Source organism: Strix uralensis, chromosome 1, assembly GCF_047716275.1.
Source record: "Strix uralensis isolate ZFMK-TIS-50842 chromosome 1, bStrUra1, whole genome shotgun sequence".
Classification (NCBI taxonomy): Eukaryota; Metazoa; Chordata; class Aves; order Strigiformes; family Strigidae; genus Strix; species Strix uralensis.
The window spans coordinates 164,713,910-165,002,267 of NC_133972.1; the positions used below are offsets into that span (position 1 = coordinate 164,713,910).

The 288,358-nt window shown below is 40.4% G+C and overlaps 1 protein-coding gene and 1 long non-coding RNA gene across 5 annotated transcripts; one reads left to right on the plus strand and one right to left on the minus strand.

Moving 5' to 3' along the window:
* The first annotated feature begins 23,021 nt into the window (after positions 1 to 23,021).
* Positions 23,022 to 25,689, plus strand: LOC141951557 (uncharacterized). Its single transcript, XR_012631381.1, has 3 exons — positions 23,022 to 23,196; positions 25,359 to 25,482; positions 25,600 to 25,689. It is a non-coding gene; the product is annotated as an uncharacterized LOC141951557 (long non-coding RNA).
* A 222-nt stretch (positions 25,690 to 25,911) lies between these two features.
* Positions 25,912 to 183,447, minus strand: ASAP1 (ArfGAP with SH3 domain, ankyrin repeat and PH domain 1). 4 transcript variants are annotated; one of them, XM_074887925.1, is made up of 31 exons: positions 183,093 to 183,447; positions 164,690 to 164,776; positions 154,552 to 154,681; positions 103,549 to 103,621; positions 94,103 to 94,248; positions 88,259 to 88,333; positions 87,849 to 87,898; positions 85,463 to 85,592; positions 84,625 to 84,710; positions 83,829 to 83,904; positions 82,908 to 82,994; positions 76,322 to 76,422; positions 75,833 to 75,902; positions 74,664 to 74,751; positions 73,509 to 73,557; positions 67,240 to 67,403; positions 65,538 to 65,671; positions 64,610 to 64,701; positions 63,626 to 63,812; positions 61,051 to 61,136; positions 58,595 to 58,710; positions 55,411 to 55,478; positions 52,872 to 52,979; positions 51,328 to 51,556; positions 46,020 to 46,073; positions 42,261 to 42,422; positions 39,341 to 39,407; positions 37,088 to 37,146; positions 34,388 to 34,890; positions 30,533 to 30,655; positions 25,912 to 28,588 (listed from the first exon to the last, which is right to left on the minus strand). In XM_074887925.1, exons 2-31 carry the CDS (start codon positions 164,746 to 164,748, stop codon positions 28,514 to 28,516), a joined length of 3,447 nt encoding a protein of 1,148 aa, XP_074744026.1. In that variant the 5' UTR covers positions 164,749 to 164,776; positions 183,093 to 183,447; the 3' UTR covers positions 25,912 to 28,513. The 4 variants fall into 4 exon arrangements, with proteins under 4 accessions (XP_074744026.1, XP_074744035.1, XP_074744045.1 ...); XM_074887934.1 differs by lacking the exon at positions 46,020 to 46,073 and having other exon boundaries at positions 183,093 to 183,445; XM_074887944.1 differs by lacking the exons at positions 164,690 to 164,776; positions 183,093 to 183,447 and adding an exon at positions 155,197 to 155,296.
* Between the last annotated feature and the right edge of the window lie 104,911 nt (positions 183,448 to 288,358).

The following is a 288,358-nucleotide window of genomic DNA, read 5'->3' on the forward strand; positions in this document are numbered from 1 at the left end:
CTAAAATGTAAAAGAAATGCAAAATGTGTTAAGAAACACACAAAATATATTTTAAGGGAATTTCATGGACTTAATTATGTACTTTCCTCTTCGTGTACACATCCCATTGATGAAGGTTTCACCTTTTCCTAGCCTGTATCACAACTCGGATTTTGGCGTCGTTACTCTGGGACATCACACACCCTGAACTGCTACTTCTGGTGTGGGTAAATTTGCCAAAGCAGAGGGACAGCACAAATGCCCTGTTCTGATGCTTGATTCTTTAGTAGAATTACACAGAAAAAGAAAAATAAAAAGTTCTGCTTGATTTTTTCATAAAGTAACCTGGAACCTAGGTGACGGTTTTCAGATTTTGCCATAAAGTCTCATCTGGCTTTCATGTTGAAGGCATGACACCAAGGGACACCAAGGGACAGCTCACACTGTGTTTGGTGAGGTTCAGAGGCTGAGTGGGACAGCCGGGCAGTAGCATACAGATACAGCCAAGACAAAACTCCTCGCAGCCTCAAACAGTAGAGCATTATCATTGGCAAAGGGGATTATTCAATCTGAAAGAGCCAAATCAACCACCTGAGAGTCTAACCACTTCTGCAACTTTCTCTTCAGAAGCCTAATACCAGTTTGATAACTGCCAAATATTAGTGAATACCGAGTTTCCCCAAACCCACTGAGAAAGAGCGAAAATAGAAAGGACTTCAGAGTTTTATTTATGTCAACATATTTCTCTTTATTTTCATACCTGTATATATGTTGACTTAAACTGATAAACTTACTTCCTCTTGTAACATGTATTATAATAATCAAGATACATGGATTCACTCCACTAACAACTTCAAAGTATCCTAGATAAGAGAGTATCCTGAGATATAAAGGAAGACCTTCATGAATATAGTTCAGGTGCAAAACCTGCTTGATGCATGCAAAGGACATCACTGCACTTTAGTTTTGGTCCTTGGGTAACATTCAGACAAGACCAGGGCCGGTACACCACATACCTGTCCGCTGCCTTCACCTAAGGAGGGAAAGGGGAGTGCTCAGGAAAGTCTTGGAGGCTCTTGGAGGTTTGTGTAGACTGGAGCAAACAGGAGATGTCCAAGAAGATATGAAAGAAGATTTTCACAGAAGCAGCTTGGGTAGAATGACAGAAGGAGTCCCAGTTCTGCTTATGCTTGATTTGTGTAAGTGGGTAGGCTAAACTAAGTGCTTGACATGACTTTTCACTTCCGCTACAGGAAGGATTTTTTGCAACTAGCGGATAGAAATTTTGAGGTGTGGATCGATGCACGCTCCTTCCTGAGATGATGGCAGGTCACTACCACATCTCCTCCTCCTCTGAAGTTCACACACCTCTGAAAGTCTGTGCCCCAAGCAGGAAGCATCCAGGTCCCACTGAACTGAATTAAAGGGAAGTGGAATCATGCTGACTTTACGCTGGGCTCATTACTGCATCCAAGGGCTTAATAGAAACCTGGGGGCTCTCACCTCTCATGCTACAGAACTTTGTCCTGTTACACAGAGCTAAGGAAACCATACAACCAGCCTCAGGGATGAACGATTTTGACTCTCGTAACATTATAAACTGCTTGGGGCTTGGCAGGGTGGGGTGAGACAAAGAAAATTTCCTACTAAAACTATAAAGAGGCTTATAATATTTACTCTTTAGGGCTCTCCAAAATTGTAAGGTACCCTTGATTTGGATCTCTCTTCTTTCAGAAGTACAAGTAAGAATACCCAGACCCTGAGCATCGCTGATGCTTTAACAGCAGCTGTGTACTAAGACATCCACATCCCACATAATATGGAAGCGTAAAAAAATTATTTAACACTCTGGAAAATGTTGCATGACTAAAAAATCCACCAATTTTCTATTAGTTCTGCCTTCACTTCTAATTTCTTAATTGCTTCTTCTGAACAGAAAATTATTTTACCAGGTTATTACTGTGATAAATATAAAAAACAAAATTAGGTATTATATTTGCTAGCTATTATCATAAAATAAAGGAGTGGAAACAGAACATAACTGCTCTTATGCTGCTAAGTGCCTGTGGATTGTTTTGTTAGTAGGAGTATTGCTGCCAGGTAGGTATAGCTGACACTTAGGAAAGAGAACAGGTCAGAGCATTTTCACAGAGCAAAGATTATTAAGCTCCAAATGTACTATTGGAGGTATATGCACTGTATGCATGTGCATATATACCAGTGACAAAAGATGACTTTATATATAGACAGCTAGACAGGTAGATAAAACCAAAGAAGCAAACCCGCCCTTAGGTGCCATGCACAGTTAGAATACTTCGGCTACTTTTAAGCTTAATGGTAGCCTAGGGGAGAAAGTCAAAAGGAGAAAAGGAAGTCATCCTCATCCTCTCCCATTTGTACTCAGCAGGGACCACAGGGCGCACTGTCCACTGACAACAGCCTTGTTTGTCTTGGGGGGGGAGAACACCACTAACTTTTCCATTACATGGATGAAAACAGAAAGTAAGCATCCTATGCCCAAAGATTTATTTTTTTTAATTTTTAAAGAGCGGAGACTTCTTACAGCAAAATTTCAAGAATGGAAAAGAGAGGCAGCTTTGCAGAGATCCCTTGTTACACTGTTGTGGCTCACAGCACCTTTCAGTTCGGATAAAGCTAACATCAGGTTTTGCCCTCTGCCTTCCAGATTTCTCCACCTTCTCAAGTGCACAGCTAGTAGATGAGGGATTGCAGAGGCAGACACATTCACACTACAGTGTCCTTTAGGGCTTTCATTTTGGATAGTACAAATCCTCTGATATAAATGTAGCTCTTCAGAAATATAAACAGTTGCAACAAAATATGAATGATCTACATAAATTCTGAAAAGCGCAGACAAAACAAAAAGCCAAGGTCAAATCATTGGAGGCTTACAAGGATGTATGAAGTGCTTCCAGATACTGTAATGCCAAACAATTACAATGTTTTACACTCGCATGGAGACAAGCACTCACAACTTCAGAATGCATCCCCCCTCCCCGTAGAGGGTCATTTTTATATTTAGGTGGCAAGTGGGGAAACCAAGGCACTTGGGAAGTTCATTCTTTTTACTCTGACAGACCTGGTGAAAGTCTGTCATCTCCTTGTGCCGTGCCCCAGTCACTTCAGATGACTAATTACATTAGTCATCTCCTCTTCTGCCATTACAAAGTCTGAGATTATTTTTGAGTTCACTCATCTGTTGATGCAATTGCTCCCTGCAAACAATCAGCATGGCCTCTTCGTATGGGGAGCCTCAGCTAATATATGCAGCATGCTCTTGATTATTGAACACTTCTTTAAGTCAAATGACATGGGAGGGTTCAGTGTTGGACCGTGATCAAAGATGATGGTGATTTTTACAATACAAAGCTCTTTTGTTTTCACATTTTGCTGCCTTTCCTCAAGAATACAGCTCATCTGTATGAGACAGGGAAGCAAAAAGAGGAATAAAGAGAAAATGGCAGGTGCTAAGCCTGTAGAAAGAAGACTGTAGACCAGTAAGCATAAGGGAAGGTGGAAAGAGGAACTACAGCTATTTTAATCATATCTTATCTCTACTGGAAAACAGAAAGATAAATTAGAGTAGTAGACCTGTTACAGAATAGAGCAGAACACAGTATTAGACACTGAGATCTTTAAGCTGCTTATTAACGTTTGTGAAATACAGAATTTCTTCAGCAACCACTGCATGGACACCATTGCACTGAGAAGTACTTTGCACAATTGCAGTGGTAAAGCCTATGCTGCTAGCAAACAGGTAAGATGGCCAGCGAGAGAAGAGGCCTGCTAAGCAATCGAGATAATCCAGCATTCCCAAATTCAGGAGGTCACGGCCACAGATGGCGCTTCCGAATTTATGTCACTCAGGTGAGGAAAAACCCAAGATGCACCCATTCTTCAGCAGAGTTTTACTCAGTGTACTGGAAAAGCTATGATCACTTCAGCAGGTGCTGGGTCATCACCTTTGTTCCTATGAAAGGCACCTTTCTCCAGCAAAGCTCCTAAATGTCACTGAATTTATTGACTCTGAGTAGCAGTTAGCGAAGCTCTTTCTTAAAGGCACTAAGACAGAGGAGGCTGGAAATCGGGCGGCCATGTAGAGTGGCAGGTATTTCATTTGACCTCCTATTAGCCCTCAGTCAAGCCAGTTTATTAAACAAAGTAAACCACCAGGACCACAGCAGGAAATAAACCATATATCTGAACTGAAACTTTCTCACAAGCCTCTTTTCCCCTCTCCCTGCCCCCCCAAAGTGTTTGAGATCAATCAACAGCATAATAGTATTCCAGTTAATGGACAGAATCAATGTTTCAGAGAACAGGGAAGGCAATATTTTAAGAGGGCTAGACTGTTTCATTACTCTCTGGAAGGGAACCCAATTTTTTTCTGGTTTTTGTTTGGTTTTTTTTTTTTGAGCAAATGCAATTGTGCTGCCCTGATGGAAACAAATATTCATCGATTTCATTGAGAATTCTGCCTACCTCAGAAGCATGAGATTTTACTTTGATCACAACCTTTGTAGTGATGTAATCACTGGAGGTTTTTTTGTTTATTGCTTTTTTTTTTTTTTCCCCAAAGTGCTTAATTCATTTGTTATTAGAAATCCTCAGAATAGCATTTGGCTCATAAGTGATTTTTGGGCTGTGTCTAGGTGTTGCCAAGGGACATTGTTAAGAGACCATTTCACTTGGTCTCAGGTGTTTCCTTTGCTACAGTGGTACTTAGTTTCCTCTTCAGATCACAGGGGATGTTGCGTTTTTTTGGTGGAAATAGGTAAGTTAATTAAAGCACCTCAGGGAAGGGCTCTGAAGAGCGTCAGTCTCAGGGGCCAATTTCAAAATTCAGTGAACAAACATGGACTTCACAAAACAGCAGTGTTAAACATCGCTGGGCGAGACATGAGCAGGGACAAGCATCTCAGGCTGCATCCCATAGGATGTGTTCCTCAGTCTCCGGTGGCACAACCACAAGCTGAGGGTGCTCAGCACCCCACAGGGCTGCAGTGTCATAGTTGCCACTGTTCTGTCCTTGCACCACTACTTTGGTTTGAAAGGACCTGGCTGTTTATTCTCATCTGAAAAGTAGAATTCAATTTAGCTGATCAAAACCTGGACTGGTTTTGCAACATTCACTGGAGCTACTATAAGCCAAATTCATCTTCGTTTGTGATCTAAGTGATGTTGAGTATGAGACTACTGAATAATGAGAGAAAAAAACCTACAATTTAGTTATTGGCACACCAACTATATCCACCTCTTTAAAATAACACTGTTACGATGCAGTCATCTCCTGTATCCCATTACACTGTTACCTTCATGCAATTCCATCAATATGCTCCATAGAGCAGCAGACATTAAAATAATTTTAGTGCACCAAATTGCTGAATGTAAAGAATTTCAAAGAAACCCTTTCCCCACCAGTACACATATTTTCTTGCAGATCATCCAGTGACCTCATGAAGTGGGTGGGTAGCACTCTTTCTATGGAGTAAGAAATTCGCAGTCACCCATCACCTGCATGGTAGGTATATTTGGTTTGCAAAGTAAAGTCTTTGAGAATGATCATTTTAAGAAGTGGGTAGCTAGAAGGACAGGAACAGAGTCCTTACTGCTCACATAAGCAAAAGCCTTTCTAACTGCAAAAAAGAGTTTGCTAGCAGAGGAAATGGAAAGCCAGGACTTTTCCCCGTACTGTAATCTGTGAGGGACAGACTGGGTGCAGATGAAGGCTGCCATAAAACAAAGCAGTTAGGCATGCACTTAAACACTTCCTTTGCTGAGCAACTGGAACACTGCACACCAGACGTCCTTCTCTTCCTTTTTCCTGAGCATGAGTACAGCATCTAGGACTAAATCTAGCACCAGATGCAGCTGTTTAATATTCAGTTAGCAAGAAAAGGGAGTAAAGCTGACATTGCACATTGCAATTATTTAAACTTATTCTGAGCTTACCCAATTGATGAAAAGATAATATTTTTTCACGTCCAGCTGATAAACCCTGTGCGTGACCTAGGAAACATTCTGTGCCTGTTTATACCAACCTGGACACAGTCCCATTTGAGAGATCTGGATTCCTCAAGCCAGAGCTTAGGTGCGTATTATCTTAATGATTGGAGTAGAACAAGCAGCTTCCCACTGTGACCACGCTGCCTCTGCAGGAATCCATCACAAAACAGTGGGGTTTTTAAATACATGGTCATGTACTCCTTATTCTAAATGATTCCTGTCTCAGGCAGTGAACAAACTAAAAATTGGAAAGAATCAAAATAGCCTTCTCTTGTGAGGTACTAGGCTGTAACTTAGAGAAGCTTAAATCATGTTTCTGGCCTTGGACTTCTTGTATGATGGTAAGAGAGAAGACTAGGTAGCCTGTCAGTGGTACCTCCTGTTCTGTTAATTTCTAAGTGCCTAAAGTGATACCGTTAATCTTCAATAACTTCTATGTAAAAAACTAAGTTGGAAAGATTTGTAGAGTGCTTTTCAGAAACACTGGTGCAATTCCTGCTCCAAGCAGCTCGCAGTCTAAGTCACAGGTGAGAGGAAAACACAAATACTGAGATCAGCTGTGGACATTTGTTTTCTACCACTGTAGCGAGGTGTCTCCACATGGCAAAATATGATGTCCTACAGCAGTCACCACGCTAGTCCTAAGCCAACTAACCTGAGTACAATTGAGGGAGCAACTCTCCCTGTCCCAGGACATATCACCTGCTTTCCCCTGGAAATCTGGTTTATGATGCTGGACACTAAGCAGCATATGTACTGCCCAGTCAATCTGCACGTGTCATCTCTTGCCCAGCTGGCAAGATGTAAAAGAGAGACTGGGAGGAACTGCAGTGGAGGCACCGGGAACAGGGCAGGGAAGAGGAGACCTGGGAACAGGGAAGGGCCTAGAGGTTTTGCAGTGAGAAAGCTCCAGTGGAAAATGCAGGGCGCACAGAATCCAAATCACGAGAAAATTAGGATTCATTAGTTCCACTGTTCACAGGACTCTTTATTTTCCAATTATATCTTATTGTCTTCCAAGAAAAGGCAAATGGTACTGGCTTCTTCATGTTCCCATTATGTTTCCATTATTATTTTAATCCTAATTATTTATCTGTTGAATTTTACTTTAAAAGAATGGTCAGGGCAGATGTAGAGAATACAACACTTCTGTGGTTCGCTCAAAGGTGACCAGCTTAAGCAGGCGTGTGAAAGGGCCTGGGGAACCACGTGGGAGCAGAGAGAAACATAAGGGCAGCGAGACAGTCCTAAGTATGCATGCTTCTAAATGTTTTTAACGGGGTCACTTCTGTCCTAAGGCATAACACTACTGTTCAGATGACAGACTTTGGCTCTGAGTTGTGAAAGGTTTTGCAGATGAGTGTGACAAGCTTGGGTTTAGTGCAGAGGGGACTGCACTCAGAGGACTTGAATGTGGCCAGATGGCAAAGAAGGGACATGTGTCCCTGCTGGAAGAATGAATGGCTACCATGAGATAAGGCAGAGAGTAGGAGAATGCAGTGCAGGAAAAGACCTTGTGTCAGACTGAGGCTTGGACAAAGGTTTCAGAAGAAATGGATGGTTTTGGAAAGGCTGCAAAGGGATGAAATTACAATATAATGACTGTCAGTGAGAAGGAATGGCTGCAGGTTTATTCTGCAATAAACCTTTAATTTGTTCGATGCAGAACATTTTAAAACCTTCTTCATCCTCCAGAAGTATAGCTATTCCACCCAAAGATTCTGTTTTTTCTTTTCAATGCTATGTTCTTCTGCTATTGCAGAGAAATAGATAATATACTTTTAAATTAGGAAACTGTAATTGGGTTGATAATAAACCCCATGGGTCAGTCCAAACACGTAGCAGTTTGGAACTCTACTCATTTAGAGCCTTTCTTACCAAGGCATCTGTCAAAGCCTGTTCTCTCTGCACTACTGTCCTCCCTGCCACAAGAAATTGCAGGCAGCCCTGAAAGAGTTTTGCTAGAATTAATCACTGATCAACTTCATGTAAAGGCTTTATTTAATGCTAAAAGGTGCTAAGGGAAAAGCATACACATACATACATGCACACAGAGCTTTAGGATAAATGATTTAAAAATATGGTCCTATGAGTTTCCCAGGAAAAAATAATATAGGCATTTATGAGTCAATAAGGGGTTTTGCATTGGGGTTTTTTGTCTCTTCGCTTTTGGTAATCTTTAAAAATGCTTAATATATTGCTTGAGAGCTGCATGTTTCACTTTAATGCAGAGTTAACCATTGCAATTCATTAATTGACTTTTATGTTGCCATTAAATGTTGCAATCAATTCAGTCTCAATATTCTACACTTTTATCTCTGCTATAAAAAAGCTCTGTTAGCTTTACTTGGCTCAAAAACAATACAGTGAACTACCCTTAATTATTAATAATGTGTTTCCCCTTCACTAAAGCTTTTTGGGCCTTTACTACAGTCCAATGATATATTTATTTGGTGTGTAGCGTTCAGAGCAATACAGTGCACTCTCTCTGGGAAAGAACCCAAAAATAACTATCTACTTGATATCAGCCCAAGGGATTTCCTAAGGGAATGAGAGTATCATTTCAGGGCAGGTCATCAGTGGTTTAGGGAAATTAGACAAATTTGTGTCAGGGGAACAGATGCTTCAGGGTTTGTAAACGTGTGAGAGAACCTTTCCCCTCTCGGTCACCAGTTCAGGTCCATCCAGCACAGCAGTGACTGGAAGCTATTAAACATCTAATGAACTTCTGGGGCCTTCTGAAACAGGGAGTGGGATTCCTAACAGACATTTACTTACATCTTGGAGCCGCTCCTGCTCAAACTGCACTCTCAACAGTAATACATAGCCACAGAAACTGGGAAGAAGCATGGTAGAGTGAAGAACATTTCATCTACTAAGGGCAGTTAAGTAGGCTGCTTCTGGGCTGGCAATCCAGCCTTACATTTACTATTGGCACTTTCTTGTTCTTTAAAAGAAACAAAATAATGTATTACGAAGTACTTTGTTATAACCTTTCCTCACAAACTCCATCAGAAGGGCCCAGAAGGCTTACGAACCCACACTTGTGGTGTCTCAGACCTTGGGGAAGATAAAGGAGTAAAGAAGGATTGGATTTCATGCTTGGAGGCCAGTTCTGGGAGTCCTGGGACTCCCAAACTGCTACATGCTGCACATCTAGCTTTGATGCAGGTCTGCTAGGAGAAAGAGGAGACAAATGCTGAGCATTACAACCACAAACCACAGCTGTTGATGGGAATTGGCAGGAGACCAGGGAATGCCGGGAAGCATAGATGGCCTGCAGCAGAAGGTAGGGCTGAGCAGGGCTTTCTGACACTTGAAGCTTTTTTACTCAGCTCCTAGTGCTTTTCCATCCTGGCATCTGGTTTCCGTGATAGAGCAAGGGAGGGACAGCATGGTGCAATATTATGGTATGTTCTCCTAGGTTATGTTGGCACTTCCTCGGGTAAACATGCCTTAGTGCAGGCTCACGTTCACCATGCCCCTGAGTTCAAATTATTTGAAGCTATACTGTCTGCTTTAGCTTGCTGAAAGCTCATTCCAGTTGCCCCCACATTTCATCCGAGGAGGAGAGGGTTGAGGCTTGCCAACTGTCCTCCTCCTTTCTTCTAACTCAGGACAGAGCCACTCTGAGGAGTGGAGACAAGCTGTGGCAAAGCCCTGTCAGTCGGCATAGCTGCAACCAGAAGAGCATGTGATGGGGCTCGTAGCTCTGTGGTCCAGCACAGGAACCGGTGAAGCTGGAGCCAGGCTTTGCGGCTGCTGCTCAGCTATGAGACCTTGGATGTACCCTGGTGCTCCCATTTCTTCACGCCCTTTTGAGTGGAAGCTCTTCAAGGCTCTCTTTATCCACTCATGTGGTACATGATTATACTGTGCCCAAATTCAGACACAGGCTTCTGAATAGTGCAATAATATAAACTGCATAGAGGATGCAAGTTTTGATGGCTGAAAAAGGAGGAGAGAAAATAAAAAAGAGGAAAGGTTTTCCATAGTGGGATCTGCTGCTCACCCTCTTTTGTTACCAATATGTGCAAATCTAGCTATTCCAGTCCATTATATTCAACAATCTTACACTCAGTGGCAGGTGAAATGTCATACCTTGGGGTAAATTTTCACTGCAGTAGGCAGAGAATTTGTCCTTTAAATACCCTTAGTATTAATGGGAAATTGATCCAGCAATTTAAACTCCAAGAGATACAAACATCTCATGTGGGACCATTTTCAAATGTGTTGACATTTTGATTCACAAAATGAGACACTTTTAGAAACAAATGCAAATTCATTTCATTCAGGATTTGAGGTCAGCTGGATACTGGAAGAGAAATGTGCAATGAATGCTTAGCATGTTCATCAAATATATTTTAATTTCTGTACACTCAAGGGTTTGAAGTGACATCAGAGAAAGGAAGGGCAATTTCTAAAGTTCTCTGTATTAACTGGTACATTCTCTTATGGGGCTGGAACCTAAATTCACCTACTGTACTTGCAATAATAATGTCTACGGCAAAAGGAGGCTTTGGGATAAGGGACTGAGTTTCAGTGACCTCTGAAAATATGTCTTTTCGCACCATCAGATATGCTTTCATCTCCAAAGAGCTCTGATCCTGCTGAGCTCCACCTGGGGGAGTTGTCAGTGTTTTACTGATGTCAGTGAAATTCACAGTAGGACTGGAGCCCAACAAAACAGGGCAGGAAACAAAACAAAACAAAACGCACCAAGAGGGGGTAGCTTGCCTGGTTCCCAGGCAGAGGCTCTGGCCACTCTTCCAGCTCAGAAATTATTCAGCACACTGTGAGAAAGACACTAAATAAATGTTTAGGACACATCCACAACTGCCTTACAGAAAATGAGTTCCCGGTACATCAAACCTTAATGAAACCCAACAAAGCCTGAGTGTCAGTTTGGGCTCCATCCTGCAGAAGAGGGTAGGGCAGGCCTGGAGCAGCTTCGGAGAAGGACCAACTTGGCAAGGTAGTGGGTCTCAGCTGCGTGTTAACTACCACCACCTGCGCTTGGACCAAGGCTGGGATGCACTGGCACAGCTGCAGGCAGGCAGGGCACTGGGGGCAGAAAAAAAGGCTCAAATTCCTCCTCGCCCCCAGTACTTCAGCAGGCAGTACAGGTCCCAACAGAGGGGAGTGAAAGGGGCATCAGCTTCCCATGCTGCCCCCCCAGGCAGGCAGTGCCCGTGGGCGCTGGCTCTGGTTTCCCCCAGCAGCAAGGACACCTTCTGGCTGCCCCCCAAAGTCTCCGCAGCGGCAGGGCTGACGAGAGGCTGGGGCATGCCGGACACGTGGGTAGTAATTTGGATGGGGTGTGTGTTATTATTTCACAGGGGGATTTCACAGGAAGCCCATGGCTCCTCTCAAGTGGACATGAGCATCCCCTGTTGCAGCAACCCCATCTGGTGAGCATCCCATGACAGGGGGAACGTGAGGACTCAGATTGTCTCATGCACGAGGAACCAGGGGATGAGAACAAACGCAAGTGAAGTCCCTTGCCGAGGTCCCCCCTGCAGAGCAGCCTCTGCCCTTCCCCTTCCCCAGCAGGGCTGGTGGAGAAGGGGTTGCATTTCTGGAGCCACTGCCCAGGGGAAGTTACACCAGTCTGGGCGCTGACCGAGAACATGACTTCCCTCGCAGACACACGTACAACAGTGCCCAACAGAGTTAAGAGGAAGAGGAAATGCTCAAACGCGATGCAATATGCAAATGACCGTACTCAGCTCTATGAAAACTGCCCAGGAACAGCTCCAAACCCAGGCAATGTGCTGATAAGCCACGATCTTTTTTGTGGCCTTGTATCGAATGGTCCTCTCCAAGGGCTCTGGATAAGCGTTCCAACCTGCCACTGAGATCAGCAGGCACACAAGGTTATCAGGATCAGTCCTTTTCTACATGCTCACTCAAGCATAGTATTTTCCTTCTGGGCCCCCACTCCCCTCTCTTGCTTCCTCAAACTGACTGACGTGCTGCAGGAGTCTGGAGGGGGAAAAATTTACTGGTCCTGAACCAGCTACATGATCTCTTGGGAGCCCCGTGCAAAAGCATGCAGGGGTTCACAATCTCCACCCAGCTGGCATTCCCCTGCAGAACAAGAGTTCTGAGTACATCCACCAACTGCTTCTCACATCAAGTAGTTTCTTTTTAAGAAAAAGATGACAGACCAACAGAAGCTCAGCAAGTTTAAAAGACTATTTTTTTGTATGAACAGCAGCTACAAGACCTAGGTGTAAGTAATCATATCCTGAATGCATAAATGGATTTTAGAGGTGTTGTGTGATTTATGTTATGTGCAGGCATACAACTGGGTAGCAGCAGATCTAGATCAGGTGCAGGTGGACCCAAAGCGATTTTTGCTTATAAATGCAACAATAGTAATGCCAATGACCAGGATGTCTGATCAGCTGTGGATTCTGGGCACAAGAAGTTCTTGTACAAGTTCTGCAACTCAGAGCCATTCCTGAAACAATCAATCTCCTTTCAAAACAGTAATCCTGGGAAAGAAACTTGTTCTCAACCCTTAAATAGAGAGATGCGAGTGGCTTCTTCATTCACAGGGAATCCTACCAAAGTTCTCATTTGACAGATTGCTGTACGCCATTGCCAGTGGATATCTACGATACCCAGAGTGCACTAAAACCAGAACACGGCCGCATACACTACATATTTCTTAACGCCTCAATGTAAGCAGGATGCCAGACAGACCTACTAATGCACAGAAGATCATATTTGGTCATACGGCTAGTCCTTCAGAGGGAGTTAGGATTCACAGGCAGGAGCATCTGCCCTCATCAGTTCTGGGACTGGCAGAACAGTCTTGAGAACAGGGCTCCTATTTTTTCCCTTTAAGTTTTTTTGACTAGTCCAGACTCACCACCACAAAAACCCGAATCATCCCTGGAGTTTGCAGACTGCTGAGATACTCCCCATCACGCTACTCACTGTCCCTGTGTCTCTGGCAAGACACTGAGTTGGCGGGAACATAAATTGTCCTTCACGTAACTCTACCCCGATGGCAGCAGCTGTCCACTGCCAGGAGCATGCCGCTGGATGATGCCTACAGAGACAGGCTCCAGTTGTCCCTCCACGGGGCAGCTCAAAGGAGGGGTGGCCCAGGGAAACAAGCCAACTCCAGGTCCTCTGCAGGCTGCTGCGGTCCTCCAGAGAACAACCACATGGCTGTTCCCATTTTGGGGTGGTCCCTCAGCGCTGCCCCTTGCTTGCAGCAGCCTGGGCACTTCACTCCAGCATGATCCCCACCAGAGGCTGCTGGGCAGCAACGTGCCTGACACAGTGCAGCCCTCCCTGCCTTTGTTGCGACGGGAGCAAGGTGAGCGGGGTGGGAATCCAGCTCTGCCACCTAAGACGAAGCTCTGCAGTCACCACGGGCTGCTGACAGCCCAACCAGAGCCCTCTCTCTTGCACCGGTACGGGAGGGAGGTCATCAGTTTAACCGCACTGGAGTAATGCCAGCCCTCTGAGTAAACTTTTCAAAGCTGCACTAAGGCATTGTTTAATTTTGATTTCCAAGTGACCTCCAATTCCTCTGGATATGCTAGGGGTGGAAGAACATCCACTCCCAGGAGTTTATCTCTGGTGGTGGGCACAGGGCCTAGCACAGCGGTTCCTGGGCGGGGGGTAGAGAGGAGGGGAAGATTCTTGCTCTTGTCCCCTCCCTCAGACACATCACCTCCCCACAAAGATCATCAGCCCTGTGTCACCTTCACCAGCACGGACAAACAACTCAACTACCCCTCCCACAACTCCCTTCCCAGCCACTCAAGACGTTTTTTTATATCATTTTCCCTTCCACCAGTGTTTCCACCCTTTCCCACTAGTCTATTGCCCTGCCCACTTTAACTTGCACAAATATACCTGTTTGCATGGGTCATGTTGCAAATGAAAACAATGCCAGGATGTAAAATGAAAAACGGACCTGCAAAGAACCAAGCCAACCTAGAGTTATTCTTGTGATGTGAATTATTTCAGCGACTGGTTTATACTGCAGCCCCATTAACAGCAACACAATTACAGCAGAGGAAAGTAAACCACAGCTGGGGAAAGGAAACAAGAAAAAGTGTCTTGGGGGCACCTTTCTCACCAAGGAAACAGTGGGTGGACCTGGGCCCCAGCATGGGACTCTGGCCACATCCAGGGCTCTGACAAGTGACCTTAGCACCATCCATCCAAAGCTGCATCCATAGCAGCCGAGCAAAGAAATTAAAGGACTGTGATAAAAACACTCTGGCTATTGCTAACATTTCGCAGTGCTGAATGTCGCACTGGTATTGGCACAAGGTTAGCAGCGTCTGTACAGCTCTCTGCTGACTAGCGACTGAGCCCTACAGGGAAGAGAAGCTGCAAGGACAGCAGTGGGACAAGGCGAAGGATGTGCAAGCTGCAAACCTTTCTTGCCTTGCTCAGCATCAGATGAATGTTAACTCTCCGCTGGTTTGCACAGCCACAGATAGGCCTGTTCTTACTAATTTTAGCCCTTGCCTTATTTAAAACTACAGACATGCTATTTTCATGGTGGGTTTTTTTTCCCTCTTTTTAACAGGTTGTAAGCTGCCAGATGCACCCTGTGTGGTTGAGAAATCGGTGTTGTCCAAGGGGAGGTGGGAAACCTTTGTTAGAAATGAGAAGCAGATAGAAAAATCCTGCACATTAAAACATGCTATCAAGCTCCAAGAACGAGTCTTGGAGGCAGACCAGCCTGCCTGTGCTGGGCTGAAGAAGGGAGCAGGGCCTCGGGCCTGGATGCGTTCTGGTCTGGAGCGTGCTCCTTCCTCAAACCCTGCACATGTGCCAGCACAACGTGCCCTGCCATCTCCCAGCAGTGCACATGCAGACATCTTGCTGCACCCCAACTCTGAACACACAGAGAACCATCCACCTTCTTCTACCTTCACTCCCTCCACCCATACATCCACCCTGCTGACAAGCCTTTGTTCCTCTTGCCCCAAAATACACCTGCATCCAGATCCCCGCTCCCTGCCACTGCACCTTGCCCCCCACATGTGCAAGCACCTTCTCCCTGCCCCTGCTCCTCCTCTCGCACACCGATCTGTTGCCCATCTTCCGCAGTGGTGAACGGCAGACGAAGTGCTGACCCTGCCCACAACGAGTGGCAACCCTGCATGTGAAACGTGTGAAAAAGTGGTGAAGTGAGGAAAAATTTGTGAGAGGAAGTGAGTGGGTGGAGGGAAAAGCTTGGAGTGCACAAAAATCAACAAATAACACATTGAAACTTGAGCACTGAGTGCCCAGGGTGGATAAAAGGACACCGAGTTTACAAAATACTACTCGAATGGGTGTATTCTATGGTAACATATACCTAATGTATGTGAGGGAACAAGACCTGTACGAGTACTGAAAACAAAGAGGAGGCTCAAATAAAGTGTAAGAGATAATGCCTTAACAGCAGCACAGGTAGCTCCTGTGAGGGTGAGCAGGGAAGGCATCAGGCTATAGATTATGGCCTCATTTTGGACACGGATCTTACTGGATTCCAAAAACCCAGCTAGTCAAAGTCTGAACGGACTGATGGTGTCTCACTAAGCACAGACACAGAGCTTAGCAGTTATTAATAGACTGCATGCATGCCCCTGCATATTTTAATTTAGTACTTTCAAGTAAAGCACTTTAAAGGTAATATTTAAAAAAAAAAAAAAAGGAACTGTTATTTCTAGAACAATCAAACCGGAAGCCCAGCTCTGCTGTCTGATAGAGCAGTAGTTCCTCAGTTGAGATTTCTCCCTGTCAGATGTAGCAGTGCAGGGACCTAGGAATATGATTCCCAGTTTTTCAGCCTATTATTTATTTATTCCCAACCTGTAAAACCTTCCTTTCTTCTCTAGCCTTGCCAAACAAGATTGGCAGTGCTATGGTTTCAGTAACACACCACAGAAGATCTTGGTTTTTTTCCTTAAAGAACAAACTTGACTCAAAGGGGCTGTACCAGAAGCCAGCCAGTTTTGCCCTCTGAGAATTAGCCCATGAAACCTCAGCTCACACTGGTGCCAAGTTTTTTTAGACAAGTCACTCCTCTAACCACTCACCCTGGGAGCTGGGTGCGTCCAAGTCGCTGCCACAAACAAGGTGAATGAGCAATTAACAGGTAAACAGCTATTACAAACACGCACAGAAAATTGTCCAGTTTTGGTGGCATCTCATTTTCCTTCCCACAGATTTCAATCCAGCCTGTTCGGCAGGGTTCGCCTCCAGAAGAGGTTCACTTCCACACATAGGAAGACTGCCCATGCCACTTGTATTTTAAAAGAATAACAACAGTGATCTGAGAGTTGTCTGTATGTTATTCCCCAAATTTGGCAGTGGAGGAGCCCAAATGTACACACTTGGCGTGACACCACTCCCTCTGAGGCCACGACAAACAAGCGCTCTTGGAAAGCAGGCAGAGCATCCGTGCCACGGGTTACAGTGATTGCTGCTGACAGGTTCTTCATGGTATCACAACAAATTAGGTCACAGATTAGATTTTCATAGCACAGATTACAACTAGCGTCTATATTTTTTTCTTAAATAGAGAGGGTTGTGGCCACGAGGTTTGACCTCAAGACTGAGAACAAGGCAGATGCGGGGGGGTTTTCCTAATTCTGGCAGAGACAAAGACTGTCTTAGCAAGACTCAGATGAAATTCCTAGTCTTCTGCTGTAGTCAGAAGATTTGGTATTCTTCCCTTTCTATCCAGCAAGCCTTTGAGAAATAAAGAGTTTGTTCACTAGATACCCTGCAGCGGATCTTACAGCATTTCTGCAAAGCAGATACCAAACCCAGCATGTTATAAAAACTAAATTTTTAATGACAGAAAAGCAGCTTACACCATGTTAAAAACCTCTGGGAATGCAAACCAAAACTATCTATTAGACTTATGCCCCTAATACCACAAGGTCACACATACACTCAGTTTAAGCATCTCTGGCGTAGAAATAAGGGAATAAATTCATGTGTGCAGTATTCAAAAACAAAAAACAAAAAAAACCACCGGGGGGAAGAGTTTTAAAATATACACAGCAAGGACAGTAATAGAACTCGGGCACCAAAAGAAAATCCAAGCTATATCAAGCTCCACACAGAGCAGCACAGAACAAAGGTTTCCAACAGCTGAGTAACTGCACACACCGTGCAAAGTGCTTTCTACCCACTGCGAGATACAGGCTGACTGCAGATTTAAAATCCCTGCTCCAGCAGTTGTATTCCAGCAGCCTGTCAGCGCTGCGCTCTGCTCCGGCCGCCTCCTCCCCCAGAGCTGTGGTGCTGCAGGGGAGAGACAGCGCTGGGAGCCAGCCAGCCCAGCTCAGCTCCTGCTGGAACCGTGCAGGTCTGCAGGAGGGCTGCGATTCAGCAGATAAGCAAGCTCCCAGACACGGTAAGCACTAAAGGAAAACCTAAACCAGATGATTAGGAAGATAGGTCTTGGACTGAGCTAACCTCAGAGACAAGCCCTTCTAAGTCAGGGTTGAGAGAGCACTGTAGGAATGACCTTCAGCTTACAGAAACAGTCCTGATACCCACGATGGGATCACACTCCTGCATGTACTTTGCTTGGGTGGCCAAGAGACCTGCGCTGGCTCTCAGCTGAGCCGCTGGAGCATGTATTTAGTCAACCAGAGCAGGCCAGTTTATACCTGCAGATGAACCAACCTGTAGTCTCTAATCAAGTTCTTGAGGCTGTTTGCAGACAGAGGACACAGCCTCTCTTCCTGTTCCCAGTGAGGCAAGAGGAGCACATGATGCTGTGCCTGTTCCCCATTTGCAGGTTTAGACAGGCCAGCGCTTGGTGCCCTCCACTCCGCCTCAGACCAACCCGGCCAGCCCCATCCAGGTGCCAGCGTGGCCGGCCTGAATCACCACAGCTGTGACTCCAGCCCTACAGCCACCTCACCCTTCGCTTCAGCAAAAGTTTTTCACAGGAAATATGCTTTTACTTTCAAAACACTCTTGGCCTTGTTCTTCTCCAACAAGCACAGGAAGTATCTCAAACACTGGTCTTTATTCTTGTGAACCACTGTTTATCCTCCGATACCTTTGAGTAAAAAGAAATAGCAGTTAAGAGTGGCCGTGCGCTCCCACACTCTAGAGGTGCATTAAGCTTTTAACTACCCTCAGTGCATCAGCTTCTTCCACTGCTCTTACTGGGCACGCTCACATTTAGAGGTACAGAATGAGGCCTAATTATTTTTTCTTCAAGCCCGACCTATGCCGTGAAGATTATTGAAAAATCCATCGCAAATGCTCCCCGCTGAGCAGTCTGAACTATCGATCTCAGTTAGAGAAATGGATGCTCTAGACTTTATTGGAAACGTTTTTAAAAGTCCTGTTGGTATGACCGTTCCTGCTGGATGCTGAGCGCTTCCCAGTCTCCATGCAGAGCACTGCCTCAGACTTGCTCAGAAACTCCATCATGCCAGGGGTGCTTCTCCTGCCGAGCCACGGAGGAAACCACACCACCGACCTCTGGTGCGCCCTGGGAAAGCACGTGGTGACAACCAGTCGAAAACGCACTAACGAGGCCTCTCGGTCTGAGCAGTGCTCGAAGCGAGCAAGAGCAAGCAGCAGGTAGGAACTGCTTGCTGCCTGCAACAGCAGCTTGAGAGTGTTCTGCTGCCCGGACAGGCACAGGCTCCCAGTCCTTGCTGAGCGGGGAAGGCAGCAGGAGCTGTGCAGCAAACGCTACCTCTCACGAAGACCCCAAGCAGCTCTTCGTGCAGGGTGGAGCACCAAAATGACCCAGGAGGGTCCCTCAGAGCTAATGTGGGCACCCTGAACACTTCCCCCCTCCCCAGAGCAGCAGTACTGGCATCCCTGACATTAAACAGGCGTCAGCCTGCTGTCAGGCTTGGTTTCAGTCAAGCACTAAAACAAAGACAACGTTGCACTTCCAGCGAAATCCCACCTCTAATCAAAACACTCGTCGGTTCAGGGTGCAGATGTGGGGTTTGCTTTGTTTGAATGAAAAGATGGACCTCTCTACTGTTTTAATCACACACTTAACAAAACGCTGTATAAACAGTGTAGCCCTCGTGGCTTTCTAGGTCATGTATATTTAAAAATGACCATTACAGATAAGAGTTCATTTTTAAATAGCAAAAGGGTAATGCCACTCTAAACCATACAGCCAGTTAATCTTCATGGTTTGGGGGTTGCTCTGTGCTATTTCCTCTCTATTTCACCACTAACCCTTTTGAAACCCTACAACTTGCTTAAGAGAGGGGTAGTTTTCACACACAGTCACGATCACAACCCCACCACCGTCCCTGCCCAGACAAGGAAGTACCGGATCCCCCAAAGCAGAAGTGCTCGCCTCCTCGCCGGCCAGCCCAGTGCATTTCTGGCTGCTGGGCTGAACTTTGAGATGTTTAGTCAGTAGCAGGTGCAAGATTTGCATGAATGATGGTGACTGAGAAGTCTCCGACCTGGCACCGGTCTGAGCATCAGGGGACAGTCAAATGCAACGCAGCCGGCTCAGTGCAAGCCGCAGGCAGCTACCACCGGCCCCGCTGGCCGTGAGGGCGGCCCCGAGCAGCACCCACCGAGCCCGGGACGCAGCACCAAACCGGGGCTTCCTCCCGAAGCCACCAGCCCCCGCTGACTGCTGCTCGGTTTCAACCCGGCGGTTGCCAGAGATCGCGCTGGTTGCCGTGAGGACTGTTACACCGCTCGCTGGCTCTGTCACCCCCGTGCCCCTCGCAGACACCTCGGCACCTCCCGCCTCGGGCGGCCGCGCAGACCCCGAGCACTGAGGGAAACTGAGGCGGCGGCTCCGGCCTCCAGGCCCAAAGAGGGCTCGACGCGGGGCTCCCCCCGGCCGCCCTGCCCGCGGCCTGACGGACGGCGCGGCGGGCAGGGGCCGGGCAGGGGCCGGGCAGGGGCCGGGCAGGGGCCGGGCAGGGGCCGGGCACCCTCCGCGGGGCTGCGCCTGCCCGCGCTGGAGGAGCACGGGGCGGGAGCGAGCCCCACCTCGTCCCCGCACGCCACCGGCTGCCCCCCGGGTCCTCCCGGCTGCCCTCCGCCCCGGCTGCCTTCAGGCGAGGTCCTGCCGCCCACAGGTGCCCGCCCCCGCTCCCCCCAGCCGCCGGGGCAGGGGGGCGCCCGCCCGCCCGCCGCCGCCGCCGCCCCGCTCCCGCCGAGCCGCGCCCCTCCCCTCCCCGCTCCGCCCGCGGCGGGGGCGCGGGCAGCCTACCTGTGCGGCGGGGCGGCGGGGCAGCCCGCGGGGCGCAGCTCTGGCCTTCCGGGTTGCCGGGCGGCGGCGTCACGGCCACAGGTTGGCTGCCGGCGGCGGGCGCGGTGCCGCATCGCTATAAAAGGAAGCGGCGCGGCGAGGGGGGGTGGGAAGAGAGGCGGCCCCGGCACCTTCGCCGCGCCCGGCCCCTCTCCCCGGTTCCCCCCGCGGGGAGCAGCGGCTGCGGCGTCACCCCGGGCAGCCCCCGCGGGGCAGGTGGCACTCGGGCGGGGTGTCGCTGCCCTCGCTCCGCGTGTTCCCCGCAGCCGCGGGGGGGCAGGTGGGGAGCGGGACAGAGGCCCCGGGGGGGCGCGGGGACCCTTCCTTCGATGCCCCCGTCCTTGCGCGGCTCGGCAGCCTCGGGCTGCAGGGAGGTGCCACGGAGCGGAGCAGGAGCCCGGCTTTGCAGAGAGGGGAAGGTACCAGCGAGGCGCTGGGAGACCTTGAGAACGTGAAAGGGGCACACCCCAACCCCCGCCATCCCCCCCGGCCTTCCGGCCTCAGGCCCTGGTGGAGCCCGGCCCTGGGCCGCGGGCTGACACGCGGGGACGGGCACCACAGGCCTGGAGAGGGGCTGGGGCAGCTCCAAACGTAGGTGTCGGGCTCTGCCGCAGTCAGGCTGGTTACCCGGCCCGGCAGCTGAACCACGTCAGTGAGACATTGCCTTTAAGACTGATCCTCACAAACCAAAGAAAAAAAAAAAAACTCATCAAAGCTGAATTTTTCCTTCAAACCTCAACAGCTCCTTCAGTGGCTGGAGCTGTGCTTGGATACGGGAGCAGTTGTGACATCCCTGAGGTACTTTGCTCAGTTTCTCCTCCATCTCACGTTGATGATTGATGACATCTTGGTGGCAGGAGAAGCCAGGGTCCTCCCAGGACACAGCTCCCCCTCCCTGTCTGCCCAGCAGGAAGCTCTCCCTCCAGCAACTGATGCTGTTTGTTCTCCTGCACCATCAATCCCTTTCAGGAAGGGACATCTTAAGGTAATTTCTCTAAATGGCATTTGGCTGCCTGGCTTTAGTGTCAGTGACTGATGGGGGGCTGTGATGCTTTAGCTCGCTCCGCAGCCCCAGAGGCCCCACGCCATGGCACGGTTCTCGCTGCAACAGCCACGATGGCTACGAGTCCCATCTTTGGCAAAAAGCAGATGGTGATGTGGCCAGCAGTGAGGCTGGGGCACTGAGAATTCACATAGGTAACGGGACCCCTATGCAGAGGTGCTACACTCAGCGCCGCCTTTTATATTCCACCAGACAAGCGGCTAAAGCTATGGATCACGGGTAGACCAGGCGTCTGCTATACAGGAGAGAGGCGATGACCCCAGTCTAAATAAACACTACCAGGGGCCTCATTTTGCATGAAAAACATTTAGGCAGAACACTGCTGTGGGCAAGTGAGAGGAACAAAATCCTGCTCTCAAGGGTTTCGAAGTAGAGAGAGTTTTTCCACCCCCAAATTTAGTATTTTCTTTTTCATCTCAGCTTTCTCTGCATCCTGGCAGGGAAGGGGGAACTGCAGGAGCTTTTCTGCTGCACCCAGCAGCATCTCACTCCAACAGACCTGGCAGGAACACGGGTGCCATGTTAAAGATGATCCTGAGCAAAATCCACCCCTAAGCAAGGCACCCGTTCCAGACTGGGGGTGCCAGAACCACGTCTAAGGTGGACCTGGGCCCGGTGTGGGGCTGCTGCCAGGGACTGCTCTGGCAGGCCAGCAGCACCTCCTTGCTTACAGCCAAATGCTCCTGCTCACTGGATCTTGGGTGCAGGCCCTGCCTGCACTTCTGGTGCATCAGCCCCTTCAGAGGGCCCAGCTACCACGGCAGCTACTTGTGTGGTGCTGACCAGATGTTCTGACTGCCCCACTGCCCCTCCCTTCCCCATTATCATTTGCTAAGATCTTGATGCTTCTCCTGGACTAGGGACCTTCACTTCTTCACATCACCTGAATCTCTGCATCACCCTGAGCTCTGAGGTGAGTATATGGCCCACCTACAGGCAGTGCTCACAGGAGAGCTGCTGACTCCTTATGATTGATCTTCACATCAATGATGGACTCATTCATACTTTCAAACATGTCCAAGTTGTGGTTTGTGTTCCCCCCTGCTCTTCTCACAGCTCTGCCTTGTAGCAGATGCAGAGTTCAGATTTGTTTCTGTAATTGCAGAAGACTTGGAAGTCCCCATCTTCCAGCATCACTCAGTGTAAGTTCCCTTCACATGAAGCTCAGTGCTCCTTGCTCTCCAGATGTCCAAGCTGCTAAATTTCCCTTGTAAGCAGGCCAGCAGCTCTGTGCACCCCACTGAGGCAGGTTTAGCATTTGTTCTGGCCCAGTTCCTGCAGGGAGGATAGAGGCTGAGGAAGATCCTGGATCACAAATCTGCCCTTCATCCCCACGCTTCTATCCATAGAGGTCAGAACTACTGCAGTGGTCCTGAAGCTGCTCCACAAGGCTTTTTTCCAGCTCCTGGATGGGTTTTCATACAATAAAAAGATCTCATCTGAAATGAGAGCATGTGGCTGGCTGCAGCTCACTTACTGCCCAGCTACCTGGGGCTCTTCCTTTCCTGCCTAGTTACTAAAGTAGAGCTACTGAATCCAAAATCTACAACAAATAAAGGGAAGGTTAGGACACATGGATATGTAGGTCTAGAGCCATGGATGGGATGACTTACAGTATGGACAGATGATTACAGGCAGTATAATCTTCACTAATTGAAAAAATACCTGCTTTCGTCTTTGAGGTATCTTTGAAGCAGTGTGTGGCTACTGGTGTCAGCAGGTCACTAAGGAAGTCTGCAGGCTCCAACAGAAAACCCCTGCAAAATCCCTGCGTAACCCACAAACAGCTGCTGGCCTCTTCTATGCACGTTCAGCTCAAGGGGTGGCTCGTCTTTCTTCAGGCTGAAGTTCAGGAGCACGTTTCAATCCTTCCCGATAAGTAAGTTTTTGATTTTTATTTAACACTAAGAACTCCAGCTCAGAGGCATGTTGACACTTACTACCATAGCAGGGGTGTGGGAGCAGGGAGAGATGAAAAATATTACTAAACTAGGCTTGGGAGTAGCTTCAGAGTTAAGCTATTGCATGCTACTCCTTACTCTTTTAAGTTTACAAGTAGCTGTAGTAAGTTCTACCTGTGGTATTCCCTGGGGAAGAGACTGGGGAAATTAAGTTACCAAAAAACCCAAGCCTAATGCTATTGCTTTGAACCGAACAAAGGTAAATACAATGAAACCACCTCTAACACAGCCATTCTGGAGCAGTCTAGTTTGAGTTTTCAAGGGTGATTCATCTACACAAGGAACTGTGAGAGAAAAATCAGATTTCTAAATTTCTGGTGGTAACTGAAGTACAAGAAACATTTTCAAGCCTTAGGGAAAAAATCCCATGGGGGAATGGACCCAGTCCCATACTACCTTTCAGCCAAAAGCAAGAAGCACAAGGGGAGGGGATGTTTCTGATCAGATACTACAGGAACCAAGACCAAACTGGTAGGAACAGCAGAGTAGCATTAACAGTGGATTTAAAGTTCCATGTAAGCTTAAAGCTCGTTCAAAACGTTCTTCAGGTGGTACAGCAAACCACTGATCAGCTTCTCCTCTGCTCTGACATGGTTAGCAGATGTGACAGCTGTCACAAATTGCTTGTCCCCCACCCCCACTATTATAAAAAGAGACTAGAGGTGACACCAGCCTCACTGCAGCCAGGAGGATCTGTTCTGTAATTTACAGAGGAACAAAGCAGAGCCTGTACCGTGACACACTATCGTTTTTAGTGTACTCGAACAGCAGCTGATGAAAACTAGTCAAGACTTGCAGGTTTTGTGCATGCCGCAGCACGGGGGGGTGGGGGGGGGGTGTAAGCTTAAGTACAAGTTGACAAACAGCACTTAGCTTATCTCAAGAAGAAACCTGAGCACTCCCTCAGCAGATGACTGAGCTGTAAATCATGTTATGTACAGCCCTAAAAGTATCATTAAGACAACTTGAAATAGTTAGTTTTTATGAGATAAGAAAATTTTTGGCTTGAAGCTATAGAGATGAAAACATCTTACAGTCATGTGTGCATTCTGTTTCCATCTGAAAAGCCTCCAGCTGTGTTTTAGAAGAGCTAAAGTGTCTCATAAAAGCACCCCCAACAGCCTTAAACTCAAGACTAAGTTGGTAAGTTGTAAGAATTTAAGGCCTGAAGCTGAACTTTATTTACTTGGGGACGTTTACTCCTTTGTCATATTCTGGTTTCTTGCCACAGGAGGGTTACTGGTCTAGGGTGTGAATGGCATGAAACTACGTAAGAGGGTAGAGCGTGGGGAAAGTAAAGTTGTTGTTTGCTGATGCTCAGGTGAACTGTCACACAGAACTACAGTCTGGGGAGGGGGGAAACATCTGAAAACAAATCATATTTATAGGGTTGGAATGTTTAGGTTTTTGTTGGGCAGCGGGGAGAGATTTCTGAGTTTCCCCTCATTGGTATTTAAGATTTGCACCACTTTCACTGGTTTTGATTACCAGTCTTCTGTTCAACCGCCAGCTTTAAGTTTGCCAGGAAAAGGGTAAGCAGACAAACTCTGACCAAGGGAGTTCTCTGGGCATGCGTTTGTCTTGGTCTCTTCTGCTCTCAACAGTGTATGAGATATCCATCTCAATTTTGACTTGCAAAAGGAAATCAATACATGTCGCTGAAGAACAAGTAGTACAGGTAAGACAGAGAACTGAGGATACTGGAATCAATGGATGTCTGAATGCTGTTACCTGAAATACTGTGACAAGCTAGAAACTGAGCAAGAGCAGAATATTTAACCAGACCTCTTCCCCTGCCCCACATCCATATTTCACACACCCCTCGCCCCATATGTTTCGTCTATGTAAATTTAAAAGCCCAAAACTAACCGAGCAGAATATTCTATGATGAGCCCAGACACTACAATTCAGCATTCAAGAAGCTGTCTTATCACAATGGTCTCCTGAGCCCTGTGCTGTTGCAGTTACTATTTTTGATACAAACCAGATCTGATAACTCCACACACGAACTTTTCCTCTGGCTAAAGGATGTTCTCATTGCTCTCTAGCAATTTCAAGTGACTTGTTCTTTTTGGATCAGTTTGGACAGGAACGGGACTTAAATGAGAAACTTCTAAGAACCGAGTCAAGGAAGGGAAAAATAACCTCTGCAATCCATGTCGGAACTGAAATTCTGAGCAATAAAGTCATTCCATCCAGAAAAGGTTAGTACTGCTCGCGTCGCTTTGCGAGCTGCTGTCGGGTTTGGTAATCCTGCCCACGGAGAGGAAGGCCGTACACGGGACAGAGGGCCATGCTGAGCTGTTCTTTCCAACCTGAAGGGCCGGCTGCAGAAAACAAGACGCACAGAGCTGCCTTTCTGTAGAGCCTACTGAAGCCAGAGAAAAAGCAAATCGAAACTCATGGACAAAGTAAGTGTTTTGATACTAACTTTAGTAAGTAAAGTTTTCCAGATAAAGGCAATTTCATCCATATTTAACAGCTGTTCGAGAGAGACACATTTAATTGTATTATATAAGGGGTGCTTTGTATTAAAGAGAAAACATTTCAGGTGTTTTAGTTCTACCTGTTTGAAATCCAGACCTTCTCCCTAGAAGATATTCCAGTTGACAAAAGGGCCTTGTTCAGATATCTGGGATCAACTGAATACATTTATTTAAAAGCAATTTTAAATATTAAAAAAGTAGAAATTAACACATACAGTACTCAAAAACTGTCACATTAAATACATGTGAATAGACATGTGTACTGATGTTTTACCTTAACATTCAATGAGAAGTCAAGATTTTAACTAGTGGCATGACCAGATCTGGTTTCTGTACACGTTGATGTACTATGTAATAAAAAAATAAATAGCAACTGTTGTTCAACAGTAAATAAGACATCATCTGCAGAGCATACTTCCCCCTCTGGGGGCACCTTCCCCTGCCCCTCCCCCCAACCCCTTATCAGCTAACTTTCCATAAAGATTTAGACTTTCCAAATACTATGTCATATACAAAATTGCAGACAGTGGCTCATTGAGTTCAAATATAATACTGTACTTAAACTCAATCAATATCATACATTTTCAGATTTCTCATGACCCACAATAAGCCAGAATAAACAGAACTATTGTTCCCGATGGAACTAATTTAATTTTATAAAATGCATATGTATACTATTTTAAAGAGCATAGAAAAGAATAGACATTTGACTCTACATAATTTTACATGCCTAGGTTTTCTTTATATGATTTGCTTTTATCAGTTTATTTCAAGATCACTTAAAAATACAATTGACCACAAAAGTGAATAGGTTTTGTTCTTTAATGCAACTTAAAACACTGTAGTAATGGATAAAATGGAATGCTAAATAAATGCTAAACCTGACTTCCCTTCCATAAAAAACAGAATAAAGTCTGAAATACTGGAGCTGGTAATACTGAAGATTAGACGCCAGCAGGCTCGCTCACTCATTGCGTAATTTTTTTTTTTTTTAATAAACTTTTGTTATAAATGATAAAACCATGAACAGGTGATAAATGTTTTGCATTTTTTCCATGTGGGATTTAGACTGATACTTGTTTCTATATTAACCACAAACAGAATTAAATATTCACTGACTACAGTCTTGTAAAACTGAATTAAAAATGAAAGCCCTCAGAAAGTCTGAGATGTGCTTTTATGAAATGAAAATCTTTCCATGCAGCCAAGACAATCTGCTTTGAAATAGCAGTACTAGGTACTGAAGCCAAAATAACATTTAAAGCAAGTAATACAAAACTACATATGAAAGTCATGGAACCTGCTACAGACAAACTATGGGAAAAACAGAACTGCATTATGTTTCAAAAGTTAAAAAATGATGTTGAAGGTGACACAGGAAATGAAAGTTTCCAGTAATACATTTAAGTGTTTTCTGGCAATGCAACTTTATACCAACTTTCAAGAAACCTCAGGTCAAATACAGCCTTCCGAAGATTTTCTTAGAAATTAGCATTATAAAGGTATGTCTGTTACTTGGTGCTTTGAATTAAGACTATTACAGTTGCAGTTTAGTGAGCTCTACTAAAACCAGCCTGATACTTGTGATCCAAGTTCTATCATTAACAGCCTGATCAAATGCATGAGAGGTCATCTTAACTTCCACTTTTTAGAGCAACTAAAAATAATTTAAATTTATCCTTATATCACCACTTAAGAAATTTTATTTTAGGTAACTAACTTTTAGCAAGGTTGAAGACAGAGGAAAAAAAACCCCACAAAATCATTTTTCAAAAAGCCAATTTAGCTATAAACAAATACTGTTGCAAGCTCACATTAATCTGAATAGCAATTAAGTTAAAATGTTCTTTTCCTCAAATGTAGCTATATGACTACAGTACTACTTTTGTACAAAGGCAGGTTTCAAGTAAGCGTCTAAATGCATGCATAATGTCAACAGTTAACATTTTCTAGAAGTCCTTGGTTACTAAGAATTCAGTGAAAGAAACCAGCAAATTTCACATATATCTACTAAAGAACAATATGACTAATTGTCATTAAAATAAGTTTTCGAATGAAATAAATTTGTAACTTTTTATAGTGAGGTAATATCACAGGGGAACTGCAATCACAGTTTGGCATAGGTCCACATAATATAAACATGAAATGCTGTATGCACACCATAAAACATTACTGTTATCTGTAAAGTCAGTGAATATTTGTCTTCATAGTTACACTTAACTGAGCACTATATTAAATAAATACCGAAGTGGGTTTCATAGCTGTAAACTGCATACACTTATAAACTGCAGACTGATTTTTAAATTGTCCAAAACCATTCACTCATTCTAACTTTCTGCTAATTGTATATTGAGAATACCGAGTTATTAGGAACAGTCATTTCTGTACAGTTACATGGTTGACAGAGACCACCTATGTTTGGAAAGCTGGCAGTTCATACGTATTTTTAACAGCATAGATAGAGATGTAAGTGCTAGATGCCAAGGATGGCTTCAACAAACCCAATAAGGCGTGCCAGGTTCCAAGGCTACCATAATACTGGCAAAGGCAGAATAACACAGTATATTTACAATACATATAATTCAACCTCATGAGGTGAAACTTAAATGAATTCTTAATTTGTAACAGCAGCTATATATACAGTTGTGCACAGGATTACAGGGAGGCAGCAGCGTTCGCTTTTGCTAAAAAGCCCGTCTTGCATGAAGAATGTGCAATGCTCAAGTTTAGGATTTTTTGTTTGTTTTTACTAGTCTGACAGAATGTGCACAAAGGACACTGGAAAGACCCCTTTCCTCTCTGGCTGTCCTTCGATGTGGCCAATCTGCAACACAGGAGAAAAACGTACATATATAGGTGCGTGTACACATGGGAGTTTGTAGATGGCATTTACTTCAATCAGAAGGGGAAGAACTGCATGGATCCTACAGAACCCTTGCAACTTCTTGGATAGTTTAAAGCAGAACTTAGTTAACGTTTGAATTTGCATAATGGAACTAAATAAAACCCTACAAGCATATTATAAATAAGACAAGCCAACTAAATCTAAAGAGAACAAAACCACAATTTTATTTGGAAACCTACATATGCCACTGAATTTCAAGAATCTCACCAAAACAGAAGCCTCATTTTCTTTTGTTTGATAGACTAACTCTCTGTAACAAGCTATATATCTCTGAAAAACATTCATCTTAGTTAACTGAATAAATCCTAAACATCTCACTTAAGGGAAATGTCTGCTACAGTTGTGAAGTTACTTATGATGATCTATCTGCATGCTTCACTTGAAGTGATAAAAGCCCACCTATTTTCTCATTGAACTAGCATGATTCCTAATGATTTATGTGCATACTTGTGTTTGTAACAAATCACAGTATTGTCTGATTAAGTATCCTTCATGTACAACTTCTTACATATTTTGCATAATAATTTATAAAGAAATAGCCAAGCAACTTCTAAATAAAAAAAATGGTGCCTTCTATATGAACTTTAAATATTTAAAATGCATAATTATAAACAACTGTCAAACTGACAGCACTGGAGTAGTAGTCTTGACTGACCACATAACGCTCTTCTCATCCTGCTAGAGTGCTGCTCACTACTTTCAGAATAATAGTGTACCTCCTTCCTCTTCCAGCAGCTAACAAAATGGGAAGGGGAAACATGCAGGGCTGGCCATTTCCTCTTGTGGAGCCAAATTTTTGAAGCATATGAGTCAACAGCCCTCGTTTCCCTTCTCAGAAACACTCAGAATGGAGCACTTCATGGAACTTGTTGGGCACGTACCCAGGGATCTTAAAAAGCCACTTCACAAAGGAGATTCAGCAACTAAGGCAATTGTAATCAGGGACTGGATGATATGGTTAACACAGCAGCTTTTCATTGGGCATTGCTCTTTTGATACCATCTTTTCAGTGTGGAATATCTTCCACACTTAAATGTTGAGAGGAAACCATGTAGCTAGAACCAAAACAGCAAAAGTTGTGCTGCACTTAGATTAGGAAATCATAGGCAGCATTGTGATAAGAATTTGTTTTAATCAAAATGAAATCTGTCTCATTTTCCCCAATAATAATTCTTAGGTAAGGAAGTATGATGTAGTATGGCTTTGGAGGCAAGAAGTAGTGTCAAGGGAGGGTTGGAGCCTTTAAGTGGGATTGAGAAAAACCTGGTGTTAGCACCCAAGAACCAAAGAACAACACGCAGTCCAGAGTAGGGGGGAGTATGATACAAACCAATGGCATGGGAGGGAAGAAGGGAAAGAAAATGTTAACTACTTTTCATTTAAGGAGGAAAATCATCAGCTTACAGCACTAATTACAGTTTTTCAGACTTCCAGCAACCCCTGTGGGTATAACTTAACATTTCTGGTGAACTGAAGATAATTACGTATCTCATTTTTCTGAAGACTCTAAGCATGCTAAATGAAGTAAAAATCACCACCTCTTCATTTAATGAAAGACAAGCATGCATTACAAAGAGTGACACATGTAAATACACGTTGCTATGAGCCAGCAATAAAGCCAAACCTAGTCAGGATGTTTCTAGCAGACTCCCAGGAAGAAACAAACCCTACCAGAGAAAGGGGGTCTTCTCTAATACCAGTTTAATGGCTGGATATTAGCTCATGCAAAAAACTCCCCCAAAACCAACAAAATAAAAACACCAAAATAACGAACACCACCCCCCCCCCAACTTCGGAAAAAGAGGCTTTCCTTTGGAAATCATAAAGAAGTTATGTGGAACTATAAAAGGAAAAGATACATACCCACCACTCTTGGTCCTCTTCACCAGTTACAATAATTACTTCTCCTTCAACAAATGTGAGCTCATCATCATTATCTGCCTGACAGTCGTAAATAGTCTTCACTCGCCTAACTTTGTTTTTCCCCTAAAAATAGAATGAAGTTTTAGATGAAGGACATGAACAGTGAAAACATATATATGACATCAATTTTGCCTTTCAGCTTTGTTTTATTTAACAAGAAGGTGAAGACTGCAGGGAAAGCAATTTGGTAATCGGGGACATAAAAATCAAAAAACGCTGCTTCAACAAGGATATTAAAAAAATGACCTACACAGGTGTAGGTTTTCTTTTTCTTAAGATTTAGAACTCCCAAGAGGTTTTTAACGTGTAGGGCACAGCTTAAGTAACCTACGCTTCCTCCAGTAAAGAAAGTTTAAATAACATCTTTACATTGTTCCAGTCCACAAACACCCTCTTTCTCCTTTAATAACATACTTCATTAAAAAAACCCACGAGGAACAGAAAATGAAACCCAATCTCCTCTGAATGTTGCAAGAGTGGTAAGGGCTGAGGAAAATGCTGCACTGAAATCCCAGTATTTATTACAGTTTTAGTTTTGGATCTACTGCAAAAATACAGTAGCCTATGTTTTCAGATCTGCTTATAGGACTGGAAATCATTTTTTGAGTGATTTTTCATCCAGAATATTAGAAATTTCTTACTAAAAGAATCTTAATTTCAGATGGCAGTACTATTTTGTGATGATAATTCACAATAGGTATTCTCACAGCTCTACCATTCTGAGTCCAAGTATTTTCTAGGTCATACTTTGCTGCATACTGCTAATTCACATGAAAAAGCCTGAGCCATGGACTCCTCCCCGAACATATGTTCTCATGGCAGGGAAAATGCTTTAAATTATTCCCAAATAGAGTAAGGAAGCAATATTCATACCAAAACACTCCTGCTACTTTATATTCCGGTATTTTCATACCCACACTTCTTCAAAATCTACAGTTCCTTCTTTGAACAGAAGTAGTCAGATAACAAGAATGCAAAAAAACAAAGAAAAGCACAAGGAGATGAGAAGCAGAAGGGCTACAAAGGAAAAAAAGTCAGCAGGTTTAGAGGAATTTGAGCCAAAAGTAACTTTACAGAGGAAATTTCCTAGGGAGCTTTCTCTTTGCTATTACCTACCCACTTGAAATACCTCCACGTTTTGGCAAAAAAAATACCCTTGCAGATCAACAGCAGAACAGACACACAGCAAAGAGCATTCATACTAAACTGAAGGTACAGAAAAATAACAATTATAGAGGGATCTAAGGGACAAAGCAGTTAACAACACTAAAAAACCCCCCATATTTGAGACAAATGAACAGGAATATCTGAAGTGAAGTTCATATGAGATCAGAAGTTTTTTTACAGCAAGGGTTTGCTGCAGCAAGAAGTTACTTCAAAGAACGCTTTCTCTCTTTTTTTTAAACAAATTCATATAATTTGAACAAAAATCTCAATTATCACTAGGGACTGGAATTCAGTATGAATGGGTATTTGGGGCCAGTCCCAGCTTTCAACTCCAGAGAACCTTTACAAACTGAGAGTGCTTCCAATCAATCAATCCTCCAGTGAGGAAGGGAAGCAGCTACTTCTACCAGATAAAAACTGTCTCATTCAGTAAGAGACTAAAGAAAGTTAAATTCCTCTAAATGTAACTCAGCTTGTAATAACACATGAAAAATGATGACAATTGCTCCTGGTTCCTTCAGATTAGTAACACAGATGACGCTTTAATATTCTATCCCTTTCACTTTGGAAAGCTGTAAAAAGAAGAATTTAAACCTGAGATATATTTAATCTGGGGAAGGTTTAAAAAAGGATGGATCTGAAGAGTATATATCTTCCAGAACACAGTTGGTGGAACTGGTGTGTAAAGAAATAAAAGCAATTCCAGGACATGTAATTTCCTACTATAAAACAAACACCCCCCACCCCCAACTCCTTGTATCCAAAGTTAATACGTATTAAGAAGAGACTTTTATGCTTAAAACTGAATAATAATCAGCTGCTGTGGTCATTAATAATCCCTCCATGCTCTTACATTCAACACATTTTTGTTTAAAAAGAAGTATTTTGTCTCCATCATGTAAAAAAACCACACACAAAAAGAACACTCAAGTGCTCAGTGTAATTTTAGAAGCACTCAGAGCAAGTTTCATTTCTCTAAAAATATCCTTGCAAGTCCTTATACGTTAACAGCATTGGTATTTTTTACCTAACAATTCTGAACAATTGATTTTCTAGAACTTTCAATAAAAACGTGTGCTCATCTATTTAGTGGCTAAATAGTCAAACCCAAGAGTGAAGTACCCACACGTACTAGTGGCTGCTCTCATGGGCCTTACTGTTGCACTGTGATGTAGCATTTCACCAGCTTATGCAGAGAGAATACAGCCAGAGGATGAAAATGGAGGCAAGATACCTTAAGAGGGATTCTTGCACTTTATTATCTGAGCAAGGAAGACTGCAGTGAACAAGAAGAGATACACGTGTGCACATAATGATGTGTACAAAAGTGGGAAGTAATTATCACAGACACATCATAATTTTGATCACTGCAAAACAGTGGAACTATTTAATTTACTGCATATGTGAAAATGGCTGACTTGTGAGAACACTGCATTTTTCCTCAGAATTTTTCTGTAGAAAGGCGAGAGTTTAACAAAAACCAAAACAAACAACTAATCTGCTATTTGATTTCTTTCCTTCTTTAATAAAGTGACAAATAGATGAGAATGTCCAACGTTATTTGCCTGCTTACATTTAAAAGTATGTAAGTAAACAAATCGTAGTTGCAGATACCTTTTGATTAGATCCCTATACTATTTTATTTAATACCCAGAACACTCGGGAAGCCCAAGCAACAACCCCATCGCTCTCAGTCTAGACAGGAGCTTACAGATAAGTCCATGACAGAAGCCAAGCAGAGAGATGGCTTCACAGAGTGTTCTTCCTCAATCACAAGAAGGGAGAAACTCACCCTCTGCTTTCACTACAAGAATGGAAGTCTTATTTCCTTTTACATAAGTGCTTTGCATAGCCAATTTGACAAGCAAAACCATCTCCTTTTTGATGTATTCTTAATGATGAAAATCTTAAAGAGAGCTCTGGAGTTTCATACAATTTCAATATACATATGCATGAAGAATCCTCTGTTGGATGGAAATTGCACTGGTTAGCAAGATGAACAGCAAGATGAATTGGAGGTTGAACAAGGAGACTTGGAATCGAGTTACACTTCCAGCTCTGCCACTACACACCATCCAGCAATGTCAATTTTGCCACTTGAGCAATATATCTGAACCTTTGTTAACCACTTAAGTGCACTGACATTAAATACTCACGATAGGAACATTTACTGGTTTGTCACAGTTGACTTTAATCCACTGACAATAGGCACTAACATCCCTTCTTAAAGCTTAAAAAAAATCAAATAAATAAATAATCTAGTAATCTAAGGCATACAAAGCAGTGAGCAAAGACAGCAGAGAAAACCACCAATTAATTCAGAATTATGATTGGCACAGATAAAAATGCCCAAGTTTCCTAATAAATGTAAATACACTGTCATGCTCCCAAGGCTATCATTTGATGTTATTAGTATCTGTTTCAGCATGCAAGAGGCCTTGTAAACCCCTGGCATTTGCTGAAGCTGCTTGGGAGTGAAAAAAAAGCACCTCATTCCCCATCCCATCCCGTAACATTGTGTTGCTTTGTGTGCATAGCTCAAGGGTGGTGGCTTTTTTTTCACAGATAGTCCTACAGTAACTTCAAAACCTTCCATGGATACTCTCAACTGGCTGGAATAATACCTACCATATTTATTTTCCTGGGAAGTGGCACAGGGGTTTCTGGCAGGGTATGTGTTAAGTCATTAGACTCTTCAGATGCTTGCCTTTGGACGGTGTCTCTAGATTGTACGTTTGGAGAAAGATCTAAGGAGTGAGATTTTTGATTTGCCTCTGAGGGCTGAGGCTTTGGAGATGCTTCTCCACCTTGAGTTTTAGCCAACAGCTCTCCTAGGTGAGGTTTTGGAGGAAGGTCCTTCATTTGCGGCTTTGGAGGCAAGTCTCCAAGTTGTGGTTTTGGTGGCAAATCTCCTAGCTGAGGCTTTGGGGGTAGTTCTCCAGGCTTTGGAGGTACATCTCCCACTTGAGGTTTCTGAGTTAATTCCAGAGGCAGAGGCTTTGGGGGCAAGTCTCCAGGTTGTGGTTTCTGTGGTATATCGATGGATAGTGAGGGCTTCTGAAAGATATCCGTGTGCTGATGGGATTTATCTATTGAAAGATGATGACTGGTTTCTATTTTTCTTAGTGCCACTAAAACAAAAAAGCATAACAATGTTTTTTCACAATCTCACCTTAATATTAAAGAACTTAGGCACATATCAGAACTGTAATTGTGTAATGACCACATGTTCACTGAGCCCTAATAACTGTCCATATGTCCTCCTAGTCTATGACAAATGCAAAATACATTACTTAACCCTCTTTCACTGAGGTTTCATTTAATTGCTCCTACTGGAGGGCAGGAGTGCTTAATCCAACAGCTAGTAGGTGTCAATTTATAGATTAAGTACTTAAGGTGAAATAAAATTATTGCCTTTTGGACCTAAACCAAGAAATATTAAAGATAAGAAAAGATGTATTTTGCAAAACAACTGATGTGACTGCAATGAAAATTCTCTTTAATGCCAATTATTCATATATAGAGTTGAACTCCATACAAAAAAAAAAATGCTGAGTCTCAGGATTAGTACCTGTAAAATCTTAAAGAGAGTGAGCGAGCAAGTATATCTATACAGTGTATAGACTAAACGGTAATATAGACATTCAAAATAAAACTAATAAAAGATAAATTATTGTAAATATTTACAATTTAGTAAAGATGAGAAAATTTAAATCAGTGTATTTTGCAGTTTTTATGGAAGGAAAGTGAAAACAGCTGATAGTTTTTCTCGGTGTCATGCATTGATTCTACTGCTAAGTTCCCTAAGAAAACTTGACTGAAATCTACCTTAAAAATAAAACCAAATCACCACAACGGAAAAACCCAAACCCCTAAACTAAACAACTCTATATTAAAGCAGATGAAGGGGGACAGGAGAGAAAAAAGTTATGATCCATGATGAAAGCAACACATTTTGACTAGAAGGAATAATTTTGTATTGTATTCAGCATTGCTTTAGTATTATATAATACAGCCAAAAAGGTGGCTTGACATTTTATTATGGAAGCAACAACACTCACTTTGGCTATCATCTACTGCAAAAACACTTCCATGCTACATTTATGGTTATTTATACCAACAAAGGAAAACTTAGCATAATTTCCATGAAAGAAATTGTACAGCTACTATCAGATGCCTCATTTAAAAAAAGTCTATGTTGATACTTATACATGGCTTTATCTCCCAGACTTATCCAGTAGCAAATGTACATGCACTGATCATCCACATTGGTTTGAGGCTTAAGTAAATGATATGAAAAAACTGATAGTAGCCCTTATCAAAGTGCTTTGATAATGATATAGGTATAAATTTAAATCAAGGAAGTGTTAACTTCCTTTGCAGTGGTACCCTATTGCATCACTGGTGTCTCTTTCAAAAGATGATATCATGTCATAATAATTGCAATTTAATGAAGCTGAAATTTCACATTTGCATTTTCTGTTAAAATGATTTGCACTCTCAATTTCAGTCATCTAGCTTCAGAAGTTTGGACAGGCTCTATAGTGATCACCCACTCATACAGATATAACATGTTTTTGATGGATTCTGTATCAGAGTGAGCTACAAGGTAGGTCCACTTTCAGCTTCATAGTCAACTGATGCAAGAACTCAAAACACTATATAAAACCTGCCATATAAGTTTAAAGAGAGACTAGAAAAAAAAAAATTTCTAAAAAGAAAGGGCCATAAGGTGTTTTACTGTGATGATGGTCTCAGCAAGTTCATCATCGATATATAAGCGAGCATGTAATAGTATCTGATTCTTTTCAAAGTATTTATAAGGACAACCACCCTGATCTTGAAAACATGGCAATGGACACAACTTACTTCAAGGGTATCAAGAAATTAGACTTATGGGTATTAGGAAGAAAAGAGAGTTTAGCAACGACAGTGGTCAAAGAAACAGAAGCCCAGAGAGGTTATCCATGGAGGTACTCAAAATGTGACTGGACATAGCCTTGAGCAACTTGCTCTCATGTGAAAAAGTTAGTCCTGCTCTGAGTAGTGGATTGGACCAGCTGACCTCCTGAGGTCTCTTCCAGCTTCAATTAGTTTATAATTTTTTTTTCTTTCCTCCTTATGTTCCATAGGTCTAACTATTTTTTTAGTTTAATACAAACCTTCCCGATCTTCCAAAATCCCTTCAGTTTTGCAGAAGTTTCATGGTTTGTAGAATTTTAGAAATAAAACTTTTGCTGAGAAGATCTATATATTTAAAACAAGTTTTTTATTTCACACAAATTTAAAAGATATCATTATGAGAATACCCACAAAGAGAACTCTTACCTTTTTGAGGTAGTTTGGGAAGAACTCTAGGGCCAAGTGCAGTTTTTGCAGTCCCAGTGCTAAATCAACAGATGTGAATTATTAGTGCTTATAACTGTTATAAAAGATACTTTTTATTTCCCATTTTTCCCCTCTACACATCCATAATTAAAAAAAAAAATCACATTTATTTTGCTTCATTTTGTATAACCGTATTGTCTGTGGATTAATCCTGAAATTTAAAGCACTGTTAGGAATGAACTCCTTTTTTCAGAGAAAAAGACATACAAACCCCACACAGCTTAAATGCTACAGGGTAGATTTATTCCATGAACTATGGTATGTGCCAAAATGTACTCTGAATATAGGTGAAGCTGAAAGGCCAGCTCAGTGGGCAGATCCTGAACTTTTAAGGAAAATTTAGTCTTTAAAATAATTGTATTGAAGCATTCAAAACATTATCTTTCTTTTATGTCAGTGGTTTGAAGTTTTCCAGGACTGAGCCTATGCCTTGTAGCCTACTCCATGGGTATGATACTGTATTACACAAACTGCAGCTGCATTAGGAGACAAAGTCTCTGCTACTCCATGAAAATAGTGATGATTGTGGGAAAGCAACATGCTTTACTCTGTCAACCTGTGTTACAGCTGTGTTAGCTACTTGTAGTGGTAAGCAACCATACAAGCAGGACAGTTGCGAGTAATTTCATTACAGCATAAAAATCCAAGATAGTTGCATATTGCCAAAATTTTCCATCTATGCTTTCCGTTGTAGGCATTTTTGTTCAAAAATAACACCAGGCTGGCTCAAATTTGCAAACATGGCACGTAACGGCTAAAGATATTACAAGTTTCAACAAAAACCCACAAAATTTCTTCCACCAAAACCACGCCTGAGTCACTTTTATAGAAAAGGACAGTGGAATAAAAGAAGAAAGCCAACTGATGTAAGGCATAAAAATCAAACAATAAGTAATCAAATAAAAATCAGTAACACCTCAAAATAATTACTCAAAAAAGAAGGAAAAAAGAAAAACAAGTGAGGCAGTTGCCAGAATACGTCAACAGAGCATAGTCTTATGCATCAACAGCCTTGAATTTGGTAGGTTTCTCTGAAGCTAACGTTTCAAAAGTAGTATGATGAAACACTTTTATCTTAATTTCCTAGCTTTTTTTAAATAGTCAAAATATATCATGACACAAAACTGAAAAAACAGCCAAGCTCAATCTTGATTCAATAAATAATTACCTCAGCCTTTATCTAATGTCATCCAGCACGAGTACCACGCTTTTACCCTTGTCTTACAAGTACCAAGTACAGCACCAGCTCTTTGTTCTGTAGAACATCACTACTTTTTCCCTGAATACCCAGTGCCACCTGGATGGATTCTGCAAACGTGGCAAGTCAGCTGTGCTACCAACAAAAGGCCCACTGCCTATCCTGAGAAGGCAGATCACAGACTGCAGAGTGTCCAGACACTCTACCTACACGTCTTCTACTGTGATTTGTTTGACGCTCCACATCCGTCTCCAGTCATGGCCTGATCACGCACACTCGTGGTCTATGTTGTGTTGCCTGAGGCACATGTTTATCAGAATTACCATGCTTTGAACCTCATGACCTTGGAATCACAACACAGATAAGGGGGTAACAAACACTAAGTGACAGGAATGTATGGCTATCCTTACTACTTCAGCTATTGAAAAAGACACATGTAATGTACTGACCTGATGAACTATGAGCTAAAAGCAGTTTGTGTTATTACAGACTGTGTGTCAGCACATAAGCTCAACAGACTGGAAAACAGTTAAGATGAAAGACTGAGATGAATTCTCTCTTATAGAGCTTTCTTCGATGCCAGCCTGTACCCAGAGTGACACTTAAGCTATGCAGCTACAGGCATGAGACCTCACACTGAAGCAGATAAAATGAAATGCCAGGAGACATGAAAATAAAACTTTTGTCCTGCTGGTCTGCAGTCTGAGGCAACATTCCCCAGCTCAGAGAGCACTTCTGTAGGAGCAGTAGATAGATTCTGGTACAAGTCGTTCTGTCCATCCCGCTCAAAGGATGAATTGTGTATGGACAGCTACAAACAAAGCGTAGGAGGCTCAATGAAGCCAAAGTATTTGTATGGTAGTAAGGCATGCAGAAAACTAATGAAGAAACATAGCTAGGATTTTACTTCATATGAAAGGCAATTTTTTTCTAATTTACAAATTAGTTATATTTAGACAAATTTTCATCTTTGCCTTCATACACACAGATTTTACCTTGACTGCTGAGACATCCCCTCAAACTTGTTTGCAGCCTTAGTTGAAGGTGGACCCAAATCATTACCTGAGGTGAAAAAAAGCACAATTTAAAAAAAACCATGATCATTAGGATAACTGAAATATAATCAGTAGAGGGTGCACTTAAAGCGAAGTACACATTCTTCCAAGTATCTTCTATGCAACATGTCTAAAGATTTCAAAGATCATTCTTCATTAATAATTTTGTAACTGAAAAAGCGGCAGGGACCATAATAATCCAACTTGACCTTTCATATAACACATTTTAAAGCAACTCACATCTGCTGTCAAGGAAAGATTGAATGACATTGCTGAGTTACTGCTGTAAGGCATTTATTTTGAATACAGTGTTTGAATTTTCTCTGAATAGAAGGAGATAATGCAGGCCAGCATCAAATAAATTTATTGTGGATGTTTACATTTTGAACTATGAGGCACATCTTCTTAAAACCACCGTGAATTTTATTTTATTCATAAAACATCAGATTTCTAAGGATTGGTATTTTATCCTACATAAAGAATAGCCCTTGCTGATTTAATGACCAAGTCAGTATGTTACCATAACCTGAACATTAACTGTTGCTAAAGAACCTGGGTATAGTCAATTCTGTCAAGAGACAGCAAAATCCAAACCCAAGTGCTTCTGAACTCCTTCAGCAGAAGGCTTCTCTCTCATTAACCATCACCATTCCCAAGGTACAATTATACTAACTACTTGTTTTAGTGCCTTTATCATTCCTCCTTCACTCCTCTATTACAGCACGTCTAAACAATCTTAGAACCAACTTCAACAACCATTAATAATTTGCCACTAAAATAGATGTAAAGTGACATTTAATGATGCAAGAACAAAAAATACTTCTCATGCAAAAGAATGACATATCTGCCTAGATACCATTCTTAGTGTGTTGAAGTCTAAATGAAACAGCAGAAAAGCCTCATGCTGATCCTTGCTAAAAATATGTTTATACTTAAAAGAAAAAAAACAAGAACAAAACAAAAAACCAGCAAACCCTTCACATGTAGATCCTATGGATAAAGCAAGGAAAAATGTGTCATGGTTACCATGGAAATCCAAAATAACCTAAATTACATTTTTAGAACATCTTTGAATAGTCACTTAATTTGCTTAGACATAAGCTAAGGATTGCTCTGCTTAAAACTTCAATTAATGCACAGATTAAAAAACAAATGGTGAAATTCAACATAACAAGAAATATAACAACACAGAAAAAAGCTTCTGAAAGGGAAAGCAGTGAACATCTGACAATTTTCTTAAACCAAAACCACAAAAGCAGATCCAAGAAACTCCCTCTTTTATAAACACAAAACTTAATACTTGCTTAAAATCCAAATGGACTTTGAAACAAGTTTTTGTACAGATCTCAGCTAAGAAAAAAACTTTTCCATCCACTGAAGTTTAGTCTGCACTGCAGAGCAGCAAAGAGAATAAGCAATGTTCTTCTTCAGCTCTGATTTGAAAAGGTACTCTATTGCTACAAGGTTCTTCATCTTCAAACTCCACACCTGCACCTTTCCCATATTTTTATGTTCCTTTATCTGTGGTCTAGTACTTTTAAAGAAAAGTCGGCACTGGCATAGCATCTGTTCCTCCCATACTTTTCGTTCTAATAGTGTTACATTATATAGCATTGTAGTAGATGGTATTCTAGGTGCTGTTTTGGACTTAAATATTCGGGTTTTTTTAAATTTTTAAAGTCCAAGCTCTTCAAAATGTCTTTACTACCTCTGAAATTGAACAAAGCTGTTAGACTCCAGAAGACAGGAAACATTTTTTCCATATCCCAGACATCTGAAAAGTACAGAACTGAAAAGACTGCCATTATTTGTATTCCCTGAGAAAAAGATTCTGCTTTTCACTGGACTCTGTAATTCTCTTCATATTATACCCTAGATTAAATCACATGTTCTACACATGAGTACTCCATGATTTACCACATTTGCCTCAATTTGCTGAAAAAAAAGGTGCTCTTGGGCTTCCCATTTTTTTTAGGCTAGTGATTTTGTGTTTGTATTAGAACAGAGAGACGATACTAGTAAGATATAAGTAGCGTATGGATGACCCCCCCCCATGTAAACATTGGATTCCAGCTCAAAAGTTTACAGATTTATGGAAATTATGTCACCAAGACTAGAATTATAGAAAATTACATGGGCCTGAGATTTATAGCTACTGGGAGAAGTTGACTGCGTAGAGCAATGTTTATTGAAGAGAGGAAGAATTTCAGTAGTCTGGAGAAATAGTTTCTAAAAAACAGAAAGGTATCCTGTTAAAAAAAGGTGCTGTTTCTGTGTAACTTCTGCAGGTAGAAGTATGCAAACCTATCAGTCTTTGTGTATGTACAGACAACATCACAAAACCTGAAAACATATTAAGACAACACATCCCCACCAGCTAGGTGCAAACACTTGACAGGAAAGATTTGGCATAGAGCCCAAGGAAACAAGCTCTTCTGGCAATCAGGAGAACCACACATATTCATCGAGGTCTATCTGCCCCAAATCAAGATCCATCTAGATCAACGAGCCGGTCAGAACAGGAGCAGGGGTGAGGAAGTAGATGCAGAGTAGATGCAGCAGATGAGGGGGCCGGGGTGGGGGCAACCTGGGCAGCTAGGGTAGAGACAGGGAGGCAGCAGAGGAGATGGAATTGGGCCCCAGGGGAGCATGGAATATTTTCAATTTTCTCAAGTGAGACTCAGATACAGAAGCCTGGAAGCTAGAGTGACAGAAGATAGAACTGCTGATTTATCTGAGCTGATGTGACATGAAGCTGCAATCATTGGAAAGCAAGCACCAGGTAAAAGAAACCAAAGATCATATATCATCCATTATAAAGGTTTTCCCCTGCCCTTTTGTTTTGCATTTCAAAACTCACCCCAAGGAATTGGGCCCTTATTCTGGGGTCCATGAGGTAGTGGGCTTGGTGGGTCAGAGAGGGTTCTTTTGTGTCCGGGGGGTGGGGGAGGTGGTCTCTTCTTGGAAAGAGTGGAGCTGCCACTAGAGGTTTGAGTGCTTAGAGGGAGGGTTGAAGGTGGGCCTGCAAAATAACAAACAACCTTCTTACAAATACATGTGCATAAACATCAAAGCAGCACTGAAAAATTCACAGTCAGACCCACAGCAAACTGCAGCAAAAGACTAAAATAAAAAAGACAAGCCATGCCAAAACACTGTTTAGATTAAACGACACATTCACCACATTTTTATCCATCTTAGCTGTGGGAATATAAGCAACTTGACAATAGAATGACACACGTACTTATGTTTAAAAAAATAAAGGATTAATCACTCCAGAATTCTAATTTTAGGCATTGGGTTTTTTTTTTAAAAAAGCATGAAATCTTAAAATTAAGTAATATTTAGCATGTGGGATTAAAATTACTATTAATTTATACAGAATGAAATAGCTTTCTAGATGTTCTATTACGTGGGGATTTTTTTTCCCCTCCAGAGCATCCCATACAAATTCTGTTAATAAATTTGGGGGAGGAGGGGAATGAAATCAATCTACCTACAAATTTTCCTTGCATTTTGAAAATAGGACTGTAAGCTTAATAAGTTTTTCTGTACTTATCTCCCCTTTTTTTCTGGGGCTTAAATACATCAGAATATGCATTTTTTTGAGCAATGCAAATTGTTGTGTGCAGTGTCTATTAAATAGACATCAGAAAAGCCCTTTCTGAGGCTGAGATTAGATATTGAATGGTTGCATTGCTTGTAAGAGTTTAAGCCGTCACCCCTACCCTTAAAACCCTTTACTTCCACCTGCATCAGTGTTGCCACAGGTATTATTCACTACAATGCATGTTTTACAGGATATGGGAACAGATACAGATTAAAAGACAAAATAACCCAGAGGGAAGACAAGAGTTTTCCCTAATCAACTTCACCATTCACCTTCAAAAATGTCTTTGATAAGAGGCTCAAGGAAGCAGGCAGTGCAGGGCACAAACATGCAGTGAGGGGACAACTGTTCAACTCAGCTGCCATTACCACCAGAAGAAATTACTTGTAACACTTATCTAAATTAGTTCTACATTAGGTTAGAACAGCTCTAAGGGTTTTGTTGTTGGAGTTTGGGTTTGTTTTTTGTTTTTCTGGGGTTTTGTTGTTGTTTTGTTTTTAATCTAACCAACAAATAACACTTCACTGCAATGATGATCTTGCAGTATGATTTGCATGCAAGAGAGCCTTACCATTATAGGCTCTGGATAAATGCCAAGAAATCAACATCAAGTTTTAAAGTTTATTTATAACAAGTTTTAAGTTTATCATCACATATTTTTTGTAACACTATAGAATCAACTTGCCTATTTTCGAAAACCTAACTTAATTGGAACAGTATGAGACAAAAATATTCATTTTGTTAAACAGTATGTACCCTAACCTGCACACAGAACTACAGCTGCCTCTCTAAAAATATTTATTACCAGTCTCTATAGGTAGACTGAAAATCACCAAAGTCTGCATTCTTTCCCAAATTACTATACATCATAAAAGTATTAAAATCAGTAAATAATAATATGCTGAAATTCCTTAGGTGAAATAGTAAACATTGAAAAAAGTAACTTCAACTGTCCGATAAGCTTGTATACATTTGCCAGGTATTTTCTGAAGGTGACCTCCTTCTTCCTTCTTTAACCCAAAGAAAAGATTAATAAAACTGCCCATAATGAGTAAATGATTCAATCTATTTTCTTCCAGATTCAAGCCTGGACGGCCTTTTGCTGCTCAGGAGAATCTCTCAACCACAACCCCAGGAGGTATTTTGGGCCTGGCTTTCCATTAATTGCTTACTCTTGTAAATCAAATTATTTATTTTGCGATTGTTCCTCTCAATTTACTTCCAAGTTCACAAAACCATTAAATGACAAGCAGTTTAGTGCAAATTAATGACTGTTCCCCAACTTGTATCCTTTCTCATTTTAATTTCTTCCATGAGCTTAAAAAAGCAAGCCAATTTGAACCATGCATTGAAATGTTTCTGCCAGCAAAAGTAAAAAACTTCTCATGCTAAGTTCTGACTGACAATCCCCTAGACTTCTGCAAGTTACAAATTCTTTAGGTCGCTTAAATAAATATGAATCAAAGGTTGTTCTATAAATTGTAAATCACAGTATATCTAGGAGTGGTAAGGGGGAAAGGAAAATTCAATATCCTGTGTTAACAGAAACATTATTTTTAAAGCACGTAGAAAACATACACAGAATGTCAGTACAGTATTTTTCTCTTGTCCTGACATCTCGAAAAGAAGTTACACACTTCCAAAATGTCTGCAAGAGCGAAAGGCCAACGCTGCAGAGGTTCTGTCCTACCACCACCTAGTGTCCTGCTCTTTGTATTGCACTACAGCCTTCCTACTCAACGCTACACGGTCTCCAGCCCTGCCACAAGTGACAAATAGTTCAAACTTGTCTTAAAGGAAAAAAAAGTGGAGGAAATGCATTGAAATAGTATTATGTGCTTATCGGAAAAATAAAACTTCAGACATGAAATAAAATTTGTACTTTTTATTGTCAATAAAATGAAGAATCCTTCTCTATAAAAATAAGATTTAGTAGGATTAAAAACTCTTGAAATGTAGTTATATGGAAATATTTTTTATATTTCACACTAGTAGTATATCTCCAGCCATCACAGAATAATTGAACAACATTATCAGTTAATAGCTGTCAAAAGTTCACATGGCATACAACAGCTCCAGGGAAAAGGTGTTAAGGTATTAAAAACAGTCCATCTTTTTGAACCCTGAACATTTCTTCCTATATTAATTTTGTGGAAGGAATAAATATGAATTTAGAAGTCACATACTAATGATTAGATGGCTGAAATACAAAATAACCTACTTTGAAATAAACAGAAAATAAAGGAAAACTTAAAAACATCTTTTCAGAAAGAGGTATAAAGTTACATCATGCTTTGAATAAAGCAAATGTGGGAAGAACTGTGGAATCTAAATCAATTTATGGAAACAATTGGTGGAATACTACAAAGATCTGATGATGTATGAAGTGTTGGTAAAATTATTATAAAATACTTTGTATTACATATATATACACGCAAAATCTCAAAAAAATTCTTACATGTTATTTTTAATTATGCAGGACTAGCCAGATATTTCTAAGTAATAATCAGAGCAGTAATTTTTCTCGATCAAAGATATTTTCTAATTCTAACCAGGCAGCAAGCTAATCATTTTTACTCCATAGTCATCTTAATGATGATTTTTCACATTTCATGTAAAGCATTTGCCTCACAAAAAAAAAAACCCAAAACCACACACAAAAATCTTGACCTAGATTTTTTAAAATTTTGCTTCCATGGGGCTCTCTTTTCTTCAGTTAGCTGGGAGCAGTTGCTTTCAGTAAAGCTGCTGTCATCTTTTATTACTACTTCTTATTACAAGGATCACACTTTCATGTATAAATAGACCAAATCTCAAATTTATTGTACTAAGGTAAGTAACTGGAAAAGGTCTACAATTAACTACAATTAATTGCCCTTCAGCTTTTGTGCAGTTAGTAGAGTTATCTATTAATTTGTGTACTTGTGGAACCATGCAAAGCTGTTAACATCCACTCAACAAATAGTGGGTTTAGAGTGTAAAAACCTCACATTTGTATTTATTTTTTACCACTTAATGAGAGATATGGAAGAACCAGTATTCCAGTTAATGGTAGAATGGGTACTGCAAAGGAAGGTGTTTATATTAAAAACAGTATTTTCATTAACAAGTGTTGTTGTATTTATTTTCAACATTCTTATGAGTAACAATTCTGCAGTTATCACTAAAAGCCTTCTTCAGTTTGTTTTTCTTCAGATCATCTATCTTCAGTACTGAAAATAAGACCATTAATTAAAGAAAAAATTATCACGAACAATCTGAACAAGAAATCTAAGAATATACGTTGATTCTACATTACCATCTGAAGTATATTTTATAATTAATGCTAAAAAAAAGTCCTGTTTAAAAAGAGAGCCAAGATTTATATTAAAGAATGTTGTATTTTGGGTCGATGCACAAATATAAAAAGACACATGAAATCAACAGTTGTCAGCCTTCCTTTCCTATTATGGTACTAAAAAAAAAACCACAGAGTTTGAGTGGGGTAACTACCTATTATTTAACCAAAATCTACAACACATTTATAAGAAAATTTAAAAAATAAGTCTTTAAGCATATGCAATAGAGCCATACAATCCTGAAAGCATTCAAATCAACAGAAGAAATAGGATAACCTCAAAGGCTGAAGAGGAGAAACGAGATTAAATACCACAGTATATACAATGTTAGAATTCTAGACTAAGAAAACATTTGTAGTTTAAATTAGGGACTCTGGTTAAAAATGGCAGTAGAGACTATCTGTCTAATGCCTGATATGCCATAGTATGATGCAACCATGAAAAAATAAATAGCAGGAAAGAATGTTTTGGTAGAGTACTTCCAGCAGAAACAGCAAAGTTTTGATGCTGTTCCTATATTTCCAGTCAGCTTTATTTAAGAAAGCTGACAGCAAAAGTACAGAGAAGGGACATGCTAACAACTTGGATGATAGGAGAATGACAATACTCTTCTGTCAGAAAAGGTGAAATATGCTTAGGTTGTTTGTAACAAAACAGAAATGGAGTCCTGTATGATTACTCTCCAGATAGTGCCCTGATGCAGATGCTAATGACAGAAAAATCACCAAAGCTATATGATAATGCTGGTACATGAACAAAGTAGTTTAGTGGACTTGAGAAGATTTCCAATTCTGTGAGCAATGCAGTCAGACAACTTCTAGAAGTTACTAGTACATGCAAATAAGCTAATTTGTTTAGAAATTGAGTCTGATCAAGTGAAGAAGGCAGATTTTATGACAATGGTATCTGCAGTATCAGTGGACTGGAACCACAGAGGAAATGCCTTTGGGTTTATGTACCTAACGTTAGAGCTGTGAAAGAGACTGTAAAATGTGCAAGCTTGTATTGAAGATCCAAACTTAATTTCATTGCATAAAATTGATCCCTAACCTCTGTGTTCATCCCATATGAGAGAAATAGGCAGAACTATTAAAAATCAATTAGCTTTCAGCTAAAATCAAGGAAACCTGGCTTAGATTGCCTAACAGTTCTACAAAACTAGTTAGCAACATTGCCCTCGCACTGGATTTGCAATTAAGGTTGTGCAAAAGTTTATTTAGCTACTGTGCTGAGTCATGCAACTACTTAAATGTTGATTTTTTTTTTTTTTTTTAAAGCTTTTTGTAAAAAAACTGGCAGAAGACCTGCTAGATGTCTGGAGCCATAATGCAGGTGTAAGCTGAAAAGACTAATGGAAAAGATTTTCAGAATATTACAGACTAAAGACTTGAGTGACAACACAAGTTGAACCTGAATAACCTTACATAAACTACTGGAAAAGGCATACAGTGGTTGGCTTATGCAGCTATTGTACTTACTCTGTACTTTTTCTTTACATTCTATTAGGATTAACTAAATCTGTAGCTGAGATAGCAGAAAGTAAGATGTATCCACAAATGAGCTGGTTTAGAGTAGAATACACTAACGTTCCAGCATTTTTAAGAATATTTTGTGAAGTCAAACTGAAAAATCTGGACTTCCATTGTAATGATGTATGGAGAAACTTAAAAAAATCCCCATATACATGTCCTCCAACAATTGTACCTATATGATTTTAATGATGAAACAAACTAATTTTTAGACACCATATCCACTAAAAACATGGGCAAGAGTGGTGTGCATTATGTAAATTGCTCTAAACTTACCTTCTCTCCCCAACACAAAGTTCAGACTTGATGGCTTCAAGTCCACTGTAGCATCTCAGCAAACACCATGGAAACTTGCTACCAAGGAACTTCACTGGCAAATGAAATCAGTTCACACAGGACTACAGGGAGGTGTTTTTGTTAAAATATACAACATGTTTTGGAAAAGAGTTTTATCTGTATTCACCAAAGGATAAAAGACACGGAATTTTAAAATCCTCTGCCTCCTTCTAAAATATGGATCCCACCATCTATCCACTCCCTACAGACTGTCTCCATGCTCTAGCAGGGTCCCATGGTATCTGCTGGGGCCTCACAGCAGAGCAGGGACAAAGATCAGATTACATTTAGGGGCAGAAGGTAAGCTTAATTACAGATTCAATGCTGCTCTTACTCTTGCTATTTAGGAAACTCAGCACAAAATATAATACTATGCTTTCATACAATCTTAAATAGGTAGAAAGCTTTTCTAACAAAAAAGGATTTGATAAGTAAGCTTGTATGTTAAACTTTGATGTAAAGGATATACTCTATTACTACTAATCTCAAAAGAGCGGATAAATTCTAAAGGATTTCTTTTTTTTCCCCTACAGAAACAAAATTATCTCAGACTGTTTCAGAATTAAGATGTGTCACCAGTGTCTTACTGAAGTGGAGAGTCTCTACTAGTTCTTCTTTTAAACAATGTGTTTGAGAGCTGGAAGGGGGGAGGAAATAACAAGGTGCAGCACAGTTTATAATGAAGCATAAGTGCATCTGCCATGATGTTTCCAGAGTGACTTTTCCACACTGATGAATGTTCTATGCATTTGTCATTTTGTTCCCTTGTCCTTTTGAGTCTGTTAAATTATTCCTGTAACACAGACATGTATTTAATGGAAACTTCTAATACTGATTAAATACTTTACAATATTATTGAATGGAAATCAACCAAAAACCAGCATCACTCACAGACTGTAAAATTCTGGCATGTTTGAAGCAGAGAAGCCTAGTGACTTTAACATAACAGTAGTTCCATTCAACTTCTCTCTCAGACATACACTGTGAATCTGGCATTTTCCACTCTGATGAAGCAGTTAATGTTACATTAGAAGGTAATAACTCTCTGTATGTTGTGATAATATATTATTTTGTTGTAATATAAATATGGATTTCTTTTGCATAATCCTTGACATGAAAACACACAAGAACTCAACGCTTCATTTCTTTCCAAGTAGCTTTGGTGTAGCGTTGATTTACTCGTCTAGGAGTTTGCAGGAACACCTAAGAAAATGCCTGATATTTCTGAAACTTGAATACATACTTAGAAGGAAATAGGCACATAAATATTCCCCTTCCTGCAGAAAAAGACAATTTTTCTGAGTAAGTATATGAGAGCTACACTATATAATGACAAAGAAATAACGTTCATTATAATCCACTGAAAGCTGACAACATACTAAGCAGTGTACAGACAGATACAAGATACAAGCTCCTTAAGCTTCTTAAGGAAATTGAATTCACGATTAGTTTCCAAGTCTTGCAACTTTATGACAAAAAAAAGTTTCCTAGGCCAGGCTGAAGGAACATCTAAGCCAGTATAGTGTGTCTGACAATGGACCATCAGTAGCAGACTGTTAGACAGAGCATGTAAAGAAGATGGGGGAAAGGAAGGAAAAAGTTAGAATTTTGTAATGCCAACAGGAAGGTCAACAAAGTAAAGTTACAAGGAATACAAATGAGTCCCCAATGAAACTGATATAAAGAAACATGGATTATGATATCTCATGTGAAAAATGCATACCCTGGCAAAATCGCATTGCCTCCTAATGGAAAACAAACCTGTTTAAACAAGAGAGCCAAGGGATTCATCTGAAAGTTGCCAGTACATGACAAAGACTGATGGTGGAACAGTAGTTCTTAAGCACAGCATCTGAACCATGTAAAAACAGACAGCTGATGCCACTCTGTTCTGCCCCTTTTACTGAGAGTATGTCTTCATTATTTTTTGAAAACAAAGTTAACTACCAGTTGAGGAAATAAAATATGAAGTTATAGCAGTGATAACAAAATGGAACATCCTTCAGCATAACTGCTGAAGTCTTAAACTATACTGCAGCCCTCATCACAACTAAAGTTTTTTCTAACAGAAAAAACACAATTTGGCTATTTCTATATTAAGTAAAAAAAGGGAAACAATTAAGTGTTTTGGGTTTTTTTCCTGAAAAGTGCATTTGCACAAATTATAGTAAAGTAACAGGTTTTGTTCCATAAATACGTCCTCTAAACTTGAAGTTTATAGCTATCTAGGTGAAAGAACTGCCATCCACTACAGCTGCAAGAGTAAGTTCATATGGAAATAAGCTCTCCTCCCTTTCAAGCACTACCAAGAGTGTCACCACTAATACTAAGAAGAAAAAGCATCTTGTCCATTTCAACTAAATGTAGATCGCAAAACTGATTGAACTGTAGCACAAACCTTCCTTATGGATAATTTTACAAGAGCAAAATGGTTGTTTCACTCAGGGAAGAATGGGTGATGTTTAGTTTAGATCTTCACAGTGTAACTGACTTGTAAACTATCTGGCGATAAGCTTGGTATTTCCTCTGCCTTTACACACCTCTGGCACTCACCAAAATGGAAGAGGAGAGCCTTGATGCACTGAAAGGGAAGGAACTTTAATACCAACCTGCTTAGCATTTCACAGATCATTCCGGTATTTTTCTTTTTGCACACTGACTGCAAGGAGAGGGAGTCTTCTTGCAGCTCCTCTCCTCCAAAGCTTTGTTTCTTCACCCTCTCTGCCAGACACTACACAGCACATCACTGTATAGCACTACATGCCTTCAGACTTTTTCTAAAACACTTGTATTTTTGTGACTGTAAATGCTTAAAAATGCTTCTCCAAAATATGACGAGAATTTCTACATAAAATGAACCAACTCTTATTGAGCAGAGTATTATTTTATTTTTTCACCCATTCATGTACACTGTTATGAGTCCATTACGAAGTGTTGTGTCTCCACCTGAATTTTTTTTTTTTTTTAAGTTTTGAACATGTAGTGTACCATATTACCGTATCAAGGCAGTAAGAAAAACATGCTACATCTTGAAACTTTGTAATGCACCTGGTTAAAGGAAGGACAACTGTGGAAAAATTACTGCTTGCAAGCATAGCTTGAAGACAGACTTACCTTTGCCAGCATTTCTCGGAGGAAGAGGAGGAGCGTCTGCAGTTGGAGAAGTGGGTGAATCTGTGCTTGTAGAAGCAAAAATTTGATTGGTAAAAGCTCCATAGGAGAGTCTTTGCTTGTCTCTAGGAGTGCTAAATGCAGGATGAGTCATTTTGTCTTGGGGAGAAATGCTTGAAGAGTGACAAAAACTTTGGGGTCTTGGAGATCTTTCTTTTTTTATAGGACTAGGCTGTGAATAGAAAAACAAATATATTATATAGCTGTCTAAATACTAATATGTTTGGGAAGAATATGACAGAACCTATTCTAGTCAACATGAGCATAATTTCTTTCTTTATTGGACAAATAAGCCCGCATTCCTCCCTTTCTCAGAGATACAACCTGAAAGATCCTCTCCTCTGTAACCGAAAAATAAAGACTGTAGCATCAACAAATCATGTACACAAAGTCTGATTTATTCTTAAAGCAGTAGAGACACAATAATAATATACTAAATAATATATTAATAAAAGCCTAGTAAAATTTTTAGACTGCAAGAGTAATTTTCAGTTCAAATAGCTCTTTACTCAGATCAGTTATCCACAAAGATCAAGTATATTACCCTATTAATGCATATTAAAAATAACGACTTTGACACTTCAGATTTATTTGGTGACTGAACTAGCAATGTATTCAGTAGTATGCCTCTTCTTTTAAACATATATATAATTTCTCTTTGAAGAAACTTTCCACAGCAATTTTTGACTGCTGCATACAGAGCACGATCCATTTCACCGCAGCTCTGGTTCAAGCAGGCTATTGCAATACAGCATTAGTCATCCTCCTGAGGCTCCTTGCACAGATAATCATTTTGTTCTCTACTGTCCTTGAGGATATGTAAATTATTTGGGTTTCTGAATTTTTCAGTCCCAAGTGTCACAGAAAATGAAAAATTGACCACATTTCTTTCTACAGCACCCATATAAAGTACTAGCGGTGTATTCCCATTTATTACAGAAACAGAGCACAGAGTAATTAACTGACTTGCTAAAGTAGGTCACGGAAGCTAAGTTTTCACATGTTTTAGGATGGCAATTATCCTCTGCCCTCAAGTTTTCTCTTCCCATTACTTCTTTTTTTAATCAGGAATAAAGTGCAAAGCACAGTTTTTGAAAAGTAGAGTTAATTGATTCAACAACTAGGTTTTTAATTAATTTATGGAAAAAATAAGAATGTAAGCTTCGGATTTCTTCCGGCTAAAAATGAACAGCCTAGAATTCAGAAGGGAATAAAATGACAAAGTAATCTACATTTACTGATTTACAGTATATTGTATATCTTCTAAAACTTCTGAAACTCAAGGCCATAATAAATAGGTTGACAAAGCGTATTCAAAAAGAACTTGGGCTGTCTTTAATACAGGCCTCAAAACTAGATTTTCCCCACCCCAAAAAAATCCGTAAGAAAAAAACTAGGTTAAAGTGAGTCTCTAATTTCCATTCATTTCCACAGAACAGAAATGTTGACAGTTTTTGTGCAAAGCCATATCAGAAATATACGCTTACTTTATCATCTAAGTCATCATCACTTTCATCGATTTCTTCCTGCCGAAGATTCCATTCGTACTCTACATGGACGTGTGGGTTTAGCTTTCCTGACTTAGCCTGAGAAAGCTGAAAGAAATGACAACTCTTGTTAAAATATTTGCTGTTCCTTTGGTGTCGATGAAGTTAGTTTTATAACAGCAAGCAATAAACTGAAATATTTAGATGTTTCCAGACATTAAAAAGAAACAATTTCAGGGCAATTGCACAAACATCCTTTATTTATTTGAGGTATAGAAAAACAGCTAAAAGGCAAAAAGGGAAGTTGCCATGTTTGACAAGCACTTGTAAAGATGACATGAAGCACAAAAGCAGAATGCATCTGGAGACCTCCTTTCCAAAACGGAAAGGCAAAACCTATTTAAAAAATCTGGTACATACAACTAAATACCCCTCCAAAATCATGATCCTTGTGCTGGAATAAAAATAAAAGGTATTTATCCTTTATTTAAATATTTCCTACCCTCTCACTGGATAAGGCTAACGTGTCTTACGCACAAAATTCTTTTACTTTGCCAGCCCAAATAACATATTACCGTTCCTTAAAAATCTACTACTTCAATGATCAGCAAAAAAGAAAACTGCAGTTCATGGTTATTCTGAGGAGATAAATTCTCCTTCTCAATGCTTAGATTTCCCATCATTTTTTATTCCTTCATAACCTTTGAAATGTAGTCTACTTAGTACAAGTTCATGCAGGGGAGCCTTTAACCATCTTCCCAAAGTAAAATTTGGAAGGAAGAAAGTATTTTCAATCTGTTACATAAGTATTTATGAACCCACTTGAGTTGAAATTGAATTCAACTAGACAGTTAAGACTCCAGCTATGCAACAGAAATTTGCTTAGTACATCTACCATATTGCAAACATCTAGATATTTATTTTGTACTTTTTTGTTGCCCAAGGTGAACAATATGCTCATTCATATCTCCTTTTTACTCTTAACCTTATCACATTGCCACTTCTGAGAAAAATGCAGAAATGATTTTCCTCTTCAAAAATGAAAAAAAAAAAGTGTAAATGCTCTATTACAGTTAACTGAAATAATCAGTAATGTATTAGTGGAATTTCGACTACAATAACTAAAGCTATTAACTGCTAGATAAGTTCAGTGATAACATCCCCTTGTTTTTGTTTGTTCTACAACACAGTCAGTTGGTCCACATTAATGGCAGATGTTACTTTATTAAATATATACTGCAAAGAAAAAAGCAATCCATACCAATTGTGTGTTGCACAGCTGATCTGTTTTTCAGCTGACAGAATACTGAATACACTGGAAACGGTACTTACACAGCAGACATGGGAGTAACACAGAAGTCAGTGAGAGTACCACCTTATCAACTATAGCAAAATGTTGACTTGCATTCCCAGAAATATGGAGAATTATTCTGGTTTGTGAAGGACAAGCTCTCCTGATTATGCAATAATTAATACATAACAAGACCTTTCAAATGTCAAAGGAAACGTATTAAGATTACCAGCTGCAGAGAAAATGTAGATATCCTCCTTGGATCATCAAAATGAGGCCAGAAAGTTCTGAGAAATAGACTTAAGCAGCAAGTGACAACTGTTTTGTAAATTCTTCTGGTTTTTGTCTTGAATGTGCATCTGCCACATTACTTAGACTTTTTAATCCCTTTATAGTACTTGAATTCACTTGCCTACTAAATGCATGCTAGTGAGAGGTTAAGAACAAGCTTGTTGGTCTGATTCAGAATCTTTACTTCTGGCTAACTGCTTCAGAAGAGTACCTGGGAAAAATCCTTCAACTCTAACACCTTTATTTCTTGAACGCCAATAATTTTCTAGAGTGGCATTGTTGACATCCCTCCTACGTTCTCAAAATTCCAGAAAGTTTTTGCTCTGATCACATTCAGAAGAGGGAAAAAGTCCCACCGTAGCTGGTGTTCTACATTTTTTGATACCCTGACTACCAGACATTACACTTTTGCTTCTTTCTCCTTTGAGGAGGTTTAATTTCAAGTTGTTTCAAATCTCCCCATAGACTTTCACCATCTCTGAACTATCTGTCCTGTTAAATAATCTGGAAAAAGCCAAAGCAGGAAAAATCAAATGAAGATACAGACCTAAAAGGTCTTGGACAGATTTAATATTTCAGGGGGTGTTTTGTACTCCTGATAGAAATATCTCTATGAAGAACTGAGGTGATGAAGCCCAAACTTCTTCAAATGATGCATTAATTCATATTCAAATACGTGACCCTTCAGTATTTAAGGTCTTCAAATATGCTAGTCAAAATAACTAAGTACTTCCAATAGAAGTAAGATCTTTTACTTAAACTGTTACAAAGAAAATGACCGTTGTGTTTTCAAGCTAGAAAATATTCATCTATGGTAGGACCTTCAGATCAGCATACAGCCAGCTGGCAGCAATGCCAAGTTTGAGATGGTAATGATATCTTACATAGATCACATCTTTAAAGAAGTAAACATCACCCCCCTGCCTTCCTTCCCCTTCCCCCTCCCCTGGTTCTTACCAGTTCCTCACACTGGACAGCTTTCACTCGTTTTGCTGTGTCCAGAGCCGTCTCTCCAGCTTGATTTACTACAAAATTAAGAATTAAAAAAAGAGTGATTATTTGAGATGTCTAAAGAATCAATTCATTAAGTTTCACTATTTTTCGCAGAGTAACTTCTAAAAGTGATCAAAAACGTCTATTTACTCTATAGCAGCTGCAGCTCTTTAAGATTCCACTCTAAGTGCTCATGCATTTCATGTATCATCAGGTTCTTTCTGAACAGCAGCATCTGCTGGGACAGTTCCCAAATCCCTCCTAACCATCCTAGCAGAGAATATAAAGAAATGTAGTCATTTCAATCTCCACTCAACTCCTTTGTATTCATGTAAAACTCTTACATGAACAAGCAGCAAAAAGCAGACAGGATAACATAGCTTAAAAAAAAGAAAACTATTCTGAGATTGAAAAACAAACAAACAAAAAAGGGAAACATTGATCCAAGCATGTTTTACTTTGGTTAATACGTAGCGGTTTGAAGCCTGAATTTGAAGACAGAAGCCCTATTCTAAGATGACATTTGAACAAGAATAATTTTAAAACTTTCTAGCTATTTCGTCTTTATACAGGCTATAAAATGTGCTACGTTTTAAAATAATGCCTGATCAGAAAGAAGATGATATCTGAGCACTCTGGAAGGTCCTCTGGCATAACATCTAATGGGATCCTTCCTAGATGCTCAATAGCGAGTCTCAAGAATCAGAAACATCCTCCACACCCCAACCTTATGTGGACAAACCTTAGGCAAAATTTATTGTTACAGTATAGCAGTAAATGCCATCAAGCTGGAACAGAGTATGCTCCACATCATATCCAGATTGTAAAGCATTTCCGTGATTAGAAACTGAAAACAATCAAACTGAAGTGTCATAAGCAAATATTTCTATGTATAGTATTACATATAGAATGCCAGTCATGAATTCTAGAAAATACAAAGCAGTCATCTAGAAAAGCCTATGAATTTGAAAGAATTAGGATCCCTAGAAGGAGGGCTCCTTATGGAAATACCTGATATGGCTCATGAATTTTAATACGAAAAGGAATGAAAATACAATATTTCTTAACTGAAGTTAACACACAGATAGCTTAAGAGACTACCTAACTTCCAAACTTTCAACCTTTAAGTATAAACCTGATGTTTCAAGGCCTAAAGAAGATATGCAATTCCTATTAAAAAAAAAAAAAAAGACCCAAAAATGTAAGAACACCCTTCTGGCATCTACCTAGGAGTGAGTTCAAAAGAAAGACCAATAAACACACTTAAGCTTGTTCAGATAGCTTCCCATTTTCTTAATTAGGGACATATCTGCTAAAAAAGGTCACATCACATTCTTTGACTTATTAGAATGTATTCTAAGGATGTATGAAAAGGCTAAGAAAACCATTGACTTCTGCCACTGAGCTATGAACTTAAAATTTATGCAACAGTTTTTTACTGAGCAGCGGAGGAAAATGATGGTGCTGAGGAAAAAGTGAGAAATAAAAGTTTGTACTCTTCAGTTTGCACCAACTGTTCAGAAAGCTTCCCTCCTATAGCAAGAACTGACAGAATGCAAATGTTTTACAGACGTGCTGATGACACTTAGCTCCTGAGCCTGACAAGCTGGATTCATGAAATACCTTCCTAACTCTCAAAATATGGCAGGCAAAAGAGACCATCTAGTAAACAAGAGATTATCCTAAGTGTGAGCAAACAGTTCACAGATATTCTATTTTTAATTAAAGTTTTGCTAAGCCATGATGAAAAATGGGCTGATTTAGGTATAAAACTTGCTGTACCTATCTCACACATGTAGATGGTAAACAGAAGAAGAAAGGCAGCTGAGAAAGCTAGTCCCTTCCCTAATCAGCTACAGTGGTGGCAAGGGCATGCTGGGTGAAACCGCAGTGCCAACTGACATTAATATTAAAAGAAGAATTAACTGTTGTGTACACAAAGCCCACACACATCTAGAGTGGAATTAATGGGCTAAGGCCAACTGTAGGAGCTTCAATAAGGCCAAATGCCGGGTGCTGCACTTGGGCCACAACAACCCCCAGCAGCGCTACAGGCTTGGGGAGGAGTGGCTGGAGAGCTGCCAGTCAGAGAGGGACCTGGGGGTGTTGATTGACAGCCAGCTGAACATGAGCCAGCAGTGTGCCCAGGTGGCCAAGAAGGCCAATGGCATCCTGGCTTGTATCAGAAATAGCATGGCCAGCAGGGACAAGGAAGTGATCTTACCCCTGTACTCGGCACTGGTGAGGCTGCACCTTGATTACTGTGTTCAGATTTGGGCCCCTCACTACAAAAAGCACATTGAATTACTCGAGTGTGTCCAGAGAAGGGCAACAAAGCTGGTGCAGGGTCTGGAGCACATGTCGTACGAGGAGCGGCTGAGGGAACTGGGGTTGTTTAGTCTGGAGAAGAGGAGGCTGAGGGGAGACCTCATCGCCCTCTACAGCTACCTGAAAGGAGGGTGCAGAGAGCTGGGGATGAGCCTCTTCAACCAAGTAATAAGCAATAGGACAAGAGGGAATGGCCTCAAGTTGCGCCAGGGAAGGTTTAGACTAAATATTAGGAAGTATTTCTTTACAGAACGGGTTATTAGGCAGTGGAATGGATTGCCCAGGGAGGTGGTAGAGTCCCGATCCCTGGAGGTGTTTAAGGGTAGGGTTGACATAGCACTTAGGGATATGGTGTAGTTGGGAACTGGCAGTGTTAGGTTAATGGTTGGACTGGATGATCTTCAAGGTCTTTTCCAACCTAGACAATTCTGTGATTCTGTGACTCTCTAATGCGAGCAGCCATTTGAAGTATTTTAACATAAAAGTACTACATGAATTTTACAATATAAACAACAAACCTAAATTCCAGGACACTTACAATGCATCAGAAATACAACTCTGTAGAAAAACTAGGGTTTACCATTAGTGTTTCATATTAGAAAATTTTTGTCACTATTATCTTCTAAGAATTTAAGTTCCATTTCTTAACCGAATGTTTCCTTTAGGCTTGTTGGTGGTAAAGTCTTCATCTTTCTAACACAGTTTCATTCTTCCTTTTAAAAGTTTACTTAACACAGCGAAACATAAATAAAAATTGGTTAAAATAATGGAAAGAAGTTTTAGTAAATCTTTATTTCCTATTTTTAAATAATGAACTTACCTACATCAATAGTTGGCTTCCCCCTCAAAAGCAATTTCAAACACTCAGGCTTATTATACATACTGCAGTAGTGTAGAACCGTATTACCCAATGCTGTTTGCTTATCCAGGTTTCCACTAAACACAAAAGAAAAAACAATCAAGAAAAGTATACTATGCTGTTCTATTCATTTCAGATCTAGCATTCCTATAAATAATAAATGTGTAACTACATTACTGGACAAATATGAAGGAGAAAAATATTCTTATATTAATCATTCCTTTCAAAGAGTTATTTGAGAGCATACTGGAAATTCCTGAGCTCTGGTTGAAAAGGACTGAACATCTATAGATCTACATCTACAGAAACTCAAAGATCTGAACCTAATCCTTTGTAAGCTCACACCAGTTATTTTCCACCTGCCACTTTACTGAAATTTTTTTAACATGCTAAATTAGCCCAATAATAACATTATTTGAAAAATCATTTTGATACAGTTAGAATATGTTAGTAAGTCCCACGCATTCAAGGAACTATGAAGACGGTGGCTGTGAGGATGCACAAAAGTCATAAGAAGGAATATACGGATACACACTGAGTTAGGGAAGGGTAAGCTGTGCAAAGGGGTTCACAGGGTTTTTTAAAACTGTGCTTCCTTCAGTTTTCAATTTCTAAAACAGTTTCTCAGAAGAAGTTACTCACATATTGGGATCAATATAGTACATTTATAAAAATGAAAACTCTGAAGATGACAGCTTTTCTTCCACTCAGTACTACCCATACTGAACATTAAGTGCAGAGCCCATATGGTTGTAAAGATGCCCTTAAATTTGAGACTGAGACAAAAATACAGACAGCTGACAGAAACACGTAAAAGATGATAGTTGTCTGAAGCAACTATGAAGCTTCATAAGTAAATATCATTTTAAATAATAATCCAAAATAACAAATCCTTTAATAATGCTCAAAATAATAATAAAACATTTTTCAAATAATGATCTCAAACAGCTTGCAAATATTAGTAGCTTATTTTTTACTTTAATAACACTTCTACAATAGCCAGCACTCAATTTAACATGAGGGAGTAGTGGTAGGATAAAGTAGTCCACATAGCCCAAGAGATGGTGTCAGGAACATGGATTCCAAGTCTGTGTGTTACCAGAAGACCAAACTTTCTCTCTAACATTCCCTATATACAACACTACATAAACCATCAGAGAGGGGAAGGAAAAGAAATAAGTATTTACTGACTGCATTCCAATAGCAGGAGGGAAAAACAAAAAATAAAAAAATCCTCAAGCCTTCCCCCCACCAGCTCAAACAAGTTGTGATGAGTCTTTTGTGTTTCCCCAACTCTCCTCTCATCATCCTGCAAAACCCACCATCTGACACAGCAAGCAACTGTTGCTTCTTTCACTTAATAGCATACTATAGAAGTGGACTGGAACTGATCTCATTTAATCATTACCTATATTGTGAAACACATAAAAAATAATATTGTACCACTACACCATTTGCGGTTTTTAATGTTTTCATTAACATTTTTCACTTCTATGAACACATCTCTTGACAAGAAAGACTAGCTCAGCCAATAAACTAGGTGTTGAAAATTACTAGTTAAGAAGATTATATTATCAATAACTTTAACAGTTTATTAACTATTAGAACACCATTTTCCAAGCCAATCTAGCTTCTCTTCATAATCTTCTGAGAAAGATCCTTGTTTTCTACTCTTACAATTTCTTTGCATGTATCCTGTATTTGGAACGTTTACTTGTCATCCCCCCCTTTACCTGAACTATTCATTTGCATTGTTTCATATTGTCATGTGTTCTAAATCAATGCTCATTTGTTCTATATTATTTAGTCTGGAGAAAAAGAGGCTCGGAGGAGACCTTACCACTTTCTACAACTACCTGAAAGGAGGTTGTAGCAAGGTGGGTGTCTTGTCTCTTCTCCCAAGTAACAAGAGATAGGTCAAGAGGAAACGGCCTCAAGTTGTGCCAGAGGAGGTTTAGATTGGATATTAGGAAAAATTTCTTCACTGAAAGGGTTGTCAGGCATTGGAGCACGCTGTCCAGGGAAGTGGTAGAGTCACCATCCCTGGAGTTATTTAAAAGACATGTAGATGTGGTGCTTAGGGACCTGGTTTAGCAGTGGGCTTGGCAGTGTTAGGTTCACGGTTGGACTCGATGATCTTAAAGGTCTTTTCCAACCTAAATGATTCTATGATTCTATGACTGGACATCCTTTCATCCTATTTTTATATAACTGCTTTCCATGTTTTTAATCCACACTCCTCTCTACTCATTAGGAGCACAAAGGTCACTTCAAAAGTATTAAATTATGCTCTTTTGAAACATATTTAAGAAGAACAATTTTAAGTGATGAGCAAACACTGTTTAAAGCACTGCAAGGAAAGTTCTGAACATCTACATTTTTCATGCACAATTAAATGAAAAATGAGCAATCCATACCAGTTTTGTACAAGGAAGTCAACCAGATGGAGAGAGGTTTGGTCAGCAGTCCGGACTGCTAAATGAAGTGCTGTTTCACCTGGCTCCTAAACACACGTAAACAGAAGTTAGATTTTTGTGTCTTATTTCTGCAAAGCTTACACTATCAGACCTACCGTGATATATATCACTCTCTTACAACAAGTCTTTCAACAGAAAAATATTATTAGAAAATTATGATGAAAGCATTCTGATCTCTAAAAGACACCATGTGCTTCAAAGAAAATGGCATCACACTTTCTGAGAGTTTTCTCAAAACCAGAACCCCCTTTTTTCCAGATGGATAGAACAATCCTCAGGAACCTTTAACCATTTTAGCTACTAGTAACTAAAAGTGACCCTGTCAAGGAATACCGAGGGAGTTTACAGTACTCATTGCATTATGACACCTTGGCACAGCCACAACACTATTTCCTACAGATTCAGGGAGAAACCCCACAAAAATCATTGTCCTACATACATTAAATCTCTTACAGAATCAGAGAATGGTTGAAGTTGGAAGGGACCTGTGAAGGTCACCTGGTCCAACCTCCCTGCCCAAGCAAGGCCACCTAGAGCCAGTCGCCCAGAACCACGTCCAAATGGCTTTTTGAATATCTCTAAGAACAGAGACTCCACAACCTCCCTGGGCAACCTGTGCCAGTGGTCGGTCACTCTCATAATAAAAAAAAGTGTTTCCTGATGTTCAGAGGGAACCTCCTGTGTTTCAGTCTGTGCCCACTGCTTCTGCTCCTGTCACTGGGCACCACTGAAAAGACCCTGGCTCTGTCTTCTTTGCATCCTCCCTTCAAGTATTTATACATATTGATGAGATTCCCATGAGCTTTCTCTCCCCCAGGCTGAACAGTCCCAGATCTCTCAGCATTTCCTCACATGTCAGGTGCTCCAGACTCATTAACATCTTTGTGGCCCTTTGTTGCACTCTCTCCAGTATGTCCAAGTCTCTCTTGTACTGGGGAGCCCAGAACCGGACACAATACTGCAGCTGTGGCCTCACCAGTGCTGAGGGGAAGGATTGCTTCCCTCAACCTGCTGACAATACTTTGTCTAGTGCAGCCTGGGATACCATTGTCAGTCCTTGCCACAAGGGCACAGTGCTGACTCATGTTCAAGTTGGTGTCCACCAGGACCCCCAGCTCTTTTTTCTGCCAAGCTGCTTTCCAGCTGGGGGGTTCCCAGCATATATTGGTGCATGGGGTTGTTCCTCTCCAGATACAGGGCTTCTCCTTGTTGAACTTAAACGGAATCATACTTTATTTTCTATACATATAACATATACATTAATGCATTGAAATGAAAATACAAATGCTGTTTAATTCAGTTTGTAAGTTGCATGAGAAATTAATTTAAAAGCAAATTTCATTAACTCCTAATTGATCATAAAGGGCATGTTTAAAAAAGTGTATTACAGTACATAGATTTAGAATTAAAGTCACAACTTTAAAAAAAAAAAAAAAGACTTTATTAAACATCAGAGTTTACAGTGGACAATGCTGCTATAAATGTCTTAACTGGAGACTACATTTCAATTGGTGTCCGTACCTTTCTAGGCATCACTGACTGTAATAGTTGAGAAACGCTAAGGAGCTAATTCTGTGGTAACTGTTATGGATGACAAATACAGGGAGCTTAGCTTGTAGTTAGGGAATTTGTAATGTGTTTTCATGACAAGCACTCCATGATATCTCAAGTGCTGAGACTATATTGAATTTATTCCCTCCACTCGATACACATAGGCACTCTGTCCTTTGCCAAGTTAACTATTTTCACAGAACTTGTTGAAAACATTCTCTGAGATCTCTCCACATTGGGTTCAAAACTAATAGGAGAAAACATGGCGACCAAGTGGTTACGCAGCATCAATTATCTATAAAAACATGTTACGTTCTCTTGAGCAACATTTCTACATGGATACTTGAGGTCAATCTGGACTCATTTAAAAAAAACCAAACAACCACCTGTTATTGACTTCAGAAGGAAGATCAAGTATTCAGAACTTTAATTAAAAAAAAAAATCTCTCTCCCTAGTTGAAAGAAATTGTACTTCTGTAAATGTTTTATCAGAAGCTGGGAAGGCATCAGATTTACTATTTCCTCATACAGAGACACGTATACAGTGAGTCATGTGTTCCTTCAGCAACTACTTTAAAAGCAGGTATGATACTGTCTGTGGTATCAGGTGCCCCTGGGTTACCATGTCAAACCCTCTCTTTTTGGGCCTTTTCCCAAAAGAAGCATACTGCAGAGCAGGTGCTTTTCAACATACTGTAGTTGCACCTAGAACTATGATATTACTGTTGCACTGTGATATTACTATTGCATTTCACACTCCCTTAGACCAACTGATGACAATAGATACAGTCGTCTTTATGCTCCCCACAAGGATGCCACATTCAGGAAAGGAAGAAAAAAAACTCCACCATTTTCATCTGTTATTTCTCTTGTTTTAGCATCTAAGGTAGCAGCCTCAGGTTCTGGACATTTTACAAATACACATTATTTAAAATACTCTGCTTTGTTTACCTGATAAGCTTACCTGTCCAGGCTCTAACAGTGGCTCCATTAGCTCTACCCCCTCTGCATAGACTTGAATTAGTGCAAGTAAATCCCTGGATTTGACAGCCTCAAGTAATTCACTCAGTTTAGCTGCTGCAGACGTACAAGTCTTCCTAGAGAACTTATGATCTACATATTTAGCGGTGATAAATTCTTTACGTGCAGTCCTGTGGGATGTGAAAATAGAGCTTAGTTTAGAAACTTTTAAAAAATGGGTCAATGATTTAAATTTAAAATCACCTTGCCTAACTCAGAAGCTGAGAAGGGAAGAAGAAAACTATCAGATAAAGATTGTTATTTATTATTATAATGCATGTCTTTCTTGCATACAAGCCCCAAATAAGGTAGATTCAATTTTATCCTGCCTTCTTCTTACATACAAAAGTGAGCCTGACTCTGGGAACTAAGACCAAAGAAAAAACAAAGCCTTAAGTGTGATTTCTCATGGAAACAGTCTACATGCAAAAAACAGGATAAGCATGAAAAATATGCTAAACCCACGATAAAATTAAAAATACTAAGTCAGCTAGAAAACAGCATAATAGGTTAAAAGGTCTTCTGTGGCAAAACCACATCTATTATGTTCTCTGTGCAACTCCTAAACCAGGGAAAGGACGAAAAAGCTTGTCACCACCTCAGGACAGTCAGTACCTGAAGCTAGTGTCAGTTAGTCCAACTGTGTGTTTATCACTTGAGGGTATATCACAAAACTCAACAACATTCAAGATTCAAAATAATGAATCTTGAAACCCAAACTTGGAAGTTTTCTCCACTGAGAAGCTGAGGTAGCTAAAATGTGACTACATGACAAGAGACTGAACTTCTAAGAAACTCCACAGTTGGAGTAAAAAACCCGAATCTTCTGCCATCCTAGCCCTCCTCTGGCTTGGTTACTGTTTAAGACATTTTACATCACATATATATTCCACAGTAAACTTAAAGAATTTAAAGATTCAAAACTTACATATCACTTGATGGACTGGGTTTAGGTGAAGGACTAGGTAAATTCCCTTCCATAATATCATTAAAACTAGTATTTCCTACATTCTTGGCCAGCTGCAATAAGGGAAAAAATGGACATATGAGGGTGGGGTATTTTGGGTCTAACAGCAAGCTAAAAACTGGAGCATTAATGCACATTTTCCATACTATTAATATAAGATGGAACACACAGCATTGCAAAATCCTCAGTAAAATTTGATATAAATTAATAGTAACTTTTCAAACAACTCAAGATTTCTGAGAGAGTACTAGTGCTAATGTTAAAACTACACAAAACTCCAGAATTCCCTTCTACCTTCTCTCAATTTTCCCATTCAAAACTTCTGTAACAAGTGTCTTCTCACAGGCCGAGCACAGTTGATGAGATAAGCCTGCTGTAACTGGGGCGCTTTTTTTTTTGGTATTCTTTTCTTCCCCTTTTTAGTAGTCTCACATCAAACTCATTTCATAACTTTAATGTTACAGGGTTTCTTCCATCAAATCAAAAGATTCATCCAACATTTTTCAGTCAAAATTAGTAATGGTCATTCTCACTTGTCAAGTTAAATTAACTTTCATTTTTTTCAATCACACGAGATTTCAGACTGTCCTGATTTAGGGTCAAGATCAGCTAATAACAGGCAATATTCTGATGGCACTAATCACAACGGATGACAATATTCATTCTACAAAACATCAGGAAATGAACATGAGAAGTGACAAATGGTCAAATTATAATACATAATAGTAAAAACCCTCCCATAAGATACATACAAAAATATCAATAAGACATTCTGCAAAACCCATAACTTAAAAAAATTAACTGTAAATTATACACCTGAATGTTTCCCATATACAGGTCAATATTTGACTCAAAAAAAAAAAAAATAATCTAAATTAAAGAGATTTACCAAGAGTTCAGACGTTCCTAATTTGTCTAATTCCAAAGACTGGATTCGAGAAATATGGACACCCATTTCTCTGTGTATTCCAGAACACTCAATGCAGGTTAAAATGCCCAAATTAGTTGATAGCCATGTTGGATCTGTAAAATTGAAAAACAAAATATTTAATCAAAGTCCAAGAAAAGGTTTTCAATGGTGGTAAGAAATCCCAATGTATTCTGAAATCATTCCTCATTTAATGTTTTAACAAATGGAAATAAACTAAGAATATTCCATACTTTTCTCCAAATTGCAGTGCAAATTTAACCACAGATTTCTACCAATAGAATTAAGTTTTTCAGATTTAAGGACAGTCCCAAAGGCACTGAATTTAGACTTATAAATCCATACTGAATGACTGTATTTGAATACATTTAGGATTTTGTTTCTCATAGAAAGAAAGTAAGGCTTCTGTTTCCTGTTTTTAAAAGGAACAGAACTCCTAAATTCCACTGCTGGCAACCTCTGAAGTTTTAATCTTTGCTTCTGAAACTTTAAATCATCTTTCTTCATAAAAGATTAACCATAGCATTTTCCAGTATGTAAAACAGTAATATGTTGTAGAAAATTTAAGGAACACTGACTAGTCCAGCAAAAAAAAGAATAATTCTTGTCATGGAGGAGATCTGCATGTAATATTCAAATAGATCTTATACTATGAATGCTACAAAAGAAGCAAGACCAGTTTTTAAGGAAAAGAAAAAGCTCCAGACATTATTTTGTATACATACATGTCTTCAAATTAGACTCTTCCTTGATCTTAAATAGTAACTGATAAAGCATTAAGTCAAGAGTTCTAAAGCAGCAAGCTGGGGTGCAGAAGTGAAGCTTAAAACTTCACTAAAAATTAAATTATGAATGAGAACTGTAATCCAAAGTTTCTGTAGAGTTATATGAAATAATTGAATGAACCAATTCCAGGATTTGACATAATTGTATTCACTTTTTATTTTTATCTAGGTATTTCTTATTTGGATCAGTTCTGCATCAGCAAGCATTTTCAAGACACATACTATCTACTCAGTTCCAAATGATTATCACCTTCTTGAAGTGTCTCTTTAGATGTGAAAGCTGTAACAGCTGCCAACTACCACATTGATTCAGTAGTTCTATGACAAGTTGACTCTTTTCAAGCTCTAAGCGACATACAACTGACCTGTAACTGTACTTCTGAAGATATTATCTGATAGGATTCCAACTCTGGGTCCCATTCTTTGCATAAGACTACTTATTCCACCTCTGAATATTTTTGATACTGCAATTCCAGTAGTCTCATGCCAAGATAAAACCACAGAGGAAGATCCTGGCCAGGTCAATTTTTCCACAATCATTGTCTAAGCATTACTCACTTCTACTTAGTAGCATGCACAGGATCAGTGATGCCAAGCAACTTCCATTCAAGTGCAACAAGCATCTAGAGACAGTGCAACAAGAACAGTTCAAACTCCAGAGGGGCTTGAACTGCTGGAAGTAAGCACAGACAACACACAAAAATATTTTAGTGAATTCAACGGAACTAACGTATGAAAGTTATATTTGTTCTTTTAAAAACAGGTTGAAGACTGATCAACACATCACTTAGAAAATTACTTTGCACTCTACAAACACATCTTTAAAGAAATTACTTTGCTCCCAACAAGAAGTTGATGACATTAACAAATTGAGATACCTGGTGAGCCACAATCACAACAGACTTCATTTCCGGGTAATCTCTGTATGTCATCAATAATGGCTTTTGTCAGATCCTCTAAACTGTTTTCCCCTGTGCTCTGCTCTCCACGGAATGCCATATTTAATGCTTCTTCTTTGCTGTTAGTCAATACTGATATCCATCTAGCACAAGATAAAGACCTTAATGAAGATCTGCATTTGCAAATACAAGTTAATCTATAAACTGTAGAAAGCTTGCCAGGAACAAAATATTAGTGGGAATATGGTGAAGTATTGTGGGAGAGACTGAGTGTGGAAAAATGTGAGACACAGGAAGCAAAGACTTGAGAAAAGGTAAGTAAGAATGAGAAAAGAAAAAAGATAAAAAGTCTTAATTCTAAATTCCCTTCGGTGAACATTTTTAAAGCCAAAGCAGTACAGTTCTCAGGTTCCTCAATAAGCAGAAGCTGTGGAAGAGAAAGGGTTCAATTAAGCTCCTGTAAACGTAACTGCTTTAAAAGTAGATGCCCAAGATCTTCCTGAAGTCTATCCCATTATTAAAGGAGAAAATTATAACCACTGCTTTCTCCAGTGTGCATCTCTCTTCACAGAGGAGACAGAAGGCACATTTTTGAATGTGTTGATGTCTAGTTGCCTTTCAAAATGCAGGTCTCAGTGCACTAATCAGAGCCAGACCATAATGTCCAAAGTAATGAAAATTGCCATGGCAACAAATGGGGTAAGGAAGAGAAGATGACAGCAGAGTAATGATATTGATAGCCAACATAAAATTTGAAGAGCAACTGTTGACTGCAACAAATCAAGACTCTTCAATATTTCAGGCACTAGTTTCCAACCCCCCAACCACTCTGCAAGTTTTTGTTTACACAATAATGTTTTAAGTAAAAACAAATAAACCCCTCAGTGGCTGCTGCCCTACATGTGGAAGTAAAGAGGGGAAAGCAGTTACACTAAGGACAAGCACATTGCAGCAACAAGCACGTTGCCTGATTTAGAAAAAGAGCAAGTTAAAAAAAATCATCCCGGGTAGTGATTTCAGATGTTTTAGATCTACTGCAAATACCCTTTTTTTTTTTTTTTACACACAAATATTTTAAACTGGCAGCACCCTCAATCCATTTCCTGTTTACAATTTCCCAATGTGCTAAAATGGCTACGGTCATCTAAAGCAGAGATAATTTCAGACTGAAATTCATAATTTCTCACTGAAATAATAATGCAAAGATAAACTTTAAAGAATTTCAGAGGGAAATTTATGTACATAATCTTGCAATACAGATTCAGAGCCTGAACTGCTATATAAGCACTGTATATTATGTGCTTCATACACAGAAGTTTTTTAAATTTTTATGGGCAGAGAATAATCTGGGAACTTGTACTTAAAAAAATACTTTAAAAATTATTGAAAAAAAATCTTAAAAATAAAAGAGAAATTGAAAGATCTGAAAACAAATTTGTTCCGTAGTTTACATGCCGAAAACAATATATTAACATGAAATCTCTCTCTCTAGTTATATGATAAAGTATAAGAACCCACACTAGATGGCATTCCTCTGCAATTTTTCTGATGGAATCCAATGTTATTAAAAAAATAAGAGGCACCAGTGTTTTGCTTCTAATATTATAGTAATGTTTGGTTAAACACATGGAGTAAAATAATCATTAAACTCAGACAGACAACATCTATTCTGACATTTGTTGACAATTTCTTTCAGGGTTACAATTTGATTAGTTTGTTAAAAAGGCAGAATTTGAATAAAATTCAATTATGCAGTAACAATTAAAAAATTATTAGATGCAATTAAAATAAACACAACATGACTGAGCCAGCTGTTAGCGTGACACAGATTTCCATATTATGAGTTCCTAAACTGTAAGAGCAGTAACTTCTTTTGGTTGCGTTTCCTCAGCTAGAAGGAACCCACTGTCCAAAGCTGCATGTCACTGGTGTCCTCTGTGAGACAGCCAGAGCAAGAGGCACCACAGTAGCAGCTCTTCCCAGGCAGCAGCAGCAAGGCCCATTTAACACAAGCACAATAACAGACACATTCTTAATGACTGGTGCTATCTATGCAGGAAGCTCCCAGTTAGCCACCCGGCCTCCCTGGAAGGCTGTACACTCAAAAATAAACAATTCAAATCACTAAATAGAGTATATTAATTCAATGCCAATAGTTTTTAAAAACTGCCTTATGACTGCTGTTCTTCCTCTTTTTCTTATCTGTACTAGTTTTGGGGGGTTTTGTCCTTCCTTTTTAAAAAAAATGTATTTGCTTTATTTCACAATACCACCAGTGTCAAGCTAACAGTCAAAAAGCTTCTGGTAATACTTTGTAGTGTTCTTTCAAATAATTTAAAAATTACTCAGTCTCACAGAATTGCTTTGTCTTCTATCTAATACAATGAGACAGGTTGTTCAATCTTCTGCTACACTTTTTCTGGATCTCAGTAGTTTCTTAAGATCCTTTAAAGCATTTTTGTTTGCTGGAGAGTCCTAGTTTTGAAAAAACTCATGAGGCTAAACAAAAATCTGGCATCATGGGTGACTTCTGAATCCAATGAAGGAAACAGATGTATTCATTAATCTCAAGTGGACCAGACACTCACTCAGATTCCTCTTAATTTTTCTTCAGTATTTCTAAGCTAATAAAAGCTCCCCTCCCCGCCCCCCCCCCCCCCCCAACGAGTCTAATAGTTTTTCTTGGTTTGTAATAAAAAATTATCTCTGTCTCTTCTAACAATCGCTATCACAACACTGTTTACAGGTAAATTCATAAACAAGAATAGTATAATATTTTTCAAATATTCAGAAACAACTTTTTTTGTATGGAAGAAGCAATAGATCTTCCAGTTCAGTCTTCTCAAAGTAAAAAATGCCTGAAGACTGTTGCTAAACACTAGACTGAAGTTAGATGTGTGTTTCTTCATGGCAAAATTTCTGAATCTAGCTTTGTTTATAATCCAGGCATTTCTTACAGAAATGGATATAATCTTGATTTTCAGAAAGAGGGTAGAAAAAAACTAAAAGGTTATGTCTAGAGTGTGTTTGGCCCTATCCACAATTATCAAAATGCATAAAGTATCTATTATATATGTTAAAAAAATAAATCTGGTTATATTTTAGAGATCTGAGGTTACTTTTCTCATACACATAAATATATACACACACATACATAGACACACTTCAACCCCTCTGCATACATTGTACTTTATGTACTAGAGAAATTAATAATCTGCTGAGAATTTCGAAGGACAGTCAAGCAGTAAAGGTCATCAGACAGCTGGCTGGATAAAAATCAAGAAATGCTCTGGACTAAAGGAAATGTTTGAAGGGAAGCAGCAATAAACCTATAACAGAATGTAGACTTCCATAATTTTTATGTTAAACCATCTGCTTTTTAAAATTATTATTATTTTTAAGTAGTTTGAGGAGCTATTTATGGAAGCAGTTTAAAATGATCATTAGGAAAATTATGCAAGGTCAGTTAAACTAGAGTATAAAGACATGCATCTTGCTTTTTTCTCTAGATATGAGTCTGGAAGGAAAGCGATTTGAAAAATCTATTTATGCATTTATTTTTCAATTGATGCACAAAGGAAAAAAGACAGAGCAGAGGCAGCACCAAAACTGAGTGGACAAAACACAAGATGGAGAAGAAAGGGTCAAGAGAGAGGCACAAATATACAAGTCAAGTGGAAACTGGAACAAGAGTATGATAACTCTAACCAAGGAGCTACATCACATAGTTCTTCCAGAATGCTCTTAAATCAGTAAGGTTGGAAGTCAAAGGGTGCTGTTTGCATAACACCTTAAGATATTAAAGCTATTTAAAACCTGCTCAGTGGCTGCACAAGAAAAACAGAACATTTGGTTTTATTGTAGTTTTTCATCAACACATTAACAGTAATTCTGGTTCATGAACTTCAATTAACTACAGATATTGCAAAAATTTTCCTAAAGAAAAAAGAACATAAGTTTCTGTGTGCATCTCAAAGTACATACCATTACTTGGGTCACTTAAGTGATTTCTGAAACAGAACACCTGTCTGAGTAGCATTACAATACCTTTTTGCTGGTGGATTACAGTGCCAATACAGGCAAAATACAGGCAAGATAGCATCTATCAGTTTGTCTGCATGCATTCCAACACTTGGATGCAATTAATGTCTCTTAGCTAAATGAAGCTTTTTAAACTTGCAGCAATATGAAAATATTCCAGTACAAGTCATTTTCTCAGCCACTGGACTTTAAAGTATGTCCTGGTTTCAGCTGGGACAGAGTTAATTTTCTTCCTAGTAGCTGGTACAGCGCTGTGGTTTGGATTTAGTATGAGAATAATGTTGATAACACAGGGATGTTTCAGTTGTTGCTGAGCAGTGCTTATCCTAAGTTAAGGATTTTTCAGTTTCCCACGCTCTGCCAGCGAGCAGGTGCACAAGAAGCTGGAAGGGAGCACGGCCAGGAGAGCTGACCTGAACTAGCCAAAGGGCTATTCCATACCATAGGACGTCATGCTCAGTGTATAAACTGGGGGGAGTTGGCTGCGAGGGGCCAATCGCTGCTCGGGGACTGGCTGGGCACTGGTCAGGGAGTGGTGAGCAATTGCATCACTTGTCTTTCTTGGGTTTTACTTCTCTCTCTTTTTGCTATTTTCCTTTTCATTACTATTATTACTGTTACATTTTTATTATTGTTATATTTTACTTTATTTCAATTATTAAAGTGTTCTTATTTCAATCCATGAGTTTTACTTTTTTTTCCCTGAGTCTCCTCCACATCCCACGGGCGCAGCGGGAGAAGTGAGCGAGCGGCTGCATGGTGCTTAGTTGCCAGCTGGGGTTAAACTCCAACAAAGTAATAAATCAGACTTTAGTGGTAAACAAATGGGAACTATAGTTCTAATGGGAAACAAAATCAGCTGGGAATTCCAAAACATTCCAACAGGCAGCCAGCTAAACTAAATTTACCGACCTGCCAATCAGAAGAATTAACTTACTAATGTATTCTCCCCCTACCTTGCTCATGTGTTAAGACAAAAAAAAAAAAATAAACCTCATCTTTCAAACCAACAAATACAGTAAAAACTAATTTATGGCAGAGGCACAAAAACTTCTGACTCATCAAGTGCTTAGAATTAAGGGTATTTTCTCCTTCACCAGGAAACTTACTGGAATAATTAAGTCCAGAATGAATGCAGTAAGCATGACTAGCAAGTCAGCTTTGCCCTTTAAGAGCCAAGATAAAGCTGGGGAAGACTGTTGAAGGAAATAGCTGCATGACAAAGAACTCTCCAGCCTTCCCACTTCATTCACAGTTTCCAACATTGAACTGTCAATGGCATTGCCTCCCAACACTATGAACAACTGAAATACCCTACAAACATTCCCTGCACCTTTAAAATACACATGGAACAAGAGAGTCTTCCATTACAATACAGACATGTAACAAAAGAGCACAATGGTCCTGAGGAATGAGGCAGCCTGGAAGGTTCAGGCTTGCTGCCCTCTTCACTAGTAACTTTATTCCTTGAATTGTCAGGTGATGAGCATTAGATTGTAACGTTCTGCACAACACATGTTTGATGACACTGAGAGCAATATTCAGGAGGGACAAGAAGTGGTACATGGTTCTCAGGAAAGTAAGTTGTTCTGATGTAGCAGGAAGAAAGATTGTTTTAAAGCAAATAAGCTAGTTGGAAACATGCATTAATGAAGCAAATTACTGGATTCTGATGTACACAAATCTCGAAGAGAACAGCTTTGCTGTTTATTTCTAGGCCTACAGTTGGAGAGATTTATTACCTGTAAATATTTTCCATGTGTTACACGGCAATCTTTTATCTATTTATTATTTTTAATTTAAAGGAAAAGGTAGGATCAGGAAGAAAAGAAGTAACTGCAAAAGAGGGTTGACACAGAAGATTTAAGAAGAATTTTAAAATATTTCATTTGAACCCTAACAACCTGATCGATTATATTATGCCAAGCGATTGCACGCAAAGCGTGTGCTGGCAGGGTACAAAATCTAAATAGGTTTTTGGCTGGTTGGGTTGTTTTTTTGTTTTGATTTGTTTTTCATGTTACAAGCTTTTCAAAGAGCCCTGTAGCATGACACAAAATAGTTTACAATTATAGATTCACAAAAGCAGAAAAAACAGACAGTAGGCACTACTTCTGCATTAACTGAGAAAACAATTTCTAGTGTTACATGTGATTTTATACACCTCTATTGGCAAAATAAACTTGAAAAAATGCAAATATTCTTACGCTACGTATTCCTGTTCATCTTCTGCTTGAAAGTGGTATGTTCTGTTATCTGAAATAAATAAATACATCTTTTTATTTGGCACATGATAAATTTTAAAATATCTACATATTTGTTACTAAAACCTATTTGGCAACTAAAGCCTTTAAAAGCAATTGCTCTTAACCAGCAGCAAGAATATTTTATTCACAGCTTTGGAAAGCAATTTTAAAAAAAATGAGAAAGATGCAATTGTGAATTTTGATTTACACCAAGTGTATGTATTTCAAATGTCTTATGGTTAGAAATATGAAAGAAAAACAAGAATATGAATCAAGTTTTGCCCTTCTGAAGTGAAATCTGAAACATAAGTAGCAGAGAAGCACAAAATTAATTTGTTCCTATTATCTACTTTTCCCTCCGTTTGGCTTAAGAAACTTCTTTTTACTAACAAAAGGATGCAATATGAACTGGGTATTATCCCACACATTCAAAGGTTTCATAGACCAACCTGCAAATATAGAATGTTGGAACTGTTTTTTGTTTGATACTGTATATGTAAAGACTGAAAACAGTAAGTTGACTCACAAACTTCAAAAGTGTTTTTAAAATTTGACTGAATATAAATACCTGCTATACAAGGCCAAAATAGGAAGAAGGGAAGTCACAGGAACTTTAATGCTGAGAATACAAGTCACTACCAATTTTAGACAAACAAAAGCATATTTTAAAAGAAGGATAACAGAGCAAGAGAAATTGGGTGCTCCTTGCCTTCCTCAACCCCCCAAATAGTACTCAAAAAGCAGAACAGACAATGAAGGAAAATCAAGATGAGGCCGATGTTTTTTTCCATTTCCTGGTGGATACAGCTTATGAATGTTCCACTAAGCTGTTAAACGTCTCTCTGAACTCAGGAGAGCAGCATATATTCTCCATTTCATGGCTTTTCACAAATGAACAGTATTTGTGTCACACAAACACAAAAAAGGTTCTTTATTCATTTGTCCATTCAATCCATCTTTAAAATGAGAGGGATCTGAACACTCATAAGGCAATGCAGGTATCTGGATACAGACCTAAATTTTGAACTGTAGCCTTATTTCTACCCAAAGTATCTTATGATGACGTTTTTATAGAAATCCCACATAATGCAACATGGTACTAAAGTTGCTACATACGTGATATTAGATCAAAAGACTTCTTATCTTCAGCATTTGGCTTCACCTGGCAGGTCAATAAATTCAGTTTAGCTGGTTGCCTGTTGGACTAAAAAGAAAATTTATTTTACTTTAAAAATGTCTTGATTTAGGATTGTTTTTCCCTTCTGGGGAGTGGGCATGTATGATATTAATTTAAAGCATGGGCATGCACACATGTACAGCCTCAAAATGCTTGAGACCAGCATGACTTTGTCTGACTTGGTCTGTCAGAATGGACAGATTGCTAAACCTAAACAAAGTTAAAATCTTCATGGCAACTCTTCCTGAATATTTAAAAATTATGTGCTTCGCAGATATACCATGACAATCCTTATGAGAAAAACTAGTTGAAGCATTCATTGAAAAGTCTGTTCAATATATTTGCCATTTTCTTATCAAACAGTTGATAAATACATTTAAGTATTAAATCAACTGTCATAAGCTATATCAGGTGGGAAACAAAAACTGAAGAAAAATTTTAGAAGGCTAAAGAAGAGTTCACTCACTTCATACAGTCCACAGGAAGTTTTGAAACTAATTTCAAGCCAACCTTTATTCTCATTATCCCACTCTGATTAGCTGAACAATTTAAATTTTTTACAAAATGAATGTGTAGGCATTAAAATGTTTTAAATAGTTAACAGCCTATGTAGGAATAAAACATCTGTAATACAGACATGTATGAGGTAGTCTTTGGTCTTCCAGTACAGTCAACAGCCAGAAGTGAGTTTCTAACAAGCCATCTGACCAAATCTACCCAGACTCCTTCGACTACACTGACCAGTTCTGCAGTGGCTAAGAGAGGAGTCTACAGGGTCTTGCTCTGATGCACTTCAGTTACACTTCATTTTATTCAGATGAATCACATCCCATATCTGAAAGGTATAGTAAGAACAGGTGTACTGCTCTGTTTAACCTGAAGCACTGTTCCCATTAGTGGTCAGCAGCAGACAACTAGGAAAAATTTTAACAGAGCAAGTATAACAATACTTCCATAAATCAGTCTCCCAACTTCTGATAATCCACAGAACTTCAACGGTTGGAAGCAGAAGTGGCTTGTTGTAGTAGCAGATTAACACCAACAGATTCACCAGGAAAGGATTATGTTAATTTATTATTTTACTAAAAAGGTATTAAAAAACACTTACCGTTGCATGTGATATGGTAAGAATTCCATTTTTAACAGTGCACTTTCTTCTTTGCCATACTTTCCTTAACCTACATGAGAACATCAATAACAACAAATTCAGTAACTAGACACCACTTCAGAACACGTTAATCTCATTAACATTGTGAGAAGATTAGCCTTGAAAAACAGATGCAGTCAAAATTTTGCTAAATGCCTCACCAAAAGTAACTTGGAGATTTATGACAGGTCTTAATCACCTTTTAGAGACTTATAAAGACAATAGCTTTCTTTTTAATATGACTTTTTCTTTATGATTGCTTGCCATACTTTTTATATTTAATATATTAAATTCAGATCTGTGTTCAGATTTGAACTGTGTAATTCTTGAGTACTTGTGGTACATGCATTAGGAAAATGTGCCTTAAGCACCCACAGTAGAAAACAATAAAAATCAGTGCATGAACACACTAACAGTTCTCCCTACATATTATGCGCTCCAAGAACATACCCATCACTCTTCTTTAAAAGATAACCTTTCTTCTCACTGCCATATTCCTTATTCCCTTGAAGCTGATGCATACTATATCCTCCTTGCCTGCTCTGTGAATCCTAAGAAAAGGAAAAATACCATTAACACTTCCTGACGTACCCAGTAAGTTCTCCTAATCTTTAAGTCTATTTTACTTTATTTCTCTTCTCTATCACAACTTCACAAATTAATAAAGGTTAAAAAAAGAGAGAGAATTCCTAATGCATGCTTTACATCTATAGGACAGGTTGCTTTTACATCATGTGATCTTGAACTAACTGCATGTTCAAGATTCAATTACTTCATTAGGCATTTGAAGTATAGTATGGATGCAAATATGCATCTCAAAAGAATGACTTTTTTAAATACAGAAATTTAATATTGCACAATCTTATAATCAAAGAATAAAAGGCTAAGATAAAATTTCAAAAAAGCAACAGACTATAGCATGCATATAGATACAGAAACACACATATATAAACAAACAAAACCAAATGCTAATAATCACTTTTTTTATCCAATTAAAAATATGTATATAATTCATGAGTTTTAGTGAAAGAAGTCAACTGAAATAACTTTTGGCCTGATCTAGTGAAACAATTAAGTGAAATGGATTAACTTGTCATAAGCACATCAGGAAAAAAAAAAAATCCCCAAAAGTTCATTAAAACATTGACTTACTCTCCTAGACTTCGATCACGAAAGGCAAAAGCAATAGAGGAAAGAGAAAGCAAATAATTTAAAACAAGAATTATTATTTTATTTAAAAAACATGTTCCTCGAACATAAATTTTATAGCCCCCATATCTAACAAAACTATTTTTCCCCTTTCCAACAACACTACTAAAAAGAAGGCAAGAATTACTTCAGGCACACTGGTGCTTTTTCTCATCAAGTAACGAAGCATCATAACAAAATTCTGTGCAGTCTTGCATATATGATATTGGCTTCAAAAAGCAACTAAGATGACTACAGGATCAAATTTTACTACATCTTCCAGTCTTTATTACACTTAAATTGTCTAAAATGATAGCTATATTGTATCCTCCACCAAAATGGAGATAATTCTGAATTTCCATGAAAAAGATCAGGCCCAAAGTTAACTTTTAATTTTTGCAAATCTATATAAAAAAGGTATAATTAAGGACAAGTTGATACAGTTTTAAATGTAGCTGTGAAACAACTGCCTACAAAACATCTAACAAAATCCCACAAAAAAAATCAGAAGAATGAGCAGTTCAATTACTCCCTTAGCAACAACCTTTTGTCTTTCAACACACAGCTTCTTACAATTACCACAACCTATATATATCGAAGATTTCTCCCTCCTATCTTATTCATGATCCTTACAACTGCTTTTTATTTTGTAACAAATTTGTCAGAGGAGTTTAAAGAGAAGTGCTTTGCTAAAACTGGCAGTTGTGGTGAGAAGCGGTATGAAGGCTGCTATGTGCAATGTGCTGTCGGCAGCGTTACGCCATCACAGTAAGCAGCTAAGCTGTTATAAGTAAATTTCAAACCCCTGTTGGGATTAGGGTCCTACTGGTGTTAGCATAGGAAAGAATGTAACGAGATATAATTCCTGTTCTAAAAAGCATATCAGATGGAGGTTTGGTGAAATGAATGAAAAAAGTGAAGAAATAGTTAACAAAACAGACACAAAACCTGATTCTAAAGACTATATTCAACTTAAAGCTGTTAAAGTTACATTTGTAACAAAAATTAATATATAAAAATAGGGAGTTGAAGCCTGTATTAAAGGCCTGGTTTCCTTTAAAATTAAGCTTCTTCACATACAAGCATTTTTCAACACACAAAATAAATACTTTACTAATAAAATTACAATAGTATCCCTTAAAATATTCTTCCTGAAAGCTTTAAGCCATAGTAACTTTACAAAATCAGGTAATCCTTGCACAAAGTAACAGAAACTGCTGTAACTCAATAGCAAGACCGTATAGTGGCAACAAGAGACATTGCCTGGAACAGAGCCACAGTAAATGGTGCTTCCCGTAGCAAAGCTACAGCACTTTGGCACAACCCAGGATTCAAAGATGGTCAGGACTTCCAAGAATCAGTTAATTGCAAAGATTACAGTAATAGTCATTTCACCGATGAAAGGACAGGTATGCCAACAAAATGTGTAAGAGCATTACAGATGTCCATAATGCTACACAAACACCTTGAATACATGCAACAGTGGAACAAGGGCTGCATTATGAGACCTTCAAGGTGCAGGGAACGAGGTTAGCTCACTTTGTACATTAATGTTTTTTCCCAAATGAAAGTATGGGTGCCGAAGAGTAATTTTGCCATACGTATTATTTTAAATTCAAAAAGATCCTAAATGTTTTAATAGATTTAACAGCCATGAAGGAATCTCTTTTATCATCTGTGACAGCAAGTCAGTCTGAGGTGGGTAGAAAGTCTCATTTATCTAATGACAACTCCAAGGAAGTTAAAGGTGGCAGAATTTACAATTTGGACAGGAATCGCTAGTTTCAACTTCCTTTTCTTGCACTGAAGGTCAACGAAACTTAGAACTATATAGAACCAGGGCCTCAATTTTATCGTTTCAAACTGCCAAATTTTTGGTAAGAGTACTTCTGAACCTTTATAAATCCACCAGAGAAAATCCCATTCATTTCACGTTCTTCGATATTTCCATTAATCCATGAATTTTCCAATGGTGAGATTATAATGCACTAATATAAGGGGGAAAATGTATCCTTAACACAACCAACCAGGCCATCTGTCACAGTAATAAAGCCCAGCTTTATGTACTTGAAGATCTGGATATACAAGATGGAAAGCTGACTGCTGAAACTCAGGCCATGTGCCTTCAAGCTTCACTGTCACTTAATTAAGGAGTAATGAATGCTGGCATGCTATTTCAGGATCAAAACACTGAATACCTAAATAACAGAGATGCTGTTTTATCAAGCTCCTCAATATCTGCCAGCATCATTACACTCTGACTCATGTAATGTAGCAGAATCACATGAGTGAAAGTACTCACGTTGATTTTTGTAAGACAGTTTAACCTCAATGTGATCAAACAGTTGTTTTATTCAAAATAGAGGATTCTTTCATTACAGCAGATCTCTCTCTCTCATGATTTGCCTGAATCACAATATTGCTCCTTTTCCTTCTAAGACACAATTTCAATTCTCAAGCCAAACACTTTATTTTTATATTTATAACTTTTTATATAGATGTCATACATATATACAACACATAGTTTTTCAAGAGTCCTAGGATTTGTCAATACTGTAATTAAAGTCAGAAAAGTTGCGTAGTTTATTTGGTGATGCCTGTGAAGCTATTATTACAACATGTATCTAAGTTTCAGAATTTGACTTGCTTAATTTTTATATTTCAAATGAGGTTACTTTCCACTGAAACAGAGTAATTTTACTACAGGTAACCAAAAAACCAAGCACTGTATTTCATTTAGTTATTCTACCTCATAATACTCTGTAAGCAACTTTTGAAACTTGACTTGTACTGTATACAGCCCAATACATGGCACTGAAGAACAACCACCCATTTGTCCTACTTTATTTCTGAAAACTGGCTGTTTACCAAGTATCTTGAACTTCACAACATATGCAGCAGCCAGGAGAGAAGGAGGTATTTTTCTTTGCTTCCCAGATAATCAGCTTGTGGAAGAAAAAGGAATATGAGAAGGGAGCAGATCTTGTTCCTCTGTGTTGGGAATCGGTTCACAAAAACACTTTAGAATTTACAGTTATTCCAAATACCTCTTGAAATCTAATGCTCTTTGTTCAACTTTTGGGGGTGAGGATGGAGAATGAGCATGAGTTACATCCAGAGTGACTTAAATACTAGGGTGATTATAAATGTAACATATATGGGAAGCTCTAAGTATTGTGGAAGAGATCCAGTAGGTCCACATGCACATTGGAGATGGAAGGAAAAAAAAAATACCAAACAGAGCACTGGGAAAGACTGTAGAGTACGAGATAAGGGAAAACTGAATACTAGAAAGAGCTGGCAAGTCTTGCAATAAATTGGGATCTATTCAAAGGTGCTCTGTAGTGCTCCTATTCTCATTTCTGACATCAAAGAAATTCTAAAAACCATGTACAGTGTGATGTAAGGTTGTCTCATCCTTCAGAACGATGGGATTAAAGATGCAGGAAGAGGAACAGCCTTCTGGCTAAGGTTTATCTGCTATATAATGTACATCTACATTATGAAAGCACACGTAGGCAAGTATTTAAAAGAAAAAAAAAACACCGCCACACTGTAAGGAATGACTCATCAATCATTCCTTAATTGTCATTCCACCTGAAATAATTTACTAACTTCAAGCCATTTATCTACACACAGTAGCCATAATCACAATGTACTACCTACAAAATTACATGAAAGCCCAGAAAAATACTTACTTGCCCCAGTTACTAAAGTCCTATTTATGAAGAAGTTCCAGAACAATTCCAGGAAAGTAAAGATTAGTAAGCTTCACATCACATAAGAAAGATTAATGAAAAGTACTTTCAAGACTACATTTACTATTATATATACACCGGAGAAATCAGTGCAGCTTTTGTACAAAAAGGTTATGTCTCAAAAGTCTCCTGGAGTTCTCTGACGGAATCAGCAGATACACATGAGAAATCAGACTGACACAGCATACCTGGACTTTCAATGGGCACTTAAGTGTTCCTCATGAAAGGACAAGAATTACACTGCTACAGGACAAGAGGAAAAGTCCTCAGATGAGCTAACAAGTTAAAAGCAGGAAACAAACAAATGAGTTTCACAGAAAGCTGTGCCAGCACATATGGTGTCTAACATTAAAACAATCTGGAAAAGGGTGAACAGTAAACTGTCAACGTTTGCTAGATGTATTAAATTATTCAGGATACCCAAGAAAGGCTGACTGAAGAATTTCTCAAGGATCTCATGATAGTGAGTAACTTGACAATAAATGACAGGTGAAGATCAGCATAAACAAATGCAAAGTGATGCAGAGGAGAAAAATAAGATACTGTGAGTTGACTATTAAGATTCAGAGAGGATGATACGGTTATATAGCTTTACAGCTGATGAAATGTTACACACCTTCTCTGCACTAAGAACCGGTCAAAAAGCAAATCAATGTTAAGGTTTATATGGCAAAAGAAAAAAATCAGAAATGATCTAGTGATGCTATCATGAATTCACAAGCACTTCCATCTTCAGTAGGGTATGCAGATCTAAAAGTTCAAAACAAATAAAAGGAAAAAGATCTTCCCACACAACATGTAGCGATGGTGGGAAAGACATAGCTGTAGCAGAAGCTGACAGTTTACACTGCTTCAAAAAGCAACTGCACAAATTCAAAGAGAGGAAATCCACAGGGTGGTGGAGAGACTGCAAAGACAGTCAAACTACTTAATGGGAGGGTATTCTAGAGAAGTATCAGTGTTTATTGCCCTGCATTTTACTCTGACCATCCATGACTGCTGTTGGAAACCTGGCTGACTCAGTATATGTGGTTGCAAATGATATTCTTAGGTATATCATATTCTTATATTAGCAACACTGTCCAATCATATGCAGCAGAATGGCATCTGCCTAACATTTAATTATAACAACAACTCACATTTAATAATAAATATTTAATAAGCTGAGCAGACACCTGGCAAATACTAATGGTTTATCTACCTAAGAGAAAACTGAACAGAAGGTAAGTGATCTTTTACTAAAGGAAAGACACCTCTTTCCCTCCACCCCATCCCAACACTCAGCTTCACCACAGGATTTTCAGTATTTCTGACTAGGGCACTATGATATGAAAAAAGACACAATAGTATCTCAGGTAAAAGCTGTGATATATATTATATCCTATCTCCTAGTTCACACAATATTCCAGAACATCTGCAATAGACATTGCTTCTTACCCCTTCACTTCTGATACCAGTGATGATGTATTTTTCTTTTTAACTGCCCTGTCTCAGCCACTGCTATCTGGTTAACATACAAATATTCTTCCTTACAATATAGCATTAGTAAAAGGGGCTTGGGAAGGAGAACAACATCACAAAATACACGTGAGTTAGCAGATGAATAGTAATACAGAAAACCATACGTAAAGGCAAGCCTCCAGTTCTTGTTACTCAGGATGACCTAGGCCAGGAAAATCCCGAACATAATCTGGCTGGAGGATAGCAGGACATAAGAAAGAAGTGTGCATCCCATCCCTTTATATTTTTTCCTCAACACTCATTATCATTGTCAAGGACACAATACTGGGCTAGATGAAGCATTTATCTGATCCATTACAACTGTTCTTATAGTACATTTAAAAAATACAAAATTACACCAAAAAAAGGAATATATTTTCATATATAAAATTTATACAGAAAATTAATCTAAACTATTGTTTGTTGATATATGTAGATGAACATTCTAAATATTAGTCTTGTCATAATGTTCAAAGTCCAACTCTTCTGAACTAGTAACTACACAAATTGAACATTAAACAAACTAACTTCTGAATACAGAATTCATAAATTCACATTATCTCCAAGAACAACATGTTTAAATTATTTACCTCTTTCTGATCAAGCTGCAGAGAAGATTTTATCAAATCACGAAGAGCAGTAAGCTGTTTCTTTTCTTCATCTTGTGTCTGCTTTATCTATGGAAAGAGGTTGTGATTATATGCTCTCTGGATGCAACTTTAACTTATTTTTTTATGCATTTCAATATACCATTTTACGTGTCCTGAAAAACCAGCTCAACTATTCTGTGTTTCTGTAATATTTGAGTTTATTTTCTTGGACTAGTCCATTCTTATGTATTCACCTTCTATGCATATATTACTTGACAAGCTAAAATGAATGTACAACTCCACATGCTCTGTTCTGTTACGCTTTAATGGTTCACTATATCTAATGCAACTAAATTGGTCTCTGAAATATTAATTAAATAGCTCAAATAAGCTTCACAGATGACTTAAGGAATGAAAACACAGTTTAATTTAGCCACTAACTACAATAGCAAACGGGATTATTATAATTCTGATTATAGAATACAAAGGCACTTGGGTGACAAGTGGGCTTTGATTCCACATTATTACTTACTTGCCTTCAATGAACATCACAATTTAATTCATTTAAAAACCATGGTGCTATCATCAAGCAGTTGGGTTTCGAAAAATGAAAGTGGTAGCTAAAATTTTTGCTAATAATGTAATCTGATTCAAAGATGCCCACTTTAAATGAGTTTTATTTTAATGCAACACTAAATCAGTAGTAGAACGAACGCTACTTTTCCTAATAACTGTAAAACAGAATACAAAGTTTAAGATAGACAGGATGTTTTTTCCTCAGTCTAGCTATACTCAAAGTTTCAAAGAAGAGAGTTTTCATTCGTAGGATACAAATGAAATATACATCCTTGTGGTCATATCTAAAATGTATTCATATAAGCAAAATGTTTTCATTTTTAAACTACTTATAAGTAAACTTACATTATATAAGTCAGCAGCCAACTTTTCGATATATTGTTTAAGTTTATCAGCTGTTTTCAAGCCATCTTGGAAGAAACTATAATGAAAAATACCTGTCATTTATCAGGAATACATATAACTCATAACACAAAGTAGACGGTCTTGTAGAAAAACAGCAAAACCAAAAAAAACTCAAAACCACCCCAAGAAAGCCCCCTTCCTAGTAGTTTTAAAGTACGGTTGTCTTTCAGCAGTGGAGGTATACCATTGTAACTTTAACAAATATCAAATTAGAGAGAATACAGTTTAGCTTATTTTTATCACTGTTAGTCAATGTGTTTCCCCTTAGTAATTTCTAAAAATCTTTTTCCTGTATTTAACTCAAGTAAAAGTTCCTGTATGTTTGCCTCTGTAGTTCTACTGATGACAAGGTCATATCTTACCAGTTTCACCTCAAGGCATTTCAAAGAAAATGATGGCTTTCACAATGGTTTTAAAATTTACATCAAAAACTAAAAAAATATTACATAGAATAAAAAAGAGATTTCTAAAATTACGTTCTAGACTTATGCCTCTGGAACTAAAATTAATTTTGTATGCAACATGCAAGGTTTTCCCTTAGCCTCCTTCTCCATCACTCCCCTGCCCCGCTCACTTTCATACTCTCTGCTGAAAGACTACAGCCTAATAAGATGAAGTCAAAGACATCTGACAGATTATGATTATGATAAAAATTCCTGATGTAGCCAAAACAAAGGAAACAAAGACTTGTTTAAAAAAGAAAATTGTAGCTAAAGCTTAAAAGCATTGCACTTACTTGCATTGTGCATGATAATACTTAATCAGGTTCTGCAGAAGGTCCACACCTTTTTTTGTCTTGATTTCATTAACCTTAATAAGATACTGTATAGACAGTGAAAAACATTTTGATAATCATGCCTCACAACCTTCAGCAGTTTACAATCAATAAAACATCATTTGCTCAATTAATTATCTCTGTGTTTAACCTGGGTGCTGACTACAGTCCACCACAATTAAGCAAAATATAAAAAAAAGTTTATTTGGCCATTCCTAAAAAAAATTCAAACACTCCAAAACATAAAACAAATTCAGAAAAAAGTTTAATCTTTTACAGTTGTCTGAAGAGGTCCCTTTTTTAATGCTACTGCAGTAATTACTGACATATCTAAAAATATAAATACTATGCAACTTAAAGTAATTGCCTCTAAAATGTAGTAAAGACAACTATTAATGTAAAAAGCAGTTTTATGGAGCTAACATTTCACTATCATTTATCTCTTTATTAGAAATTTTAGAAGGCTTCAGAAAGCATGCTGGAAGAAAGTTATCAACAAAACTTCCTGAACTTCTCAACCAGAAACCTGAAAAAATAAGAAATATTTCCATAGTATATTTTCAGCCCAAAAACCTTAGCATAATAATCTAAAAGAAAAGGAATAAAACAAAAGGAAGCCTAGTTTTGTACAGAATTGCTGAAATAATAATCTTTATATTGCTGTACTATGTGACATTGAAATAATTTCCTCCCTCCACCCCCATTAAACGACAAAGTAGATTTCACCACCTTTAAGTAAGGCCCACAGGATACTTTTAAGTTACGGTGTCATAATTAAAACCTGAAAGTTGTTTCTTACCTCACACATCTGTAGCTGAAATAGCCGCCTTTCTTTCTCCATCTCCTCTGCTATCTCAGCTCCTGTTATTTCAGTTCTTATCATCCCATGCTGTTTTGCATGTTCTCTTTTCTCCTTTTCAATTTTTGTACTGAAATTTTAATTAGAAAACATTTTAGATAATTTATTCTACTATGATGTGATCTAGTATTATTTAGGGAAAAAAAAAATAACCAAGAAATATTAAAGAAGCCATTCTGAAGATGAGTTCATCTATGATACCAAATCCTGTATTTTTTTTTTTAAGTGTCCAGAAGTAATGGAGTCATGAAGCTGTCCTTCCTTCCTTCCTTTCATCATTTAAATCTTTTCTCTAGCCTGTGTGCTACTTGGGGAGGGAAATCTCACCCTTTCTATGTGATGTGCTCCATAGCCTTCATCTCTATACACTGCAGTGTAAAGCATACATATAAGAAACTACAGATTTGGCAGGAAAATGGCAGAATAACTTAATCAAATATGTTTCATGCTCATAAGGCAGGAATTAAGAAAAACAATAAGGCAGCATATAAAGTTCACCATCTACGCTAAACAACATGACTTCCAGTCATTACATTTTCAGAGAAAGCCAACACTGAAATTTTGAAATAGTGAAATGCAAATATGGAACTAAGAGGCCATCCTGAGACATTAATTAGAGCTTTACAGTGTGACTGTCCTTCCATATCTATTCTGCAGACTAACTGGATACTCTATTTGTAAGCAAACTTAGATTTCCAATAGAGTAAAAAAAATTAAACAGTTTTCTGATTTCTTTTTTAAAAACATAATCTTTCTTTTCTAGAAGCCTTTTTGAGAAAAATAAACACTGAAGCTGTACTTCTGAAAAACAGGTGATAAAGCACTGTGTGCTTATTAGACTGGTACTCATTGCCAGGAAAAAAAAAAAGCAAAAATTATTATTTAGTTTTGAACTCTGCTTTTCTTCAATTATAGAAAGGCATAATGCTTGCATGTAGAGAAAAAAAAGCACTTTTCAGCACCACATCTGTAAAACTGACCTGAAATAATTCTGGGAAACGGGGTTCTCTGAAAAATTTAAGGGACATCTCCCTCTTGGTCTTAATAAGCCTCAGTGAAATTTGCTCACAAGAAAAAAAAACAGTAACAAGACACCAGGCATCCTTCAGTAAACTTTCCAAATTCATATCAGAATCCCACAGATTATTCCATATATTGCGTCTGTATGAGAGCACTTTGTCTCCTAAATTCTGTTTAATGGCATTTGGGTTAAACAGGCTGGCAAAGATATCCTTGATTTTACATGTAACAATTTGAGAGGCAGAAATAATTTTTTTAAAGGAAAACAGTATGCTGTCTATAAAAAACTATTCAATATTTTTGAAAAATATGCAATATCTGTAAGTACTAAATAACTAAAAAAGAACAAAAAACTAATTCTGCATGTAAATCTGAATGCTCACCTGAGTACGATGATGAAATTTTGGGACAAGAATCCCCTTTTTGCCTTAGATTAATAATAACCTCATTTATAAATGAGTAATAACTTCATTTCCAGTTCAGTTGTTCACAAGGATTTAACATTGTAATGAATTTTGAAGGCAAAATTTACTGTATGTAGGGAAGAAAATTATGCCAATAATAAATGTTTCAGCAGTTCTTAGTGGCCTGACTTTCTTCTTCATTGCTTTTTTCCCCTCCTGGCTAGATATAAATGAATCAAAGCTAATAATAGGATTAAAAAGTGGAATAAATGGACACAAAATATGAATTAGCTCCTGAGAGCTCTTCAATTCTGACAAAGCAACTGCCCAACACTTCCTTGAGAGCATTTTCAAGCATTCCACTCACAGTTCTGCATCTATGATACTACTTGTTTCCAACCTTCTATTTTTATAAATCATTCTTACCCATGGAAGACAGGTCTTATAGAAAGAAAATATTTTTTAAACCACAAATATTTTAGAATTCACATCAACTGCACTAAAATTCTTGCATCTCAAAAACATACAGTTCTGCCATACAACATATAAATCTTGTCATTTTTACTATCTATAGATTTTATAAATATGGTTATAAGAATGTGTAAATGCCATCTGAAATCTCCACAATTTACTTTACAACATTCGTTTTCTAACATTATCATCTTTGCACTAGAAGGAGCATTGGGCAGTCATTTAACTACTCCACAGAGCACTAATTTTCTATTAGTTCAGAAGAAAGATACACAGAAGAGATGCCTTGCTCATATTTACATTTACATCCACAGATATAGTACATAGTTTGGGACCAGGAGGGGAAAGAAAAAAAAAAAAATTAAAAAGTGGGCAGGGGGGGGGAACGACAGACAGGGATGGATGACAGGGACAGGAAGAAAAATACTTACAATTTGGTTTCATAATCCTTCCAGGCTTTGTCAAAAGGTTTTTTGAGGTCCTTAGGAAACAAAAAATTTGTATGGAACATTTTTAAAATTTTGTCTTTATAGTTATCAAATTATAAATAGCAACAAAAATACTGTTTTCTTTTAAAAATGTTCAGACAGCAGTTGGAAAAAATACTATTTTTGAATCTTGTAAAGTATTGCTTTCCTGCGCGTGTTAAGACAGGCATTTACAATGCAATTCTAAAGAAGCATCACAGTCACGCCAATTTTGAACTTTTTCTTTGGACTACATACAAAATATTAATGGCTGCCAACATAAGAAATAATCTCATGGGTGAATGGAAAACAGTCACAAGACAGGTGAACCTGAAAACATTTCCCTAAATAAAAAGTGAGTTTTCAACACTTACCCCTTTAACACCTTTCAAGTCTCCTTTTAAGAGAGAATCCAAAGTGAAAATAACATTGTGGCTTAAACCTTGGAGCTAAAAAGAAAAATGTTATACTGTTATAATTCAAAAATATTTACTACGACTTTATAAAACTACTGCTAACAAGTCTTTGAACTTCACTAATGAAGTTGCAATCACCTCAAAATTTCTAAATTAATGGTAAATTCAAGTCTGGGAAGAATTAATAAACATTCACTTGCATCAGATATAGAAGCATTATAATTAATCTTTACTTATATAGGGTGATATAAAACCAGAATTTTGAAAACAGCATATAAGCAAAGTTCTGAAAGCACCTCAAGGTGCTAACCTTCTGTTAGGTCCCTTAGAAATCACTGCCAAACCTGGCCGCAAGAACTTGAGCACAGTTCAGATGCCCATTGTTCTAACGAAGACGCAAAGCAGTGCTACAAAGCATGGTTCTCAAACTTGATGTGCACTATCCTCCGGAAAGCAGGGGGTTTCAGCATGGCAGAGGGGAAGGTGGACCTTTTGAACACAGGTTATTACACAGCTCCTTATCACCTGATAGCTTATCAGCCACCCCTCAAGTTTTGTTCTTTTTAGGCAGTTTGAAGATATGGTAACTGATGGGGCTGGAACACCTCTCCTAAAGTCCAAGAGAGTTGGGGCTGTTCAGCCTGGAGAAGAGAAGGCTCTGGAGAGACATTGTGACCCTTCAACACTTAAAGGGGAAATAAGAAAGAAGGGGACAAACTTTTTAGCATGGCCTGTTGAGATAGAACACGGGGTAAAGATCTTAAACTAAAAGAGGGTGGATTCAGACTAGATATAAGGATGAAAGTTTTAGCAATAAGGGTGGTGAGACACTGAAACAGGTTGCCCAGAGAGGTGGTAGCTGCCCCATCCCTGGGAACATTCAAGGTCAGGTTGGACAGGGCTCTGAGCAACCTGATCTAGTGGAAGGTGTCCCTGCTCACTGTAGAGGGCTTGGACTAGATGACCTTTAAAGGTCCCTTTCAACCCAAACTATTCTGTGATTATTCTTAGTATGAGATGGATTCAAATTCAGAAAACATATGACACACTTGTATCTCCACATTCAAGGTATCTCGACAATTGCTTCATGCGTCAATATTTTATATTCTTCTGAATTCACAAAATCTTATATTCAGAACGTATTCAAAGCAAGATGATGGACAGACAGTAGAACACCTTGAGCTGCAGCTTCTATCAGTAACATGAACACAGAGCAAAGGTTCTTCACAGCTTAAAAGATCAAGACCTGAAAACGGATTTTCTCCTTAATTGCAAAAACATAATTAATGCTCAAATATTGATTCTATATATGAAGCAATAAATCAACGTGATCACTTCTGGTGATTAAAACCCCGAAAGATTTTTTTCTTTACCTGGCTTCACTAAAGGATTTTATAGAGGATAGTCTAATCTTTGATTCTATTTAGAGAGCTAGGTTCTCTTTTACTTTCCACTTAGCTTAAACATTTGCACATGACCCCCACACAATATTATTTCATAACAGAAATAAAAGGAGCCAGGGAATTTGTAGAGGATTATGATTTTTTGCAATTTGTCCTCTGTTGGCTTTTAATCTCAATACATCACAACTAACAACTCCTTAAGCAATGTCAATTTTGTTGGAGAAGGAAAAGAATTACGAATATTAAGCCAACAAGTGATTAAGGTAATACCTACTTTATCAATACACAGATTAAAGAAAAGCTATTATTGTTTTCATTCTCAACCAATTTAATCAGTTTCCACTTAACAACCTAAACTGAAGTTCATATCTCAAATATGAATTTTAAGAAATAATATTTAAAAGATTTTAATTTCAGCCTAGTACATAAACACAGAACACAAATTTCTGCAATATGGGTGGATATGTCAGGTAGTTATCAGGGCAGGCATAAACAACAATACATTACTGTAGCTTTTTTCATTTTTCCAAGTATATCCGTTAAGGATAACCAATTCAAGCCATTAATACTTGGCTTGAAATTACTGAACAGTAGCCGGTAACTATGTCAGCTAGAAAAAAACCTCAAACTTAAATAGCAGTGTATTACTCCAATACAGTAAGAATTTGGAATCACTTATTACATTGTTGAAGACTTGATAAAACAGTAGCCCAAATGAACTGGAAACACATCTGATAAAGAAAAACTATCTCATATCTAGAGTAAAATGAAGGAAAAAAACCTTAACAGATGGAAACACACACAATAATTTGGGGAGAATGGATGTGAATAGAACATAATTTTCCCAGAAAGATTAGCTGAGTACGTTTACAGGAAAGGGAGGTGGGAGAAAAAACAGGCTTTAAACATTTGGAAGAAGCCAAGCACCATGCAAAGTTTAAAACAAAAAAATTTAAAAAAATCAAGTAATTTACAAGTGCTCCAAATGTTCTTCCAAAACGTCATCTAGATCAATTTACAGATATTGACACACTCAGTTTCACATATGCAGGTCTTCATACAGCTTTTTAATGCATTGTTATAATGAATTACTGCATAAAGAATGAAACCTGGAACAGAAAAGGATGGGGAAGTAGTGAAAATCAGAGAAACTGATTCTGGAGGGACACCACGAGATTGCTGAAAACATAGACCAGTGTTGACAATAGGCAATCGCAATGTAATTACCTTTACAAAACGTTACAGAAGTGGTCACTGTGTGTCATTCTTATAAGATAATCTTAACAACAACAACAAAAAAAAACTCACTCAGAAATATAAATTCATACTTACAGGTTTTAAGTTTCAGATGTTAGTGATGACATCAACAGTTTATAGTAAAATTTGGATAGCAACTTATTTGCTTTTGTTAAAATGATTAATGGATATGCTTTTATTCTTGACCTTGCGTGCAGAGCAATCATTTCAAAATGATGGTTTCTGAAAGTTGTATATGTAATACAAGTTGCTGGCTTTATTTCATATTAAGTGATCATAGTAAGTCAAGATCACTTTATAATTCCTTCGTACAGAAAAAAATAGATTATTCTGTACGCTCCTTCTCATGAAATATGCATAATATCACAATTCATAAGAAAATATTTAATGACTCATAATTCACATTAAAACATTTATTAAAAACATATCTAAATTTTTGAAGTATTTTTTTGTTGCCTACTGTGTAGCCCTATTCTTTATTCATCTTCCTGTCTTTAAAGACCATTCATTATTTTGTTGTACTTTTATTAAATAAAGCAGCAACAATCTGCTTTATGGGAAAAAAAAAGCCTACTAGCTTTCCATTCATCCTAATACCTACTGCCATTTTTTTCAATTAATTTTATTAACATAAGCCTCAGCACTGGGGCTTTATCAGTGACATTACATAGTTCTTCTCTCAACTGCTTTTTCAATGGACCTCCACTTCTATTGTGAGATTATAAAAATGTTTTTCTTTCATTGTAATTGTACTAATCAGAACGATGCTTAAGAACAACAGTGGGTCAACAAAGCAGAATTATCTATCTTGGAGAGAAGAAAGGTGAAAAGTAAGTGTTTTTAAAATGCTGAGACATTTGTAGAATAAGGTCATGTCTATTTGAGACTGGTGAATGAAGTAAATTAGAGAATAGCCTATTTTAAACCCTGTCAACAAGAATTCAGATAACTAATGCTTCATAGTCCAGCTGAAATAGTATAAAGTTGTTTTGATTGAGTGTGGCTTCTTAAGTTAAAAGAGCTTTTACCTCTCAATCAGCACTACTTTAAATAAATAAATAGACAGTTCCCCATCTCCTGTTTATGGTTTGAGTTGAAAGAAGATAAAAATTTCTGTGGAAGCCTGCAAGGAATTATGAGGTCCACAGAGCTTGAGTTCTAATCCCAAATTGTCCTCAAACTGCACTTTAGCACACATTTAAAGATACTTATTTTTAATTGTGTGCTAAATTAAGATTTAAGAAGGCCAAAATAACCCAGAATGACAGAAGTCTTCACAGAGGAAAGCAGGTCCCTCACATATCTACTGGTCTTTAAAACTGCCAACACTGAAACAAAGGATGATCCAGGTAATAGGCCGGAACAAAGCTCTTGAAGAAAGCAAGCTTCATTAGGGTAAGTGTGATCATCCTTAAATCAGTAGGTGATGAAGAAGAGGCAAGTCTCAGAAGGCAGAAATAAGCATAAGCATGAGAGGTCAGAAGTGACACCCCATTTTGAGTGTTGTTTGGGCCTGTGCAGTCCGAGATGTTTATAAATCAACCTCAGGAGTGCGGGTGAGAATGTCTACTGATACTATGCTACTCTGAGTAGTAAAGCAAAAGCCGGTTGCATAATAACCTTGTAACACCACTGAGAAAGATAAAAGTCTATGCTGAAAAATGTGAAGTGGTGTGTAAGGAGAAACAAATGCATACAGAATCATGCATATGAAATAAAAATCATCAAGAAAAATGTCTCAAGGAAAAAATATCTTCAAGTTGCAACATAGAATCCCCTTGAAAACATCAAGCTCAATGTTCAGTAATCATAAAGCAATCAGCCTTCAGAAAAGGGAGTAAGAAATGTAACCACCTTCATGTTTGTACCCTCTCATTTCAGAAAAGTGTACAATAGTAGTTAGAGAAGATATAGAAAGAATCAAGTTATGGAATAACTAAGACTCAGCTAAAGTAACCGAGAAAGGGAAAGGAAAAATTATAGCTATCTAAATGCCTGGGAAAAATAGTGAAATTCTTATATTTCTTGTATGATATGAGAAACAGGGAACAATAAAAGAAAGGCTCAGGTTTCAAGGAAATAGAATTGACATTTCAGAGAGCCGTTCATTTTAGCACTCCGGAGAAATCCACCATACTCTGTGTCAAGCACAGCATACATTCAAGAACTCCTTAGACAAATTCATGGAGGTTATACTGACAAGAACTACAAAGCAAAAGATACCGCCTCCAGTTCCAACATCTCTGAGCTGAAGACTGTTTTCATGGCCACAGTACAGAAGTTATCCCCGTATGTTTGCTCTCTTCCTACACTCTTCCCTGAAGATTCACTCTTGGGCAACTGTCAAAACTGGGGTACTGGCTACATAGACCTTTGATGTGACCCAAAGCAGCTGTGCTCGTGCTAGGGACTCTAGGAAAGGAAGTAAAACTGCTAATACTTTACACACCAAAAAAACTTGGAGGTAAGCCCAACTATAAGAAAAACATAAAATTGAAGCTACCACTTTCTGAATACAACAGTGGTCAAACCCATGAAACATGATTTCACAAATGTGGCTTCATTACTTTCAGTGTTGGGAGCTATTTGCTACAACTACACTTTTATTATCCAGCTTTCAGAAGTAAAAGGCCTAAGACAAACTTCAGATCAGACAGACCTTTAAACCACCTTCATAAGCCTAATATTTAAACAATGGATGCTTTGTATACCACAGGGAAAATGGACTATTAACACCATTTAAAGATGCTGCCCAGTTATTTTTCATCCAAAAAGTGAATTCTCTTTTTGAGGTAGGACAAAACAGCCATAAATAATGGAATTGGATTTTTAACTGGAAAGACTTCAAGTCAGGAAATTATTTAAAATTACATTCCAAAAGAAGAGATATATATAACACCATCAATCACTTGAGAATGATGCCCAAGTGATGTCTCGCATTTGTATTTTTCTTCTTAACTTCCAATTAACAATCAAACACAGCGAGTGTGTAATAACACCCTTTAGAGATAACCTCTGCAAAATTATTCTGTTTTTTTGAAAAAAACTGAAAGCATCTCTAAAATTATCAGGATCATGCAGTTGTTGTATTGTGCTTTATTTTGGGAAAACTAAAAAATTAAGAAAGTTTGGAACTCCTCACCAGGTTCTTCAGCAGCGTTGATAATTCTTTAGTAAGCGTGGAAAATTTTACAAAAGCTGTGCCAAGATCTGGATTATCCCGACTTAAAAAATTACTTCCAAATTTATCTAGCACTTGTGCATAGTTTTCTTCATTTTGAACATGATCTGCAAAGAGAAATTAAAAGTCAGAAAGTTTTTCTTGTGGGCTATTTTAAGCTTATGTATTGCAATATAGTGACAAACCAACCAGCAAACAGTACTTTCAAGAAAGCCACCAGTTAATGCATTTACACTGAAAATTACAATAAATTTAGAATTAAAAGAACTATTTAGCAATAGACATATATATGCTTCTTTTAAATCAGCAACCTGAATTTGTAACATCAATGAAAAAAGCTCTGTAGTTATTAATAAAGTAATAAGATCAATAAAAGGTCAAACAACCTTTTTAAACAACTTTTTTAAAATTGTAATGTAGAACACTTTTAAAGAACAAAAAAAAGTCAACAGTATCAGATATAAAACTAAAGGAGACCAAGTCTGAATCTGACTGCAAGTTTAAAATAAGAAACATGTCTTACTGTTAAAGATTCCCTTTTCACCTGCTTTGTAAAACTGAGCTACCCCACTGAATGGAATGTATATTGATACGTAGCCAAAGACTTTTTTCAATATATTTAATAGTAAACTGGACATATAGAGAGATCCAGAACCAAGAAGATGAAATTGAAGACAGTGAAAGTGAGCAAAACCCTTAACTCAAGGATGAAGCAAATTCTGAATTACAGACCACTATGCCTGAAATGTGTTTCCTGCTTCTATTACTTTCCTTTCTGGCATCTACTTGCACATTTTTTTGTTAGTTCTATTTTAGCATCTTCAAATAGAACATTTGCTACTACAGCCCTTTGGGACACACTTTATCACCTCCATCTCTCTTAGAGGAATATTGTTGGTATTAATCAAATCAACATTTCACTTTAATGAGTTTCCTGGTCTTACTGTGTTTCTTTCTGTAAGCCACAAACACAAAACCACAGAGCTATTCCAAGTAGAACAAGTCCTGTGCAATGAAAGGAGGGAAAAGAGAGAACAGTTGCCAATAGGTACCATGTTTTTCCCCAGAAGACCTACAAGTTTTATATTCTTCAAGTTTTCATATTGACTGGGAGCATTTGAATTACAAGGGGGAGGGGGGGGGAACTGAAAAGAAGAAGAAAAAAAAAATATTTTAAAAACCAAGGTAAGTTTCAAACAAGGCTGGTGGATAATGTCCCACAATGCATGAGTTCATTTTGACACCAAGAACTGATGAAGAGTTAAACAATAACGCTTCTTAGGCATTACAAGTACTCAAACCAACAGTGCACTAAAGCTCCAACAAAAAGCAATAAAGACAACAAAAAAACCCCCACAACTCCTATTTACCAAAAACAAACCCCACACATCAGACAAGTTACATTCTAAAAATCAGACATTAACACTGAGGTTTTCAAAACGCCAGATATTTAATCATATGTTAATATGGAGTTGTAATTCAAACAGTATGTTTTTAATAAAACTGTTCCAAAAGCATGCGGTTTTAATCAAATAGCTTAGCATTAAAACCAAGGAAACCACTATATAATAATAAAATATGAGTTTTGTTTTGAAGTAAAAGCCGTCGCATAAATATACACAGAAGACTTTATCTAAGGAGGAGTTTTGGCTTATGCTAAAGAAGCTGAAACGTACCCAACTGTGCTGAGGGAAAAGGAAGGATAATGGAACAAGGTTGGAAAGAAGTCTGTTAGATCACAGAACCCCTGTCCTTGCCTGTGTGGCACTTCTAATCCCACGGTATTTCCTAGCATTTTGATTTTAAGCACTGTGTGTTTTAATAAGGCATTTTCAAAAATAGTTTTGTAAAGAGACTGAAAAAGAGCTGAAGACGACCATTTCCTTTATCTATGGAAAGGCAAAAGAAATCACTGGTCAGAAAGAGGAAGCAGGAAGCAGATCATTGTCCTAGAACAATATATAGGAAATTCTCAAGAATCCCAGATCACAGATCCCCTAAATCTAGAAATGAGGCTTTGAATAGGAATACTTCTGTAACTACTACACATAATTCAAGTACTGTGCAAGAATAATAGATTTTCAATTTTTACCTAAGTATCAATGTAAATCTTGTAAAAGAAATATTTTCTTTTGAAGAGGTAAGGTAGTTCCCTATTTCACATTAAAGGCACGCAGATGAAAAATTAAATCTGCAACATAGCCTGTGCTAAAATGCAACACATGAAAACCAACACGCTCAGAGCAAAGAACATGCTTTAATCTCCCTGTAAATGCCTCATGCAAACACAGAAATTACTTCCTAGTGTCCTAACAGAATCTCCTTTGCATGAAAAAACCTATAATGTGCAAGACGTTGTTTACTTCCTTAGATACAAGTACTGCAGGAAGGACTTAAATAACCCCAGAGAGTGAGACACGAACACTGACAGCAATACATACAAAGGGTAACGTTTGCCTTCTAGAACTGTCTCATGTCCTCTCAACATCATAAACAAAGCTCAGTACTGTGATGAAAATAGAACAGCTTCCCCAGACAGACATCCTCCTCCTTCAGCAGCTCCCTGAGAGGTGCCAGAATGACGGATGATTGAGGGTGGGCTCTGTACCCACTGACAAAGGCAGCTCTCTTTGACGGGGGCTATGGGCAGGGAAAGGGGCCTCAGAAATCATCCCCTCCCCGATGGGATCTGGCAAGGCAGCCAGTACCTGAGCCCATGTTGAGGACCTCACTACAGAATGGCAGATGTAGTATAAAGCAATATACTGGACCAGATTACAGCAGTGAGATTTTCTGATCTGAAAAGCTATTTAGTCTACAGAAGAGGAAGCTGAGGGGAGACCTCATCGCCCTCTACAACTACCTGAAAGGAGGGTGCAGAGAGCTGGGGATGAGTCTCTTTAACCAAGTAATAAGCGACAGGACAAGAGGTAATGGCCTCAAGTTGTGCCAGGGAAGGTTTAGACTGGATATTAGGAAGCATTTCTTTACAGAACGGGTTGTTAGGTGTTGGAATGGGCTGCCCAGGGAGGTGGGGAGTCCCCATCCCTGGAGGTGTTTAAGAGTCGGTTGACATAGTGCTTAGGGATATGGTGAGTTGCGAACTGTCAGTGTTAGGTTAAGGGTTGGACTGGATGTTCTTCAAGGTCTTTTCCAACCTAGACGATTCTATGATTCTATAGGCATATACTCTTCTCCATAATCCACCCCTTCAACTCCAAGAAACACTCAGCACAGAATTTACCTTTGTTTTGAGAAAACCCTGGTAGGGCACAGTGCACAGCAGTGTTGTGGCATACCTTACTTCCACGCTATAATGTGTATATTGAGGATTATGTGCTAAGAGGAAATAATACAAACACATCTGGAGATGCAGATCCAAACAAGTGAGGAAGGAATGACAGCCACAGAGGCTTACAGCAGCCTTTTGCCACACAGTACTCACCAGAAGCAGAGCATAACGCTTGCTCAGCACCTAGCACTGCGGAGGCTCAGGCTTAAGGACTCCCGGGGCTGAATCCCACCTTGTTCTGCTGCCCCAGGCAGTCACCTGAAGTTGTCTATGACTAAAGTCGCCTTGTGATAAACTTTTCCCAGGACGAAGAAAATTTAAATCAGATTTCCAAGGCATACAAAGAATTTGTACTCTTTCATTGAAACCTACAACATTAAGTACTATGTTTACTTCCCATTCAAAAGTTACCAGAATTACTGCTTCTGAACCCAGTGAAAATCATGTCGACTTGTGTATATTAAGGAAACTAAAGAACAAATACTGTGAAGAGAGGTTAAAGAACCACCTTTATAGACTGGAGCTAGAAAACACATCACTAAAATTAAAGTCTTACATTTCCTTTGTCTAAACCCATTTTGTTCAGATATATTACCCTGCAAACACTGAAGAACAACAACAACAAAGTTAAATAATTTACAGAAGAAAAATGCACAAACACAACTCCTTCCTATCACTGATTATACTTAAATTACACCCAAAGAAACATAAAGGATGTTTAAATTTCTGATAATTACTTCTGCATATCTGGTTAAGTCCAAAAAAAAGAATCATAATTCAGAACCCTGATCAACTTGAAACTATTTTTATGTTGCACTTATAAAACAGCTTTGTTCCACGGGTAGCCAGAGGAAAAATAACCAAGGTCAGAGCCAAGTTGCATGTATGAATGGAAAAACATACACATGAAAAAAGATTCAGAAAGATTTTAGAAAAAGCAAGAAAGCAGGCAAGGTTAAAAAGGATGGCAAAAAAGTTATTTGAAATAAGAAAGCATCCTTTCTCATTTCATCCTTCACACACCTGAAATCTAATGAAAAAATAATAGGAAAGAAAAAAATATTTGACCACCATATTCCTATCTGGACTTGATAACAATAATGCCTTCTGGACTGAGATTGCTGAAGGGAAAAGTAATAAAAGCCTCTTTCAAAGACTTCCAGAGCAAGGAACATCTCAGTGAGTCAGCAGGGTTCTCTAGATCATCACAGTATAAGAGCACTGAGAGATAAGACAGCCCAGAAAGGCAGATGACTTCTTTTTACATCTGTGTTCATTGCTGATGTGCTTGAAGAAGTTCTCATGCAGAATTTTCTTTCAACTCTGCTTCAGAGGGTTTATACCTAATCTAAGTGCTAAGAGTAGAATTCGTAACAGCTCACAAAATGAGCAACGTCAAGTCGCTTAGACCCATGTACAGAAAAATAATAGGCAAACTATATAGCTGTAAAGTAAAGCCTCTTATTTATAACAGCCTCAATACCACAGGAAGAATGAGAAGGAAATATAATAGCTATTTTTAATAAGAACTCCAGAGAGAACTGAGAATTCACACATGCACCAGCAGAGCAGTAACGCTGATATATTTCTCATACAATCTGTAGAAACTACAGTGAAGAACAGAATAGGTGGACATGTGGATAAATACAAAATGCTGAACACTGTTTTTATAAAAAGAAATTTTGACTTACCAAAACTCCCCCCTCCAGGGGGTCAACAAGCATATAGGGAGTGGAAATCCACATTAATTGATCTGTTTGGATTTCTGAGAAGGTCTGTCCCTCACCAAAACACTAAAAGGAACTAATCAAACTAAGAGGGATGAGCCTCACACAGAGGAAAGGCAGGTCAAAAAGGATATGTAGGGGAAAGGAAAGAATAAAGAGTTAATTTTCTCAGCAGGAGGTCACCAGTGAAGTCCTGTATGAAACAGCGATAAGGCCCAGATCATTTAACAACATACGAGTTAGGAAATAAGATTCATAGTGATAAACTCTGTTTTTTTCCCCATACAATACTATAAATTACTCTGGGAAACAGAAACAAAAACTGCCTCCAAAGGTGAGATAAATCTATCCTAACACAGATTTTTACAATGATACCATATTAGAGCTTGGGGTCTACCCTTCCCCTTACATTCAGCATAGAAAAAGTTACAGCTCAGCTCATCCTAATGTAAATGAAGGAGGAAGTCATACGTATCTCACCCTACAAATCTCTACATAAACCCATTAAATGTGCACAGCATCTATGGCAACAGGCTCACATCTGGGTAGCTCCCAAGTTACATGTGGAATTCCATATTGAATGGCCTGTGCATGAAAGTGTGCATTAGGCAGCGTAACACACACGGGAAAACACTCCTAACTTTGAGAAACAATTGCGTAACTAGACATTACAAAGAAAGGTTCTTCAGTTCTATCACCTCGATGTTTAGTGCCAAGCAAAACAAAGCTGGCCATTAGAAATTATTAAGAAACACAGCATGCAATAAAACAGCATAAAAACATTGTCATAGCATGCTTAAACCCAATAATACTGTGTGCAGTTCCTGTTGTCCAAAATTCACTTGCTTTAAAAAGCAAGTTCTCAGCTTTAAAAAATTAAGTCTAAGCTGCCATTTTGGAGAAGGAGTGTAAGAATGATTAAATGTGACGGTTTCTGTAAAAAAAATAAACAAAAAAACCCACCCTCAAAAACCCCTAGGGCTGCTGAGTTCGGAAGAGAGATATTGTGGGTGACTGTGGAAACAACTCAATACAGAAAACTATTTCAAGAGATAGAATTGGAAAACACTGTGTCAAGTTTGAATTCATCCACCAAAAAGTCCTCTGGCACTACTTTAGCAAGGTTTGACACTTGAAAGCCCCCAACAAACTCTCATGCTCCAGAACATGCAAAAGTCCCTCAATTTCACCTCAAATGAATCCTTCTGGCAGGCTGGAGGCCACTGTTTTGAGACATGGACAGGGCCAGTCTCCTCCTCAGGTGTTTAAGGCCTGAAGAGCATGCATGGGACAGCTTTGCAAGGGAGCGTTTAACTAGATTGACGCAAGACTATGAATGATAAAGGTTCACATGAATTTAAATTCCTTAGATAAAATTAATTGTAAAACTCTGTTAAGAAGTATCAAGCATCACGGTGTCAGCCCTGATTCAAGCAATTCCTGGCCTTCATATCATTGTGTGCTGAGAAAGTGTTAAAAAGAAAACCTTAAAAAAAAAAATCACTCCATCTTTGCACTGTTTTTCTACTTCCTCAAGCATCTGCTGTTGATCATTGTGGGAGACCATGTGCACTGCTGGTCCAACTCAGTACCTTTGGTCTTGTGTGGATTTTAAGTTTTTATTTCTCCATTGTGCAAATTCTTTTGACTGTATTTGGGAATTATACCAAGGAACTAATGAAAAAGAGCTATTGAAAAATCTACAAGAAAACTAATTGTGCAATCTACTGCTGTTACAATTCAATCCAAATGTTATGGGAAAGCTAGTCAGAACAGATTCTCCATCAAGTTCAAGCACCATTCATGTAAGATGGGCTCCTAGTTCCAGATGCAATCTATCATGCCAGAAATAAACAGCAAGCTAGATAAGAAGGAAGTGGTGAGAAAGAGCTATCAATTTGTATGTCTCACTGGATTTCATAAACAGGACTTTCCCAAACAGTACTTTCAGATAGGGAAAAAGGGATGGGATCTTTCTAAGGGACTTCCACATTTATGTGCTAGTATGTTTTCATTTCCACAGCAGTAGATCTAAACCTAAATAAAACAAATGGGTGAGGGATGTGCACAAAAAGAAAAAAAGTATTTGGATGACATTTCAGCTGTCCTCCCAAGAGAAGAGAGTCCCTTGCGGTTCATAATTCAGCAACGAAGAGGAACAAACCAGCACACCAGAGGACTAGGGCTTTCTGAAGAATTCTGTATGAGGCATTGAATTGTGTGAATGTCACTGTTCAAATGTTACTTCAGGCAAGAAACAGAACCAAAAAAACCCCACCACAGTACAACCCAAAAAATCCTAGCTATGACTTTTGGTAGAGTATGAATTGGATTACTGAACTAAAGAGAGAAGAATTTCTATTGCCCCTGAATAATCATTTTTCACCAGTCCAGCTAGAGTTCTCAAAGGAGATTCTGAAGCAGGGGAGTCTTACAAAAACATTTCCTACTTTAGCAGCTTAAATATGTTCTCACCTTCTAGCAAACAAATCTGTAAAACAAAATTCCAATTTTGAGTCCTCATTAGAGGCTTTCTTTTGAAATACAAAAATAGTTACCTAATTCTTGCTTGAACTGATAATCAACAATGCGTTTTACAGCTGTTTTTAGTGTTTTACATGAAGTTAAACAGCAACGAAATCCACTTTCGTCACTGAAGCATAAGAAAATAGCTGGCTTACCAATCCTCTTTGTACAAGCAGGTAAAATGAGTTTTAATTCAGTCACTTTATATTTATTTTTACAAGGTTTCACATGTATAGCACATGCTTTTAGTCTTGCTCTTACTAACCCTAGTTTATCAATTACAGCATGAATTGCCCCTTGTGCACACCTTTTCGCATTATAACGTAGCCTATCACAACAGCATTCTGAAGAGGGAGCTAGAGTATTTTGGATAGTACTTTCTTTATCCAAAAGAATTCATACAAACTTGTACATTTGATACCAGATTTACTCAAAAAAGAAAAACACAGGGAAGAAAAAAATAAAAACAGCGACCTAATAATCTCTGGTCCTTTTAAAGTGCAGAGGCAGCCAATTAAAACCATTAACCAACCTTCTACTGCTTTTACTCAATGCGACTAGTTCATGATATAGTGTGGCCTACCTACAGGCATTGAAAACAGTATCACTTTTATTACAAGTCTCAAATCAAATGATAGCTAAAATCTCTAGTATCATTTATATATTTCAAAACAGGCAGAACACTTTTCATGTGTTCTGTTTTCATCAGTTTTGAAATTCAGGAAGTAGGTACTTTCAAATGGAAAAGCTGCTTGGAGCATCTGAATACTTTTAAAAGCATAAAACTAAATACACATGTACCAAATACTATTCTCACTTTGTATCAGGCTTCACAGTCTATTGAGAAAACATTAATCATCAGCTGAAGTTATAGAAAAGCTAATTAAAACATGGTGCTAGTAGAGCAATAATATTAGGGATTGGCAGAAAAGAATCTACAATACATTAAAAAACCCACACACTTCCATAAACATGAGTTAATGGGACAGCATACACAAAACACCACAAACTAAGACAACTTAGAAGCGGCTCTGCATAAGGAAAGTATTTGCTAAACTGATTATTATTGCTAGGAAATAGGAATGGGGATTTTCTAAAATCCAGTACTTATATCCACATGGTTATTGGAAGCTCCTCTAACTTACCTGCCTTTGGTACAGTTTTTAGACCTTAAGAGAAACAGAGGTAGAAGCCAGGTATACTTTATAATCTTTTTAAAACCTGATTTGTATATTGATCTGTGTTTGATCATCATTTGTTACTAAACTCAAACTGATTATCAATTCATACTCCAGACACATACCCTCTCAAAGTTATTACTGTAGCTCCAATAAAACATCAACAGTATCTCCAAACAAGAAAAATAATGATAAATCTCCACTATTTTAGGTAAGAAGGGATATACCTAATTTTTGTTGTGCATGTTATGAGGACAGAGCACGTGTTGAAGAAACAAACACATCTACCTGTAGATATTTCTTTTTATTTATTTATTTATTTATTAAACTTTTTAACAAGTTCTCATTCTTATCTCACTTAGAACTGCAATCCATAAATTCAATGTAGGACACCATCTTGTCACTGTTCTAATTGAACTGCATGAAATATTATGACAGAAGGAAAATTTACCCATGGGAATTCTCCTAGAGGCCTTTAAGAAGGTGTATGAGGGTAAAAGAATTAAGAGCACGTTAATCTGATGTATAATCAGATGCAAAGAAAGAAAACTTTTAAGTGTCAACAATCCTAAACAGATGAGCATTTCTTATGCTATACACTTCAACAAGATAAATTGCAAGACACTTCTCAAACTTGAAATCAAATGCTTAGGTTCTTTTGTAAAATTGGAAACAACGTCTTACCTTGCCCCGAATTATATATTGCTTTCACAGACTTTTTCACCTTCTGTAATGCAGTTCTGTCTTGATCCAATGCCTACAATAACAAGAAATAGGCAAACTTTACATATTTATTTAATTGATCAATAGAATACACTATAACATTTAAAAAGAAATTCACAAAATAAGTAGTTTCACAGGCTAGAAAAAACTGCAGATACAACATATTCAGCCTGCAGGAAGGTCTGAGGTCATTCAACCCCTTCAAGATGAATTAAAGAACTGAACTGAAAAATGCTCTGAAGACAGTAGAGCAGTAGTGACAGTGCTAAAAGAACACTATTTTAGTTTTGCAAAGGACAAAGCATTTATTCAAATTGTAATATATTTTGGGAAAAAAAATAGTTAGTAGATGCTTCTACTATAGCCCTATAGTTTCTACTACAACTAAGTTGCTTGTTAACTTCTATGATTTTCCCACAGTAACAGTCTTCCAGCCGTACAGATTATCATACTAACCTCTGGCACCAAACCCAACAACAGAATTTTACAAATACAGAAGATGAAAAGTAGCAAGTGAAAAGGATTAAGATCTAATTTTGTGCAACATAATGTTAAAGGAAATATTTATAATAATACTTAAATGTACATTTTCAGGATCCCATCATTCTGAATTTCAAATTTTCTGCAATAATTTCAAAATCCAGAAGAAAATGTTATTAAATAATGATGAATTTAGGACTAGATTTTTAGCTTTCTTTTTTAAGCAACAAAATCTTCTCCCTATCCACTCTCAATCTGCTGTAAGAAATCTAATTAACATGAGAAAGAACTTTATGATAAAGCAAAAAATAAAATCAAAGTGAACATTAGTCTAGATCTGTGGAATTAAGAAATGTAAAAGCTACATACAGGTACTGTGCACAGTGATCCAGTTAATTTCACTTAAGTAGGAGTTTTGGATATTCTGCATACTTAACATATTGTACATGGTACCCTGCTACCCATGCGGAACATACATAGAAATATTTAAATCATTTCCTGTATTTTTTTCCCCATTTAGATTGTAGGCAATTTCCCATGACATAAGTCATGTCAGATCAATAATCTCAAGTTTTAACGAAGCTGGTAGCGTTTGCCGTATTATATTCACATTCAAATCACTGAAGATTGGAGAACTTGTACTCAGAATTACTGGCAGGATAGCAGCCCCACTGAGCCTGTTAGCTGGTGTAGACCACGAAGTTAATGTTGCAGAGACCATGCAGTAGCATTATTATCCAAACAGCTTAGAACTTGGAGCTCCTGTGGGTCTGATATCTGAAGACTGGCAGACCAAGGCAGAATGACAGCAACTCCTACAGCAGGGTGTACCTCATCAGAGAGGGTCATCACCAGCAACACTATGAGTGAAAACTTAACCAATAAGCAGAGTTTTCAGTGTCAAAGCTGAGATGATTGAAGTATAGTGCACTGGGCATTAAGAAGCTCCAAAAAAAACCACAGCAGGAGCTCCAGGTCGACTTGAGTGTTAAGCACTGGAGATGGTCATATAGGAGGGTACTGCTCCCAGGTAAGTTCAAAATGCTGAGTGTTTCGGCATTTTATTATTATTTTTGGCATTAACATTATAGTTAAACAATACAAGAAAGTCTGTAACAGAAGAAAATGTAGTGTTTCTGTTCTTGAACTGAAAACTATTGTATTTTCAAATCACACAACCTGGTAGCTAAAGCTAGAAAGTTTGGAAACACAGAATTTATGTAAGTGCTTTCTAATACTATTTATCTCTAGTTTTCATTCGCAGCAGAATAATCGATTCAGATATTCAGAACTGCAAATATTATTATTTATTTTGCTCCCCAGTAAAATAGTAAGTTTGGCTTGACTTTCTTATTGACAGTTAAAATTTTTAAATTTAATAAAATATAAACAACTTTGTGTTCCCTTTCAAGACACTGTACAGCAGGTGATACTCTCTAAGATTACTTTGCAAATGCTGTCAAAAGTTTTTGCTTCCACCTGCATGCTATGCCAGACAATAGTTATCATACATTTCTACAGAAGTTCTCTCCATCTTCAATGACCAGAAAAAAATAATGATTCACTTGTCTATTGAGAGTTTGAACACAGGATAGAATAAGAATTTGAAACTAATATTTTGGAAAAAAAACCAAACACCAACAGTTGACATTGATGAGATTCAGAGATAAACTTTGTAGTAAATTCTAATATTGAAGCAAACTGAACACTCAGGAGGAGAAAATAAATACAACTCCAAGAAAGATAGTACTTGTTCCTTAAGATATCAAACTAGAAGACTAAGACAAACAGACTAGAAAAATGTTCCAAATTGGATTTGATATAGAATTAAATTTAATCACTAATATGGGAGCAGGAGGGAAGGAAACATTCATTATTTTAAGAGAGCAATCACTGAGCAGAACAACATACAGAGATGACATCCACCGCCTGAAGGAGCCAGTGATCTAAGTCAGAATGACATCACAGTCCAATTTTGTATTTTTATATTCACAAATACGATCTTTACATGAACTAGTTCTTCTCAGTCCAAAACTGTAAATAAAACAACTCCACACACACTTACAACCATATACCAGAGCAGACTGAGAGATGAATACCACAGCAGGAACCCAATCCTATGTAGGATTCTAGGTACACAAAAACTGATATCTAGAGGGTTTTGGGTGGTTTGGGATGGGTTTTGGTTTGTTTGTTTATATAACTGCAGGTAATTTATTTCCAAATATATTACATTCCTCTTGAATGTCTTTGGCTAGTAATTTTTAGCTGCACTCTGCTGCAAAGGAAGCTGCACTCAGTGCTCAATTCAATTATTATTCCAGAGTAATGTTACTTTTTAAGTATGTTAAAATAGACAGGAACAGCCTTGCCTTCCCCAGTTAGGTGAAAGCATGCTTTTGCAGTATCAATTAATTTTATTTTCCAGCATTTAGAATACTAAATATTTTTACACTCCATCTTGGAAAACACAAAATCTGACCTTCCAGTAAAAGTGACATACATTTATATTACTGAAAACTACAATGCCTTAGAGAACCATGGAGTCTCAGTGACAACCTCTAGGTATTCAGATGTGCTCCTTCCTACCTTCCTACATACTAAACTGTTCTTCATCATCACCCATTCCTGGAAAATGCTTCTTTCTTCATTTCTGTGATACCATCTCCCAGGGGGCCTTTTTAACTTCCCTGGGAGAATGTTTTCTTACCCTCTTATGCATTCTGAAAAGACAGATAATTTACTAAAGGTACATGCAATACAGATTTGCAACGTCCTTGGCTGAACAAAGCTTTATTCTTGAAAACGGCCATCTTGGAGACAAGCTCTATCTTTATTCAAAATAATGCAAAATCAGTGTTTACAAAAACCCCCGAGACATAGTAGTGAAGAAATGAAGAGACAAACCCCCCACCATATTTAATTTGCTTATATAAAATTAAACAATGAAAGCTCCTCGCTCCTCATACTCAGGAAATTTACTATGCATGACCTCAGACACACTCCCAGCCAAGGTTTTATATTCCAGCAGTCCCTTTTATTGAAGCTTACGCTCAAGAAGAAAACCTCCTGATCATGCAAGATCAGCTCTTCTAGCTAACCAGTTTGGAATCCCCCAGATTTAATTTCTCCCTTCTGCTAAAATTCAGCTACTTTGAACCCACCCTGCAATGTCAATCTAAATGTGAATTTGGCAGATTTTAGTACATCAAAGATAGATAGCAATCCAGAATCTAGCACTTTACACACTGTACAGTAGTATAATTTCTGGTTTAAAATTTAGTAGCTATTAAAGCAGAGCACGACCCAAAAATAGAAATACCCTTTACTGAGAAGAGATCAGGTTCTAGATGGTTGAAGAGAGGCAAAAGCAGTGTCTATCTGTGCGAACAGCAGTGCATGGCTCTGCCTCATCTCGCAGAGACACTGCCGTGTGGGTTATGGGATGTCAACATACACCTTTTCTGCGCCAGTACTGATTTGTGTGTGTGTCATGCTGGTAAAAGTGTACATGCAGCTACCCAGTGATCTACATCAGTGAAATAATCTACTAGGAGGACTCACCTTCCCTCCACCCCAAAATTAATTTGGTTTTGTTTCCTCAGGTGGACAAGTTTTCCAATTTTTATATTAGTACAAATAGCTGCCAGTAAATGTACACCTTAAGAGGGAGGGTGCTGCGAGAAGTCTTGCCTCTGCATGTGAAATGGTAGCTCTAAGTACAAATTCCTATCAGTGTGCAATGGACTGATGGAAGGTGTTGGAAGCGTGGGAAAAGCAAAACAGCAAAAAAACTGCAAAACCCACATTTCCTTAACACATGGTGCCCAGAACAAACACAGGACGGGATGGAGATCCAGTAATTTGTTTTGCCATGGCACCAAGGAGGAATGTGAAGCGAGGTGGAGGCTGCGTGGTCCCATTCTTCCGCTTTTCTCAAGAAACATTTGACATGACTATGCAGATTTATCTCCTGCTCTTCCTCTTCTCTCAAGGACTGTTTTGCAGTACTCTGCGGACCTTATCTCTCATTCTTCCTCTTTTCCCACAAAACCAGCGCACACCTTGCACCAAGGAATGTGCTGTGTGGTTACTCAAGAAACAATGGCTTGACCACAGTCCCACCCACTCACACATACACACTTATATAAATACTACCCCGAGTTTGTATCTAACTTGGAAGGACGATAATCCCATACCGAATCAGAGGGACAGATCGATGGGTTTGTGCTCCTCGCCCCCTCCCCCCAGAAGGGATGCCTTTTGGTAAGATTTGGGCCCTCAGCTACACCAAGTGATCACCCAGGAATTAAATGTATGTGATTGCAATCGGTTTTTGTGTGTAGTGCTATACAGCCAACCTGCAGTTTGTGCATTTGTCATAGGCACTCTCAAAGAATCTGCAGATGTTGCATAAGAATAAACTGTACTATTTGTGAACCTGACTGCTTCTCCTGAATGCAACCAGACCTACAGCATACGGGCTGTTCTTGCATCTGGTGTCAAGCCTATAGTTATGGCCATAATTGGCCTACCTATATAAAAGAAGTCCAGCCGTCCCTAGCCCCTCTAATCTCTAAGGACTGGCTAGAATGCAAGGGGGTTCATCTCTTACCAAATTAATTCATTAATTCATTAATTAATTCTGCAACAGAAGGTGAGCTAAATCCACAGTGCTCAAAAGGAGCCCCTGGTTTTCACGGAGCCAAGGTCACCACAGCAGCTCCTGAGCTGGATCACAGCGCAGCCAACATGAGTGCTCTGGTATGAGGAAGGAGAGACACTCCTTTCTTCAGTAGCACAGAACTGAACTAGTTTGGTGGCTTGAAATTGCGAGCTAGATTCAAAGTAGCTAACTTTTAGCAGAAAGGAAAAATTAAATCTGGGGTGACTGGGGGATTCCAAACTGAAGCATCAGAATTAGTCTGTTCAAGTCCCAGTTACAATATCCACATAACAAAGTAGAGCAATGGCACCTTACAAAGTTACAGCTGTTCAGCACCACTATCAGTTTTCTTCACAATAAAATCCAGACTTGATCAGATGGATAATAAACACAGACTAGACAGGTTAATAACTTATTACATGCCACTGAAATTGCAACAAGACAAAACGCCATAATTTACCCAGTGAAATATAACCAAAAGAGAAGACGAGACTCAAAATGTTGGTCTCCTGTAGCTTATCCACTCGGAAATGAGCAGGCTATCAAACTCAATTCTGTACATGTTCATACCACCCTTCCCATCCTTCCCTCCCCGCTCAGTCTGTACAGGCCCTACCAGTCACCAGTGTGAAGTCTGTTTCCAATGTCATGTCTACAGGACAAAAATAGGGGAGTGATTAAGAATTTTCTAGAGACACTTAATCACTTTGAGTAAAAGACAGACAGAGACAGGCATACTTTGAACTTGTCCCGAATTACTTCAAAATCCAAAGGGTCCAAATGAGAGAAAGTAAACCAAAAGACACACATCAACAAGCACTTATCATTGTAATAACTGTTGCTAAGATCATGTACTACACCATCATCTACCACCTACTCCCCAAAATGAGACCAATTAAAATATAATATTATTTTTAAAAAAACATGATTTCCCTGAAAATTGGAAACTTCAAGTGTTTAACCATAAACTAATGAAGAGAGCATCAGTAATCAAATTCAGGAAATACATTTTTCCAGAAAATAACTTTTTTCAGGTAACGCCAAAGCTTAAAAGAGGTCCCATCAGCTGAACTTCCTCACATCTCCTGCTGCCTGTTACATGGCCTGATGCAATGCAACAGCCTCTCTCCAAACCTGCATATGTGAGAAGAATCATCAGCCCTTCAGTGCTGTGTCACATTAAATGAGCAAGTTCATTTTGTAGTCTCTAAAAAGTCTTTGAAAAATAACAGTCACTAAATTATTCTTCAAGTATTACTCAAATGGCAGCACAGTAGATATTGCTTGTAAAATCTCTCTAAAAAGTCCAGTATTACTACATTTTGTTTTGACAATTGATCACTGGATCCCTCTTTGCAACCACACTCCTACCCAGAAACCTTTTTTGCAAAAGCATGAATGCAGATATTAATTGCTACCTACGTGTGATTAATTCTAGATAAAATCAAGTTAGCATCACGTTTTTCCTAATGAACATGGAATGGATATTTGATCTTGTGCATGCTCTGACACATTTGGGAATATTTAACAATATTTTGGGCAGTTCCTCCCTTTAAGTTCTCAGTTGAGTTACAGTAATATTTCTGAGTTTAGCTCATTTTGTGCACAAGGTACATTTAGAGATAACTGAAAAATAAAACTATGAGATTTGTTTCCAGATATGATGACAAAGATCAGATTCATTTTTTAACTTCTGTTGTGTAACAGATGCTGAAGAACCCACAAATAGTGACAACACTTGAAAACATCCAGTGACAGATACAAAATTTTCCCCACAGGCACAGCCTCTAAACCAACTTCCACTGGAGAGAAACTAATCTTGGTGATAAGTATCACAGAATCACAGAATGGGTTGAGTTGGAAGGGGCCTTAAAGATCATCTAGTCCAACCCCCCCTGCCATGGTCAGGTACACCTTCCACTAGACCAGGTTGTTCAAAGCCCCGTCCAACCTGGCCTTGAACACTGCCAGGGAGGGGGCAGCCACAACTTCTCCAGGCACAGTGAGGCATCCTCAACTTCTTTGCGCAAATATTCTTACCTTTACAGTGGCAACAGCATACCTTGAACTAGCGATGACTAGTTGAACAGCTATCATTCCCCATATCCAAACTCACTTCGTTATATTAGTCAGCTTTACCACTACTAATTAGAAACCAGACAGCAAAACCAGTGACTAGTTTTCATGTCACTGCAGCACAATTTTACCTATTTCTTACTCCAGCAGCAAACACTAGCATGATTACTGGGATAAAATGTGGTTAAAGCTCAGAAACCAGCAAACCTGTTGCCAGCCCCACAGCTCCTGAAGATACCACTGTACAAGATTCCCAGGTTACACACACAACTTTTGCTAGCATTAAAATAGCACTAGCAAGTGGTTGCACAGAACACACATAGAAGAGTCTTCCTATATTACAAATGCTTCAGTGCTTAAAAATAAGTACTGTTGCGCTCTACTTTTTAGCAAGTCATGGCACATTCTCAATCTCCCCCCCCCCCCCCCCAGCTGATCCTTCTTGTCTACATTAGCAATCTGATAAGTACTACTTTAAAAGCACAAAGGGAATGATCTTAATCTAAGAAATAGAAACTTGTTCTGTACCTGTGCTGTCACAAACCCCTCCTTACACTTTTGCAAAGTCCAGTGGAAATACATTACTTTGAGTGCAAGTACTGGCTACCAAATACAACCATACAAAATCTTTTTTCCAGCATACAAATACACAGTTCCATAGAAATATTATATAAACAAAATTTTAGTAAATTTATTGGAGATACTTGTTATTTGAAAAACCCAATATTCTATAAAGTGCCATTTTCATTTAACAAAATGTAACCTAGAAAACTTATATGGAAAAGACATAACTAAATACAACTCAAACCAGCCCGAAACAGAACAAGATTATTTATTTTCTAGAACAATCAAAGAATAAATACATCTGAAGACAGCAAATAGTTGAGGTAAAGTCTTCCAAAAGGAGACAAACTGACAAGAAGATGGCATGCAAACAACATAACACAAATGCACTAAATAAACATGCTAGCAGACATAAATTTATTAGAAAGAAATGTGATTCTTAGCAACTTGAATTGGAAAAAAAAGCACTAAAGTCTCTGGAGAATTGCTCCCTCCCTCAATTTGACTGTAAATTTCACTAACAGGAGAGTCCTTCAGTTGCCCAACCACAGTTAAATACCACAAAATATTTTCCTTCCGTGTTAACTCTTCTCTTTCTTTTTCTTTTGAAACCACAAAATATTCTGCAGCATGCTCTGTATTTAGGTTGTTATCCCAGTAAGTCACAGGTATTACCTAGTCAGGGAGGGAAGAAGCACTAGATCAGGACTCATGAGTTATGATTATTACCACCTTCTCAGGCAGCAGAAGTCTTCAAATATTGTACAGAAATTCTGTGAATGTTACAGAAGCTCTAAAGTGACACTCAAGGATAGATAAAGCACACCCTCCCTGAGCCACTGTCAGCCTCACAGTGGTGGTGCAATTACACAGCACATTTATACCTCCTAGCTCAATAAATTCCAATCGGTATTGTTATTTGTTGATCTCTGGTATCAGCTAGCAGCAGAAATATGGAGGACATCAGAAACATATTCACGGTAGACCAAGCCATTTCAAAACATTGCTACTACTATTACAATCCCTTTTTTCTTTAAAAAATTGCATCATCGGGGGGTGGGGGCGGAGACATGGTCCCTTACTTAACAACAGAAACAACCCATGCTCCTTCTCCTCCTAACCCCTAAAGAAATACTTGGATTCATACATTGATGCATGACCACAGTATTTCATTTCCAAATTATTCCATTCAGAGAGAAAAAGCAGATATATTAATGCATTACAATTGTTTTGTGTAAAAAAAAAGAAGTAATGAAATGGTGTCTATTTGTTCCAAGCTGCAGATTTCGAGACTTTCATCAGGATAAATAAACAAATAAAAGGGATTTCCATTACATAGACCTTGAAGACTACTACAGCATTCTATGGCACTGCTTACAGCTCAGTTGCATTTTGCCACTGGAGAGTGGTATGATGACAGACTCAATAAGACTTCATCTTCTATCATGTTAAACCTGTAACCACCACCACTTACTCGAAATTCAGAGCTACATTCGAATGACCAGCTAGGAGAATCTACCATCTCATCCTTCTTACACTGTATCATGTAGACTGACACTACAGGATAATAACATGAGGGACAATAACAACAAATCTAGAAACAGTCTAGAAAGTAAACACATGTTCAATTTTTGTTGGTTTGTTTTAACCGTTTGTTTTGTGTGTTTTCTCTCTGGCAGTGTTCAAGGCCAGGTTGGATGAGGCTTTGAGCAACCTGGTCTAGTGGAAGGTGTCCTTGCCCATGGCAGGGGGGTTAGAAATAACTGATCTTTAAGATCCCTCCCAACCCAAACCATTCTGTGATTCTAAAAGTCAAAAATGGAAATTACAAGTTTTACAATATACAACAGGAGTTGTGTTTCTAATCATTATGATTACTTTGGCTAGAGATGATTTACAAAATGCACAAGAGAAGTTTTGAGTCTCCCCTTACAAAATGGAAAAAAAAAAAAAAAATCACAGGAGCGTGATTTAGATGAGTAGCATTAGAGTTAATTTTAAATTTCAATTTCATGTTCTTTAATACAAACATATTCTCTGAACATATTTAATTTAGTGGGGGAGATTACAGAAAAGGAAACACAGTAATGGGAATAGTCAACTCTAATATTTTAATAAAAGCCTCATTTAAAAACCTCTACTTTCTCCTACACTGTCTTTCACTTCTTTTGATCAACATGCAAAAAATAGCACAGATGTACACTAAACAACTAAGATGCACATCCCATCTTCACTGCGGTACAGAAAACCAAGAGACCTCTAAAAGCAATACAGGCTGAAAAAACTCAACCCATAAATGTGTATAACATATTATGTAATGATACATATGCTTTAATTAACAGAATAATTCTACATACAGCTTAAGACCAGAGTGAGATCTGCTTTCTCAATATACAAGTAAAATACAGTGAAATGAGAAGGGATTCTAACCTAAAAAGCAAAGACCTATAATCTAAATAGATTCTCTAGGGTTTATTTTGAAGATGCTGGTGCACATTATGACCATTGGCAAACCCGTTAAGTCTAGAAGGGAATTTCTGACTTATGTACTAATGCATAAGCTATAGCAATCAAGGGTGGAAGAAAAGGATATACTAACACCACTGAAATCCTGAAGTGTAAAGGTAAAATTAAATTTGCCCAAACTGTGTATATGACCTGACAAAGTCACTGAGACAACAGAGAACCTACCACTTTTTCCTTCCATAGGAAGGCCACTTTAAATACAGAGCTGATTTTAAAGGTATTGTTTTAAAACCACAAAGAACTGTGAAAGAATTTGGCAGTAATTTCCAGTATGTTAGGAAACAGTACGAGCGCTTTGCAAGCAAACTGCTACTTACTTCAAAGCATTTTTTAACCTAGTATTGTGTTTGGTAAAAATAGTCCTATACTATTTCTCTTTTAAGACTGGATTAGAGAATACACACCCTTAAAGAATATTCTATAAATTTTCTTAACAATATTAAGCTTCAGACATAATTTACAGCCAAGATCCTAAACACAACTAAATTACACTAGCAACAACTTTCTTTAAAATACTGTCAGATATAAAAATAGCTACACTGCATTCCACTTAGAAAACGCAACTGATTTGTTTGATCACAGATTTAACTGAATATTGTTATAATAAGTAATGCCACATTTATAACACAAGTATACAGTTATACTACTAACTGAACAAATAAATACTCCCTAACAAAAGAGTTAACTGCCAAAAAAACAACCACCCCAATTTTATGACACTGTTCAGTTATATTGTCTAATCATTTTGGGAGGCACTGTGAAGCAGTTCCTGCAAATCAGCAAAAAATAGAAGAGTTTTCAGGAAAGGAAAAGTCTTGGGAACAAACCAAGAGAGAGGTGACTGAGGACCTGGGGCTCCTAAAGTATTCAAATTCCACTGAATCAAAAGCAAAAATTAGACAAAGATAACAACTTCACCATATATGCAGCACCTAAGTAGAAGGCTCAGGTTCAGTGGAGGTAGAGAAAACCATGCAGTCATCCTTCTCTTCCTCAAGCTAGGGCTTAAAACACTTTGGCTAACCCTTGTGCTAGACTCCCAGGCATACTCACACTGAATATCAAATAATTGTGCAACAAACTGTGCCCTATAAAACATTATTTCAGTGCATTTTTGTCAGATAAAACATAGGCTTTGTACATAACTCACAGTGAATCACAGACATAAGAGACCTTAAACACAGCAGTAAGTATTAGCTTCTTGGAAATCAATATTCTTGTTCTACTAATGAAAACAGCAGTTTACTCAATAACAGCCAAATTCTAGCAGCAGCTATAGTTTATTTTGCTTGGAGTCAAAAAAAAAAAAAAAAACCCAATCAAACCAACCAACAAACCTTCAGAATGCTCACAGTTTATCACTTCCTTGTGATATTAGATATTGTATGGAAAGTAGGTTTTCAGTCTGTTTACTCTCGTCTCCCCCTTTGGAAGAGGCATTCCTATGTCCGTTCTTCAGATAATGACTACTTATTTAAGGAGATTTAAAACACATGGGTCCCTGGACCTTGTCTTCTGCAAGAAGCAGCTAGGAATTTGAAAGTAGAATCAGCTTCAGTAAATCATCAAATGGCATTTCCCACAGGATTAGCTAGAATATAAATTAAAGCACTTGGGGCAAAGTACAGTTTGCGTACACTTCTGCGTACAGTAAGAATCGGAAAACACCAGTGAGAAGGAAAATATTGTTGGGTTTTAGTGAGTTTTTTTATTTTGTTTTGTGGGGTTTTTGTTTGGGGTTTTTTGTTTGGTTTTTTTTTTAAAACAGCAGTCTTGTAGCTGAAGAGGATATATATATCACTTCAAAAGAGTACAGGTTGACAATAGTTTTCTCTAAAATAAGGAATATAATTTATGATTCAGGATCGAGAAAGGAATTTGGGAAAGCTAATGAAAACCAAGACTGCTACCACAGGGTAAGAAGAGTGCATGAACAAAGCTGATCATTATCACGTAGCTTCTCATTCCTGCATAATTCATAACTAGAAAATATAGGTTACACTTAAACATAGGATAAAGCAATGGCATAGTTTAAAACTCACCCAAAAGAGCAGCGATTACATAATAAAGCATATTTAATCGGAAACCAAGTTACTCATATTTTAGTCCAATGATTTTTTAACTACACAATCCCCCCCGGCACAAAATTAAGACTAATACTAAAATCATTGGTTTACGGCATTTATCTTAGTTACCTTGGTTCTCAAAAACAATTTATTCATTCCAGCTCACTCTAAAAATTATATTAGCTAATCCTAATGGATGCAGTTAGTGCTTAAATAAAATTAACATATCAACATCAGTCTTAAAGATACTCAAGAAGCTCACACAATTGATGAAGGATTTTACATAAAAACTAGACAGACTGAGATGCTAGAACGATAGCAGATTAATAGGCTGCAGTATTTTAAAATTAAATAAGAGCACAGTAGCTCTCACAAAGCTGCAAAGAAGCAGCTATGAACAGAACATAAATTTCTAAATTTATGCAACATCATACTCTCTTGACAACACTTACTTAGCATGAAAGATACTTTCTTCGTTTTTACATTTCTGCAGCTTCTTCACTGTATTTTTTAATAAAAATTTAAAACCTCTAATTTAATTCAGCACAGACATATGAATGAAGATGGATTTTTCTCCTTAGGAAATAACAAACGTTTCACTGTTTCAGGTGTCTACAAGATACAGTAGATGTCTTGTAACATACACTACATGTATGCATATAGTTAAAAGACTCTTTGGAATGCAGAACAAATGTATAGAAAAAATGGTGAGTAATATCATGCAAATTTGGACAGGAAAGATGAAATGGTTACGCAACTGAAGGTTAAAATAGCATCCCACATTCCAGCTGGTATATTATGACCAAACAGGTCAACAGGCATCCCTGCAGGCTTCTGTGGAAAGCCAGAGTTCAGTTGCTCCACAGGACCCGAAAAACGATGGTTTTCCCGTCTCCCTCTGCCAACCACTCATTCCCACTACTTACTTTGTACCAGCACACTCATGTTTAGAAAACCACAAAGTCAAGGAATTGGATCGGATGAAAATTGACTTTTTTGTTCCATTATGGCCAGCACAAACGAGGACAACTATACACATGGTGGTTCCACCCCTGTCAATGGATGCACAAATTTATAACAGATTAAAATTGCCACCTGAGAAGACAGATGATATTTAATATTTCAACTACATTAAGATCTGTTCCATCCCAGCTGCATCACTTGTATTCCACCTACTTTTGATCCATGAAGATACACTTTGAGACAGTAAAACCTGAATCCTTAGAAACCAACCCTGTGAAAAAGCAGCAATATTTATGCGTGTAGGAGTTAAGATTAAATTTTCTCCTTCGCCAGCAGGGGTGACTCAGGCTACAGATTTCCTTTTTTAATCTCACAGTCTTTCTCTTGATTTTAAAATAGCTATAACCTTCAGAAACTCAGTCAACTATTTAAACTACAGTAACTAACTGGAGTTCCTTATGCCTTTTCTCATGATCTTCACAAGTGTGTAAACCATTGCTGAAGGACAGACTGAAGTTTTAGCTTTGCAGCTATAGATAATTATTGCACTTGACAATACTAATCAAGCAAAATCTGAAAAGCACTTTATGCAATTTTCCGTGTGCTATATTATTAACTCTCTAATAACTTGGCTTAAATACCGCCTGAGACTTTTACAGGAGTGTTTATCCCCCACACCTCACATTACTCCAAGCAAGCAGCACTTCCTCTCAGTATGCTTCTCACTCAGAGAAAGAGGACATTATTTAGTAAAGGTGAATTTATTCTAAAGGCCAGAAGCTGGCCTTGATTGAGAACTAAGCAGAAAGAAAACACAGAGGTACAACAGAAGTTGTGGGAAACTGACAGTAGCTTTTCCAGAAATACTTTACTTTGAATATCATTTCAGAGAGCAGCCCCTTTCAAAAGTCCCACCTACTCCTCCTTATTACCTGACACAGTAAGTGCAACCCTTCAGATCTCTGCAGATGAGCACATGGCAAGACAGAGGCCAAGCACCCTGCCTGACCTCACAGGCCTATAAAAATCCTAAATAGCAGAGAGCAGTGGATATCCGACAGCTGAACAGTCTATTCTGACACAAAGGGCAGAGGACTTTAAACAAACCAGCAGGTAGCAAATTGAGACTAAAAAACAAAAAATAGAAGAGCATTGTGCTTTGCACCACATATGGTAAGCTGTGGAACTCTTTGTGGATCCTAAAACTTTATACACTTTAAAAGAAAAAAAAAAAAAAAGGGAAGGTACAAAGTCATGGAAGAGAAATTCAGCATGTCCATTAAATATTTAGCACCTTTGTTCTGCCATACCCTGAGCTGCAAGTTACTGGAGACTGGGAGATCATACTAAAGAAGGTATCCCTACATCTCTGCCCATTTCCTACACTCTTCTCTTGTCATCTGCTATTGGCGACATCAGAAAAGATCCTAGGCTTTTATCAACTTCTGGACTATCCCAGCACAGCTGTTCTTCCACTTGCTAATGGTATTTCTGTTATGTAAGCTGCAACAAGAAGGAATTCACCAGTAGATAACCATATATGCACAGTACGAAGCAACAGACAAACCTCAGTAAAAAAATGGGGAAAAAACCCAAAAAGCCCTGTAGCAAACTAGGACAATTTTTCCTCTTCCTTAATATAGCTTTGGTTTTCTTCAGATCTGAATATCAGCTATCATTGCAAAACCCTAAGCAGCTATTTACATATAGAAGGGGGAAAATTTCCTGAGAAGTTTAGAAATAATTAAGTAGGAAGGTATAAACTGGACAATTATGTTCACCAGAACAATGAAACATTTCATACGTTTTGTTTTTTAAATGTACATAGCCATTAGACATCAGTTGACATTTCACAAGTTATATTGATATGCTCTAGGAAAATCAAATTATTAAACTTAAAACAAAATAAACAATTTGTTCAAATGTCAGTTGTGTATTCTATAGCATGTCTTAAAAGAGAATGAAAACCGATTGTTTCCTGTACAGACTGGAGAATGTTTTTACAGTCAAAGAAAAAGAAAATCTGTGATTTATTGCCAGTTTTAACAAGGACAGCTGTTTGATACTGTATCTTTTGCCCTAAACCCACCAAGAGTGAAACTCAATTAACTTCTTTATATTATTCCAGAACATCCAGTCTTTATGCAGTGAATGGAAACTTACTGAACTAATGCATCTAATTGAAACAGTGAAACTATAGAAAGTCTTTTCAGAAAGCCATTTTGTTTTGATAAAATCCATAATCCTTTACAGAAAAATGACCTGACTGTTATTAAGCTAGCTCCTAGCCTTTTAAGAGTAACATTTTTAATATAGATTTTCTTTATACATATACTGTTTTGGAAAGAATCTTGGAGCATCAGACACTGAAAAAAGCCACCATGCTGAGTTCAGACCTTCAGCGATCTCCTTACCAACAAGGATAACAAGGTATGATGCATTTGAGAGGTATCTACCTTGACACAAACTATTCTGAAAAAAAAATAAAATTAGAATTTATTGGTGAAGATCTACCATGCAAACCACAACAAAACTCCGGTTCACATCATCACAGGTTTGGATTAAATTGTGGGTAGGGAAAACAGAAATGGTAAAAGGCATGATGCTGCTTTTAAGTGAGAAACTCTTGGTTCAATGCACAACAGCTTTTATGGAACTCAAAACTGTCCCTGTTCATAAACCGGTGGAAAAGCATACCAAGACAAATATCACTGCATACTGTTTCTATGCTCTTTCCATAAGCATCCATTTCTCACCTTGCTTAGAGACAGCTGTGGACAGAGCAAGCAAAGGTACTTACATTCCCATGACCATAAATCTTTCCTTGTGAATTCACAAGAGAATATTGTAGGATTCTATTTTTGTCTGGGCTTATTACAAGTTACCAGTAGGCAGCAAAACCAGAGCAAATACTACACCTGGCAACTGCAGCCTTTCAAAGCTTTCATGAACGTTGCATTGTTTGGCTCTCTGGAAGCCAGTACTGCACAGAATGCTAAGGGCTGTATTTGAGCAGGGCTGAAGGAGGACACAAATAGAACGGAGCAGTAGAAAAGGAAGCTGTGTGCAATGATGCAAAAAAATCCTATTGCTGATTTGTATTCTGCCTGAATACGAGGAAGAAAGTAAGAAAACCTCCAGCTCATTCACATGAGGAATATAAATAGAAGATTCAGTAAAGAACTGTTTTTCTAAGCGTTCCCATTTGGAACATATACAAACTCTAGTTATATACTGCATAATCATAAAAGGCAACACTTGTTAATCACAAAATTGGCGAGTTACAAAATTTGGAAATAGACTGATTTAATGTCAATGTTACATACAGTTTGTATAACGTACAGTTAAAGACACATAATACAGTATGTGATGGCAACTGTAGATAACTATCTCCCATGGTGGATGTGATTGTATGGTACATTTCACAATAGTTATAAAAAGATGAAAGACAGAGCTTGAGGACCATAAACAAGGGATTATTTTACAGGCATTCAACTAACAAAGTCATAGGCACTGAGGAAAAAAAACGGTGTTAAGGAAATAATACAAACAGTGAAGGAAAATAAGCAGCACAGTGGAAAAGCATTCAAATATGCATTACAATAAAGGAAAAGATAAAGCAGATTTGCAATCCAGAATCTTTTCAAGGGGTATATATCTTCCACCTCCCTCGTCAGGATGGTGCACAAAAAACAAAGCCTCCTTAGAGAGTGTGGGAAGGGAACTCCTGCTAGGTGAAGCTTTGCTGTTGTTTAAAGGAGGAATAGTAAACAACCAACCCACACCAGACTTATTTGTATCACTCCATAAAATAAAGACCATATCTACAGCCACAAGTAGAGCACGTATTAGGATAGGATCTGTAAAACAAAATATACTTTATCCATATAAGATGCATTTCAGACAGGTTTTCTCCAGACCAGCTCTAAACTGCTCTGTGCACTGAATGCTCAATAGCAGTTGGGAGTGCATATTTCAGTTTCTTTTCATCCAAAACTAAGACAGTTTTGTCTACTATAAAACTGCTTCGTGACAGAAGACATGGCATAATAAGAGGGATAATTAGGAAATTCACTTCAAAACAACACTCACGTTCCAAACTAGAACACAGCAAACAGTGCTGAAAATTGAGACTACTATCAAAGACTTCTTGTTGTCAGATGAGTCTGATTTTCAGAAGGCAATAAAGTTAGACTATCATATGCTTACCCTCCAGTTCTTTAAATTTTGTGCTCATTTCTATGCAAATTTGTATCCATTCTTTGTTCCTTTAAAGTGGGAGCTGTGGGTTATAGGTTGTGCAGAAAAGGGCAGCTATCCCTAGGCTACTATAGGAAGAGGCAAGAGGCCCTCTTGATATTAGGTATGATCTTCAAAGGGCTCCACCAAAAAATAATAATCTAAAGCCAAAAGGGATACTTGTTACACCTCAATAAAGACTTGCTATCTTTAGACATATAATTTAGTAAATAAATCTCTTTTGAACCAAAATTTATAAAAAGCCTGATTGCCCTGTTGGATATATCCCAAGAGTCTACCCTGTACTATTTTTAGCCACATCCAAAAGAAAGCAGAGGAAAAAACCATACATACAAACTCCATCCAGATGGGTTACAGGTTGCTGATTCCCATAGCTCGATAACGGTGAGGTTCCACACTCTTAGTTCCAGCCAGTACCAAGGTTCAACAAGTATTTCCAGCAGACACACACAGAGCACAAAGGTTTCCTCATTCTGGTCTCCACTGTGGCTGACCAGGACAAAAGTACATTACTGCAGTGCAACGTGCCTTGTGCACAGATACACATGCAAATGGGTCTCTCAACCAGCCCCGAGACCTTACGATGTCTCTGGTAGTTGGCTTGGACCTGCTGGAGCCTCTGGCAGCCAACTGGCAGACGTTCTGTTCTCTCGGTCTCTCCCAGATTTACAGCTGCTTCAATACCTGGCTCCCAAGCATCTTACCTACTCACCAGCCTAATAATAGTCCTCCTTTGTGTTGCACACTGACATACATATCCACGCAATATGCATGCACTCCGGTTGCTGGCACCCCAAGGCACACGGGCCCCTATGACGCAGTGGTCTGAATCCAGCCCGGACTGTGGTCTGTACTGGCACGTAGCGCTCCATATATCCTTTATCTCCATATATACTTTATTTCCCTATCCTGTTTTCCTAAGCTTGTTCCTCCCCAAACCACCTCAAATCCTCCTTTACACTGCCTTTGGATCTTCCCCTAAACATCTCATAATAAGGCCTGAACAATTCCATGATGTTCTTCCCCTCCAGCCCGCAATGAGTCTCATGATGCTGATCACTCTCCTGTGGCAGACTCCGGAAGAGCCAGGTCAGGATGCTCCATCTCTGAGATTATTGGAATTTCCCCCAGCTGTCACCATTCCACTGGGTCCCTTTGTGTTTGTGGAGATAAGCCTTTTATCACACAACCTCACTTCTTCCCCCCCTTAAAAGTAAAGACAGAGAGGATCGAACCACTGTACACTTTGTACTTCAAATACTCAGGAGTTAAGGTGCTGTGATATGAAAAAAAAATTTTTTATAAAGGTTTATTTTAAAGCCTCCAAATCAAATCAGAAACTTACTAGGATGCACACGCCATTCCCTATTCCCTTAAAAAAATGAAGTGAAGAAATTAATTTGTCATGGCGATAAGGACTTGTCTTGACCAATTGATGACAGCCTCCTCACAGATGGTATAGTCTAACAATCAAAAAAAAAAAAAAAAAGTCAAATCCCCAGCTTCACAGAATCAAAGAATCGTCTAGGTTGGAAAAGACCTTGAAGAACATCCAGTCCAACCCTTAACCTAACATTTGACAGTTCCCAACTACACCATATCCCTCAGCGCTATGTCGACTCTACTCTTAAACACCTCCAGGGATGGGGACTCCACCACCTCCCTGGGCAGCCCATTCCAACACCTAACAACCCGTTCTGTAAAGAAATGCTTCCTAATATCTAGTCTAAACCTTCCCTGGCACAACTTGAGGCCATTACCTCTTGTCTTATCACTTATTACTTGGTTGAAGAGGCTCACCCCCAGCTCTCTGCACCCTCCTTTCAGGTAGTTGTAGAGGGTGATGAGGTCTCCCCTCAGCCTCCTCTTCTCCAGACTAAACAACCCCAGTTCCCTCAGCCCCTCCTCGTACGACATGTGCTCCAGACCCTTCACCAGCTTCGTTGCCCTTCTCTGGACACACTTGAGTAATTCAATGTCCTTTTTGTAGTGAGGGGCCCAAAACTGAACACAGGAATCGAGGTGTGGCCTCACCAGTGCCGAGTACAGGGGTAAGATCCCTTCCCTGTCCCTGCTGGCCACGCTATTTCTGATGCGAGCCAGGATGCCGTTGGCCTTCTTGGCCACCTGGGCACACTGCTGGCTCATGTTCAGCCAGCTGTCAGTCAATACCCCCAGGTCCCTCTCTGACTGGCAGCTCTCCAGCCACTCCTCCCCAAGCCTGTAGCGCTGCTGGGGGTTGTTGTGGCCCAAGTGCAGCACCTGGCATTTGGCCTTATTGAAGCTCATACAGTTGGTCTTAGCCCATCGCTCCAGCCTGTCCAGGTCTCTCTGCAGAGCCTCCCTACCCTCGAGCAGATCAACACTCCCACCCAGCTTGGTGTCATCTGCAAACTTACTGAGGGTGCACTCGATCCCCTTGTCTAGATCATCAATAAAGATGTTAAACAGGAGTGGCCCCAAAACTGAGCCCTGGGGGACACCACTTGTGACCAGCCACCAACTGGATTTAACTCTGTTCACCACAACTCTTTGGGTCCAGCCATCCAGCCAGTTTTTCACCCAGCAAAGCATGTGCCCATCCAAGCCACGAGCAGCCAGTTTTGCCAGGAGAATGCTGGGGGAAACGGTGTCAAAGGCCTTACTAAAGTCAAGGTAGACAACATCCACAGCCTTTCCCTCATCCAATAAGCGGGTCGCCCTGTCGTAGAAGGAGATCAGGTTTGTCAGGCAGGACCTGCCTTTCATAAACCCATGCTGACTAGGCCTGATCCCCTGGTTGTCCATTATATGACTTCTAATGGCACTCGAGATGACCTGCTCCATGACATTCCCTGGCACCGAGGTCAGACTGACAGGTCTATAGTTTCCTGGATCCTCCTTTCTGCCTTTCTTGTAGATGGGTGTCACATTTGCCACCCTCCAGTCCAATGGGACCTCCCCAGTTAGCCATGAGTTCAGGTAAATCATGGAAGCAGCTTGGCGAGCACATCTGCCAACTCTTTCAGCACCCTTGGGTGTAATCCACCTGGTCCCACAGACTTGTGTGCATCCAAGTGGTGTAACAGGTCTCTGACCACCTCCTCTTCAACTGTGCTGAGCTCAGTCTGCTTCCCCTCCCCATCTCCCAGCTCATGAGGCTGGGTGTCCAGGGAACAGCCAGTTCCACTGCTAAAGACTGAGGCAAAGTAGGCGTTGAGCACCTCAGCCTTTCCCTCATCCTTAGTTACCATGTTTCCCTCTGCATCCAATAAAGGAGGGAGATTTTCCCTAATCCTCCTTTTGCTGTTAACGAATTTATAGAAACGTTTTTTATTCTCCTTAACAGCTGCAGCCAAGTTGAGCTCTAGCTGCGCTTTGGCTCTCCTAATGTTCTCCCTGCATAACTTCACTACGTCTTTGTAGCCTTCATGAGAGACCTGGCCCCTCTTCCAAAGGCGGTGGATTCTCCTTTCGTTCTTGAGACCCAGCCAAAGGTCCCTGTTTAGCCAGGCCGGTCTCCTTCCCCGCCTGCTTGTTTTTCGGCACGTGGGAACAGCCTGCTCCTGTGCCTTTAAGACTTCTCTCTTGAAGTATGTCCAGCCTTCCTGGACTCCCATATCCTTCAAGGCAGCCTCCCAAGGGATGTTGTTAATCATTCTTTTGAAGAGGTCAAAGTTAGCCCTCTGGAAGTCTAAGGTGGCAGTTTTACTAACCCCTCTCTTTGTTTCTCCAAGGATCAAAAACTCAATCATCTCATGATCACTGCACCCTAGACAGCCTCCAACCTTTACCTCCCCCACAAGCTCTTCCCTGTTCACAAGAAGCAGCTTCAGAAAGGCTGAAGTATTCTCACTTATACTACCAAAGTGCCCAAGCATAAGTCAAACTCCTCTGGGGTGAGAACTCCGTAAGTGCCAAACAAAGCCTCTGATCTGACAGAGGCAACACATGAAAGAAAATGAATATGCTTTCCTACACAAAAGAGGAGTACAACAAGACAGCCCTTGATAGCATGACAGACAGCGCTCTTTTCAAGTTTCTACTGACATCATGAAAGAGAAATATGTAACATTTGAGCACACTCATAGGGAGTCCCTGGCAAACATAAGAGGTATCACAAAAGTCAAAGAAGCTCCCTTTAAGTTTACAAGTAAATGAGCACAGAAGGCCAGAGTCAAGGATGGATGCAAGTAGAAGACAGCAACAAAGAGCCAATATGTTCAGAAAAAGTGGAAAGCTGCTAGGTTACTCCTCCTCCCAAAGAAAAACCAAACAGCTGAAAGTATATATACAAGCCACCACAGCTATTTTAGAGGAATCACAAGACACCCATTTCCCATGAGAACAATCTTCAAGATAACACATGTTCTTCATCTGTATCCCAGAGATCAGTGAATTTGTCAAGGATTGGATTAAAAGAAAAAATCTACATAAAAATCTCTGCAAAACCAGAGAATCTCACTCTCACCAAGTTCAGACCTTGGCAAGACCCACAAGCTCCAAGATGCTGTATTCCATGCACCTCTGAAAGTGCCATGGTTTCCTGTTGCCTGCCTTGCTGCATGTCATTAAAAACCTACCACCTTTGGTAATACTTATTTTAACTTACTGATCTATAGCCCACTCATGTAACACTTTGTGTCCTTACCTCTGCCTGCTGTCAAGGTTCTCTAGGTTCCTCTCTTTTCTGAATCCTTATTGTGTTTGTCTAAGCTCACCCAGAGTGCCTTCTTTCTTTCATCTAGTCTCTTCCTCCTCCCACTTTCACTTTGAGAATTTCATGGATTTTCTCCTCAAGTCTCTATTATTCCCATTCTCTCCTTCTGTTTATCAGTTGATCAGTTTCTTGCAGATAGCTTACAAAATGCATTTAGCTACAACACTTCTGGCTGAGAGCTCAGTAAAAGTTCACATCCTTCCAAAAAAAAATTACCTACCCAAACAGCTAACAAACAAGTAACACATTTTAACACACTTTCAAGATAACTGCAAAACAGCCAAAGAACACATCACATACTCACAGACTAACCAAACCGGTGAGTGAATTCACAAATTACCAACCACAAATTTAGAACAAATTAATGTAAGACACAAACCTAAAAACCACACAGTTAGAAAAAGTCACTGTTCCCAAGGTGCTATTACAGACACTACTAACTAAATAAAAAGGAAAAATGCAGAACTTCTTCAATTTTTCAAATTTTATCCACAAAATGGTTTCCCAGGTAGACAACCCAAATCCATACTGCTGCAGTGCCTTCCACGTGCATGCCTGCATGTGGCACAAGAGAATTTGCAGCCCAGGGCTAGAAGACAAGGCAGGACTGCACCACTCAGTCCACAGGCAGCTCAGGCTCATGAAGATAGAGCGCACCTTCAGCTGGTCACGGTGCCTGACCCTGCAAGAACAGATGCTACAGAAACTCTGTCTGTGAAACTCTGGAAAGTGATGATTTAGGCTTTGGCCTGTAATTATGCATTTAACAAATAATTAGTTCACACTTATATGTTTCACTCTACTAATATTTACAGTAAGACTTTTTAATTAAGAAATTTAAATTCCAAGGGATTCTTTCAGGTTGTTTATTACATTAAACTCCCTCGAATTACTTTCACATGACAACAGGGTAAGACTACATGGTCACCTGGGTAACAACACATGCTGCAACTACTGTGTGCATGCTCTTACATACAGGAAATATAAAATCTAAAAAGACCTTCACTGCAACATCACTATTTCACAGCAATTAGTAGCAGCTTTGCTCCTCTTCTCAATTGTTCTGTGAGGTTAATAACTAAAACTTCCCAGGCAATTTGTGGTAGCATGTAACTTCATATATTAAGTATGCTAGCCAAAATAAAGTGTTATTCCTATAGCGAAGCGTCACCAACTTCAACTGAGCTCAAGTAATTCAGAGAATCCTCGGTCTTACAAGAAAGCAAGCCCTTCTATGATACAGCAGTATCTTCCGATCCCTACACGTGTCATTTAAAGTGAACTAAGGTATCACAGACTCCTGAAGTTAGGTTAAGTATGGGATTATAAAGTGGGTATTGGATGTCTTGGGAATCTCGGGGAAAAAAAAAAATCCCAAACTCCTCAGTTACATTCTAAGCTTTGTGAAACTGAAAGTCTACCAAAGTAAGCTGGAGGCAATGTTCTACTATAAAAAGGATATTCCAAAGATGCACTTATGAAGTGACCATAACATACTCTTCCAGTATACATTTCTGAAACTCATAGCTAAAAAACAAGTATGTTGTGCGCCTCTTAGTTTCACAGTTGAATGGTACAACAGCTAATCTAAAACCCCAAAAGTAAAGAGTTCTCACAAGGCAAAACTCAGTTCTGGTTCTATCATTGCAATGAATCCAGAGTACCTTCCTGCTTGGTAAGAGAACAGCTGATACAAAATCAACACTCCAAATTAAAAAAACAGACTCTTATTAAAACACTTTGCATTTTAGCAAGATTGCAGAGAAGGGACAGTCACTTGGTATCTTGCCTTTTTGATTATGGAAACTTGTACAGACCCCTTATTCAAAAGCAAGGCTGTCAAAAACATACCACTATTTGAATACTTCTCCCCTTCATGTCTTATAGAACACACATGTCTTGGCAAGGTTGGCACTAAAAAAAAACCCAAGCTATTCAACCAGCTGCTTTGATTTTGTTATGCCTGAACAGTCACATGCTCACTTGAGACCTCTATTCTGTTTATGCCTTGAGTCAGTATAAAGCTTTTTGCTGTTTATTAGCATGAGCTGCAGTTTTTAAATTATTTCTTGTGATACAAAGAAACAAAACAACTCATGTAGAAATAATTCACCCAAATTAATAAAAATAAAAGCAAGTCTTGAAAATCAGTAAATTATTAACAATGTATAAATGTCCATAGACCACATCATATAAATCGGGTTCCTTTTTCCCAAATGTTAGAGATATAACCAACACACAGCATCTTAACAAGTAAAATGAAACTGAACCATTAGTAACTACTCCTGTGCATGCTCCTAGCCTGGAGCGAACACAAAGTAGTTTAGACCACATTTTTACTGGTTACCTTCCATTAACAGCACTGTACAATCATTGAATCTACCTAACTTACAGGCCTTAACTGCATCTGCACCATAGATTACAAAGGAGTACTGTGACCAGAAAGTATACTTTCCAAATCGCCCAGCAGTTTCCAAGCAGCTCACTTGATAGGAGAAGCATTATCTTCAAAAAGCACCAAGAGAGACACTAAAACATACGAACCTTAACGGTATCTTTTAGGCTCTCCAAAGATGAAACATAATTGTCAGCTTGGAACCCAATTGATCCAAACTGCTGGTAGAAGGGGATGAAAAACTAGCTGTCCACTATTTTGCTTTGCCTGTAAATACTATCGTCTGAGTCATCTTAAGTGTTCTCAAGAACAACCAGGTTGAGTCACCGCTGGTGCAGTTACTGTACTACTGAACTAAAAGCAGAAATTTTTCACTTAACATTGGCATCAGTAAACATAAAGGAGTAATTTTTTAACAGGTTGTGCTACAATTCATTCATCGTAAATCACATCAAATAGGGAATATTTGAAACAAAATGTTTATTATTATACAATATAAATATTTCTTCTGAATTGTATATCTTATTATACACTAAAAATACCCTTAAAGTATATGAGAGAATTCTTGAATGAGATATGCTTTTCCAAGATTATGCTTTTATTACAGTTGCATTAGAAACAATTGAATATACCTGATCCTGAGAGAAGAAAAGCAATTATGGATGAAAGCAATGGGTTCTTTTTGTTTCGTTCTGCTTAAATATTAATTCCACAGCCCCCTTCATACTTGATAAGCAGGTATGTGTTACTGCCTACTGTTATCATAAGCTTAGGAAAAAAGTTGGAGGTCAGTTACTCCAAAAACTGTAGACCCTGTTGTGGCCAGACTCAATTCAATGTTTGCAGGAATACATATTTATCCTGTTCAGTACCCTGTGTAAAATATGATTGTTGGTGTACAGAGAGACAGAGTGTATACCATCAAAAAAAAAAAGTTAAACCACAAAGACTTTGCAGTGTAACATACTTAGCAAGTCAGAAAAAGGAACAGGAAAATTCTACCACACTCTAAGGCAAACATCAGCCTGTCAAATACAACAGACTAGTTTACAAGATACCTTGATCCATATTTGTATCTCCAAGAAGGAAAGAAAAAAAAGAGAAAGATTAAAAGTCTAGACCCCCTCCCTCTTTTCCACCCACTACTTCAAAGATAAGATTAGTCATACACACAAACACTCTGCATGTAGACTGGTTGTGATTTCTACCAGGTACAGCAGGAGGTATGATAAAAAAAAAAAAGAGTCCAGGACAGGCAGTTCTCCAGCTGACTCGGTGTGCTAACTTCAGAGAGACAGAGGAAAAGCTCTAAGTGAAGTCAGGTGCAACTCAAGTATCATTCTCCCATTTTTTTCCTACACCATTTAGAAATATTTGCAATTGTATTGTCCATTCTCAAAGTCGTGATGTTTTAAATTTGCACTCTATTTTACCCTGGTTTGAGTTGAGTGTGATTTTAAGGTAAAGAAATAGTAATGAATTTTTCATTCCACCATGTAGCAAATTACCGAAGAGGGGTACATTACCAAACACCCCAGCTGGCTATTCAATACTTTAGATTATTCAAGGGGTTATCAGAAGCACAAGTTCCTATTTCAACTGGAGGGTCGAAGCAGTGAAGCAATATGACAGGCTCAGAAACTCTGAAACTGTGCCCACACAAATTGAGGATTTTCTGCAGCTGTCTGGATTTCCAGAGGTTTTATGACCCAACACAGGTACCGGCTCACACGTACAGCAGAAACTCCTACTGGGCCTGTATATACTCAGGAATCTAGACATCTGCACCCAGTCATCATATCCAGTCTGCAAAATCTACAAGGCATGCACGGTAACTCCTAAAAGCACTGCATTTGTTACGCACTTCCAGACCAACTGTACTAAAAGCCTAGTTCTCCCAAAATTGTCAAACTTGCTACACATGCAATAATTGTGGAGAATGGATTTAAATGTCCTTTAAGTACACTTATCAGTTAAACTAGTTCCTGGCAAATACTTCTAGGCAATTTCATGTTAGAGAGTCTTATAAAAAGCATTGCACTATCAAACTGTGTGCTGATGTCAGGCACGTTTTGATCAGTCTTTCACTACTCTATTCTCTAATCCACAACCACATTTGACAGTTGTTATCACAATTTAGCTGAAGACATTTTTAAATTTAACATTAAAATAACTTTATTACTAGATAGATGTCCTACTTGGTGTACTGAGTTTACATGACAAGGTTCTGGTAGCCAGGGGAGAGGGCAGAGAGGGGCTGCAGGGGTGCCTTCTGTGAAAAAACACCAGAAGCTGCCTCCATGTTGGACAGAGCCAGCTCCAATTCCACAAAGGATGCAATACACTTGGCAATATTTTTTTTAGTTGTGACAGTTGAATTTGTCTTTGATCTTGGGAGTAATCTTTAAAAATTATTTTACAATTTCATTTATTATTTAATTTATCGTTCATTCAACTTTATCATGAAAATTATCACTTTCATGAACTGGGTAAAGCTCTTCAGGTATGTTTCTTCCAACCCCTTTTAATGAAACAACATTAACATTCAGGAAATGCTATTCATTAAGAAACAGAAAAAGTTACACATGTGAAAGACTAGTGAAAATCCTTAGAAGATACAACTTCTCTAAGACAACCTGCAACATCTCAGTTGTATCATCGGTTGAAAACAACTGTTGTCAGTTGCTGTGCAGTGGTGCCCTGTGACCTAATGAGGCCAGCCTGGGTCATAACATGATTACAGAGATAGAGATCTATTTATCAACCTTCAAACAGCAATCCTCCTATCAATCACACAAAGTAACCTCGGTACAGGTGTCTCATCTGCTTCCGGACTTAAGCTGAAACCTGGTAACTTCTACACATAGTACATAAAGATTTCATTAATATTACCGCAATAGTATGATCTTCTGTTCAAGTTCCCTTCTCTATTTCAGTTTCTTTTAATCTGTTTAGTAAGCATGCGTGACACCTGGTTGCAGTACCAGCTTACCCACATTATCTGACACAGAAGTTTACAATGTGAGGACTGGAAAGGTTTTAAGTACATTGAGACTGAGGAACACACCAAAAAGCAACTACCAGACAAATCTTTGCAAGCTAAAAATAAAATAACAGTTTCCATTCTCTATAAGTGATGGCTTGCAGGGAATAACTACTCTTTTTCTTCCAGAACAGTAACTAAGTTTAAAGATGACACCAGATGTAAAGTTCCACTAATTTTATGAAAAGTGTCTCTTAAAACTGTGAAGTGATTCCATTAGATTTAAAAAACAAACATTTCTTAAAAATTATCTGAAAGCCAACCACTGAAATACTCAACATAAACAGGAAATAAAATTAACTTACAATTTACTGTCTATCATAAGAAAAATAAAAAAGGAAGCACAGACCATGACATCAAGACTGTAATATTTTAAGTACTGGCTTTAATGACCATATGGGGATAACCTATCCATTTATATGCAACTTTAATACTAACATGCTGTTAAAAAAAATTACAGTCCTTTGTATAAAACAAAAAGAACACTGATATAAAAAATACTCCATTTTCCCTTGCATTAAATTTAATCCCACATAAGTCAGACAACCAAATTTTCTAAAGCCTAGGAGCCTGTCTGGGAAAGAAAAAAAAAGCTAAATAAGAAACATTAACAGTTACAGGAAAATGTAAGAAGAAGTAAGACTGCAGTTTGCAAAGGAAACAAAAAAAATCAACTAGAGAAAGTAAACACTGCCTGGCACAGAAACACAACTACTCCCTAACGAACATCAAAGGTCTCAAAAAATCCCTATGCTCTCAATACCTTCAGGCCTCAAACAAATTCCTAGTTAAATATAATGGCACATTTTGCTATTCTGTAAAGAGAAGAAGAAACAACACGAGAAGAGCCACATGGTGAAGATAACATGGAAGCATGCTCCCCCAACATGCATGAAGAACTTCATCGCCCTTTTCATCCCTCTTCCCTTTTTCTTCTCCCAGAACTGCATACTTTTCCATTTTCAGTGCAATGCCACTTGCAGGGCAGATGCTTTTGGTAATTTTTTCACACTTAAAAACTGGCAGCCAAAGCATCCAGCTCAGGAAGCAAATATTCTACTAGAAAAGAACAGCAGATATCTGGTCAAGAGGAATAAAAGCAAGGAGAGACAAGTCACCTCATTCTTCAGCAGCAAAAGCCAAGGAACTAGCCCTTGCTATTGTACAGTGCAGTGCTGCCCACTCTGTTCTTGCTTGTGTTGTGCCTACACAAGCAAGTCAAAAAAAGCAGGCGGGCGAAGAAGGGCAGTAGCAAACACCACTCCAGCTGAACATGCAGCTATCACTGGCTAATGGGGAATTGTGTAACCAGCAGAGTGGTTCACCTACCCTTTGATATAAGGATGTGTATTGAAACAAAGAACAAAGAAACGTCTTGGTTATCAAGTTAAGCTTGGAGGACTACACCCTTACTTCTTCCACATCTACTATACCAGTGATCAAGAGAAAGAGATGAGAAAAACAACACCAAAGGCAATACAAAAAAACAAAGGTACCCTTTTCTTTGACCAGCAGTGTAACTAACAGCAGTTGGCTACATATTTTTAAATCCTGAACTGATCATCTCCACTTGGAAGTTCAGTAATCTGACCTTTATCCCTGACCAGCCCCATTTAGGAGGGGCACAGAGGACGTACGTTCTTCCCGTCAAGAGGCAGAACTTCACGCCAGCAATGCCACCTACACAGCCAATGTCACAACTTCTCTTGCATTGCATGCAAGAAAGTTTCCATTTCCTGTGCAGGCACTTGTGCGGTTAATGCAAGCTCCAGCAGTGCCAGAGCAAAGACTCTGCCTGACAGCAATGTACCGATGTAAGGAGAGGAGGAAAAAAAAGCAGCCAAAGTCTTCTTGGTAAAGACACAAGGATGACATTGTAAAAAATACAGGGGTTTGTTTTATTTTTAATTTAACTCATCCAAGTAGGTAAGAGAAAAGCAGTAACACTGTGAACCTTATGCCTCATTTTACTAAATTAATTACCCTGGGTTTAAGTACTATTAATTTTTTTTTAAGTAAGCATCTGCCCAATTCTCAGATGACGTAAGAAAGCACTTAAGACCATTTTCTCTGTAGCAGGATATTCTAATATTAGCTTCCCTGCAGAAGTGCTGTCTAGTTTTCCACAGGGAAAGAAGGAAGTTTCCTGACATTTTAAATATCAGCTCAATGGACAGGGACAATGCATGGAAAGCATGTTCACCAATCCCATTTGCTAGTGGGCGTCAGTACCTCTTCACATAAATAATAAAAAGAAATGTAGATACTGATGTCTTCAGCATACTTCTAAGCTAAAATTCTTCCCTAAGCATTTCAGTCTTGCACATGCTTTTAGCAGAAGGCAGCTGGTTAAAAAGGTCTTTTTTCTTGAAAAATGTACTACCATGCGCATTATTAACCCAATTGTAACAGTTTATTTGGAAATACGCAAACTTTTTGAAAGTACATTACAATTAAGTTTAATGTGAAATGGTCTCCTGCTGAAACACTGAATATTTAGTTGTACCAAATGAGTACTCACATGTAATTTTCAATATTAGTGTCTCAGCAAGCTATGTTGAAGGACATCTTCTCCCATTCTTTCTGATATACAACTTCAAATCTTTGACAATAATATTGTGATTGTTCCTAAGTAAATGAATGGCTGTCATTCCAGAAACATATCTTTTCAGAGAGACCACAATGACAAAAGAGCCAGTAAAAGAGATTACTAAAGACATCCTTCAACAGGCTGAAGTCATGGGCAAATGAGGAAGTCACATAAGTACTCTGCAAATTAACTGTAAATGCCACAAAACCAGGATATTTATATTAATTTTTCTAAATGCATAAAACCTAGTATATTTTTCAAACACATTCAAAGCAAAAAGTTTGTCTTAATTCTGCTGTGCACCTCCTCTTTCATTCACACACCTCAAACTGACAAAGGAACTGACAAACCATGGAGAGAGAAGTACAAAAATAACCCAAACCATGAGTTTTGTAAAGAGATCTCTTAAGATTCAAGTCATTTAATAATTTACGTCCACTTTTTGGTGGACATATAGGTTTGTTGGCAACCTATTTGACACAGTCTATCTGAATTCCCAAAAAGATCTAACAAAGTTCAGTGCCAAAGGTCCTTGAAAAAAATAAACTGACATGAGATTGAGGGGAAAACATTCTTCTGGAGCAGCAACTGCTTAAAAAGAAAGTAAATAGGAATAAACTGTTGGTTTTGTCATTTAAGAGAAGTCATCAGGAAGCAGTTCTATCATCTGTGCAGCTCCACGTATTCATACATTATCTAGAAAAGGATGTGAATGGTGAAGTGACAGAGTTTTCTGATGATGTAAGTAGTTTAAGTAAGAAAAATGAAAACTATGTGGAGAGTACAGGTAACTTTACAAATACTAATTGCCCATTAAGACAGCAGATGAAAAAAATCGATATATATACATAAGCATAAAGCAACACACACAGGAAAAACACTTCTGTAAATTTACAAATCTAATGAGTCTCTGAATCCCCCATTACCAGGGTGGGCAAAAACATGCTGCAGTTTTAAGAGAAGTTTTCCTGAACTATTCCTTGAATATTTAGGAGCTACCAGGGTATCAAACCATAGTGCTGCAAGTCAACAGGGAAAGAGTAAGAGCAGCAGAGAGGGCATCATTATACCAAGATGCAAGTTCATAGTACATCTGCATTTTGTTCTTTGTAAATCAAAACTGTAAAACACGGATAAAGGCAGGCAACTAGGTTGACCTCAACTAGGAAAACATTTCCTAAAGAAGAGAGGTGGGTTAAACATGCATATGCTAAGATTCTCCAAACTCAAGAAGAAATGACTGATGTAGAACAAGAGAGGTCTATAATCTGTAAGGAACAGAAGAAATAAACAGGGAATGATTACTTATTTTCTCATACTATTAGAACTAGGGATGTCAAATTCATTTATGTGCAAATACTTCATTTAAAAGTCTGCTTTTTCCCCTAAACACCACCTAGGTAAGCTGCAAAATTTAGGTTGCCATGGATGGTAAGAAATTCTTTCTGAACTCACATAATTAATGAGAGGGATATCCAAGACATCTGTGTGTTTAATAGTTCATCACCTTCAGATCAGGAGACTTCTGAGCTGCAAATGGCTGAAATAGTATCACAGCAAGTTTCCCTGTTCTTAATGATCTTCCCAAGGCAGCTGCTATTGATCACTGAGCATTAAAAAGCAGGATACAGGGTTAGGTGAACTTGCGGTTTGCTTCAATGTGGCAGTAGTTTCTGGTGAAAAAAACTGACAACCTAGAAACCTTTTGAGAATATCTTGTGCAACTAAATTTTTTACTGTTTTAACCATAGCACACAATTCAACTATGTTTCTCAACCCACACAGTGCGTTTCAATTCCTACCAATTCACCTTTCTCGTTTCTTAATACAGATGGTCATATTCACATAAGCCAGAGAGTTTGAAAAAGCTTTACATTAAAGCAGCTAGAAAAAATGGATCACAGACTAAAAGTTATAACTAGTGCAATTTAGAGGGACATATAGTGTCTTTCAAAACAGAACTACCCAGCAAAACAGAATCTACTAAGTTGTGAACAACTTTATTTCTGCAAAATAAAAGCACTTTATAGAAAGGGTTGTTAGACAAGTCTTTTGGAGATCTTGCTACAAGCACTGAAGCTTTTAAAAGCCTTTCACATAGATTTGGTATCAGTCAACATCAGACTCCTCAAGAAGGGACAAGATACAAGGTACAACAGAAGGATGGAAAGAATGAACACCAATGTAAAACTGAGTCAGGAATGGGAAGAATTTTTCTCCTTGTAAGAATTTAACTTTTATATTCAGTAGCAAATATACTTAAATCTTAAACAAACTTTGCAAGTAAATCTTGTATCTATAAGTAAATTGTTTACTATTGGCTATAAATTAGTACCATCCAAATGTTCTGCTCAAAGTCAGAGCAGAAATTCATCTAATTTCATTATAAACTACTGCTTAAGTTTAATACTGCTGAAGTTTTTAAACATCGTTTCCTCTTTCCTCAGCTGAAATGAAAAACTTTTCTGCCTCCAACATTCTGAAGCAATAACATAATGCTTCAGCTCATAGAGTACTAAACTATATCTGGTCCCCAACAGTTCCTGGAACATGATCATAACCTTTCATCATCTACTTTTTGCTTTATAACTCATCATATGGCTCATGAAATTTTTTGGAAAGCAATGTCCAAGTCAGCACAACTCATTACATCAATATATTATATGCACTTTGGGAGCACATCAGTTTGTCTGCCTTTGTCCTGTCATTCTCCTGTCTGCATTTTTGTTTTTCTACAGAAACTATCTTTTCAACCAACATATTCTTCTATTCCATTTTGTCAACTCTATTATTAAAAGGAAAGAAAAAAATGCTTCAAAGGCTGCAAACTCAGTGGGGCAGAACAGTGGATCCAAACTAGGCTGTAGAGGCCACCTACAACATACAAGGTACACATCTGACCACACGTACCTTTAGCAACAAAGTAGTAAGTAAGGCTTCTTCAAACAACTGAAACTGAACTTCTTAGGAATGCTCAAAACAGACCTGAACATTAATCCACAAAATCAAAGCCCAACACAAATAAAACCACTGATTACTGGAAGCCTGTCTGAGCCTGCAATGTAGTCCAATAAAACAAAGCACTTAAACCTGATCTAGTTGAAGATGTCCCTGCTCACTGCAGGAGGGCTGGACTAGATGACCTTTAAAGGTCCCTTCCAACCCAAACCATTCTATGATTCTATACCACCCTAAACTGATCAACTGTCTTTTAAGTTTCAGGAGAGAAGTGACATGCTTGGGGCAACACCTATTCTTTATGCATCAGCTTGATTCAAATGAAGTGCCTGTACTGATGAAGAAAGAGCACCGTTTCTCTACATGCTACATTTGCCTTGCTTAGTGGGCCAGGAGAACATCGCACAGAAACAGAAAAGAAGCATCTCCATTCACATGACAGTTTTGTACTGAGGTGTGTGTATAATTTTTCATACTGATGTGGGTGTATATACCCTCACACAAAGGGTAAAACAGGTGAACACAGAACATAAAGGCCCAATTGCAGGCTGCATTCACATCTTGTTACTGTGTATAAGACACACGCCCCCATACTGTGTCACTGAATGACGATGTGTCTCTACAGCCTTTTATTTTAACTTATCCCAGCCCATCTTGTATAAAAGCTGAGCGGTGCTCAATCAATGAACTGTTTTTTAAAACATTTTCATTCTACTGTGATCATACACCTCTTTTTCCTTCCTGTTAATACTACATGCTATTTCAAATCCTGCTCTGAAAACAGAAATTAATTACATTTCCTCTTGCAGTTTTATGAGACTCTACTATAATCTCAGAGCTTTACGATATGAATAAATTTGCCTGGATCCATATCAAAAACAGTAAGATGACAGATAAGGGTTAAAATCTTCCATTAACGTCAAGCGCCCAGTACACAAGCATTTTATAAAATTTTATACGTTTAATGAATACATTCAATTGCCCTCAGGTGGAGGCCTCAATATTCTCTTCATTCAACTAGACTACTTGACTTCAAGGCAAACTCTCAGAAGTTATGAAATTCCAATTACTGGTCACCTGGAAAATGACTTTTGTAGTATCTCAGGCAAATTCATTAACTGGACAAGGACAAGACCCACTTCTCTAACATTCAACTGACCAAGAGATCTTAATTTCTTTTTCCTGCAATTGCTTACTTCACATACAAGTTTTGAGGCCAGACAGGAAATAACACTAAAAAGTCTTACAGCTTGTATAAGCAATAGTTAAAAATTCACACTACCAAAACCTAGCGTTCTATACATTTAGTTCATCTAGAGTTGTTTTAGGAGTGATCTAATCTTTATTTAAAAATTCTCAATTGTGGTCAAGTTGTAACTTCCTTTGTAAATTCTTCCAACAGAAGCACCAGAAACTCCATGGGGTGGAGTTACGCAGCAGGTTGGTAGCACAGTGCATGTCCATGCTGACTGGGGAGTTCTTCAAGCACTGCACCTCACTCTGATGCTCAGGAATCACAAATAGATATCATGTTTCTTGCACCTAATACATTCTCTACAGGTGCATCTACTATCTTTTAAAACCTCAAGCAAAGCTTCAGCTCTACTTCATACTATGATGAATAAAGTTCAGGTTTTCTTCCCCTACCACAGATTGTAGGATTGTTTCAAGTTCTTATATGCATCTCTAATTCTGAATTCCAAAATGCCCTGCTGAACAAGTCATAAATCAGAGTCTTCTGGTTTAACTTTTGGCAAACAAAGGTCCAGCCTGCATGTCTACAATGGGTAAAATAACTCTATCAGAGAGGATGCATCCATTCAAATATCTTTGTATGCATTGTATATGTGCTTTCAGCAGCACACTACAACCACCAGCAGAATATCATTGCTCCATCCAGTAGTTCACTCATAGTTTGACTCAAAAATCAATGATTTCATACTAATCCCCAAGTCAGTCATTGTTTCCTGGGTTTACAGTACGAACTATGCTCCGCACCTAGCTAGATTGCCTGTATTTGCTCTCCTCATTTGCCCTCGCTTTTCTTAAGGCAAACACATACACAGTGTTTCAAAGAAATAGTTGTATTGCTATAAAAATAATCACACTATGCAATGTTCACCACAAAACAAACGAGACAGTTTAAATAAATACTTTTACATGTCAATTTTACTGTATAATTATCTTCAGATAGCAGTGCACACATCTGGACCCAATGAAGCAGCACCGTTACATGTAGGAACAAGTTATATGACATGAAGCAATAGAGATAACGACAGAAAAAAACCAAGGTAGGACAGCTCTTTATTGTTACCATCTAAAGACAGCAATAGAGAGCAAAAAATAAATCCAATAAAATTGAAAAGGAATACACAGGCAGATAATTGCTTTATTTGCAACCAGGTTTGGCCTTCCGCACAAAAGCTATAGCAAAATGTCCAAGAATTTTGTAAGAATCAGAGATATTACTTGCTTCCATATTTAGAATATGCACAAGATTCACTGATTCAATTTAAAGGAAGCTGCTGTGCTGCAACTTGTTGCCCAATTAAATAAGAAAACCAGGAAGCTATACTAAACTATAAATGAGTTAGCAAACAGACCAGGCTTTGCTGAAGTAATGCAACACTGTTACAGATATTTAAACCATAAAGTACCATACCCATGGTGTCCGGTTTGAGCCCAGAGAGCAGCTGAGCACCACTCAGCTATTTGCTCACTCCTTCCCCCTCAGGGATGGGAAGGAGAAGTTAAAGCCAAAGGCTCAATCAAGGAGAGAGAGGGATGACTCACCCATTATGATCACAGGCAAAAGACTGACTCGTTAGGGGAAGAAAAAGAAAATCTTTAATTTAAAACACCACCACTACTTAAATTTTCCAATCAGAGTAGAACAGTGAGAAATACAACCACATCTTAAAAACACCTTCCCACCCCTCCCTTCTTCGCAGGCTCAGCTTTGCTCCCAATTTCTCTACTTCCTCCCCCTCAGTGGTGCAGCGGAGCAGGGGACAGGGGTTGCGGTCAGTTCATCACCCATTGTTTCTGCTGCTCCTTCCTCCTCAGGGGGAGGACTCCTCACACTCTTCCCCTGCTCCAGCGGTGGTGTCCCTCTTACAGGAGAGAGTCCTCCACGAACTTTCTCTAACATGAGTCCTTCCCACAGGCTGCAGCTCTTCCTGAACTGCTCCTGTGTGGGCTCCTCCCACAGGCTGCAGTCCTCCCAGTGACGAACTGCTCCAGCATGGACTTCCCTCAGAGTCCCAGCCTTCATCGGGTGCAGCCCCCTGCTCTGGCGTGGGGCTCTCCACGGGCTGCAGCTGGGTATCTGCTCCACCTTGGATCCCCATGGGCTGCGGGGACACGGCCTGCCCTCTCACCACGGGCTGCAGGGGAGTGTCTGCTTCAGCACATTCCCCCTCCTCCCCTGCACCTCCTTTCTTCCACTGACCTCGGTGTTTGCAGTGGTGTCTCCCTCACAACTCCACCTCCTCCTCCCAGGTTCTTCTTTTTAAATGTTATCACAGAGGCACAGCCACCATCACTAATTGGCTCGGCCTTGGCCAGAGGCAGGTCCAACTTGGAGCCAGGGGAGCTTCGAGAAGCTTCTCACAGGGACCACCACTGCAGCCCCCTCCCCTGATACCAAAACCCCCCACCACACACTCACAAACCCAACACACATGAACAAAAATATTTTTGAAAAACCTGTCCTAGACGAGGTGGAACAAAGCAAGCAAGGAAGCACTGAAGCACTTCAAATGAAATGGGGAGACAAGGAAGGGCAGGCAGTGAATTTGAGTGTTTAAGTCAGCAGCATCTATGACAAAGAGCTTCATTAACCTGCAGAGTGTCAGCACAGAAAAAAATTGCATTTCTTCTCACGTTCTCTCTGCCAGTTTAAACAAGGTCTCCTTCCAAGCACTTCCTGTGAAAGCAACACTAGCTTGGCAACAAACCTGCCACCAGAGGACTATAAACATTTTTGAAAGTGAGGTTTTAGAGAGAACTAGCACTGCTTTCTCTGTAACTGTACTACAGAGCAGACATGTTTTGGGCACTCAAGCTTCTGCAAGTGACCCCACCCCAAAAAGATATTACTTCTCTTGTACACTTAAATCACAGCAGCTATATAATATGACCATTTTTTTCCAATTCTGTGCACAGACAGTCCGGGTATCATGACACTGAAAACTAATTTAAGTAGTCTTCACATCAAAGAGCCTCTGCAGGCTGCTTTCATCCCTCCCAGAAGAGGCTACAAGATGGGGGGGGGGGAATAAAAATCCCACATAACTCCCTCCAAAAAATGACACCAGTGCAGGTGCTGCAGACATGACAATATACTAAAAAATATAATATATATCCCTCTGCCTTGCAAAAATCGGAACTATTTTTCCCAAGTAATTTTTCCCAAATCAAATCATTAAAGCTTAATTTTGGCAAGGCCTCATATGAAGAACAATTTGCAAAAGAAATCAAAGCATCATTTATAAGGTTAAGAAGATGTAGCGTGCAAGACCAGTTTTACAGTAAAAACAAACGTCAAAACATTCAAGGCAACTTCATTCAACTTTCTCTTTAAAGTTAGTTATATTGTCTGTTATAATGAACTCCATCTTAATGACTAATACAGACAGCATAAACACTCTTCTAGGATAAGAGGTTGGATTAAACAGCAGACACAGTAAGTATATCTCAATTTCACTGTCATAGCATCATCACTCTTAGTTTTACAGTTTTCCCCACAATTCTGATGCTTAGGGAGGTAAGAAAAATACAAAACCAAATCACAACCACCAAGAATGTCAGTATATCTTACATTTAAGCTACCTTCTTAAAAATTATTAGCTAAAAGTCACCCATGCCTGCTGATTTCAAAAACACCATCACCATTGTACACTACATTATTAAGAGCACATGGACCATCATGGGCCTGCATGATTACAAGGTGGCACAGGCTGGCACAGTTTGCCCATTCTGTTACACTTTACAGACCACTTTTCTTGAGTTCCCAGACAACATCCGCAGCACAGAAGGGATTGCTCAGCATGTCAGTGGACTTTAATTTCCCAGACCCATTCCAGCATCATTCAACTTTATTAAAATTCAACAGTTTCATAACTGACAATTAGCAAATAGTTTTTGAAGGTTGTAAACAGGCACTCTGTCATCACTGAACAAAAGTGTCTAAGTTTGTTTTAACACCACTGTTACATTTTTCTAACAGTTGTCTCCACTTTCTTGATACACATTGGACAAAACAACTACTTTTATTGCACTGTACTTTCAACATGACATTGATATGTAGAAGTATTTATTAAAATGGTATTATTTGTTTTGCAGCAAGCATCACATTCATGTACTTTCACGTCATCTACCTTGACTTCCGTAAGGCCTTTGACATGGTCCCACACAACACCCTTGTCGCTACACTGGAGAGATATGGGTTTGATGGATGGACTATACGATGAGTAAGGAACTGGCTGGATGACCACATCCAAAGAGTCTGAATCAATGGCTCAATGTCCAAATGGAGATAAGTAATGAGTGGTGTCCCTCAGGGGCCCATACTGGGACCAGTACTATTCAATATCTTTATTAATGACATGAGACAGTGGGATTTAGTGCACCCTCAGCAAGCGTACAGATGACACAAAGGCGAGTGGTGCAGTTGATTCGCTCAAGGGAAGGGATGACATCCAGAGGCACCTTGACAGGCTTGAGGAGTGGGACCATGTGAACCTCGTGAAGTTCAACAAGGCCAAGTGCAAGGTCCTGAACCTGGTTAAGGACAATCCCCAATATCAAGAGATTGGGGGATGAATGGATTGAGAGCAGCCCTGTGCAGAAGGACTTGAGGATACTGGAGGACAAAAAAAAAAAAAGAAAAAAAAGAACACGAGCCTGCAATGTGCACTTGTAGCCCAAAAAGCCAATTGTATCCTGGGCTGCATAAAAAGTGTGGCCAGAAGGTTGATGGAGGTGACTCTCCCCCTCTACACTGCTCTTGTGAGACCCTGCCTGGAGTTCTGCATTCAGCTCTGTGGGCCCCAGCATAATCCATAGACCTGTAAAAGCAGGTCCAGAGGAAGGCCACGAAAGCGGTCATAGGGCTAGAATATCTCTCCCATGAAGAAAGGCTGAGAGAGTTGGAGTTGTTCAGCCTGGAGAAGAGAAGGTTCCTGGGAGACATTATTGGGGCCTTTCAACACTGAAACAGGGCTTATAAGAAAGATGGAGAGAGACTTTTTACCAGAGCCTGTAGTGACAGGACAAGGTGCAATGGTTTTAAACTGAAAGACTACAGATTTATGTTGGACATAAGGAAGAAGCTTTTTTTACAATGAGGGTGGTGAGGTGCTAGAACAGGTTGCCCAGAGAGACTGTGGATGCCCCCTCTCTGGAAGTGTTCAAGGCCAGGTTGGACAGGGCTTTGAGCAACCTGGTCTAGTGGAAGGTGTCCCTGCCCATGGCAAGGGGGTTGGAACTAGATGATCTTTAAAGGTCCCTTCCAACCCAAACCATTCTATGATTACTAGCAACCAGTGCTACATGCCACCTTCATGACTAAGAATTACCAAAATCAGCTCTAAAAAAACACCATGCAATCCAAATTTAAGTATGGCAAAAGTATCACTTTTCCAGAAGATGTGTAATAACCTAAATATTGCTTGGGCAAAAATAGTCTTTAATAACTAACACCTGAAGTATCTCAGAAATCCAAGTTTCTACACGCAGCAGTAACAAGGCAGCCTCATTCTAAGATGACCTGAATATAACAAAACCAAATTCTGTCGATGGCATTAAAAGCATACACACTGAGATTTAAATACTGAAATACTTTCTCAGTGATAGCCTCAACATGAAAATTTTTGAATTCTAAAATAGACATAAATAATTAAAATAAAATGGGGAACTTTGTCATATATCTATCAGGAACGAACATATACAAAAATGTTAAGAGGGTTTCTTGTAATCATTAGGGGTTTTCTGTCTTGTTTTAAAGAAACAAGCTGACCCTGAACTTGTTCAAGACTTGCTGGTCCAGCTGGATGCACCTAAGTCTCTGGGGCCCAATGGGATTCATCCCAGGGTACCGAAAGAGCTGGCCAATGTCATTGCAGGACCTCTCTCCGTTATTTTTCAATGGTTTTGAGAGTGTGAAGTCCCAGTCGACTGGAAGCTGGCAAATGTTGTCCCAGTTTTCAAGAAGTGTAAGAAGGAAGCCCCTGGTAATTACAGCCCTGCAGTCTCACTTCAGTGCCTGGTGAAACTATTAATAAGATTATCCTGGGAGTTACTGAAAACCACTTGAGACAACGCAGTCACTGGTCATACCCAGCATGGGTTCATGAGGGGAAAGTCCTGCTTAACCAACTTACTTTCCTGTTATGACAAGGTCACCCATCTAGCTGACCAAGCAAAGCCAGTGGATCTGGTGGGTTTGGATTTTAGCAAAGCTTTTGATATTGTCTCTCACAGTGTCCTTCTGGACAAACACCTGTCCAACACACAGCTAGGCAAGTCCGTAATACATTGGGTGAGCAACTGGCCGACAGGTCGGGTTCAAAGAGTTATAGTAAATGGGGTTACATTCGGCTGGCGCCCAGTCACCAGTGGGGTTCCCCAGGGCTCAACTTTAGAGCCACCGCTCATCACTGTTTTTATAGATGATCTAGATGCAGGAATCAAATGTGCATTAAGTTTACTGATGATAGTTAAAACTAGGAGCAGCTGTGGACTCCCTCGAGGGTAGAGAGGCCTTACAGAGAGATCTGGAGAGACTAAAGAACTGGGCAATCACCAACCATATGAAATTTAACAGAAGCAAGTGCCAGATTCTGCACCTGGGACAGGGTAACCCTGGTTATACGTACAAACTGGGGGACGAGAGGCTGGAGAGCAGCGCTGCAGAAAGAGATTGGGGGGTTTGTGTTGATGGCAAGTTGAATATGAGTCAACAGTGTGTCCTGGCAGTCAAAAGGGCCAACTGTGCCCTGGGGTGCATCAAGCACAGCGCAGCCGGCCGGCCGAGGGAGGTGATTGTCTCACTCCACACTGCACTGGTGCGGCCCCACCTCGAGTACTGTGTGCAGTTTCGGGCACCTCAATATAAGCAGCACATCAAACTATTAGAGTGTGTCCAGAGCAGGGTGACCAAGATGGTGAAAGGACTTGAGGGCAAGATTTAGGAGGAGCAGCTGAGGTTGCTTGGTTTGTTCAGCCTGGAGAAGAGAAGGATGAGGGGTGACCCCATCACAGTCTACAACTTCCTCAAGGTGAGCAGTGGAGGGGGAGGTGCCCATCTCCTCTCCCTGGTGACCAGCGACAGGACATGAGAAAATGGGATGAAGCTGTGTCAGGGGAAGTTCAGACTGGACATTAGGAAAAGGTTCTTCACCAAGAGGATGCTTGGTCACTGGAACAGGCTCCCCAGGGAACTGGTCACAGCACCAAGCCTGTCAGAGTTCAAAGAGTGTCTGGACAACATATGGTCATATGGTTTAATTTTAGGTACTTCTGAGAGGAACAGGGAGTTGGACTCAATGATTCTTATGAGTCTCTTCCAACTTGAGACATTCTACAATTCTATGAAATGAAATCTTAAGAATCTAAACAAAATAGGATATGTAAATCCTAGTGGTTTCATAACAAGTCACAACTCTCCTGACAAACAAAAACTGCTACATTTTATTCCATTCCTTCTTACCCCCATCCCTAAGTTTTTCTGAAGTGCTACAGAAAAGACTAAGTTTCATATCAAGAACACTTCAAGTATATTTCCCTCTTCAATCCCAAATTCTTGCTTTGTATATCCAAAAATCAAGAGATAATTTCCTGAAGAGTAAATTATAAGAGGAAAGGAAATTAGTGTACTAAATTCAAGGTGGAAACTCGAGAATTCAAAATTCAGATCATCTGCCTCATAGAAGTAAAGTTAATCCAGCAGAAACGTATTTAAGCTCTAACACAGTCATCACTTCGCAGAATAAATTAGCTGACTTTCTAGAGGTGCAGGTTGATCATTTAAGAATATCTTTGTCAAACAGTAACTATTCAAACTATTCTTACAAAACCTCAAAGTTGATAAGCTTTTTCAAATACAGATTTGTAAAAATGTGAATAGTATCCCATTTCTTCTATCAAAGAAGTCTTTCATTGAAGGAAAAAAATTATCAACTTTGCTTAGATCAGTTTTATTAGGTTTAAGCGTGCTGTTTTTCCAAGAATAAGCTCAGTGTAAACTTTTACCTGAAAACACAAAAAACACATTCTTTAAACTAAATAACCACTTTACTCTGCCTGCATATCTTCTTAAGGCTTAACTTATGCAGTCCAAACAATTTTAAGAGGACTACTTCTAAAGTCAAGTGGAGTTTTGAAAGTCTCTGTGGACACAGGTTCCAGTCTCTCTGGACACCTGTTCATCAGACTCATGGTTCAAAATGAACAAACAAAAATACCCCAAAATAATGATAAAAAGCACCACACACACACACTCCCCCCATCCCCTCAAACCTAATCAGAATTTCTGCCTTCTCTGTTTCCTCCCACTACATATTTGAAGAAAGGAATATGACCTTCCTTTAACTTCTCTTCTAAGGAGGAGAAACTGGATTTCTTCAACCTTAAGTGATGTGCTCTAGGCCCCATATCATCTTGGTGATCCTCACCTGGACTTGTGGCAGTATGTCGTTTCTTTCATACCTTGGTGAACCCCAAACATAGTACTTCAGATGTGGCCTCACAATTGCTGAAGAGAGGGGAAGAACCACTATTTTCTGGCTGCTGGCTGCACCCTTACTAACGCAGCCCAGTACATGGCTGGCCTTTGTCACTGCCAACCCACATTCAACTTGTCATCCACCCGAGTCCAAGGTCCTTTCCTGGAAATCTGTCTTCTAGCCAGCCTGTACTGCTGCATGGGGCTACTCCATCCCTGGCAACAGGATCTCACAAGGCTCCTCCTGCCAGGCCATTTCGCCAGGTCCCGCTGAATGGTGACTGGCTGCCAGCTTATCGAGCAACTTGGTATCGTCCAAACATACTCATTGAGATCACACTCCAGCCATCATCCAGACAACTGAGAGACACCAAATCAATGCCAGCCCCAAAAGTGATCCTGGAAGGATGTCACTTGCAATCTGCTACCACCTGGACTTTGCTTCACTGATCACCACCCTCTGGCTTGGCAATCCAGTCAATGTCCCACCCACTCTGCAGGTCACTTATCTGGTCCATCTCTCAACAACCTGGATAGAAGGCTACCAGAGCAAACCATGTCAAAGGCCTTGCAGTCCTACAGACTTTTATTTTGCAGGATCTTCAACATCATGCTAGATTTTTAGTTCTTAGGCAAGGAAAAACCAACAAAGAAAATATTCTATTGGTATCCTAAGTATCTATTTCTGCACCAGAAAGATTTCTGTATTTCTCCTGATAATAAACATAACAAAAAGGATAAAATAAGTAAGGTCAAGATAGAGGTGGCTATTAAAAAGGAAGAAAAAGCATACACCCTCTGGCTTAACCATAGTAACAACACAACTTCACACCTGTCCTTTCACCAGTGAGCGTAGAGACAAGGAGACCGTGTGTGTGCCCACGTGCACACCTACGTACGTGTATAAAGAAGGCAATGGGATCCCAACAGCTTTTTGCTGCTTTTTCACAGGAGCATTGAAGAAAAAGTTTCCCATAATCACCACAATCAAACCCACTGGCCTCAAAAATCTCACTTGCCACAATGCTTATACAAAACCTCAGCATTAACCTACTGGTATTTAAAACCCAATATATGTAATGCAGATCAATAAGGTCTCTTTAGAAATACAAAATAACTGGTTGCTGCACTTCTCAGCAGGGAGTGTGCATCCAGCTGTACTCCATCAGGAATGGGAACTCATGCTATTATCTCAGGAGTTTTCCTTCACACTCACCAATAAACTTTAGGGCTCTTGGCCATTATCAATCAAACCTGACAGAACAGTCTCTAAGAGAAGTACCATGATGCTATTAACTGGATTCTGGAATGTCTCCCATGATATATAAAAGTACACTATAGGTTTAGGGCACTGTTCTTAGAACACTGTTCTTAGAATATTGCCTACCTCTGCATCTGAAACAATACTAATAATTAGCATTTTTGGTTTGATTATACCTAATGATTTTATTGCAAGGTACTGTTCCATTTAAAGTTAGAGCTTATGTTCTTTCTTACAATTCTCCTCTGTAAATTTGTTTCACATCTGTTTTAAAAAGTTATTAGCAAACACCTTCATTCACATCATCACAAATCACAACAATAGTTATGACAACCGAGTTTTGCTCATTGGAGTGAGAAAAATACTGGAAATAACATCAACCAATATAATTCGGTTCCAATTCATTCATCTGCAGTCTTTCAGCGATGCTATGCGGAATTACAAACATGGTTTTGTGGGTTGTTCTCCCCCCTACCACCTTCCTTTTTTCTTCAAACAACTTTTTCCTTTTTACTGCTTTTTAACTACAGAAGATATTTCCACGGGACTCTAGTCTATAAACACTGAAACCAACTTTAAGTCATGTCACTTTAAGCGTGTCTCACTCCTCCATCAGGGCCCAAGTTCCCATGACTACATGGTACACACTCTGTCAGGATTTATCTGAACGGCATACTGAGTAGAGTGCACCAAAGAGCACTTTCACAGTTTCCTAACTGATGAGCAAACATGACAAAGCCTGTTGGGAGTTCAAAACAAGAAGCAGTACTTCTCTAAAAAACATGAGCTATCAAAAAAGTGCCTAAAATGAATACAAATTCTCAAAAGGCAAAACTAATTAATCTGCCATGACTGAAGCTTTGAGCTACCAGTGAATACTTTTTTGGTTTTCTTCACATCAGTCACATTTAGATAAAAGGAGACTGCCTGCTTATTACAACCAAATGTTTCGACTGCTATCAAATGAAGGGTAAAACCAATTACATACTAAATGAATAAGCACTGTAGCATGTAAATGCAAAAGCATCCTCAACTGCATTTTTGTGAAACATGCTATTGTAAATACAGGACATTGCTGTCAAGTCTCCTTTTTCATCACATTTTCAGTATCATGATAAGGAGTCACCCATCAGGTGCCACTGTGGCCTCATATACCCATTTTTACATCTTCAGTGCATACATCTTTTGCCATTCAGTGTAAAACCAGTAATAATTATCCTGAGTTTTATTCACTAGAGAGAAACTTTTCTTATCTGTGTTTTTTAGGACGGTCTGCTACCAAAAATCACATTTCTTTGAAAACTGAAGATTGCTTGTGGTCTGTTACATAAGAACCATCTCTTAAGTACAAAGCTCTGTATGATGCAACACTGTTTCTGACTGCCGTAAGTAACAGGTTACAAGGTTAGGAAAAGCTGGTTTTAAGTCTAGTGCTGCTGGAGTCCCCTGGATTTCCCCGTGTCCAAAAAAACCTGTTTTAATTAAAAAAATAAAGAAGGATAAAGAATGGGATGTAACAATTTATCTGTTGTAATTATACAGAGGAATGGAAATGAAGCAATAGAAACAATAGAAAAAATTTCTTTCTCTTCAGACATGCACACAAAATAGATCTTACCAGTTTTCACAGTCCCGGTTAATAAAAAAAGTCAGTACGTATTGCCAACTAAAACAAAAAGTTGATTTAGAATGGAAGCACTCCTGTTCTCTTGCATGGGTTCACCTGCCTCTCTTGATAGAATACTTTGTCACTGGAAAAGGATCTTGTGGTAGAAAAGTGTATGAAATCACTGTAGAGGAACTGACTGTATAGCAGTTTCAGTGATACACAAGTTTCTACAAAATCATAAGGAGGAAAAACCCTGTCCCCTCACCCTTGTCCCAAAAGTCCTTCCCTCAGTAGAATAAGACAAATACAGAAACTTAAGCATGAAGGGAAAGATACACACAGGGAACTGTGAAAATGATTCATATACAACATACTTTCAAAGAAAATTAAAAAAAAAAAAAAGGCAAACCAAAAAAAACCCCATACTTTCCCCTTTCCCATCTCTAATTTTAGATAAGTGTCCATGACATGACAAAGAACACTGAGAAATCTTCCCCTTTCAAGTGATGTTAGATTATACCAGACTTGCACTGAGAACAACAAAATTTATGTGAGGCTGGGCAGGAGCCAGTCATTCTTTCACTGATGTAGCATGCACACATCTGTTGCTCTAGACTGGTCCTGTAACAGACCTCTAAGCTCAAGCAGATCAGCACAGTGAGAAACCAAATGAGCAACAGTCATTGCAGGAATAGTGGTTTGGGTTGGTTTTTTAAAAAGAAACCCAACAAACTTATCTGCAGCCATATTTCATTACACTCATCATTTAAACATTTATTGAAAAGAATGCATATGACAAGACCTAATTGTCAGAAAGCACATTTTGAGTTTTCAACTTCCCACTGAAGAGCAAAAGAACATTCAGCATTAAAGATGCTTGAGTATTACAAAAGTATAACAGCAAAACAGGCATCAGAAACAACTGCAGTTATTCTTTATTGTATCGTCAGCTTCTAACTGTCCCTTCTGATCTACCAGCCTACCTAAAGGGAATTCAAACATTTAAGCTTAACCTCTGTATCTCAAGACAGTCCTGCAAACATCTGCTGCTTTAGGAGAAAGACTGAGAACTGCTTGGTCATGATAACCAAGTTATCCCTTGAGTGCAAAGATGTCCTTTCAGCTGGAGCTGGGACACAGTGGAATGGTAATCAAGACAGTCTTGTGGCGATCCCACATGTGCACCACTTATTCTCAGAACAGATGTCATCATTTCCTAAAAATTCCAACTAGCTTACACAGTAATATTAACTCAAGGATTAAAAATTGACTCTTCAAAAATCTATTTGAGTAACACAAATCACAGAGCTACTGTAGATATAAAAGCACGTCTGGTCAGAACAAAGCAGAGGTTATATTTTAAGACACTGTACCAGTAAACTGCCTAAACTATCTTGGGATTTTAACCACCCACCTACATATGCAATAATCCACCTCTTCATGTGAATATTATAAAAAAAATTCTCCCACTTTCATGCAGAAATATGAAGTTAAAAATGTCTTCCTTGCATGAATGTAACAGTATACTGAAGAAATCAACATGGAAAGGAGTACAGACCATAAATTCTCTTAAACTAGACCTAGACTACAACATAATGGTTTTGTTCCTTCCCCTCCAAGTCTGGAAAAAAAAAATCATTAGCAATAGAATGAACCTTAATTTGCGTTTGCTGATGACCATTAGATCACATTCATGCTTTAAAAAAATTATTAAAAAATAATCTTGCAGTTCTTTGGTAACTACTGGATAAGATGTCTAAGCCTGGCTACAAAGATGACAGGGTCTTTTTCTTTGGTCTGGTGTGACTGGATGCCAATGAACCTTAAGAGGAAAAAAAACCTTGCAAATTTTCATTAGTTTCAGTAGTTTAAACCATGTAGCATGAAACCTTTCCAGTCAAACTGCTATATACCAGCATATACTTACTATTTCATCCTTTGATAATATTACAACAGATTTAAATAAAGTTTGGGTGGTTTGGGTTTTTTTGGAGGAGGGGAAGGGGGAGGCTGTAGGTTTTTCTTTTTTTTTTTAAAAAAAAAAAAAATAAAAAAGTCAAACACACAGAAGCCATTTGGGGAATCTTTCCTAGGGTTCTGATGTTTTTTGAGGTATGCCTTCATATTTTGTTGGGCTTTCCGCTAAAAACTTACCAAATACAAAGTCATCGGAATCAGTAAAAGTGCCTGCTCTGATTCTTCATCTGAAACTTGTCCCAAAATGGCATGTAACTGGATCCAAAGTCTCCTCTGAAAATAATTTTAGTTATAATAGGAAGACAATATGTATCAGTCCACCCAGTTGAACTAATTGCACTTCTACTGGTGGACAACCAAGGGAAAAAAACCAGCAATTTTTAGTCCATCATCTATTTTATTATTTCAGAAAACTTGTTAATTGTGGTTAAGGAACAGTAAATTCACAATTCTGTAATACCTTCATGGAACTAGACTGACACATACACATGCACAAAACAGTTTATTTCTTTTTTGTCACATTCTTTATGAAAAGGTGGTTCTGATCTTACCACTGATCTGAGCTACGGTAGGAACTACACCAGACTGAGAGGCTATGAAACAGATCTAACTTTTCTTTAATCCATTTAATTTCCCTATCTTTTCTGTTCACAAAATAGTTCTAGTTCATAATGTTATTTAGAATAAAGAAAATAATTAGTTTATCCACAAACGATCTTACTGTCACTGAGGCAGGTGCAGGTTGTATTGAACTAAGTCAGCTTTAAAATAATGACCTAAGATACTTCAGGCTGCAGAGCCATAACAGCACAGAGCTTGACACTGCCTGCAAAAGCCCAGTGAGGGCTCCAAGCCATATCCATCATTAAGTTAAAAATCAAACAGCTGCAAGGATGGGATCATCCCCTTTGCCTTAATATGGTGGGCTCAAAATGGAAGTTCAGGAGCTGCTTGAAGAGCTCTCTGGTCACCCACAATGCATGGACAACAGCAGCAGTAATAAGAGCGACATAACAGCCACTTCAACCATTCAATTTCAGTCCCCTGCTTCACAGGAACCACAGCCTTAGGTAAGCAGATGTACAGAAACCAACCCAGCTTTACAGCAGCAGAACTGTGTATGCAAGCTACAACTACAATAAATGGAGCACTTTGCCTGCCACACTCTGACCATCTGCATTTTTTTCATGCAAATTAATAAAAAACAAATTTGGGAGAGTTGCAGATTTTTTGCAGTATGTTAGCAGTAGAGCATATATCTTGTTTCCCATCAAGTAAAGCTTTTTTATATTTACAGATAATAAAAAATAATACAAGTCCAGAATCAATTTAAACCGCAAACAGTTTAAATAGGGCACATAAAATAGTTATACAAAAGAAATTCAAGAAGTAGCAATGCAAGCACTAGAAGTGCCCACTATTCTCTATTCCTCTGATTTACTGCTGTCAAATCAGACATAAAATCTTTGAAAATACGCACAATCCACACAAATGGTGCAGAACACTGTGTATTTATTTTCTATATTCTGGTTTTCTCCGAACGGGCAATACCACACTCAGACTGTACTGATGTATCTCCTAAATCATGAAAGCATTATTCTGTATTCTTACCCCAGAAGTCACCAGTGACGGCAGAATACATATTTTTACTTAACTCTATGAATGCTGTCAACTGTATTAATAAGAACCCCAATGGCTGCACCTATTCCACATATTTAAGACCAGGGGGCAGCAATACTGTCAAACACAAACCAAAACAGGTTGATTGCTGACAAATCTATAAGCAACCATGGCTTAGTTACACGAGAAAAAAGAAGTTACAGTTACGAAAAAGTTACAGAAGTTAATCTAGGTTACATAATTGAAGTAAAATATATAATTTCAAATGTAACCTTACAATCACTCTATTACCTAGTCAGTTATTGTAAATAATAGCACTGTTAAAATTTTGAACATAGACAGTTTTTACTAAGCCAACATGAAATAATTTTAATCTTATGGAATTATATTTTCCATACCCAAGACTATCAGAACACCATGATTAATACTTTTTCCTTGCATACCAAATGCTTTGCTCACGCCAACACATTCAGCAAAACTAAAAAGAATCTATTAAATCCATCTCCTAGATACGCACTGGCTCCTGAACAATTGACAAATACCTGATGAACTACGTGTATAAACCAAAACAACAGCTAACTGCAATCTATAAAACAATAGCAAAAAACCTGCCTTCTTTCAGCATTATTATGCTAGTACCTTCAACCAAGCAGGGCAAGAGAAGAGCTACATATTGTCTTGTTTTAAAGTCATTTGGAAGACATTTCCTCGTAACTGCTAACCTAGTCCATAGGAAATCACACTGAAACCTCAAATAGCAAGCAGTGGACTGATATCCCGTAGAAACCAGCTCTGGAAGTTTACCCATTTTCACACTCCTATTTCTTGACAGCAAAGCAGGATGAACATTTAAATGATGGTCATAATAAGCATTAAAAAAACCCCACAACACTGAGGCTTCAAGGTTGAGATGCTGAGACTGTATAATCATTTATGCGGCATTATTTTGCTCCTCTCCTTCCACCACCTATTTTGTTTTCATATTATTTTCCTCACTCCACATTCATCCCTTCATCCTTACCTCATTTCTTAAACAAAGTCTCCCTTGGCAGGTTTCTGCAGTCAGAGTTCTGCGCTGACTTGATCTAATGAGTGGCTGGGGAAAACCTCTGCTAAGGCTCCCAAAGAAAACTCAACCTTCATCTTTCCTCTAAAAAATCCCAACATTCACACTTTTTTCTACTACAACTACTGCCAATACTAAAAACACCAAGAAGTACAAGAGCAATATTTAAGTTCAGACAACTGCTTTACGCACTAATCTTTAAGACGCCAGGGCAGGGAAGCTTTCTGTAACTAGCTCAACACAAGAGCAAAGTCCCACAATTAAAAGACCAGATTACATGCATACCGATGTCTCTAGATCCCGTGGATTTGGGCGGGTGGCACTGCCCCGTCCCTGATGCTCTTTCTCAAAGACAGAAGAAAAAAAAAAAAAAAAAGAAAGAAAAAAAAGAAAAGAGGGGGTGGGGAGAGTGATTTACCTCTTCCAGCAGTGTGACCGTATTTCTGCAGTTCTGCAACCGGGTGGTGAAGCTGGAGGTGGTCGGGGAGTTGTAATCCTCTGTGGTCTCGGCGATGAACTCCGACACGGTGATCTGGTCCGGCATGATCCTACCCCACCGGTAAAGCCCAGAAGGAGCCGAGCACACAGGTCCGGAGGAGGGGAAGCCAAGTTTTGGGGGGAAGGTAGAGGGGGAAAAAAAAAAAGGGGGGGGGGGGGGAAACGCAGAGGGGAAATGTTAACAGCCAGCAGAGACCCGCAGCATCAAAGCAGCGGAGCCGCTGAGAGAGGCTGAGGCTTCGCCCTCCACATCCAGCCTCTCCCCCGGCCGCCCCCCCCTCCTCCGGGCAGGAGGTGAAGGGGGTAGCCCCCACACGGCACCCCTCGCCGCTCGGCCCGCCGGTGGGCAGCGCTCCCTCGGCTGGCTGCGGCCCCCCGACGGCTGCGGGGACGGGGCCGCCTCTGAGGAGCCCGGCCCCGCCGCCGGCGCTGAGGGGAGGGGAGCGGCGCCCGCCAGCCCCCACCCCGCCGGGCTCAGCCCCTTTCCCCACCCGCCGCCGACCCCCCTCACGCCCCCCCCCGCCTGCCACAGCCGCTCCCGCCCGCCGCCAAGTTGAGCACTAACTTGTGCGGGCTCCGGCTGCGCCCCCCGGCCGGGGGGAAGGAGGGGACGGGCCGGGGGAGGCGGCGGCTGCGCCGGGGCTGGCGGGGGCTCCCGCCGCCGCTGACAGTCACCCGGTGACTGACACGCGCTGCCCAGCGCCCGCCCGCAGCCGTTACGTGGGGCCAACGAGGAAGCGCTCTGCGCAGGCGCGGCCGGCCGCCTCCCCCTCCCCCCCCCGGCACCGCCCCCTCCCCGGCCTCGCGCACACACACACACACACGCACACACACCCCCCCCCCGCGGGGGAGCCTCGCGCCGGGGCGCGCGCGGGGGCTGCGGGCGGGGGCGGCGCGGGGATGGAGGGGCTGTGCCTCTGCCTTTATTTTTTATTAGAAAAAAGGGCCTTTTGATGGAAGCACACAAGGTCGGTGCCTCGTACAACAGCGGGAGCGGCAGCGGCCTGAAACCTTCCGGGCATCCCCGGTACCTTCCTTTGTGCTGACCCCGGTCCCGCATCCGCGCACAAGTAGCATTTCTGAATAAGTGAAAATATCCTTTGTCTGTTATTGCATCATGTAACTCTGGGAATTGACAGACAGCACTAATGAGGCGTTTTTTCCCTTTTTTTTTTTTTTTAAGCTTAGATTTTGGGGCCCATATGTGCCTTTCTAAAGAAGGCTAGGTCTCAGGAGGCTTAAGTAATTATGGTCATCTGCTGTTTCAGTCCGATTTATTTAGTCATACTATGTGTTTCCCTTCTCCTTGTGTTTGGGATTCTCTCCACAGAAGCTGGGAAACTCAGGAATGGTAAATATTCTCAAATCTGAAAATTGAAAATGAGCGGTATTATATGGATATATCAATTTCAAAGGTTTTAATGTTCTGTATATAGCAACCTACTCCTGTATTACAACGCATTTAGGCTTTTACATGGTTTTGTATGTAATTCTAAGAAAATGCCTGTACAACACAAAAATAGTTTAAAATAGCTACAAGAGGCTGCGGTGCCTGAGTAAGCACAAAAAGGAGATACCTGATTTGTGTCTACTCATAAAAAATCATTTGTATGCAGTTCTGCCAGCAAAAATATGACCAATACTCCAGAGAAGTGGTCCTGCCTGAACATGTTTCTTTGATTTCACTGCCTTAGCAGAAGCCCTTCATATGGCCATGTGATTGCTGCTGCTGCTGCTGCTGCTGCTTCACGTGATCCAGCTTTCGGCACAAAGGCTGCGGACTCATACAGATGATTGTTAAACGTCATGAGACTCTGATGAAAGGTAGAGTAGGCAAGAGGAGGAGGAAGCCAAGAAAGGAACCGCGTGGGAGTTGCACTGAAAAATGGATTTGGGCAAAAAAAAATGGAGCACTGAAGAAGCGACTGGAGGGGTAGGAAGAAAATCAATTGAGGATCGTGTTTGTAAGAGTAGTGGAGGAGGAAAAGAGATCAAGAAGAGAAAAATGACTGGTGGCATCAAAAGCCCTATGGAAAGGAGCGTGAAAAACTGGCTGGGGGTTTAGGCCAGGGAAGAGCTGTTAGTAGCATCAAAAAGAGCTGTTTCAGTGTGCCTAGCCTGCATGGAAACTGGATGGGTGAAGGGCTGGGATATGGCCCAAGGGCCAAGCAGGACCTCTGTGGTCATCCCCTATAATTTCCTGCAGAACATCAGTCATGGGCTGTCACACAGCTGCTCCTGAGCCAGACCTACGGTCTGTGGGTCAGCTACGGTGTTCACGTTAGGAAGAGTCCTGATCCCTCTCTAGCAGATCTCAAGTGAGGATAAATCCATTGCACTGATGGGTAAACTGGTTTAATTAATTGAGTACTCCCACTGTTAAAGTTGAATTGTTCCTCTTTGGACTGAGGTTATTGAGCTTGAGCACTAGTCTTTGGATTGTAAAATAACCTCATCTGCTATCCTAAACAAATCCTACCCCAGATAGCATGGACAAAAGCTGGACATATTGCTACAGACATAATTTAATACTATTTAGAGAAAATTTAAACTGCAAAATTGAAGAGCATGTTCAACAAAGAAAAAGAGGAGGCAGGCCAGGGAAACTGGAGCAGTGAAGAGTGACAGAAATATATAAAAAATAGAACGAATACAGAAGAATACCGGGAAATAAAGAGAACAGCACAAGGCCTAAAGATGAAAAAGGAAGATCAATAGCTACCGATCGTAACTGCCTATTAGTCTGGTTTTTTGACAGTTCTTAAATTGTTAGCTTTATTAAAGAGAATGTGGTGCTCAGTTTTGCTGCTTTGAAGCAGCATTTCCTTTTCCCCTACACAAATGCTAGTACAGAAAATAGCCCTATGGGCATGACCTCTTTAGGCTTGGATTATCTTCACTTAAATTCACTGGCAGCAAGATTAGTTAATTAATATGTTAATAAAAAATAAATGATACAATTTGCTTGTAAAAATGTGCTTACATTTAAACTAGTCAAATTATATAACTGTTTCAGATAGCTTTTAGTGGATTTCAGATTTAACCATATTTCCTGTTTTGAGTTGAGATCAGTATCTGAGATTCACTTCTAAATTTGTAAGATGCACCTCTCTATAAATTGTCACTAACTGAAATCACTGTTTCACTTCACAAATGTCAGAGAATAATCAGCACAGTGTGAAAGTTATATTTCACGGCGTCTGCTCTAACGCTATCTTAGTCTGTGCTAGATCCTGGGGGAGGCTGTGCCACAGCCTTTTTCGCATGTAAGGCTTGCCAACAGAAGTTATGCTTATCTCACTCCTCTGGGTATTCTGATGTGAAATGCATCTCCGTGTCCATCCTGGGACAAGCCAGCACGGGTGAGGAGCGTGCAAGCAGCCCTGGAAAGCACACTCCTTGCTGATGATACACTGCAGTCAAGGAAGTTGTGCTGTCTTGCCGTCCTACCCAGTGATTCAGTCTACAAATCCATTTGATCCCCTGGCCTTTTTTTACTGTGACTGCCAACAGGAGAGTTAATTACAGCAAATTGATAATATTTCTGCAATATTGGTGATTGATAGTCACCATGCTTAGGGAGAGGCTAAGGAACATAGCAACGACAACACAAACTACTCATACGGGTGTTTTGCAATAAGCTGAATAGCAACTATGGTATTTTTCATTTTATAGTACTCTAGTCATACTTAGATTGAGATCATCAGTTCATTCACACGAGCAGAGCAGTAGTCATCAGGTGATGATGACTATTGTTATCATTTCGAGCTTTCAAACATTGCAGATATGTGCCAGAGGTGAAGAGCTACATTGCACTTACATAGCTCTTCGTGTCGTCAATGCAATTAACTGTTTAAACCACACAGCAGTGAGGCAGAGAACACTATAGATAAGGAGACATGCAGGAGGCTGTGGCCCAAAAGCAGGGCTGTATTTTTGTCTGTCTAGCTCTAGTCATGCTAAGTCAGCTCTTCAGGGTACCAATGCCTCAGCTGTGCTGAAGCTGGTGGTGGATCTCCTGGGGGTTACCATTAGGCTGCCCACAGAGAGCAGCCCGGGGACCACCCCTGAGGCCACACTTGCCTGCTGCATAGATAGCGAGCTCACAAATACAAACTCAGGTGTGGTTGCTGCTTGGTTTTTGGAAACAAGCTTGACCCAGGTCCCTGGCTATGCGCCAAATACACTGTTAAGCATTCTCAGACAGGCTGCCTTCAGGGCCACTTGCAACCTGTCAGTGTGGTGGTGAAGAGAGTTGTTTGCTGAAGAAGGAAATCACTGTGCACATGGCTACTGTGCAGATGACTCCTCCTGATTAGTACATAGTCATGCCGGGATCTCACATGCCAATTTGTTTTTTCTTTCTTCCCAAGTATGGAGATGATGCCACTTCGCAAATAAGGGTTTACACCTACATTTATTTCTTTACTTTCAAGGTTCCCATATTGGCTATTAGTGCTCATAAAAGTGGTGTAGATCAGGAATTAGTGTTTAATTAAAACATCAAATAATTGAAATACACTTGCTATTGTTAGTAAACTATATAGTTGTTCTTTTTATGCTCCTTAGCACCTTCACAAACACGAATAATATCACCAGCTCAGCAGCAAATAGCAAGAGAACTAGTGGCGTGCTAGAACTCATTAGGAAAATATCCTTAGGCTATGCTGCTCTACTATACTGCTATTCTGAATAAATTTGTGGTTTGGTGTTACATTCATCCATTTCAGCTAAACACAGCAGTCAGCATTATTTCCCATCCTCCTTCCTATCCTAACTCACTGTGTGGGATCGCTGTATGGCATAAGGCAGCCATGTCATTTGATCCCTGATAAAATTGATTTGAGATTCCTTGAGAAAACGTATATATGGCAAATTGCTGTTGCAACATTTTTATAATTTAATTTTCAGATAACTTCTGACAAAATTAATGGGAAATGCTTATTTAAATTTATAGCCATAAGTACTAGAATATTCACAAATATTTCTGAACATCAACTCTTCTCATTTGAGTTGAATGTTGGGCTTAGAGGATACAAGGAGCTTCAAATCAACAAGAATCTCAGCAGAGTGAGTTTGGCTTTTGGTTTTGGAGTACTAAACTAAACTGGAGTTGCTAAAACTCAGTAACTTTTTTTGTTAACGGAACTCCCATAGTTTTGTTCTGATAAACAAAACCACACCATTTGTGTAAGGACATGTAACATCAACACTTTGTACTTCTGCGGGAAATGTTCAGTCTGGAGGAATTTCACCTCCAGGACAGTGTCCTCTCAGAGGATGGTCCTGTTGGCTGACTGAGCCTTGTACAAAATGTAACAACTACATATTTTAACCTGCAGCATGTTTACACTTTTAATATCACATAAGTGCATGATGTACTCAAGAGGAAAAGGCAAAGTCTATTTTAAACATTGAAGCCTACATCACACGTTGTGACTGGTGCTAATTTGCTTGAAGGGAACTTACATGGTAAACTGCAAAGTGTTTCTGCTTGTGAAAGAAGGCTGTTGGACTTGACATTTGCAAACAAATCTTTGAAGTGATTGTGTTACGGGGACAGAGTAGTCAGGTAACCTTCCAGTCCAGGAAAAATATTCTTATCTAAATCATACCTCTCTACATGCAGAAAACCAAAATCCAGATCCAGCAAACACGCTGATTACAATTCTGTGTTTTTAAGCGGCAGTGTCTACCAATATGGCTTATGGACTACATGAGCTGCATCAACAATTTCTGTTGCCATTGTGACTGTTTTGAATACAAGAATCAGCTGATTTAAATTTTAATACTGGTATCTCCAAGCATTTGTCTTCATTTGGTATTTAAAATTAGGTAAGAAAACATAAGCAACTGTCTCAGAAACTACAGTATTAGTTTAAAAGCCTGTTAGCACTAGAAATAATGGCTTTAAAAAAAGGTTCTTTTTGCGTTCTTTTAATATGATAGCAAAAAGAGAAATTGTGTTCTCATTATAAATGACATTTTGGTAACATTAAGATCTTGCCTTTTTAACACTATATGTTCCAAATGAAAAAGATTAAATCAAAACATCAGAAACATATCACTGAATGATATATTTTGCATCTTATTTACTTGAATGTCCTGTGCAAGGAGTGTGACTGAATGATAGGTAAGCTCAAATAGCCATCTCAAAGGACAGCTGAAAATAACAGTGCTGAAAATGAAGTGCAGCATTGAGTTACACAAGATTAAGCTGACTAATCTGCTGATTCAGTTTTGCCTTTGTATTTTGGTTTTGTCATGCAAGATCAAGAGTCACGCAGACAAACACGTAATGGCATTCCAGGCTCACAGTAACAACAACAAGCAACGGGCTGTCCCCCTTGCAACCTCTGCATCCTCCAAAGATAAAAACAGCAAAATGCTCACCAGCAGCAAGAGGCAGCAGGCTAAGGACAGGGAAGGCATGCTATGCTCTTTTTTTTGTTGCAGGTGTGCTGAATTTGGTATCTTTATTGCACAGAGGTTTTTTGTTAGAGATGCTCATTTAATAAACCTCACTTCAGTTCATAGGAAGCGTAATACTGCGTATGTCAGGAGAGATCAGATTGAAATAGAGCCCTTAAAACATCTACAGAATATAAAAACCCAGCAGTATGTTCTTCTATAAGGACTATGTCTTGGGCAGTCCAAAGATATCAAACTCTTATGAATGCTGATGGATTAAGAAAACTGTCAGTGGAGCCTCTGGCAAATTTAACCCTTGCCCACGGTGCAAATGGGAGCCTGCGCATTGCTCACGGAGACAGCTGCACAAGGACTACCAACCCCATGGGAGCTGCTCTCCCAGCAGAACCCACCAACACCGATGGTGAGGGTCAGGACCAGCACGGAGGAAACCTGTGGGTGGTTACCCTTGCATTCCCAACCTTGAGCGAATCCTTGGAGGATTGCTGGGAAGGGCACAGCAGACACGTTAGCATGAGAGCAAGCCATGCTAGTGGGATTGCAAAACACAAGACAAAGTCAATGTCATGAAAGGGTACTCTGTGATTGAAACACAAGAAATAAAAGAGTCCTTCCAAAGCAGGAATCATATTAGCTGAATACATTCTTTTTTTTTTTTTTTTTAATATGAGAAATAGCAATGACTAAAATCAGAGAGTGATACTGCAGAAATGAACATGTTGCAGGGCAGCTGGCATAGCAGGCTCTCCAAACTAAAAAGATAATGAAATAAAGCCTCAACCCGTACTGCAAACATTTCAATATTTTCTCTTTCCCTCTGGAAATGATATGGCTGTGTCATTATCCAGGCACATCTCTGGTTCTACCTAAGCTGCTAAACGTATGCTGATGGAAGGATGCGTCTTGCCTGCAGTGAAACTGGAGGTTCAGGCCAAAATGAACCTGGGAAGCAGTTTGAGAATGAAATAAAGGCTCTGTAGACCTCGGTTCATGTCCTTGAGCTGCCACTCACGGCTGTGACATGGCATTTGATCTCTGTGTGCATCGTTTCCCTATCTGTGGAATGCAGACAATTACATTTATTTTTCTAGGTGAAAGCACACTGGGCTTTTCCAGCTGAGTAGTGTAAGAGTTTAAAAAAATAGCTGAAGGATGAGAAGGGCTCTCAGGCCAAACATTTTCATCAGCATTTTACTGGATAGACGAAAAGGATTGGCAGGTAAATGGAAGGGTTTCTTTCTACTAGTTGTTCATGATGTGAAAATATAAAGCAGAGAGATCTGGTTTTGTGAGGGTTTTTCTCCCCTCTGTATTATGAATTTATTAGCATTAGAGCAGTATTTAGTGCAAGAAGAGGGACTGAGACCCCATCATGCTAAACAGATACACAGAAGACATTTGTGGTTTTATGCAAGCTTTTCTATGACACAGTTTGCAGATGTGCACATGTATGGGCCTACTGAGTGGAAGTTCAAAAGCTGGCTTATAGTGTTGACTGAGCATACTTCATTTCTTAATTTCCTAAAGAGTACCTTGTTAGAGAAATGCTGGAAATAAATCTGCAGGTGTTGGATGTTATAAAAAAGGCCCCTGCCAACCACTGAACTTACTAGCACATCTGCATTTCCTTTACATAAGCCTCTATTTTTAAGGATGCGTCACTTGGCCAGACTCTATACTTGAACTTAGCGTTGGAAATTTTCACTTCAGGAGGGATGTCTTTTGGGTTTTGGTGGGGTTTTTTTGTTGTTGTTTGGGGGTTTTTTTGTTTGTTTTCTTTTTAATTAAGCAGATCAATATGTTTGTCAATATGTAAGATCTGAAATAATTTGAGTCATATCTGCTTTAATGGTCAAAGGCTTGTCATCAAGCAAAAATTACTCATATTTAAAATTAGGGTCTTAATCTTTTATTAAAGTAGACATTTGAACGTTGTGGTTGTGGGGTTGTGTTAAAACCCAGGAGAGCAAACAACCATCTGGAAGCTTCTGGAAACTGGTCTTGCTGCATGGACGTAGTCTCCATTGGGTCAGTGTTCACACGGTGCTAAATGAAATAAAGAGGTTTGGAATTTAAGTCTAGAAGTCCATCACAGCAGCACCTCTCTCTGTTTATTCATTTGCTTCTACTTTTACCCACTGAAAATGAGCTTGCTGCTTCCTAAGTTAACTGGCTTTCCTTGGCTACCATAGAGGGTGATCATCTGTTCATCTGTCCTGTCCCTAATGATTTTTTCGATGCATTGCCGATCCAGCAAATTTGAAGGGCAGGCAGGAAAGGTGTCAAAATTCTTCAGTTCCTAGAAGTTTTGTGCGAAAATAAAAATGAGCAGAGGAAAAAGATGCTTATTGCCCCTATGGGTAGAAAAGGCTCACCCTCATCTTGTTCTTTATCAAGATAATCAGAGTATAAGAAAGATCCTGTAAGCGTCCCAGTCATGGGAAAAGTTTCACTGATGGTTTGTATCTCAGGAGCTGTAGTCAAGACCCAAAGCCATAGGATATCAGGTTTCATTAATTTCAGTGATCTCACCACTACTTATTTGCTTGTTGGTAGCTGTGTTCTGTTTTATTTTATTCCTCCAAGAAAATCTAGGAACAGTAGGACATAAAAACTTAAGTCCTGTTTCAAAATCAAATAGAAATATCCAGCTTAATAGCTTCATACTTTTCAAAAGATGATTGTTTGACTTCTGGTCTCTTGCTTATTTAAGGCATCATGGGCTTAAAAAGGAAAAATATGCATAACCATGTGACAAAGCAAATGCACCAAAGGAAGATTTATTCAGTTTTCAGAAGATCAGCAGCAGTGATTCACCCCTCTTGGCTGGGCTGGAGTGCAATATGGTCAACTGTTTCCCCCAGGGAGGAAGAAAAGATGAAAGTCCCACACTGCTGCGATGGCCATGCAGGGAGCAGTGACCTGTGCCAGGATAGCTCCAGCCAGTGCACCAGGTACAAAGAAAACTTCAGCCTTAACTATCACTGTTGTTGTTGTAGGGGGTTCAAGTCAGGCAATACAAATGTAGCTTTTAGTGGTTCAATGAAACACAGCAAAAACTTTAAAACAAGAGCACTCACCATCCAGAGACTGAATAAACAAAAGCATATTTAGACAACTGTGTGCTATTCAGCACTTTACAACACTGGAAGAAGAGAGTCCCTCCTCTTTCAAGCCCCCGCACAAATCTTGCCACAGATTTTTCAGGCTGATCTCAGAGATTTGTTGTTTTCCAAGTTAAAACAACATCAGTTACCAGATCTAGATGAGTTGAAAGGAGTTACAGACAGTATCCTTTTTATACCCTGCCCCCCTCATCCAGCTTTGAAATCTATGAAAGCAAAGCCAAATACATAATAAATGTTAGTGTTTGTTCCAGTACTTGCTCAGGCAGTCAATGTTTTGTAAGGTTTTACTGATTTCTTGGAATTTTTGATCATTGGAAGGATCAATAGGTTAGACCTTTTCTGAAAAACACCCACTGTAGTAATGTCCAAAATGGCATTAAGCAGAGAAAAAACCTACTATCAGGTATTGCAATTGATAAAACCAATTTCTTATAGGCTTGTTTTTCATAGATTCTGGTCTGCTTTTTACTCTTTAATTATGTCTTTTTCCTTTCTTACCGATTCCATAGTGAATCTCTTGAAGAAAAACTTGAAAGCCTGGAAGCTGAAGATCTCATGTCTCATCTGTCACGACCAGAAACCTACCTAGATGAGGCGAAAAGATCAAGTAAGTAAAACTGACCAAAGCTATGGGACTGACAAGATCACTTAGTCAGTCAGTTTGAAACAATGTCTATTAATTCTTCAGTGATGGCAGTTTATCATATGTTACTTGATTACTACATTTGATAGCATTAATTTCACTGTGGTAAACATATCTATTGAAATTCCCTGAAAATAACACCTTGTTAAAAATTGCTACAGGAGAGTTTCATTTAGCTGACTGGAAGAACCCTCCATCTAACTCAATGTGGCAACTACTCACTCAGTGGCACTGAACGCAGAGCTGGTAACATTGCCTGTCCAAGTTTTCTGACACTTCAGAAGACCCTGTTTTCAGATATAACTTCAGTCTAACCATTCAGGCTGAAAATTTCCATGTCAGGTGTATTCACCAGACTGATCTTTTTTGGAAGATGAAGATACGATTTGAAGGATAAAGAGACTGGGAGCAAAAAATGGCCTGACAGGGAGGAATCCTGCGTGTAGGAGAGGGGAGGAGGGTGCAGAGAGATGGTCATACCAGGACACGGACAAGTGGTTTCACAGTTTTTCATCAGACATCTTTACTATTATATTGCATACTATTTCCAGTTTAGGACTTGCATTGCTGTGGAGGAAGGAAGATGGTAAGAGATGCTGCAGAGCCTCTGGGGGGGTGGGCAGGACTGGGACATACCTTTCACTTTGAGACCTGCTGGACTGATCTCCATGGTAGGTCGAAAGGGACAAGGAGGAAAAAAAACTGACCAAGGCTTGGGGCCAGATATTGATGCTGGGAAGGAGAAGACTACCCAGAAGCCACTGCCTTTTAAGATGAGGTGGTAAAACAAGGAGGCTGGGACAAGCCACATGAGACAGAGAGATGTGGACCAGGTAGGCTGTCAGAATGGGAGACGTGGCAAAGACCTATGAGGATGAGATGGGGATCGAACAGAGGGGCCAAGACAGAAGGGGTGTGGGAGGGAGGACACCTCCAGATCATATCTTTTGCTTAGCTAGTCTGCCCATTTCCATTTGAGCACACCACTGGATTCCGTGAGGAAAAGCACATCTCCTCCTCTATGAGTCTTTTTTTTTTTTTTTTACCTTCTCTGTAAGAGAAGTCTTGTTACTTCTGTTGACCTATTTCCCCAGACACTGCTGTAGTTTGTTTATGGGTTTTGTCCAGTTTGTTTTATGTTTCCAAACATGTCATGTGGGTCTGGAGGTTTGCCAACCCTTAACATTAAAAATAACATAGAATAATCCCTGTCTCCAAGACACATGGGATTCAATTAAAAATTGCAACATAAAAGTTTTTGGATGGGATGTTACTATATCTCTTTTCCCTCCTGTTTCTGAGCCTTTAGGATACTTTCAAGTGATGTTGTCAGGAGCTCTTTTCCCATTAGGAGGACTAGACATAGCTTTAACCAGCAGGTTTCAGATTTTTACATACTGGCTGGAAAGGATCTGAGGTTCTACCAGGTATGCCACTAGCTTGGCAGCACAGGAGAAGAAATGGTTACAGGCTCTTTCCATAAGGAAAAGGTGTGTCCTTTGATACAAAGGCAAGGGTATAAGAGGAGATCTTCTCATCAACCTTAAACCAAGAATATTATGCTTGAATAGTACGTTACATGTAGGAAAAAGGTGTTAGAAGAAAACCTGGGTGCTGCACTGTTTTTTGTGGACTGGGAAAGGCCTCCACCAGCAGTCAAATGAGTACCACTATCTTACAACAAAACCACAGCCACTGGCAACCCTGGATCTGACTCAACCCATGATGACATGTCTGCTTGTTGTTCAACTTTACAGCACATCTGTTCCTTTTAATGATATTATCCATCTCCTTAGGCAAAGCAGTCACCTTCGTGATTACAGGTTTATGCTATTCAAATCAAAGCAAAAAAATATATAATGGCTCATTGCTTTCTAAATCGAATGCTGACCTGAGTTCACAAGTAACTATGATTTACATTAGATTATATTTTGAATTGATGGTAATTTATTTTTCATAAGTCCAAATAGTCACAGAATATCCTTACATCTGCTATAAGAAGCTACTGAATATTATTGAATTAGTCATTTGCTCTAGGCAGCATTACCAGCATTTGTGGTTAGATCTCAGTGGTTCAGGATGATTATATTCCCTTTCTATGTCTCCTACTAATTTCTGAGCCTCTCAGCACTACATCAACCAACAAATAAAATTAAATATGAAAGAAATCCAGAAAAATATTTATTAAGAAATCAAGCTGGTTGAAGTTATCAGGATTGATTGATGAGAAACAATGCTGAGAAGGAAGCATATGTGGCTCTCCTAGAGAGAAGAAAGGTGGTCCAATGATGAATGTGCTCGTGTGGGTTCAACACCCCGACTTGGTGACCTTGGACAAGATATTAGGGCATCATTCAGAATGGCAAATTCCTCAGGCCTTATGCCTGTGCAAGTGTTTTTTCTGGGTAAAGAGTCTTTTGAGGCTAAATACAGATTTTATGAAACTCTTGACCCAGGGACAATAATACAATTTGGGCCGTGTCAAGATGGCATCTTGACTCTGTTTCTCACCCCCTGAAAAAAAAAGGAAAAACAGTGCTTCCCAACCATCCTTGGCAATGTGTAGGTAACACTATCAGATTTATGTAAAGTTCTTATGTATGACAGTATGTGAGTGGGAGCAAGGAGTGAATAGGAAATATAAAACCCCAGAACAGATAGAGAACAATGAAAACCTGGGGAAATATGATTGCTTTCTACCCTAGGGACACCTATACCTGAAAAGAGAAGGACTAGTTGGGGCTTAAGTAAGAAAGAGGCCTAACTGAGAACAGGGTGACATTAATAGCAGCTGGGTGACAATTCAGTACAATACAGTACAATACTACAATAGCAGATTCTATTAGTCCTAAGGCTGAGGAGAGCATTTGTTCTTGTGCCTGATTATAAATACATACAATCATATTGAATTAATTGGTACAATCTAAGTGCTTGACTAATCCTAGCTCTTAACTAATAAGTATAATGAGTTGGATCCCTGTATTTTTAAGCTTTTAGAACTGGTTAAAAAGTGTGGAAAGCAAATGGATTTTCAGGAACAGAATATAAAAATTGCCAATATATTCGATAATAGTCAAGAAGAAAATCTTATGGGAGGATTTTGCAGAGGAGAGGAAAGGATTCGGAAATATTTTTGCACTCTCTAATTACCTACATTTGATATTGCTTAAACTCTGTGTGATTTCATGCATAAGTCATTTAATGACCTATTTTAGATTGCCTTTTTTTTGAGTATTTTTTTTCCTTTCACAATAGAATACACAACCTGAACAGCAATAATATAAATATATATTTTGCATGTCTAGTGAATATTTTAGACAAATACTAACCAACCAGTTTTTGTGTATGCCTGAACTGGAGTTAACCTAACTAGAAAAACTCAAACAAGCAAAAGTTAATATTGTTTCTACAGTCACCGATGTAACAATAATAGTAGTTGTACACCACCATGCTGAAAATCAACTCCCTTTATGTCCAAACAATAGCGTGAATCACAGAATTCTGACCTTGATATACAAATGTGATCATGTAGTAATTATAGCTCTTGTGCTTTCTGTATAAACAGACTACTTCATCTGGAAATGCTGTAGGGTACTGCTTCATTCTGCAATTTACAGCTAATGACTGAGCAGAAAGCTTTTATATCCCAAAAAGTTTTAAAATAAAGCAGGTAGAAAAGATCTTATTTCCTGCAAATGAAAAAATTAAGCTGGTTATTTGAACTACAGGGAATCAAGTCATTCCTCTATCTATATTCTGTTTGAAAAGCGTATCTTACAAATTTAAAGATTGTCTCTAAAATCATATTTTGCAAAGGTTACTGAAGCTATTTTCACGGGCGAAATACAGAATTAAATTACTCAGTCCATGTGATAACTGACATGTTCTTGAACAACTGTGAGATTAAAGAAAATGTCTTTCATTTCGTGCCAAAATCTGCTTGTTCTGTTTGTGTCTATGTTGGTATCATCCAAACAGGATGTGACAAACATATGTTCTTTGGCTTCGCCCTAATCCATGATTTGGATAACACTATTAGGATGAGGTCTAACAAACTTCAGTGAAGCAAATCCAAGGATATTTGTCTGTGGACAAGTTACCTCAGACTTGATTTCAGTATGTCTTAGCATAGAAGCTCCGTCCTGACCTCATACATTAGCTGTATGTGTTTTCGGTGCTTCCATAAAAATGCACCATCAAAATACTAGCATGCTTATAGGCACAGGCTGAATCCTGAAAGAAGTAACAATGGAAAAGTCATCACTGAATTGTCCTAACCCAGCATAGAGCCCAGGACTGACCCTGAGGAGCTGACTGACATCCTCTTGATGATCAGTCCCTAATTATAATAGTATCTGAGAAATGCCAGTTGCTCAGTTTTTAATCTATTAAATAATTACAGTGATGACATTAGATAACTAATTTCTTAACCAAAATTTTGTTTGGTGCCTGAAGTTCTACCAAAGTTCGTAAGTATTACATCAATAGTATAGATTTTTTTTTTTTTTCAGGAAAAGTGAAAACCTCAAGAAATACCAAGATAGCTTTCTTGAAATAAAATATATTTCCCTTAATTCCATCCTGATTGGCATGAATTGCATTACTTTTCTCTGATTCTTTATGAATAATGCCTGGAATTACCATTCCAGTGTTTTACACTGGGTTGATGTCAGGTTGAGAGGGTTATTAACCCTCAGGTCACTCCACCGAACTTTTAAATATATTGGCAAAGTATGAGCTTTCTTCCACTCATCTTGAAATACCCATGTGTTTGAATATGTATGGAAAATCAACTTAAAAATTCAGATAGTTTCTTGGACAGTTCTCTTAGAAATAACACCTGATTAAAAAAGAACCTAGTTTTAGGAAATGGCGTTACTGTTAGAATGGAAATTAGTTCTTCATCCTCATCTGATATGATCATCATATGATTATGAAATGAGCATGGCAGAATATATGGGCTGTGCAAGTGCTATAGAATAGTTATATTGGACAGCTCAAATGCTGTTTAGGATTTCATGCTGCAAAACATGATAATTCTAAGACTCAACAGTTTTGTAATATATCACCACCACATGATGCCACAACACATTGCTATAGAGGGCCAGAGGGCTTACGTGTACTTGTTTGGTAATTTTCTGCAGTCTCATTCAAAGGTGAATTTTCTTTAAGACTCAAATATATGACAAAGAGATTTGTGTAAGTATTTAGACTGAAGGACTCTCTAGTCTTTGAAGCCTGTCTTTTGTTATTTGTCTAAGGGCTTCAGGATGATAGTATTGTGAGTTAAATCTCCTTGTATCCACTTAAGAGTGACCTTTTTATCACTTCCAACTATGTCCATCGGCTGTTTCTTGGGCTCAGGGAAGAATTTTCATTTTGTGGAGGCAGCAACTTAATCAGAGTGTCTGTTGCCTGGCTTCAGACCTCTGAAGAGCTTTCACTAGTCTCGTCAAGGGTATTCTTTTTGTATTTCATTACAAGGCTGCCATCCACAGTCCAAGATTTTGAGTTACTTACAATACACCTCTGAAGTCTGTGAGGGGCTAATAACACATAAGAGTGCTTCCCACCTTCTCTGTAAGGTTAGTCACTGCTTAATTATTTTCTCAGTACGTAGTCTATAACAAAATATCCTGTATACAGTATATGGATAATAGTTTAATAATATAATCTGAATGCAACACCAAGTCCTCTTGTCGCTGCCTCCACTCATTCTCAATAGCCACTGATTGTGGGCTGAATTCACTATCAACCTTCTTCTGGATGTGTTTTTAGGAAGGAGTCATAAAAATTGGAAACTAAACCTGTTGTAGCTGTGTTGAAGATCAACTTGTCTCTGCATGAAAAATCTGGTGCATCTGAACTTTCCATGTCCTTCCTACAGCAGCTTTTGTACTGTGTTGGCAGCTCTCAAGCAAAGAAAGCAGCACACCTTCTGCTTCTAGCCTTCATTGATTAGTCAGGCACTAATAAGGTCTTGCATTATCCTTGTGTCTGAACACCTCACAGAAATTAATGAATAGATTTCATATATATTTGTAGGATGGCTATATATCCTTGTGGTCAAAGACTGGCTCTGTACTTGAGATGCCAGACTGAAGATGAGCACATCGGGCAGAAGCCATGAACCAGAGCCCGATGTGCTCATCTTCAGTCTCGCATCTCAAGTACAGAGCCAGTCTTTGATCACAAGGATGACTCCATGGTGCCTTCTGCCAACCCCTCTTGTCTTGGTACCACTCTGCCCTTCAAAGTGCTGTGTTTTTTCATGCCTTCCCCTTCGACGTGTGCCAAGCAGTACCACTCTCCTACTTAACAGCCCTGTGAAAATGTCATGCATTTTGGCTGATATAATACTGCTAGCCACCTTGTCCTTCAGCTGAGTGCAGAACTATCAAAGCATGTCTACAAAATATCCCAAAATACAAAGCACATAGAAACCTCAATACAGGAATACAAAGATGTTCCTAAATAGTCTCTTCTTTTGTTCTTCATGTCTGTATCTGCCCCTACAGTGAGCCATGCACAGATCCATGAGATCTTTGAAATTGTATGTACTATTTACATAGAAAAAAAGAGATTAACTCAAAGTGACAGAACAGAGCCCTTAAAATTTGATCCAAACTCAATCCATGTAAATGGGATTCTTTACATCCACTTTAGTGAGCTCTGACTCAACTTTTTGACTGTAAAAGTGGGGTGTATCTGACAAAGTGTCTTTGCCTGGGTTGTTCACCCCAGGCTGCCTTTATTCTTACTGATTATATAGTCAGTACAGACAACTGAAACTAGGCTGCAGCTCACCTCATCCTACAAAAGTAGATGTTTAAAATAGAGATACTAAAGTAGATGTCTACAAAGGTCAGATGAATCACAGCCTAACCTGCCTCATTTTACTGACTAAGAGAGAGAGTAGGGTGCCCAGCCCAGAAGTAGAGACTTACCCCAAAGATGCTGCATGCCCTATTGCGGCAGGGACTTCTTATTTCTGCCAGAACCATACTGTGGGCAGATACAAGACCACACCTCTAGTTCTACCTTCAAGAAGAGGTGCCAAGGAGAAAAAAAATACATAAACCAAAATATTTTTACCAAGAGAAGAATGATGCAGCTGAAAAATACCCTCCTTTTTTTCAGTTTAATTTTATCAGTTTCTTGATCAAGTTCACATGATGGTACTTGGACTGCCTTTCTTGGTGACAGCATGAATTTATGCTGAGACAGAAGCAATCGAATCATATGGTTTTGAAGAGGGTGGAAAAGCATTGAGACTGAGTGTCTCCATGCCCTGATGGTAGTTAAAAATACTGAATAACTCACACATTACACTCTCTAAATGTCTCCTATTATTTAATAAATCACAAATAAATAATTTTTTTGTAATGTATTAATTTGTTAAACTAGATAATGAGTTGCTAGTATCTCAGCAAGTGACAGTGAGATGACTATTTCGGATGCACTCAGATGTGGTTGTCTCATGTTATAGAAAGTAGAAATCTGCATGGTGGGAATCTTGAGGTTTCTTCTGCTCTTCTGCAGCTGTGGAGCTGAGCTGCCTGCTCAGTGAATACTTGCCAAGTGTCAATGTTAAAAAAAGAGAAAATAAAAAGACAACTATTTCGAGGGGCAATTATCTAAATGAGCTGGAGAAACCTGGGATGACTAAGCCCCCAATCTCTGGAGAATTTGTTCTGAGCACTTTGATGAATTTTAAAATGGTATTGCATTCTGGGTTTTAATAACATAGCCTTGCTCTTCTTCTGGCTCTAGGCAACTACTGTGAAGTCCATTTTTTACAAAAGCCTAAGGAAACTGAGTTAATAAGGCAAAGTGACTAAACTCACTGCTGCAGAGCTGCCAGGTGCCTGAGAGCAGGCAAGAAGGCAGGTGTGTGCATTACCTTCAGCATTGTGCCGACTGAGGTGGTCCTTTTTATCTGTCATATTATGGATGTTTCAGTTCAGCAAATAAAATTAATTAAAGAGGGAAAGAGTTTCAGTATCTCTAGCACAATCAGTGGTAATTTATGCAGCTTTGGTTTCCTTCCTCTGATATATTCATAAGCTGAGTATGGATCTTCACAAAACAAAACACATCTCTGATTAGAAAAAACACCAACACCAATGGGAAACATCAGTCCCCATCACTGGTTTAAGTTTTAAGTTGGTTTCTTCAGTGAACAGTGCTAGAAGCACAAATGTTTTGCTGCTTGAGGTTGGAGTCACAAACATATCTGGCACTGAAATACCAAGCCAAATGTAGTTTCTGGGTGCCTTAGTCCCTGGGAAAATTCAACAGTCTGAGTCAGCTGACCCATCTTTAGCCAACACCTGGAAGGCTGGACACTTACAAGTGGGTTCATAGAGCAAAACACAGAAAGAAGGAGGCACCTAAACCACCTAATAAGAAACATGAGAGGTGCAACTGTGCTTTGATCATAGCCTTTGAGAATTCAGGGGTATCTGTAGCAGACCTGTAATCATGAATCTGCCCCTGGAGGTGGGAACTGAAATCAGCCCTTCATATCTTGTAAAAATGTGATGGCCCCTGTAACTCTTGAGCAGTTAGTAGCACTGTTTGTTGGGGAGGCTCCATGTTCAGCTCCCTCCTCTGCCTGAGTGGGACCAGGATTTCAGACAGCACCTGTCCTCTCCTGCAGCCCCCTAAGACCACTCTGCAAGGCCTAGAAATTGTTAGTAGTTAGAAAACAATCAAGCTAAATCTTCCTTTGTGAAAAACAAAATCAAAACTGTAGAGCACTGTGAATCTAACTCAGATTTTTTCCAGGGAACATCTGATCCAATTTAATTCAGTAAATCCCATTCCAGTCATTAATCTCCAGCCAAATTTTGTTTTATATTTTATTGCACATTATGATTTACTGCACAGCTCTCTGTTCATTATTACTTAGAGAAGCAGTTGCTCAGATCCTCTTTCTCTTGATCTCCTGATCAGGAAAATACTGCACAGATGTGAACAGAAGTAAGACTATTACTCCTCTGAGAGAACTCTTCCCCAATTAAAAATAGTGTCTGTGAGGGAAATTATGATCTTGCAAATAGCTTTCTTATAAGAAAGACTACATTAACAGCACAAATGAGGACAGGTTTCCTGACATCAGATCTACTGTTTGCTGCAAAAACAGTTAATATTGCACAAATATCCTGTGAGGGCTTAAAAATGTTGAAATCCCACATATGTATCCTTCAGTTCTTAGGAGAACCTGATCTGCCCAGCTCATTCCAGAATTAACCTATTTCCTTTTTGGGAAACAAATATCTTGTTTGTTTTTGTCATGCACAGGAAAGGACAAAGCAGAAACATATTTTATTGTGATAACTGCTGTTGAAACCAGAGGGTGTTGCCAGTGTTCACGCAGATGCTGCATGGTCACTGTGGTCCTTCCTCCTCCCTTGCATTGTATCTGTGGAACCAGGGCAAAACCCACAGCAGTTTGCATCTGGAGTAGGAGCTGGACAAGACTCTTCAGTTCTGGTGTTCGTGACCATCACTCATCTCCTGCTAAACCTGGTAAACTAATATATATTGCATATGGCTGGAGGTGCTAAGGAGCGAAAGCACTAAAGGGTCCTTCCTGGGGATCGGAGTTTCTTTCCTGTCTAAGTTTATATTCTGGAGGGACCTCAGTGTCTTTCTCCAAGATGCAAATTGCCTTGTTTTCAACAGTCTGGCCCAGCTGATGATTTCTATTTAGAAAGGGCCTTGAATTATAAAAGCAAATGTTCCACATCTCAGGACTGAGATACATTGGCTTACACTGGGAAACTCAAGAAGAATTGCTGAACTCTTGTCTACCGAAACCCTAATTAGTGGACCGAAATAACTGACCTCACTTTCAAAAGGACATTGAAATAATTTATCCAGGACTTTGGTATGAGAAAAGGCTCTGAATTTTAGGCAACCAGCTTTTGAAAATTACTGATTTAAGCTTTTATCTACAATGGCCAGCTTTAGCAAACAGGGTCCTCTCCTGGTATTGCTTGTCTAAGCAAAACATTGCCACTGTATTAGCAGCCAGCACTCGTATGCAAGCAATACTGATGTCAGGATATTATTATCCCCAGGAAACGCTTTTTGCATTAACATGGTGGTTTAATGGCCTGTGATATTGCAAGAAGGTATTTCTTCCAAGGAGAGAGAATTTAAGTACTGGGATAAATAACAACAGGTGTCTTTCACCTAACTGTTATTGCTCCTGCAGCCATACTGGCACATACAGGTTTGCATAAGCACCAAGAGGACTTGGAAGCACTGAAACCCCACACAGGCAGCCCGAAGGGCAAATGCCCGTGGAAGCTTTTCCCCCAAGTTGTGGTGAGCACAGCACTGCACTCCCATGGAAATTCTCATTTCATCTCACAGTAGCTGTGGCTCTTCCCTTGGGGAGGAGGTAGTCAGAGGTTACAAAGTGTCTTTTTTCTTCCAGTCATCTGCCTGTTTTTACAGTCTGTGTAGGAACACTTGAGACCTCTGTTCCTCTGTTTGTCTTGGTTGAAGGGCATTCAAACTCTTGGCGGAACACGTGCACAGACAGTGCAATTACCTCAGCCTCATTCATAGAGACCAGGCTACAAATATTGCAGAGTTCTCAGTAACACATTATTTAAACTCCATTTAAATGATCTAAATTTCCATGATACAAGTTCTTTTTTCTTCCCAGGATGTAAATTCCAACATGAATAAGATTCCCTTAAATGATAAGGTGTCCTTCAGCATCCAGCATCATAAACAAGTGTTGTCTAAGACTCCTTGTCTTCCTTAGGGTCAGTCTAAACCTGGTATCACCAACTGGGGTCACGTTCCCTCTTGTGCCTGATCTGTCTAACGGTGCCAATCTATTGTAGGAGTTTACTTGTAAGTCTGATTCTCTTGCTCAAGTTTTAGTGATTGGAGGACTTTTCTTAGGAAACTGCCAATATGACTCACAGGATATGGGCCTATTGCAGATCCCAGACTTGAGAAGGAGCTGCTTAGGGTCTTCTGGCTGTCTGGGAAATAAAACAGTCTTAAACTGGGCAGAATTAGTTTTAGAAATGATCCTTGCAGCAAGGAGGTTTCTGGCTGAAGAGGAACCTAACAGCCAGGCTGTTCTCTGCACTTGAAGGCAATGCAAGGGATGACGTATAGGAGTTTATGATATACCATGTGCATACATGTATATACCACCCTATAGGGGGGACTGCATAATTACTGTTCTGAGCTTCCTAAGAACTCTGGGAAGAAAAACATAAATTTCAACAGTCAAGCGAGTTCTCTAATTCAGACCAGGTGTCAGGTAAACTGTCATATGGCTCCAGCATAGAGGAGCAAAACGTGACTTACAACCACCTTTTCATCCTTGTTCCTGCTGCTACTGATGCCCTTTAAGTCTAATATTTTCAATGGTAAGGAAATTTGTTTCAACTGAGCCAAATCCCATTTGTCTAGGTGGTGAGAACAAATACCAGCTGTAGATCACCTTGGGTCAGAAGTAGATTTTTAACCCCATCCTGCTCAACAAGTGAACATGACAGCTCCTTCTCAACCACAAATTCATAAACACAGAAAATAAAAATGATAGTTTAAATGACCCCGTGAGATCTGGGATTCTGGCTAAGACCTATCTTACCACCGATTAAATCTGGAGTCAGATTGTGACATTAATTTAGGACAAGTGTAAGATCAGAATTATGCCCTGCTGGTTGATAATAATTTAAAAGCTCTACATTTAATGTAGAATTCTGGTACTCATTAGTTTTAAAAAAAAATCTGCAAAAAATATTCTACTGAGGTAGAGATCCTCTTTGTTCATGAATATAGATAACTACTGAATTGTAGGTATTTCTGATCCTGACAAGCTTTACTAAGTACTCAGCTACTAATTATGAACAGGAATAAAAGGACACCTACTGAAATAATGATTAAATGATATGCACCTACAACTTGCCTCTGATCAGATGGATGGAGCCAGTATCCCACATCAGCAGAGAATGCAGTCTTACACATTTTATGAGAAATATACCATTAAGTAAATGATTATATCAGTAAGTATGTTAATTTGGGTCACTACTGAACTGCTTGGATTTGAATGCAGAAGGAAAGTAGCAATATAGTTCAACACTAAATTAGATAAAATAAACGTATTTAGATAAAATAAACGAGTTCCATGGTGCTGGCATAATTTTATTTACTCACAAATAAATCTGGAATATTTCCACTAAATTTAGTTTGTAGCACTACTATAAATCAGGTAGGAGACTAGGATTGGACCCTCACTGTCAGTAATGATTTAATAACTGTAAATTCAGGAAAAAATTTCTTCCATGAATTTGTCTATGCCTTTTTTTCTACCAATTTGCTGTATACATATAAGCCTTTTTTAATGGATGCTTAGATGCTTAAAATGTCTATTAGTTTAAGTAGAAAAAAGCCTACAAATCCATGCTGCAAATATCTGCAGGACAGGTACATCCTAAGCATGAGCTCTGACTCAGAAAGTCCTCCAGCTTAGACAGTGGAAAGCTGGGACCATAATCTGGAAAAATACTGCTACATGTCCTCCCTGTTCAACTCCTGCATCCTACACATATGTCAGCCGCTGCCGGAGACAGGAACCTGAAGTGTTGGCTCAGATGTTTTTATGTTCTTCTATAGAACCATAATATTATGCTAAGGGCTTGGTGTTAATGCTGAATCTTAGATACCATAAGACTGGTCTGAGTGCCTGAGATGTCCTGCTGCCTCTCTGGCTGGCAGTTCTGGCCAGAACAAAATTGCTTTCTATGCATTTGGCCAACTGCTATAAAAAAGGCATGCAGCTGCACCAGCCTTGGCAGCAGACATCTCCCTCTTCTTGCCCCAGTAGTTTTGAGGAGCACATCAGCTGTGTGACCTGTATTTCCCACTTACATGCTCCTTTCTGGCTACTCCAGGGATGAACAAGAAGAAAGGGGAAGCCAGCCATGCTTCTCCTGCTGCTGATCTGGGCAGTGCCATGCAGTGAGTTGCCTGTGGTCACATCGGAAAGCAGTGCCACAAGGTGGTAATCCCAGGGGTCTCAGTCAGCCACTCACTAAAAGCTGATTTCTTTTCTCTCCAGACTGGAGAATAGATATGGAGAAATGCATGTGGTTGCGGATCCTCCCAGGACCCTGGGGCACAGCTTGGTTTCTAGCTGCAATCCTACTCCATCCCTGTGCCAGAAGGCCACAGCTCCAGCTGCTGTAACTGAGAGAGAAGAGACATGCCAAGGCCTTATTTGCCCTTTCTCCCAAGCAGGTTGAATTTTCAACCTTAAGGCCACACTCTGAAAGTCATTTGCTTTCCTGGATCAGGGGCCATTCTTGTGATCGTACAGATAAAGTATTTTTACCTGCTGAATTACAAACAAGGCTTGCAGCTGGGTGAAGAAGATTAATTGCACTATTTTATTTGCACAATAAACACTTGGGAACATGTGTTTGCAAGGAGAGGGTCTCCTAATCATGGACTAAGGATGCACTGTAAATGGATGGAAATTAAAAGCCCAAGACAAACCACTTGCAGAATGTCTCACGGGCATGTCCTCCCATGGGGAAATGTTGCAATCTTCAGTTTTATTAGTTTCTTTAAGCCCAAAATTCTTTAAAACTGGATGTTAGTGTAGCCCCATGGCTCTGCGATAACGAGCGCTGTGGCACCATGTGGGTGTTGGGATCTTTACCCCCACAAGCACAACTGCTCATGTCTTGTTCGCACATTACCTCCCTCCAGCCTTTCCTCCCTGCCCAACAAATTCATGTTTGACGGATGGAAGAGCTCGAATGGGATGTTTTACCACCCCGAGCAGGGTTGCTCCTTGCCGTTCCTCCCTGGAGCCTGATCTCCAGCCCCACACTGCCCGCCTTTCAGCACCTCCCCTGGGGATCGCCCAAGGGTCTCAAGCACACTCAGCCTTGTGGCAAAGCTTCTCTAATTTGTTTGTTATTTTTCCTCTAGCTTTATTTATGAAAGCTGCGTGCTGAAATGCCCTACCCTCATCGCCACCCCTTTTCTCTCCGTTTTGCTTCCTGCCGGGTATTTCACCCTGACACACCAAATAAAGACATAAAACAGAAGGTGGGGAACATCTAGCCCTGGCTGCAGAGCATTGACAAGAAGAGAAGCTTGTAGAGATAAAATCAGTTTTTTCCCCCTCTTCACAGGACCTTGCTGCGGGATGTTCAGGGCTTCCTGCCACAACCCCTGGGATGGCCAGCAGCCCCTGGCCAGGGCTCTGCTCTCCCTAACGCAATTACAGTCTGCAAACATTTAAAGGCAGTTTCTTTTGAGTTAGCCACATGCTTCAAATTGTTATGTGGTTAACCGCTGAGAACAAACCCCCACACAAATACCTACGGATCAACTTGCTCGAGCCAGGGTGGTAGAGGTGGGGGCGGAAGGGGAGGGGGGAGGCTTCCTCATTTTGCTTTTGATGAGAAGAAAATAGAGTTTTCTTTTGACTTTTCCAAACTGCTAGCAACCACTGCGTCACAGTGTGCACTGATCGTTGCCGTTTGCACATTTGTTCGCGTTTACTGCTGATGAAAAGAGCCTTGTTCAGCAGCCGTGGACATATACGCCACGGGCCAAGTCCTCCACTGGTGTAATCAGCTCATCTGGTGAATGAGAACTGAAAATTCGACCTCCTCTCCGTGTGTGCCGTGCAGACACCAAGCCAGGGGAAGACTTCTGCGCTTAGACATTGCCCTATCCCATGTCCCTTAACTCTTATAAAAGCTGAATACTTTTCTGCTGACTCACAGAGGCAGATGGATTTTGTTAACTCCAGCTGAGATAGAGGAGGATACATGAAAAGCATCGCTGCTTCTCAGGGGGGGCTGAACCTGGCTTTGGGGTTCAGGGGCTACAGAGTGAGGAGCTTCACATCACACCCTGTCATAATGGATGGAGCTTGGCTTGTGGGTACCACACGGGAGGAGAGCGATATGTGGTCCAGGCTGAGCCCTGCTGCTAATCAGTGTCTGAAATAATGAACTATACTGTCATTCCCTCCCCCACCTCATGCCCTCTCTCTGAAGCACTGCAGCTCCCCAAAGCCCAAGAGAGAGACTTAGAGCCAACAGCAATGAAAAAACCAAACACCCCAAAACAAGCACAGAGGTCCAAAGCCCTCAGTAATTCCACTGCCTCTACTTAAATCATCTTAAATTACAGTTTTTTAGTGAAATAAATTAACTTCCCCTTGCTTGCATTTCCTTGTATTTGTGAGGACTATGAAGCCACTGAGGAGCAAATTGTCTTACAAACCCAATCCTACATGGGGACAGTTTCCAAACATGATTGGCATCACTCTTCATGTAGCGCTCATGAAAGTGGACCCAAGTGGAAATACAGATAATTATTTTGCCATGGGCCAACTTTAAGATCCATCTTATTTTAATTTCTAAAATGGCAGATTAAAGACTCTGCAAGGTGGCTTGGAGAGTCTTGAGGGAAAAGCTGCAATCCAAACATGATCTGCTTTGCTCAGGTATGAAACAAAATTGCATTCTTTGCTTTTTGTGGAAAACAGCATGAAAAGGAGGGGTTAAAAGCTTTGGATGTGGGGAACAGTTTCAGTGAAAGTGGTTTAGTTCCTCTGGTCCATTTATCATCTGAGCAGAGAAACATCACTGTGTGTATGAAGTTAGCCTGTCAAAACTGTTTATCTGTACTTCCCAACAACAGCAAGAAAGGCAGGAGGACTGGCAGTCGTGATGGTGAATGAGTTGGACACATGGAGTGAGGGCGCATGAGTTGAACCTCCTCACTGATGCAGAGAGGGAAAATGAGAGAGGGAAAGACCATTAAAGCATGAAGTGTCTAATCTTAGAGAGTTTAATGATGCAGGCGGTTACCAAAAAAAATGACCTTTTGCAGAATTCTTTCATGGGCAACTGAGTAGATAGGCCAGTTAGTCCTCATGCTGCTGAAGATACAGGAGTAAATGCCCACAGGAACAGTTACTGGGGCATGTTGGCACATTAACAGTATTGGCCATGGGTAGCTGAGTTGAGAATACTGCACTTAGATAATTCAAAACTAATGTGCTAATCGCTTATTAAGGAACTATTTAGTGCTTAGTTTAATTATATGAAGAGGTATAAAAAATTCCCACAGTCTAACTCAAACAGAACCTTAAACCTATGTGAGGGCTGTCAGGAAAAAAAAAAAAAGGGGGGGGGGGGGGGCGGGGAGGGAAGAGAATTCAGGTTTATAAAAAGAAACATGTACACAATGAGCTGAAGGTTGTGCTTCTGCACTTCCTGGTCTGGGTGTGAGCAGAAGAGGAAATACCAAAATACCACCAGAAAAGCTATTCCCATAGCATTTCCAACATGACTGAGACCAGAAATTTCTGATAGTCCTGTAAAAAAGGGGGAAAAAAAACCCACAACTGACCCAGACCTAAGCCTCCTACTCACTGGAAAGCCGATGAAATTTCCAAAGCTAAGATATTTGGGTAGACCTAGACATGTCTTCGTATTTCCCCTCAGTCCTCATCTATACTCTGTTTTTACTTGGCTCACCGATCATGGGTGACATTTGGACTCTTCTGCCAGCTTTGAGATGAGTACATTTCTGCTGTAGCCAGTTTAATCGCATCTGTGACCACCGATCACCAAATTACATGTTAACTGCAAGGCAGGGCACCATGGTCCAGTCTAACTCAGGTGAGGGGTTCCTTGTCCTCTCTTTCATGTTTTTTGGAGTCAGTCCCCTACAATGCAGAGTACAAACCTATGTACACAGCAAGAACCAACATTTTAATGCATAAAACGCCATCAGTTTCAGTGTTGCCCCATGTTAATAATTAAAAATGAATTCCTGAAGGCTTGCAGGCAGAAAAGACATGGCTGGTCTAACACAAACCTTCCACTGATACCAGAGAAAACCTTGAAGAAGAGCAGTGGGATCACATTCAAAGGATTGTGTGGAAAGCTGGCACACCAGGCAATTAGTTTAATACTTCAGATTTGGAAGCTCTGCAAAGAATTTGGAAAATGGCTCTTTCCCTTTATTGGTATAAAAAAGGAAAGTATTCTGTCCTGCTAAACTCCAAGAATTTAAATGTTAAAGTATCTTGATTGACATGCAGTATTACATACTGGGATTCAGGACATTTTCAATAGTCTAATGAAAATCAGGGCTAAAGTAAAATTACTATAGAAAGCTGTTTTCCCTATAGATGTTTCCTAACATCTAAGCAATTTCTGAATCAAGCTTTTTTCCCTAAAATTAGAGAACCGAATCCCTGGAGCAGCTCCAAGGAGCAGCAGCTCAGGACTGTTCATTGCAACCACAGCCTCCAGCTATGGGACAGAACAAAAGTTGCAACAGTGGTGATGCTTTATCTTCCACATCTTACTCCAGCAACACTTTCATGGGTGCCAGCAATGAAATCTGCTTCCAAGAGGTCTGAAAAGAAGGCTTTTTATTTTCAAATGCTGAGTCACTGATTTTGAGACTGGTCAACTCGTTGCATTTGTGATTGCAGTTTAACTAAAACCACCTACAACTAATAATGCCATCATGGACTCCCACATCCAAAAATGAAGCTAAAACCTTAGCTAAGCCTCATGCCTGAATGCAGCTTTCCAGTTCATTCAGAGCAGCATAGCACTCAGCATTTTCCCTCCAACAACAGAAAGCCCCTTTCTGGCCTCCGGGAACATTGCTGCATGAAATACGTTTTCACTCCTACTGCAAACTTATTTAAGAGACAATAGGAGAAATAGTTGGTACATGGATTCTTCTTAAAACTTAAATCTATATCAACAATAAAATGTAAAAGGCCAAGGAAACATGCAAAGACTCAGAAAATTCTCATTTTTCTTTTAAGATTAATTTTTGCAGAGATTGAAACATTGCAGTTTACTCAGTGGGGGCCCCATTCTGCATGTCTTTTCTTACATGAGCTCTTTTTAAAGTCACTGAGGTTGTTTACATGAGTAAAAGTTACTTACATGAGTCAGGACTCGCAGAATCTGGCCTTATACATTTTGCTACAGTGAAGTTTACCTAGATGTTATCTGGGCTGTAGAGCAGCATGTATTTTTAGGAGTTAAAAATGGACTTCAGTTGTTTTTTTGGAAAAAGTTCTAACTTCAGCTTCACCCATCTGCTTTTTGCAGTTTGCTTAGCAGCCACATTGAATGGACACGCTCAGCCTTTGTCCCTGTCTCAGAGCTGCTCATTACCAACCACGCTCAGCCCCAATGCGCTGTAACTCACCAGGACGCGTGAAGTCTGAATTCCCATTCCAGATTTGGTCCTCAAACCTAAGGCCATTATTCCATCTCAGACTAAAACATATTCTCCCATAGGCAGCTGAAAAAGAGCATGTTTCTTCAGATCTTCTTGCCACAAAAAGATAAAATAAAATGAAAAAAAATAATAATAATAAAAAATGAAATCCAATGTACGGCGATCCCCAGAGTTCTGGAGTCTAAGAGTGTTGATCTGCATCCATAAATGTCCTGACCGGTGAGGAGACACAGGCACTACAACTGGAAAGAGAGCAGGAAGGAAAACCTACCATGTGAGCAAAGTAAAAAAAAGAAAAAAAAAAAAAGGGGGGGGGGGGGGGGGAAGAGAGAGAAAAAGGTCTGCTCAGTGGACAGCACTTGGGCTGATAGCAGGGATTTCAGGAAATCCAAACACTCAGACAGGAAATCTGAACACTGGATAAACATGCCATAATCTCCACAGATACAGTTAATGTGCAGCGTCTCCCGTTAACCCTTAGCCTGCCCATGGCTGAGGCTGAAATCAGATATGCAACGCCTGGAAACACAAGCTGCCCTGGGGAGCTCCAAAGTCTGAGCGCTCCAAAGTCTGAGCAGCAAGCAGCCCTGCGTTCAACCCTGCCCTCTCCTTCCCCCGCTGCTCTGGCAAGGATATTATCCTCACTTTATTTCTACATAGTGATGCTTTAGTTAAAAAGTGTATGATTTTCCTCCTCTGAGAAGGAGATGAAATTGCACCCTGAGCACTGCAACGGCAACCTGACTGAACGCCTGTGTGCCACCAACTGTGGTAGTCCTGAATTAGTTTTACCTGTTTTTTCCCCTCTCTTTTGCTGTAACACAAGATTTATATGGCTGTCTGTGAGATACTTGCAGGGTATCAGTGATGATTTACTCCAGGGCTGCTGCAGAAGGTTTGAGGGAGCACCTTAGAAATTAGAGGGAGACCATTCTAAAAGGAACAGGGGGAGTCTCAAAACTCCCTTTATGCCATTTTGTCATGGAATTGAGGATCAAACTCTGCAGTCCTCAGTAAAAGTGAGATGAAGCCTGTTTGGCTGCTTGTTTCTGGAATATAGACATTGCTCTTTGTGTCTTGTGGTTCACTCCGCATCATTAAAAACATCACTTTTTTCTTTGAGGCTTCTTAATTGATTTCTGTTATATGAACTACCTTGGTTAAACTATTAATGTAAAACTCTTAGCTAGCTACAAAAACAAGAAGCAGCAATAATATTTAGTAGAGCTGAGCCCTTGCTCCCACAGATGTGATTAGTAAAGTGAAGTTTACATGACAGTTGTCCAGTTTAAATCCATAGGACTACAAGCGCACACACACACACACACACACAGTTAAGCCCCTGCATGTTTGGAGGATGGGGACTTCACTGTGTTTTCTGTGGGAGGACAATTGCAGGCTTCACTGCTTTTCAGAGGTTACTGACTCCTAAGGCAAGGGCCTACTTCCAAAAACGCTTCTTCTCTCTTAAAATTGACTTTTTGGGACAGTCCTGCCTAAAGCATTTTGGAAAGAAAATATCATGTCTTCAGATTATCTGGTTCTCCTAGGATAGCGATAAAAAATGATAAAAATTAGTACCTTGAATTTCACTTTGCCATTTGCTGTTGGAAGTAATTAGACACAGAGGTAATATCCACTGACTGGTGCCCTTGCTTAAGGCACTGACAATTAGCTCATCTGAAATAGCCTTAATGTAAGTCCCACATGCAATATTAACCTATATCATTATATTAAGGTACCCACTAGGAACAAAATAGGAGAGCTATAGGAAAAGGCTTCCTTCAGCACCTTCTACTACTTACAGTGCTTATTATTTCAGACAGAAGCTCTGGCAAACCAGCATCGGCTACAGCATTCCCTGGAAGTGGCCAGGCTTGGAAATCATGCCTGGTCTACTGAGATAGGTTGTGTTGGCCAAGTGACGCCATGGGGAGCCTGGCAGCAGAGCTGGAATGGAAAAATGGGGCTTTTGGGGCATCCCTGCCTCAGGAAATCTCCCCTGGTTTCCAACCCAGTTCTGAGCCAAGAAACATCTTTCAAGTTGGGTCCTCATGTTGCCTGTCATTCTTTTACTACTTTTTAGAATGCGTGAGGCCAGTGATGGAGATTGGTCCCTACGAGTATGGCTGGAGCACGGGCAGCAGCATCTGTGCAATTAGCTGGTAGAACAAAGGCTTGGCTTTAGAAACATGAAGTCATTCCCCTTGCCTAGCACGTGCTACGTGAAACAAGTACTAAATGGTTGCTTGATGATGTCAGGAGGCAACTGGTGGAAAAACAGGGAAAAATTAAAACATGTCAGGGTTGGACTTTTTTTTTCTTCTTGTTCCATGTGCTTTGCCAGTGAGCTATTTCAGTTATTCACTTTTTTTCCATGGAAGTTCTTCTGTTGTCACAGGTTTTTTTCACCTTTCCTTTTCTTGTATTTTCCCCTTAGTGCCACTCTTTCCAGTAGCAAAAGGAAAGGAAAAATAGAGGAAAAGAATAAAGTGCAGCTGGGAAAAGGAGAAAATATTCATAAACCCTCAAAATACATATTTTGAAAGAAATGCCTTTTAAGATTGAGAGACTTTTCATTTGAAAACATTCAAGCAGCTCTAGGAAAAAAGGAACTGGGGGAAGTGGGATATAATTTATTACCAGCAACATCTGCTGTAAATCAGTTAGAGGTAGGCAAACATTCCCTGCCAGGGCACAGTTAGGTCAAGGTGAGAGGGGAAAAGCAATAATTAAAAAGACCAGCATCCTCCAGCTACCTTCAATAGGCTGTAAGCAGAAGATCAAGTGCTTGCTGCAAAACTGGTTTTTTGTCTAGAAAAATTTCAAAGGGTAAAAAAAAATTCATTGGTAAACTACCAGTTTATAAAACAGCTGCACGATTTCCATACAGAACCACAAAAAGTATTATACTTTTCTGGTTTTTTAGTTAAAAATATGTTGAAAAAAGGTTGTGCTTATTGTGAAAAGTTTCATTTGATGAGAAATTTCTGTTGAAAAGCTCTACAGAAAGGTGTTATTGTCAGTCTTGGTAAAAGGGAGAACAGGGATAGCATGGTAGGTAGAATAATGAAGCTGACAAAAATAAACCATACAGAAACATTTCAACAGAAACAGGGTAAAGAGAAAACTTCTAACTCAGGCCAGCAGAGCTATCAAAGCTACAAAGTGGATAAAGATTCCTGAAAGGGCACAGCAGCTGCAAAAAATCCACCATCACCTGAGGAAAAAAAGCCGGTGGCCTTACTCAATACAGCTGTGAAGATGCTTGCTTTTAAATTGGAAAAAACCCCTCCATCACATCTACCCTTGATGTACCCACAGCAGCTGAGCTTTCTTCTCACTTGCTCTATATCCCCAGGATGTAACTTTCTGTAGTCCTAGAGCTGATAACAAAATTCTCACTTCTTCCACAAGGAAATTTGTAGCTACTGAATTGAGACAAATCAGTTCATTAAAGATTAAATGTATGTGAAAGATAAAGCACATGAAATTATAATTGAGATTGTGAACAAAATGCTTGAGAAAGAGCTTGGGGCCTCATAGGTTAATGATAAATCTGTTATTTTTCGTGTTTCAATAACAAGCCTTATCATTATAAATAGGAATTTTTTTTTCACTATAGATTTGAAACAAAGATCAGTTCTTTAATTTTCACTGCCCTACTTACTGGATTTGGAGAAGACTTCAACAGAATAATTAAAATATTTTGAGAAAGAAATCGCAGGTCCCAGTTTTGTCATTATTCACCCTTCAGTCACCCTGAGGCTTTACATGCTTGAAAAAAATGACTTAATATATTCATGTGAAACTAATTTACTTTCCCTTTAGAGCATGGACAGCCCCGTGTGCTCAGCAATTCTAGACTTCAGTAGCTACTAGAAACTGGATGCCAGAGAAATACTGTGACATGCTTAAACAAAGTTCCCCCATTCACACTGTGACTCTATCTGGATTTACAACATATGCTAAAACTTAGCAAACATTAGAGAAAATTAGTAGAAAACACTAACCAAAAGGATTTCATAAACACTGACACAACTTACCATAAGCTATAAACACTATTTTTCTTGCAAAACTTCAGTAATTAACTGGTTTAGAGACTTCTTGCTGCGCTACAAAACATATCTCTTTGTGCACTGGCTTTCAATTTTAACGTTTGCTCGGAGATCCCTGCCAATTTTATTACTAGTCCGCTCCTTCCTACATGAGCAGTCAAGGAGGTTTACTTTTGAGATCAGCATCCCTGCTGGCAATGTCGCATGAGGAAAAGCACCGAGCCCCCTTCATCCAGCAGCAAACCATGTGCTCTTACATTACACGAGAAATGTTGCCACTTTTCCCACTGTTCATTCAGTGAAATACAGCAGAAACTGTGTTCTAACAGGTTTAACGACATGTTTGTATATTTATTAAGCAAATAGCACCTCTTGACGTTACGAAAAGGTTGAGGCATTAGAAACTGCCTTGACAAGAAGCACTTGACCCTTGGTAGTAACTACAGGCTGTACCAATGTGCAGGAGGCTGTGCACATTTAATTTTCAACTGGTTTTATGTTTTTTTATAGTCTTTTTTAAATAGGAAAAAAAAATCCAGAGCATTTCCTTTTTTGCGTCTCATTTTCATTCATTGTCCCTTGTTGCAATGGCAAAAAAGGGGAATTTTTTCATAGTCCTCTTTTTCTCCCCTGTTGTTTTTTTTTTTTCTGAGGTGGCATGTGAAAAGAGGAAACCAAACACATGTTCAAACAATTTTTTTAACCAGATCTGCTCAAAATATGCTGTATAGAAATATAATCATTAAAGAGAACTAAGGAAAACAGCTGTCACCTAAAGATGTCCCCATGGTGTGGGTGTAGCTGCTGGCTTCAGCTTTTGCCAGAGATACATGGAAACTCCAGGTAACATTCAGAGGCAACTATACGTTGATTTATACACCACAAACGCCAGTAGTAATGAAATGCTGCTGTGTGGGGAAAAGGCTGAAATTTGAATTTCTGAGTCTTTCTGCTTTGTTCTCTGTCGGTTTCCAGGCCATCAGTTATGCTGAAAGGGCTGGCTTGGAGGACACCTTGGATGTGCTTTGAGCATCACACCAGGCTTGTTCTCCCTTTGTCACCAAAGTCTTCCCCAGCTTCCTTCTTCTGGGTGAAAAAGATGCCTCCTCAGTGTGCTGTCTTTGGTTTGTTGCAGAAAATTTAAATGACAAACACAACACATGATTTCCAGACATTAATAAACACTATGACAAACCCGCAGTTGATCACCAGATCGGTTTAGCAATTATGAGATTTTTTTTAAAAAAGAAATGTAAGCGTCTCATGATCTGAGTCTTTGGAATTCATCTCAGCAATAATTTTAAGCACTTTTTACAAATGAAGAATAGACACATACATAAAAATTAGTGCTAAAATTTTTGTCAATCACTTATCACAAGGAGCTGAACATTTAAAGGTATGGATGGGTGCCATGATACTTGTCATAGACATGTGAGAGTCAACACTGTTATAAATGCTTCCATCTTCATATGCTATAAGCACTGTATATTTGTATACAGCATATACTGTATACAAGAGCTGTTAGCCTAGAGAGCTTTAGTGGGGTCCGGAAAATGAAAGGCCACAGGAAAAAGATGTTATTTCTAATTCCACTTACAGCTTTTGGAAAAAGGTGATGACCATCATGGCAACATGTCTACAATGAGGAAGATAAACTCAAAGACAAATTTTTCCCCATGACTGTAATCCTTTAGGCCTAGACTTTTATGTGTATGAATATGTGTTTGTTGTCAAAAACCAAACCCTCAAATGCTGATGAAGAAACAGTACTGAGCAACAAAGCAGAAAGGTAAAATACAATCCTGTCCTGTCATGTCCCTGAAGTATGTAGATGAGAATGAGATGGCCCAGCAGGGGAGTAGTTGGCGGGGTTGCCTCCATTGGATCCAATGAGTCAGAAAGTGCTGTATCCCATGCTCAGAAGGGCTGCAGCTCCAGTTCGCCACTACCAATGCACCTGGGATCATCAGCAGAGAGGTCTGATGGCTCTTGTCGAGAAGAACATAGTGAACATAGTGCCCAGAGAAGCTGTGGCTGCCCCCTCCCTGGAAATGTTCAAAGCCAGGTTGGACGGGGCTTTGAGCAATTGGTCTAGTGGAAGGTGTCCCTGCCCATGGCAAGGGGGTTGGAACTAGATGATCTTTAAGATCCCTTCCCACCCAAACCATTCTATGATTAGAGAAGAGACTCATTATTGTCAAAAAAGGACTGCAGCACTTCCCTGGAGGAGGAATGGGCTCTGCAGATGTCTTATTTCCATATTTGTCCCCATCACATCGCTGTTCTGCCTGGTTATGATCTGGTTATAGGCTTCTCCTTGAGAGAGGCTTCTTCAGCTCTTCTGTGGGAGGTGGTGGCTGCCTGCATTCCACCCTCACTTGCTGCAAGTCTCCCTGCAAGTGTTCGCCATCTGAAGCGCTCATCCTGGCTCAGTCAGGATACCTCACTTGTGCTCTGCCACACTATCATCGGAGGTTTCAAACACTGCAGTATTATGCTGACCACACATCTGTTTTAGGGCTACACAGCACGTCCATGGAGGAGGGTCATACGACCCCAAGCATGAATTAATCCTCTTTCTGAATGACTCTTCTTGGGTTAAACATTTTGCTTTCCTACCTTTTAATTGCATCACACACTGCCTCACTACCTCTGTGCTTCAGAAGGAGGTACCCATATCTCCTGGTGCTCAGGGCAGCCATGCAGTAGTGGTCATGTGGTGCTTCTCATACAAATGAGGGATTGTGACTTTTCGTCATATGTAGGTCAGATGAGTGATCTGCTGTTCAATCTTTGGTTGCTGGGTGACTAAAGGTCAGGGGTTTATAACCTCCTCCTAACACCCTAACACCTTCCGACCAGCCGCCTTCTGCCTGGGGCCCAGAGCATGCTCTGCACCAGTGGTGCCCATGAAGTTTGGTGTGACTTGCCCCTTCTGATTCCTCTCCAGTCCTAGGAATCAGATTAAGTTGATAATGAAGATTCATTAAGCAGATTCATGGAAAATGCTGAGTTTGAGCTCCTATGATGACCTTGGTTGACTCATCCAGACTTCATTTAAACTGACAAACCCCAGGGCACTTCCAAACTGCTGTCCAGATCTGTTTTGGCTTCATCCCAAACTGGAGCAGGACTCAGGGATGTGCACTAACCCCACTTCCCTCGTACACTGTCTCATACCTTCTGCTCAGAAAATACACAGCCTGAGTCTCTCTGGCTACAGCTCTTATCTTGATGAACTGTGCCTCAAGATGGTGTCCATTTTCTTGTTGGGTGCTTTATATTGGTTATGTTTGCACTGCCCGTAAGGACTGAATCTCAATTTGAAGCTCTGTGACTGAATTTCTCTGGGTGGTGAGCCCATGGTCTTCCCCAGACCAAAGCCTGAGTGAATGCCAATGTCTCATTGATGCAGGTGCTCAATAGAGTAGAATGTTTCAGTCAGAAGGGACCTACAATGATCATCTAGTCCAACTGCCTGATCACTTCAGGGCTGACCAAAAGTTAAAGCATGTTATTAAGTGCATTGTCCAAAAGCCTCTTAAACCAACAGGCTTGGGGCATCAACCACCTCTCTAGGAAGCCTGTTTCAGTGCTTGACAACCCTCTCTGTAAAGAAGGGTGGACCCCTCACTACAAGAAAAACATTGAGGTGCTGGAGTGTGTGCAAAGAAGGGCAATGAAGCTGTTGAAGGGTCTAGAGCACAAGTCTTATGAGGAGCAGCTGAGGGAACTGGTGTTGTTTAGTCTGGAGAAAAGAAGGCTCAGAGGAGACCTTATCGCTCTCTACAACTACTTGAAAGGGGGTTGTAGCGAGGTGGGTGTCGGTTTCTTCTCCCAAGTAGCAAGTGACAGGACGAGAGGAAACGGCCTCAAGTTGCGCCAGGGGAGGCTTAGATTGGCTATTAGGAAAAATTTCTTCACTGAAAGGGTTATCAAGCACTGGAACAGGCTGCCCAGGGAAGTGGTTGAGTCACTATCCCTGGAGGTATTTAAAAGACTTGTAGATATGGCGCTTAGGGACATGGTTAGTGGTGAACTTGGCAGTGTTAGGTTTATGGTTGGACTCGATCTTGAGGGTCTTTTCCAACCTAAATGACTCTATGATTCTATGATTCTATGACACACTTCCTTATGTCAAGTCTAAACCTCCCCTGGTGCAGCTTTGAACCATTCCCACACGTTCCTCTTCCCTTGCCCTCCTCAGGAGGCTGTAGAGAGCAATGATGTCACCCCTTAGCCTCCTTTTCTCCAAGCTAGACAAACTGAAATTCCTTAGCCGCTCCTCATAGGACATGTTTTCCAGTCCTTTCACCAGATTTGTGCCCTCCTCTGGATGCATTCAATGACCTTCACATCCTTCTTAAATTGTGGGGCCCAGAAATGCACACAGAAAAGTCAAATGCAACTTGGAGCCCTAAGCCAACACAGAGGCACAAACGTGTGTGTGTCTCAACTCTCCATGTACAAATGGGGACAATCACAATTTATGACTTTACAACACATGACTGGAATATGCTGCAGGTCACAGGTTGCACAGATGCTTCAGGGGTGGGATTTGTGAGGCCTAAGCGTGAGTTGTAAGGATGGGATGATATCTAATTTTTCTACCATTATGGTTCTAGTGGTCAAATTGGATTCTTCACTGTATAAGAAACTAGAGAAAATGTCATGCAAGGCAGACTGCATGACATCAGTTTTCCCTGTCTTGCTTCAACACTTGATATACATTCAATATGAAAGCTTGGTTTTGTCTCATAAAATGTACAAGAAGTTTAGAAGAAAATAACATTCTTGTCTGGGGGAGCTCCAAATTAAATGATTTCTAAAATGGGCCTGAAATCAAGAACCACTGCTGTTTGCTGTGTGAAAAAGGAGAGGAATATTAACTTCTGTGGGAGGGGTTGTACCTTAAAAAAAAAGTTGCTATTGAATGCAAAGCTGGTTTGGAAGGCTCAGATAATTGGAAACACATGTTCCTGGCTGCAGGCGTATAACACATAAACTGCAGAAGAAAAATAATAATAGAAAAGACATAGAGTATTTGAAAGTATAGCGAGAGAAGTCAACATTTTACAACTTGTTAATAGTGACTATACCTGAAATATTGTTTCACTTTGCTATTAGCCTTAAGAACACAAATATATTTGTAGACTTTCCGGTGTACACCAACTTTACATCCCGGGTATGTTGGATGATAGTATTATATAAGGAGAATATTTTAGTAAACTATCTGAACAAAGATGACTCATAATGATACAGATGAATATTTTATTTTAAACAGAAAATGTTGTGAATTACTTAGCACCTAAAAATAACACGCCCCCCTTTTAACTTTCTATGAACTATATTGACGTTGCAGGAGTTTCTAACTTCTTCATTACAGCAAACCATCCGTCTTTTGTAGTCTGTTAACGCCAATATCTCTTTTCAGGCCAAAGCTTTGAAACCAAAGCACACATAAACCCCCTCACACCCACACTCCCTTCAGTTTGCAGCTTTTTGTTCCGCCTCTCTCCCTTCTTGGGTAGTAAAAGTCACAGGAGGAAGAAAGGCTGTGAAAATCTGCACAGAAAAATGAAAATTCAAGGTATACTGTAGAATACTATATCTATACCATAGCCATACTGTAAGGGAGCATAGATCTGTCACTTAAAACTGGGTGGGCAGAGCTGTTGCAAACCCCCTCCCCCACCTTTGGCCACTAAGTTTCTTCCAATCCATGTTGGATATGAGGATATGTGTTTCTCTCTCCTTGAACCATCCCTGATTTTCCCTCCCTCTCTTTGCAGCAGTGGTGAGTTTTGTAGCTCTCAGATGGCAGTGCACTGGCCCACTTGTAGTCTAGGTCAGTCCTGGTCAGCTCTGGGCTGGCATATCCTATGTACCAAGGATGTCTCGGACAATTTTGGTCATTGAAACCTAGATTTGTCTGCATATATGCTGGCTTTCAAAGATGTGAAAGGCACATCTCTTTCTCAAAAGCTATTTCATTGTCAGATTTCAAGTTCTTCTAATGGAGTGAGGAAGTTCTGTGAACAAGGCTTCCACAGTGCTGTAACATGGGGGTGGGGAGAGGAGGTGGAAACAGAGCTTTCCCTGCAACTTCATCATCTCAAATGACTCAAGCTTTTAAACTTCCAGAAAGAAATAATTATTTAAAATAGATCAGCCTGAGACAGACAGCTAAGGTAGAAAATGTGGCATAGATAGACACAGTGTAGTGAACTAATTTACTCAGGGTTTTGATATGGTTGAGGCTATTTCAGTAATCGATGGTGCCTCCTGCAAAAGATTGTCATCCAAAGGCCACTGTAGTCAACACGAAACTTCTCCTCAGCTTCTGTGATCTTCAGGTCAGATTTCTGAATCAGCCAGTGCTGTGCCTTTCATGGGGAATACAACATATATGGTGCATCAAAAGCCAATTCTAACACTGCTTCACAGGATTAGCATAATCTTGCATTTCACATGTTTAATTTCCTCACATTGCTAATGTCACTCAGATTCTTTTCGTCATGGGCCACCTTAACTGTGTAGTTTAATGTTTTTTCTTCTGCTAGAAGCCAGGTAAATTATCTCATCTGTGAAAAGACGAAAGGATCCTTCAGAGGACAGACAGAAATAGATGTTGTACACTGTGGGATCTTGAAAAGCCTGCACAATGACCAGGGTATATTTTATTCCAGTAAGAGTAGAAACTTATTCCCACGCCTACAGGTGTTTTCCAGCTTTTCTGTGATGAGCTCCACATCTCAATAAAGAAATTGCCTCATGGGCACTTACCCTCCGAGTCATTGTGTAACATCCTTGTGGCAATTTACATTACATGGAAAACCATACTGAAAAAGCATTTGTGCCTCTTTTTAAGAGGTCTTTAGAGTAATATGGGTATTGACCTTCCTGTAAAAGTTGACCATGGTTTCTGCTTTTGCTGTTTATCTCATCTCTTCTTCCCTTGGCTCTTTTCCTCTCAAATGAAGTCCAGGACTAAAGCCAGAATACTGCAGGCACAGTGATCTCACCAGTGCGCTGTGGACCACAGCTAAGGAATCTCCATCTCAGTCCTTTTCTAGTGTGAAGCTTCAGTGTGACACGCAAAGTGCTAACAGGATCACAGATCATATTTAATAAGCAAAATAAAAGAAAGGCAAGTCAACACCCCCAGTGATTACTTAAGAGAGAGGTTTACAGCCAAGTATAACACCTCTCCCTGATGCATTCGGCTGTATTTTTCCAGGGTCATTTGCCTTGTTCTTGCAGAAATAACAGGATGGCACTGGGACCTGAACTCTGACTCTCTGCTGTTTCTGCTGTTCTGGATGCTGATGTTGCTCTTTCACAACAGCTGAGTTGGATCCAGATGGAAATGTGAGTTATCTTTTTTCTAAAGAAGAAACATTAACAAAACCCCTGACACTTTTATATAGTTAAGAAGTTGCTTCTGTCATTTGTTGGCAATGATAGATTGTAGACTATTAACATAGTCTAATTGCTTACGGAAATACCAAATTATTTCTTGTTAAAGTAACAGATTCAACATCAAGCCTCATAATCCTCATTCATTTTCAATAGATGATTTTCAGCACTTTCATGTAAAGAATGTGCAAAGAAAAGGACTTTTTTTTTCTTGGACTTTCAGAGATGGTCATGTTGGAAATTCCAAAATGGAATGATATGTAGAGTTGACTGCCCAGGAAAAATATTTTAATACATGGAAATGTGTATAACTTCTGTGAACATTGTTCTCTTCCTACAGCAAAGGCAAATCTTTAAAGTCTGGTGTATTCTAAAAGGTTTCTTTAGGACCTGTCAGATATCTGCTCCTGTCATGCCATGTAGGACAATCTGGGATAAGAAAATACTGTGACAGTGATTAAAGGTAGAAATATATGTAGTAAAGGTAAAAATACATGTAAGAGGAAATTCCTATTAGCTGATGTCTATCTCAGCTCTCCAGCTGCTTAATGTCAACTTTTGTTGTCAGATTTTTAATATTTGTCTATATTTTCAAGAAGAGTTATTGAACCAGTCAAAACATGCATCCTCATGGTTGGCATAAAGCAAAAGTGGAAAACTGAATTGCTGGGAGCAATCCCATCAAAGCTTTTACATTTGGGACATTCTCTCTAATTGAGAGGCCTTTCATGATTTCATAATAATAATTAATAATATGAGGAGGTGTCATCTGAGCATTCTTGATCTAAGAAATGTGGTGACAACTGCCTTAGAAGAAGGTTACAGAAAACAGGAAAAAGGAAGGAAACTATGGGTAGCCTTTGCTTCAGATAACCTATGGCATAAATGACTGATTCCGTATCTGAGCTTTTCCTTTCTGGGAGCTCCTGATGCTCAAGAGGGGGTGTGCCACAAGGCATCAGGCGATGGCAGTGTTGACTCCAGAGCACTGGAGGAGGCTGGCCAGCACCCAGGAATCAGAAGCCTCTCAAGCATGCTGCATGCTGATAACGAGATGCAGTGGAGAAATTTTCCTCTCTTATGTCCATAGGTAAGAGAACACAATACGTGCTTTACTCACATAAGATGCTGTATCATTTTCTCAGCTTTTTCCTGAACTCAGTTTTAGAGCTGAAGCTTTTGGGAGGATTAAAGGGAACCATTTCCATGTAGTGAAATCTCTAGTTGTTCCAACATCAGTGAATGTTGGAGAGCCACTTTGCTGGAGTCAAGCATGCTGAGCAATACCTGATTTCAATACAAATCAAAGCACTCCTCAGTTCAAGTGAAAGAAGCAATGTTGTTTCTTCACATCACACTCATTCTCTGAGGGTGTCTGGGTCATCTGTTGAGTGTACAGAGACATCTTCCCTCAGCCATCAGAGCTTCAGCAGCTGCTTATTGGTGTTCAGAAATGCAACCAAGGCCACAAAAAAGCAGGAGCCCATGTTGGGAGGGAGAACCAGAAAGCTGAAATTACAAGCAGTTGGATCTTGGCCAGAAACACCAGCGCAAAACCCAAACTTTCCTAAAGAGCTGCTGAGAGCTTATGTGGCAGTCATGGGCAGGATGTTTGTTTTCCATATCCTCTAAGGGACGGCACATCCAGCCTAGTTTCCCATCTTAAAGCTGTGCTGGGACTTTTGTTGAGGACTGACTCAGAGGAAAGGGTGCCACTCGGTGAATCACTGCGTGACTTCCCCCAGCTGGGGGTTTTCCTTAGAGACCTTACAGCTCACTCTGGAGCTGCTCTGCCTGGTGGACAGGAGCTGCTGGGATGGCAGCACAAAGAGTGCCGCCGCAGGCAAGGCACCCTGCAACTGTACTTGTTGCCCAGGGCCTGCTCCGGCAAACACATACACATATGCTTAACTCTACACTTCTGTGGCATAATCCCATTAATTTAAATGGGATTATTCATGGTCTTAAATTCCTGCAGGATCAGCATTGAGGTCTGTTGCTGCAGCTGCTGGGGGCCACACAATTAACGGTGTAACAAGATTTTTGCTTATTCTATAACCTGCCTTGCTGAACATCAGCACTTGCTCATATTCTCAAGCGTCAAAAATGAGCCCTTCCTCAATTCAAAGGTCTCCTGAATTTTAACTTTGCTTCATCTTCTTTTACCTGCAAACCAGACTTTCCTAAACTGAACTCCTCTATGGTTTCTGCCTCTTCTTCATTGTCCCCAGGCTGCATGGAGGATTTTTTTGTCTACCACTACTCGTGGATCACCTTAACCGCCTTGATCAGTACAAGTACAGTGAGCCCCTCCCCTCTGCTTATCTTCTCTCAACAAGCATATTTCCTTCTACTTAACATCTTTCTGGTAATCTCCTCCATCCTGCTGGAGCAGACTGCCTCTTAAAAGAAATATTGTTTCCACTTGCCCTCAGATCGTTTTGGTCGTTGGATCCTACTGCCAGCCCAGGGGTAGTGAATCAATAAGTCTCTGAAGCTAGTGACTTTATTTGAATAAATAACTTAATAAATAAATTAATCAATAGTTGGCTTTTAAAGGCGCATGCACAGTGTATGTACATGTAAGTACGTCTAACATATAGATTCAGGAGAGGCAGTATCTGAGGGAAAGTGGATTTCTTTTGTTTAACTGCATGTATTTTAACATTTTGGTTTTAGAAAAAAAATAAAAATTCTCCCACTGGAGACCTTTTATGCCAAGTTTGAGCCTGGAGCAAATTTTTATGGCTCAGTTGCAGTAACCCCTTGAATATAGGGGTTTATAATGGAAACTCTGACGAACCCTTAGCTAAAGCACTTCTAACAGATGTTTCTGTAATGAAAGGGCTGTGCAGAACAGGCAACAGAGAGCAAACTGTACTTTGTATTTTGCAAAGATTACAGATGATTGTGCACAATTTATAAAATGGTGGTGGCTTTAACCCAAAGTCGCAATGCTTACACCAGGCTGCACACCGTGTACGTGCATACATTAACAACAGAGCATTTCGGCAACGTAAGCAGCTGTTGAACATAAGTTGCTGCCTGCCTTGTACAGCTTTGAAAATACAGGCCACTTTTTGCTTTTCTGAACAGCGATGTGTCCATCTGGTAGTGGTAGTGGTGATAGGTATGCTTTCATTCAAGGTGTCCTGGAGATGAATGATCAGTCCTCCATTAAACAGCTGGTCTGTGTGGAAACCAAATGTAATCCTCCATAACTGAGAGGAGCTGATTTGGCCCCTTGGGCCTGTCTTGGCTCTCTCCCTATCCTGTGACATCTCCAGCAGACCTAGATGTGGCAGACTGGACCTCCTGGTCTCCTCCCCCGAAGGGTGGATGTGTGCAGGCTGAGTGCCTGGGCTGTGCTGCGCTGGCTTGTCCCTAGCTGGCTCGTGGGCTCTGTGGACAGTGCGGATTCCAGCAGGTTGGGAGGATCTGGGGATGAAAATGGGCAGTGACTCAGGGAGCCGTGTCCTCACATCACATTGCTAACCCCAGAGGCCCAGATGTCTTGGCCCACAGTCACTGAGATGTTGAAGTCTGTCTTAAAACAGAATTATTAAGAGAAAAAAAGAGCTCAAGCCTATAGCTTCACAAGAAAAGGAGGGTTTTTATCTAGAAATGTTACCAGAGGGTATTTTGGATTTTGTTTTAATTTCCCTGTCAGCGCTCATTAAGTAGAAATCAGAGTCACTGGACCATCATTTGAGGGTGTGTTTGATGGCGCTGCGGAGACCTTGACTGCCAGCTGTAAGCCATGAGACTTGCGGAGCCTTCATAGGCAGGATGCAAATGGCATTTATGTATGTCACACACATCAATTCATTCCAAATGCCTTCCTTTTTATGATCGTGTTTTGCCAGGCTGAATTCCTTTTGGGTGAGCAGCAGCGACAATGTGTAATTAACGTTCTCCTGGTTAATGCTCTGTTAATGCGCTATACCCAGAAAAATGCAGTCCCTGGGGCTGCATTCATCACTGCCTTGCAGGTAGTTTGGAGTGAAGTGTGAGAACTTCACTCTCCTCCATCAGTACAATGAGAAAAGGCATGTGGTGGTACTGAATGATTGAGATGAAACTATACTTACAACATTCTTCAGGAGGAAAAAAAAACCCCTTGATAGACTATTAATTCACTTTTGATATCGCTGCCATGTTATTTTTAGGGCTTAGTTCACATGAAAGCATGTGGGTTCAGGAGTGCTTGTTGGAGTAGGCTCCTCCCTGCCATCACATTTCATGCTGCAGTGGACCCAAAAGGACTCCAGCTACCCATTGCAATAAGCCACTCTACCCTTGCAGGGTAGCTTGTGGCATTAGGACATCATCCTCTAAGCTGAGACATCCATTTGTAAGTGTCTGGCCAAGTGCTTTTAACTTCTCAGTTATCCACTCCTTGGATATGGTTTGGCTGCAGCACTCTACACTTTTCATGAATTTATGGCTTTGCTTTTTGTTCAGCATGGTCCTGACACAAGTTGAAGCAATGGCCTTCTTTCCAAATGCCATCTTGGATGCACCAGAGCTGAAATGGTGCTCCAGCTGCCCCAGGTTCCCCGAGGAGAGCACAGCCTGTCCTGGAGCAGGACCTCCCTCATCGCCTGCCTGCCTCATGGCCATTGATTCCCTTGTGAGAAGCTCAACATTTTCACCAGCCTGCCGTTATCTTTCTGTGGTGGAGCTATCAAGAAGCAACAGATAGCTTTTTTCTGAGTGAGACCAGTAAATTTGTTGTAATGTATTCAAATGTGGGAAAGTTATGTTTATCTTAGCTGAGGGACAAATAATATGGTTGTAACCATAAGCACAGAGAAAAGGAAAACCGGAGAAGTGCTGTGCAGGAACAGTCTCAGGAGAGCACTCTCTCAAGCTTACCCTTCATCAGTCACTGTGGCTTAAAAGGATAAACATTTTATGCCTTCCTTCGCCTACGCCACAGCCACCTCATCTGTTGGTAAATTTGGGCCTGTGCTTTGCTGTCCTTAACAGACCCCTAATAATCCTCCTCTGGAGGACCTGTTTTGATTTTTAAAGGAATTACATTCAGAGGGAATAAGCTGTAATCGAGAGTTCACTGCTTGCACTTAGGAACTGCTGATCTCTGATGTGCCTGCCAAAATTGACTTTGGGCAAGACACAGACACGCACATTTTAGTCGCCAAAAAAATCAATGGCTATTTTGAACTGAAACTTTCAGTAGCTCTGTTTCCGTAACTGAAAATGCAGATAGCCAAATTTAAGGTCACAAAAGTATTATGGTCATTAAAATACACTGACACTATATAAGTGCTATATATGTTATTTTAATGGGAAAGACTTGGCAGTGTATTCTACGTATTCTTTAAGTGAATGATAGTTACCTTCATCCTGAGTGATCAATACTAGGTCAAATCTGACCCATGGCAGTGAGTGACTTCCACTACTTACATATGAATATCATATTTATTTCACTCAGCACAATTGCTTTCCCCCACACTCAGTATTTTAACCTCCTTCGTCCACTGTCTGGCTTCTTGGCAGAAGGCTGTGCAGGTTGCCAGAAGGAGTCTGAGTGAACTCATCCATCCATTTGCTGGCCATTTGAAATGCTGGATGTCTTCCAGTTATTTATCTGTTCCTCTCACTGAGGCTCATGTATGAACAATAAATTAGCTGAGAGTGCACAGTGACATACTCTGAGACTTTATATTTATGTGTGCATATTTAAGAACATCCATAAAAAGATTAGGGTATTGCAGGAGTTGAGGGTGTGTTGCTCCATTCAGTCTATACAAAGGCGGTCTAAGATGCAGAGTGGTGGGGAATCAAACCCTTTTAGTGCCCAACCTTTTAGAGCATGAGTGGTAATGATAGATTTTAATTAGCAACATCATCTTGGTTTGTGTTACCATTATATTCAACAATTTATTGTATCAATGCAGTTCGTGGTAGCAGAGTGGCTATGAAAAATGAGGACCAAGGGTTAATTTCTGGCTGCCTTTAAGCTGATGGCAGAACTCCTAATGACTACAAAGGGTGAAGATCTCACCTCAGTTTTCAGCTGGTATAAATTGACATACCTCCATATACTTCAATAAAATCAATGAAGCCCTGATGATTTATTGCGAGTGAGAATCCAGCCCTAAAGCTATTAAGGCCTGTGACTTATAAAGCTATAATTATGGAACCGTAATTCCATCAAGGGCTTCTGGCGATATCATGGACCAGAGTTAAGTGAATTGTGCAAATAATTGTAATGGTCTTGCAGTGCAGTGGAAATACCTCTCTCTCTAGATAGGACTCTTAGCACAAAGATATTAAAATATATTTTATCCACTCACAGCAATAATTGGAAAAGAAATATTAGATGCAGACTCGAGACTCCCAGGGCACTGAATGAAAACATGCATTTTGCATCAGCCACTCCAATACCATGGATGGTCCCCTGCACTGGCGTGATAACTCAAGGCATAAAATCTCCTTTTAAATCTGATTTTTATGTTAGTTATCATTATCCACCAGCTTGGATAGCAGGGCTCAAATTTCAAAGCTGGACGCATCCAGATAGCACATAGATGTTTGGACTTGTATAACCTAGAAATGTAAAGTAACACCTGTGTGTTCATGAAAATGTGCCTGAACGGCAGGATTGGATGGAGCCCAACACTGGGGAGGGGACAGCGTAGGTGTTTGGGATGCAGGAACGTAGATTGTGTATGATGGAACTGATAATCCACTCTCCTACCTCTTTTCAGCCTCTTTCTCCATTCTTTATAAATTCTTCATTCATTCTCCATTATAAATCTGTATCTGTATAATTAGTCTCCCAGTTAGGCAAAGGCATATACAAATACTCAATCGTCATGTTCTTGCTTATATGAACTGGTCCTATAAAGATGTATGTGCACCTGTGGCTCTTCCTTCCTTTAAAAATCTGACTCTGCTTGTCTCTCTGCAGCCTTTTAGGTATCTGAAACTGCAAGGAAACCCATGTGTAATTAATCTTCATTAGGAAGATGCACCTGAATCACAACCCTGAATCTGAAACAGTCTGGGACTTGAAGGAAACACATGCATGGATCAAGATTCAGTTTGGAGTAGATGTGATAATTCTGAGGATACAGTTCTCTCCTGACTAGGAAAAACACATCTTTTTGTGTGTCAGCCTCTTAAAATCAAGGCAGACAAAGGAAGAAATTGAAAAACACCCTGCAAAAGTAAAAAACTTCAAGTAATATATTTTCTCCTTCTCATTTGCTCATGTAACAGGGTTTTTCAAGCAACATACTCAGCTGTGGGCATGAGGTATTAGTCACAGCTCCAGGTATTTGTAATATCAAGCAATTGACTTCAAATTCAAGTCTCCCTTGTGCCGCAGTAAACTTTATTTTATCTATATTTGCTCAGTTAGAACTGTAAAGAAAACAAATGACAGATTCCTCTGTGGAAAAGTACTTGAGAATATAATATTAGTTAAGCCATGAGGATATTCAAGGATAGATGGCCATAATAAAAATCGGAACTACCCCCTGAAATTCAGCAGATTTCATATCTATTCTATAACATTTTTTATGTAATTGCCTGTTAAAATTAATAAAAAGCCCCAAAATAAGCATTAGCATGGCTGGAATTTCCTATTAAGTTGTGAACGACTTTTCCACAGGGCCTGTGACAGGTTAACTGCAGCATCTGAAAGCTATGGCTCTCAGGTGCGATGGACTGAGTCTCAGTGAGAGCATCTGCCCTGGAAAGACAGCAGGTATTTAGCAGCATCGCTCAGTGCAACCCCAGTTCCAGTTTCTGCAGATGAAACAACTGCAGCCATGCTCTGAATCAGCCACATGCTTCCCATGTCCTCAAATCAGTCTCTGGAAAATCTCATTTCTGAGTCTTGTTGAAGTCACTGAAAATGAGGCACATGGTTAAAGTTAATTACCTGTTTAAGCAGTGCTTTGCTGTGCCAGGCTTAGTCTTGATCCTAAAATCAAAGCACAGCTTTTCACTGCGTTCAATGGGCTCTAGGGCAGGTGCTATGAAAGCATCTCCCCCACACTAGGATACATAACTTGTTATTCCTCCCACTGGATTTCTCCCAGGATGCAGAAAAAGTGAGTGTAGCTTAAGGCTGAAGATGTATGCATTAGTGGGATAAGAATCATATCTGGGAATTTGCAATGAGACTGCCTCAGTATATACAGTTGAAGATCTAGTCCTTGCTGTCTAATAAAACAGTTAATCTTCAAAATCTTTTCGGTAGCCTATAGTAAAGGAACCCAAAACTGGCAATTATCTCAGTTTTTTAAATATATACCAAGCATACATTTTAAATATCCGCACATAATTCTGAGGAAGTGATTCACAGGGATGCAGGCAGACCTGAGGTGAAAAACATCTCAGAATAAATCGGACAGATGATGACATACATCTGTTCCTTTTAGGAACAGGAACCCAAGTTTTATTGAAACCTCAAATAAGGAAGCCTCTTCTTTATATGGACATCTTACCAGAACCAAGTGGGATTGCCTCCTTTAGTACAGACTTGTCAATGAGTTTCTCTTACCACAGTGTACATTATTGCAACCGTACCACACACTGTACATTACTGCTTACTGTAACATTGTTGGTTTAATTAACTGCAATGTGTCATCTGATTTATTAAGCTATGATGAAGCATATGGAGACTTAACTGAAATATATTAAATTTTTAAAAAGCTCTGAATAAGCCCAAGGAGCAAACTCCAGATCCAAATTTTCCTAGCATTTGGAATAATCTATCTTCCTGTATAAGAAACAATGCGTAATGTTTGTGGGCCAGCTTTGCTTTGGGTTTCTGTTCAGCCTGTTCACAGGTCTAATGTGCGGCGAGAGCAAAGGCAGTCGGGCAGGCAGAGCAAACGGGTGGTGTGGAAGGCAACGGCATGACGGGCCCGTTTGGCACATCCATCCCCTCACTGATGTTGCTGGCGGGCTTCCGAGGCATTGCTGGCAGCATCCCAGCGGGGCTGCGCGGGAAACACCTGCGGTCCCCGGCTCTGGCTCCTTCCTCGCGTGTAGGAAGCCGGGCTGGGGCAGGGAGGTGCGAGCGCGGTGGCGGTGCGCGATGCCGTGTAGTGCTCAGCAGATGGGCAGGCGTGCACTGAGAAACCCACAGCCGCTGCCTGCAGCAGATGTGGCGGATGTGAACATGCTGAATAGACTCATGCTCAGATTAGTAATGGCTTTGGCTCAAGCAGTGATTGCTTTCCCCAGAACAGCAGCCCTACGAAATTCTCCTGTATCATTGGTGCTTCAGAGTGGCTCCTTCAGTCACAGAAGTCTTGTGGTCACCTGAATATACTGAAGATGTCTAATCTACATCTTGACTGATAAATGAAATAGTGCCAGGGGATTTTCCCAAACACTGGAACTTGTCTGCACTGTTGTATTGTTAGAAAGGTCCCCAGCACAGTTCAGGAATTACCATGGGTCAACAACCTCTCCCAGTAGGCAACGTGGAAGAAGTTACACTGTTTTGGAGAGCAAAAAAACTTAGGAGTATGGTTGCAGGCTGTTCCAAACTGGTTGGCCTCATTGCCAGAGAAGCATCCTGGGCATGTTTAATTTACTAATATAGGTGCAGTCTCCATGTCCCCCGCAGCACAGTGTGTAATGAGGAGCCCTGCCAGGGGCTCATTGCTTGTAGGCGGCTGGCGGACAAGGGGACCACCCCCACCACAGGACTAATGGGACACTGTAACCCAGCCTCAGAGGGGCTCCCTGTCACTCACACACACATGGTGTCCCATTCTGCAGCCTCTGGCTTAGGGTAGGACACCCAGAAGAGAGCACATTGAAGTGCAGAGCACAAAACACCGTCTCTGCAATGGTTTCAATCAATGTCACTAAAAGAACCTGACACAGGGCCAGGCACAAGAGTGGAACAAGCACGTTTTTAATGAGAGTGCTAATGTAGGGCTCCATGCTGTGCTTCAGGGCAGCAGCAAGGGTGTAAGGTTTGGCAGGCAAAGCCAGCACAAAGGGGTGCACAGCTCATCCTGGCACCTATGGAAGGACAGGCTTTCTGGTGGTGTAAACCTTGCGGGAGTGCTGGGGGATTAGCCAGCCCCACTTGGGCAGGAGCCAGAGGTCAAGCAATGATACCCAAGCCTGTTTGCAATCCCAAGCTGCATCACTTGTTTAGTTTTCGTCTCCACTTTTGGAGGATTAACAAGGATTTGTCACGGGGAGCAGCACTAGTCTCTCCTGCACTGTCTGGATACACACCAGCTGACCCAAACTGTCTCTTTTGAGCCTTTCAGGTCCTTGCACAGCCCCAGCAGAGCAGCGTGGAGACTTTTCCCTTTCTGGGCAATCCCTTGTGAGGGGCTGAGCCCACGCTTGCCCTTAGTGTGAGTGGGAGCTGGGGGTGATGGGCCACCTCGGGATGCTCTGTGCTGTGTCCCTGCCCTCTCCCCAATTCTCTCTTTCTTCTCCTCTCCTGCTTTCCACATCCTCCCCCTGCAAGACTGTGCTTCCAGTGCAGTAGCTGTCTGCAAGCAAACCAACGCAAGATTTTGTTTTTAATTAGAGTTTGATACTAATTGCCTTCAATGAGGCTGTTTTCACATCACAGCTGACCAAAGCCAGAAGACGTTAAGTCTGTCTCCCTAATAAATCATTCCTCCTGCTCCCCGGGGTTGGAGATGAAGATTGAATAGGCAGTGTACACTGCATTGGCCTAATTGTCTCCTAAAATATGCAGTCAACTCCCACAGCAGTCAACAGAAAGGCACGTGTGCATCTGAGGGGGCCTTGTGTTATTACCGATGCTCACACCAAGGGAGCCATTGTCTGCTTCCCCCTCCCTCCCCAGCCCTGGCAAGGAAGCCTCCATGTCTGCCAGCCAGGAGGATGAGATGGAAGCAGATGAAGAGGAGGGGGTATCTCTTTAAAGTCAGACAAAAGAAACCTCAGCCCTCCCCTCACCGCCCCCCTCAGCTGTGAAACCAAGACTGGGAATAAATCTTCCATTTCCACTGACTGGCCAGGTTTGGAGAGAGAGATGCCAGCTAGAAATCTCTGACACAATTAAAAAATAAAAAGGATACTGTTGATAAACACTGGTTTGGCACTGCAGCCTGATAAATCCTTCCCTAATCCATGTGAAACCTCCCAAACCAGACAGAGAAAAGCCTGGGGAAACTTGGCTGCTCTGAATTCATCCACCACCTTCACTGCGTGTAACCCTACTCTACCGGGAGTTCCAGGTCACCCCCTCCATAGCGCCAATATCCAGAAGCCCAACATTGTCCTCAAAATCTTGTCTGAACTGAGCTGCACAGCCTGCTGAGCCGTCTGCTCCTGCAAGGCATTGCCTGGCCTTGGCTGGTATAATTCGTACTAACAGGGAAGACTTGATCCCTTGTTAAATAACAGACATCATAGAAGAATGGGGCAGGGAGGGACTCCAGAGAGCTGTCTGGTCTCTCTCCGTCACCTCCGGTTAGCATCAATGAGAGCTAACCAGCTCCTGGCAGATATGTGTCCAGTGCCACCAAAGTGATGCCCCTTTGAGCCGAGCCAAGCAAACACCTTCCCTTTTGGCAGCTCACGCAGCTGATGGGTTTCTCTCTGCTTCGTGATAAACGTATTTTTCATCTCTGAGTGCGTATGGTAATTAATAAAGGCAGAGGGCCAGATCCCCACCTGGTATGAGTTGGCAGAGCTCTGAGGAAGGCAGCGGAGCTCCGCCAGTTTAGATCAGACAAGAACCTGACTGCACTCCTGAAATCCCTGCAAGCACTTTCAGCCGGTGCTGTTCCAGGCTTTGCTCGTGCATCCATAGGAATTGCTTAATCCAGGGTTGCTGAGGAGGAAGAGCACGTTAGGTGTTTAACAGCACGGCTGATGTGATGCAACACCTTGGAGCAGGAACTAGATTAAGGCAGGAAAATCAAGGAGAACACTTTTCCAAGTCTACCCATTTACAAGGGAAAAAATAAATCTCCTTATTAAAGACATGAAGGCTAAACACACTCACACACATACACATACAGACACACATAAGAGAAATATTAAAAGTACCTTTACATTTTCACAACGATGGGGTTAGATTTCTGATTCTCTTATTTCACAACACTGCAAAGGATCTTAAAGGGATTGATGGCTCTGAAAGGCAGAGGCTGTGCCTCTATTTTCTTTGGAAGGTACCTTGCTGGCTGTTGGTTCTTGCTACCAGTGAGAGATAACAAAAAGCTGAAGGGATAAGACAAATATGCTCCTTCAAGAGTTTCTAATAAAATGATAACGTTGAGCGAGACTGCCAGTACGATCTGTGTCCAGATGCACTGCAGCAGAAGGAAGAATTTAACGTGTTTTGAAAATGCCAATTGTCTGTTGCCAAAGATGCATATGATCCCACTGCCAGCAGGGTAGGCGGCAGGGATTAAGATGTCAGAGGAGACGTCATTCTACCTAGGCAACGTTGTTTTCACTGAAGAAGACAATGCAAAACCAGTCCTGTTTCCTGCAAGGAAGATTCCTTTTTCCCTCTTGGTTCATTCTGAATTCTCCATTGTGGCAAAGCTGCTTTTACAGAAGCCCCTTTTGCTCCCTGGAAAGTCTTTATGGTGACAGCAACCGGGATATAGGATGAAGTACCATCTACAATAGGGACTTCTGTGGCCCCCCATGTCTGAGAGCATCTCCTGGTCCTCCACTGTCATATGGGAGGCTGGGACAGATACTAGAATCACCGTGTTGCAGTGGGAACATGCCCAAGGTCATGTCCAAAGAATGAGTCAAAAGAACAACTGGATCTTGTGAGACCAGGGCTGGTGTCCTCAGCATCCACTTGCCCTGAGGCTGCAAGCAGAGGTACCATGTGGGAGTGGTGAAGCTCCTGGCTGTGCTGCTGCATCCCAGGAAGGTGTAATTGTCTTGTGGTTAGGATCAAACCTGGCATGCATTTTTGGCATTCTGAAGTGTCTCCAGATGATCCTGCTGTTTTCTTCAGATTTTCTCTTCCCCTTGTGGGTCTCCCTGGCATGTTTAGTAGAGACTGGGTGCAAATTTGGATTCCTGGTCTGGTCAGCCTAGACTCCAGAAGCCTTTTTGTAACCCCTGCACCAGTTCAGAGTTTCAAGCATGTGTCTAAATTCCTCCTTATTAGGGCCAGCATTAACCACACGCTTAACCTGAAACATGTGATTGAAACCATTTTTCAGTGGCAGTTAAGCATATGCTTAAATTCTGCTCTGTTCTAAATGGATACTTTCTTGAACTGGAGCCTACATTTTTTCTGTGTGATCCATCTTTGCTCCTCCGCATACCTTTACTGCAAATTATTCTGCAATACACATATGGCTCAGTAAGTATATTGCTCTGTGGCTTTTACACAAAAAGCCCAATTGATACATCACATACTTAACCTCTTGAACAAAGGAGTTAACTTTACAGGATCAATTTACATGCAGGGGCCAAAGCTTTTGGATGGAAACTAGCTGTCATGTGGTGTGCAGTCGAAAGAGCAAACAGCTTATTCATTATGATAGCATTGGATTCAGAAACAAAACACAGACGGCAGAAAGAGCCTGCCCAGATTTCCAAACATATCGCCTGTCCCCACACCAAAGCATGTTTATTTAAACCCTCTCTCTGTGCATGCAGTCAATTGTTAGACTTAACTCCCAATTTCCTCATGTTAGGTGGTTCGACCTGGACCCTACCACTCACACTGTACTCTCTATCACGTATGGGCAGCTCCTACCAAAGCAAGCAGGAATTGCACTTCTGTGTCAGCGGTACAGCTTTGACACCAGTGCTCAAATGGAAACCAAACACTGGTCTCATTTGTCAGTGTGGCATGTTTGTGCAAGAGCACACGCCACTCATTGGATCCATAAACTCCCCAGGTTTGAGCATGACTCTTTCAATGACAGTCCCATACGCTTCATATGGTTTCTTCACTTTACCTGCTCAGTTGTCTGCCTTTTTTTTTCCTTTATTAATCATTTTCATCTCTAGGCACCCAGATGTGCTCATTTCACTTTCAATATAATGGATGCGCAGGCTATTAAGATGATGACTTAAGTCTGTTAGTGCTTGGCCATGCGAACTTAACCCCTGTCGGCAAATGCTTGGTTACAGAAATGGTCTCATTAATCTGTTACTGCTGTGTGGAAGTCCTTGCTCTGTAAAGCTCATGTGGGCTAATCCCACAGGATCTGATCCAAAATTTACTAAAGTGAGTGGGAGTTCTTCTATCAACTTATTGCGCTTGACATGAGGGTTTTAAGGGGAAAAAAAAAGCATTATAATAAATTCAACTGCTTTAGACAGACATTATATATAATGTAACACAGCATCATCGGTTGCCTCCAAATTTAATTCAGCAGGACACCTACAATTTTTTGCATGTCCACCTACAGTAGTATCAATCGGAAATACGAAACCAGAAGTAAAGTCATCTTAGTAGGTTATTTTTCCCACTTTTTGAAGTTGGATTTAGGGAGATTTCTATCCATTTCCTTTCCTGTGTAGCCAGTTTTATGTTATTTATTGGTACTGATCTGCGGTGGTGTGTTGGATCAAACTCAGATATTAAGCCCCATATTTATGGCCGTCTTGCCATGTCATCTGGAGTCATGGCCACAGTCAGGCTGCAATAAGGAGGGAGTCACAGCCGGGTGAAGAAAACACATGAGCAGCAGGGAAGGAGTGACAAAAAAAGGGAAAATGTGTTTTATATCAAAACCAGCCATCTGGGCTCACTGCCTGTCCAGTGGAAATGGGCTGTAAGTGGGACAGTACGCGGTCTCCAGACTCCCTTACTAATTATGGGAGAATTCAGGTCCCGTTGGGAATTCCCAGTTTAGACTCACAGGCTCAGCACAACCCACAGTGCTGAGAAAAGTCAGCTTTGGACTTCTCAGTCCAAAGGGCTTGACTCCCGAGTCAGGCCCTTTGGCTACACCTAGGCTAGCGAGCCAAACAGGATCAGGACATAGGCTGGAAACCCTCTCTGTAAATTATTAATTAGCACATTCCCTCAAAGGCTTTATCTATCCCAACCACTGTTGCCACAGGTGCTGTGGCACAGCTCAGAGGACAGCAGGGTCCAGCAGGTAGAAAGGATGAAGCTGTTCTGGTTTGGGGGTGCAGAGCTCAGTGGATGTGAGCTGCATCACTTCACTTGCCCTTAAGAACATGCAAAGTGTCCTGGCTTGTTTTATTTACCAATACAGGTTTTTCCTTTGACCCAAGCATCATTTTCTATATCTAGGCTGTGTGACAACACTGCTTCTAACTGATATGGTGGGGTCTGGCTCGTCCACCCATGGGCATTAGCAGGACCATTCTTTAGCAAGGAGACACACCAGGAGTGATGCGCTGCTCCCTTCGACCATGCCACCCTCCTACTTGCTGTGGTCATCGTCTGCCTACAGAGTCAAAGCACTGGCACTGTTCCTGCTCATAATAAAGCCCATCACTCAGGCAGACAGTTTGCCTGGTAACACAGACCCAGGTTAGGAAACAGTCTTTCTGCTTTGGCATTGGAGGCGTAATGCAATAGGGACGAATTAGCTGGTTGGGTTCTGCTTCCTGTAACAGCACTTGGGATCATCACTAACAGATGGAAACCAACTCAAGAGGCATCTATGCATTTCTCTTGAATGCCAGATGAATATTTATCCGTAACTGTAACTTGTTCTGTTTTGGGATTTTCCTCCAGCAGAACAAGAACAAGAATCTCTGCAGTTATTTTGGCACAAAGCCTACATATATCTTGCCCTGCGCCAAGTGATGAGCAGCAACATAAATGTGCTCACAGAGGTCAGTTCACCGGGTGCTGGAGAGCATCCTTGCTGCACGCCATGTGCAGAGAGCCTCTTTTTTTACAAGTGGACATAACTAAAGGAATTAGCCATCCTCTCTTCCTGAAAAACCTCAGGAAGTAAGCACCTAACCCCCTTATACATCTTTGAAAATCCCAGCCATGGTCCTCAACAGGCCCTCTTCAAGCACCACTTGTTGCAGCATGAGTGGTGGTGAAGAGTCAGATGTCTCAGGACCGGGAAATGCTACAGATGTAGTCAAAAGCAAAATAATGACTGTAGCTGCTCTAAAAGGCATACCTACACAGGGTGAAAAGGGCACCAGGCCCTTTGGTTGAAGTGGAGGCTTGCTCTGCAAGCTCTGAAATGCTGCAGAAAGTAATGGGGGAGGGAAGCAGGAAACCACTTCACAAAGCAAGTCTTTTGTGGCCAAGACTGGATTGGAGAAGTGCTTTGGGTCTTGCCCAGGTGGGGATTTGCTGCGGCAGTCTCATGCAGTTAATGTCTGTACTCGGGGGTGTGAGTTGTGTCTAGTGCACGGCAAGCAGGGGGTTGCTGCGTATGACACTGTCCCCCAGCATTAACAGCAGCATTACCCCAGTCATCTTCCTCTGGATGGATGTAATTGTGTGCTTGGTATTTCTGAAGGGTGACAGCTCAGGTACTGCCCCATCTCCTTGTTCTTTGTCCTCTGTGCTACCATGCTGGATACATCTTTATCTGGCAAGGTCTACTGCATGTCAATGCAGAGAAATAAATAGAATCCGAGTAGGCTGTTGTGGTTTCTGATTTGCTTGCCTATATATTCAGAAATTATAAATATGTTCTGAGCAGATCAACATGGCTTTAATGATTGGGAAGGAAAAGAAACAAACTCCAGTCTTTAAGTGCTAATCACACAATTACTATTTTACATAGTCAGACCTGGCAATGAAATATCTGGCTCACTGGCTGCAAAGAGATCACCAAATCAATTTTTTGCATTAACGTTTTATTCCTTCCCATACTAGACATTTGTTCAGCTTGTTTATACTCACACCACATGGCCACAAGCTGTGTAGTTAGTAATAAATGAGGGAATACATTTATCTTTGGAAACTTAGGCCAAGCCAAAAAGTTGATCGCTTGTTTTTCTAGGAGAATAACACATGTGAGATTTACTCATATAAATCCCACCAGTGGTAATGGGATTGTCTATGTTAATTGCCCACATAATAAATTCCAATAACAACAGCTAGGATTTCACAGTATGCAGCAGGTCCTAGCATTCAATAACTGATGATCAGAGCAATGTGGGGAAGTACAGGGCCGTTACGTGTCTCTAAACAGAGGTGAGCCTGAGACCTGGGTTCAACCTGTTGGACACCAACTTCTAATGCAGCTTCTGCACTTAGGCGGTGGGGTCACAGCTGGACTGCCACCTCCCTGCCTGAGCACTTCAGTACCTACCAGTATGAGGGTCTCTTCACAACTATACAAAAGGTGAGTTTTTTAGCAGTTCCCACCTCCTCCTCCCAAACCATGGCCATGCTTAAACCCACAAACGAAGACTGATTGTAGCCAAGAGAGGCCACTTCCAGGGGTGACAAAGAGTGTCCTGCTGTGATGGCTGAAGCCCACTAACCTTCGCCACTCTCCATTTTTGCCTTCTTTTGCTGTGTATTTTGGGTCATTTCAGGACAGTCAGTGCATTCAGCAGGTGATGGGACGCACAGCCCGGTGTGTGGCATCTGCACACCCTGCCCCGTGACAGCCTCCCTGCCTAGGTGAATGGAAGGATTTCAGCAATCTCGTGTATAAACTTCTGACATACAGGCTGTGCTTCTGCTGCCCCCCTTTCTCTTGTATTTCCAATAGCAGCTCCCAGGACCCTTTTTCCCTTCTTATCAGGCACAGCTTCCTTATTTACTTCTCAGGACCCATCCCCTGCAAAAGGTGACTGCATATGCACAAAGGAAAAAGAGTTCAGTACATGTCAAAGACTGAAGCTTACATAGCAAATGGGTTATGCAATTTTGCCTGCATAAGCTGCTTAAACCTTACAAGAACAAAACATTCCAGTAACTTTTTTGGAATAAAACCCTATGATCGAGAGAAAGCACAACAAGCAGTTTGCACATGCAGCCCCCATGTTATCTCCAAACTGGTTATTTTGCTGGAGTATGGTTGAACTGAGCTCTCCAGGGCTGATGTGTCTTCAGAGGCACACATCTCCCCTCTTATATCTTAGAGCAGTTAATTTAAAATTTAATTTCCTGAAAGTCACCATTCTCACAAACACAAACAGGTGCCCACTTTATGATGAATCTATTTATACCTCCAGCCTGAGTAAAATGAAGTTACTATTCTAAAATCTATAAGGGTAAGTGGATCCGATACTCACGTGGCCTTGCTGCTTTTCTGCTGGGAAGCTCTTACACACAGAAACATTAACAGGATTTACAAAATCCATCTGTTTGCAAAACCAGCATCTCCAAGTGCATTCAGAGTTGTAAGTCACAGCAGGTGCATAAACTGTGGCTGACTCATGCAGCATACAGATAGCCTAGTGCTGCTCCCCGTTTCCTCTCCCTGACAAAGAGCATGTTTTTACTCCTTGCATCATTGTGAAAAGCTGATTCGAATTTGTCGAGTCAGAAAATTCAGAACTCAAATTGTTTGAATCAGTGGATTCAGTAGGGAAATTTTGAAAGTCAGAGCACAGCAACAAGATGCAAAGCATTTCTGCTGGCATTTCCAGACCCCCTTATGGCTGAGGATCACTAAGCTCCTTATAGATATTAATGAATTAAAGCTACAGCATTCCTGAGTGCTGGGTAATTTTATTATCCCCTCTGCTAAGAGGAAAACTGAAACACAGAGAAAACGTCTGGCCTGTGGTTTGTCTGCTCAGCTGCTGGAGGAGGAGGCTTCAGGATTTCAGTGCAAACCACACGACAACAACATTAGAGGAAAAGCTGTTGCCTCTTTTGGAGAGCAGGCATAGTGTCTAGGGAGTAATTCTCCTTATGGGCATAAATGCAACATATTCTGCCTTTGTAATGATACCAGAGGTCTTCTCTCTCCCCCTCGCTGGGTTTCCCAAAGGATCACAGAGGGAGAGCAGTCAGGGCAAGTTTGCTCAGTATGGACTCCTCAGAGAGGGAGAAAGGAGGGGGGACCTCACATAAGGGACAGCTGGCAGTTATTTGGACTTAGTTCTGGTATGGGATAAAAAGGGCCCTTTCCATGTATTCAGCACTCCAGAACTGACCAAGGAATTTATCTTTGCAACCACAAGTGTGAAAAGCTCAGGGCTGCCAAGGCGGTTTCATTTTGCTGTTTTTCTGAATATTCTTTTCTTTCCCCTCCATGTCTTTCCATTGGTGTTTCATTCATCCAGGTTGTTTTCATGTCAGATTTTGGACGAGTGTCCTATGCCAGCCCCAGCAAAGGTGAGGAAACCCCATTGCTTCAAGAAAGAAAAAAATGAAAAAGCTTCAGCTGTCAGAAGAATTAGGAAATTATGAAACCAGACCAAATCTGACCAGTCTGGCAACATATTTCAATTCCCCCAATTCTTTGGTGACTTTGATTTTAATGGAAGTCTGGTGGCTGGCTTCATTCAGGGCATCACCAGACCTGGACCTGGGGTCCATGACCTCATGAGCCAGCTGTATTGCAGCATGTGCCAGCCTGTGGGAATGGGAATTTTCCCCTCCTGTTTGACATCTTCACCTGAGCTTGTCAGGGGAGACATCAGCCCTCCGAGCTCCCCTAGATCTGCTGCCTACTTTAGGGTGGGTGAATTATTGCCTCCAAGTGCCAGTTCCTCTCGTTTCATTACTAGAGGATACTCAGTGATGGACTGAGATGCACTTCTCTATATTTTAGTTACCTTCATCTCTTTGGATGAATCCCACTCTTCCTTTCCAGATAAATACCTGGCTAAACTAGGGCCAAATTTTAATTTACTGCCATAAGTGGTACTAGTGAGATGTGGTTCTTCATGACTGCTGCTCATATAAGGGCTGCAGGCAGTCAGCTGGGGCTCCGCAGAGGTATTCAGCTGAGTTTGGCTTAGCTACTAGCCAGATATAAGGTACAGTGACACAAAGCTCAGAAGCTCATTTACCTTCTCTCTTGGATGCTTTTTGCAGGTCACTAAGATGTTTGCAGCATGAATGTGGCCTGACAAATATCTCACTAATAGTAGTTTCCTGAATGCTGAGGTTCACTGTCCTCTTGCAAACACTACTCACACCACACCATGCTATTTGTATTTCCAAGGCTTCTTCATGATAACCTTGTGTGACAATATTGTAATGAAGATTTGTAGAGCTGTCTGTAGCAGTTGTTTTTAGATCTTTGGTGCTTGCTTATTTTGCTAAGGTGTTTCTGAGGTTTTCTTCTTGCTGTACTTCCTTTATTTTTTTCTTTTTTTCCTTCTTATTCTGGGAAGGAGATCTGTGAAGAAGGTGAGTCATGTGGCACGCGCACGGGAAAGGGTCATGCTTACAGGCTCATTCTCTTTTCCTGTCAGGGTGGTTGAGTCAAGAAGGAGCTTTTGTCTGGAAACATTTTATCACCAACAGAGTTGGGTCAGTGAGTCATGAATGGAGAGGCTGCTGAAGCAAGAGCACCTGAAATGGATTGGAAACAGCAGACCACTGGGGTATTAACAATGACCTAATACGAAGGGTCTTTGGCCTGACTGACAGTTTGCTCCTCCAAATTTTAATTGTCATGGTGCAGCACTTGGAGTCCTCTAGCTCATGTTCCCTGGGGAACTGGTGTTGTGGGCACATTTCACATCTGTGCCACGATGTGACATGCTGCTCTTGCATGGTCTGGTCAGTTGGCTGGGCTGCTGTAGTCTGGTATCACCTGCAGCTGAGAAAGGCAGAAGAGGGTGGTTGTGTTGGGACTACAGAGCAGTGCTGGTGCCTTCTGCTGTCCCTCCATCTGCGCACCAGAGGGAAACCTGGAGGTCAGTGCTTAGCCTGCTCTGCTCTGCTCTGAAAGGAAACAGATATGTGGAAAGGGAGGAGATCAGGAGAGATCAGGAAATCGTGTTGCTCCACAATGACAGGGCTCAATATGTTTTTTTTTTTTGTCATGGCCAGGGTGTGCAGCCTGACGGAAACACCACCGGGATCTCTCCTGCTCTCAGCATGACCCAGTTTCCCATTCAAGGTGAAGTGGGGTGGTTTCTGGTTGGGCTGAAGATGGCAGGGACCGTTTCTCAGTGCTGCCCTGTGGCCATGCAGGATGGGGCCAGGTCCCAGGTGGCCTTGTGATGGTCTGCTAGCTGTCAAGGGAGAGGCGGATGCCTCTGATGGAGGAAGTAGCCCTGTCTGGTCTGTGCCTTGTCTGACATATCTGGACTCATTTTGGAGAAGCTGGTTTTCATCTCATAGAGGGATCTGTGGTGCTTTACATGCTGCACTTATTTTTTGGATTAAATAGGTGACACATGAAACCCAATCAGGAAACTAGTGAAAGCCTCTTCATTTTCTATCACACTCTGCTAGATGCAAATTAGCTCTTTCAGGAGGGCACTTTAGCTCAGTTCTCAGCAGCAGATTTCCCAGGGTTGGGGAGGGGGGAGATGCAAATTAAAGATCTGTAGACCTTTACCCCAGCCACTAGCACTGTCTGCCATGGTACCCACATGAGAACAGCTCTGCCTCTGTGTCCTCTCCTCACCGCAGTGCCTGGAAGTTCCACAGACTCCTACAATGCTAAGTAACATCTGAGGCCTTGCCCACGTCTCAGAGAAACTTGACCTAGTTTCTCCATCAAAACACCTGCATTACCAAGCTTACCTAAGAGGCAGATCACAGACTGAGAAAAATCTTAAACATTAAAGGTTTTTCTTTTCTCCTCCCCAGAATTAAATTTTTAAAAAAACCCGTGTGGCTGCCAAACAAAGTCTTATTTCAGTTTGATTTATTCTAAGCTGCCCTAAATATTTTGCTTTCCTCTTCCTTGAGTGCAGTAATTTTTACTGCAGGCTCATGGCAACATCACAGAGATCTGAGGGAGACAGAGATTTCTGGATGAGAAGCAATTGGGTGCTGTGAAATATGCCCATGATAATAATAGCTACTCTGAGGTTTCTGTTAAGTTGGACCACACAGAAAGAATTAACAGAGTTGACATTTATGTTAGATGTCATGATTAAGGTGCCCAATGTAACTTAAGGTTTGATTGCAGTGAGATTAGAGAGGAAAATATTGCTTCTGAATACAGGACACTGTCCAATGAAAGATGTTCACATGTAAAATGTGACTTTTTTTTTTTTTTCCAGCTGCTTGGGCTAGGAACTTGGTTTCTTTAAAAATGTCATGCTTTGATTATGAAGTCCAGGTCTACAATTTGGTATTTTTCTGATAATGTCTCAGGCCAGGGAACTGCAGAGCAATGAAGACAGCAGGCCCTATATTTAGGGACTACTTTGCCCCTGTATTGTCCTTGACCTTTATTTCAAGCAAATAAATTACATAGTGGCCTGTAAAGAGGGGAGAAGAAGAGGCAGCCTGCACCTCTACTTACAGGGAGGGTATGGATTCATGTGTATATTTCAGTGGGACTTCAGAAAGCACAGCACTGATCCGGCTATGATATAGCCCTAATGTTTTTCCTGGGGTTTAATCCCAGCTGAAGCACATCCCAGGTGAATTCTATTTCCATGATGCCCTTCTGCCTGCTTAGTCATATCTTGATGTGACTGGGCTGGGTGCGGAAGTTTAGCCATTACAACGCTGCTCTCCTGCTCCCTGTTATAGATGCCCTTGCTGGAAATATCTGGTCTTTTAAGGGTAAAGGCTGTTTCCCTCAAGGGAGTGGTTTTATTATACCAATGCAATGTAACTTTGCCAGTATAGCTGCCAGTCTAAGAGAACTTGACCAGCAAAGTAGTCCTGGGGTAGAGGTAACTCAAGCCCTGTTTTTCTTACAGCAAGATGCACTGTAGTAGCCTGGTGAGGAGGCTGGCAGATGTTGAATGTGATTGCAATGGACACAGAGTATTACTCAACCTTGAAGAATTTTTCCTCATGTTCAGCATGGTTTATTTTGGAGTTCGCTGATGCCAGGAAGAGCTGCAGTGGGGCTGTAAGGTTTCCAAGGCAGATGTGGGGCATCTTCTACCAACTTTTTGCTTACCTCATGCACCACCTGGTGTCAGACATGGCTTCTGAGGGCTACCTTTCTGCAGTCTGGTTATATAGACAGCATCAGCATTTGTTTTATTTGGTGAAAGTTATTTTGCCAGATGAAAGTTATGGCTGAGGAAAAGTGTGATGGATTGTTTTTCCCTCTGTGTGTGTGACAAGTCTGCCCAAGGCTATCTGGCCACACTTCACAGCACGGCAGAGAGAACTTCCATCTTGCTCACGAATTCATCCAATTGTCCAAGTTCTTCTTGTGTTGTCCCAAGCTCAAATGCTTCCCTTTTGTCTTTTAAGGCAGAAAGACTTGCCAATTCCCCACATGCATGTGTTCACATGAGCACAGAGAAAGCACTATTTAATACTCACATGCATTACATTTAACAGCTGCACAGCTTTAGCAAAACAGGAGTCAGATCAAAATGCAGCACATTGTTTTTAATAAAAGGAATACCAGTCTTGCCAGATGTGGTGTATGTTTTTCCAAATGAACTAGAACAGTGTCCGCAGCTGAGTATGATATGGGCTTGTGCAATAACATCACTTGTTTTTGCATGCCCATGAATGGCGAGGCGCAGACTATGTGTGTAATAGAAGACACAAAGGGTTTTCCTCATGAGAACAGAATGAACACATGGACAATGGAGCACAGGCTGTTTGCTATACTGTTAACTCTACTGCAGCAGTAGCCAGCCCATGATCCAAGAGATGTTTTTCCCAGCAAAGACAAACAAGGCTGATTAATTGTCTCACTTATGATGTCATGTCATTGTCATGTCATACTACTGAAAGCTAGTGGGACCGAAATATAGAGAACAAGCTCAATGTGGAAGGTGGAGTTGCGGTTCTGGAGAGGGTTGCTGTCCTGTTCTTGCAAAGATATGAACATCACAAACTGAGCAATGTACACAGTACACTGCAAACAAGGGAGGCACATAGGCTCAGAAAGGTGTGTGAAGCTGAGCTGATCAGAGCTTTCCTCAAACCAAGAGAAGAGCCAGGAAACATCACTGATGTAGGACCAAGTCTCCACCAGGTGTAGACTGTAGTAACATCATTGACTGTGCTGTGATCTTAAAGTACCATAGTGTTTCTAAAGCTTCTCCCACTTGAGCTGTAGGAGACTCCAAAGGTTGCCTTGACACTCTTAGTATGACATCTCTAAATCATCCTGGAACTCAGGTTGCATCTCCACAAAGAATTTCTCTCCCAACACCAAGGGTGGATGTGTGACTCCTTCCGTGTGACTATTCCTGCTACTGTTTGACATCTCCATCCATTGGCAACCTCTGACATCTGGAATTTGCTGGGAGAGAAAAAACAAATAGTGTCATAACACTTCACCTCCGAAAAGGTAGCCCCAGTCATTCTCTTTCCTGTTTGATGTTAGGATTTTGCTAAATGGAGAGGAAAGGAAGGATGTTAGGGTCAAGCAGGCTGCTTGTCCTCACTAAACAGTGTAGCCCTCATGTCGAGCTGCTTAAAAGCAGTTCTGCACATTGAAGAGCAGATGGGTCCTGGAAGAGGGAGTATGTTCAGGGGAAGTCTAGGTACTACTGTGCTGTAAACAAAGTTCCCTCTTAAACAGCTTGTTTCAGTGCTGACTGTGGATAAATATCATCTTGTTTTAATCACTGACTCTTAGCAGCAGCAGCGCCTGACGCAGCCACTCCAGGTCTTGATCCTGACATCATAAAAAACAATAGATATTTCCCCTCCTTGCTGGTACCATGGTTCTGACTAAATAACTTCACAGCTTGAGAATGGGTGCACTTAATTCACATGTAGCTGGGTTTATGATGTCAATATGCTAATCTGGTTATTATAATCCTTTTTTTAAAGGTAGTTACCATAAGGGTAGCACAGGCAGGCCTGACCACAGTGATTTCAAAGGCAGAGGAGAGTACATCCAGCTGAGGCAGGAGCTAATTTCTTACAGGCGGTCTCGCTGCAGCTGGCAGGATCCTAACTCTTCTGGCTCTCCATGCCTTCTCCAGCACAGCTCAATTTCTACGATCAGCCTTTGCATTCTATGTATGTCTGTGAAAACCATTCAGCAGATGAAAAAGAGAAATGTCTTATTTAGTAAAGACAAGGTCTTTTAAAAAAGAAGTTCTGGAGGGAGATTTCCCTCATCTGGGCAAAGGCATCAGTTCAATGTTTGTTTCGGGCGAGGGACAGGCGAGTCTCCAGACTGGGAGTTCAGATTCTGCCAGAACCAAGTGATTCCTCATCCAGTGTTTAAATGCCACTGTGTTGTCTGAGATCCTTCTTAGGCTTTGTCATCAGAGGCATAATTAGCAGCAATCACATGTGACTCCTCCTTCATTCTGGTCCCTTGAGGAATTTGGGTGTGTGCTTTTTGTTGCTGTCACATCACAGAGTCATTCCTTACCAGGGCAACTTCAAAGAAATGTATTGGGAGTGGGAGTGTGGCTTTAAAGACCCTCAGTGGCCCCCTCCCCCAGGTCTTCACTTTGAATGCTCTCAAGTAACAACACCAGGGAAATGTTGCCACACCAGCACACTGTCAGTGCAGAAGTGACCTGGTCTTTCTCAGAGAAGGAACAAAACTGGGTTATAAAAGACTTATCTGTTCTCATTGGTGCTGAAGTTCATGGACTTTTCTATTTTCATGTTGTTTCCTGTGTCTTCATCATGGCATGGCAGCCCAAACATCAGGTTTTCTGTACCAGGACTGGCTTGAGAGGTGCTTGAATCCCAGGGTGGATGACTCTGCCCTTCACCCACCTTCATTTTTATTCTGCAAGCTGATAAGTCAGTATAAGAAGATTTTAGTTTGTGTTCAGGACCTGGAGGAAGATTTTGAAATAGTTGCATAAGCAGCTTTCTCCATAGTAACGTATCCATTGTCCAGTGCAGAGCAACGTTTAGCCTTAGGTTCTGTATGTTCCCATTTTATGGCAACGAAAGAGGCAGCAATGTGAAAAGCTATTAAGAGCTCTTTAGAGCAAATATTTCAAAACTGTAGGCCACGACAAAATAAAAGTCACTAAAAAATTCGGGCTGCACAGTCCATAGCTCAGAACTCATCAGCTACCAAACACTGAGAATTAACATCTCCTGCACAAGCAGCGGGCTGCTGTGACAGAATTATGACATAAACACAAAATAATAAACCTATTACTTTAGTTTAGCTGGTGATCTTGCTCAGTAAATATTTTTCTACTGGTTTTTTTTCACTATGTTCATGGTCATAATAGTAAATTATCTGATTATTTGCCTACATTTTTCTTACAGATGTTCAAGGCACAGTACATTTCTGATACTATTTTTGGAGTCTGTGATCATTGTTCATCAATTTTTCACACCCTTCTTTGGTGCAGTCCTGAAGTGGATCTGTGCACCTCAAGGTGCACATCTTCTTCAAGTATGACTCTTGACAAACTAATCCATGGAAACTCTGTAGGAGAATTAGGTCCATCATGCTTATGTGCCAGACATGCAAGGGGGAAAAATATGGCAGGAATATCACTACTATCCAGATAAAACACTTGTATGTAGCTATAACAAGCCACACTGATGTAGATACTTAAGGCATCTTTACAGCAAGTGCATAACTACGTATTTTTTTCTACAGAGTGTAAGAAAGCAAAGCCTGATAAAATTTCCAAGGAAATTTACATAGAATGAAATGCAACTCTGCAAGGAAACACAAATCAAGCTCCAGTAATGGAACAAATTTATTGCTTGAGAGATAATACATGAAAATATAGGTAAAGACCAGGCCATCTCATTTACCGATATTGGACAGAGTTAAAAATGTGCAGCTAAGCTTTACTTTTATTATAGTCCTAAGGTAGTTATTTTTAATTATTTAGCTTATTAGCTTATTATTTAAAAATGAGTTAAGTATTTTTAGGTACTCCTGATTTTACACCACCTACTCACAGAGCTTTCTTGCTCTTACATATCTGTATGGATTTTTTGTAAGAAGAAAAGTAAAGATGATGTTATAAGCTTACTCAGGAAAGAGGTCTTGGAGCCATCATTGACAGCTCTCTGAAATCGTTGACTTAAGTTAAATGTAAACAAAGAAAGTCAATAAAAGGCTGGAGCTCATCAGGAAAGATATTGCAGTCATGACAAAGAGTCATTTTGCTGCTTCATTTTTGGTGCTCCCATGCTCTGAGTCTTGTGTGTGATCCTGGCTTCTTGCATCTCAAGGACATTAAAGAGTTAGGGGAAGTGGTAAGGAAGGTGACCAAAATAACCTAAGGATTGGAGAAGCTGCCTTATGAGGAGGCTCTAGAAAGGCTTGATCTTTTCTGGATGAAAAGAAAGCTGAAGGGGCGATATGATTGGGATTGACAGCCTCAGGGAGGTGGTGGGCAGTGTGACTGCAGAATGGTTAGTGACCACATCCCACAATACTGGAACTACCTGACACTCACTGAAACCAGTACAGGATCTTTTAGAAACACATAGAAGAAAAAATTGCTTTGCATAGTGTGTACTGAACTTCTGGCATTGCTGCTATGGGAGACTGTGAAACAGGCCATGAGCAGCAACCAGAGGGAACTTGAACATCCCTATTCCAGTGAGTGTCAATGCTGGGGGAGTGTGCGGGAAATAAACCACAGATAGTATCTGGGCTCGTATGTTCTCCCTAAATAGCATCTCCTACTGTCAGTGGTGGAATAGATGGGTGATGGGTCTGACACAGCAGGGTATTTCTAATGAGCTTATGCTCTTATGCAGAGACAGCTGATTCATTTTGACTTCTGAAGAAAATCAGGGAAATTTTGAGCTAAATGGAGACAATTTCAGGGAGAATTTCAGTGAGATATTTATGACTTTAAATAGAAGCTTAGTACTGAAAAAAATCAGGCATTTTTAAAAATCATGTTACCTCTTAATAGACATTCTACATAGCATACATTTAATTTTTATATAGCACAGAACCACAGAGTAATTGGGATTGGCAGAGACCTCTGGAGGTCTCTCAAAGCAGAGCCAGCTTCAAAGCTAGATCAAGTTGCCCGTTGTCCCTTTGCAGTACACCTCTGAGAAGTCTGGCTCCGTCTTCTCTGTAATGCTCCTTTTAGAAATATAATAACTCATCAAGCAGTACAAAAGTGATGTGAAATTTTTTCCATGTGTATTTCAGCAATGGCAACCTTGCATTTATACAAGTTTCCTGTGGATGAATATATTTTCTAAGAGTGTTCTCTTCCCATCTTTCTTTCCCGCAGGACTTTCTCAGCACAAGTGTTGAGTGAATAACTCATTTCCTCGGAAAATGCACACCCCATTTTATAGGAAATTCCTATAGAAACATAAAGGGGAACATTAGGTTTCTGAACTGCTTCATCTTTTCTCCCAGACTTCTGCTATAAAGGTGGTGAGGAAACAAAGACTGATTCTGATCTGCTCCATACTCTCCTCCTCCTTGTCCTGGAAATGATGATGAATGTGCATGGGCTGGTTCATAGCATATGTAGGAGGGAAAACTGCTGAGACTATTCTTTTAAATAATGCCCTGACAAGGGAGAAGTGATGCTGCACCTTCCCAGGGTCTTGCCCGCATATCAGTGCAAGCAGGAGTTCAAGGTAGTTGGAGAAAGGGGAACATGCAAGTTGACCACAGATCACATCTCTTGAGTGTAGGATGTGATGGTGGCTGGCTTTTGAGTAAAACAAGCAAGGAGAGGAAAAGACTTTTCATGACTTTCTACTGTAAAAGCACGCATATGGACTTCTGCAGACAAGACAGCATTGTCCCAAGGACTGTGGGGAAATACATAAATTGCTCTGTGTTGTGGTTCTCATTAACTACTGCTGAGGGGAGTGAGAAGCAGCTATTCTTGACCCTAAAATCCTTCTTTCTATGGTCAGGCACTAGAGATACTCTGCAGTGAGCCACCATCATGGCAGAATTTGTACATTCATCTATGAATATAGGACAGCCATCATCTTACCATTTCTGTGTCACTGGACACTGTGGCTGAATAAATTCCATGGGGATCATTACATAGGGTCCACTTCCACAGCAAATTGAAGGTGCAAGAATAAAAGCACTTTCGACAGCTAAGCTGAGTAACAAGAGTAGTGAGACAGGATTCAGTGTATGCTAGCAATCAGGATTTGTCCCTTGAGGACTCCTGTTTGGTCTGTTGTCAGGCAAGAAATGCTGTACCACCACGCGGTGTTTGCTGCCCATGTTCATGCTTGCTGGAGCGGGCCAGTATCTCCATCTCTCTGGAGAAAAGCCACTCGCTGGAGCAGAGGGCAGGATGTTGCTTTGAGAAATGTGGAGGTATTGCAGAAGCAACGATGGCCCTCTCAGAGTGGCTGCTTGCATTCACTGCGGAGTGGTGCTGCTGGAAGTAATAACACTTAGCACTGACACAGCCCTTCACCCAAACATTGGGTAATTAATCTGCAAAGCAGCAGGAGATGCTCTTTGTGACTGGTTCTGTAAGCACAACTAACTGACTAGAGCGAAGAGAGCTATTAAAACCCATGCTCACATCCAAATTGTCCCTTGGCAACTAAAGAAAAACCTCCAGAACTTACCATGTCCTCTTTGTTTTATTAGCTCCCTTAATATTCAAATGAAGAGAAAGTTTTCCAGAACCGGCCCTCAGCCTGCCCAGCTTACAGAAGCTTGGTGGACTTCAAAGGAGCTGCAACAATTTATTGTGGTTCTTACTCCAGACATTTTGTGAGGATGAATAGATATTCTAACTGGAAAACAGTTCACTTACAAAGATTATAGTATATCCCAGTTAGCAGAACACTGTAGATTATCTGTTTTTATGGATTTACCCTCTTCACTCCCTTGACTCCTTGTAGTTTTAAAGTTTGGAAACAAAACTGCTTTTGCTGCTGAGTTCATTTTCCAGTTAGCAAGCACTGACTGCTTTTTTCCCTCCCCCAGTGAAGCTGCACAAGAGTGGCCGTAGGAGGAAGGAAGGAGAGTTTTGTGGTTATGGCTCAGATTTGGAAGCTGGGGTGCCAGGGCTCTGCTGCCAGTCCTATCCCCTGCTTCCATGTGACTTAGAGCAAAACGTGTAACTTGCTTTCCAAAGTGCTCCATAGTATTTTCTCAATGCACCATGTCGTGGCATCCCATGACTGCATCCTCTGACTGGTATCAATAAAATGTTTTTCACTGTTTTTATATAAAGTTCTCCAAATGACCACACCCATATTTTGAAGGCAAAACATGGAGGGAGGGTAATTATTTGGCCTCCTATGGAAATGTTGAGTTCTCATTCTGGTAAGGGTGCTTTCTCAAGAGGTTTAATTCCCAGGGGTAAAACCTTTAGATCCAAATCCTCGGCATCCATGGGACATGGGTGACCGTTATCGTGCATTTAGAACTGTGTTCACAAGGGAGTGTAGCTGTGGCAGCCCTTGATTTAGGTATTCCAGCTCTTCGTGCCCTGTGGGCAGGTAGGGAGAGCCAAGTCCTTGGTCAGAGCATTCTCAGAAACTGGCAAGATTAAGCCTCATCTCTCACTGGTGAGGACAAATCACTTCAGGCAAGTCGATCGTTTTAGAGAGTCTCATCCCTGAGCTTCCCAGGGGGTAAGCACTGACTTGCAGCACACCAAAGGCTTATAGAAAAGAGACATAGTGGGATCTTTGCTCCAGTAGTATCATGGTATAAGCGTGGATCTGGGACAGATCCCTGCATCTATGTGTGTCCTTGCTTTGTATAGCAGAAGTGCTTCGGACAGGAGAGCTTAAACTCATGTCATCCTCGAAGGCTTTATAACTGGCTGCTGTGGTTTTCTTCTGGATGGTGGGACATGGCAGCTTGAAATCACAAAGTTAAACTGGTAATAAGGAGAAGTGTCAATGGAGACATTTCTGCTGTCTGCCATAGTGGCAGCTCCACAAGCCACTAGACATTACCAGGCTGAAGGTTTCTCTTAGGGTTTCTTAATATCATCCTCTAAAGTTTAGCTGTTTTTCAGGCTCCACCTTGAATATGTATTTTCCTTCTGTGTGTACCCATTACACCTTTGTGCAAAGCCTTTTTTATGCCCTTTCTTGGGGAGGATATTTAGAGATTTCAGTGATCCTAAGGTAGTCCCTTTTGGTCCCTTGGTGTTGCTGTAATTTTCCGAATTTCCCTCTAATTTGTCAACATTTCTCTATTACAGCTCTAATGATATCTAGCACATATAATAGCTTGCAGAATAATTCAGGAGTGGTTGCTCCCTCCCTTTATCACCAAACCCAAAAATGGAAAGATGCCTTCCCAAAGGATCTTCCAGTAAAATTGTGGAGTAGGAAAGCTCAAAGTGCTACACAGACCATTATAAATGGTCTGACCACTTGAATGTCAGCTATTGATGTGGCTGAGAGGTCACTGAGCTTCATAGAAAACAGCGAGCTCTGAAGGAGATATACAGAGAAATGAAGGTCATTGACCATAGAGGGAGAAGGGAGATGGAAACCAGCTGGGATTGTGGTCAAGATGCCAATCTGGATGGGTGTTTGGGCAGGCATAGTGAAGCACAGGCAAACTACATTTTTTTGGTGGGAATAAGTGTGAATGTACTTTAAAAGCAGATCCCAGGGTGCTAGTGAGGGAACTGCGACAGGCTCAGCTGGGTGAGGTAAGGAGGTGCAGAGACAGGTGAGGCACAGACAGGATGGGGTTTTGCTTGGCTCCTCTTGCTCTAGATTTGTCTTTTTCCAGAGTGCATCCAGGACTGTGACTAACATTTGTTACATGCTATTTCCCCACTCTAGATCCCCATGTGGACGGAGCTGCATTCCTGGGAGTGGGGTTTGTTTTGATGGGCTTCCTGATGCCCTTAAACTGGTTGATTTTATCTGTGTAAACTTCTAATTTTCTGTTACTTGCTGTTTCTTTAAGAAGAAAGCTATCTCTGTGGTTGCCATGGAAAGCCCTGCGTATCTCATGAGACTGAACCACAGAATATATAGTGCGGCCGCAGAAAGTATCTGGAAATATGTTTGCCCAAGAGCTGCAGTCCTCAGGAGCTTGGCAGCCTTGTAAATGGAGATGTCCCAGCTGGGAAAGGGAATTTCTTTCCCCAGGCAGCTAATGTGGGCATGGGGATGGGATGGTGCCTGGAAATCTTTCGCCTTTGTTAGGGGGGCAGGGGAAAGCTGGGGAGAAGCTTGGGGATGTTGGGATGGCATGGTGCCATCGCCACTGAGGAGTGAGCTGGCAGCAGGGCATGGACCATGGCTGGAGCGTGAATGCATCGGTGCCTCTGCATCCCGCTCACCTCTGCCGGGTGATGACAACTAAAGGCTGACAACAAAAATGAACACAATGTGCACAAGCCCTGCTGCTTCAACTGCTAGCTAAAGAGCTGATTCCCACACCTTCCTCTAATCTAAAAACCACAGTTTCCCCTTGCTCCAGCTGCCAAAACCTACAAGTTCCCCCACAACTTCCTTAACACAATGCCGTGTTTCGTGCTGAAGTGAAACTTGGAAGTGAAAATCAATTGGGATGAATATTGAATTAAGGATAGTGCATTGATTGAACTATCCATTTTCACTTATTTATTTTTTTAAAAAGCCCATTAAGAATGCCTCAATCAATGATAAGATTAGGGGGTCTGGAACAGAACTGAGGCCAAGCTTCACTTTAAGACTCCCAAACTGTCCTCTATATCTGCCAATTTTTTTTTTTTTTTTTAAAGTGAACATTACTGGCTTATTTTTCCAGCACAAGAGTTAAAGAAAAAGTTTCAGGGGTTTAAAAAAAAGAGAAGAAAAAAGGCCAAATATTCACATCTCAGCAATCTCTTTCCAAGGATGAAATTGTTAGTATTCTGGTATCTTCGTGCTTGATGTCAAACAAAATGTCATTTTAATGAACAAGAGCAGTTTGGGGACACTGAATCTCCTCCCTGGTTTGTGAGCAGGACTCACAGGACTCACAGGGGATGGACCCATTTTACAGCCTTCTCCCGCCCCTACAGTACAGCTGCCTCTGACCATGCTGTAGCTCAGGTTACCAAACATTTCCACTATGGGTCTTTGCTTTTAAAATACAGCTGGTTTTGCTGAGAGTCTATCAAAGCCAACATTTTCTAAAAATTCCAGTTGAGGTAGTTCTGATGTTTCCAGGAGTGAGGCTGGGGACACATGGCACAACCTGAGTTCACTTCACACAGGTCTCCAGCCCCTGCAAGTTGCTTGAGATGCCTCATGTTCCCAAAGACAGTGAAGCTTGAAGCAGGGTCCAATGGGGGGCAGCTTTGTGGATCTGAAAGGGACTGGTTTGCCCAGAAATAATACAACTTTTTATTTCTGCAGTGCTCAGTGTTTTGAACACACTGAAAAACTCTGTGTGTGAAAGAGCCACACATAGGCCACTGCTTTAGGGGTGTTAGGGAATCACTGAAATTAATTGTAAAAGCTGACAAAGTCCCCATTACTGTTCTTATTACTTATCTTAAGCCAGCTGCTGGGCCTTTTATACACACAGGAAGGTCATGTTGTGACTTAGTGTCTCTTCAGCCCATGTCAGCTCCTTCCCCAATTCTCCTTATCCTCAAGAGCTGTAGCAAATGCTTTGGTGAAAGGCAAACTCTTCTCACTCTTCAGCTAAGATGACCAGGCTTTTCTGCTGGTGCTTCTGCCATGCTCCTACATCCATATCTAGCCCACATACATTGTTGTTGACCCTAAACTCTCTGCAGGCCCTCAAACCCCTCAACCTGCCTTTCAACCCCCACTTTGGCTCACAACATCTCATTTGGAATGGTTGGCTCAGATTCTGAACATGAAAGAGATGTTTTAATTTGCAGTTTGAATTACCCAGTTTCTTCTCCAGATTGAACACTTCACAGTTTCCAGAGTCCTAATTTCTTCTTCAGGGCTTTCTCTCACCCTGGGCTGTGGGTGGTTCCAGCTAGACCTCGGCAGGTACTGCCTCCCTTCCAGCTCCATCCAGGTCCAAGGCACAAGTGTCTTTGCAAATCCCTCCCCTGTACTTTCAGGCTGTTATTCCAGGACCGTGCTGATCTGATCAGGTTCTCTCCTGCGAGTGCAATTTTGTTATATTATCCAGAAAGCAGAGTTTTTGTGGTCATATGAGAAAGGATGACAAAACTTCTCTTGTAATATTTAGTCCACTTGAATCAGGTCCCAGTGTTGTGCAATGCTTCAACTCTGGCCTGAGCCCAGACCAGCTGCAAGATGGGTGAGTGAGCACAGAGGGGTCTGGATGCTGCTCCCCCTCCAAGGATCAGTTTGTGCAGTGACACACTCATTTACCACCCTCAGTTTTTGGAAAGTTGGGGAAAAAATTGGTGCTCTGAGCTTGGCTTGTGACAATTTACTTTCAGTTCCTAAAGAGTTTCACTGAGAAAATGCTTCTTACTGAACATGGTAGTGACTACATTATGAATGAGGCTTGAAAACCATTTTCAGAAATGCTTTAATATCAGTTTAAAGGGAAACTGAAACAATGCACATATTTTGCAAATAATATCAAGTTCTTTGCAAGTGCTCTGCATGGAAAATCTGTTTTGTGTTTGAGGCCAAAGAATTGTCACATAAACCAATACTTGATACCTAGAGATACAGCTGCACCCAGCATGATGCACAGGTTCACCCTTTGCAGGTACAGGCTCAGGCTGGAAAATTTTGAAAATTGAGTATTTTCCTTGTTTCACATTTCAGTAAATCTCCTTCCAATATCCACCTTCTGGGTTTGAGGGTGCTCATGGCCATCACATGTAGATCATAAATTCCCCCTGCTAGAAGCCTTTTGTTCCCATTTAGTCTTTGTTAAAAGCCATTTCACCAACTTTCAAGCTATGTTCTCCTTTTGGTAGCACTGATAACTCTCAGCAATAACTAACAGTGCTGGGCTGTCCTGCTCCCAGGTTGGACAACAGTCTTACCAGAAGCACGCTGAATGGTGGAATTCAGCAAAAAAGCTCCATATGTTGTATGCAAAAGAAAACATTACTTTTGGCACAACTTTTTGCACCAGAAGCCAATTGCCACCAGAATACAGATGCAGAACTTGCCAGAACAAACCTAATTGCAATACTTGGGAGGTGGTTTATATTTTTCTTCCTAACTGTGTCCAGGTGTGTTGAATTGTTTGAGGAAAATTCGTGGTGTTGAGAAACAGAAAAAGCCTAACTGTTTAACTAATGATGTGAGCAATATATTCTGCTGATCTTGAATTTCTGAATTGGTGTTTTGCTTTGTTGTTTCTACTTTAAGTAACATAAATCTAAATAAACAACATTACATGCAACAGCTACTTCTGAGATGCTTGCTATTGGAGTTCATGAATACATTAATGGAAGAATTAATGGATTATTTTTGAGTAAGGCACTAACAGTTAAAAAGAAAAATAAGGGAAAATAAGGGAAAGAATAAGTGAAAAATTTCCAAATACTTAAAGCTTCCAATCAAACCCAAATATTTTTAGGATTTTTGATCCACAAAGCATTTTCATTATTTTGACCTTTCATCTTGATTCAGTATATTTTTCTGAGTTCCTGAAAATATTTGAGTGAAAGGAAAGTTTCCTCTTATCAGTTGTAACAGTTATTACAAATGGGATAACTGAGCAATGAAACTTACTGCAAATAAGATATATTCCTCCAAAGCCCTCCTCCTATAGTAGTTTCTTTATTGGTAACACGGAGATAACCACAGTCTTTTTCCATTGCCAAATATTTTGCAATTTGCCAGCACACACAGAACTCTACTTAAGAACTGAAAAGTGTTGTTATTACCAGCAATGCCTGAAGAATAAAGAAAAGAAAATGCTGTAGGTTGGGCGAAAAGCAATAGCCAAGAGCAATGTGGAAGGTAGCTGTTTTCTTTGTTTGCATATGGATACACAGAGGCTGTGCACACACAGGCACTTTTCACAAAGCCTATTCAATCCCGTGAAAAACTCATTGAGTTCAATAGCTCATTTCAGTTTCATTTGCTACCAAAAATGCAGTGTGCTTCTTCCTAGGATGGCCTCTTCAGGTACCAAGAAGCCACTCAAAGACAGTTCCTAACTCTATTAAATAGGTATTGTGATTTTAAAACTGATATTTACCTGTGAAATGCCCTGTTTGAGGGTGGCACTGAAATGTGATCTTGCCCTACACAGGGACATCAGCTATATCTCAAAAATAACCCTACTCACCAACAAGAAAAAAAAGAAAAAAAATCAACAAATTCCAACATTAAGACACTGAATATAGAGGCCTAGGCAGGGAAAGGTATTTTTAAAGAGAGTGAGGAACTCCTGTTTCCCTACACGTCAGGGGTAGGTTTGGTTGCGTGCTGTAGGCAGAGAGGCTGATCGCAAATAAAGCCATGGACTTCAGCAGAAAAGCGGGTAATTGCCTGTTGAGTCTCAGATTATCTTGTTCCACAAAATGGGTTACATTACCACAGGGAGGCTAATGGGAGGAAAATTGCAGGTGAAAAGAGTTTAAAATCTTGTTTGAGCAAAGAGAGATCCGTGCCCGCTCTCTCCATCACGCTGCTGGCTATGTTGCTTCCATTGCCCAGCTGTGGGGTCACAGTAAATAAGATGCTGGGGAGGGGGATTTCACTCCATGAAGCACCAGGGAGGTGGCACACTGCAGCTGACATCACCCTGGTTTTCATACGTAAATATTCAGGCGGGAAATACAAATTGCTGAGGGGCTGTAGCAACCTGGCATGTTGCTGCAATATAGACCCCAAAGTGAGGTAATACTCTAGTGACAATGATTGATTGTTATTTTGGCATAGGTTCACTTTATCTTTCTAAAACATTCCCTGGAAAAAGAATAAATTCACCTCCTTCATACCACAGCTAGAAGTAGAAAAACATAGAGACTACAGTCCTGCTATGGGGACTGTGCATTAACATGTCACCCCACAGCACTAATTTTGATTGAGACTGAGCATAGAAAAACAAGTATGAGAACCACTTTTCCATTGAATTAGCTGAGCACACACCATGAAGTTCAGGCTGACTCTGTGTTTTCATGCTGAGTTTCAGCTTGGCTTTGGGATGACAGAGGTCTGTCATCAAGTTAAGAAGTGGAAGCAAGTGGTAAACTTTTCCAGCCTGAAGCCTGTCAGGGTGAAGTCAACCTGCCCACAGTTTTTGAACAAATTTGAGATGTCAGAGTGAATTTTTATCAGATAAGTGTTTTGTATTATGAAGCTGCAGTGATCTTTATTTGGTACCAGGTGTCTTAAAGCTGTATTTATTGTATGGTCAAGCCTTGCTTTCAGTGATTTCTGTCGTTTGTAGTTTTTCCTTGTAATTCACAGAGGTTTTAGTTTTCTCTGAAAGATGAATCAAACCTGTGGTCCAAGTAAATGACAATCCATTTCAGCTTGTTAGCTCTCACTGTAGTGGCTCTACTTGGTTTGGAAAGCAGCATGGCAAACTGATTGGTTCAGGAGTATGTTTGGTAGAAGCTGTGTTAGGAGGATCAATGCCTGTGATAATCGTTTCTGTAGTGAGATGGAAGGCTTTCAATTGCAAGGCTGCCTCTGTTATGTTTCTCTATCATTAAGTCACTTAAAAAGACAAGGAAAATATTGCTTCTAATTTTTCTTAAATACAGTTGGTGCATTTATCACAACATTTTGCCTTTTCCTCTTGTTTGGTTTTGTTCCATGTCTCTCTTGGTTGCGTGGGTTTCTGTGTTTCTACGGGCTGTCCTTTGACTAGTGCTGTCACAAAAACTCCAGCTCATTCCTCCTTCAAGAATAGCTTCAGATATTTATACCATAAACCAAAGTCTATGTTGTATGTTCCAGTCACTGGTGCCATTTCTACTTAATGTGCATGGTGTTAAATCAAAGAATGAAGATATTCATGTTTTTTTATTAGACATTCTGTGCAACTATATAAAACAGATGCAATGATTTTTGATTTTTTTTTTTAAAAATCTTCCTCAATCCAGCATTTCCTTTGCATTTGCACAGGAAAACTCTAGGAGAAGCTGAACAGAAACTCAGCTGCCTCCTGTGTTTCCCTGGAGGGCCTAAAATACCATGGTATTTCAGCAGATGATACCATGGTAACATCAAGGATGATAGGATCTAAGCAGAGAGAGAGAGAGAGAGAGAGACCACATTGTTCTCAATCTAGATCAGGCTTTGGGACTCCTTGCTTCCAAGGAGCATCACAAGGGGTGGACACTGAGTTATGAAGGCCAGGGTTGGGCCCCCACTAGTGTACTAGCATAGACAACGGTCCAAACCAAGTTGTTTCCCTAGAATGGTGTGCAAGCCAACTTGTAAATCCACACTGTACCTCCAGAAGCCCACTGTGATGTCTCCTTACTAGCTACACAGACAGCAGTGGCACAGAAGGAAGGATAACACAGAAAATCAAAGCTGAAGTACCCAGGGAAACATACTGAGATCTTATTGAAGGTGTCAGAAAACCACCATGATGAGATGTGTTCACATTTCTGAGACTGGCAGGTGTTCCTCGGGACATCTTAATGTTTTGTTCCTTATCTGACAAATCCTTGAGGCTACGAAGTTTCCTTTGTAACTCACTGAGGGTAGCTCAGATTGAGTCAGTGTTTTACTTTTTTTTTTTTTTTTTTTTTCCCTTTCATGCTGTTTGCCCAAATATTTGAGAAGAGCTAACATTCACAACACTGCTCAGGCTCAGCATCCAGAGTATGAAGACAAGCAGCCTGGATAGTAACTGACTTTTCAAAACTAGTCTGCAATAACTCTGTGGGTGTGCAGTTTGGATGTTCAGATCCAGATCCTCTCTTTTACCACTTTAGCAACACCTGGATAAAACTATGCAACAATATCTTAAAAGGAAGTGCCAAGCCTGGGGTGAGGAAGTGCTGGTGTCTGGTCTGCAACCCTTGTCTTTGCCTCCTTCCATTTGCCCCAGTGGCTCCAGAAAACGGGATGCAAATGTTCAAAGGAAGTGATGAGATTTAGAGAGTTATAATCTGGAATGGCTCCGGGAATTTCAGCAGTGTTAAATGAGAATAAAACCAAACTGTTAACTGAACAGAAATATCCATTTGTAACCCTCCCTAGAAACATTTCTGAAGAGCAGATTTCCTCTGCACAGAAGACCAGGAAGCCAAATGATGTCCCATGGGAGAAAACAAAATCCTTTGGATAAACCCAGGTAACTCCAGAGACAAAGGTCACCCTTGCCCCTCAGGTGCAGGTGGAGATCACTGGGACCTACAGGCTGCTGGAGTGGCTGCAGGGCTGAGCCCTGTGTGACAGACCCTGGTTCTAAAGAGCTGATGTGTGACTGTGTGGGGCATGTGAGGAAGGAGTGCTGGAGAGGGCTGGGAAAAACCAAGTCAGCTTTTGCAATCACAGGTGCAGTCATTTGCAATAGCTGGGCCCTGGCAGCTCTGACTTCAAACAACTTTTTGAAAACAAGTAGTTACCTCATGATCAGAAATGATGCACCTACATGCATCTTCTACCTTGAGGCTTATTGACGTTTATTTCTTTATGTTGGTTCAAGTATTAATGAGATCTCTCTCCTGTATCCAGCCAGCAAGGGCTGAGCTTGCTTTGAAGACTTCTCCTTAGCTGAGTCTCTCACCTCTAACATGGCTAAAGATGCAGTCACTCTGGTATGTCTTACATCCTCCCAGGTTTATTTGAGGTTGGCCTGTGGGCTCAGAGAATGCACAGAGACACAGGCAGATGGCAAGTCCAAGCAGAGTTGTGTCTTCAGAAAATCCCGTGATAGTTGTTGAAAAGAGCTGGTTGTTATGGCAGTGCCAAAGCCTGCTGGCTCAACCAGGTTCCTCAGGAAAATGCAACAGAACGGGGTGTTAATGGGGGAAACTAATGGATAAAACCAACCTGAAAGTATGTATGGAGGCAGGGATGATGTAGGAGCAGGACAGGGCAGGTCAAGAAGGGAGGCTGTGATCTTGGGCTGTGGGCCCTTTTCTCACTAATGCTATTCTCTACTTTGACATCATGTTGCTGTCTCCATGGCACATCATGCTCCCTCCTCTGGGTCCGGCAGGCCCCAAAAGCTGACAAACAGGGAGATGAGAAAATGTTAGCATATCAACAGTGTGAAAGAAGTGCATAAGCCCACACAGGGGAGTGAGAAGGAGGATGTGTTAGGAGGGAGGTCAGGGTTTTGAAGCTTGTGTTTAATGCAGGGAGGCAGGAAGACAGAGCTGTGTGACCTGGCAAGGGCTCCTGCATCAAACTGCCTTGTTGTTTGCTTCACTGTTGGTGTGAGAAAAATGTGAATGACACAAAAATGACACCACCTGGGGTAGTGCCCTGATCAGTACTCCGCACTCTGAAAGACACTTCTGTTTGGAGTTGGGAGAGGGGTGGGGGAGCCGGAGAGATATTAATTTCTCTACAGCTGCAATCATAGTTGCTACTGACTGGAAAAGTGGTGACCAAGTACTCCTGCGGCTCAGTGGCTTAAAAAGTACAGGATGACCTTGCAATGTGGGAAATAACCTGCCAGAAAAATGACAAAGCCATGGACAACACAGTGTCTGGGGCAACCTTTCATCTGCTGCACTAAGAGAAAACATGCGAGACAACTGAAATAACACCCTTTGTCATTGTGTGACCAGGAAAGATTGAAAATAAAGAGAGAGAGAAATTGGATGGAGACAAAAAATAGCAGTGTTTTTGAAGATACTTATTCGTGGTGACTTTCAATATTTTTGAGCTGCAGACATGCCTGTGCTTACATGGCTGGGAGCAGAGGCTGCTTTGGGAAGTGCACTCAGCTGCTCTCAGACCCATTTTCCAGTTCACAGTTCTGCTGCTTCCCCATGGTGCTCAGAGGCCCAGATCATCACTTTGGGGAGCAGGTCTACTGGCTGGAGGACATGGGACTGGAAAGGGATTTATTTGCATGGGACAACCAGCATCTGAGTAATCTGTTCCAGTTCACAGACTAGTGCTTCTCACTGGGTGTCTCTTTGAGCATCCCTGTTGCGCAGTCTGCAAACAGCGTCTGAGTGAGCCTCTGGCCGTGGGTGCATTTCCTCTCTTGCTCAAGGTTACTCCTTGGCCTGACTTGCTTCACCACCTACCAGCTGGCTAAATTGGCTGGTGACTCTTTAGTGCTGCAGTGATTTCAAAGGACCAGACTGAGAGTGGCAGGATCTGCCCCGTGGGAACAATAGGATCTGCTCCATTTTCTTTCCCCTAAGTCAGCCATGCTTTTGGCGTCTTCAAACCCATCTCTCATGGCCATCATTATAGTGATTTAACACATCACAGGGTGCTCACCGTTGTGTCTTGGGAGATGCTGATTTCATAATTGATCATCACGGTAATAAAGCAAAGCAGAGCAGCCCCCTTGGTCCCCCCTCCAAGGTTTTCTGTGCCATCAGTAGTGCAGCAGGGAACAGGAATATTTGTGGGAGAGCTGCAGTGTGTGCGGAGAGGCTGAGGAAAGCCCTTTGCCTGACATACAGACATGGGGTATCGCTTCCGTGCAATTGCTGATCACACATTATTCTGTCCAAGAGAAGCCAGGTATTTCAGACAGGCAGAAATTTCTCCACTTGCTTGTGCTGGGACAAGAGTTTTGTCAAGGGGAGGGTCAAGTTCCTGCCACACTCCAAACAAATTATGGTGTTGAGAATAAGAGGTCATAGATGTAACCACAACGTCTAGAAAGAGCATTTCAAGCCTTTCTATCCCAGGGCAAAACAGGCTTGAGGGACAGCCTCCTATAAGATTTGTGCCAATTTCTTCTTGAGGCGACATCTTATTTTTGACAGAAGCCAGCCAGTCTCCACAGCACAACCATACCAGAGCCGTACTTCTGCTCTGTCTGCTGGATCCGAGCCCTATTACTCTCCAAAGCCAAATGCCACATCGGGCTGCCTCCTCTCCCTCTCTGCCACCTCTGAAATAAAAATGCTGGTCTTTCATGGAAATAACGTTCTCATTCCAGAAATGCACATAGAAAGTGACAGCAGTGGTATAGATTGTGACAAACTGAGTTGTTTTCCAAATCACCTTATTGGAAATCTTTAATAAGAAGTGACTGTTTCACTGGTAACATTGATGGCCTTAGCATAAGCAAGAGGTGGCTGGTGGACGTGTGCTGTGGAGACCCCGGACACCAGCCCTGCTAGTGAGGACCGCAAGCAAACCGCTAGGCACGTCAGCGCTCTGTCAAAACCAGAAAAATCCTGAGTTAGTCACAGCAGGGAGACAGACAGCAACAACATCAGAGCACACTGTTGCATCCAAGTGGTTGGTGACTATTACAGGCTTGACAGTCTTCCAGAGCAAAAAGCTGTACGCAGCTACAGTGCAAGCCCAAGACAAGGAAAGCAGATGTTCCCAGCTCCTCCTCCATCCTTGTTCCCATATGTTGACTAAGTAGGTTTTGTAAAACAGAACATGCTTTAAATCAGAGCTGAGCAGAGTTCACTGGTTGGGTTAAATGTGGCTTTTAAGGTGTACAAGTGAACCACTGTCATTTACAAATAAGGAGACTATCGCTTTAAGCTTTCCCTGAGTGACTGTGCTGCGATCCAAGTGGAATATCATATGCTTCATTGAAATAGTCCTTACTCTTTTAAGACGATATTTTTATGTAATCCACATTTTCTTGGATTACCTGTACATATGGATCCCAGTTTGGGGTCATCTGAGCTAGAATTTCTCAGCTAAAACTACTTGAACCTGCCTGTTTTGTCCTTTGTGCCCAGGACTTCCATGGCTCACAGTGGTATTTTTGCAGGATCAAATGGTCCCATTTTGTCTGTTTAACACCAAATAGTACATGGTGCTGTGAGTTTTGGGAAAGCCAAATTATAACCAGTATTTTAATAAGGATGTACTCTTAGGATATGTGTATTTGTCTCTCTCAAAATTAACAGTTTACACTACACAATATGGTTTGCAGAAGACTGAGTTTTGATTGTCTAGGGATTTTGGAACAACAGGAAACAATCCCAATGAACTGTAAGTGTCTGTTCAAAAAGCTTGTTTAGTCATTGATTCAGTGTTCAGGAAGCTGCTTCCTCTTACACATGTTACTTGAAATCTTTAGGTTCCTGGTGAACTGTTGTACTGCTTGGTCCTTCTTCAAGTAATCCCAGCTCCATCTCTGCAGAGAGGGCTGGAGCAGGGGAAATCCCACCCGTGAAGAACAGGCAGGGAGAAGCCTCATCAGGCTGCTGCTGGCTTCACCCGAAGATCTTCCACAGCCTGAAGACCTGTTCTCACAGCAGACCTGCCTGGGTGTGATGCTGGAAATCCACAATCTGGTCTTGCAAATCATGTGCTCGAAAGGGCTTCTTCCTTCTACTACATTGACTCAATCACTTTATTTTTGTAATCCTGTAATGAACCTATAATTAGCAGTTGAAAGATAACTTCATAAAATCAATATACTCTAATGTAGTTCAGGTAATATACAGTCTTTTAGGACTATATGGATTTTCTTTCTTATGAATCTTTTATTCCTTGTGTTTCCCTTTTTTACAGTTTAATTACAAAATTAGAAACTTTAAAAATTAAGATTATCTATGGAAGGAAATTTTTTTATGGAGATAAAAGTGGGCTTGTAATCTTCCAGTATACCTTTATTTTCTGATAGCCCATTTGGAAAAAATCCCCTTGTTTTAATTAAAAAAAAGGAAATAATTAATTTACAAGTGTGATATCCAAAAAAAAAAGCAGACTCAAAAAAATCTGAAGGAAAGCATGTTGAGAATGAATGATTTTAGTAAAAACAACTTATTTTTTAAATAATACATTTTCATAAACAGCTAAGCAATATTAAATTTTAAATTAAATATTTGAAAGGGACTGAGATAAGGGAACACTTCAGATAAAAATTTTTTTTTCCTGTATTTTAGTGAAAATTTTTGAAGTCTTGCTCTTTTTCTTGAATTCAAAATGGGAACATGCTGCTGATTCTCATGAAATGCGGGATCCACTTCTAGGCTCAAATTAGTTCAAAAATTCTTTCTTTTACTTAGTTCAATAGAATTTTTTATTTACAATAGACATTTTATTACACTTAATACAAGTTAACATACATTTTTAATACAGAAGCACATCAGTGATCTTTTAAATGGTGAATAAGAATTCATTCACAATCTTGACATTCCCCAAATCACAGCATTAGGCCAGTGAATGAGAAACTGAGAAACCTTCTCTCTTAAACTGGCTGCAAGCAAGATGAGGAATACTGTCCATGTTGACGTCAATGTTATTGAGACACAAAAAAAGGTCCATTATGCTTTGAATAAATAAGATTTTAAGGGTTTTTCCAGTCTTTAAAGTCAGTTCACACCCAAGACACCTATCCACACACTGGTGTCTAATTTGTTCACCACCAGTGTAAATATGACAATCAAATATTTTATCCTGCCTGGCCAGAGGACATTGGCATCCTGATGATTTGTGCTGCAAGGCCTGAGGTTTGGCTGTGAATTTGCAGGTTGAACAGGGCTCCGACAGATGTGAGAAATGCTTCTTCGTCAGGATACAGGGCAGCTGTAGGAACCAGATGTAGGAATTGCTCAATCCTGAGTGGTGTCTGAAGCTGTTACACACCTAAAGGGTTGGGTAAATTGAGGCTGGGTTGGGCTCAGCATCCTTCTCCGCTCGTGGGCTTAGGTATCTGTATTGCAGTTTTTCCTCTGGAAAACAAAGGAGTTGGTGAGCATCAGCTCTGGAGTGGTAGAAGAGTTGCACAAGAGCAGAACACATTGGCTGGAGACCTGCTGTGACCTCCAAAATGAGATTTTTAACTTAATTTTTTAATTTAACTTATTCTTTAACTTAAGCAGTGGCATAATGGTCTGTGAAAGAGTAAAACACGATTTTTCCTTCATCTGGGCATGTGGGAAGGAATCCAGGTCTCCTCGTGATGGGATCCTTCCCTCATTCCCCACAACGTTGCTGAAACATCATTCTGGTCTCCTTCAGGAATCTGTCTAAAACCTGCCCCAAGTCCCAGGGTCTGAGGGCTGCTATTTTAAACCTGATCGTGGGCCTCATGACATGCTGAAGGAGAAAATAATCCATTCCTGATAATGAATCTTGTTATTTTCCTAAACTCAGAGGAAATCTGCAGCACAGCTGGTGGTCCTGGAGGAGAGTGAAGGAATACTGCTTAATGAGAACCTGGTGGGTTAATTAGTCCGTTGTATGATGTGGTTAGTCTATAGGAACGAAACACTTGGAAATTTTAAATGGCATAATCATGGTTGACCTTCAGATAGTGGTGGCCTAATAAACAGTTAAATGCTCCTGAGCAATAGGAGATGTTTGAGCAAGAGAGGATTAGGAGGAACTGTGCTGATGTGTCTCTGCACAGTGTGAAGCAGAAGAGCTGCAAAAAGTAATGTATTACTGAGGCTTTTAGTAGCAGAAGAAAGATTCCAGCATTTGCATCTCGACACATGGTTATCTCCTTGGTGTGCTGACCCACAGAGTTTGCGGGTGCACACAGAGGGTCAGCGCATATTGCAAGAGCTAGGAGGGAATATGGAAAGGAAAAGAAAGATAGGGATCTGAGCTTCAGGTTTATGTTTCCTTTTGGCCTACTCAGAACTCCTGAAAGGGTTTTGTCTTCCTGTCTCTGGCTGAGCACCCCAGTCACGTGCACCCAGACTGCCTCCTCTAGTGACTTTCAGAACGCATGCTTTTGCAACCTGTACTTCTCCCTTTCAGTTGTTGTACTAACTACTCTGTTTTTTAGATTTTTTTTTTCTTTTAAAGAAACATTTGCTAACTTGTAGTTTCAGATATATGGTTATTCCTTTCACAGTTATTTTGCTGTGGTCTGCTAAGTTGCGTGGTCCTTCTAACGCATGGGTCTTTGAAGAAAGCTGCCACTATCACGGTGTGTTTGCTGTCAGCATAGGATTTGTCTCCCTGCTGCTCCAGACAGCCCAGTGTGGTAGTCCTTAGGGTGTTCTCCTCTCTACCTCACATTTCCTCTGACTCAGCTGATTGCTGAGTGTCTTGCAGTGCTTTTCTGGCCTTGGCCTTGCTTCTACAAGGGCTCCAGCTCCCTGCCATTACTCTCCAATTGCTACTGGTTTCATTTCATCTGCTGTCCCAAGTCTGTTGCTATTTCATATAAGCCTGCCAGATTTGCCTGCATGATTGTTCTTTTGTCCAGATGGATGTTTAGCTCAGTCTATTTAGTGCTGATCTGGTTTTCCTATTGCTTTGTGTGTACCCAGGGGAAGAGGTTTTGTATTAAAATTCTCCTGGAGTGCTGAGTCACTTGAACTCTGTTACTGTGTCATGTGCTCAACTGTCTGAGTACGGGACCTGGTTACGTCATATCTTGCAAAATGTGTTTTCTGTTTCCCCATCAGAGTTTTGCCTGAATGGCTTCCAAATTATCCACCTACTAGAAGCTGGGAAAGTTCTCTCTCATGATGTAATTCCCCTCTTAAAAGCCTGTTTCGATCTTTTCCAACAACCTGGTTGGGATTTGATAGCTGGGATACTCTTTTTGCATGTTTTGCTCTTTCTGTATATTGCTGGGCATTCAGGAGGATTTACTCCTTGTGATTTGGCCAGCCATGTAATTCCCAAATGCCAACAGTTTTTACTATTGCCCCATTAGATTATAGTCACATTACTGTGTGCTTGGAGAGGTTGCCCTCATCCAGCAGACTCTTGATTACACTCTGAAAGATGTGTAAATGTTGCTGGTTGGGCGTCTGCTTGTGATTCAATGTTCACCAGACCCTCCCTGTGGCTCACTGAGGCTAAGTTCAAACCCAGAGAAATTAATTATCCACAACACTTCTCCAAAAGACTTGTCTTGATGCAATGGTCAGCAGATAGTTCTGCCTTGAACAAACCAAGTACTCTGGGTTCACTCACTACAAATCAGCAGTGACACTTTTTTTATTGCGATTCTCTTCAGTGGTTTTGGGTCAATGCAGATACCCAAGTATCTGCAAGGCTTTCAGTGCTATTAGACTAGTGAGTCAGTCTGTGCTAGTTTCCAGCGATGTAACAATCCATTTTCTTTGCAGCCTTGTAACTTCCTTCTTTAGTGACTACACTGCACATTGCTCATGTCTCACTGGCTGCGTAGAAGCTTGTTTATAGCTTCACTTCCTTGTCTTGTGCCTTTGTCCATTAGAGTGCTTGACTTACCTTGGCTGCTGCCTCACCCTGAGGACATTCTCTGTCTCTGCTTTACCAGATCAGGGTTTATATTGTCCTGCCTCCTGCTGGGTCCTATAAACCCTAGGCAATGCATTTTGTAAGAGTTTTATTGATGGTTTGTATTCATCTGGTGGTTTTATCGTGGCAACGCGTAGTCACATTTTTGCAGCCTTATACTGATGTTTATTGCTGCTGGGATGATCACTGCAGCTGACTGCACTATTTACATGGAAATGAATTGGTTGTTGATCCTGCAGCCTTGTGGTGGGTGTGCATGGCTGCCAGACTTCTTTTCCAGGCAACATGAGGCCACATCAGGCAATTGAATTGACCTGATCTGTGTTGTGTTTCTTAACTAGCTTTAACTTTAACCTATCTTTGCTGACTGCTACTGTCTAATCCTCTCCCTTCAATAGATAGCAGCCCTCACAATTTTCTAAGAATTGCTCCAGATTTAGATTTATTTCTCCAAACTTCTGTTTCCTTAAGGTGAGTTCATCTCAAGAGTAAAACACTTAAATGTACATTGCCTGTAGGGGTCTACACATACATGAGGTGTCTAAGCTTACATTATAGTCAATGAAGGTCCAGTCCAGAGACCTGAAAGAAGAACTCAAGTGGTGAACTTTGGGTGCCTACTTTGAGGCAGAATGACTGAATAGCATTCCATTGCAATCTCCATCGCCTGTAGTGACAAAGGAGGGAATGCTGTTGTTTAAAACAAGTCTAGTGCTGTTTGAGACCCCCTAGGATATCTGAGACATTTGCAGTGGATTGGTCAGTATGACAAAGAGCAGCAGATGGAGACCAGAGCAGATACTCCACAGAACCTAAAATTACGCTGGACATATCAGCCTCTGCAAACAGGATTTTAGACATCTACAACACCTAAGTTTTAGACACCTAAGTTCGGCTATCCTACTATCAAGAAAGTGTCTGGGGCTACTTGAAATGTCCTTGGATGCCCTTCTTGGCCTCCAGTTGCTGTTCCTGGGCATCCCACGGGTCACCCAGTTTTGGCAGTTCCATCTATCTCATCATGTTTACAAAGTACCAGAGAGTTATCTCGGCTGATTAATCTGCCACATATCTCTACAAACACTGTTATTTGTTTCTGTGGTGTGTTGTTTCTTCCCCAGTGAGATAATGATGGAGTTTTCCATGATTTTCTCACCAATATTCAACAGTCAGCTCTGAACACAGTCATTACCAGCTTTCACTCTTTTCATGCTTGTGCTTCTTCATTGTGCCTTCATATTTTCTTACTAGAGGTCACAGCTGTTCCATATTTTCCTGTTTATTTCTCATTTTCTCCCCATTCAGAATGAAATGGTCAATGAAACTTCACCTTTTTATACTGTGTTGCAACTAATAACGTTTAGGCTTCCATAGCTCTCAGTGGCAGAGCTATTTAAGAGTGCAATTCATTTTCTACCATATGTACTTAGAAAGGGTTAGGGATACCTCCTCCAGACTTTTTCTTCTTCCAGTCTGTACTTTGTCTTCCAAGACTCAAGTACATTCATGAAGGGATAAAGTAGAAACATTTTTGTTGTGCTAAAGAAGAGAGAATGCTGGCAAATATCCTGATAACCATATTCATGAGGATTATTTCTCACTGTTGATACTGTGGCTCCAGATTGCATGAAAATAAATATTTCCTAATTACAATACATAGAAAACATAAGAATAAATGTGTATATATAATGGTTGAACACTCCAGTATTTTATTTGATTTTCAGTCATGTCAAATGGAGCACTCAACTGCTGCAGCCGCTAGCTTCAGTCTCTGACCTACATTTATGTCAAGAACTGCATTTAAACATACAAAAATGAAAGGAATGGTTTTAGATGGGTTTTTCCAGTTTTTATCTGATGAATAAGAGACTGTCTATGAATTAGAGAAAAGTGTCACACAAGCCCAGATCTCCAGTAGGTGTAAATGTGACTCACAAAAAAAGGGGCTGAAAGACTTCAGATAAGGCAACAGCCCCCCCACCTCCCCAACCCACTTACGTATGTTAATTTAAGAAAAGCAAACATTTGTAAAAGAAAGCCATACAGCTAGAAATGGTGAGAACATGTGTTTTCCTTGTTTGCAAAGCCAAAAGAGACAAACTTTGACTTACAGTACCATCTTTTTCCAAATTAACTGTAACAGTACTATTAATATTTAATATTTATATGACACTGTCATCAGGAGGCCAGTCGTGTCTGATCCCTACTGTGTGAGAAGTGCAGACACCAGAAATTATTTAGATTATTTTTATTTATGTTGAGGAACCATTGTAATATGCTGCAACCCCATTGTGCCTGCCAAGATGTGGGCCCCAGCTCCAAAAGGCTTAAGTGCATTTTTAGGACAATTTGCTTTTATAACTGTGAGAGTTTCAAGTAAAGTTCTTTATACTTCTTTGACATAGCATTAAAAACTGAGTTTTTATGTTGAATCAGACAATTATGGTATCTGGTTCTGGTAACATCTTTTCAGGATGTTATTGAGTAGTGGAAGAGGGTATTTTCCATGGCTGGGATAGAGTTGCAGAAGGAAAGGTGTATGTATTTTTGTTTTGACATGAAAACTTGAGCATCATGGAGTTTTATCTTTGTGTATGGGTATAAAACCACATCAGTTTGAACCTCCAGTGAAGCTGATGAGATGTTCTGGTTTACTAAAGCCATGTAAATTTTTAAAATGATTGGATAACCACATAAAGTGAGGCTCCCTAGGTATTGTCCTAACCCTGTGAATGTTCCCTTAATTTAGGCATTACAAGGCATAAACTGTTTGCCAGTGTACGAACTCTGTCCTTCAGCACAACCACCAAATAATTGAAGATCATAGTATTATTTCTACTACTACTACCACTACCAATTGGCCATCAGGCATCGCTCAGGTCATTGTAGTATCCTTAGGTTAAATTTTAATACCTTCTTTTTCAACATATGCAGGTTTAATGTAAGGTTCATCCTGATATTAACTGATCAGGAAAGTTAGTCTCTGGCCAGATGGGACATTTGAGCCACCAACTTCATGTAACTGTATAATCCTAACAGAATATCTAAATTGTTTCTTCAGCGTGATGAAATGACTCCAGTGTTAGTGCCATTTAAGTAGAGAGCTTTGCATGACGGAATTCACCTGCTTCTCCCCAGGGTGGGACCTTGGGCAGACACCCCATAGCCATCCCTCCCAGCTTGAAGCCTGTAACACTCCAGCTGCCATCACAAAGGCATCCAGGATTTCTCACAGCTACCATGGGAGCTGCATCTGGGGCTGTAATGCACAATGTGGTCCTGGCTTTGGTGGCTTGGAGTAGTCTGGATTTATCCACCATTGTGAGGAAGAAACCTGGAGGTTTCTATGAAGCACATGGTTTTCTGAGTTAACAGTGTAGAAATGATGGGTCTGAAGTCAGGAATAAGCAAGCTTTTAGCTTCAGTCTTTGTGCTTTTGACTCTCCTGATTATCCCCACTCTCCATATTTTGGTTTGCATCATTTGTTTCAGAGTGCATAAACCAGATCATTTCAGATGAAAGTAAACCAAATTATGTGCTCCAGGCAACCAAGGACCTAATGTACTCCAGCAATTAACAGGAGTTCTGTGCTGAGGACCAGATTAGAGCTGTCCTGAAGTAAAACCACATGAGGTGTGCAATGTAGCTGCTAAATCCTTAGCACAAATGGGTTTGCTGCTGTTGCGATCTGCAATAGGATAATCTGGTGCTCCTGTGCTCCTGTTGCACCACTTCACTTGGGAATGCAGACATAGCCTGAATTCATATGTGTCTGTAAATAGCATATGCATGCGTATAAGCTCATTGCCTCTACGTGACAGCCTGTCTCCCAGAACATCAATGTTTCCCTCAGTATTTAGGAGTTTTCTTTGGTGAATAAATTGCAGTAGGAAGATGTGTGTGAAGCTTCTGTCATCTAGGATTCTTAATAAACTCTCCTGTGACAACTGCACTGAGGAAAACTAGGTGAATATATCTGGAGAGTGTTTATTGGAGCTGTACACAACGACAGTTCACTGTTTTTATATCATTCCTTGCAGAGTTATTTTGCTTGCATTACTTCCAGAATGCTTGCTACAGAACAAATTCAGGCAAAATAAATAATATAAATAACATAATATCACACAGTGATTTTCCAAACATTGTTTTTCTTAGCCAGCTAAAGAGATATTCTCAGCTCTGAAGACAAGAGAAGAAATTTTGTCCTGATCTAAGTAGGCCTATCATTCTGACCCAGGGAAGCTAAATCTTTGAACATCCAAAGGCTCTGCTAAGTCCTCAGCTGTTCCAGTTCTTACCTGACTTTATTCATGCCCCCAAGTTATACTATAGGCATAAAAGCAAACTTCACAATCAAATTAAATGGTTGGCCTAAATTCTACTCTCTCAGGCTAGCTACTTTTAGGTAGGAAAGGAGCACCATATTCCATATAGCTTGTGAAGAAATACCATGCTGTGCCTTTAATGTGGACTCAAACGTAATTCAGGAAGCCTTGTTCACTAGAGCATGTTGATTTTTTTCTCTTTTTTTAAAGACAGAAATGTAATAGCAGTTAGGCCTTTTTTGAGGCACTTCACAAGAATTTTACTTCTTCAGCTACCAATTCTGTGGCTTTAATACATCATGGACCAGTTCCAGTCTCTGGCACAGTTAATAGTAACTTTCAACTTTAAGGCTGTAATCCTGTAACATAGAAATCAGATGAATATTTTTCATAAGTATCAATTCTAATAGATCTCTGTTTACTTACAGTAAGATATATTTGGGTTCCTTTGTACTGCTTTCCTTCCCTCCAACTGATCCATCTACTTCTCCACCAAATCAGAGATTTCCACCTCCAAATGGAAATGATCATCTACCAGAGGCCCCTTCTGCACGATTTTTCCATCAGTTTGCTAACCCAATCTGCAGAGCACAGCCAGATATGGGGTAAGAAATTATCCAAGTATGAAGGGGTGTAGAAAGAAGCTGAAACATGATTTGTGTAATGCTAGAGTTAAACCTAAAACTGTGAAAAACACATAAATAACATAAAATATGCTGAGATATGAGTAATATTTAGGTTTTAAGTTTTCTGCCCAGAAGTGGCATTTCAGAGGGCTTAGAACTGTTCCAAAAGTCAGGATAAATTTGTCATTTTTGAAGGTGAGAGTGAGAAAAGAGAAGCAGATACATAATGATAGATTACTGGATTTAAAAGCCCCCTGTCTCCTTTCAGTAGTTCATTTGGCAAGGGACTCATTCAAAATGCAGAAAATAAGGCTTTAGTTTCCTCATCTGCCTGAGGAGATCTGAGTCCCCCTTAATTTCCCAGGAATGGCCCCTAATCACCAGACCGTTCAGTATCTCCCAGCGCGGGAGGGAAAGAGAAGAAAGGTTGTTTTTTCAATACCTCTGATAGAGTATGTTCTACTTTGTTTACAATAGTGAAATATTCATGAGAGTGATGTCCTGCCTCTCCGCTGCAGAGCCTAAACATCATGATATAGAGTTGTTCTCTCTGGCTTAATGAATATTTCAATATTCTATATACAGTGGATCAACAGGGGAAAAAAAAACCCAAAAACCAGAAAGTGTTTCCCAGCAGAATATTCCCCAGTGCAAGAGCTGTAACTTCCTTATCTAGGTTCAGATCTGCGTGAAAAGTGGGAACTGAACCCCAGTCTTCTACCTCCTGGCTGGACTTTGCAACCACTGAGGAAAGAGGTAGCAGTGCCTGTTTGGGGCATTTAAAAAAAATTTTTTTTTTTTTTTTGTTTCCTATGAAAGAGGCCAAAATAAAAATGTATTGCTTTATTTTTTCATTTAATCAAGAAAACCTGTAAATGCTTCACATTAGTTCTTTGGGCCTTGAGAGGTTTTGTTCCCAAACTCGAGAATTTCTTAATTTGCATGCCTCCTGACTTATAATTGGTGGGAAAATGTCAGGGGAAGGTAAGATAAATTTTCAGCTGTCTAATGTGAAGATCAAAAAGCACTGTTTGGAAATATGATGTTAGCAATTTTGGAGTTGCCTTCTGATTGTCTCCTGCTGATATAAGATCAAATATAGTCCATTTACAAATTAAAAAGGGTTGTTTTTTCCCTTTACTGGTAGATACAGAAATTCTACGTGAAAGTTGTTTGGTCTGTGAATATGGGGAGCAGACCTGTCAAATAAGGACTATTTCTGAACACATGCTTTTCAGGTTATTGCTGCTGTTTTAGAAATTATTTCTTGGATTTACCTCAAACCTTAGCAGAAGAATATCTCTCCTGGCTGTACACCAAAGTACCTGAAATTTCAGGCAGTTGGGGGATTGTCCTGCCTCTATTTTTTGATCAAAGTGGGGGTAGGAAGTTCACAATCTGGTTTATTAAGAACAATGTTTTACAGCTTTAAATGTAAGCCTCAGTTTTTTACCATTTTACCTTTTTAGTTAAGATGAGTTGCAATTCATGCCAAAAAATGCCCTGCCAGCACTGAGGCTCCTGTTTCATTGCTTTATTAGGTCTTGAGCTACATGATTAGCCTGAGGGATAGATTCACAAATAACAGCTGCTCAGCTGGGGTGTTCCCTTAATCCATGCCTCTCCCTTTCAGAATCAAAGCCATACTGAGGTACAAGAAAATTATCTCTACCCTACAGAGCTCTAAAGAGTGAGTAAGGAAGTGAGTAAATGGGCATGTCTCTACTGGAAATCTTGTAGAGGCAAAGATGAGACAACTGCACTTCAGTGATGGAACTACTCTCTGTTGACACATTTAATCTAAATTAATTTTTTCGTCTTTATGCAGCAAACCAAGATCTAAACTATCTGGGGCATTGGGAAAAGCAAGCCTAAAAAATAGCTGTAACCAAGCTGCTATGTGAGCAGTACCATGGAAGTGCTGAGAATGTGTTTAGTGCTAATTATTGTGCATAATAAAATATATTTATCTTCCTGCTTAGGAAATCCTGTGGATATGCTGCGTTCATCCATTCCTACCTCTCTGATACTTTTCTTCATATAGACTTAGTAACATTGTTCATAAGGAAAATTATAGTAAAATAAAAAAATATGGAACCCCATTGTTTACTTATTTACTTTGACATAAATAGCAGTAGTTTCACCGAGCTCAATTGACCTAAACCTCAATTGATGAAATCACTCTGGAGTTATTTGTTGCAATAGAAACCTACTCATTTATATTAGTTGAAAAACTGGTTATCTGAAGTTAAAGTGGTATGAAATTAAAGTAAATGAGAGGAGAATCAGTGCCATTTATTTATTGGTTTCATACCTACTGTGGTTTTCTGATACTGTTATGTGAAATAATTCAATGAGTATCTTACTGACAATTAAGTAGAATCTAATGGTAAAAAAAAGTTGTCTATTTTCTAGCTGTAATAAACCAAATTCCTTTAATACTAGGACTACTTTGTCTGAAAGCTTTTGGATGTGTTTGGGATATATTTTGAGACAATAGGAATTATTGTGCTAGTTGCAGAAAGATTTTCTGTCACTTTATCAGCCTGAGTTTTTGAAGTCAGGCCCATAGGGTACGTAGGAATGCATTAAGAGGTGAAATCCAAAATCAAAGGGAAGAAAAACATGAGTTTTAATTCTTGGGCTATTGGACTCATGTGGATATGTACCCTCCACGCACATGAGTGTGTTCGTACATAATTGGAGCTTGAGAGAAGGTGGAGGGAGCAGATGCAAGATAAATGGTTCCTATAAGAGCAACATGCCCAGTACTTTTTTGTAATTTTAAAACATCTCTTTCCTCCAAAGAAATTATTATAGTTATTGTCCATTCATTACTCTAGAGGTCTGTTTCCTGCAAGGATTCAGAATAAAATATGCCACTGCTAGTGACATAAATAGTGTTTTATTTCTGCTAGCCGTGCAGAACAGCACTTCAGGGAGAGAGAAACAGTATTCTGCCCTTCCTTTTGCCTCATGGAGGGAATATCTGACTAGTTTCCCATCAAGACTTCACTCTGTATAGCTATAAAAGTGGTGGAATTACAGAGTTGTATTTCAGACAATGATTTGAAACTTTGCACAGGTCAAAGTCAGGCCATGCCCTCTGTCAGCTTGAAGGGAGATGGGTAGGAACCATCAGGTATCTGAAAGTCTGAGGTAAGCTTGTAGCATCCATGAAAAGCAACTGCAGAAGTTCACAGACTGAAGGAAGGCTGTGCACCCATTTTAACCCATTATTCTAATTGGTTTGATAAAGGATGTAGTTTCTGCCTATGAAACTCTCAGTATCACTTGTCTTCAAGTTAGATACACAGGTCAAACTTTTCTTCCTCAAGATTTACTACAATTTTAACAGCTGACTTATTTTTAACCTTCTCTTGGTATTTTCTGCTGTTCCTCATTGATAGTCAGGTATGGGTTTTTTTAGTTTGAAGTTGGGTTTTTTCTTGGTATGTCCCTGTCTCAGGAACAAATGCTGTGCTTTCCTATTTGTCTTCTGGTGCCCTATTAATTTGGTTGTCACAGCTTGATGCTCAGTGATATATATGTGACTGACTCTGTGTGTGGTACCCTGCATGAAAGAAGAGCTTTAGGTAACTAAGTGCTGCCTCAGAGATGCAAACACTAAGAAGAGCTGAGGTTATTCTAGTTTTAAAATTTCATATCTCTGAATTAATGCATAGAGGAGTCTGAAGGTGATGTTCTGGGTTCACTGATGACAGTGGGAATTTCGACATTGGTGTTAATAAGGTACAAGACTCCTTCTCTGAGAGCTCAGTATAGTCCTTGCTGGATTTTGGTTATTTACCCAATGAGGCTTCACTTAAAGATAGATCTGTTTCTCTAAATACCATTTGTTATAGCCAGGCATTAGCATCAGGGAGACACAGAGCTGGCTCATAGCTTACAGCGTGCACCTCCTTTCTGCCCTGCAGCACCTCTATGGGGGAGCCATGGGTCTGTATGGGCATATGGCAAGAGATTGCCTTCTTCAGTGAGGCTGGTTCACCTAATCCTTAAGTGAAATAACACCACACAGAGCAGTCTGCTTTAAGCTGCATATTTGTTTTTTACTTTACAGCTTACAATTATAGCAGAGCATATGGCAATGCAGATGAGCAGTCAAGGTCTGGACCCCTGGGATGAGTGTAGCTGCAGTCCTACCTCAGTGAAACCTAATGACTTATGCCAGGGATGACTCTGGTCCCAGGAGCCATCTGCTTCCTTGCTGGGGGAAAGCTGTGTTGGCTGTGTGGATCTGGCTGATCAGAGTAGCAGAGCTCAATGCCCAGCTCAGACATGTAGCCAACAGTGTGCTCAGAAATGTAGGGAATAGCACCACCAGAATTGCTTTTGAGTGCCTGTGGTAGTGCCTAGAAGTAGTTAGCCCAAGCAATATATCAATAGTTTTCTGCAGTATCCTGGGGCAAGGGAACAAAGGAAAACAAGCTTGTTGTTAGAATGGTCACATTTCCTTGCATTTTTACTAAGTGATCTTGCTCTGTTACTGAATGTGCTGCCATCCCATTCAGTCCAGGAGTAATATGACAATTAAAAACAATAATCTCAGATCTATGATGTTGGTTGGGGACATTTGCATAGACAATTTGCATTTCAAAAGGATATTTGCTCTAACTCTTACCTTTCAAAGTCTGCCTTTGGAACAGTATGTATCATAAATCTATCAGGTGAAAAAACCTGGCATGAGTTGTCTGCCTGCCTTTGCTGCCTGTAAGAACCCTTTGTTAGCTCAGTTTCTAAGGACAAATTCTAAGTCTGCCGTGGTTTTGATCCGCCAGTGCTGTTTTTTGTCATCTGTTCACTCCTACTACAGACAACACTCTCCTACCAGTATTTAATTCCTGTGCAGTCTGTGGACCTTGTTCTTGTGCCACTTACCCCAGTGTGTGTCAAGAGTGACATAGGTTGTGCCAACATGGTAGATCTGTTGTCAACTCCATGGTCCTGGTCTGAGGGTCTGATTTTCCCCCTCCACATGTGGGGGAGGAAGGAAGGACCCTTAGGAGTTTCTCCTGTGCTGTACATGGTCTTACTACTGCTTTACTCAGTGTAAGTGGCTGGTGAGATGCACATCAGTGTGGCTTAGTGCAGCTATTTTGAGAAAGGCCATTGCAATGTGGAATTTATCCTGTGTTTATGTAAATGACAGCAACTGCTCAACTTTGTTAAAGAACAGAGAGCGGCATTTTCAAATGAGAAGGTTGGTACGACTATAAATCCTGTGGAATAATGGGATTTGTATGGGGGAAGTGTCTAATCCCTTTCATAATAAACAGATTTATGAATGACAGATGTGAATAAATAATGAATGCTTCCAATTCAAGATCAAGGACTGAGTGAGCACAAGAAAATGCATTTGCAGCTCTGGCTGAATTCTAAACACCACTGAAAATCTCAGAGTTGAGCCGTGAAGACCTATTCGATCATTCGGTTCTGTCTGTCTTTACTTCATTAGTATTAAATACTTAGGATTCTGCAGACACAACTAGAAGCTGAGGTGGGTTGAGAACAAAGAAATGCAAATAACTAATAAGATTTCATGCTTTATCCAAAGTGTTCTTTAAAGCTGTTTCGCTATGAACACTGGAGCACAAACAGTAAGTGTTAATTGAATTGAATTAAGTGTGAATGTGCACATCAGGATTGTCAACAATAATAAGGCCAAAGAGACAACAGTGAGAAATATTATATCCAAAGAAAAAATTAGTTTGAGAGGCACTCGGAGCTGGATAAGTTATCCAAAGCATGTAATGTGCTTGGGATTTGAGCACATATGGTGAAGTCTTAAAACAGAAATTAGAAAAGGGACTAACTTTTTCTTATTAGGTCATCTACTCAATCTCCTTGTCAATGCAGGATCTGCCTGTGAGGTATTCCTTTCAAGGTTAACTTTCTAGTGTTTTATTAATTCTAATTTGGGGGTTTTGTCTGCACTGACACAGTGAATAATTAACTCAAGGAACTCCTTGCTGCAGGTTAGCCTTGGAGCAAATTGCTTCGTAGTTTTTCAAAAAGGCCTTGATGCATTTGTTAAGAGCATCTACACCTGCGCTAGTGGCAAATGAAACAGAGACTATCAATCTGGCAACATCTGGTCTCAAGACAATTTCCTTAATGTTATGCTGTAGCTGAATTATAAGACATTTGTATCAGCATCTAAAGCATCTCTCTGTTCACTTAGAGATGGAAAATCAGGTTTTCTAACTGAGCTAATGTATGAGGATTTCTAGCGCATCCATCAGCAATGTAGCTAAACTGCCTGTGTCAGTGCAGCAATAAATATGAATGCAATCATGTTAAAGGGTGCACAATGTGATTAAACTGGCTGCATGCTCAGCACAAAAGATGTCCTCAGACCAATCTCGGAGTAGATGGGCCACATCTGCCATACACAGGGAATTATAAAGAGGAACACTGGCTGTGGGTGAGCTCCTCCCAGGCGTGTGTCTGAGCACCTTGCTGTAGCTAAAGCAAGGTAAAGGGCCACATTCATACCCGTAATTTAAATGGTGTCAGGGAACATTTCTAGAAACTGGAACTTCATCATTAGTGCTGTGAAAATACCAGTCCAGCCCCTGGCACTGTTATGGCTTGGCTCAAACTGGCTGTCTCTGAAACCTCCCCTGGGCACGGTCTGGGGGACAACATGGGACAGGGGTCCTTCTTCATAGATGGTTTGAATGTGGGCACCCTACTCTGTAGGGCAGACATGGATTGTGCTCCAAAATCTGACAAATGACCCTGGGCACGTGTGACATGCTGATACAGGTGTGATTTAGGGTGCCCCGTCCCCACTACTGCAAGCAGGGACCTCTGGGCTTGAGTCCAGCCCTTGCACTGCTCACAGCAGGCTTGGAGCATCCAGAGGCAGAGTGTGCGAAAAGCAAAGCTTATGAGAGTTCATAGGAAGATTTTAGATGTGTTCACTGTCAGGATGATGTTGCACCCTTGCATGCAAGGTCCCATGTGGCCAGTTCCTGCATCATTGTCTTTCACAGAGCTTTTCACACTTGCTTGCCTGCCACAACAATCTGCATCACCCTTTGTGATCTCCAGGCTTGTACCCGTACAGCTCCCTGTGTCAAAAAAAAGGATATCACTGTTCTTCTTTTGTTCTTTTTCATGGCCATCCCTGAAATGAACACTTTCCAAAAAGGCCTATGCAGCCAGTTTCATATAGAAGAGTGTAACTTAATCATGTAAAACCAATTAAGTATAAAATATATGGTCTGCATATTTATGTGTGGATATGAATATATCTGTGTATGTCCCTCCACTTATATATATATACTCAAGACAATTTCCTTAATGGTATGCTACAGCTGGATTATAAGACATTTGCCTTCTCTGTCTCCACACATATATATATCTCCACATATATAGATAGGGAGGTAAATGTAAGCCAAAAGGGCAAAACTAACAAAATATTTGAGGTGCTTCCATGGCCCTCCTCTCCCATAACAACTGAAGTCCTGTCAAATTTTGTGTTATCCCAACAATGCTTCCGTGACAAAAGGAGAGGAAAGAAACAGGAAGAAAGACAAATTGGTGGAGGAAGGGGGAGTAGATCCAGCTTGCCTGAAGCCTGTTCACTAGAGCACTGCAAGTGGTATGTGCTTGATCCACATACTCCTGGGTGTTGTAACTGAATGAGCAATAATAATAAAAAAAGGAGCCAGGCATCCAGAAGATAATCTTTTACAGTTCATTTCAGGAGATTATATCTGAGGTTTCTATTTAATAAAAAACCCTCAAACCTAATGTCATGTAGACTGATGTAGGACTAGGAAAAATAGTTACCACTGAAGTGATTTAGGGTTAGTAACCCAGACCACCTACACATTATTGGACTGAAAAATGTCCAAGTTCAGTTTTTAAAATGCTTCTCTAAGAGTAGCCTGCATGCCATATGTCTGCAAATGTTGCCTTCTACAGTACGTACAAGGAAATCCAACAGCCTTGGAAAGCTCATATTTCATTTGATGCTGCTGCTGTGTTTATAAGAAACAGAAGAAAAATAATGATCTGATGGCAGAATATGATTTATAGCTTTATGCATAGGAGTGGGATGAAAACCCTGCCTCCTGGCAGAGAGCCTCTTGTCCTGCATCTTTCCAGTTGATTTCAACTCAGTGACAAACATCTAAACGGAGTGGATATTTCAACTTGGCGACAAACATCTAAAAGGAGTGGAGTTAGAGCTGACTGAGTTTTCCATTTAGGAAAGGCTGGGAAGTGGCCAGATATCTAAAAATGATGTTTGACTGAATAATCTAGGATCAGACAGAAGCATTTCCGTTAGCCTTCTGCGTTTCATTTTGCTTTTAACTACATTTTGGTTTTGCTTTAGTATGTAATTGCTGGCTTTCTGCAGAGCTGACAGAGATGCAAAGTCAAACCAGCATCCTGGATTGGACATTTCATATGTGAAACTGGCACCAAACTTCAAAATAAGCAAACACAAGGAATCTGAGTGACAAACAGTGACAATACAAGTCCCTGGAACTCACTGAGAGGTCCAGCCTTGAACCTCTATCCAGGACTGAGGCCAATTTACACCAGCTGTGATATAAGAACATGAAACAACATCAAAGATAGGTGAACCCTCTTCACTATGAATGATCAAAGTCAGAGGGGCTTTATCTTCAGTTTTCCAATGGAAAAAGTGTGAGGGACATCATTTTAGCTCAAACTCCAAGTCTTGTTTACAGCAGGATGATGCTAGTTAAATGGTTTCAGTCAGAACAAGTCACTTGCAAGCCCAATTGTTTGTCTTTGAACAAGATGTAAGGTCTAACACCTTTGAAGTCTGGAGTTTTTAAATATCTAAGACACCCAGAACCCAACTGCCTTCAAATGACTTCAGTGGGAGTTAGATATCTACCTGTTTTTGAAGACCTGGCTGAAGTGATGTGTAAAAATGGGACTTTAGTACTGAAAGATCTTAAAATTTTTTTAATCTATTTCTTTTTCAAATTGTGTAGCATGTAAATGTGGTTTGGCAAAATTTTGTCATAAAATGAAATCCAAGGATAACTTTGGATTTTATTTTTTTCATACTTTCCAGCATCAAGGGTAACTTTGGTAATTGGATATGGTCTGGCCCCATTCCTAATTCTGACATAGAGCAGAGGGTACTTGATACAAAATCATCAACTATTTTTAGAGAATATAAAAGAAATTAGCTACACGAATGGCTGCTGCACAGCAGACTGCACTGAAGGGTCTTTTACAAAAATATGTCAAGTCTGCAGAGGGAGACATGTTTTCATGACTTGTAATCCCAGTTCCTGCAAGGTAAACTTTTCCTTCACATTTCTTATTCAGACCTAAAATCAGTGACTCCCACATGACCATGCACATGAACAACCACCAGCAGAAGAATAGGATGATTCCTGAGAGTCAGCTGAGCTGATCTGGCTCTGTAGGCTATGGCATAGTTCTGCTTCCTTAAGGTCCAACAATGAGTAGTTCCCCTTTGTAACCAGTTCCCCAAACTGGCCCAGGGACACATGAAGCCCTTCATAGCATTATCAAAACGGAAAAGAAATTAACTGTTCAACCAACTCAGACATCATTTATCTTTAATATTGGTGCTCCTGGTGCCTTGAGCCCAAATGCAGCTGTGTATAAGATGCAGAGGCCCTGCCCTAAGTTCATACAATGCAACTAATAAACATTTCAAGATCAGCAATGACTAGAAATCTCCATTCTCAACTAAATCAGATCCTGCCTCATAGATGATATCGTCGATGACTATTTAATGACCTCTGGCTGCTGATCTCTGGTAAACCTCTACCTAAATCACAGATGCTGTCATGTTTAGCGGTATAAGCCACAAGACCAAAGATATAAATGACTTGAAGGCAGAATTGCTATTTTCCTGCACTGTGGTGTTTTCTGTAAGTCAGAGTGAGGGTGTATCAGCATGGACAGCATGAGTCAACCTCAAGCTCACTAAGAAGCAGTTTATGCTAGAGCAAAACCCTTGTACAAGGCTGACTGGTGCAGAGTATCAGGAAGCATTTCCACAAATGTTATAAACTTTATTCCAACCCATCCAAAATCCTCCTACACAGAAACCCTCAAACACGCAAGCAAAGAAAACGGGCAAAATAAAAGTAACGGATGTTTAATATGTAATCTATTTTTTATTCAGTTGGAAATAAAAAGCATTGCTATGATATTGTAACAATTTTTTTGTCAATAATTTTCTTTGTATATTTTGTATTATGTTTCCAAATGAACAGTGTGCCCTTTAATTAACAAGGGTGGAAGCACTGTCCTGAGGTCAGAGCAGAAATAAAAAGTGCACAGTTCTGGACTCTGCAGTGAGACTCCGGTCCTCCATCTGCCAAAATCTTATGTGTGGTATTAGCCAAGTTGCTTCACAACTCCCCTATGTCTAAGCCACTTTTTTCTTCTTTAGTGTTTATACATATACTTGGGGAATCAGAGGAGTCCTGAATTACAATCACAGACTTGTATTTAAATAGTCACAAAAAGATTAATGACTGGTATTTGAGCCACTGGTCTGAAGTTAGACAGGTCCAGCTTTTTAGCATTTAATAGAGAACCTTAGTAAACATGAAAAACGATTTTTAAGAAGCAATTTTCATGCAGATGAACTAGAATTGATGCCTACTGGCCTTGGGATTGCTGAGCATTTGTAGGGGTCTTCAATAATTGCCAAAAGTAAAGCATAGGCCAAAACCACAGTTTAAGAAACATTGGTACCAGTAAATGGCAATATCTGATTATATGACTCAGTGGTTCAACTGACAGGTACTTTAAAACAACTCAGATAAATGACCAAGAATGGCCTGCAAAAGAAATGGGGGAAAAAAAAAAAAAAAAGGAAAGAAAGAAAAGATCTCAAGAAATTTTCTTGTTGCTGTCAGAAGGTGTCTCATCTTTTTGGATTCATGTAAGACCTTTTAGCCTCTGGAAGACTCCAGCATCACCCACTAACATTGCTGAAGCAAAGGTCATGCCTGCCTTTCCATTATAAATCCCTCCGTCTCCCTCCCTCCTTTCTCTCTCAGCCTCTTTTTATTCCCAGAGTTTTATAACTCAGCTGTAAGAAATTGCTTCTGGATGAAACTTGGCAGCAAAAGTCTGATTTCAGGCCAGGAATGATCCCCCTCCCCTTCTGATTTTCAAAACTCTTTTCTTTTGGTCAGATTTAAGCCGCAGAAGAGCAGAGGAGAGGGGGAGGGCAGCGTGGTGAATTCGGCACAGGAGCTGGCTGGCTCTGGCTGCTTTCCTAATGCTTCAGCGGCTCTTTATTTTTCCAGCTGAAATAAGGGTGATTTCTGCATAATGTGGCAGGGATATTTTTGTGTATGTGTTTGTGTTTAAGCAGAAAATGGCTGAGTCATTTCTGCTCAAAAGCTATTTTGCTGTGTGAGCTGCTTTCTTTCTGGTTCTCCTTCATTTTTCTTTGTGTTAACATTTAAAAGAAAGGTCCAAAATAATGTGCTCTTCAGGTCAGCAAAAAACACCTTCCCAAATGCTTGTGTGTGCATCCAGAGTGTTCCTGTAGTGTCGGAGCTGAACAGAAAAATTAAAATGACAGTACTGATACCACTGTAACAGTGGTGACATAGTAAAGACCTGGAAGTACTTTAAATGGTTTTCCTTGGATTATAAAAGGGCTTAAAAACCCAGACTAAAATCTCATTTTATTGTGTGAAAAGGCAGTGAGGATAAGTCCTGATTTTAAAACTACCAGTCTGAAAAAAAAAAAAGAGACAAAGTACGAGGAGAGGAGATGCACGGGCTCAGGGTAATGACCTCCATAAGGTCACCCAGCGTCTATTGGCACATTTAAGCCTAGAAGCAGCAACAAGAGGAGCACCGTAACGTAGCTGGGGGCCCACTGCTGCTACGTGTTTTGTGCTAATGTTATATGCATGCCTGCAGTATTAAAGGACGTGGCATTGCTGGGTTGTGCTCACAAAAGGAGAGGTACTACTGATGTTCAAGATGTCTGTGCAATGTCTTCTCAAACACCTGTATATGTGTGGATGAGGGTCCTGCACTGATTCTTGGCCAAGCCCCAGCAGCTAGTTTATCTGCTCTGGGCAGTTTGTGACCCCAGTACTGAAGGTGCACCACCCAGCCTTCAAGTGACTTGAAAATATTGCTTTCTTCTGGTGCTTCTATGAGGGCTTACTAGAAGGACTTGATTGTGCAAAGCCTGCTGTAACACGGAGTGGGATATTGAGGAGGGTCAGCCTCATGCATCAGGTTGCCCCATAGGGTAACACCTGCTGGCTTCAGGTGTGTACATGCCTCTCTAGACCTGGGAGTATTAAGCGACATAGCCAGCAAAAAACATAAAATAGTGACCAGCTGTGAAAGTACAGGAACCAGTGATTCCCCCACATGGTGTGAGAGGGCAAGGGAAGACCCTTGCCTTGCTGGATCAGAGGCTTTGCTTTCCTCAACTGGGTGAGTATCTCTGCCCTGGTGTCCCTGCAGCTGTCCCCTGCCGTATGAGCGGGACTGCTGGGGACAACAGCCTTTGCACCCAGCACCGCACCCAGTCCCTGCACTGAAAATGATCTTTAGGCCCCATGGAAAAAATAGTATGTGGTCATCTAATTAAAGACTGTATCATAAAACTTATAAACAGTGGGGCCAATTATGGTTGCCCTGGCAACTTTAATTCTGGTATTTCCAAACTTTAGGCTTTGGAAAGTCTTTTGCTTCTGTTCAGCCTTTTGGTTTCTGTTTGTTTGTGTCTATGTATTGCCTTTTGTCCCTGATCACACCACCCTCCTCCTCCTAAACATCCCCATCCTTCTGCAATATCTTCTTCTATCCTTTTAACTCGCACTTACCCACATCCCACAGGGCAACCGCTACCTTCTCCCCAACACGTGGGCATGGACAGACATGCGGTTCTTGTTTCCAGTATTTGGAACCATAACTATTTGGAGAGAATAGTTTGGTCAACCCCTGCATCAGCTGCCCAGAGCACAGCCTGTGTGGAAGGCACTGCTGCTGAATTCAGCTGACTCAACAAGTCTGAGAGGAGTGTGTGCAAAGGGAGATATTTTAGATATTTTCATGAAGAGCAGCAGAAAATATATTGTTGCTATCTTAGTGACCCCTGAGTCAAAGTCCCTGCTTCTTGATGTGAGGGATACTGCATACCCCTCAAACCACCACCATAGTTTGTTGTTTGAAATACCTAATTAAAAGGACTGTTTTTGAAGACACCTCTCTATGAAGACCTGTATGCAAATTCTCCCATGTGTTTGTTATGGCACATTTGAAAGAAGCTATTAACTTCATTTTTTTTTTTTTTTTCATACCACCATGATCTCCTGCAGGCACAAGGGATGAATGTGGTGGATGTTTTAATATGACACATATGACACTTTGAAAAATGTACGTTGGGTAGTGGATTAACTACACTGTGCTGTGACTAGGCTCAGGTAGCCACTTCTTAGAGCTGTCTCTTAGCTGCAGAGTCACTCCATGATTGCAGTAAAGATCTCTGCAGTCCTCACTTTTCCAAGAGGCAGCTGTTGAAAACATGAGGATTCAGCCTGGATTCATTCAACCTGAGTTTAGGCACTTAATTCATATGCCTATATTAGGGTCATGGTCATCAGAAGGCTTCCTCTACAGACAATAGAAACATCTCCAGAAAGTCATTGGATTTATATCCTGGAGAGACCTCTGCCTCCCTGATTACATAGTTGTGGCTCCTGACTCAGGTGCATTTTCTAAATATTTACAGAGCCTTCCTGCCCAGCCCATGCAATTGGACACTGAAAGGGAAGGCAGCCTGGAGGGAAGCCATAAGCAGACACAACCTGACATTTGGTTTCAAAGCATGTAAGGAGTTGTCCCTGTGGACTGAAGTTTTGCATAGCTCAGGGATAGTGTTGTGTTTGTTTTGCCTCTTGCTCAGAACTGTTATGGTCCTTGCTGTCAAACCTCCCCATCTTGGGAAGCTGGACTGCCAGCCCTGGGCACTCAGAAATCATGAGTCAGGTATCAGAAAATTATGTGACAGGTTTCAAAGCGAGGAGGTGGTAAAGGCAAGGCAAAGCAAGGCAAGGCAAGGCAAGGCAAGACAAGAGATATGGTTCCTTCTGATTTCTGAGACTTTTAGGTTTGACTAAGATTCATGTTTTCCAAGCATGTCCTGCAACAGTGAGGTCTGGAAACTTAATTTTCTTCAAGAGAAAGCTGAGATTCTTGTGCAATGCATGTTTCCAGGAGCAGGGTCTTTAAGAAAAAAATTAAGTAACGTGAGGTGTAATAAAAAACATTGAGGTTGGCAGTACTGCAGAAGAGATGGTAGGCTCTAAGAGCAGCAATGATGAGCGAAGCATACAGTGTCGGTCTGAACTTGAACTCTTGTGCCTATACTGAGCTGAGCTATGTGTGTTATGCCAGACTGGGTCCATAAGACTGTTGAATTTTCTCTTTTTCTTTGTATTTAAAACCCTGAATTTTCCTTCACATCCAATCCAGAAATCTCAACACTTTGTATCTGATTATTTAAAGAAGAAAAAATTGTCACTAACCCAGTGCTGCCCTATGTGGACAGCTCAAAAATATTCCCTCTCCCTAATTAAATTACATTGGCATCGTATTTATTGGCTGTGTTTTTAATATCCCTTCCCTTTTCCTCTTTTCCAATAGGAGTGGCTAAATCAGCTGTCCTCACTAAGCTCCTGTGTCATCTGTCGGTGGAAATTTACAGCTTCTGAAGCCGAGCAGAGATGAGACAGTGAGAGAAGGAATCAGGATGTAGCTCGGAGATCACATCTTTGTAGTATCTGAGCCCCAGTACAAAACCAGAGATGTCCCCAAATGTGATCTGCATGTCTTGATCCCTAGCCTGCTGCAGGACAGATTTCCTGGGGAAGGAAGAATAAAAGGAAGGAAAGGTAGTAGTTTAATGGGATTTAATCTTTCCATCAACAGTGCTTAGTGCAGTGCACAGTCTGATGGGAGGGGCAGTAATGCCCAGCCCCCACAAAGTCTGTGGCTACATCCAACCCTATAGTGCAATACATCTCTATAAACATCTCTTTACTAGCCTCTCTCAAACAGTAATTGGTAAAGAGCACTTTAAACCTGCTCCAACTGGTAGTGAAATCCTACTTTTAAAATATTGGATGGGGCAGCTTATTTGTATGTTTATAACAATACTGCACAAGCAATTGTAGATGTTTTTGAGAAAAATTACATTGTGAAAAAGCCCCAGAGAATCTCTTCATGACCATTAGGATTTAACTGTGGAAGGCAGAAGAAGAAAAAAGCAAAGGACAGCAAGTAATGGATCGTTATGACTCATGTTGCCTGAGAGGGCGGTTTTTTTCAGCTGATGATGTGTGTATGGTTATTAAGTTATTTTATTATTAAATTTGGACTGACTTCTTATCGTAAATTTGAGCTTAAAAATTACCAGCCTGCTACCCATGAGATATGTGTAAAAGGTGTAAAATACTGATAAAAGGATCCACTAAGGAGAATAGAAGGGTTAAACTAATGCAAAAACACTTTTTACACGTTAAAACTAAAGATAGATAAAACCTTCAGGATTTACTGGGGGAAAAAAAAAAAATCTGATTACCTAAATGGTAAAATAGTCTGCCTGAAGAAAAGTAAAAATTAAAAAGGAATAGACTTGGGGCTTTACATTAAAGAAAACCTAAAACATCAAACCAAAGCAAAAACACCCCACCAAGAAAACCCCACAAACCAAAGGAAAAGAACCCAAAACACGAGGAAAAAAAAACCCTCTGAAAATGAGGAATACTAAAATCTGGAAGTCATACTTCAGTCTAGATCTATAGGCAATGCTTTGCAATCTTACCACTGTTTACTCACCTCTGCCTCATTTCTGATTTTAAAGCAAATTTTTTTTGTCTCTTGATGAATCTGATCTTGTATCCTTGATTAATATTGCTCAGCATGTATTTCTCATTCTTTGGCCTCCCCTTTCAAGCTTAGACTGTACATTTTTTTTGAGGAGAGGGACTGTCTCTCAATATGTGCTATACAGACTTGAGCACCACAGATCTCCAAAGGGTCTAATTCCCAGGGAAAGATGCTGCCAACTTCACAGAATCACAGAATCACAGAATCATCTAGATTGGAAAGGATCTTGAAGATCATCTAGTCCAACCGTTAACCTACCACTGACAGATCCCAAATATACCATATCCCTAAGTGCTAAGTCAACCTGACTCTTAAACACCTCCAGGGATGGGGACTCCACCACCTCCCTGGGCAGACCATTCCAACGCCTAACTATCCATTCTGTGAAGAAATACTTCCTAATATCCAGTCTAAACCTTCCCTGGTGCAACTTGAGGCCGTTACCTTTTGTTCTATCTCTTATTACTTGGTTAAAGAGACTCATCCCCAGCTCTCTGCAACCTCCTTTCAGGTAGCTGTAGAGAGCGATGAGGTCTCCCCTCAGCCTCCTCTTCTCCAGACTAAACAACCCCAGTTCCCTCAGCCGCTCCTCGTACGACATGTGCTCCAGACCCTTCACCAGCTTCGTTGCCCTTCTCTGGACACGCTCGAGTAATTCAGTGTCCTTTTTGTAGTGAGGGGCCCAAAACTGAACACAGTCATCGAGGTGCAGCCTCACCAGTGCCGAGTACAGGGACAAGATCCCTTCCCTGTCCCTGCTGGCCGCGCTATTTCCGATACAAGCCAGGATGCCATTGGCCTTCTTGGCCACCTGGGCACACTGCTGGCTCCTGTTCAGCCAGCTGTCAATCAACACCCCCAGGTCCCTCTCTGACTGGCACCTCTCCAGCCACTCCTCCCTGAGCCTCTAGCGCTGCTGGGGGTTGTTGTGACCCAAGTGCAGCACCCGGCATTTGGCCTTATTGAAACTCATGTAGTTGGCCTTAGCCCATCGCTCCAGCCTGTCCAGGTCTCTCTGCAGAGCCTCCCTACCCTCGAGCAGATCAACACTCCCACCCAACTTGGTGTCATCTGCAAACTTACTGAGGGTGCACTCGATCCCCTCATCTAGATCATCAATAAAGATGTTAAACAGGAGTGGCCCCAAAACCGAGCCCTGGGGGACACCACTCATGACCGGCTGCCAACTGGATTTAACTCCATTCACCGCAACTCTTTGGGCCCGGCCATCCAGACAGTTTTTCACCCAACAAAGCGTGCGATCATCCAATGGTGTCAAAGGCCTTACTGAAGTCAAGGTAAACTACATCCACAGCCTTTCCCTCATCCAATAAGCAGGTCGTCCTGTCGTAGAAGGAGATCAGGTTTGTCAAGCAGGACCTGCCTTTCATAAACCCATGCTGACTGGGCCTGATCATCTGCGTGTCCCGCATGTGTTGTGTGATGATACTCTGGATGAGCTGCTCCACCAGCTTCCCAGGCACCGAAGTCAAGCTGACAGGCCTGTAATTTCCCGGATCATCCTTCCGACCCTTCTTATAGATGGGCGTCACATTGACCAATTTCCAATCTGTTGGGACCTCCCTGGTCAGCCAGGACTGCTGGTAAATGACGGAAAGCGGCTTGACGAGCACCCCAGCCAGCTCCTTCAGCACCCTCGGGTGTATCCCGTCTCGTCCCATAGACTTGTGTGTGTCTATGTGATGTAGCAGGTCACTGACTGTCTCCTGGAATGCGGGGGGGTCGTTCTCCCAGTCTCTGTCTTCTGGCTGAGGGGGCTGGATTCCCTCAATACAACTAGTCTTGTTATTGAGGACTGAGGCAAAGAAGGCATTAAGTACCTCAGCCTTCTCCTCATCACTTGTTACCATGTTTCCTCCTGCATCCAGCAGGGGATGGATACTCTCCCTGGTCTTTCTTTTGCTACTGACATACTTATAGAAACATTTCTTGTTATCCTTGATTGCTGAAGCCAGGGTAAGTTCCAGCTGGGCTTTAGACCTCCTGATTTCTGCCCTGCATAGCCTCACAGCCTCTTTGTAATCACTGTGAGTGGCTATCCCCTTTTTCCAAAGGCTGTAAACTTTCCTTTTCTCCCCGAGTTGCAGCCAAAGCTCCCTGTTCAGCCAGGGTCATCTTCTCTGTCGCCGGCTTCTCTTACAGCACCTGGGGTTCTTTACTGGTGGCCCACTTCTGATTTCAGTTTTCAGCTCAGAACTTCATTCCTTGTTGCAAATCCAACTTCTGGAACTATCCTCACTCTTCCCAGGAGTTTTGTCGCCCCAGTGATGAGGGGCGGAGGTCAGGCTGCAGGCAAATGGGGATAAGAACTAAACCAGAGCTGTGGGAGAAGCTGGAAAAGCTGTACAAAGGGGATGGGAGGAGTGAAAAAAGGTAGATCTTCCTCGTGGGACAAGATGTTCCCTCCATCCTGTTCCCAGCTTAGTAGAAACTACCACCTTAGCACCTCCCAGATCTTCTTGAATGCAGCAGGTAATAATAGTAATAACAATAGTAGTACTAGTAGTAGTAACGACAGTGGCAAATAACAACAACAGTTTATCTTCTTTTTACAGAGGTAATCGATCATCAGGTGAACCCAAGTGGACTCTCACTGTGGTGCCTTCTGACGACCTTTTATATAGTGCCTTCATAATAAATCTTTGTGGCCTGTCTTATCTGTCAAGCAAAGCAAAGGCTTCATCAGTGCTAATATCAAGGTTAAAAGTAAAGAAGGGAACAATATCTCAATTATCATTCCAGGCACGTGGTGTAATTGTGCTGCTGGCTGCCGGCCATGCAGCTCTTGTGGTAGCAAACAGTACTTTCCCTCAGCAGTCCCAGCTGCCCTGTTTTCATACAGGCTGGGAAGGTCAGAAAAATCAATTAGCAGTTCGGGATGTTAACGAAAGCCAAGTCCAAATGCAACTTCAGAAACACTTTTCTGAAAGATTAATGTATCTTGAAAAAACAAATGGACTTCTGTATAATTTTTCAGAGCTGCTTGTGTTTGCCACTCCTACTAGAAAAAGACAATGTTCTCACTCTGTACAGCAACACTGTCTCTTAGCTGTCATACAATCATACATCAGGCGGGGATTTCTGAACTTCATGTTTTCCATACAAAATCCACAAAAATTAGCTGATTTCCAGCTGAGATGGTGTTGAGGAAGTAGACAGACACGCCAAGTTGGCTGAAGACAGAGACAGCAACAAGGTGTGACTGCAGGATTCAGCCACCATACACACCATGATGTTCACATGGTCTGATAACACTGCCAAACCCCAGGGTGAGGGACTGGGTAAGTGGGCTGACATAGTTCAGGCTTTATAGTTAGACCAGGGAATAAACTTCCAACTTCTGAGGTTTATTGCCAATGTAGCGCTACCTTGGGCGAGTCACCTTTCTTTTAGTGGTCTCTAATAGCAATACCTGGCAGAGGCATTGTAAAGTTTAATGAAGTGCTTCACTATCCTACTGTTGGAGATCCCAAAGATTGTAAAGTATCATTAAATTCATTGTCATCTGGCACATCAGTCTTCAAATGGTTTAATCTAAATTGCACATCTGCTTTCTAAAATAAATATTTTATTTCTCTCATGCAGGAATGTATGAAGTAAAATATAATCTTGCTGCCCACAAGCCCTATTTAAAGTCATATATATTTGCTAGATATTCATAATCTTTTCCTCACTGTTTCCTTTGCTCATTAAAAGGGAAATGATTTAGAACTGAAAAAGCTATTCAAATTGTCCCCTGGGCTCATCTATGAATTTGTCTACCTAGCTGTATCACTGAATTAGAATTTTGCTCCTTAATAGGTGTTTTATATTTTAATGTGATGAACACTAACAAAACCACGCTGGGCAAAATGACAAGTTCTGACGGCTCTCCATGAAGACAGCATTATGTTTCCTAGGCTGGGACCATGGTGGTTACACAAACCATATTTGCTCCGATGTCATCTGTGCCACTTGCAGAGCATGTTATGTAAAGAAGACAAGAAAACTTGTCATCCAGCTAGTGCACTTCTTTTTCCTGATTCTCTGCAAAGACAATAACAAAAAAATCACTTCAATTGTTTCTGCAATTTATTGAACTAGGTAGAATATGACCTCTAGTGAAATGAGAAAGGAAAGATCAAGTAGGTCAATCATGGACTTGTGAGGACCCAACTACAACCTTTTAGATCCTATCATGCTGAGCAATGGTTGAACATGTCTACGTAAGAAGTCTTATATTCAAATATGGAGTCACCAAGCACACTGGAATTAGGATTTCTTAGTTGGAAATGAGTAAACATTATCCAAAACACCTGCTCTGTTTTGGAATTGACTTGATCTTTCTTCCTTCAGAGCCTGGGATCTGGGGGCTAGGGAGCATCCATCTTCAGTTACAACCCCATTCCTTCCCCATGCCACTGAGGAGGAAGGGCAAGTAGGACAGCTTGGTTAAAGCAATGTGAAGAGTAATTCTGCAGACTCAAAGGAGAGGAGTGTGCCCTTGGGTATTGTGCTTTTAAATGTGACTCTGAGTGAATATAAATTCACTGAGCACTTGGCATGACCTAGCAGAAACTAGCTTAGGGAAAAGTTCCATGTGAAGATCATTAACAGTTACCGTTAGGTAGAGGTTAAGAGTATTGTGTCTCCTTGGAAAGCTTCCTTTTCAGAAGGATTCTTTCCCCTCATTTCTTTATCAGGGAAGTATGCAAAAAGAAAAAAAAAAAAAAAGATGAAAAAATTTAAAAAAGAAAAAATGTTTCACATGTCTTTGAACCACTTGATTGCCATTATTCAAATAGATCACTGTCTGAAGACACTGAAAAAGTGCAAAGCCTCTATCTCAAAGGCTAGAAAATGATCATTAGGAACACAGCTCATTTCTGTAATGTAGGGACAACCCTGATGAAAGTTTGTTATAGATGACATTACCCTGGCTGGGGAATAAGGAAGAACTGTATACGACAGCTAATTATCTTAACACTATTTGAGGTTAAAGTTTTTTTCCTTATCAATCATACATGTACAAGGAGAAAGAATTAGACTAGGGAAAGAAATGCAGCAAAAAATGAAAAAAAAAGGAAATAATTATCCCATTTGCATCCAGTAGGGTACAGATTGTCAATCTTCTTTGGCATCCCTGGTGCAATTTGGGTTTGGTCAGTCCAGTAAAACAATTGCTCCTTTAACTATAGCAAAGAGCAATTTACGATTATCTGTTTCCTAAAAGCATTGAATGCCGAGTATCCTGTTCCATTTCCTGTCAGATATTCACATGCAATTAGATACAGGCAGTGGGAATGTAATGTGAAATGGGTATTTTGTTCTGAAACATGGCACTGTGCCTGTGCTCTTCCCCATCTCCTTGAGCAAAGTTCAAGCACCAGAATGAAAGGCATGTTTAATGCCAAAGGTGATTCAAGTTCAGGCCAAAAATAATTCCAGACAACTTAATTCTGAATTATTTTCCTTCTAAACATTTTTTTGGGAAATGGAATACTGCTGGGTGTTTGAGGCTGGGATGCTAACAGCAAAACCTTTTGCAAGCTATTCAAATGTTAGCCACTATTGTGTACGAAGCCCTCCGTATCACTGTGGAATTTGGAAAAGGAAGCCAACAGAGCAGCCAGATTTACAGTGTTCTTACAGAATTTTCCAGAAACTCTAGTTTTATTTTAAAAAAATAAAAATGCTGTGAGAATGTTATCTTCCTATAACATTTTTGCCTAGTTTCCAGAAAGCAGGTTACCCACATAAAATGTATTTACTGATATTTGATTTCATAAAATTGCACTTCAAGAATACAGCCTAGATAGCTTAAACTTGAAGTTAAGAAATTATGGGTTGAATACTTTGTGTGAAATAAAGTACATAGAACACTCTTAGACCTTTTCTCTTCTCTTATTTCTTGTTATGTAACATCTGAGCCTAGTTATTTCAAATGGCTTCTGAGGCAAAGCAGGGGGATTTGTTGCTCACAGTGATGATATTTTGAACAGCATGTCCAATGGAAATGAAACGTGAAGCCATGGACTGGTTTCCCAGCCTCTTCAATGTGAATTTTGGGATAAGTCCTTTCATGTGAATAGACTTTAAAGGCAGAATGGCTTTGGAGACAGGGATGTGATATGTGATATGGTTTAACCATGGTCCATGGAGGGCCCTCAAAATTAGATGTAGGGTTTTGAATTAGATTAGATAGTACTGTGTTAGAGTCATGGAAAGGACTGACAACCGGTGGTTTTGGCCCTAGCTACTAAAGAAAGGTCCTGATGTAAGTGATATATTTGAAGTTTTCTGACCAATTTATTTGATCTCTGTGCAATGGAAAACTTGAGCACAAGAGTGAAGGGGGGGAGAAGAAAAAAAAAAGACATTTTAATTATGTTCCTCTCTGGCAGGGAAAGGTGAAACCTTCTGTCCACCTGAAAAGACTGCTACTTATTTTGTCTGAAATGCAAGTATATCCTTAATCCAAAGACTTTGCACCTTCTTGATTGCAGTTAAGTATGGAAACAAAAAGACACAGAATCATAATGGGGAAATGACTCCTTCTAAGGACTTTGAAGACAAATGTCCTTGCAGGCTTCCTGGGAGAGAGAAAACCAAAGAGCCAGAGGCTCAAAAACAAAATACTAAATGAATATAAACTAGGCCTGAACGGAAGGTATACAGTCAGCATGCAAATAAATGTTCTTGGAGTAACCACACCTAACGGAGGCAGAAAAGTTGACAGAGTGATAGCTATGCAATGCTGCTTGGAAAAAGTATCTAGTCCTGAAAGCAGATCTAGATGTTCTACAGTTGTGGAGGTTGAGACGAGGGTGGGGATTTCCATCTTTGCTGACACCACAGAGCCTTGGGATTAGGTCCAAGAATCCTGCAGGAGGTGGCTGCAAGGACAGCCATTTCCTAGAGGAGTCTGCCTCTGAGACAAATGCCATGGGGGCGTAATTATGTGATGGGTGCAGAGACACACTCTGACACTCTTCTGATCTGGCTGCACCTGAACTACCTCCAGCATGAAGTTATGGAGCTCTGTGACATGCTGTGCTGAGCCTGAGTGAAGATGCAGTATTGAGTGTTTGGGTTCTCAACAACGCCAGTGAAACCAGCTAATTTGTGCACTGGAACCATCTTGTCTCTGGCTGGCTAATATGCATCTTTCTACTTCTCTGAGACATCCTGTCAAAGAGTCTCAGCAGGGAGACCTGTGAGAAAACTTTATAAATAATAATGCATGAAAGAAAGATAGAAATCTATTCACAAAAATGGAATAGTGAGCATGAAACAAAAATTCATTAAAAATGTATGACCAGACTAATAAGACTAGCTTTGTTTTGACATTGACAGCCTGCAGAAAAAAAAGGAGGGAGAGAATCATATTATACAGATGAGAAGGAAGGGAGGCAGAAAAACAGATTAAATAGATAACTATACACTTAAGCTTTAAGGATTATCATTGAAAACTATATAAATCTAAGAACATTAAAAATCAGGAATGACAAAAGGGGCAGTGGGGCAGTTAGATGATACAGAATTAAGGAGAGAGAAAGAAAGACAGAAACTGCACTTCACAGGAAACAGAGAAAGGAGTGTGAAATCTGCTGACTTTGGTGAAATCTGCATCTGGATCTCCTTGCCAAGAGGACAGAGAGAAGAGATATGAGCAGCTATATGGAGACTCTGCAAACACTATATTACACTGTTACTGTCAAACTACTCTTAGGTTTCCCAGCCTTTTGAGAGCTGAGGCTGCCTTCAGGAAGATGTAGCCACCTACATCCCCACCTTGTAGCCCTGACAGGTGTTGTGCCAGATGTTTTCCTATTGGCATCTGTCCTAACCACCCTTGCCTTCCTGCTGTGAGGAGGGCTGGTGAACTGATGAATGTACTTCCAGATTGTGATGCTTGCTCTGATATTTTTAGGACTAGTAAACAACTATTTTTTTTTTTTTAATAAATGGCAAAATAGTCATGCATATTTCCTAAATGGGAATGTCTTTAAGATCCTCTAGCCTGACCTGGGGCATGCTACAGGCCATGAAACATAACTGTTTCTTCACTAAGCACATCACGTCTCTCAGTGCTAACTGGCATTTCTCATTAGCTCCACTCCCAGGACCTTGTTTACTTCTGTTTGTCAGTACAGTGGAGCAGATAGACCAATTTTGCATGGCAAAAAATCAGCTCAGAAGGAATTGGACAGTAAGCCTGGATTATAGCTACTGAAAGTGCCAACTGGTGGCTTCTTAAGAACTTCTTCAGCAACAGTCACCATTAGTTTTTCATACTCCCCGGTGCTTTGAATAAAGCAGGGGATTAGTGGTTGGCATCTGTGAAGGTTTCGAGGCTCCTCGGTAGGTTCAGCTCTGAAAGATCGCAGAGCCCAACAGTGTCCCATCCCTCTAGGCTGCCTCCCTGCTTCTGAAAGTGGGAGCACCCCAAGGTGGGTTGACCACCATGGCACCAAGGGCTGAAAGTCAGACATGCTTAGTGAGAGATGCAACCTCCGCTCACTCGAGTAAGCCTGTGATATATGAACCTGTGGTATTAAGTGGTCTGGAAAGTAGTGTCTATCCTTCTTTTCTTTTTGCCTCAGCAGAGTATAGCACCACTGTGCCTTTTGCTGTCCTCTCCTTCACACAGCTCCCTTCAATTCTGAGTTTTGTCAGGATAGTAGATGAATATTCTCAATTAAGCCAGAGCCAAAACCCAACTTTGTTCACATGTACAGAGAAGATTAAAACAGAACAATTGAGGTTAATAACATATTACCTCTGTATGAACTTCAGAAATGAGCTAGCTTGATTCCAGAATACCTTGGTAATTCTTTGAATGGATTACAGCTACTTTATAGGAGAGAAAACAAACCCAAATCCTCCTTGACTAGATTTAACTCTCTGTGTCACATTCTGAAATTTGATGTTGAGCCAAAATCCCCGGGTTCGCTATAGTCAGATTATAGAAACTAGCTTAAATTTGGATATGGGAGCTAAAGTCACTGTGTGACTTTGAGCTGACACTACACTGCCTAAAGTAGCTGAATGCTGGGGACTGGAGAACAGAAGCAAGGCAGGTTTTAAAAGCTGCAGCAGAAGTGAGTTGTGAATCCAAGGATAACATCACCTGTCCTCAGATCCACTCTTGCCAACCTTTGCCCTGCTGCATGTGAGGCCAAATTTAGTAGTTTTGTGCCAAAGTATTCTCAATAAAAGATTTTCAGCCTGACATGGACTGTGTTTGGAGGTCAATAAATAAACACTGCATAAGATTTTACTGCAAAGATAAAAGGTCCTAAAATCTGTGTCTAGAGGGAGAAAAATCAGGAACAGGCTGGGTTTTAGGTTTTTAAATACCTAGGAACTACTATGGTAATCCTAGCATAGCCAGCACCGAGCTTAATATTACATGCTCAGAATGTTTTAAGAAGATCAGATTCATTAAGGTCAACTCCAGTCCTCATCTCTATCCTTGAAACAGAGAAGTAACGTCCTTAGTCTTTCCTTGCGGTGAGTCCTTGTGATGAAATGGCACCTGCAACCTTGTCTGGTTGGAGGATGTTTCCAGTCCCTACTCCATCAGTTGCCAGTGTGGCTCCACAACAGCAGAGACACTCAGAGGCTCTCCATCAAACTCATCATGCATGACATGGTCAGTGTCCAGATAGCTGGTTGGGAACAGTTAGAAAAAAATGCACAAGGACAGAATTATTTGTAAAATAACACAGGTCAGAAACCCCAATCCAAATCTGGGTCATATTCTGCTGTGTATACAGGGATAGATAATCTTTTTATATTAGAAAGTTTACTGCCAAAATAAACAAGCCAGGGAAATGGTGGGGAACCAAGGTTTGGTTTTATCACAGAAGTTAGGAAAGACTGAACATACTGGTTATCGCCCTTATTCCAAACCTTTGCCCCAGCTATAGGGCCTCAGAGCATCGCAGTAATTGGTTTTCTTCCAGTTTTGCCCATATAAAGCCCTCAAAGTCTTTCCAGAAAAAATCAGTAGGCTTCCTTGTTAAGTTTGCATTTTGATGAAATGACTTCTTTTTTTTTTTTTTTATTTCTTTTTTTTCCCCAGCAATAAAGAATAAAAAAAAGCAGCAGAAGTCCTCAGTCACCTCTGGCTAAAGTTCACTCCTCACTACCAGCTTGGTTTAGAAATGATTCCTGGAAAACCTCTGTTTCTGCTCTGCTCTCTGACGCATAGCCTCCTGTGGGAAGCATGCTTGTTCTCCAGGAAGCTTTAGGTAAATCAAGGTAGGGAATTTTGAGGTAGGACTATGAAAAATGGGAGGTTTTCATTCGCTTTTTGATTTTGGGGGAGGAAGGGGAAAAAGTAAGCAATTAAATTTCTAGGTCTCAGGACTAGTATAAACTAGCCCAAATATTATATAGATATGTAATATTTACTTCATTCCTGGATAAAGTCTTTGACTATTTACCCAGAAGCTGATTGATTCATTTTGATGCAATTGGCAGCAAATACTTGAACCTCTGAGAACTTTTTAAGAATTCAGCAGTTTTTACAAATTTTTCATAGCGCAGTACTTGTAGAGTTTGTAATTGCTGCTGGGATCTCTGGTGGAATTTGTACATTCTGCCAGATAAACTGCTTTGAAACTCTAATTTCCTCAAATCTTACTAACACAGAAATTGAATGAGCTCTATATAAGGTCTGGTACTGATGCTACCCGTGTAAATTTTATAGCCATGTTTGAAAACAATGAAATTAATCCTGATTTATTTTCATACCTGTGAAATAATAGCCAGGCATTTAATTGCCCAATCTTTGCAGCAATTAATTATTTGCTATATTTGCAGCAATTAATTATTTGCTATAATCAAGAAGGAAGTCTATGAAGGAAGGACTGCGTTGCATTTTCTGTTATACTTGCAAACGCAGCAATTATTAGAGACAGAGGCTTATGAATAAATAAAAATTTACTGATGGCCTCTCATCTGTACATATTTAAGACCCTTTTATGGTTTGAAGGAAATGGTTGATTTAGACCCAAGAGTCTGCGTTATGACCACCTCTGAAATATCTGCAGTGAACTTCCAGCTTTACTCCAACGGGCAGTGATTAACCACAATTTAAATGCTGTATTGTCTTCATTCCAAACACTTAGCTACATCTCAATAACATCATCTAAACAAACACTTTTTCCTTTGTGTTATGACTTCTCAGACAAAGAGAGAAAGACTCAGTTTTCTGAAGAAAAACAGTACATGGATATTGGTACCTCCTGTGACAATAATCTGTGGCTGTTGTCCTTGCACTGAGCTGTCACATTCCCCGGTGAGATCCTGGGACTCCAGGTGTGGCTGCAGTCTACTGGGAACAGATGAAAATGCTTTCACTTGCATTTTGGGTCCAAGCCAGATGGCAGAGTGACACGTGGGTAAGGCATGATGTGGCAGCTAACCGTGTCTTACCTACCTCAACTCCTTGGCTACTGAGGGACTTGAGGATGCGTTTAACTCTGCGCTGTTAAAAGTGCAACTTAAGCATGTACTTAGCTGTTTTGTTAATCAGGGCTGGATTTCATTGAATGCTTAGCTAAACTAGTGCCTAAGGTCTTTTGGTTGTTGTTTCATACAAAGTTGTCTATAAGCTATGCAGCAGAGGCCAGTCCTTTGAGACTCTTGTCATGCTCCCTCCCAAATGACTGAAGGAAGTAACAAATGTCCAGATTTCTCTGGGAACTGGGATTTTAATCTTTCTTTTTTTTTATTAGATGTTTGCAAGTCTATATAAATGCAATAAAGCATGGGACTATATCATCATGATCAAAACCGTAAGTATTTAAGATGCTCATACTATAGAAGACATTTGTCATCGTGGTGGACTTGCAGTCAATTTTTATTTCAGTATAGACTGTCTAGAAACCAATGGCATGTTGAGGATAGATATTCACCTTACACTCCATAGATTGCCCCAAAGTAATACCTTAAAGTGATCTGTTTGCTAGATAAATCTTCTTTATCATCTGTTTGTTTTGACAGTGTTACTCTTTTTATCTCCAAAGCTCCATCTGTCTGTCCTCTATTAAATTTTCTAGGGGAAAAAAATCAATAATCTATGACTCTCCTGATGACTCATTTGTTACATTAGAAGGAAATGCATGTTCGCCTGGGTATCTGAGGAGGTGAGGGGTGTGTACATTTGAGATTTCAGAACTGCCAAGTGCCAGTTCAGTGTCACTTGCCCCATGTATGCAACCTGTAATTCACACTTTAAGGAAAGACCAACATAATGGTGGCACTGTGAAAGTGAGAAATGACAGTGCTAGTAACCAGTGTCTTAGTTTGTCTTTACCTGCAGGATCATGCTGGGTGTCTTTGGCAGCTGTTAGTAAAGAGCAGAAGTTTTCCCACAAAGACTTTCCCTTCAGTTGTTTTCTGTCCCTTCCTTCACCCTTATCAGTACCCTTTGCTCCCATAATTTCCACTTTGACTAATCAAACCCCAAAGCTCTGCCCACATCTCAGCTCTCCGGAAACACGTGCCTGCTGCTGCGGGGCAGAGGCAGCTGCTGTGCGGCTTCTTTCTCTCACTATCATCTCATGACTGGGGGAGATGTCAAGTGGTGTAACTGGAAATTAGACAGGGGAAACAACTGTTGCAGTCTTTACACTTCTCCTTCTTCCCCCGATAAACCTACTCTTTCTGACTCAGCAACAGTGAGAACCTGCTTTTTCTGCCTCGATTCAACACATCGGGCAGTAGGATATACAATGAAAAAGTTTCAGATACTGTAAGCTTCCAATGTACCCTTTCCCACATAATCCAAAGCATTGAGTCTGTAGATAAGAAAAGAGCCTGCTGGGATCATGGTAAAAATAATCCTGTTTATGCTGCTGTTCACTACTGTACCTCAGAGAACCCTGATGGATCATGTACTTGCAAATAATGTTTACTCCATGAAGAAAACTTAAAATTCTCACCCATTATTATCCACAATGAGATCACATCACTAGCTCTGGGTATAATGAAACGGTTCTTGAATAAAAAAAAAAACAAAAACCCAAATCTGCTGTTTTTGTCTGCTCAGATGACATTAAGGACATAAAACTGTGGAAATTTACCAGCAAAAAAAGTCAGAAGTTCACTCAGCTGGAGACATCAGAGACGTGCCAAAACCAAAAAGCTGATATCCAGCACCCCTCACTGAATTCAAATAAATAAAATTTCTAATTTCAACTAATCCATTTAAGTATGTGAATCCAAACACCCTAACAGGCGTCTTCCACTGTGCTCCATGTCCTTAACTCCTGCTGAGGTCAAAGTCTGCATTTACTGTCTTTATTGAAATGGCCCTTAGTCTGCAGCCCAGACTGGACCTACCCACTGGACCTTCACTAATGTCCTCTGCTGGATTTAGGTGCAGCTGGGATGTGCCCACCAGGGCACGTATGACCATGCAGGGAACTTTTTGGCTCACATGTTGCTGCTCAGCATGTTTTCATCAACACACAAGCTGAAGGCTATCCATAAGGTTTCTGTGTGGGTGGAAGACAAACTAGACATGGATATAAACATGGGTACCACACTTTAGTATTGCATAGACACAACTAATGAGACTTGGGGGCACACACTAAGGCTAAGTGAGGAATAGCTATTCATTCCAATGACTACATTTCTAATTAATAAATAATATTTGGCCAGGAAAGGAGAAAGAGTTTGGCTGAGTCTCAAGTCTTGTTGTTTGGACTAGGGTTCAAGTTCCTACACCAATAATTATTCAGAGAATGTAGAATAGCTTTTGTAGGAGATGCTGAAACACAGTCAACTGAGAACAGCTAAGCTAGTTAACCAGGTAACTGGGCAGGCAGGTCCAAGGCTGTGGCCTGGGTATGGATTTGGGGCTGGATGTCCTGACCTCATCAAGTGCCCTAATAATAGCATAGAGGAGGGAGAAGCATCTCTCTTTCTCTTTGTCATTTTGACCAGAAATCCTATCCTACCATGGAAACCTTTCTTATGAAAATTTCATCAAAACTGGCATATTGCCAAGAGAAGTCTCCATTTCAACAAACTGGCATTTTCCAATGATAAACTATGTTTCTGGAAAGTACCCAAATAACTCTACTGCTTGGCACCTGTTTAAGCTGCTAAATATTGAATCAAGTGGTTCACATTACCATGGAACACCATAGCATTTTTCATTATATGACACTTGGAAAAAAGGCAGCTATATCAGAGGGGAATTTTTTGCTGTGAGTCTCTCTTTTGTAGTACAAAAGAGCACTCTGAGCAGGGTGAAAGCTGTGATCAGACCATTAGCCATGTGAGAGTCCCACTGCATGATCAAAACTCTCAGGCTTTGGTTGCCCAAGATGAAACATTGGCAGCAATGCCTGATCAAGGTATATTTGTCCCTTTCTGCTTTCACTCCCACATAACCCTTGACATGTTTCTGCACACCCCCTTGTGATGAACTGTACTTGGGAATTTAAATTGGTTTTAGAAAAAATTCCAACGTGTTTCTGTGAAAGTAGGCTTGGTCCACCACAGCTTCACAGACAGTTCTGCCACACAGCTGAGAAAGTCCAGCAACAGGTCAGGAACAAATGCAGGTGTGAAAAGGGGCAAAGCAGACATATGGGAGTCTTGTGGGTAGAGGCAACCAGCAAGTCTCTGGGGCAGAAGACCAAAGATAAAAAGTGTGACATTGCTGCTACCTCAAATAGATATTTGATGTAAAGGTCTATTTTAGCCTCTTCTTGCAGGCTTGATTCAAAACCCACCAATGTCCACAGAAGTCCCTTTTACTGACTTCAGGAGTTCTGGTCTGTAAAGTTGTTCTGTTTTCTAGCCTATCAGTAAGAGCAAAACCAAATTATGTTTGCTTTTGGTAGGACAGAAATAGCAAATCCCTGAGGATATTTTCTTGTTTTCTTCAAAGATCACGAAGATTTCTTACTCAGATGTAAACCTCAACTGTGAGATTCATCCTAATTTCATTGTCTTTACATAAGTAATGATTGGGCATGATTCATCTCAGCTACCTGAGATGTCTGCTTTGAGATGAGATGAACGGCACCTCAGGCAACATTGATTCTGTTGATTACCTCCTGTCTGACCATTACAGATGAATCCTCTTCCAAATGTTGGAAGTAGAAAACAACATCTCTTCACAGTCATGTTAATGTTTGTGCCATGAAGCTTTTAACAAGTTTCTTGATGACTCAGATGGCATAGCTTCAAAGGGGTGAGGCATGGCTAGTCTGAAATGCTTGTTTTCTATCTGCTTATGCACAGATATACACACAGAGCTACTTAAAATACATACATGCTGAAAGTCCATTTTCTTTCAAGATCAGTAGACTCTCCACTACAAATTCTCAAGTCCTTGATGCCTGGCACCCTGTAGGGTCACTTACGTGACTGCAAAGTGGATGCTTACTCCTGTTGTGAGTTTTACATCTGCTTAGCACAGCTGTGAATGGCCAAATTTAGTACAGGGTGGCAGCGAACTGAGTCCTCAGGAGGTTTATTCTCTCTGATTGCAGATTTTTTCTCCCCTCAGCGCACAGCTACAGTGAGGAATTGCCAACAGTCAATCAAAGCACGTATTTAACCCAATGAAGCTCTGAGGAGAGAAACATGCTCTTTGACAGCAAAATGCATGACTAACTCAGGGCAGGTCTGAGAAAATCATCAAGGAATCATGAGATACATAAATACAGGTGAATTTCCTTCCTCCTCTCTCCCATTTCATCAGCTACAAATTAAATGTAAATGGTTATTTAAAAAAAAGAACAGAAAAAATCCTGTGTGACATTTATTTGCTGTAGGGCACTTGGAGGCTAAAGTTTTCTATTTATTCCCACAGCATATGGAAGATAAGCAAAGGCACGGCAGGACATGGTGCTGTGGAAAGACCCCCTGCCATTTCCAGCTGGTATCCTGGATCAGTGTAAATTCATTGACCTCTCTGCTATGGCTGTTAATGTGACTTCTTGTGATGTGGGTTCCTATTCACTGGAAATGGGACTCTTCTCTTCAGGGTGGCATACTTGGTTAGGACACCCCACTGATCCAGAAATAAATGATTTCTCTTCCATAGTTTGTTCTCTTTCTCCCTGCTGGTGGGATAATTATAGTTTTAAATTACTGTTATTACCTTAATGACCTGTTGTTCAGTGAGGAGAATACTGTGAGGACATTTATACTGGTACTGGCAAACAGCAACTGTCCAGCCCACCTCAGATGCTGGAGGCTGCACAGACATGGTTTGGCCATTGAGAAAGCCCTCATGATGGTGGACTTTCATGGTGGGCAAGTTTCTTGTTCTCTCTGAAGTTTTCAGGGCCATCCCAAAATGTAGAAGTTAAGGTCTTGTAGTTAATATAGGTCATTTCTGCTCAAATAGGATAAACACTGAACAATTCAACTGCCATTTAGGAACTTTATCACAGAAACCAAAAGGATTTAGAGGTGTTAGTAAGATGGAGATTTTAAAAGATTTTTCTCAAAGCTTTGCCAGTATGTTTAAATTTGGGCCAATATTCAGCAGTAAGCCAATAAAGTGAGCCCAGAGTAGCATGTCTGCAGAGAGCTGTGAGGCTGAGAAGATCCTTGTGTTCTTCTGTACCAAGGAGACATCATGTGAAAATAGAAATCATTGCAAAAGGTTACTGAAGAGAAGGCAAGGTTGGGGTTCATGTCATCTGAATTTGAATGTGCCACTTACCTTACACCACACAGAGGTCAACATCTGAGTTAGTCCTTGTGTCCTGAAGGACTTTCCAGCTTTGCCACCTACTCCCAGATGCAATGAACTGCTCCATAAAAACTCCCATTTCTCTCCACTGACTACAGAGAGAGGCTAAACAGTGCAGCTGCAGACATGTACACGGCAGCCCTGATACTAGACAAAGTAGCATTTAATATAACAAGAATGCTAGCAGAAGAAGCAGCTTGTGGAGATGGGAGCAGGATCTAAGTTTAGCACCAACTCCTCAACAAGACCATGCTGTCCCTTCCAAAGGAAACATTTTTCACTGCAAGAACTTGATACAGTAAAATGCACCACTCTTGCAGCTGAAATCTCACAGTAGCTCCCTGCTATGGTTATGTGGATAATACATCAAATGCAGGAAAGGCTGGAGTCTGTGGGGACCCCAGAAGTAAGTGCAAAGTTGCTTTCTGACCATTGTTTTCTGGAAATAGCCTAAACCAGGTTATTTCCAGTTAGGAATTTGTAGCGGTTGAGTCATTGCTGCCAGGGCTAAGTCTCAACCTGAGGAAAGGTTTTCTGATAAGGCTATCCTTGTTAGTAACTATTGAAAATTCTCAGTCTCAGCAAAAATCAAATCTAATTTCTGGGACAAGAGCGAGGGTTAAACACACATGTGGATATTTCATTGTCACACTGCTTTTTTTTGTGACTCTAATTTTTCATGTCTTTTTCAAGGCTCCCTTGGGAAGAACTGGATGCATTTTCCTTGGAAGTTAAGGCAGAAATGTGGAAGTATGAGCATAAAAGGAAAAGCTCTTCAGTCAAAGGATTAGTTCACAGTGAGAGTGAGTGGAGTACATCCTAAACATATAAATATCAATGAGACCTCTCTAATATGCCTTGATATGCTGTTGTACACCATCTATCAAAGGTGTTAAAGAGACATCTAAAGTGAGAAGAAAAATCCTTGAGTTGAATAAAGTAAAAGTCACAGATCAAACCTTATTAAAGCCTGTCACTTACAACACCCACGTCAGAGGAAGAAATTAGCACCTCCTGACACAAATCCCACGTGTACAAAAAGCAAGTAATGCACACAAAAAGGCACAAAAAGGGATGAATATTAAAGCAATCACTCAAAGGGAGGATTCATCTCCTGCTCCTAACTACGCATGAAGCAAAAAATAAAATGCCTATAGAGAAAATTTATAGGCAGAAAAGCAGCTGGGTACACCAGGGACCACAGTCAAAGCGTGGAAGCTGTGAAGAGCAGAAGAAGAACTCAGTTTGATCAAATGTAGATGAGTAAATATCAGTGAACTGAGAAATAATAAATACTTAGATGAGTAATGGGGCTAAACACCGATTTAAAACCAAGCACCTGTTTAGAAGGAAAAACAACCATTTTAAAGTACCAACAAAAAGCAAGAGGCTGAAGTCAGAACAGTGACAAATATTGCTGTGACAGAAAGCCCCTACAGTACTCTGGCTGGATAGAGATAACAAGTAAATAACTTTAAAGTCATGAATTTAAGGGATGTGTGTGTTTGATTTTCTCTTTTCTTCAGTACAGGTCAAAAGGACTGGAGTTTGCAATCATGCTGATGGAAATGAAAAGACCAGAAGAAAGCTAGGGAAAAGGAGAATTGTTCTGTGTCTAATTTACAGTGAGGTGAAGGAAAACATAGTGATGAGCCACGTAGTCTTATTTCACTGTTTTGCCACTCTGTACAGATGCACTATCAATACTGATGTCTGGTCATCCATTAACTTTTGGTGTCTGTAAATATACCACCGCTCCTTGCTGGCAGCAATGATCAGGTCTCTGAAGTCCTCCTGATCTCTAAGAAGACTACTCCAGGGGCATCCCACCTGTGCTGGTCACCCCACTTTGGCTGACTTTATAGCCCCCCATGTAAGCATAAATCAATAATCTTCTATTGAGTTTGGGGACCTGATAATCTTTAGGAATCTGCTTTTCTAGCTTATTGTGGCTGTGTTTGCTGGCAGTGTCCCTCATTCAGGGCCCAATTGCTCCTGGCCACGTGAGGCCAAGGATGAGAGTGTGTGTGCATGTATGTGTCTCTCTAAAGGGAGGGCTGGTACTGTGCTTTTTACTGAGGCAGTTAAAGATGCTGCAGCCTACTCACTCTCTCTCTTCTCCTCTTATAATCCTACGCCCATCAGCAGCTAGAAATATTCCAGAGACTGCAATAACCTACACTGGCTGGGAATGATGCCAAAGTGGCTGTTGGCTGAGAGTTGCTGGAGTCTGCTTCAGCATGGCCTTTCATACCCTCTGCACGATCCTCCTAAACCCTGGGGGATTAATACCCCTATGAACCTCCTTATACCATCCATCAAAGAGCTCCCCACATGAGGGAAAATCTCAGCTGGCCAAGGAGAACCAGAGGCTGGGCAGCACAAAGACCTTCGTTCACTCCCTAGCCAAGGCTCTTAATTTTTAGACTTGCTGTCTGCATATATACAGTGTGAAATGCTCAAAGTGACTACTTCCTGGGATTAGGAATTAAAACAAACAAGTAAATAGAGAAGCAATGTTAGCCTGCTTCTGACCTACTATTAAAAACGGTTTTATGACCTGAAAATTATACGCCAACTGATTTTGGCAGTGATTTCTCAACTAATCTATTCTGCACATATATGCATCTGTCTTCTTACTTACAGCATTAGCTGTCGCCACGGAACTCTCTCTTTATTTTCTTCAACAGATTTTTAGTGGGTTCTTCAGCCCTAAAACAAGCTCTCCTGGGGTATATGTTTGTCTCCTCAGCTCCCATGTGCAGGTTGCTGCATGATTCCTGCTGGCTATATGGAGATTTATATTCCAGAGCTCTGTACAGACCTGCCATGTGGCAGAATGGGAGTGGAAGCCAAAAGATGAATTACGGAAGTTGCTGGGTGTTTGCAGCAAAAGGAACACTGTCTTCCATAGAAACACGGGGACTGATCTTGCTTGTCCTTTTGCATTTGATACTGAAATGGTCAGTCTGTTGTGGGGTACAGGGCCTTCTACACTTGTGACTCCCTTGACAGCTCTGCTGCAAAACATGGTGAAAAATAAACTGATCTGAGTCACTTTGTGCACACCTGTCTCGAATATGGAAACTCATTCTTTTTTGTGTGCACCTTCAGTTTCCTCAGACTGTCAAACCCTTTGGACCTGCAGGACTCAGAGCATTAAGAAAGAGGCTATGAGCCCATCTGAGCCCAGTTGATGAATTTAGGGGATTTAAATTTTTGGGCCTACCTGAAGAACTCTGAATCACAGGATCACAAAATAAAAAGTCTAGGCTGGAAGAGACCTCTGGAGATCATCTAGTCCAACCTTTTGTTGAAAGCAGGCTTTAGATTAGGTTATTTAGGGCCTTGCCAAGACAAGCCTTGAATATTTCCAGTGAGGAAGAAAGACTCCACTGCTTCTTTGGGAAACCTGTTGCAATGTTTAATTGTTCTCACATTGAAGCATATTTTTTATATCCAGGTGGAGTTTCTCTTGAAACCAGTTGTGCCCATTGCCTCTTGTCCTGTCACTGTGCATCCTTGTGAAGAAAGTACCTTCATCTGCTCTATAACTACCTTTAAGTATTGGAAGATTGTGATAGATTCTCCCTAACCTTTCCTCTTCTCAAGGCTGAAGCCAGTTCCTTCAGCCTTTCTTCGTATCTCAAGTTCTCCAATCCTCTGATCACCTTGGTGGCCTGGAGTGTCTCAGATTTTTTAGTGGCTCCAGAACAAACTGCATTTGTCTTCATTTCTGTATTCATCTTGGCACACACTGGCCATATTGGGTCAGGCACAAAACACAGCCATGCATTAATATACTGCGGAAAATGACCTGTTTCCTCCTTTATAGAACCTGAGGCACCTTTGCAACCATGCTGCAGGAAACTTCTGCTGTAAAGCCTGCTGTGAGTATGTAGTGGATCACTCTTGTACTCAGGTCTCTGAGGCTGCCAGGCTAGTACACAGTTCATCTGTGCTAAGCATACTTGCAGACACACACGCACACATAAAGTCCTTCTCTCGGAAAGCTGGTTTAACTGATCTGTTTGGAATGCTTAGGCCATATGTTTCTGATTATTTATATAGATAAGTGTGTGTATTTTTCTTTGCCTAAAAATAACCAGACTTAGGGAAGGAAGATGCTTTTGTGTAAATTATTTGAAAAGGAAAACTGCTAATCCCTTGAGAAAACCCTCACTAGTGTTGCACGTGGTGCCAGGAAGCCCCTGAAATCACAGGGCGTGGGGCCTGGCTGTTCAACCATGCTTCAACCACGTCCTTTTACACCCTCAGCGTGACCACCCTGGCTGCTCCCTCTCGAGTTAGTGCACATTCCTGCAGAACAGCTGATGAAAGGCAGCTGCAGGGCAAATATAACTAGTGGCCTTCTGTGTTGTGGCTTCTTTTCTCCCTCTAGACTCCAAGTTTTCAACAACCCTCCTTAAACTCTCACCAAATGAGGCTCTAATGAGTCTGGAATACTGAATGCTAACATCTGTGACTGCTCATGGTCTGTTGCCATGGTGGAGGTTGCTCTAAACTGCCTAGCAGCCTCAGGCAGGATGAGCAAAGTGGATATATGTAGTGAAGAAATTCAGGTCTAGGAAGGGTAGATCTATCTAAGGTCCAAACCGGACTGGATGAGGGACCCCCAGCTATAGTTGAAGAACATGCACCATCCTCCTCTTCGTCTCCTTCCTCTTTGTGTGCTTTGACATTCCCCCTCCATCTATCCCATCCTTGGCTAGCTATGCTGCATCTTGGTATAAGCACGGAAGGCAGCTAGGCCATGGCTGCCTTTAAACTGGGGACTTTTGATGTTCTTGGCAGTTGACTGTCCTAGAAACTGTGTTCTCCAACTGTGCCTATGCCTACTGAAGAATTTCATGAAGTTAAACACACTAACACTTGACAAGGTCCGAGATGCAAGTGTGAACATGATGGAAAATGTGCTACTGTTCATTCTAGTACAAATAAGCAAGCAATTAAACTTTGAATTTCTTCTCAGTTACAACATCATTCCTTATGACATTCTTCATGGAACAGTGTTGCCTTTGCAAAAATCCTCTTTACAAGATTTATATTTATATTTATGTTTTTTATATTTATATAGAGGTCTCTCTAACAAGGACTTTCTATGGCATACTTCATAACCTTCCTTCACCCCCTTCCAACCCCAGTCTCGTCCTGTAAGAAAGTGTTTCTCAAGGGTGAAACTGTGAGGAGACCAGCTATTTCTGTCTCCCTGACATTTCTCATTACAATCTTCCTCATTCCCCTAAACAGTTTGTTTCTGACTGTCAGCATTGCACAATCTTTTTTATGACAGTGGAGGAGATCTGACATTTAGCTGAGCTTTGCATTGGTTATTTGGGTGTTACGGTGCAGTGAATGGTTATTATTAATATTATTATCATTTTCTGAAGTTGCTGTGGGAATGTAAAAGTTGTCATTCTGCATCCCAGTTCCTCTCCTGTGGTAAGCGTTGGCCTGGAACACTGCTGACTCATACTAGCTCCCCCCAGTTTCACAGAAGATCCAGACTCATTTCCTATCCAGGGCTTCAAATCCTATATGCTTTTGTGGCTGTGACTGCTGCACTATGGGAGCAGCTCCCCATTTCATCCTCCCAACTGTGAAGCAGTTAAAATAGAACTCCACCTGTGCTGTACATGGGGACCTAAACCAAAAGTAGACCATATAATTTGTCTTTGATTCCACACTGGAAGTCTGTGGGAGGTCAAGAGCTTAGCTCAGATTCCCCCCTTGGAAGCAAGCGGTCTCACCGCTGGATGACCTCTTCATCTCTACAGCCTCTCCTTCAAGCCTATGGGGACCTCATCTTTTGCTTCTGTTTCTCAATCAGTGTTTTCACAGCAGACCTCAGGCTTGGAGCTTCACTCTGGGCTGCATTACAGAGCACTGAACTGGCACTTGGTTAAGGAGATGACTGCCAAGCAAGCAGGGTCCAAAGCCTCTCAGCAGCTTGGTGGATGCCAGCCAACCCCAGCCACGTGGCACCTTCTTCCTGCACTTTTGGAGCAGGGAGACGGGATTAGTCTTCCCACCTTGCCTTCAGGTGGCCAGCAATATGGAAGTGATCTCACTCATGTCTCATGAGAGACCAGATCCCCTTGTACATCCCATCAGAGCTCCCTGGGTTTGGGTCCAACAAACTGTTGTATCATACTACTGGGGTATATACATGCATAATAATGATTAATATGGTGCACAGAAGTTTTGAGATAAAAATCTCAGACTGTGGCTTGATCTGTGGTAGAAGATACCAAGAGGTGTTGAGTCAGGATCTCCTGCTCATTCAAAACAAGGTGACAGAGGAAATTGTTCCACTTGACACCTTCTCTTCCTCTGAAAGGCAGTGTGATTAATTACTGATAGGTAGTCAGAAAAAGAGATTTCTTCTCTGCTGAATGACAGCTACACTGTTTTCATGCTAGTGGCAGAACTGGTGTTATTGTTTCAAACCCTCCAAGGGTATATACTAATTAGTAGCAACAGTGAGTTCCAGAGATCCAGAGCCCAGCCCTGACCCATTTCTCTAGCACAAGGACTCTTCACTGGAACTTCTCTAGAGAGAGTTTAGAAAAGCCCCAAATGCAAACAAGCCTTTGAAGCAATGTGTTGCAGAGATATATATGTTCAATGTCACAAAAGACAAGTATTATTTCTGTGAGGGTCTAACTGAGAGTCATTCTGGAGTTGAGAGAGCATCACAAAAATAAAGATATTCCTTTGAGATGTCCTCCTTGTTGCTTTCTTCCATCACAAGCAATTCCTAATTATCAGAAATCATCCTTTTTTTGTTGTTGCAGTTGATTTCAAGGGCTAAGAAGAGTAAGGAATTTTCCTTCAGGCAAAGAAAGGTAGCTGGAGATTTACACATGTTTTCAGTGGAAGTACACTAAATCCGTATGTCTACATTTGGAAGAATCCTTTGTTGTTTTTGGACATGAAAATAATGAAGTTAAGCTTTCTGTTTTACAAAAAAATAAAGTCTAATGGAAGGAAATCAGTCCACAGAGCCAATTTTGGATTTTCTCCTACATTTTTTTTTAAAGAACTTCGAAAGGTAGGTTAACTCCAGCCCAGAGGAGATTAAAAACCTGAAACATTCTTATTCCACTTCCAACTAACTAGGAGAAAGTAGGCCTGCCTTGTTTCAGGTTTGCTCCCAACATGTTTCCCAAGTTCTTGTTTTCTCATATATTTTGGGATATTTTTTTTTCTTTAATTTAGTTCTTTGTAGAATTGTTAAAGCCTATCACTAGGTTCAAAAGTAGTATGGGATCCTGCTGTCCCCAGACAAGCCTCAATAACTTTACTTAAAAACTTCTGTTTAAGGGTTAGTCGACTGCAGGGTCTGCAGTCTGGGAAGAAAATATCTGCAGCATTTTTCATAAAGTACATCAACAAGTCAGGTTAGAGCTGAACTTAAGTTCTGTGAAATGAAGATTCAAACCAATAGAAATGTTTCCTTATTTAAGCATTCCAATGAAAACAATTTTGATTGGAATTATTCCCCTGTTGGATTTGTAAGCCAAACACTGCATCATTTTGCTAGAAAAGAAGAGCCAGAGTTGTTAGCTTCCAGTAAGTTTCACAGTCTATTTTCATTCTTTATGTGGAGTGAAATACAGAAAGTAAGTATGGAATGACAAAAATTGAAATGCAAATTAAGTTTTTAAAATTATTTGCTGTGAGCAACATAGAAATGTAAATGCACTGAAAAATATGATCTTAGGGTTGAACATTTCCCCTGTTTAATTTCGAACCAGAGAGGAATTTCTGTACTTTCAAATAGCATTTTATGGCTGATGTTTGCAATGCTCTCCCAGGTGCATAATACAAAGGACTGTTAATTATTTAATGATGTGTACAGACAGTCCATGGGAATGGGGAGAGTGGGAAATAAGTAAGATGAGTGGAAGGAAACAAAGAGAGCAACTCAATGTAAATAATGAAACTTGCAAAGCTCTGTCCTAAAAAAACTTCAGGATTACCATAGCAACAGAAGACAGGAGCATGACATGGGCAGCATCTCCATCCCCCTCAGACAGCTGCTGCTGAAGGGAAATGAGCTTCTGACATGAGCTTTGCAGAAGTTTTTTTGGGGGGATCCTTTGCCTAGAAAGTTGGAATCTGTTCCCTTAGATGCAGATGCCTTCCAGGAGATGCATAAATGTCCCTTCTGGCAGTCACTCCTTTTCTTGGCAGAACTTGGACCCTTCCCAAAAAGTGACTGCTTCCTGGAAGACTACTGTCTATGCCAGTCCTGAGGAATGATCTTTCATACCTACTCCAGCCTTAAAGCCAAAATAGACCTTCACAGCAGGTAGTTTCTATATTTAGACTATAAAGATCATACCAGTGCCCTCTCTCAGACCTCAGACTATAGCTAAGCTAGAGTTTGGGGGACCAAATCAGAGACGACTGGAGAAGGTGAGGTCCAGCAATGCTACAAGAGTCTGCAGTGGCAGGATTTGATTTTAGGAGTTGCACCAGGATGTTATTTGTGTGTCTACACGGGTCTTGAAAGACAGCTCTGTAGATAACATTGTAAGTCAACATGGTAATGAAGCAGTTTCCATTTAAACAATCCTACAGGTTATTGCAGCTTCCACAGAAATTGCCAAAGGCTTGTTTTTTGTCTTCAGTGGAAGCAAGTCTAGATCTTTATTGCTTCACAGCATTTTTTCATACATGCTAGAGCTTGGGAGAATTAAATAATTCATATACTAACTTGAAATAATAAATAATCAGAGGGGGCTTAAAATTCACAGTACATAAGAAAAGATGGATCATTATAGCTTATTATAAAGCTCCCCTTATAGCCAAGCCTTGGGGGTCGGTGCCATAACATAATAAAACCAGTGAAACTGTAATTAAATTCTGCTTCCCTAGCCCCTTGAAATTCAGACAGGAAAAATTCAGGAAGGGGATATGATTCAAATGGTGATAGGAGGGAATGGTAATAACACAGAGTCAAAGAGAGGTCATTCCGAAACACACCTTGGGGACAGCAGGTGTGGTAATAAATTAACTGT

Excerpts from the sequence above, each read along its gene's own strand:
- ASAP1 (XM_074887925.1), bottom strand. The coding sequence starts at position 164,748 with ATGAGATCTTCAGCTTCCAGGCTTTCAAGTTTTTCTTCAAGAGATTCA. Across the intron at positions 75,903-76,321 it reads CTTTTAAAGAAGAGTGATGG|GTTAAGGAAAGTATGGCAAA; the intron begins GTATGTTCTTGG and ends GTTCTCATGTAG. Across the intron at positions 52,980-55,410 it reads CTGTCCAGTGTGAGGAACTG|CTTTCTCAGGCTAAGTCAGG; the intron begins GTAAGAACCAGG and ends CATTTCTTTCAG.